A 263,364-nucleotide genomic window follows, 5' to 3' on the forward strand; every position below is an offset into this window, starting at 1 on the left:
GTTACCAGTGTAAAGCATATTTTACTCAGTCCTTACTTCTTCCTAGAGCAGGACAATAACTGCTGCAATTTTTGCTAACAGACATCAAAAGCCCCATTTGTGTTTGGGCATGTTTTTCAAAGAAAAATATCGATGGGGTCACTAAAACTTCATACTTAATAATGGAACTTACCTTGCTGGCATTTCTGTGGATGTGTAAGGAAAAACAGCACCGTGTGTCAGTGTGTAATTTCTGAAACACTACACTTTCATACGTTGTCAAGGGTGAGAGTAGCTCTGGATTCAGAAAGGCCAGTTGTTAATAAGCAGTGAAGTGGAAATATGTGGGGAAGGCCATTACCAGAGCTGGGTGGTGCATCTGCTCACAGAGAAGAATTTCATAACAAGAATGGAAACAGTTAGATGAACAATTAGTCAGAGAACTAACAAGTACATATTTTTAGAATTATACTCCAGTATTAGGATTAAGGAATCTTCTGAAGTTCCTGAGATTGTGTAGCCTTACATTAATTTATACTCAAGCAGAAGTTTAAAGAACTAGTCCTGTTAATACAATGCAGGATCCTTACCTGGCTTCTATTTTTTCCAATTAATTTTTACTTAGGGAAGAGAGAAATTGTTATGAGCCAGCCAGTAACTGGATCAGCTGATAAGAGTTCTTGCTGGTGTCTTGGTGTATGACTAGTTTTCACACTCTGTGTGTTCTTTCTTTGTGTGAAAAAATGTTTGTATGTCATCATGCCATTTTTGCTTCCATACTGTAACTACCTTGTCTTAGTCTGAATTTTAAACTGCGGGCTACCAATTATTTTTAATTCTCAGTACAGTGGCTGATACAGTTGGACCATTTCTACTTCTGAGTTATCTTGTAATATATGCTTTTCTTGTTGGGTGAGGTAGGGTAGACAGTGGAAGAATATAATTTTGAAACAAGTAGAGTTTTCCTACATCCTACTTGTGTGTAGTTTTGTACTGGCTTGCTGAAAGAGGTGAACAGAAGCTCTCTGTAAACATGACCATGATTTGGAATATAGGGATATTCTTGCAGTGAAATTAAAACAAATTTGAGGGAATTTGCAACAGTAGAACAGCAGAAAGGAATGCAATTCTTGGAAAACACTAGAAAGCCAGAATAAAAGTGTCTTAGTTAAGTTTCTTATATTTGACAATTTTATTCTACTCCCAACTTTCTTAAATGTGCAAGATATGGAGGTAAAAATGTCCAAATTGCACAAAGTAAAGCAGTGGTGAGAATTATTTGTGACACTGCCAATTATAATAGAGAAATTTCATTCAGAAACATGATTATTAATTAGCATTCATTTATTAATAATGTATTGAATGATTTCTACGCAAATGGAATAGTCAATATATGAAAAGGATATTTTGTCTGTAAGTAGAGTGAAAGACTGATTGTTATTTGTGCAATCATAGATTCTCTTTGGGATTTATTCTTCCTTACATATTCCTGTGCTTTCTGTGCACAGCCTGTGAGCGCTTTATAATTACCCTGCAAAGCTGGTGCTGGGAAACTCAGATTCCTTTCTCATTGCAAATGAACTGGATATTTCTGTGCTTTGTGCCAGGAGCATAAAGTGTTGCTACTGACACCCTACAAGTTTTTCATAAAATCAGACCATTGCTCTTTGTTGTAATACAGAAACTTGGTTCTATCCTGAATGTGTAGAGACAATTGGCTGCATGTATTAACTATTGTTTTTGTCCTTAATTTTTTTTTGATTGCCATTGAACATATTATTCCAGTCATATCTCCTTGGATATCTAGTCTAATTGATATTTAACTTTTTATAAACTCCTGTTTTTACAGGATAATTAAAAACTTTCAAGAATATACTATTTTAAAAAATAATTATACAGAGAATGAGTCATCTATATAAATCTGGTTTTGAACAGTAACATAGAAAGAAAAATTGTAAAAACCTTGCAAGAGATTTTTCCTCTCAGAATCCTGTTGGTATTTAGGGAATATTTTGTTTTCTGAATAAAAGTAATAATCTTTAACTATTCTACAGGTTCTGTGTTTTGTGATTTGTCATTCTAACACAGCTGTGATTTTGTTTACCCTGTATAAACCAGTATTTCCTTAAAGGTTTATTTTTGACAACTGTCCTCTCGTGTGCCAAAAAGAGCATTTTTTTTTTCAAAGTAATATAATACACAATCTTAAAGATCTCCTAAAAGCTTTATGGTCTTTGGATCATGCTCTGGTGTGCAGAGAGGGAGGATTAGGTAGAGTGTGTGTAACTACAAACACTCACTGAGAACACTAAAACAAACGTGCTTTACCATATATAGAAACAAAATCTTCTGTGAACTCATTGTGTAGATAACATTTTTTTATTCAGCATATGCTGTGGAGGCAAAGATTTTTAGTTGATGGCACTGACTATAAACTGAGGGCTTGCATTTTATTTCAAAACTTCATGCACTTAGAAATGGATAAGAATAATCTGCTTGTGGAGATTTCTTGTAAACGGTTTCAAAGAAACTATCCGAATAGCTTGCTTGGATGACAGGAGCAAAAAAGAGAAACAGAAATGGGTAAATCTCCAGAGTATGCTTGCTTTCATAGAGAAAATTTGCTGTATGCATGCCAGCAAATGTTTTATTTCCCACTAGGAAAATAATGGTCTTATCCTTGTGAAAAAGACCCCTAAAATGGAGTTTAAATCAAGAACATGTCTTTTACAAGCAAGTCAGATCTATACCCAGCTGCAGAGTTATTCTCCTTGATATGGTTTATAGGAATTTGAACCAGAAGTCTTGATCAAACAGCTCTGAGCTTTGATATATCTGAAATCAGGTCTGAGTCTGGATAAGAAGTCAGTAATTTAATTTCTGTTACGAGGCCTTTCCTCTATGAAACTTGCAAGCAATTCTTAAAGCTAGGTGTGTTTTAAAAGGCAGCAAGATGCAGTAGGAGCAGATCAGTTGATATTGAGGCATCAGCCTTAACATGTTTCAGGCATAGTCTATTCAGCTCTAGTTTGATTCTATGTATTGAGTCCCCATTAGTGGTTGCTGTGCATTAGCAGTGCTCCCAGATCACAACTGGTTGAATTTCATCCTGAAGGAAACCACTTTGCGCACTCTGAAGTTGTATGATGTGAACCAAAATGCAGTCAGTGGGAACAGTGGGGGGTTTACATTCAATAGCCCACTTCTGATCTGAACATGTCTAATTTTTTATGTGATGAAAGATAGTTGAAGAAATGAAGGAATCTATTTAGCTGATGGAAAAAACAATTTCTTTTAGCTACTTTAGAGTGCTTTCTGAGATTTCAGATTTTTTGCAAAACTGCATTACTTAAAAGACCAAAAGTGTTTGTCTTGGAAGAATTGATTCAAAAATAACATATAAATTAATCTATGTATTTTCAGAAGTAATTCTTGGCTTCCTCATTTGGAATATTGCAGTTTCTTATAAGTTTTTAGCATCTCCCAGAACAGCACTGCTGTTTATGCAGCAGTAGCATAGCTAGGGAAAGCTTTTCACACTTGTTGATCCATATTTGAAGAGTAGAGATAAAAAGCAGCTTCCTGCCTTTTTCTCCAGTTGAAAATAAATGCCATGCCTGCCTTTGGCTCGTAATGTCTGTAAGAGTCTAGGCACAGCTGAGAGGCATAGTAGCATTAAGCTACCATCAGGATTGACTGGCTGCACTATTCTGAAGCCAGAAGAGAAAGTGGGTGGACCTTTAGGTGGCCACCTTGTGTACCAGGAACCAATGACACCCTACTGAGATAAAGAATTCGATCTTGAGGATGCAATAGAGAGAATTGGTGTATCTTCCTGCCACATTTAAAACTATATTCAGTTCTCCTAGACTGAAGTGATTGTGGGGTGGGATTTTCTATTTTCCTCCTCTATCAGGACCAGAGAGTTCAGAATCTGCATTAACTGAAACCATGGTTCACTTGATGTTATATTGTTGTATGGGTTTTCATCTAGGTCAGTACCTGCAATTAATTAGGCTTATTTTCTGATTCTATCAAAGCCACATCCTACTTCATACCTCCCCAAATAGCACTATGTGATGATGCAATACCACTGAACTTAGCCCAGAATTTTAGCATCAAGACATGTTCTATGACTTCTTGTATCTGCATTTCCAAGAGTTTCCCCACATTTACAGTTGATATGTTTGGTGTGTTAAAGAGAGGAGTTTGAGTCTTTAGTTTGGAAAGCACATCATCTCATTCTGTTTTAGAAAATCCTGTATGTGTACTCAAATGCTTAATAGAAAAATTGTCTTTCATACTTGTCAGGCATCTGATCATCCAAAGCACACTGCTCTCTCAGACTGAAATCCAAACCTCTGTTGTAGTCAGGTCACTTGACACTTACATTTCCTCATTTTCCATACCAGATGAAAAGAAACACAGAATATGTATCATATATAGTAGATTTATTTTTACTTTTAGTTACTCCACAAAGACATAAAAATTATACAAACATTTGAAAACACCCATGACATTTTAAGTTTGTAAAAATAGACATTATGCACACTCTTATTTTCAAAAGGATTTTCAGATTTATGAGCTTTATCAATGGAAAAATATTAATACTACACATTTCCTCCATGATATCTGAGGAGCAGAATTATGTTTTGTGCCCAAAAATAATTCAGGAACTAACCTTGAAAAGGGTGCAACACATTTTTTTTTAATCTCTGCTTTTGATATGGAAATGTAAGTAATAAATGCAGTGACACACACATTTTTAAAACTTTTGAATTCTGAAAAAATACTTTAAGACATTTTGAAAAGTTTTTGAATGTGTGGACATTGTATTTAAATCTTTAGGACTTGTGAATTTTTAAAATAAATTTAAAGTATGTATAATTTATTTTGATTCCATATTCTACTTGTATTATAGTCTTATTACATTATAGAATGGGAAAAGTACATAAGATTGTTTTTCTCTGGGTTGTTAATTTTTTGCTAGTCTTGTGGACTTTATATAAAATTTTGTAGATTTTCCTACTTTAGACCAGGTTCAAAATACCCCAATAAAGAACTTATTACTTGGTTTGATGTTTTCTAAAAGTGCTAAGTATGGTTTTCCCTTTACATGTGTTTATCTAGCTGGCACCTACCAGAAAACAATGTAGTCCTTGACAAGTTTCAGAAATTGATTAAAAACCCATATTCTTTCAGCTTTTTGGTTTTTTTATTCCTTAGGACTTCACCAAACTTTTTAATAAAAGACCTCACCTTTGCATATTTTAATTAACATTTATTTTTAAAGTTGTCCAAGCTTTAATTTACCAGCAATAAAGATATAGTGATTTTCCCATTGTTCTATTATGCAATTTAAAAGATGGAGATACAAAAATCCAGTATAATTTTCTGCAGAAAAGTTTTAAAATTTATTTTCATTCTCAATTCACAATGAATTCCTATTAGAGTGTGAGGTTCTTTGTCAAAAACAACCAATTTATGTTTGTGCATGCCTTAGAACAGTTTCCTGCAAAGTGATGTGAAAGTTGATATAATTTCAAAATCATTAAGACAACGTAGAACTTTTGCTTTGCTTTATACTAACCAGTCTTTATTATACTAACCATTTTATTGTGTGACTTGACATATATTTTTTATCACAGTTGCTGCATCAGAAAATTAAGGCAATATAACCCCAAATTCAGAGCAAAGTAAGTAAAACATGTTTGGGGCATACATTAATGATAGTTCAATAATAGACATGAACAACTGCTTGTTTGTACTAAACATGTAAAATAGCTGCTTTTCTAATCTGTCACGTTTCTACATTTATAGCGGCCCAGCCTGTAAGACTTTGATGGTGTTGGTGTTTGCACAAATACTTGATTTATGTTCAAAAACGTCTTGCTTACAGTTCTTATGTATGTAAGATATATATATATATATATGTGTGTGTGTGTACATAATGCTGTAGCATTCATGTAATACCTCAGCTGTTTCACTTTTTGTGTTCTAGGAGAGCTTTTTCAGTTTATACTTCCTTGACTTATATTGACAGTTTCAAAACCAATATTTTAGCAGAATTTTGCTGGTATAATATACTATTGCTGGCTAACAAGGACTTCGCCTCTCTCAGAATCCCCCAGGGAAAGGTGTAAAAGCTGCTACTTTGGATTTAGGCAGAAATCCTGACACTTGTACTGCAGTTCTAAGCTGGTAAAGGCTTTTGGTGTGCATGCATACATTTGTGTGCTAACCTAGGACTAGCATTTTGGGTAAACCGTAACTGTTTCGTATCCCTCTGGTGGCCTCATGCGGGCGCGGGCGTGAGCTTCACAGTACAGCTGGCCCTCCACAAAGAAGTAGCCTTTTTGTTTCAGGTTGAGATCGCAGTCAGAGCACACGAAGCATTCTGGATGCCGGTATTTATCACGTGCCTTCACCACTGTCCCTCTATATGGAAACAATGAAAAGAAAAAGCCCTATCAATTCATATGAATTTAAAATGAGAAAAGAAAGCGCAGCAACCCGGTCTATTAGAAGGTGTTTCTGCCCATGGCAGGGGAGTTGGAACTAGATGATCTTTAATGTCCCTCCCAACTCAAACCATTCTATGATTCTATGATACAAGGTATGTTCTAGGTATTTATTTTAAGGCTTTAGAGTTGTTCAGCTTGTGGTTTTAGAAACTACTGTATCATTTAAGGTTGGATGCTGAGTTTGAGTAGGTGACATAAAATGCTGTAGAGTTGATCACATAGTTCACGAGCACTGGATAATGAAGAGTTTGAAGAAACATGTTGGTTTGGTTACAAGACAGAAACCACAACCTAACCTATCAAAAGGTTGACAAAATGACTTTCAAAACCACTTTGGTTTTTCTTCATGTCTGTGTTTTCTCAGTTCATCATTGTTTGTGTTCTTTGCTGAAATTAGTGATGTCAACCAGGTAGAAATCTGATAGTTTTAAAACAGGTCTACAGGCTTTCTGGATACTCCCACTGGGTTGGGACAAGGATGCTTTGCATTAACAAGAAATTTTTGAGAATTCACAGCCTGACACACAGCACAGCATGGGTAACTGCTGGTTTCATTATGTGTTTTTTTAATAGTTGACTTGCAAAAGGTCCTGAGAAATCTCAATTAAAACCTCAGTGGTACTTTGTCAAAACTTAAATAATCTGTATTGAAATTGTTGAAGGTACAGGTTATAATTTGACATTTAGAACAATATATTCTTATATCTCTGTTCTCTAGCAGCATTATTGGAACACACTTCTGTAGTTTGCAGTGGTGTTTGAGGATGACGTGTGCTTGAGCTGGGGATTTCTACAACTAAAAAGAAACAACTTACAGAATCCCACTCCCACATTTGTCACACAGCGGCACTTTCTGGACACCAGGCATGGCAGTAGGTATCTTTGTTACAGGTGCTTTCACACTTCTTGTTCCCACAGGGCGCCCATCTGAAAAACAAAACAATCCTGTTATGTACAGGCTAATATAAAAGTATCTGATGCAGTTAAGTACTTTTCTGCACTTTTCTGTACTTTCTGTACTGTACATACACTTCTGGATGTATTTACAGGCTTTCAGTTACATGAACAAACAATGTTCACTTTTCTAGTGTCACTAGAAAAGTTTAGTAGGTCAGATTCCACCTCTTTGGAATCAGGAGAAATATTGTGTAAGCTGTAGCCAAAAGCAAGTACAAAAAAGATTGCATATGCAGTGCTCTCTGCCTCATGGACAACACCTAATTCTCTGAGAATAGGTCTTGGATATAGCAGAGAGGGAGGAGGATCAATACCTATTGTCAGAAAGCTTCTTATTTATATAACTAACCATATAACAATTTGGAAAGATTAGTAACATGATATGAAAACAAAATAATAGCAAAATACAAGAAAATGCTAAGTAAAATCCCACAATGATATATATGTAGACAATTAGATGTCTTTATTCCTTCTCTAGTAAATATTGATATATAAACATTAAAATTTAAAATATTACCTTTTAGGTTAATTTTGGTTGTATTTTGCTCTTTATGCTTACTGTAAATATAACAACCTTGCAGCCTTAAATAATTTTCTTTTCAAAACTTCTTAATTTGAAGGAAATATGACTATAAATTATATTGTCTCCTTCAATTTTTATTTAGAATTAAGAGGAAATAGGTTTTAAGGGGATTTCAGGAGTTTGTTCAAATTCTTCTTTTCCTGGATGTGGAAGAGGGTGTCATGAGTATAAGCAGCTTGTCCCAAAAATTCTCACAGACAAAACTTTATTGTTCAGTAAAAGTCATCTTTGGATATTAAAGATCTTAAAATCTGAGAGGAGATTCTGGAAAACGTGATCAGCATCTGCATTGTATTCACAGAGAAATCTGCTTGCTATACAAGCGAGGAAGGGAAATGGCAGGAGGCTGGTGTGGTAGCTATATTAGGAATGATTTGGGCTTTCAGAAATTCTTGTATCTCTAATCTTTCTTATTTTCTTCATGAATTCCCCCCTCCCACAAACATTTTAAAATTATTTGAACAGGTAGAATATATTGTTATTAACCACCTTCCTCGGAGACTAAATTCTGGAGCACCTTAAAGGAGCCAGACTGGCGCGGCTGACTGGGCTCCTCCTGGTTGGCGTGCAGCATCTTGTACACGTCAGACTGAGACACTGAGTTGGGAGATGGGTCACTGTATTAAAGAAGGAAGAGCAGATAAAAACAGTTTATCAAACATAACTCTAAAGCAATATCTCTACCAGGCATAGAGTATGATTCAGGAAACAAACATAAAGATGTGTTCCTATGACTATTGAGAAACTTCCTTCCAGGCAGCATTGCTTTATATAGCCTTTTTGATCTAAAAAGTAATGAAAAAGTTTAAATCAATCAGTGCAACTGTTACAAAAATAAATCCAGAAACTCATTTACATATTTCCATAATTACTGTTTTGGCTCTACTGGCATTTGAGAAAAGGCCATTTAATCTCAAAATAGTTTAATTCCAGTAATCATCTGCTGTATTACCAGGTGCTTTCTGCTATGGTATCCAGAAGTTCCCTTTTTGCAGCAGCTGCCCTCAAGAATGTTGTTAAAATCACAGCTCATGCCTTTACATAAGGTCAGCCAAAACCTAACCAGTCAAATCTTTTGGGAGAGCATGACTTCTAAGTTAGCTCAATCACTAGGTAATATAGTGATTAGTTGGCTAAGAGAATTGTTATTTATTAAACATACAGAGATTGCAAAAAGGAGTGAAATAAGTATTGCAAAATAAGAAACACTGTAAGGTTAATACTGAAAAATGGAAGTTCTATTTCTTAATTTAATAAAAATAAGACAAGGCTTTATTTTGCAATGGCAATGTTATGATAAAAATATAAAGTAATTTATTGTCCAAACAGCAGTTGATGGTTGGATCTCAAATGACCTGTGAGACAAAGACTTTACTGAGAATATTTCATGGCATTTTAAACTTTGCGGAATATTTTAAATTGTTCATGATAAGTGGCATCCTAAGTAGTCAAGAGGAAGAGTAGAGGACTCTATGCACTGACAGGAATTAGACTGAATATGTAGCATTTGTAAATTTCATACACTTGATGGGGGTAATCAGAAGCATCCAAATTTACTTTGATGAAGTCTGTTATCTTACAGCTACACACACAAATGTCCAGTTTAAATTTCCTATTGCAACTGGCTTCCTACTGTCCACAAAGAATTAGACTGGGTTTTGCTTTAAATGGTTTGGTTTCCCAGGGTAGCATCCAAGCTGCCAAATGGCCCAGTAAGAGCAGCAGCAGCTGGACAGTGATCCCTGTTGCTTATATGAATTCTTTGATCTTCATCAATCAGTAGATTTCTTTGAGACATCTTTAAGCTGGTGAAAAATCTACCAGTTTCTCTTGTCAGAAGCTTTTAATGAATAGAAGTAGTGTAGTTTTTACAATTCTTGGCAATGTTTAATTAACCCCCTGAATTCTCTCATCTTTACTAAAATATTTATAAAGCAAGTGATAATGCAATTACATAAAGAAGAGAAAAACCCCAGACACAGATGTGTCGTCTTACATTTCTTAATGCATACATAGTGAAAACCATCCCACAGCAAGAGCCATTTCAAACCTGCATAGAGAGGGTAGGTGATGTCACAGGAAGTGTGAAATCTGATCACTTTGAGCTTAATCCATTATTTCACAATAATGAAGCAGCAAATTTTTCTTTTATTGTTCTCTGATTGTTCTGATTGAACATAAATATTCAAGCAATAGAGTAACTTCTTGAACTACAGTTTTCATTAGATAGGATGAAGCTAAATACTTTTATAGAAACATAGATTTTTGTTAGCAGCAGCCAAATTCTGCAAGGTGCTGAAGAAGGCTCATTGGTGCCAGTGATTATTGCTTATTTAAAATATTAGTAATTAGCTTTAGTCTACACCATACATATTATGAATTAACTTAAGTACTGTTGTAAAACAGGAAAATAGGTTACTATTATGCAAAGGTAAAGATAAAGCAACCTAAATGGTGAATTGTCTCCTAAAAAAATGAATAGTGCTTTAAAACTTCTTATTGTATAATCATAATTGTTATCCATAAATGTAAGGTTCCTACCTGACTTTAGTTGTGCACTGAATAAATTCATAAGTCAGACATGGATTTGTAGGCCTACAGTAAATTCTGTCTCTTTTTGTACAAGATCTAGTTGTACTGAATGAGTTGTCTAGAATGGGAGTTAAGTATCTAGAACACTGTAATCATCCATAATATTTCCTAAGCTTCGTAACCTGAATTTCAACAGTGGATATAAATTTTATTTCTTATTATTTTATGAATTATTAATAAGACAATATTATGAAATAATTATTAGATAAATATAGTAGTTTATTAAAAAGTTTTATATTTTGGAGGGAATCAGAGTCTTGGAGTGGTCAGTCTAGGCAGTATCATAGTTTTTTATTTATTAGCTGCAATTCTAAGATTATTACTTATGAAATATTTATTTGTACATTCTGAAGGACTCCTTTAATACTTTGGGTCAAATACCAGAAATGACTAGTATTTTAGTGAAAATATTTAATGGTTTTAAATTACTTGGTTTCTCTCTAACCTTTTTCCTCTTTTTCATAGAAACAGTGTGATACTATTTTTTGATGTACTTCAAATTTGTGTATTCATAAATATTACAGATGCCGCTCTAATTACCTTATGACAGGTGTTTCCCCCAGAGCTGTAGAAACTTGGCCTTGCAGTGTTTCCATGATATTGTCATCTGAGTACAACTGCATAGGTGTGTTAAACTGGGCGTGTACAATCTTGACACCAGGAAGCTCCATTTCCAGGGGAACATTAGGGGCCATCTTAGACACTGCTTTCAGCTCGGTGGGGCAGATGGAGCTGACCGTGCTAATTGAAGAGGGGGTGCTGCGCCCACTGCCACAGTCCAGCCCCGAAGGAGTGCTGCATCCACTGTGTTCATGGCCAGAGTGCAGGAAAGGGTGCAGTGAGCGTGGGATTACAGAGAGCGAAGACAAAAGGACAGGGGTACCGTGATGTTAACAGCGCTGAAAAGCATAAATGGAACAAGCTCCAAAAAGCAAAAGTACAGAAAGTAGAGAAAAGCAAAAGTATGTGTAGTCATTGATGATAGTTTTCCTATAAAAAGTATCAAGGCCAGCTATAAAGCAGTCCTTAAAATTCTGGCATGCATTTTCTTTAAAGATCGTAAAAATCCTTTGATAGATGAAATTATTCAGTATATAACTTTATTTTACATTTTTAATGCTAGGTTTTATTGAGGAATAATTAAGCCTCCCTAAAATTATTTGTTCTAAGTGAGTAATTCTTATAATCTATAAAAAGGGTAGCAGGCAGTTTATGTAAGTTGTTCATGTCAGAGACAGAATGAACACCTGCAGCAGTGGAAGAATCCTAGACACATCATTCCAGTTCTGTACCTCACAATCATCTGACTATACTGCTGAAAAACTACTCTGAAGTAGTGTAAAATAATGAATGTGACATTTCCTAGATTTACTTAAATTCTAGACTAAGATATTTATGAATATTTTAAAACTAGTTTAACAATTTTTTAAAAAAAGTATTTGTTGATCAATACAAAGAAGAAAAGTTACTCAAACATCCAGGCTTACTTTTGCTTTTCTAAATTACAGTGTTTCCAGTAGAATGTAAAGTGGTCCTTCACAAGAACAATGGGTTAATTTAGAGAATTAATCTTACGGCTTTTGAAGTAGACTTTTCATATAATTTATATATAAAAAATAAGAGGCACACTTTTAAAAAACATTAGTGTTGCTTGACATGACTGAAGTAACTGTACACCAGTTCAACATACCTGGAAAAAGATTAGCAAAAGAATATGAACATTTGACCTGAAGTCTTTTTCAGTATCACTATTTTGAACACTTCAATCCTGTCTGCATAGTACCTCAGAGGCTTTCTTTGTTACGGCGTATTTCTTTGCTGTTGCTTTTTAACAGCACATAACCAAATCTTTCTACAGTCATTGGTTACCATTTATGTGATATTCTGTGGGATAGTAAATGATATTATCAACCCTGATGTCAGGGTTGTGGGTAGTTCTTTCCAAGCAGTGTAAACCTGGGACAATGCTCTATTTCCCAGTTTGATAGTACAGAACTCTGCCCAGTAGCTACTCTTGGGTGGAGTAGAAAACCCCAAATTCTCCCTTTGATTCAAAGCAGAATTTGTGTAGGACCACTTTCTCTAAGTTTTAAAGGGAAATATACATTTTTTCATCAAAGACACATCAAACAAAAGCATTCCCAAAATGTAGGCAAGCCTCCATGCAAACACAGTTGTGCATCATCACCAAGCATGAGCCAGCCAAAAAATTCACACAGGGCAACATACATATTTGCAGTATTTTCTTTTAGAAGAAATAATACCACCATTATATCCTGCAGTAGAATAAGTTTTGCCAGTGCTAATAGTGTTAGTAAATGGAATGTAGCAGGAAAAGGCTAGAAAAAGCACAACTCTCACTACGTGAAGCCAAAATAATATTAAAACAGAATAAATTATAGGTAAAAAATAAATAACATATAATTATATATTAAAGACAATTTCCAGTTCGTTTCACCAGAGTAAAGTCCAAAATTCTGTCCAATGTCCAATCCATTAGCTCAAACCCATAGTCCACAGTCATGTCTTCTTTTAGTCTAAGTCCTTTTTAGCCTCTGCTGTTCTGTTCTAAAGGGATATTTAGAGCTGAGGTGTGGTTTGTTTTTTTGCTGTGTTTAGCAGTGGATTAAGTCCAACTGATGAAAAACTGCGACAAATCAAGGTTTTGTAGATGTAATACCCTGTGTCAGAGATTCTGCAGTTTGCAAGTGCAGACCCTCCCCAGTGCTAGAATTCTGGACAGACCTTGCCCAACCGAAGTTCTTAAACTTGTTGCATTGCTATTGGGGTAGTTTTTGCAGTTAATTTTCTTCATCTTACATTCTGGTAAAAGGCCATTTCCTTCAACATTTTAATGGAAAATACTACATCATTTTCATTTCTGAATTGTGAGATTAGGCTTTTGATACTCACTTAACTTTTCACAAATCTAGGCACTTGTAAAATGGTACCAAGGGGTCCCAAAGCCAGCTTTGTGTGGTACCTAGTGATCCCACAAACTGCTACTGCTAGAAAGGATAAAGGATCACATCACAATATATTTCATCCCTCAGGACCTTTTGAGCTTCCTTGTATTTTTTAGCCACAGAGTTTGCATTGGTTTTTTCCCCTCTGTAATAATGAAAACAGTAGTGAGGAATTTCATCACCAGTTAAGATGGAGGTTTATTACATGAAAATGGTGGATATAAATATATAAGATTTTCTGCACTGGAACTTTACAAATCTGTGGCATCAGTTTTCCTACTTTTAGTTCAGCATTAGATTGCCGTCTGGAAAGAGGTCGGCTGAAATGCAATTTTGAAATCTCTGAATGGCCTAGCTTATAAATCTCTATCTTTAGCTATCTTTTATTTATATGTAGGCTATCTTTTATTTATATGTAATAAGTAATACATATGTACTATGTAGCTATCTTTTATTTAACATGTTAACAAGTTACACCACATTTGGTCTGAAGAAGTTCACAGTGCCAAAGATCTGTAAGTGTACAATATCTGGTGCTGCACTGTAAACTGAATCATGGCTGAAGCTACTTCAGACTCTGATCAGTATAACTGAGATGGGAGTGTAGATCTACTTTCTTTCAGAAAGAGAAATTTGAATTTCAAGCCTGAGCTCTGAAAGTCAACCATTTAATTCTTCTTGTTTGTTTGCTTTTAATTTTAGCATTACGCTGTCTAGTACTATAAGTAAATTTCAAATGCATCAGAATGCTTAATTAATGTCAATGGTGAGTATCTGTCCATTAAAAAAATAACATCATGCATCAAATCCAGCACAGCACTCAAAGTTTATAACCTGCTTCGGCCTGAGATTATGAAGGGCTTGGGCCGAATATTATGCTTGTGTTCAAAGTAGTTGATATCCTATAAAGAAAAAAGAGATAAAATACCTTTCTTTGGCCTACAAATCTCATTCAGTCATAATGCTTTCTAGTTTAAATGTAGCTAACAATGCTTACAAATTTTAACCATGAAGTAACCGTGTTTAGTTTGTTCAATCCTGGTGCGCAAAATACAATCACTGTAGGGTTCAGAAACATTCAGAGTAAAGTGCACTTACAGGACAGAAGGTTGGAGGGTAGTGTTGCAACCCAAAACAGAGGGTAAATTTTAGCTACCTGCAGCATTGCTACTTAGAAAGCTGAATGGATAATTCTTGGTGTTGGAAAAAACGGTTTCCTTGATCACCCCTTTTTTTTTTTTTTTTTTTTTTGATAATATAATGAATAATCTCCTGATTCTCAGAAAAAAACAGCAAGAGCTGGACTTTAAAATTGAAAACAGAACAGATAATGATATACCACAAATGATGATGTATCATAAGTAAATGCCAATACTCACTTTTGGGATGAGTTGGGAATGAGACCCCTCAGTTGTCCATGAAGCGCATCTTGAATATTGCCAGATGAATAGAGCCCAATTGGAGAATTATAGGAGGAGCTCACTACCTGTCTTTTGTCATCAATATTTGCTGCTGCAACAAAAGGCTGGGCCCTTCTGTTGTGAGCTGTACCAATAGGCTTGAATTCCTGTACATGATAGGCAGACAAAATACACAGAGCTACAATGCACACCAAAGCTAGCAATGAGTAAATCTGACAACACCAGTATTGTTAATGACTGCATTTTTACTTTTGCAATTCTGTTATTTTTTAACTGGTGCAAGCATATTATATTTTTCCATGAATTTTGTATATATTAGGCGAGCCATACACATTAATTTGTCACCTCCAGGACATCAGAAGTCTTAGAAGAAATGGGAGGGATGAATATTATAGTGACCTTTCATGTTGGTCATCAGATTTGACATGGTTTACATTATTCTTTTAAAACATTTCATGTATGCTGATCTTAATTTCTTTGCTTTAGTGCTAATCTCTAGCTTCTTCATTTTCATCACATAGTGATAGAAGGACTTCCAAAAGTATGATTTTATTGTAAGTGTCTTACCTAGAAAACACATAATTTTTAATGCTTCTTTTAACTGAAATAAAATCTTGACCATACGTCAGATTGAAGACATTCTTCTGAATGTATTTAATTTTTAAAGCATATCTGTGTATCAAAATTTGCACTGCTCTACAATTTAATGTGAATTCATCATAAATAAGTAAAACCCAGAAATGGGAAAATTTGAAATTGTTCTGCCTATGTGCCCATATTCTGCTATACTTTTTTTTGTCATTCACCAGGATAATTTCTTCAATTTGTGGAATTCAAAAGGATAAGGTCTGGAAATAAAATCTCTAATGGTTTATCAGATATCTTAATATGTCCTTCTGTAGTGGTTGGCCAGGAATGATAAAGACATTTGACTGCATGAAAATTCACTTATTTGCATTCTGCATATTTATTACAGTGTCCTTTGAGGCCCTTCTAGCTCAGGTCCACTCTGTCTCAGAAACAGAGACTTTGAAAAAAAATAATGCTGTCATCTGCTGAGGGTTCTTTCCCCTTTTCCCTAGTGTGAAGAAAGAACATTAACTACTGCAGTCCATCACCTTGTCTTGATGGCATGTGGCACTCTTTGGAAACAGTGGTGTGAGAGCATTTGAACTTCCATCCATATGGAATAAAAAGCTTTTGTTTCTAACAAATACATTTCTACAACCTGAACTGGTCTTTTCTTTACAAATTTGAACTTGCAATGTTAAGATAGCACAGGTCATTAATACTTCAATTTCCGTATAAATATTTTACAGTTCTCCAGTTTTGGTCTGGTTTTGAGTACAATTGTTATACAACAGTTTCCAAAATATATTTAGGATCACACTAAAGAAAAGTCATGGATATATAGAATATGCAACCAGAAAATGCAAACAGTAGAAAGCAGTTTTATTAAATGAAAATGTTTAGCAACATTGCACTTTAAGAGGCTACTGAAAGCAGTAATCAGATAAATGAGCACAAAGGTTTTACTTGCAATTCCTTCTTTCTCTCTGACAGAATGGAGTTGCAGTTAACAAAATGAATTAGTAAATGGAAATAATCTAATAGTTTAGGATCATGGCTACTTAATGAAAGATATTAATGTTGATGTATTTAAAATTGATTCAAATCCATGTATGATACAAAACAAACAAAACCAACTGTGAACATTGTAATTTCATCCCCATATTTCATTTCTTATAGAGAAATGAACAGAAGATGTGGCACCATAACAGCATGTTTACAATGTAACAGTTGTGAAACAACTTGCAGTTAGTGAGACTTAAATTCACTTTCTTTATAACTCATCTATTAAAATGTCAGTGACAGAACATACAGCAGCAAAAATAGTCCAGCTCTTGTGTTTATTTGGTATCATTGAATGTGTGAAAAGTCCTCTTTTAGTTCAAAAGCTAAATGAGAACTGGAAGTTATTGAAATTTCAAAATAGGAATACTGGAAAATTACAGTACTTAATTTATTAATTATTTTTCCCAACTGACTGATTTTTTTGCGGGGCTAGCTACATTTTTGCATTGATACAGGTATCAGGAATAGAAATAATGTAGCACCAAAAGCCTGCAGAAATGCATTGTCACAGCCTATATGATGGCATTCCTTGGGGTAATTGCTGTGACAGAACACAAATGTGTACATTTTGGAGGTATCGTGTGACTAAGATCTTTATCTTTGAATGTTGTTATAAAGAGAGGTAGGTCCTCAAAACTAGCCCAGCACAATTATATTGTTTCAAAAGTTGACTATAAATGGTAATAGACTATAAACTTACTTCTTAGAACAATGGGTTATGGGTTTTTTTTTAGATTTTTATACTTCTCTACGTGCATAATATATCTCCCAGGAATGTATAATCTCCTTGATGGCCAAGTCTAGTCTGACTGAACAAAATGTTCAAAGGCAAAGGTAGAAGTAAGAAAGAAAAGTTCAAATAAAAACCATTCAAGAAATTTTGGCAATGGATACAAAATTATTTTCAATGAGGTTAAAGGGATCATAACAGAAAACATTTATGAGTCATCATATTCTTTTACATTGACAATATAGGAGAAACCATTTAAAAAATAATTTGTGATACAATTTGCCATTTAGGTGGTTTTGTTTTCTTTTTCCACTTATATTTGTTGAGAACCTTATGTTCTAAATTGCTTTTATTCAGAATACAATGTGGTTGTATTAATAATTCTTCAAGTGGTCTGCTATTTCCTATTATTTATCCATCACACTATAGGTTGTTCCAGGCTATCAAAATCAGGGTGGCTGTTTTTTTATGTGGGAATGTGTAGCTTTCAAGAGTGACTCTCAGTCAGTCACTTATTGCTGTGGATTAGAATTGTTGCCTCAGTTTCCTCTTCCCAGATTTAAAAATAGTGAGAAATTTCTCAGTGCTCTGACAATTGCCTGTATCAGTCTCCAGATGTTTTTTGGGAGATTCTCAGGCTGATTCAGAAGTTTGCTACAGTGTGAAGGTTTCTTGTTCCATAGCTATATGTAGGCACAGTATGTAATTGTTTATCATGTTTTACATAGCTATCTCCATGCGTCTGTAGAATAATTTTCATTCATTGAGGCTAAAGTAAGCATTCTTCAGCCAAATATTTGACCACATAGCTGAACAATCCATTCATTTGTAAGTATCTCTTATTAGCTTACAAACTTGAATTAGGTACTTATTAAGAAGATTGTGTAAGTTATCATTTGTTGTTGTTATTTTGTTGGCTCCTAATGTGTCTTAAATACCTGACTACTCTTAACATTCTTAGTGAATTTTAAAATGTCTATTTGATGAGAGTGAAAAAAACTGATACATTTATAAGATCTATGACCTTTTGAGTAATTTTTGTTATTATATAAATAGAAGTCAGCGGTTTTCCACTTCTGCACATCAGTAAATGAATGCAATACTTTTGGATAAAAGAGTTTAATATTTGAAGAAGTACATTACTGCTTTTGCATTCATCTTGGCTTCAGTGCCAAGTATTTATTGTTTGAATTCAGCAAACTCTTATAAGACTTGCACAGCACAGGTTGTAGTTGTGCAAAAATTTGTCACCTGAGATTCAAGAAACTTTTACTGTTTTCTGGACTGGTATACATGCTGCTGCGTCTTGTGTTGTGATTAAATATGCTGTAAAATTTAATTTTAAATTCCAACAATTGTAGAAAAATGGGCTGTATGTTTTTTTTAATTTCACAGGGAGTGATGGATACTCAGATAGAAGAATTTAATCTAAAATGCAAAACATTCCAGGAATGGTTTAGTATATTTGCTTGCAAGCATTGCTACTTTTTGGATGCCTGCTATTTATGAAATATACTCAGTACTCCTGAATTTCCTAGGATTGAAAAAGAGATATACTAAATGAAAATGCTGGCTGTTAATCTAGGAGAAATGGTTTTTCTGATTGCCCAATGGAGGCTGCTTTTTAATAGTCTGCCAAATAGCACTTAGTGAAATCTTGTGATCTATTTTTAAGGAACTGTCCTTTTTAGGAATGCAGCTTTCATGCAGAGGGATTGCTCTTGTGTCATGCATGCCTGCATGGTTTTCTCTATAGCTTTTTAAATGAATTTGTTCCATTGCTAGTCATCTAATGTGTATCCTAGCTCTTCCACAAGAATATGCATTTAAAATAGTTTTGTTTCTTCACTATAGTATTTCTGCTGTTGAAGAGGCTATATTGTTTCTGATGGAGTTCGCTGTTTCACTTAATGCAAGTTTTAGGTCAGAAAGAAGAGAGAGAAATGTAACACTGAAGTGCTGTATTCATATTTGGGAGCATCTCCATGAAAACAGAATTGGTGGAAGTATTTATTGCATAGGGATCATTGAAATGGAATCTAGACTTACTTTTTTTTCCCCTAGTATATCACAGAATAAACACTTTGACATATTTGCTTTGAACCAGGTCTTCCAGGATCAGCAGAACATTCTTCCCTCCCTGCTCTTGAGATAACAGCAAATGTTTATGTAGGTTAAAGAGGAATGACAAAGAAGTAAAGGATGAGTTGTAAGCAGTAGCTAGCTAATTTGCTATTAGCAATATGAAGGCTTTGACTCATAGTAGCTTTTTCTTTTTTTGAGTTTGAAAAGAGAGATGGCTGTTGATTGATTGGATTTGCTTTAGTCATATACAGTGATGAAGACTTTCCTAGTCAGAAGTGGTGAGTGATTTGCTTATTGACCTGTATATGGGTCTTGTGTGAATATGTAAACTTCAGTTCTGTGGCATAGTATAAAAATGTGTGGAGGTAAAGAGATCCAGCATTTAAAGAGCTCTCTGCTTAACTGACTACATCAAAATGAATTTTGTGATCCAATGAGTTCATCACTTAGGTACTTGATATTTATTCCTGAATGAAGGACTTCCTCATATGATGAAGAATCTCTAAAAGAGTTAAAGCAACTCAAACTGTATCAGAATAAGAGGACGTCTTTTATTTCTATAATAAAACTATGGTGATATGTAGACTCTTAAAGGAAAATGAGATTTTTTTGTAGCTTTTTAATGTTTTGTTTTGGTTACAGCTGAAAAATCAAAAACATTGAGTCAGATAAAATGGTGTTCTTGGATGTCATAATCATGGTGGTTCATATGAGCTTAAACTGGCTAATTATGGATGAAGTTCTAGTTAAAGAATTTTAATGATCACAAGAGAGATTTTTTTTGAGTTTAAAAAGGCAAATGAAAATGGTTAGGTAACTTTTCAGAGTTCATACCTGAGGTTCAGCTTCCAAATTTATCTTGAAGGGATGTGCTCTGCCATCTTCTGAAACTTGTGGGGACCATAATTTAGTTCCTGCCCTAGAAAGAAAGAAAGGCAGAATTTAAATCATTTGAATTATTATGGAGTTGTGTATGTCCCATAAAATAAAATGCAGCTTGTAAATCTGCAGGCTTTTTCTATGCTTTTTAAGTGTTTTGGCATAAAAATATGTAGCTGATATGTAACTGATATATATAAAATGTATTTACTTTTTAAAAAATTATGTATGCTATTAACAATGGGAAATAGGTTGTTAATAGTTACCAAATGCAAAAGGAAAGGGAGATTAGTGCCTTTCTGATCTGAGCTGACCAAATTTTTTTTTTAATAGTTGCTAGAATTAATGTTGGGTCCCCAGAATATTTTATATGAATAATTGAATATTTATATGAATATATTAGTAATAATCCTAAACATCAATTTCTTTTTTTTAGAGACCGTAATGTCCATGTCAAGCCTGCTTTTCAATGTTGAAGTGTAATTGAAGTATGCAAAGTATTTGCAAGGGGAAATTGAAGTTGCAGAGATGATTCTTTCAGTCACGTAGGCAGAAGTAACAAACATGAAAATATCAGTTACAGTTCTGTTTTTATTGACAAAGTGAAATGTGGCTGCTAATTTTAAAGTAGCATAGTAGTAATGTTAAATATTAATCTGGTGCTGCTTGTTCTATATACATTTATCACATCTTGAAACTGACATCCTAAGATAGTTGTTAAATGGCATATCAATCTGTAGCAGAACATTGAATTAACAGAAAGAATGTCTAACTATGGTGTGTGGTCTAGTAATTCAACAACACTCCTTAAAAAAAGAAACACTTTTGTATTTCAGAAGAAATATTGTAGTCAGCTACAATAAAGAGCTGTGCCTCCTTGAGAGCCTCAGGTTAATCAGCCCTGTCTTAGTTTTGGAGACAGCTGACAGAGTGTGCCAAGTGATTCTGATTATAGGCTGAGCAAACTCAGCTGGAGATGTGAAGATGCAGATTGTTTCTCTTCCTGGCTCTAGTAGAGAGAAGTGAACACAAAAGTTTCTGGATTACTGCAGTTCATGTAAGACAGTGTTTGTCAATTTTATTTTGAACATTGCTTTGAGAATCCTTTATTAGGCTTAATATGTTGTGACCAAGAGTTTGATTGGCTTTAAACTCACTCCTTTGTCACCCCTTACAAAAGCGTGACATGATGTTGTTTTCCCTAACTGGGATGATGCAGTGGCAGCTTTATGAGTGGTTGGGAGAAGGAGGCAGTGATAAAACCTGTGGCTGAGGGAGTGTTAGAGCTGAGAGGTCACTGAACAACTGACACTAGATGAAGATTTTATTATTTCCCCAAAACATGAAGAGCTGCCTGCTTACTGACAGTAAAGAGAGGACTTGTGCAGTCAGCAGGATTACAGTGTGAATAACCTGAGGGAAGCTGTTCTTTTTGTGCCTACAAAGATGAGTTCTGTGGAGTCTTGCTTGATCTGGAGTTTGAGGTAGGTCTGGTTGCTTGTAATTGTAAGGATCTTGGGAACTTCCTCAAACTATTTTAAATAGTTAGACCATATAATAATTATACTGTTGATTGAGTAGTATCTTCTTTCAGAAATAGGCAGATGTGTACACATACCTCTCTATTTTCAAACAAAGCTGATGTGTAGCTGCTTTAATTCTCTCCTGGGCATCATTATGTGTCATGTTCTCTGTGCCTAGACCATCAATAGCTATAATAACATCACCAGGGCACAGGTTGGCAGCTGAAGCCTTGCTTCCAGGTGTAATCTGAAAAGACCAAAATGTAACTGCTTAATCACCATGCATGCTCAAAAATTCATAGAGAAAATAAACTTCATCACAGTCTCCTATTTCCTGTTGGATGGGGGAGGTATTTTGCCAAGGCTCTGTAGTTCTATTGTCAGGAAACCATATGAATATTTTATTCATCATAACTCCAAATTAGAAAGAAATTATCTTCACCTTTCTGCATTAGTTTCCACTCTGATTTCTGTAATTACTCACCATTACTCAATGTTAAGTCTGTAACTCATCTTTAAATATTCTTTCTCTACTGCCATTTTATATATATAATTTACTTGAAAAAAAAGTTATGTTTTCCCCTTAACAACACCAGCAGTAGAAAAGAACTGGTAAGAAATTGTGCTGCTGAACTCCTTAAAGTACTTAGGTTTAAATCCCATGGCATTTAAGTAACAGTGGCCCTGATCCTTCATGGTGGTCTGTGTGGTGCAATTCATACCTTATGTACATGTACCACCATCTGTGGCATTCACAGAAATAGCCCTAAGATTATCTTTCTATGCTTGCTTTTTTCTTTTTATGTCAAGTTGACAAACTTCTGTATGGATGTGAAACTAATTGAAATGCAACATAATATTGCTTTAAAATAACTATTGTAGAGAGGCCATAACCTTAAATGTTACTGAAGCTTGTTCTAGAATTACAGGCCTCTATTTGCAAACCTCTCCTACCACCACAACACTTACACATACCACATACGCAAATTGATATTAGGTCACTGAGTGGGATTTCTGTCCCTTACTTGTGTATTGCCATTTTGGGCAACTCTTGATTACCTAGACAGCAACATGAAATTGATGCATGTAGCACATAAACTTCTGAAATTCAGCTCTCAAACAGCAGAAGGGACAAGTTTGGTCATGCAAAGTAACATTAGCTGCCTATTTGTAAGTAAATGAATCCCAGTGTGAAGGCAAAAAAAGTCACTATAGTCTTATTTCCAAATGCAGTTCTTTTACCTGTGGCATATATTAAATGAAAAAGCTATTGGAGACAATTTTTCTTACTGTTTTCTGCTATAGTGAAAGTATGTGTTGTCTTGACTGCAAAACATGCTGTGGAGGCATTATTCAGCTCTGGTGTTTCACAGTTTTCCAGCAAAGGAAAAGAGTAAGCTGCCTAGCATAAGTCCAGCATGTTCTAACCCCAGCTTTGGTGAAACTGGCAGACTTGTCTCTGAAGGGGATGCTACTGTCAACATAAAAGCCAAATAGGAATTCTTTTTACTATGAGTTGCACTGTATTAGTTTTGAAATAATGGCAAACATCAGTGAAGGGGAGTAGTTCTCTTTCCATCTCCATCAGGTGAGTCTGAATGATCAAAGAGATTCTTTTGTGAGCTCTTTTTCTGCATTCCTGTGTGTAAACTTTTTTTTTTTTTGATATCACTGTAGCAAACTAGAATGCACGTGTTATTATCAAGTCAGTCAGACTTTCCAAAGGGGTGCTTGTGGCCAGCTGCGGACTTTTACACCCTCAGCCTTCAAAAGAATGGACTAGTGAATTGTGTGCTTAACAAAGTATTCAGGTGCCTGAATAATCTATTTGAATATGAATTGAGGAAGTTGTTTATAAATCCTAAGTCTGAAATCGCTAAAATTGTCTACTTCTCAGACTTCCACTGCTGCAAGTGTAGATGATCAGCACTGAGACCACTTTATACCACTATAATAAGACAGCAGTTAGATGTATGATCATTCTTCTACCTTCAACATGGAATTGCTCCTGGTTTGGCTTAACATGTTGTGAATATATCTGCAATTACAAACTGCAGCAGAATTCCTTGTGTTCCAATGTGACTGTTGATGCTTTAATACCTAACTGGGCAAACCAACCATTCTTGGTTCCCTCTCAAGAGTAACTTGTATAACTCTTATGGAGGTTACTCTGCAGCTTATGTGTTTTACAAGTCACAACAAATCATCTGTTGTACCTGTGACATACTGCAGCAAAGCCCTGAGATAGTGATCCTGCCTTATAAAGTAGTGTATCTGCCCAGCACAGTACATCTCCCTGCAGCTGTGCTGCTAGCAGAACATGCCCTGCTCTGTGTTGCTGCTAAATCCCTTGGCTTTTGTAAGTTGTCAGCAGCTGCAGTGATGTTTGAATGGGGTTACTGTCATTTGGTAGGAGCAAGGATGGAAAGGCACAGGAGTCTGTATTTCCTATTCCTTGGCTGAATTGATCATTGCTAAGCTGCTGAGATGTCTCTTGGGCCTTAACACCTTGATGGGGGTGCTGAGCTCTGCATGCCCAGGCCTGCTGGAGCGCAGAGCAGCCACCTGCCCTGCAGACTACATTTTATAGGAAGGGATCACGTTGTGCAGTGCAAGATACCATGGGTATGATTTTGATATTGTGGGTACCTCAATAATGTAAGTGGTGCTGTTTCTTATTAGTGACACATTAATTGTGTATTTTGAACACTTAGAATTGTGGTGTGACTGTAGTGTTTGTTGCTTGCTCACCCTGGCTTCATGAGGTAGATTTTAGTGTTGCTTTGGGAAAATTTTTGCCTTGCTCTTCAGGCCATGTCTGCATGGTATGCCTGTTACTCCTGTATCCTGGGTATCTTGGATTTGGATAAATACAGAAATATGTTGCTCATTCAGATGTCACAGACTATTTAACCACACGAGGGTCAAATGTCTCCAAGGAAACTCTGAAGAACATCTCTGCATCTGATAGTAGACTTGAAAGCTTATCACTTTACACCATCATAAACATTTCAGGTTCTGTGTTTTCTGAAGAGAACTATGAATGTCTGTAGAGTGGTTAAACATTAAAATGAGTTACTATGAATACTTGCATTGTGATTGGTAAAGGTCTATAAAAATAAAATAAAACTTAAATCTAGAGTTGATAATGTTTTACCATTCTCTCCAAATTGTGCAAGTTTCAATTGTTCCTATAATCAGTTTCATTAATGCAATTTATTTGCATCTATGCAAAGTTCCAACGATTTTAATATTTTCAGTCTTTATAGTTAATGTATTGTTTCTGACCATAATAGAATTTGAATATATTGATTTTTACTCCCCTCCTGTTCTTCCGCTCTCCCGGTGATCATGGTCCGTAGTTTTTGCATTTGCTTGAAACAGTCAAAACAACAGAACAATTTTTACATGAGCTTTTGAAGCGACATCTGTTGTTCAGACAGGTGGATAATGATCTCTTATGTCGTCTGTCTCTCTTGACAAGTCCTGATAAAATCTGTCTCTTGTTGAACAAGGACATAGCCAGCCTATCTTAACACCTGTCCAATTGTTTTATTCAGAATATATTTAAAAATATTTTCTATTTATTGTTTAGTTAAACCTAGTGTGAATGGGCTGCTTATGATAACTTTTACAAAAGGAACACCTAGACCCCAAGAGGCAAGTCTGGTGAATCTTTTGAAATATTCTCTATTTCTTAAGGGTTATTGCATGAATACTTATTGAGGGACTCTTCTAAATGTATGCAGTGGCAACAAAAATACTAACTTTAAACAAATTTACTGTTAATATTCTTAAGCCTGAGCTAAACAAATGTAACCTTCTTTTCCCATATATATATATATATATTTTTTTTTTAATTGTACTACTTGAAACGTGATTTTGAGCATTTCTGTAATATGCCAGAAACCAATGGCTTATGTCTTGTGAGGCATTTGGTAGGTATGAGTCAACTGCAAAGTAATTTATTCTTTAGAAAGTTATATTTATAGTATCATCCTTTGTTATTGCAGTTTTAAACTTCATTGCACGTAATCTAAACACAAAGAAAATACAAACCAGACACTGCTAAAATATTTTTCATTAGAGATAATGGAAACTATTTTTCTTTTAGAGGCCCATAAAAGGCAATGAAGGCCCCAAAACATCCAGAGATTTTTTTTTTTAAATTCAGTGTTTCTGTCTCTTCTTTCTCTAAAGGCTTTGCTATATTCTATAAGTAGTTGTTATGTAACTTCATTCAGTCAAATAATAGCATTTAAATTTACTTCTATTTAAAATACATATTTTTTTAATGCTTTTATAAATCTGGAATGAATCACTAAGTTAATTTTTATTAGTTAATGTGTGAAAAGATAGTCGTTAAACTATCTATTGATTCTTGGTTGGAAGCATATTTATTGCAAGACATCCCTAGTGGTATCCATCCTTCAAGGCTTTTGACATTTACTCAATACCAGGCATAGTGTATACAGTGAGTCAGAGTATAGGGCTTTAAAAAAAAAAGAAAAACAAAACAAAAACCCTATAGCAATTTGGAGGCTCATGGAACACATATTTGGTGTGTCTAAGGTCCTGAAAAGCAGCAGAAATATAAGGAGAATGAATTCTAGCCTGATGTGCATTGATCACAATTTTTAAAATACAGAAATTCTCAAAATATATATCCTGTCTTTTGAGCAGATCCACATCTGTAGGTGCAGGGCAGCTGACAGTGTGTTGTATGCTACATTGATCGAGTCACTGGTTTCTTATATTGCAGCTAATATCTCAAAAGCCATGAAAAAGAATGAAGGCTCAAATTCTTGCCATTTATTAGGGGAGGGAGGGCAAGGTAAACTTTTAGTTTCTAAATATGGCAAAACCCACCAAATAACCCACCCTCTTTTGGGTGTATGTAAAAGTAGTTATTGTTGCCTTTGCTGGCAATAAACAGAACTTGGTTTAATTAAATAAGAGTCAGATTAATCTGCAAAGCACAAACTCCCAGGCATGAGGAGTTGCTGCCAAGCAGTTTTCTCCTCCAGTGATCAGAGAGGCTAGTTGTCGAAAGCATAAAAGCAAGGTCTTGCTTTTAGTAGTTTAAATGTAATTTTGAAAGCCTAGGAAATCATGCCAGAGTTTTTCTGCTGCCAAGGCACTTGAATTTAATTTTGAGACCTAAGTAGAAGTGCAGTTAAAGTCTCTTAGACCAATCACAGAAACATGTCACACAAAACTTGTAAAAACTCCTAGTATTCAGCTGGCTTTCCTCAGAACTAGCAGCTACTTTTTTATCTACTCACAGCTTTGTCTGCATCTCTGAACTCCAGAAAATAAAAGCCAAAAATCTACAGCAACTATTTAATGGAATAAATAAAAAGGAAATGGAAAGAGTACATACCCTGGTTATGATTAAGGGTTGGTTAAAATCTATTCCTCCTGAGAGCCTGAATCCCCAGGGTGACGGTCCTTGGAGAACAACATTTTGTGGCATTGTGGACAGATTTTCCTTGTTACTGTTCTTTTTTCCTTGGGTCTGTGTGAGAAGTTGAGCTATAGGAGGAAGGCTGCTGTCAGCAGAGCACCTGCCAGACAGGGCAGCCGACCTTTTATACCTCCTAAGAAATTTTACTCATTCCAAAGCTCTGGGCACTGCACTTTATCCCTACTCTTTGGGTGACGTCAGCCAGTCCCTCAGCTTCTCCACCCACAGAGGGGAGTATCAAACTCGGACAAATAAAGCTTGAATGCTGGAAAGTTTACAACAAATGCATCAACTTTATCTGCTGCTTTAGCGTCCCCCTCAGCCCAACAATCAGTAAGCTTCAGGATGCAGCGTCCTGGTTTCTTAAAGCAGCCTTGTTGCTCACTTGATATCACGCTGTTTATGTTGCTGGTGTTTGATTCAGCTATGCAATGCAGTGCTTTGACTTTGTACATGACTCTGGTTCATGTAAACAGATATACTAATAAGGAGATTTCCCTCTCAAGGTTTTGTTTCACATCTTGTCTTATTTGTAATGTAAGAGTGTATTGCATTAACAAGTCCTTCCAGCCCTTCAGCTGCATTTTTCAGATAGTCACTTGAGACCATGGCATGCACCAGTCCTAATGCCTTGAAAAATCTGGACTGATGTCATACATATTTCTCATACTGTAGAAGAGAAATGCGGTATTAGGTGATGATGTCTTTTTTCCTTTGTACAAATCTTAGCTTTTTAAAGGTAGTTGTCATTTACTAGTAGATAGTAGTGTTCATCAGAGGTTTTTGGAGCTGTGTTCTTGTCAAGAATATTTCAAAGATATTCTCTGTTATTAAAGTATAATTCACATCCTGATCACATAGTATGAAACACATAGTAGTGACTCTTTGAAAGTAAACCATCAGAAAGGATTACTGTATCACAAAGAGCTTGCGGAGTGTCAGTCAGCTGGTGGAGGCACAGCTTTCATTAGGAATGTGAAGGAAGATAGGCTAATTTAAAGAAATAAGGCAGGTGTTTAGGTCAGTGGTGTACCAGTCTTGATAGCTCAAATAATTTTGTGTATTTTGAAGTTAAAGAAAAAAAATCCTCTCATTCTTTCTGAGTGGTGTATATACTCTGCTATGTCCTAACGTTTTGAGATTGGTTCAGTATATGCCTTCAAAATATTTCCACTATATAGTTCATCCTGGCAGAGTACACTGTGTTCAAGGTCAGAACTTATCACCAAGAAGTACTTCAGTCTCTTACCTTTTCTTCTCTTTCATGATGATCTGTTTTGAGTGAAAACACCTTGTGTATTTGGTACTCTTTTGTTTTCACTCCTCGTCTGCTAGTGAAACCTGCAGTGTGTTTTGATTTGTAGTGGGAAATGAATCACATATTAAATGTATTCATTTAAAGAGTTCTTTCCTGCGCAATTTACATTTTCTTTTTTTTTTTCCTGAACACTGGCAATCTCAAATACTGAGACTGCAAATCCTGCAATGCACTTCAGTAGAAAATTATTTTGAAATATAGGAATTTCAGTATCAGGTCAAACGGTATAATCAGGCTCTGAGTTTCCTGTATCAAAAATTATGCTTGTATAATAACTTGTTCACTGGAGAAATTCCTTCAAAATTCACATTCTTAAGTTACTGATTTAACTCTTAATGTGCAGGTTTACTTTCTGGGTGTGGGGTTTTTTATTTGGTTGTTGTTTGGTTTTTTTTTTGAGAAACCCAGTTTTGGGATTGCTTAAGTGTCTCTAAAGTTTGTTCCTGTTTCTATACTATACTGAAATCTGCTCACATGTCCCTTCTAATCTTGCTAGATATATGTAAGGGCAGGGTAGGTTTAACTTTTTCTAGGCAAGTGATTGTTTGCCTTCAGTTTCAGTGGAAATCATGTGCATATATGAAGCTGAGCTCTTGCTCAAAGAATAATTTTTTTTTCTGCCTGGTTTACTGGAAGGGTGACTTGCTCTCCAAGGTGCTGTTGCTCTGGAAAGCAATGGTGGCTGGATCTGGTTTTATTGATGTTTCCCAGATTCAGTTTTTTTTTTTTTTTTTTCCTCTCTGTAATTCTGTAATTAGAGAGGGAAAAGAAAAACAAAAGATTTGAGAGACAATACTGAATTGATGCTTGTCACATAAGGCTGTTTCATAGTTCCTTTTCAGTGATTGCTTTTAAGAAAGTCCTTCACCCATTACATATTTGGCTCATCTATCTAGACCAGTTCTGTTTTTACATACTAGACCAAAATGACCAGCTGAGCTGGATTGAAGCCAGTGAATTTTACCCATTGGACAAAGGTATATTCCCTTCAGTAATGTAAAGAGCATTTTCTTTTTTGCCTGGTTTTAGGGCATCATATTTTCTTTCATAATAGTTGTAAATATGAAAATAGATTGTTGTAAATATGAAGCATTGTGCCATTTCCTCTTTTTTTTCCTTGTGTCATTGAAGCTTCCATATAAGAAAACAAGTATTTTTAATAGATTTTCTAGTTTTGTACTATAGGATCATTGGTGTTAGAACTTTGTTTACCTGCAAATATACATCCTCTGAATTTAATGGCTGTGCTATGAGTTTATGTATAAACTAGCCTCCTCAGAATAATAATGTAGTCTTTTGGTTTACAATGTGACTACCGAAATGTTTGAAGCAGACTTTTGCTTTCCAGGTTGATATTTCATTTGATTTTTGTGCCAAATGTTATTTTTCTATCCAATGCAACCTGAAAGAGTATAACCACCGTTTTCCACCCACCTCCTCCCCCAAAAATTGAAGGCGGGGGAAGCTGTGTCAAATTCCTTCATGTCACTTAACGTTTTGAGATTTGGGAGCTGCAGTCTCAAATTAGGTATTAGAGTGGTAGCATGGTACACAAATCTGTCATTACACACCATGACACCTTTCTAGCTTTCAAACTCTAGCAATCAAACTCCTGTGCCCATGGCATGGCATTGTTTTCCATGTTGCTAGCAAAAGGCAAGCTTCTTACCTCACAACAGAATGATTTTGGATGTCATTTTCTTGTTTCTTCTCCCAGTATGTCCCTGCCTTGATGGAAGAAAATGTTGTTTTCCTGACAACTTGGCAGACTGAGAGTTGAAGAAAAAAGTTTTAAGGAGCAAATGTTTAAAACCAATTCATCCTTCTGTAAACTCATGGAGTGCTCTGTTTCAGGCTGCAGAACAAGAATAAACCCTGATACAGGCAGAAACAAGCAAAAAAGCCCCAAACACTTCAGAGTCTGCATTTTAAGTCGTACACCTCCTGTCTTCAGAGCTTAGTCTACATCATAAAAAACTATATCGGACTTCACTGTTTGTGAAGTTTAGACAGTAACAGTCTAGGATGCTAAATGGAGCCTGAAAATCACTTGCACATGTGGAACAGCATGTACTGAAACTGGCTTTCCAGAGGTGAAAGGTCAGAGTGTTCCAAACTGCACAGGCTGTTTTCTATTTCAAAACTCATGGGTATATGAGAAATCTTTTTATAATAAATACAACTTATTTTAAAAGAGTTCTCAAAGCAATAAGACTGCTTATATACAGATTGTAGTTTTTCCTAATTCCATTATTAGGGAATGATTAATAATTTGGATCCTGGTGAATTTTTTCTTATCAGCTTTTGGTTAGTGGATGTCTGACAAATTAGCAGTACCCTTAATTTTTCCTGGCAAGGGAGAAATCCTCTCTCCTTTTCCTAGGTGGTATGATAAGCACCTCTGTTTTTCTTCTCATGCATCTGGCAAGGAAGGGAGGAGTGCAGGTCTTGTACTTTACCCCTCTCCCAGGCATTAGAAATTCCTAGACTGGAAATACATGTAAGGTAGAGAAGGACATTACTACAACTCCTCCCTACCTACCCCAGCTTTCTAGATGCTTTGAAGCAGTGATTTAAGTCAACTGACCTCTCATTTTAAACTTTTGGTTATCATTTTTATATTACTCTGGTACTTTTCTCTGCTGTTTAGATTCTGAGTAGCAAACTGAAACTGATAAGCATTTTCTTAAATATTTGTATGCAGATTTGCCTTTTTTTTCCCCCATATTATTTAACTTTCAAAGATGGTAGATTTGTTCCATGAATACTGCAGAAATGGAAGACTTAAACCTCATTTTTTTTCAAGAAGCTTCCTACTCACCAAGTGAGGAGTAGGTGTCTTAGAAACTTTTAAAGCCTACATTAAGGATCTGTTCTAAATTAACAAGCCAATAAGTGGAAAGTAATTTTTTTTAGTGAAATGGTATGTTTCAGAGCTGTTTCATAAAATTCTAAGCAAATTGAAAATAGAATTTGAAATATTTTATTTTTAAATTTGTTTAATTACAGATGTGCTTGGTTTTCATCTTAACTGATATTTGTGCACGATTCCCCCCTCCCCTTGTTTTCTTTTTAAATTTTAAAAAATGTAAAGGAGGAGTTGGGGACATTAATAAAATAATGACAAGTGTTTAAAAAAATCTAAAGAGTATATTGAATGCAATGAGATGCTGATGTCACATTAAGGTATTGAAGTACTGCTTACCTTAATTTTGAAAACTCATGTCTATACCCTATGTTTGCAGCTCTGTGTTTACAATCTATGCATGTATTGACTTTCAATCTGTGTTGCTAAGATTCTGATTACTGCACTGGTTTTCTGAAGTGTTGCTTCTTTCATATTATTTCAATTTTGCCTATTTTGCAGGGGGTTAGATATGGTTGTGACTAGGAAAGGAATTTGTTGTCCTTTATTGGTTTTGTTGTGAGCCTGATGTAATGTCAGCTCATATTATAATTATGGCTCCTGGCAAAAGAGCTGCAAAGCATTTCTCCAATTTTGTGCTTAATTGCTGCATTTCTCAAATTTCACAATTAATTTTATGAATATTTTCTGAGAGGCTGTGTTTTCCAGTTGTGTATGGAAAAGGCTTTGCCCTTCAGTTCTGACAGCCTGTAGAAGTTCTGAGGGAGAATCTTAAAGCTGACTGAGGAAGGAGTTGTTTTTCTTTTCAGCTTATTCACTCATCAGTGGTTCTGCTCCCTTTAATAGCTGCAGTCAAACGTCATGTCCAAATTTGGCAAGCTGATGCCTTTTTTGTTTAAAGTTAAAGCCCATTTTGGCATTGGAAATGAGATAAGCTCATTTCAAAGAACTGAAGTTGGAATGAAGTTAGCAAGGCTCTGTGCCAGCAGATAAGTCCAGGATGCTTCATAAATTAATATGCTGGCACTTACATAATTTTTTGAGCAACATCAGCTGGCTGTTACACAACTCTCTGATGTGTTTGCCATTCAACATTACCTGAGAAAATAATGCACAGCAGTTGTTAGATTTATAGAACCTCTTTCATGAGGCATATTCTAGAGCAGCAGTTAGGAAATAGTCCAGATACTTCATTAGGTGTGCAATGACACGTACCTACAGGAATGATAACATTCCTCTTCAGACACCCAGCACTGCCTCTGTTAAAGGCAAAGTCTCACTTTTTATTACTACAAGAATTAGTCCTGCTTCTTGATTTCATGTGTGATTTTATGTGTTTAGCTATGTAATCTTTTATTGCTACGTGGAAACTAACTCTGTCTTTTCAAGAGAAAAGCTTATGTTTACTAAAGGGATAGCAAAGAGATCAAGTGGTGTCAAGACATTTGACTCTTGTTCTTTCCAGGCCTTAGGTGTAAAAGGTAAACATTTACCACTAGATTATTATTGCTGGTGTCCATGTAGGCCAAAATATGTGTCTGGATGCTGTTAGTATGCCAGTGGTGCCCAATCACACATCTTTTCTTGTGCTGGGTTGCATGATACAAGTCAAGTACTGGCAGGGCCCAGAAAAGAAGAGGCTGAGGAAATAAAGTGATTAGGACCAGGGAAACAAGCAGTGGAAGTGATGGAAGTAACATGAGGCCTTCCAAAGGGGTATGTTAAATTGTAATTTAGCAGATAGCAGTAATTCTAGATACTTAGAAGCTGTTAGCCAGCTGTGTTTCAAACATGACCCAGTCAGCTTCTCCTGTGTACATCTTGCTTAGACATTGCATCCTTTCTTTTCAGACATGTATTTTGTAATTGCTATTCAAGTCTCATTCATGGGATATAAATTACTGTATCCACACTATTCGTAGACTAAAACTGGCACAAAATGCTGTAGTATGTCCTTTCTATGTTAGTTATAATTAACCTTTTTCTGCTCCTTAACTAATCAAGATAAAAGGTTATAGGCAAATGAATGTATTGGGATTACATATGCTGCTGCTGGAGAAGGAGCTGGTTCTATTCAGTAGCACTAGATGTAACAAAAATTTCACAGAATTTTGAAAAACTCAAGACTAAGAATAGATCCCTAGTACAAACTGTGCTACTAGAGGAACTAATCAGGCAGGAGGCAGTAGCAATGCTTTTTGGATTGTATTTTGTCTAAAAATTATTAGATGACAAGACATAGCTTGTTCTTCTTGGAGTGGTAAAACTGTCAATGAAGATCCTGCCTATATTGTATGTCCCTCTCCATGGAAACACTTGTGTGTATGTATGTTTTCTCCCTTTTTCTGGTATATTTTTGTCAGTGAAAGTTATATTTGGAAAAAGATCTGAAGTGTCAAGAAAAGAACAGTGATTTCTTGGTTAAAAAGAAAATGTTTGGCCCTGTGTGGTTGTGATTTGTACTTTATTCCTGTTCTAAGATTTTTAATATTTTTCCATCTATAATTTTTAAATTATTATCTTTTGACTTATTGAGAATGTTTTATATTGTAAATAACATATAATAAAAGTCTTGGAATGCTGTGACTATCTAGGAAATACCTTTAGGAAAGGCAGAAATAAAATGAGAGGCAAAGTTGCTCATCCTGTCTGGATCTTCTTCTGAAGTTTCTCCTAGTTTTCATTCTAAGCAGTTCTTTTTAGCCACACCTTTATCCTTGGCTGTAAAATACTGCATTTGCACAGGGCTCTTCGAATATAGCAGAGCAAAGTGCTTGTATGCAACTGTACTCCAAATGTGTGTCTGGTGTTTCCCTAGGGCTGGATACAGGTTTTTTGGAGGCATGTAGGCAACAAGGAACCATAAGGATTTGAACTGTGGTCCATGGTGGTTCATTCTGTATTGCTGTACTTGACAGATTTTTCTGTCAACCCCTGTCTGTGAGTTTATGTGCATTTGTGTCTATGAGAGAAAGATATCCTTGGGTAACAGGTATTTACAGTTGTTCTGTGTTAGTGTACTGACCCAAGACCTCTGTCTGGGAAGCTTAGGAAGAAGGGAAAACAAAAGTTCATTCTTCCTTAAAAGTATAATAAAAGTAAAATATATGGATTTTTTTTTCCTAAGTACAGAGCAGTCAAGTGTTTCTTCAAAGCATGTGTCAAACCTCTAGATCAATACCTTGACCTAATTTGTGGTCTCCCAAGAGATAAGACTCCATACACAAACAAATGATGAGATCACATGTGAGATCACATGTTAGGTCATAGTCACTTGTAGTCCAAGTGCCAAAACTTCGGAGTATTTTTCTCTAAGAAACAGGCATTAGAATGTCTTTTAATATACAATTGTTATCTTATGTTCCATAAAGTACTGTATTCAGATCTATTTTTCTTTCACTTTGTGGCTTGGCTTTAGCATTTTAACAGCAGTTGCTATGGAAGAGTTAGCCATGTTTATTGGGTCCTGACAAATGGCAACAGCTGAAAGACTAATATTGTATTCTGTTTTAAGTATAAGATGGGCCCTGAGCCAGAGATTAGCAGCTTCAGAATATAGCTAGCCACAAAGCTGGATCCTCGGGTCCTGACGCACACTCTAGTTACTCAAACAGAATGCTTAAATGTAGCTAGATACTGTAAATATTTTCCCCATTACTATCTTGATTAATATCTTTTTGCTTGTTTAAAGGACAACAGCAGCTTGTTCATGTCCACTAATTAGTTTCTTATCAGCAAGAGAAAATGCCAAATGAAAGTAATTAATTATGTTTTTCACACTTTGCCCTGACTGGACTTTTTGCTTGATTCTGTTCAGTGAATATAGGGGTAAGTGCACAGAATTGAGAAAACATTTGCAAAAACTGGTTGTATTGTGAAAAATGATGAACTGCAGCAAGGATAAAAACAGCAGAAATTTAAGCAGGACAAACTTCACATTTTATCAACATGTAATAACTGTATATGAAATGGTAGATGTGAAAACTGTCAGATATGCATATCCACAAAGAATCTTAAAACTGGTATTCATATATCCACTATTGCTATACTCCAGCATGTGGGGAGTTAATGTAGTTCATACCATAGCTGGGAATTTTTGTTCCTGAAGTTTGCTGGTACTGTGGAAATCCAGGCCAGAATTTGGGTGTAATTCCTCCATGGCTTTTCAAAGAGTAATCCTCATTCTACAATATGAAGTAAATCATGGTATTTACAGGTAGTGCTTTGAAATGTGAGTAAACTCTCTTCACAAAAATCTCTCTGGAAATAAAGACCTGGGAACAGTTTTGCTTGCAATCCTTACCACTGGCTCCCTCCAGCTAAAAAAACCCACCAAACAAACCAACCACCAGAACCACTGAAAACTAAAAAAACTCTTCAGAAATGCAAAAAAAGTCTCCCTAAGACTGATTTGTTTTAACCCCCTCTTGCCTGTCCATTGCATTTCAGCAATTTCTTGTTTAGCATTTCTCAGAGCTTAAAAGTAACTTTCTAAAGTTCTCTCGCTTGAGGGAATGCCAGAATGTTTAAAGTCAGGATCTTCTAACAACCTCCAGTAAACGTGCTGTGGGAGCTGTTAGGTAATGTAAGTTTTATGGCCTGATGCAAGAGACCTTCTCATCTTTGGAAGTTCTGGATTTCAGCAATGATGTCAAGTTGCTGAGGTCTTTTGGTAGATGTCTGGGTAAGGCAAGAACCAAAGTGTGAGAACTTGAATGGAATAAAACAGAATTGCAGTAATTTTCAGTAGTAAAGTGTTTCCTATTCCATGGATGCCTTTCCCTCAATAGTACTTTTGCCACTGGAGCTGACAGGAAGAGGAGTGGTAGAACAGGAGGGAAAAGTAGGGTAGGTCACTCGTATGGGGGGGTTGAGCGAGCAGCTGCACGGTGCTTACTTTCCAGCTGGGCTTAAAACTAGGACAGTCAAATTTCCAGCTGGACTTAAAACCATGCCCTTCAGGGTGGGCAGGCCCATAGAGCCTGAAGGATTTCTTTGGGCTTGCTGTAGCTATATCTTCCCCTGTTGATCTTACTCTTGACTCTTTTTAGTCTGGTCTGACTGTAATAGTTACCTTTCTATGGCTTTCCTGGGGAGCTATCATTCATGGAAGCATAGGATGTGTGTGGTGAAGGTGGTGCCTTGTGAGGCCACCTAGAGCAGAGGCTAGACAGAGTTAAAGGAATAAAGTAGGTATTGATTATAAGGCCTTCAAAGGATACACCTTGGGCAGTACAAGAGCCTGGCCATGGCTCCACCCAAGATGAACACCGAGTCATGCATTTTCACACTTTTATAGGTTTTGGTCCATTTACATATTGGAGTTAATTGTCCAATTACAGCTTCAGGTTATGAAGTCCCAACCTCCCAAATTGCTTTCATCAATTCCCTGTTGTTTATACTTTTTGGGCCTGAAGCTGCAACAGTGTCCTTGGTTCTTGGGCTGGAAAAGGATTGTTTTGTCGAACTATACTGTGAAGAGAACTTGCTAACATTTTATATGAAGTTCAGAGTTATATGCTAATGCCGTACAGAATCTGGAAAATATGAAAGCTAAAACTTAAGGCATCAAAGGAAGAAGGCTGACAAGGCTGGCTCCATAACATGGCCAGGTATCCTGTTTATAGGGCCTGAAAAAGCTCTCTCTGGTTTTGTTTGCCTCTGATGTCCCAAATACACTGCTCTTTCTTCACTAGCAGCCATGCCACCTCTATAGTTTTGTTGTGTATTAGGGGGTTTAGGGGGTTGTTTTTTTTTTTTTTTTTTTTTTTTGTTTGTTTGTTTTCTTTATTTGGTTTGGATTTTCTGTTTGTTTGGGTTTTTTTTTGTGGTTTTTTTTTTTTTTTTGTTTGTTTGTTTGTTTGTTTGTTTGTTTTTGAGTGGAGGAGGCTGAAACATCTGCTGTTTCTGTAACTGAGGTACAGGATGTACCTGTGAATGTATGTCTATAAGCAAAACAATTTATTTTCATTTAGTGCTGTTTTCCCTCCTGCATTGAAGCAATGGTTAAGATCTCAAAGGACCAAGGACATCTTAGCAGGAATGCTGTACAAATAAGTTGCAGGTTTTCTGCCTTGAGGATTCTTGTCTCAAAGCCTGCACTGTTTGTGACACTGCAATGAAATAGATAAACAAAGGAAGTGTGTGTTGCAAAGAATGGAGAAAGTTTGGATAGCTAGCAGTAATTTTAAGATCCTGTGCACAGAATTTATCCCTGGTGTGTGCAACTGAAAAGTCAATTTTCTGTAAGAGCTTAAACTGCAGAGGTTTTGTAATTAAAGCTGTGATGGTCAGAAGTTATTATCTGATGCTAATGTAGGTTTGGGTCAATTTCTTTCTTCGACTACTCTTCTTTAAAATGCCTTTTGACTGAAATGGTAGGTAGAAAAATTTTGCACCCCTATGTAGCAGTATGCTTGTTTCAGAATGTGAGTATGGATTGGTGACTAGCAAAGCGGTTTTTTATGCATCCTGGATGGTTTTGATGGCATATGACTGTGATACTTTCTGCTTCAGATTGTCTCATGTGCTGCTTTATGTCTTGTACCTCAGAGCTGGCTGCAGGAGCAGTTGAAATGAATCTATAAATAGTTCCTTGAACTCTTCCATGGCATATAAATATTGCTCTCTACTACCCCAGACGTCCTGGGCACATTCATTTGTCCTCTTTTATGGTGTAAGGAGGGAAGGGCTCATTCTCACCTGTTCAAATACTTCCAGTTACATGTGAAAAAAACCCCTATCTATAACAGATGAATCTGTGGTAGTGTAAGAAAAGCCTCTGGTGGGTATTAAGCCAGCTGGTATTTGTACATGTTTCACATTACAGTTCAGAGCACTAACCCAGGGAAGCATGAGTTGGGTCTTTGCATGCTTGGGGTTTATTTAGCAAATCACAGTGACAGAAGCGGTGCAATGACCCACTTAGAACGACATGTTCAGGCTTCTCAGTGTTCCCCATCTGAAGTGCTGGTTTCACTTGTATGCTTAACTCAGGGGTGAGGGAAAAAATCACAGTGCAAATGACGGAAGGCTTATTTTAATAGAGCAGTTTATTTCTTTGGTCCTTAAGTGGCACTTACAGAAAGTCTTGAGATAAAATTACTCCATTTTATATTAATGTAAGATGGCCAAAACAATCTTAAAGGACCAGAGATCCTTTAAGATATTAAAATAGCAAATTTCTTTTCCAGTCACTTGGAGCTAGAACTTGGATCCCAAAGTGGACACAGGTGAATACTGGACGCTCTCTTGCAAAGGGAAACATTGGCTTGTGAGAGAGAAGTGAAACCCTTCCTTTTGGAGGGAACTATCAAGAGCCACTGCTTGTAACTCTCTGGTAATTCTTCACTAGTAGAAATAATTACATTATTCTTGGGATGTTTTTAAAGTGGTTTACTGATTTATGTGGTGGACAGAAAATGTAGGAGGATTACTTTGCTATTTGTTTATGGGGGTGATGAAATAATGGCTTCCAAGTTTGTTATTTGTGTTGGCAGCAAGAAACATGAATTGTTGAGATGTGAGTGTCTGTACTGAGGATAGCAACACATTTTGTGTTGTCAGTCAGCACTTTCCCCCCCTCCCTGCTCTCGTGTCACTTGTGATGTAATGCCATTCTGATGTAGTGGAACCCTCTGTGCTCCTGATTTGTAATTAGATGTGACATCACGAAATAAAGGTTGCTCAAAAAATTGGTATGGGATAGTTGTTATAGGCATTAAAGCAATTTTAGTAAGAATGCTTTCTGCTTTTTTTGTGGTATAAAACAATTGGTTACCACAAAATTTTGCTCCTTTGTGAACCCTGAGGAAACAAAATCTAAATATCAAAAGGCATATTTCTTAATACATTATATATGGGATTCTCATTGATGCAAATGAAACAGGAGCTGGGAGTCCTGGGTGCCGCTGCACAGTGTAACTATTTACAGCACATTTGCACTAGAAGTTGCACCTGCAGGACTGTTCAGGTTCTTCCCTGGTTTCATCACCACATAGTAACTAAAAGCTTTTGCTACTTTTTTTATGTTTCAGAGGTGACACAAACCCCATAAATGAGAGCCTAGCAGTCACCAGTATCATCCTCTTTGGCCTAATTAGTTTCTGACTTAAAGAAGTGCAAGCAGGAATTCATTCATTTCAATGGATTTCTGTCATATTCTGCATAGATAGTTGTGAAAATATTTTTAATTTTCAAAGGAATGTGACTTCACTATATGGATGAGAACAATAGATTCTATTGGGCAGTCTTTAGCTAGGGCTTGGGAACTTAATTATCTGGCCATTACAGGGAGGATAAAAGTAAAATGGCAATTTCTGCATCCAGTCAAATAAATGGCATGATATTGATTGATTATCAATAGAGTTGCAGAAGAAAATCTTGGTAATTCAGCATCCCTATTTACTGTGTATGGATAAGGTACTGATTTCCATTGTGTTGGTCTGGCAGTTCCCTGCTGTATAAAATGGATGGATTTAGGTGTTGGTCTGATTGGTGTTTGCTGGTTGTAACAATGGATAAAATATTTTTTTTTAAGCTAACTTGTCAGTTAAGTACTAAAAAAGGGAACTATCTGCTCTGCTCTGTTGGGGGAACGGTTAAAGTGGATTCTGGTCCTTGTGTGCACTCACAGTTTTCCATATTATAAAATCAACCCAAACTGGACATTCAGTTGTTCTAGTGCTTCTTTCTTGTGCAATTGTAGTTTCATGTTAACACAGAAATTATTACCAATACTGTCTGTGGGACCTGTTGATTTCAAAGGAGCTTGCTGTTAACTGGAGCAAAGGCAGGGTTTCACCCTGTAACTATTAATGCTGTAAGGGACTATACTTAGCAATGACCTAAGGTCTTTCTAGAGCTACTGACTTCATGTTTCCAGCTTCCCATGGGCTCATGCACTGCTTTTTGAAATGCACAGGAAGCACCTCGTGTTCCTGTCCGGGTTCTGTATATCAGCATTTAAAAGGCAACTAGTAAATACCAGGCATCGCAGAATGACACCATGCTTTGCTTTGGCACGGGTGACAGAATGTGAGACCTGCTAGGGTGACCCTTTGCTTGGTTTGGGATATAGATCACTACCCTGAACTGCTCATGCATTAGTCTCCCTGGCTTGTTGATATGTTATGGGCTGTCTTGCTTTAGGAAGCCTTTGCCTCGGCAGCAAATATACTCTCTGCAGGGTAGTGACTGAGGTCAACTGGTTTTTCAGGATGCTGTGGTTATATTACCTATTTGTCTGTAACGTAGTGCAACTCTACAACAGACTTGATTTTATTGCACTGGCACTGACTTAGTCTGCAAATCCAGCTGTCAACTCATAGCATTAAAAGCAAATCCTAATAGAAATCAAGAAACATGCCACATATGCTGACAAGAGAAAAGGAATTTGGTTTTATATATAATTTTCCAGAAAAATCTGTGAATATCTGAGGCTTTTAATTGATCTTTTCTCATCTTTTCCTAGATATTAAACTGGCTGGCCTCTAATTCCCCAGATCTCTCTTGCTGTGGCTTTTAGGACGAAACACCACTACTCATGTGGAGTGGCCTTCATGGTTTTATAGGGGCCTATCCAAGGAAACTCAAAAAATACTTCAGTTTGTTCCTTAAATAGTGTAGTTGGGATTTCAGCAGACTTAGCAGAATTGAGTATGTTTGGTTTAGGGTTTACCTGGATATACTTAAATATTTCTCTACTTTTTGACTAAAACATTAAGAACTACAGTCTTCCCCTGAAGTGTCAATGGCTTGCTATTCTCATTACAAAGGCAAACATTTTCCCCTTTTTCATTCATTTTGCAATTAGCAGAGGATTCTACTTCACCCTTTAACCACTCAGACCCTTAATGATCCAGAATATCTTTATATTAGTAAGACTATGCTAACCAGCTGGTGTTATTAGGCTAGTTTTTATAGAAGACTATTAAAGCACAGCACTGCCTGTTTCTGACAGTTCTCACAGGTACCTGGCATAAAGAGGACTTCAGTGATGTCCTGTGCTGGGTCACTCAGCAAACAGAAAGGGCAAACCACACAATGTTTGACTGCATATGCCAGCATTTGGTTATTGGGCTGTGAGAAGAGATGCATGTGGTGGGTTTAAGCTAAATTAGCAGAGGAAGGGAACGGTCACTTCCATCATACTGACTAAATCAGGCCTTGTCCTGACTGAAAGCACTCCCAGCACTGGCAGTTGTACTGACAAAGGAGTTTCTGCTGGAGTTTTAACAGCAGTCCTTGTTCTTAACTTCCCTGTAGACAGGTATCACTTTCAGCTACATATTTATTATTTATTTAGAGATGTTGGTGGGCTTGCATTTTCCAGCCCAGCAACTGTGAAGAGGAAACAGCATACATCAGACTTGAGGAAATGGATTATTTCTGCCCAAATGCAGGTTGCTGTTGTCCTGGGTTCTTTAGTGGTAGAAGTACGCCATGCACAGCATTTGGGAAGAAGCAGCCTGGCAGGAATGGCCAGTGTGACATGGAGAAGAAAGGGCAAAGAGCTACTGAGGCACCAGCAGTATCTGTGCTACCAGGCAGTGAAAAAAAATTCAACAAAAAAACCCCAAACGCACACGCCCCCCCCCCGCCCCCCCCAAAACCTAGAACCTGCTTTGCTTCTTTTTGCTAGTTTTATTGGACAGTTGTTTCTTATCAGGCAGAGATGTCCCAAGTGTAAAGTGTTCCCCAAAACCCAGTGTTTTCCTTAATTCTCATTCCTGTGCTGTCATTTAACATGGGAGTTCTTGTTTTGCTTTTGTTGAAGGATTAGGATGTAGGAACTTCTGGCATGTGTAAAGGGTTTATACATTGTGTGTTTTACCTTTGTGTTTCTTTTTGAAGGGTGGTTCTGGTAAGAGAAGAATCATCTCAAATTGACACACTCTATGCAGAAAGTCCATATTGCTGCTTTTGCTTTCAGGTGTTTCGAGGATGACACAGAAGTGGACCAAGTGAGAGCTGTGTGGGCAATGCTTGTGGCACATATATATAACTGGTGTAGGCTTGATGGGGGGTGTGGGGGGTGTGTGTGTAAGTACAAGATGTACTAATATTTGCTTATAAGCTTGAAGAGTTAAGCACTTTGCAATACTTAAGTGATAAGTTACTTGTAATTGGAGAAAGGATGGGGGAAACAGTTTTGTACTCCAAGCAAAATTTATTAGAAGTCTATTCAAGAAAAAAAAACCACAGAGACCTTTTGCTTGTAGGAATTCAAAGTCAGTTACCTAAAAGCCAGGTATGAAAAACCTGCATTTTGCTAAAATCAGATACAGAGTAGAAACAGTACTTTTTAAATATCACAGGCAACAGATATTTAAGTCCTCAATCATAAATGGCATCAAAGATAGTATTAATCTCACAGCAAAGCTGCATGCAGATCTAGTTTAAAATTGAAAGCCTTTGAATATAAAGCTTTTGCCATGAAATCTGCAATAATAAAGGTATGCTGCACAAAGATGTTTCTTTACCTTTGCCTTAATGACCTTTCTCAGTAATAAAGACATATGTACATTTAGATTTGGCTGGTAAACCATATTATAATTAATAAAATTTTGCATAAAAGGCTATCTTACAGAATTGCACTATCCAGATGTGCTTATGGTAAACAGAGAAAGAAAAGAAAAACGCATTGAAATGTTCTGTATGTGAAGAGGGCAAATAAGAAACTTAATTTTTTAAAAATCAACAACCAAATGGCTCTGTACAAAAAAGCAAAATTATGTACAAAATGCTACAGAGACTACATACATTTTGATAATTTTGATCCTTTACCCATGAAAAATGCAGCAGAAGCTTTTGCCATCTATAAGGTGCCAAAGAAACCAAATCCAAATTTTTATTTTTATAAAGCCGTAGTCGTTATCATCCTGTGCCTTAATTTCCTTTGCTATTTATGCTTACCTTTGCTTATGGAAAATTTAAGTTTTCAAACACTTGTTCATTCAGACAGAAAACCAAAACCCAACACCTCTAAAATATATCGGTTTTAATACTTGTGACTTTTTTTGCTGTCTAAATTCCTAAAAAGAATGTGTAACTTGGGTTTCATTAACATACATACACATATATAGTGAAATAAATCAGTACATGATGCTTGTGAATATGTTTCAGGTGGCTATGTTAGGAAATAAAAAAACCAAAAACCAACAACCCTTTGCACTAACACTGTTTATGTTCCTGCTTCTTTAATTTCCTGATAAGTAAAAACACTAACCTCTTACACTTCATGTTGCTTACTATTACAACATTTTGATTACAACCATTTAATATCAGACATCAATAGCAGGTTATTATTATCTATGCTTACAGCACTGTCTTGCTCTTCCTTAAATCCTCTTTGCCAAGTCTTCGTGCCTTTTGCACTTCCTACTTTTTAACAGAAAACACTACAGGTTCACTACAGTTTTTCATTAGGGAAAAAAAGAAAAAAGATTTAGCCAATACCATTGCACCCATTCAGAACACTTGCAGTTCTTCCATTTTGCACTTTGCTTGCTTGAGATTTTACAATCACTGTGCATTTGTTACAGCATACAAGTGCAGGCAAAAAAATCTATATTATAGTTTGTCATACATTGTAAACCAGTACAATAGGCAAACCCGTGACACAGCAATGTGGAAGCAACAAATGCTGCCAAGCTAATAAGAATGTGTAAAATCAATTTTTTAAAAAATAGTAAACAGCAACTTTCCTCTGTATTACATGCATGCTGAAAAAATCCCACCAGACTTCATGGTAGTACAAATGTTCAAACCAAGATCAATTTTTCGTCCCTTCCCCCCTACCCCCCATGGCAACTCATTTGTGTACCTATCATCAGGCTTTTCTTATTGTGTTTCACATGAAAAGACTTTAAAGCAGGGAGTATTTAAATGTTGAAATGATTCCTCTTGTCTCAGAAAAGCTTAGTTATTCACACTGTGGTCGTTGCTGTAATACTGCTGGAACGGTTTGGCAGGTGGGATGGGATGAGGATGAACTAGATGGCCTCTATTTGAGACTGCAAGCAAGAAAACAGAAGGCCAGCGTAGCATGTTTTCTAGCAGCTTTATGCAGATGTGTTGCAGAGATGCAGCATAAATAAGTAGAAAAAAAAATTTCACAGCCTCTTGACATAGTTTCCAGGGAAAGTACCAAAGAATTTGGTTCTTCTTGAGGTTCCTGAAATTAGAAGCAATAGATGAAAGATGGGAATAACAACAGAAGATCATTATGTAAGCATGGCCTTCAAATTTTTTATGTTCAATATTGCACAAACAGAATTATCTAGAGTTCCTTATACTATATAATTTTATTTGTGAGATTTAACAAAGTGTAACACAGGAAGCAAAATGCAAATGAAGAGGCATATTTGACTAAATTGTTACAGCTGATTAAAAGTGGTGCTAAAATTCTTGGTACACAGAAATAATTTAATTTCAACAACATAAAATCTATTTAAATAAAGTGAATTTTTTAAATATTAAGAACTTGTCAGATGATTAAGTTAGCTGCTGTGTGCATGAGGGTTTATGAAATGATTAAGCCACCATATCTACACCTGGTTATGAAATTATCGTTTATTCAGTAATACTTGGGTTTCACAAGTGGTCAATGCTGTGGATGTATTCCTGTGAGAAGGCTTTAAATTGACTGGCCTTTATAAGGAGAAAAGTAATATGTATTCCATTCTGTGTCACAAATGACAACAATGCTGTACAACAATCTGGAGCCATGTGTCAATTTGCATCTATCATTTTCAAAAGACAAAAGTGCAAAATCACCTGCTAATTTCAGTGGATTTTGGTTGGGATTTCTCCTGATAAAGCCAGGTTCAAGTTTATTACACTAAATGCCAAAAATCAAGTTGTTTAAAAGGCACTACACGAAGAGGGCAGCACAGGTCAGGGGGAAAAAAAAGAAGAAAGCAACCAAATTAAAACATACCCACAAACCATCCATCATCACATTTTTCCATCACATCAATGACATCTCCCTCTCTGAGTTCCAATTCATCTTCGTTCCTAGGAGTATAGTTATATAGAGCCTGAAACCTTAAATAGGACAAATGAGGCATTTTAAAAAGAAGTAAGAGTTCCTTGCACTTTTGCTCAAGTAAAGGAGCTGGTTTAAACATTAAGAAAAAACACTTCTTACAAATAGAGGGGAAAAGGACTTTTTTTTTTTTTTCTTTTTTGCCTGGTGGACTTGAGGGTAAGGAACGTATAGTAAATGAAACCTTAATTAGAAAGGCAACTCATGAGACACTGAAGACTGGGTTTAAAGACAAGCCTGATGGCTCCTCAACCAGTCGTTTCAAAACCACATTTAAAAAAAAAAAACATTTTAGTGTTATTTTATAGTTCAGTAACCAAACAGAGGACTGCTAAAGGACAGTCTAGATGTGCTAGGCCTGTAACCTTCCGTGGTCAGCACCTAACACTGTGGTTCTGCCTTTAAGCTCTGAGAAGCCAGTAGCAAAACAAGCCAGGACAGCAGCTCTCACACGCTGTCACTGTGGCTGGGGGAGCTCCCTGGGCTCTTCAGTGGCTACACAGACAAGCCCTCTATGAGAGTGAGGGAGAGGCCTGAATCAAATCAGAGGACATATGGATGGAAACTCAATATTCAAACCATGAACTGTGCTTCTACACCTGGCCAGGGCTGCAGATTGCAGGATGTAAGGTGGATAAATGGCAAGAGGTGTGCAATTACTAAATCATTGTATTTCATTCCTTGTCAGCTTTTAATTAAAGTTTTTTGAATTGAAAGAATAAATTCTCACTAGGGGGAACTGAAGGTTCTTGGGCTGTTGCACAAGCCTGTGAGTCCTGCAGTCAGAATTGGCCTTTTTTCCTAAGCAACTGTGCCTCAAATATGACTGTCTAAAAAGAAGCAGGGTACAACTGCAGAAATTGGGAAAAGGATATAGTTTAAATTTCAGATTACTGAAGCAAAACATTATTGTATCCATCCTTTTCTCTTAAAACAATTCACTGAGTTTTAAACCTTAATACCATCATTACACTATCCCCAGTAAAACAAGATAGCCTGCTCATTGATGTGTTTATCATTCTGGCTAAGTTTTCATGGCTTAAATAAGATGTATACTTTAGTAAAAAATTCCTGCTCCTGAAAGCCCAATTTGAAAATCCTGTATACAGACTGGTGCTAGGTTTAGTTTCATGATGGTCATCTTGATAAACTACACTTATTTTTCACATTGCTGATTTGGAGATTAGAAAAGAAGAAAATGTTCCAAGAAAACAAACAAACAAACAAAACCCCCTTAATTTCTTGTCACTGGCAGTCATCTTCCCAAGCCCCAAAAGGCTCTTTTTATATTTTAATTACACTAACAAAATGGAAAGAGACTGGTTGTTTAAGCAATTACCTTTGGTAATTTGTGTAGCAGTCAGCAAGAACAATCTGCAAAAAACTAAGTGGCAATATTTTCTGTTTTGCTTATCATCAGTCCAGGAAAGCAGAGCTATGGTGATATTCCAAAAATTAATTAAATGCAGCTTCCAAGGGGACAAGATTTGCAGATGTAATGTGTCATGAATAGGATTCAAGCCAGTTACTTACTCAAGTACAGTACCAAGAACTTCCCAATGAGCTCTCTTTGTACTTTAGGAATTGAATCTTAGTAATTTCTAGATAATCCATTTAAACTCCTTTGTAGTAATTTCATTCTTTCTATGCTAATCTAAGACTTTTGTAAGTATGAAAACTTTACTAGCATTTACAATACTGACAGAAAGCATATTCAAGAGAATTTATATATAAATTTAAATATAAATTTTTTTCCATTTTTAATTTTAGAATCAATAGCTTTATTCATGAACTACTTATAATATATTGAACAAAATTAATTAGAAAATTATTGCTTTCAAAACCGAGTTAGGTGCTTCAGTATGCTCAACAATACCAACAGGAAATTGTTGTTTTAGTGAGGTTGAATATCCAAATCTAATTATGTATTTGTGGTATATCTATCTGGTAATTTTTTTTCCCTCTTTTTCATCTTCAAATGACTAAGGAAAACTTAAAAATCTTTTTAGACAATAAACCTTAGGTACATTTTATGAAAAATGATCTAATAGAGCATATGCTGAAGTGCTCTGATGCTAAAGGAAGAATGGCTGCTGGTTTCAGTGATCACTGTAGGACCCAAGTGCAAGGCTGGGGGGCGCGGGGATCAAGAGACAATCTTGCACTGAACTTGCATTTTAACTGTCAGTTCTGAAATATCCCAAGCACTTAAAATAAGACTTGAGTTCTAGATTCTTCTCCAGTTTTCAGAAAAGCTTTTCTTGCCTCTCATATTTGAATTGCACTTGTAAATCACACCAAAAAGTGTGAGCCTCTGTTCCTGTGATCAACATTATTGAGTTACAATTTTACTCTCTCTTCACATCCAGAACTGTTTCTGAATAATTGCATCAAGTTACTAAAGCAGATCAGTTGAATCAATGTTGAATCTGTAATTGTCATTTTGCTGAGAGAATAAAAAAAAATAAAATCTCTTCTGTAAGTACAGACAATGGAGAACTGTTAAGATGCCATGTCTGGCTGCACTGAATATAAAATTAAACAAATAAGGCTTTGCTCTCTGGGACTTTCTTGGCTATCTTCCTATATCATGCAGTTATCTATAAATCTGTGAAATCTCTTCATAATTGTAGTTGGCAAGTTAAAAAATTATCTGATGGTGTGCTGGCTGTTGTTAGGTTTTGGTTTAGTAGACAAGAATGATACTTACGGTTCCCCCCCACCATGTATATTTTCATGAGAAAGCACAGGGCGCTGTGGCTGAAATGAAATGATTTGAAATGTAATAAAGATTTGTAGTGTGTAACACACAGTTGCTCAAGAGTTCATATTCTGCCTCATTTAAAACCATGGCCCATTCTGCCCCCTTCCAACTCACAAGAAATTCTTAAGAGACATGACAAACAACTGAACCTTGGCACGTTTAAAGATCTGATTTTTGGAGGTCATAATAAAAACTAAACAAAACTGTGAACTTCATCAACAGTCCATTCTATTTATAGCATAGTACAAAGCTGGAATAGAACCCTGCTGCCTCTTCACTGTGAAACAGAAATAACATTACAAAAATCAGATGCAACTGATGAACATCATACATTTTTTGGGTGAAATGTATTTTTAGATAAGTAGAAATAAAATCTCCTATACATAATAGCAGAATCTAGAATATTCACAGACGAACAACATACCAATTTACATTACACACACAGAGTACTAACTTGGCAGGCATAACATGCTATGCTTTAACTAATTCTGTTTTATCTCAAGCCATGCGGGCTGTTGGGAGGCAAAGAACAGAAAAAAATTTTGAAAGAATACATTTAATTGTGTGAATATAACAATTAACACTTTAACAGAAAAAAGTAGTCTGTATTTCCAGTGCAAAGCTTTTTGAAAGGAACTATGTTCCTTCTTAATGGAGCATCACTGAGCAAAAATATTCAATACATCTGGATGCAATGGAAATGAAAAATACTAACCTTCTACGGAAACCATATCCTGCTTAGAAAGTCACTGATTTATACTGGTTAGAATCTGGCTGGGGCCAGAAATTGCAGGAGCAGCTGCTTGGAAAAGCTCTTGATATGAGCAGGGATCATATTCTCTGTTGACTGAGGATGCCCTCTGGTCACTCTGTAGAGACAAATCTGGGAACCATATCTGTTTTGGGAATGTGGATATCAAACACTGCTCATAGCACTTTCTTTCATGAATTGAGTAAACTGCAACCTGATCTTTAAGCCATGGAATTTGTTTTATTGCCCCATGGTTCTCTCTTGGTTTGACTATTTCAGTCACACTTTTATCACTCTTGAAGATGATACAGTCTTCCAAGAGAGAAGGCAGCCATAAACAATACACAGGCTGATGGCAAAAATTGAACAGAAAAATACAGGAGTTTTGTTAGATTGTTAGGTTTCTTTCCCTTATTTTCTTTTTCAGCATCTCCAGATGAAATTAGTTAAATTTCTTTTCAGCAGTTTCTATGAGTATGTGCAGAAAATGTTGTGAACAGTCTGTACTTAACAGTCTATAGAGTATAACTTTTAAAAGGTGCCTAAATATGCAGGCAGGTAGATTACAGATTTTCTTTTTTTTTAAATCATATTCATATTATTGAATGCTAGGTGGGAAAGAGATTTCCAAAGGAAAAAAAAATTGTTCATATTCTTTACTGTCTTCTCTTCCTCACTTAACTCTGCTCTGCCAGTGTACAAGAAAGATGGATAATTTTTACTGAAGAATAAACAGAAAAAATTGCAAATTAAACAGTTCTCACTCAGTAAACCTCCTTCAATTGCTGTGTTGTCAAGCAAGAGGAGAATAGTCAGAATGCTTTGTATTTAGACTGGAATCTGCCCTGATTTGCTGCTAATCTTTCATCAGGTCTGTAACTGAGCTGAATGCCATAGACAGTTAGAGGTGCAAAAGAACTTAACCGAGGTTAAGGACTTCTCCTATAAACAATGGAAGTAAAATTCCTAAACAATGCTACAAAGAATTTAATGCTTTGAACATAATAGCAGGAAGAAACTAGGTAGGTTAGTATTATCTTTTTCTGCATATGCTTCTAATTAACCACTGTAGGAATAGGTAAGAATCAAGGTGACTCCTGATTTTCAACTCTGTGTTATTGCTGCAGAGAAAATAGTCTTGTGACAAACTTACAAATCTTGGAGAAATAGGGTGAAGTTATTGGTGGTCTGAGCAGGGGGACCTTGGTGCTTGCTCTCTATTTGGATGCATTCCACAGTAATACCCCAGCTGACATCCTGAAGCTTTCTCCCTGTTTTCTTTCCCTAAGCTCTCATTCCACATAAAGTTGCATTGGCTAGACAAGGGACTGTTAACAAAGATGCTAAGTTTTCAACTGCACCTCAGTTTACCAGACTGTCCTATTTCCTAGAAAATATTGCAGGACCAAATCCCAAAAACATTAAGGAGTGTGCAATCAAGTAAATGGTCCCAGTTGTATGCCTGATTTTCATGCATGATTGATACTGGACTTACATATAAAAGTTCTGTAGAGTCCTGAGTATGCAAATTAGGTGCACGATATGTGCTCTTGTACTTTTGGAATTAAAGTAATAAAACCACTATACATTGACCAATACACTCCTCTTAATATACTGGTTACATGTCATTCATTTGGAGTAATGTGCAAAATTAAAATAGGGCTTAATCCCTTTTTTAACAGCTCTCATTCCTAGTTGGTCTTTCTGTTAGATGGTGTTTGTCTGCTACTGCAAGAATCCTGGCCTTCCTAGGATTGAACTTTCTTCATTAATGAAGAAAGAGCTGTCCCCTCAATACCTGGAAGCAGAGGTCTGCCAAAAACTAAGACTTTGGAAGTTACACAAAGCTGCATATCTTAAACTAAGATTCAAATTTTAAAAAGGGAGACACCAGAAAGATGATCACGTAAAATCAGCAGCAACAGCATGGAAAACAATTCATCCCATTACCAGTTTTAAGAACTAAATGTTAAGAAACCAGTGCAAAGGACAATTAATCCTAAACTGAAAGTAAAGCATAAACCACAAATTCTCATCTCCTATCGTTTAGGTTGAGGGTGGGTTTTTTGTGTTCGTTTCCCCTCTCCCCCCTTTTCATAATGTAGATTATCTTTTTCAGCAAAATCCATGCAAACTCTAAGCAACCTGACTTCTGACTTTCTGGCTAGATGAAAATATTAGAGTTGTATTATGGTTACGTTATAGATAAGAAGTGAAAGGTTAAAGAGTATTAAAATCTGGAATGCTTGGATAAAGAAGACAGTATTGAGTGGAAAAAATGTAGCAGGAGCAAAACATTTTGAAAAGAAGGACATGGATTCAAAACCAAAAATTCAGTCTGTATACAGGCAATGGAGAATCAATTCTTGACTCTTAGAAGCTGTAATTTTAATAAACTAAAAATGCTTTGAAAGAGAGGAGTAATTTTAATAAAACTAGACTAATTTTAAAGAACCAAATATAAACACCTTGTAGCACTGGAAATACCATGCAGTACTGCAGAGATACAGTACACTACTGGATTTATATAAAAAGTTCAGGCACACGCAGACCTGTTGCCTTTACTCAGTCATAGCACAGAAGCACAACAGGAAGAAAACACAGCATACTGATAGTATTGAGACACTTGGGTAAAAGCAAAATACTGAAACACTAGACACTGAGCTCCTTGTCCATGGAAAAGCTGTTATTGCACACTGGGCGTCCAGTACCATACCCTGTGTGAATAGTTGTGACCTCTGACAGGTGAGCTGCAGGATCTCTTAGTCATCACTGGGCTACGAGGAGGTTTACCCATAACAAATAGCTCCCTCTTTAAATTAGCCTAGAAGAACCACAAAAACTTTGTCAAGCGAGAGTTTAAGAATGAAGCATCATGGGATTTTTGTTGCTTCATTCATGCATGCAAATCAGACATGCTTTTCCTGATAAAAAAAGCAACTGTTACAGGTAGGAGGGGTACTATTAGTATACAGTATTTTCACTGCTACACTGTATCTTTTATCCTCAACGGTTTCCTGCTCTGGCACAGACCCTTACATGTTACAATTAAAAGATGAATCCGGTATAGCATATGCAATTGGAACAGTTATTGCATGTATACCCCCTGAAGTAGCTCAGATAATAACACAGGAAAGCTCAACAGCACTGAGCAAATTACATTTGCCATTCAGCACAAAGCAAATTACATTTGCCATTGGTACTTCTAAGGTAGCATTTCTGCTACCTGCATTCCTTGTTGTTAAACAGAACACACCCCTTGGATTTGCATTTAGAAAGCAAGTAAATACTTGGTGGAAAGTACTTCATGAAAGTATCCTCATTTTGTTAGCATCACTACAAATCAGCTTCATGTTTGTCAGAATTCAGTTATTAAAGGGTGTGAGCGCAGCCCATGTGAAATCTCATGGGCAGGGGTGAGCTGGGGGAAATGTGAGGAGAGTGGAGTGCTATACTGGAAACCTTTTCTTAGGTAATTGTGACTGTCAGTAGAATGTGACTAAACAGAAAACAGAAAAATCCGGCCCCCTCTTAGGAGAGAGGGGTGAATAAGAACAGAAAACAAACAAACAAACAAAAAAAAAAAAAACCAAAAAAACAAAACCAAGAGAGGCCAAGGAGGCAGAAAAATGTCAGCATTTCTCCTTAGGATGTGTCTTCAGACTTCTTTTTTTGGAGGACACATCCCTTCCACTAATAAAATGCGAAGTGACACTTCCTGCCCATAGCTCCTTGTATTCCGTTTAGTTCTAAGCCACATAGCAAATATTTATATGTGTGTGTGTGTGTGTATACATATGTATTTTTAAATTAACAGAAGTTACTGAAGTATCAGTATACCGTTTCAATTTATTTTCAGCTCGGATTAACACACCTTGCTCAAATAAGGGCGAAGAATATGCAGGTCACCTAAAAAGAATTTCAACTGCTACATTATTGAAAGCTGCAGAAACAACTACAGTACTCTATTTTGCTTCTTCTTTGAGATGGAACAAACCTAAGCTCATGACAGATTCATGTCCTGGAGAGAAGCCTTGTATCTCTTCCCTGCTTCAGAAAAAAACCAACAGATCTGTTGGTCTTAAGACTTCTTTAAGTACATTATGTCTGTGTTTTCTGTGAATGCACATTGTAAAATGGGGTAGATCTTAAGAAAAGAAAAAAAAGAGGAGTGTATTTATGACATAGATGTAATGATGTAATGATCACTTTTCTAGGATAGTTTGTCTTTACATTACTTTTTCTCCTTTCCATGAGCAGACAAATCTTCTGGAAGTCAGCATTGCAAATTAGCTTTGTCTTTCTAGAGCAAATTTTCATTTTTCGGCCACAGAGCTTCAATGCTGACACAAACTGTAGTCCTGAAGAGGGAATAATCTTTGGTATTTAGAACATGACCCTCTGCAGTGGTGCTTTCCTGTGAAATTTATGACTTTTCTCCCAGGCTTTGGATTGAAATTGAAAACAGAAACACAAATGTTATCTAGTTTCTGCATACTTGAATACAGTTCTGTTTCATTCAATTAACTAAGTTACATTGCTGTCCTGGTATGAACTTGAAATTGAGTAGAAGGCTTTCTGCTTTCCTATACTGGTATCTCCTTAAACTATTTAAATGTATTACAATGGCTATGGTTTTACCTTATGTTTCACTTGGAAAAGGCCTATCAATCCTGTGTTTCTTATGTTATTTAATATTAGTAGAGAAAGCAGTACATCTGAGAAGATCAAACTCAGTGTTAGCCTTGCAGTTGTTTAATAGACACGAAGATCTACAACAATCCATATTCAAGAAGTGCAGTTACCTTTAGCTGTAGTGAGTCTTTCTCCTGCTGATGTAAGGGTTTAGAGAGGAGAGGAGCTGAGAGGGAAGCAGTAGACAGGGATATTGTAGGAACGGAGTGGGAAGTAGGTGCCTTGGCAGAGGGAAATGGAAGATTAGAAGAAAGATGGAAAAGAGGATCAGTCTCCTGATGTTCCAGCAGAAAGCAGAGCTGGCTTAAATGTTTAAGAAATATGAGAAGTAGCTGTGCTATACAACTGTGTTACAAAATCAGCTGAAGGATGTGAAATGCTCATTAAGGGGACATGTAACTAACCTGAACAATCACAAATCTCATGCTAATGTTATTATTAGTCATCAACTTTTCTGGAAGATATTTCTTGCCTCAGAAAGCATTAAAAAGTTGCCATTTGTGGCCATGGATTTCACCTCTCTTCTTAAGTTTTTCTCCTGTGTTTTTCAGGTCATTTAAGGGTAGAAGGTAATTAGAGGGCAAAATGTAATTAAATAGTTTAACATTTGCCCTGACTTGCATGCTGACAGTGAAAGCAACTACCTGAATAGTCTGTTGAAGTAAGTGCGGGACAGAAAAAAGTATGGTTACATTGCGGCATTTAATGGCCAGCACACACTCGGGATAGTTCAGTGATGTACTGTCCCAAAGAGGAACGGGGGAGGGCTGCAGGAGGAAGCATTTGTGTAACTGCCAAACATAAACTGATCTGTTACTGTTAGTCAGATCCTCCTAACAGAGCCTGCTATAAATACATCAGCTGTGAGCTGACACATGCCACGCACAAACCGCAGAGTCTCTGCAGCAGGCACAGAGAGTCCCTCCCTCTGGAGGTTGTTGACAGCATTTGCTTGCTGGGGCCTCTCTCTCAAAAGGGGCAGCACACATTGGGCTAGTAGGGAAATGGTTCACTGGCTTTTCACATCAGAAGCTCCTCGGCAAACAGCAAGGACAGGAGGGAAAGGATCAGCACAATTCATACATCATAGAATTTACAATGGTGCATATGCCTGCTTCTGAGAAGGGACTGTCCCCTAACACTGACAATTTTTAATCATAGAGTTATAGAATGGTTTGGGTGGGAAGGGATCTTAAAGATCATCTAGTTCCACCCTCCCTACTATGGGCAGGGACACCTTTCTTATTAAACCAGCTTGCTCAGAGCTCAATTTTATCAAATGCAATTATGTAAAAGTGTGCCTGTGCACAACACAAATATGTAAATACAAGGCAGAGAATATTTATACTAAGTTATCTGAATACAGAAGTCAGGGTTGTCAGAATTTAAAATACCTTATCAATATTTGGTGAAGTATATCCTTCATAACAATCCATAGAATCTTCTCCACTTGCTATTGAGAATTCTAAATTGTCATGTACCAGATCCTCCTCTATATACAGTCTAGTCAGTTCTTCTGTTGTGTCTTGTGCTTCTCCGGAGAAATCTGATTCTTGAGGTTCTGACTGATCCCCTCTATTAAGTGACAGGTCTGCAGTACAGATTTCCTCTTCGTTTTCAGCACTTGCAGCTTGCACACTGGACAAGGAACCTTCTTCATATGGCGAAGGGACGTTACAGATAGCGCCATGTTCACCTTCTCTTGTAGTGTCTGACAAATCTCTAGGTACTTCAATAACTAAAGGGTCAATTATGCTTTCTAAGTCTTTATCTTTTCCTGACTTGGTATTGTTGCTGACATGCTTATATGCTATACCATGAGATGAGCTGGCTGAAGATGAGACAGATGGAGATACAAGAGAGGACAGAGGAAGATCTGTAGGAGAGCTGAGAAACACCTCTGTATTTGGCATAAGGTGACTATCCTTAACGTGGTGAATGTTATTACCTGGGGAGATTGCTACAGCTTGGGAGGTTGCTAATGCCAAAGAATTGAGTTCTTCTAAGTCACAAAGAAAACTGTCTGGAACTGATGGAGAAGTTAAGTTGCACATGCCTGAAGGTGAAAATCCAACAGTCCTTGAGAACAAGTCACTACAGTCAGCCTGGAGAATCTTTTGATCAATGTGTGACCAAGATGAAGGAAGTTGTCTGGAAAGTGGGGTCAGTGCTTGGGAAGGCAACTTTAAAAATAAGAAAAACATGGGAATTGAAATAGATAAGCATGACAGAGAATTAGGATTTGAGTAAGCTGGAAAAGAAAAATGTCTGTGCCATCATCTGGATTACAGGTGGTAAAATTTCAGTGACCATGGGTGTCTGAAATCACTACTATATGAATCATAACAACAGGAAAGACATTTGAAACATGAAACTATCGGGTTCTGGCTTAGGGCATAAATGTCAAACACGAAGACAAATCTGAATCATTACATTCATGAAGGCAACTGCATTTGATCTGCTAAAGTTATGTTACTTATGGTGCTCTGTTAGTAAGCCTGTCACAGGTTATTAAATCACACAATTAATATTAATGAAATTTTCCCAAACCATTACTCTTATTTTGAGAATAGCATTTTCAGAAGTACACTTCAGGTGTCATTAAATACTTCTTTCCAAGTATAACAACTGAGGTAATTTCTAATTATTAAACTGTTAATACTTTTATTTTTCTTAGCACTTCTGAGTAAATGGTTAAGAAACATCTTTAATACATTGCATACTTTTATTAAGGCATGAGCAGCTGCTCAGAATGAATGAATTTGAGAATTCAGAATTAATTTGTTTTTCAAAATTAACCCTATTATTTCAAAATGATGTCATCATTTGTGAAAGGTACATTCAGTTCAAACTGGACATAGGCAGTCAACGATGCTTTTAAAATAGTGACAGCACAGTACACAAGAGTATGCTTTGAGTACCGTTACACAATATTGATTGAAGTATTCTTCTGGTAAAACAAACGTCCTTTTCTAAGAATGAGACACTGGTGAGTCATACGTACACAGCATCAGTAGATATCCATTGCTTCAGTAAATACTGAAAATGCATTTTTATTACTATTAATCCTCAAAATTAAAATTGAGCAAAAAATATGTTCATATAATCGTTACAACTATCCAAAATAATTAGATGTACACCTCTAAGTTATCTGGATTACTACAGACTTTAATTATTAATATAGTAGAGAAGAATAATTTCAAAAGTCTACATTAATGTTGCAGAATAGGGAAGCTAGTTTACTTACCTTCTGCTTGAGTTTTGTTGAGGCAAACAACTTTATTACAGTAAGACAAACCTTTGTTACAGAGTCTTCTGTACCAATGTAAACAGTAAAGACTGATACAATGTAGTCTGCTAAAGTAGAGCTAGGCTCTTACAGAAATACTCAGTCTCTTTCCCTCATCATTCCTCTTAAGCAAGGACCCCTAACCTGTGGTTTTAAGGTCAATAATACTGCTGAGGAGATTTTACCGTTTTTACTTTCCCATGGCTATAAACTGCATTAGATCTAAAGATACAGATGAATTAGGCCAAGTTACAGAGAGCAAAACTTGCTCATAACTTATATTGCTTATTTATTTACTGCCATTAGGCCAGAGAAGTACAATTGTTCTGGCAACAAGGAGCAATATGTGGTAAAAATCTTCAAAGGATAGGGAAAGTGGTATCAGAAAGTGTGGTAAACTCTAGAACACCTTCAGGACTGATGAAATTCTTCTAGGTAGCTAGGAACAACATGTCTTCTTCATGGTATTGCCATTTCTGAATACAGCTGAATCCAGAAAAAAGATGTCTGTTTAAGAGTCTCAGCGGAAGGTGGTTTTGTTTTTTTTTTTTAACCTGATTATTGAAGAAGTATCCTATGTTAAAAAGAAGGCTTCTACCAATTTCCTTCCCTCATGAACTAATATAGTAAAAACTAACTTAATAATAATGGCAGGATACTTTTGTAATATGGATGTAAATGCTCTGAAGTATCACCTGTGCTCAGCAATGGCTATGGAGCTCTAGCAGGACACCTTAGAGAGAAACCTGCTCCATAGGAAACAGAGAGAGGCATCTCTGGAATAGGGAGCACTTAAGCTGCCTCATTGCACATAATGCCTCACAGAACTTAAGCTGCCTCATTGACTTGCCTTCAGGACCCTCTGGATTCCTGTAACAATAAGGAGCCCTAGCTTATGAATACCTTAGTTGGCAGCTACAGAATTTGATGTTACTTGAACAGTTTTATGGGAATAGAAGAGACAGGATCTATTTCTCTGTTGTGACACATTCTGGAAAACCAGACAAGACCTGTTCTAGCAACTGTCCCAAATGAACTAATACTTAGTAATAAGAAATATTTTCAGAGGCTACTGTTGCCTGTAAATGACATCTTTGGGTAGCTTTTTGCAACCCCAAAGTAGTTAGTAAATGTGGAACTTATTTCAAAGTCTAAGCATGTGGATGACCACCAACTGTGAAAGTAGATAGAAGTAGAAAAGGGGACAAAACCAAATGAAACATGAATTAATAGCAGGATAAAGAAGTTTATAATTACACACAAAACCCACTGCCCATGCTGAAGAGATAAACAGCAAAGGTAAAGAGGAAGACCGAGAAAAGTTTCCATCTTGAGTGTTCAAAGTAATTGATAACAAGTTCATTTTAAGCACAGTTTGCATGCAGAAACTTCCTTAGCTTCTATCACTGCCAAAAATGTTATGTTCCCCACACAGGTGAGTGCAAAACCTCACAAGTGAATGATAAACCAGAACACAGGAATCTTTCTGCAGCATCCTGTAGTATGATTATAGTATGAGTATGATAGTCTAGTATCTAGACTAGGAAAGGAAAACAACTCGGAACCTACGGTACACATCTGATGTGAAAAATATACAACCATAAAGGTCTGAATTCAAGTTCATTGACAATGTGATGACAGTCACCTCACTCCTAAATGAAACAATACTGTCAGTTTGTACCACTCCAAAGAATGTACCAACATTCTAGTCTCCTCATAGAATGGCAAAAGGAGGAAGGTTTTGGTATAGAATCACTGGCTGTTCTCCTTTCCTTCCAAATGTACTGAACTGGTCTTGGCAAGCTGTGTCCTGCACGCTTATGGAACCATAGGCTTTTAGGACAGCTGTGTTATAGGAATGTCTTCACATTGTACTATTAGAAGTCTGCTAGACATACCCTTAACGCTCAAATTCTTGCTAAGATTCCCAAATAATTTTTTTTCTGTTGACTTGACTTTTCTGCCCAAATTTCACCTATCTCTACTTGAAGAAAAGAGCATAAATCCTGGCAGAATATGAGACACACTTGTCTATAAAAAATATTTATTAACAACATAGTAGTGCAATTTTACCTGTGCAAGAAAGAAAATGTTGTGTACTTAATGCCTAAATTATGTATAATGTTAACAAAAAAAAATTACAAGTCCTTCTAAACCCACTCTAGAGGTGGCAGCTAACATCAGAAAATCCTTACCTTAGTTGAACTTAAATGATGTATTCTGTCACTAGAATAGCTTTGGGGTATTGGAGGGTCAGGATAGTCATCAACACCTTTTGACGGATTCTTTTTGATGACTTCTACATAGGAGACAGGGAAGATGCCTTGTTTGTTGGTTCCTGGCATTTTACCTTCATACCAGTTTTGATCAACTCGCTTAAGAAGAATTACTCTGTCTCCCTGAAATGCATTATGAAAATGGGTTATCAGTACATACATTGAAAGTTAATTTTGTACATAACAGGTATTATTTTAACACATACTATTATCTTCCCTACAGTGCTGCTTCCCATCAGTCTTGAGAATCATCTCCATTTTCCCATTTTTCCTCCCATTGATAATAGCCATATATAAAACTACCATCCCAGTAAAATGAGGGGTTAGGCATGGACTAAAAATGCTGTTCTTTTTTTCTGAGAGGAATCTCATGTAGTCCTTTCCTCTTGCTTGGGAGATTAACATGAACACTTTTCTTTGGAACATAACCTGTTTTAATCGTTGGCCAAACCACTAGCTAATGCCCCAACTGCTATGCCTATTTTTTCTTAGGAGTGATAAAAGTTAAACAATTAAATCCATGCAAGTGCTTTGTTCAGTGAAACTGGAGTAAGTGAAGGTAGTAAACTAAAAATTGTGAGTCTGTTGAAAATATGAGAGAAATAAGTGCTTTTCCTATGTAAAATGGGCAGGGCCTCACTGTTTTTGGAGACTGTAGACATTTAAATGGGAAACATCAAGTTTATATTCAAACCTTTTACTTCATGAGCTACATCCTTCTTTGGTTTACATGATGTTCTTTTCACTATGTCTTTCTGAAATAAATCCTTGCCTATTAGTTTTGCATTCTTATGAGTTTCTTTAATTTTGTTTCAGCAGTTGATGTGTGGAATTCACTACAATTGTCTTTAATGAGATGGAACAAAGGAAAGCCAGTGCAAATCAACTTTCCAAGCAAACCAAAATTGGGCTGTCAAGATTATGATCTCCACAATAACCACAAAAGCTAATTTTAGAAAGAAATAAAACATCAAATTACCATAACCCCCAACCTCTAATTTCTCTAAGTTCCTATTCCTGGGGTTTTTTAAGACCTCTCTGACTTTTACAAATTTCAAATTAATAAAAAAACACCCATTATTTTCAGTAGTGTTGGATTAGGCTGTAGGCAAGCAACAAAAATCTCTATCCTTACATTTTGTTCAAAAGAAAAACAAACCACTGAAAAGTTTCTATGAACACTAATTCTTAAAAAAAAAAACCCCAAAAGTTAGGGGCAGAATTTCCCAGTGGATGAGGAGTACCCACTACTTACAACTAAGTATTTAATATCTGCAATAATAAAATTTCTCTACCGTATTAATATTCCAGTGTCTAAAAAACTTCAGAAATTAAACATTTTGTTCATATGCAATTCAGTATAGCCAACAGGATATGCATAGGAAAGATAATAGAACATTATAAACAAAGAACTGTTATTAAATAAAATATTTACATTCACAAAAATATCTCTGAGGCTTTTTAAAAAAAATCTCTTATCTTCCGTAATTTTATATTTTTTCTGCATTAAAATCCTTACTATAATAATTGTGACAGCCAGGAATAATATTTAAATAAAGGAATAGATAATTGAAGTGAAAATTCAAAGTTTAGCTGGACAGTTAGCAGATGACTGCATATGCTACTCTGCCACAGTCCAAATTAAAGGCAAAACACAATTACAGTATTTGCAGCTAGCTGAGACAGACTGCAAGCCAACAAGCTATTATGTTAGAGTTTCCTACCATGGCATTGCTTTGTGCATTGCAAATCTTGAATGCAGAGTGCACACAGCACAGTATTTACCTAAATATAGATTCTGTGTAGCAGGAGACATTACAATGGTATTTTGATGGAAGATAGTTCTCAACTGTACCTTTCTAAGTGATAACTCCACATTTGTGTCTGCGCTGAAATTATATTTGGCAACAGCTTCTCCAATCTCTCCAATCTGTGCAGGGGGAGGTGGCCTGGCAGGCTGTGCTTTTTCTGGGGGAGAAAGTTTCTAAGGAAAAAGAAAAAACAGATTTTCATCATTCTCATGTGGTTTGTGGACCTATTACCCCAATTAATTAAAGGAATTAAAACAAAGAACAAACCTCAACATAAGAAATCGGGAATATTCCAACTCTTCCATGGTGCTCACCCTCATACCAGTTTTGATCAATTTTCCTGAGGATATAGACAGTATCTCCTTTCTTAAAGGACAGCTCTCTGTAACAAATTTATTTATATCAGATGTTTACAGCTTTACATTTAAGTCTTCTCCCTGCATGGTTCCTGAGATCTTTACAGTTTGGAACTGAAACAGAATGTAACAACTAAACAGTTGAATAAAAAGTGTCACAGATGTGGTACATTTATCAGTTGATCATAACATATAAAATCAATGACTCGCATTTATGAATCCTATGCAGTATCTGTATGTTACAAACACCTCTCTTACATTGTGATTCCAAGGAAGCATTGCTAGTTACCACCAGAGGACTCACTATGATGTATGCATGCAAGTATGATATCTTTTGGATCACTTGTTTTAAGTACTGCTTTTATGACAGGCATCAGACACATACTTGTTCTTTATGTATTCAGTATAGAAACCACAGGGTGTATTCCACATCTTTATGGCCTATCACTATCTTTCTGCAGCATAACAGCGATGCACACAGGCTTATGTTCTCACCATTTCTCTATACTCAGAGACTGTGATATGTTAAATGTTGGATGCCAAAAAAAAAGGACTTTTTAAATCATTTAGAATATTTTCAGATCCTGGCTTGGGAGATCTTTGCTGTATCATCCATTTGGTTTTTCAAGAACTAATGTGCTGCTCTGGTAATTTCAGTTGTGAGTTTTGTCCTGACATAGCTAATGTATTCTATTGTCAATGTTTGGTCATATCTAAAGATTCTTTAAATGTCTTGGATCATTGGAACAACAGCAGAAATGAACTGTAGACATTCTACTTTGACTCTCTCACATCCTAAATCAGTGGTTCCCAATATTTTTTTATGGACCACTGCTTTTTGTGTTAGTATGTAGCATGTCACATCCTGCAAAAAGCTCATGTTTGTTAAGACAGACAGGAAGAGGTTGAAGCGTTACACGGACTTTTGATAAGCTCATTATCTATGACTGTAGTTTAAGCCATTTACCCTCTGTCACCTAAATATAATTCACAACAAACAAAGAGCATTCAGTGTGTATCCTTCACAATCTGTGCTCTGGAAGTCTGAAGATGCACAGCTGTTCATGTGTTCAAACAGATACAATGGAGCATATAATAATTTAAGATAATTTTATTACAAATAACTTCTCACACAGTTTGCTAGTGCAGGGACTACTGTCACAGCAAGCAGGGTCCTCGTGTCCATGGCATTTGCTGTTGAAACTGGCTTGAACACCACTTAAGTGGTAGAAAGAGTTTGCTTGAATTACAAATTTTTGAATGAACAAAAGTCTAGTACTTACTTAGAAGTTTGAGCTTTAAAGTCATATACAGCTCTAGCTGGCAGTTTCTGAAAAACAGGTGAAGTGATTAATACATTCAGGTAGTATGACTATATGATAAATGTGTTTCAATTTTTAAAAGTGACCAAGATCCAAAAAGAAAAGGATGAGCTTTACAGTGGTTCTTGAAGAAATAGGCAATGAAATATAAGTCTTACTTTTTTAAGGCAGTTAGGTGTTTGGGACTTAGTGTTCTAAAACCAGAAATAATTAAATTTTAATGCAGACTACTTTGCAACTTGATGTTTAAGAGAAGTACCAAAGTAAATAAAAAAGTTAACTATGTCAATGTGACTTTTAGGCAACTAGATCTCTAGGTACAACATAAATACACATATTTAATATTCTGTAGTATTTTAGGTGTCTTTAATGTAAACTTGATTTCAATTGCAATGATGCATTACATTTATATATATATACATATCCTCTGACAGCTGGAAATGGTTGGAATACTTTTAATTTCTATAATTACATTCATAGTTTTAAGAAAGCACAGTACTGGAGGGGATCTGAGTCATCTGTGCAGCTCTCTTGCTATCAAAGGCAATCACATGATAACATTTCTTTCATACATTTATCAAGTTCTGTCACAAAGTGCATGTAAGCTCAATACTGTTTCAAAAAAAAAAAAAAAAACCCAAAAAAAAAAAAAAACCAAAACAAACCAAAAACCTGTAAAACAGCCCTAACTCTCCTGACCTGTATGGCTGACACACTTTCACTGTTTTCAAAGCTGTAATGAAAATATGAACTGACCTGACCCAACAGTTTCACTCATGGACTGTCTGCATCTGACAGCACCAGATACTTCAGAGGAAGTGAAAAGCAGAACCACATGAGGGCATTTGTTAAAGTGATTTAGTCTTGCTCTGCAAGTACTTGCCCAGATAAGATCACCCCATTCTAATAAATGCCTCTCTAGGATGTACTAGTGACTAGAATGAGCTGATTATGCTATTTTTGAGAGATACTATTTGTCATGATGTAAAGGTACACATCTTTTTATGACAGCAATAAAAAGGGACACTTGTAAATTTTACATTTTACCTTTATTCCAGGCCAAATATTCTTGATTTGGTTCTCTCCCTTCTTGTCATTTTAAGACTAGCAAATCTAGCACACCTACAGAATTGTCTTCACTATAGTAATAAGTCCCTGAAGTTATTATAGGGATCCTGTCAACTTGAATTTTGCCATACCAATATGATTTTCCATTACAGATCTCCTTCAAATAAGATAGCCTAAATTGAAAGTATTTTTCTGTTCCTTGCTGTTATTACAAATGGTCTTTTAGACAGGAGGGGAGGAGGTCTTTTAGACATGAATCAACATATGATTCATATAAACTGTAGCATAGCTCTATTCAGTCTTTCCTGATTTTGGTACAGCTGGTATTGCAACTATTAAAGCAAATGACAGAAAAAGTGGATATTAAAATAACAGTGTAGCTGTTTAAATAAAAAATACTTTGAAATGTACAAAACATACTGGAAATAGAGATGCCTTTCTTCTTTTAATATTTTTAAACCTTTTAAAGTGATCTTAAAAATGGCTTGAAATTTAAGTATTTTATGTATTTTCAAATTGAAAGATGACTTTCCACGTCACAAGATTCTTTAAAAGAAACATACAATATGGGTCCTGAAACTTTTTTATCCTGTATTTTGTAATGAGGAATATTTTTTAAAAAAATCAGACTTTTAGTCAAATTGCAGCAATATAAGCATGTCAGTGGGGTATAAATGGATCTGAATTAAGTTCTAACCATACCACCATTTATCAAGGTATATAGCCCAGAGCAAAATCTTATAAATTAGCAATTAAAATATAGTAATCTTTTATGTTGTTTGGAGAGAATTTATAGTTCTAGATCCATAAGCATTATTAAGATACAGTATAATAGATACTGTATATATTTTATATTTCAATGTGTACTTTTCAGCGATGCTTAATGTTAATGTTACTTTCAAGATGGTACACCTGCTTCCATTTCCTCTTCCAAAACATTACTACAAGCAACCAGCATCTAATTACCATCACCAACTGCTACAAATGTTAGAGTAGGCTAACTGGTTTTGTCTAATCCACTAACAGCAGTGGTTTGTTTTCCAAACAAAAATAACAGTGAAATATAGGTGTTTTGTATCAGTTTTGAAACTACCAAGGTAGTTTCTTTGTGTAACACTTTGGGTTTCTGAAGAGCCTTTCCCCAGTCAAGTCTGTTATTTTTCTCTGTTCCAAACACACATTCCAATCAGTTTTGACAGAGCTGATCAATAATTAGTGAGTTTATGTCCATGTCTATTTAATAATGAACAGAAGAATACAGCTTATCTTAAAAAGCTTGATATTATTTTAATTTCTTGAAGTACCGATCTCCTTAATGAAAAAGGAAGATGCTGTTCCTTTGGTCTGCATCATTATATAGTCTTAAAACCAAGACAAATCTTGTCTCAAATATGTTACCAGTTTTCCATATGGATATTGCCGTGTTATTTATTGTTGTTTCACTACCTCTTTGTCTGTAGTTCCTCTTCTTTCCCTTGGAGTACATCGTCCCACATCAGTGAAAGCAGAAGAATAGCTTCCAGGAGACTCCTGGTCTACTGAAAACAGAAATTATGTGAAACTACGACAAACAAAACCATTCAAATCTGTGATGCTGCTTGCTTTCATTTAGGGGGGTGAAAAGATATTGAAATCTATTATTTTACATTTAATAGAAAGAAAAGCATGTGATATGATGGTTAAGAGCACCTTTAAAGGAAAAAAAAAACCCAAACAAACTAACTTTAAGCAAAGGCTAAGGCTGTCTGATCCAGAGCAGCAGAAACTCTATGAGGATTGAGAGAGCACATTTATGCCTCACTGTGAAAAGGGATGCTCCCCTGCTGGCCAAGTGGAAGACATGACAGCAGTACTCGGACTCCATCAGTTGCATGACATTGTTTTGGAATGCCAGCAATGTAAACACATAATTACATGCACAACACATGATTCAAGCATGCTCCAATGAGAAAATGTGAAGAAACATTGTTTCCTCCTAAGTGATCTAAAATGCATTTCTACTTTACCAGGGCAGATGTTAGGCAGCACAAGGGAATTTAAAAGGATGTTACTTGATAAAAACAACTCTGTTTTAAGAGATGGATTACGAATCATATTACTCACCAATCTATGTGGCAGACTTTTCTAAAGCACAGTTTACCAATGTTTATTACAGGATGGGTGAATATTTTCTCATGTTTTGATAAGGATAAAATCAAAATCTTATACACTCTATAGCTCTGCAAGTTGAAAATGTGAAATGAAAATAGAAATATTTAATGAACTGTCTCTTAACTTCTGAGAAGTACTGTTTTAGTCTCCTACTACCACAGTGGTACTTTCTTGTGAAAATGTGATTGATGTTTGTCTTCCTTTGACTTCATTCCCACAATCTGTTGTTACCAAGCTCATAAATTTCTAAAGAAATACAGGTGGAACAAAGAAAACAACTGAAAGCATCTCATCCATTCTAATTGGTTGTTGACTAAGCCACAAAAACTTGTGGCTATTGATAAATAAAATGGAGGTAAAGAGATGATTTTATTATTTATACCATTGTTTGCAAGCATGTCATTCCCGGTAAGTATATCACAGCCCCAGTTCTGGACAGCTTTTTTGATATGGCATGTGTTCCTGAATGAGGATGTACACCTACTGCATAAACCTAAAGATACAATGAATGACTCCAAACACATCTATTTTTTTTTTTCTTAAATTTCTAGCAGTAAGAGAAGGATATTGAAAAGGAGTCAAAATGCAGAAGCTTTAGGACAAAAAATCTCATTCTTGTTTCTACAGTTCCTTATGCTGTCAATACTGCTAGTTTTCAATCATCTGCTATGACCTTCAGGTCTCTGTGTGGCTATAAGAGACATACACAGATCCAACAAAACATGAAAACTTGATTAGAAGTAGAGCTCAGCCATGACTGCTGCTGATGGAAACTAATGGAATATTCTGCTTTACTCATTCTCCATGCTACTTTAGGGATATTAATGTTGACAGAGTGTATTGCTTTCCTCATGCCAGGCTCCTTCATAGCTGCAAAAGCTATTAGAAATCCACATTTACCTTACACTATGGATTTCCTTATTTTCACAGACTGGAAAATTCTCATTTAGCAACTACAATATGTGAAAAACACATTTTTCAAGAACTTCAGTCTCATCATGTAGTACTGTCTGCCAGGGTTAATTATGATTAGGCCTTGAGTATGACTAATTCAATTCTGAGCTGTGTTTTATAGCTGTTTTTAACCAAATTTTCTTTTCTGAATATGCCTATTACAGCTAGTTAAGAAAAGATGGTAATAGCTTCAATTCTAATTTCTCTTGAAATACATATTTATTATCGTGCTACTTGCAAAAGTTACACAAAAATATACGAGAATAAGGATAAAACGGGTCTGATCAAATATTGCATAATTTCTATATTAAAGACATTCTCTCTTACATCCATTTCGGATTTCAAGAATATCTTATAAGTAATTTTTTCTTTTTTTTTGATTAAAATAAAAGAAAAATTAAAAAAAAGAAGCAGAGCAACAAACAATTCAAAGCAGTAACTTTAAAAACAGATTGGTCATACTTACCCTGATAATTTCATTCAAGTTTTGATTATTGAGAAATTACCTTCTAAGAAAACAGGTAATTTTTCAAAAGTTCATAGACATTTTGAAATTCTATGGAAAGAATTAGTTTTGCTGCCACAGAAATTGGAAATTGTTTGAACAGTTGAAATGGAAACTTCCTAAAATGACTTTAACATCTATTCACAAAAAGTAACACAAAGTAATGTATTCATAAGAAAACAGAATCGACTTTCTATGGTACTGGCAGAATTAACAGCATTTTTATCACTTAGATTTGACAAAATTATATTGTAAAACAATTTTAGATTCACATTCTTTTTTTCTTTGTGATAAAGAAAGGTTATCTGCATACTGTTTTCAGTTTCACCAGCATCTTATGATGCATGAATTCACTGCTTAGTAACATCATTATAATTTATAGAACTAATTTCCTTTCAATTAGTTGAAATGCACTGCTACTTCACTTGTCCTGATTACTGTATTTTGTGAATAGACAGCAAATTTATCTATCCTCAACACCTATGTGGAAATGATGTCCTTCACTAACAATTCTGTGGGATGAAAGCTTCTTATGGATGACACAAAGTGGAATGAGAAAGGGTGGGAAACACAGGGAGTAAGGTGGGATAAGTCAGTCACAAGGATAGAGGAAGAAAGTTAATCCACCTTGGAAACACAGTGCACTATCATTGTTGTTAGTTGCATCCATGTCTGGAAAAGAGGCACTAAGAGGTAATCTTCCACAATCATTCTGGTACAGTGGACAATGGATAGCACCATCTTGAGGCAGTGGATGAAAAGGCTGGTGCGTGGGACTCTTTTTCAGAGCTTTAAGAGATGAATTCCTTTCTGGAATGTCTGGAAGCAGCTCAGTAATAAGTCTGTGTAATATACTGTTGTCGGGCAAGCTTCCCCGCCTTTTTTCAGCTTTAATTTGGTCACAGATGTCTTTAAGTGCAGAATCTAGTGCTTCAAACACTGATGACTTGCATTTTTTCTTTTCAGTTTGTTTTTTAGGAGCTGCACTTTTTTTCCTCCGGAAAGGCACTGGACTGACGAGGAATGCTATCTTAGACAGGCCGGATTCTGCTTCCTGTCTCCTTGGATCTTCAGTGGTTTCTTGCTTAGCCCTTTCATGTTTTAGCATGGTGGTGAAACGGGTGTAGGATGCTGGGCATCGCCCTTTGCAGGAGCTGATGAGATGCCTATGGTGGTGGTGGTGGTGGTGGTGGTGATGGCCTGATCCATAAAAGCTTTCAGATGAAGTGAAGGAAAAATGATCAAAGTCACTTTCACTACAAAAGGATGAACCCTCTATCTGGATAAAGTCACTGAGATCAGAAACCACTCCGTCTTGATCGCTGTCTGAAAAATCTATATGTGATCGTTGTGGCTCATCACTGGTCACTTCAATATGAATTGGCACCAGGGTTTTAGACTTGTAGCTCCGTTGTACCTGAGAGGGATGTCTGACTGGAGTTTCTTCTTCCAGCAGGGATTCAATAGAAAATCGCCTCTTTGGACACAAGCCATTTTTAGGAGGCTCTAATGTAACAGTTGACAACATGTCATCACCAAGGTTCGGCATTGATTTTGACTTCTGTATTAACTTTTCAAATTCAGATATTCTGGTTGGCACCATGTCTCTGGGTACCTCCTCAGTAGAAGACTCTCTCCAGCCTTGAAGAATACCTTTGTGCTGTTCTTTTTCATATTGCAGTATTCTGGACTTGACAGAACAAATCACCTCCGAATTCATCAAGTCTTTGCGATTGATGCGGTGCATCTTTTTGTACATCTTCAGGAAACCTGGAGCATCATGTGCAGATCTGTGACGAACTCTTGATCTACCACTACCACGGCCCTCAACGTATGGGGAGTTCCAGTTCATTGAGCAAATTTCTTTGGAGTCCTCCTCACATAACAGAGAGCCCATGCTTTCAGCCTTGGCCTGTGCATCGGGATAGCTGTCGTGATCATCTGTTAACAGGTCATCACAGCTACGAGACTTCCTCTTCGGAGAAGCAGCTTCCTCTGTGCTACTCCAGACTTCTGCATTTTGGCGAGTCATTTGCCAGCCATTCTTGTAGCTGGTTGCCCTTCTTGAATCATTTGGAACAGCTAAATGTTGTCTGTAAGTGCTACAGTAATCTAATTCATTTGAGGTGTTGTGGTTGTGCACTGAGTAACTTAAAAGGGATGGATATACTTTGCTAATATCCCCACCTTTATAATCCATAGAGCAGCATGGTAAAAAAGAGACATTGCCAGAAATTAAAAGATTCAGAAAGTTGGAATTAGCATCAGTAAGTATTAGAAAGACTAGAAAAGAGAGAGCAATTAGTGCATCTATCAGCTTAGGTCAATACATAGTTTGTTACAGCCTAGGACAGCAGAGCTAATAATTAAGTTATTTTCCAGCTGCAAAAATGCATGATAATTTGAACAACAAAAAGAATTCCTTATTAATTATGGAGATGTTATCTCCTCTACAACCCCTGCTATCAAAGCAACGTAAGAAACCAGGCATTAATTGGGGATTAATTGGGATTTTTAAGCAGGTCAACAGACACTAAAAGCTGCAAAGGATTTAAAGATGAAGCCACACAACAAATCTAGACCTCAGGGTAATACTGACTTTTCCACCTGGGCATTCTGAAAAGGTTGTTTACGCTTTTTAACCTGTATAAGGCTCAGAGTTCACAGCATCCACATATTCTAAGATAGTTAAAATAAAGATAAATCTTTGTATCAGATCAAATAGGAAATTTCTCCAGGTCATTCAGAGGTAGCCTGCTCCTTCCCTGTGTGATAGCACTGAAGGGAGCAGTGTTTTGTACAGCTTGTGCAGGGCAGAACAAGGCAGCTCAGGAAGTGCTATGCAAGTGTAAAGGAAGGTGTATCAGTTTACTGAGCCTAACCACAATGTAGAAGTAAAAATAACCCTTAGATTGACTTCCATAACAAAGGCCTGAGTTTTCAAGCTTTAAGACATATTTTTATGTGCATGGTAGATCTAGAAGACACTATGAGACAAATTTGGAATGGTGGTCTTTCATAATTGTACTGAACTTTCAAAAATAGTCTCAAGTGGCAACATTCAGTTCAGGAAGGGTGCTTCAAACAGCTCAGTCTGCTTTCTAAAAAAAAAATGAACTTGGACCTGAAACTGAAACACTTGAGTTCAAAATTCATGCTGATCAAACACTTTATAATGTGCTCCTTCTTTAACAAATTGGTTAATTTCAAGAAAAATTAACATTCTACAGTGCTGGGAGAGAACAGTGTCACCTTCTGAAAGCTAATTGGCTGTGGAAGAGATTCTTAATGGAAGGATTTTCAAACACAGGAAGTGTTGAAGTCATGCTTCGTGCTTGTTATTGGTGGTGGAGTCAAAGGCACATGCAGACAAGTGGAATTTATCAACTTTTTACTGCCTGGCCTGGTAAGCCAAATGGATGAGTTAATCCACTTTTAAAATCACTGCTATAACACTTTAATGTTTTAAATGTTTAAAATAGATTTGCTTTTCAGCCACCTCACTCTCAGTGTTCCTCACTGCTTTTCTTTGACACCTTCTGTTGCAGTCTGGATATTATGTTCTTTTCACTGAGAATTTATTGTTACAGAAGTTTACTGATTAGTATAGCTACGAAATAGAGCAATTAAGAGAATAATAATAATAATTTGAACAGAAGGAGACATACTTTATGCAGTATTATTCTATATATTACTTTTATTTTATGTTTTACTGGAAGCTTTTTGTCTTTCTAGGAAAAAATCAAACCTCCAAACCCAAATGAACTGTCTCTGTTATCTCTTTCTTGGAGAGATGTGGAAAACAGTAATAGGATGGTGAGTTACTTACAAAAATAAGCTAATTAGATTGCATCAGCTGTACTAAATACTTCCAAGGATTTAGAAAGTAAAAAATCAGACTATGGATGCTTTCTTGATTAAATTAGGTCCTGATAACTATGGATATTTTCTTGATTACATTAGGTCCTGGTAACTGACAGCTAAGACATCGGCTATGGATTTCAAAGGTCAACTGTCCTGGACACACATCTTTAATCTTACAGGTTATTTGTCTCTATTTACTTTCTCAATATAATAAAATTAGTTTTAAAATCACAATAATCTAGTAAGAGAGAAGTAGAGTTAATAAAAATATTAGAGTTTATATATTGTGGTAGAATTCATAGTCTTCTTTTAGTCAATTCCCTTTTGTTAGAACAAGCAGTTGAAACTGGAAAATCCTTGTTACAAATCCAGCTTTTCAGCTTAAAATTACACCTGTAAGAATAAACAAGTCAGCCTTTCACCAGAGGCCCAAAGCTGTTGCTTCACATCACATCCACTGGGGCAATGCACCGAGCCAGGAGACAGCTGCTACCAACATACAGTACAACACATCATCAGTAGTTTTCTGCTAACTAATGTGGTCTCCTCTTACCTTTTGCTCTTGATGGAGAAGAAGGAGATGAGCTAGTTAAAGGCTTCCTAAGGGTGGAAGATGAGCCCTGTGTGTCTGTACGGCCCAGGTTAGGTCTGTTGGCGTTCTGATCGCTGTGTGCCCTCTGGTGACTTACAGCAGGCTCTGACTTCCTTCGCTTTCTATAGTCACTTGCAGTACTTGCAGAACTACAGAAAAAAGCAGTATCAGTAGCAGTCTGATTCTGAGATCAGATTTCAGGAATTTAAGAAGTAAGGTCATAATTATATTATCAGTTTATAGATTAAAAAATGCAAAATAAATACATGAAAAACCACATAAAGGGAAGAAGCACTGGTCTCACACATCTTACAGCCTATTTCCCAGTGAAAAAATTCATTTGTTCCTAACCTGATTGTTTTAAAGTTTTCCACAACATTACTATGCCATTTTCTTTGAAATAAATGCATTGAGTTCTTTTAGACTATTTTTTGGAACTAGAGTTTAGGTGCAAAGATATGAAAAAGACAGAGACTGAGAACAGTCAAGGCATCATGCTTAGGAGAACAGCACTGAATATGCTTCAGGCAGGAAGGATGAAGAATAAATCACTTCTGTTGAGAGAGAAGCTCAGGGATATTTGTGGAAAGACCCAGAACACAGTGTGGTTAATTTAAATGGAAACACTAAGTCCTTGTAAAACTAAAATAAAATTTACACGTCAGTATCAAAATCAACACTCTCTCCAAGCATCTAATTTGCCAATAGCTCACAAGGTGAATGTTAAAATCTGACTCTTCACAAAATCTGCTGATTTCAGGTCACAAAGAACACCCTCAGGCTGGATAATCTGTGTTTGCTGAAGTATAGATAGTATTTTTTACCTGGAGGGCCTGTCCAGGCCTCTGTCTGTTGAATAGTGATGATATAAGGAAGCCTGTGAAAACAAACACATAGATTGTTATGTTTGTATTTGAAAAAAAAAGAGTGACAATTTTTGTTTATCATGTTTGATGACTCCTTGTTACTCTGTAGCAAATTCTATAACAACAGCCCATGATAATTAACATCCTGGGCACTCCATCACAGTCACAGCAACATTTCATGAGAATAAATGATGCCGCTTTTTTTCCTTTAAAGCACTGCTAAGTAATGATCCCAAATCATGTTTTTATATATACTTTTCAAAACCAGACACAGAACAGCTGAAACAAATCTTTAGTATAAAACCAGAGAAATCTGAAAATTATTCCTTTTTGTACATGTGAGGTCTGCAAAGCTTCTCTTCATCCCTCAATTATTCACCAAAATCCCACAATCAATAATAGCCAGAATTTTGTCAATCCCATGATGTTTGTGGTCAGCAACTGGCCTTCTATACCTTATAATCCTGGTAAGAACAGTTCTCATCACATAAAATTAGTCATTGCTTATGGAGTTACAGATGTAACTACTGCATGAACACTGGGAGATGGAACTTCCATAACTGCATTATTAATACAAAGTCAGCCTTAAATGACTACTGATTTTAAATCAACCATTTCAAGCCTTCAGTCAGAATTAAGTAATATTACAATTCTGGTAACCAGGTATGAATCAAGAATGAAGTGCGTGGTTCCTGGGGTATTTCTTCATGGGTACAAAGCAGTCAGTTTCAAGAATTAAACTTCTTTCAAGCTCCTGGCATGTCATTTCACCTTTCCATAACTCAATGAACTAGAAATAGAACTATCGTACAGGTTTCTAAGGTGCAGGAAATACTTTTTCCCTTTATAGAGATCCTTCTTGGCTTTTTCCCTTCAATGAAAAATCTTTGTCCTGAAGGACTGCTGAAGTAATGGTACTCATGGGCTGTACAAGTCCTTTCTTTTGTTGGATTTTTTATTTCCCCCAGTCATTTGATTTGCAAGTTCATGAACAGAACTTCACCCAGATTTGTTAACTGACCCTTAGGTACACCTCCAGAAGTCACCAGTAGTCTCAGAATGTTTGGGAACAGATTTTTTAGGACTGTGGGGTGGGGAGAGCCACACAAACATGCCACAATATGAAACAAATGTTATCTAAAACCTGAGCGAAGATAATTCCAAATGTGCACGTAGTTCAAATTTTCAAGTTTTTCTTTACACTCTCTGAAGGCTTAAAAGTACTTTGTGATTCTCCCATCACTCTCCAAATGCAATGATTTTAAGATATATATCCAATACTATGAGATCTGTCTGCAATAAAACCATAGAAGCCAGACACAGTGTTGCTCACACCAACAGCCAGTATAACCACAGTAAGCAAAGGCCTCAGGTCTGTGTGCTTCCCTACACAACCTGTAAAACACATGTTCAGCCTGTAGTGGAAAACATTCCAGTCTCATTTCAAAACTGGCCACAACCATCTTTCTTCTCTTGACCAGTCACTGCCAAGGTCTGGAACCAGCCAGGAGGGAGACTCGGGACCACAGGTGATCTCTCAGAGCTGTTGGTCGAGGTGGTGCAAACGCTGCAGATAAATTGTCATTGTGGATTCTTTTGTGCAGATGCCAACCACTTCCACTAGCAACCATTGACCACCTGGGAGGTGACAGTGGCCAAATGGCCCTGAGGCAGTGACTGCTTCCCACCTCCACGCCTGTACAGACCATGATGTCACTCCCAAGGATGGAGCAGATCCTCAGTGTCTCCTATGGAAGGCTATGGGTAAATCACACAGTGGAAATCACACCAGAGGGAATCTCCTTATCCACAGCACTCCCCAGGCCATACACAGAGGGCTAGAAGTGCATATCACGCCAAAACTTACTGCTGGGTTAGTTGCTTTTGCTTTTCATCCTTTAAGATTATCTTATCACCTTGAATGTAACTTTCCCTTTTATCCTTTATTTGATGCTGGCTTTGAAGTTTTTTCTTTATGATAGATCCTGTACATTGCCCATTTTACAACACTAATTTTTACTACAGGCATATATCATTTTATAGATTGTGTGGTGTTTATACCTTCTCTCCATAGGTAGAGCTTCACTGATGTGTCATATAGAGGAAAGGTGAAAGTAAACACTGTGTGTGGTTGTTTTTTACTGCTTGTTTTACTGTTTGCAGTTGTCCTGTCAGCTCTTGGGTGTTTACTGACCCACTTTTAGATGGCCCAGCTGAACACATCTCTTCCATCTCCAGAGATAATTAGCCATCTTCCACAACATTCAACACTGCTCTATATGAATAAAGGCCACTTGAAAAAAAAATTAAATATTGGAGATGACAACTCCAAACTACCAAATACAGTCTTTTGCTTTTACTAAAAAAATGAGATCTATATTTAGAATTAAGCCTGTATTTTAGCTGTTTTTATGCATCAAGGCTTTAATGCTGACTAAAAATGGAGCTAGGGAAAGTAGGCAAAAGTAAAAGGAAAATAACTAATAAGCTTGTTTGCATGATGGTTACAATACTTTATCAAGTTATTTTGAATAGTCTCCCCCTCTGGAGAAGTATTAAGTTGCTGTCATTTTTGAACATGATTTATCATATTTAAAGATTATTAAAATTTCAAAATTAAAGAGAGAACTTCTTTGTAAATTAATCAAAGAGAAAATCAGTGTTACTTAATAACCATTTTACACAGACCTACTGAACATGGGAATATTTCAGTCATGTTAGGGCTTTTAAATTGTCTTCCTTGATATACTGAAAACCAACAGGAATTAGAAAAGGCCTACAAGCTTTATCTTTCAGAGAACTGGGCCCAAATTTCGCAACTATGAGGTTTTTCAAGACACATAGAGAGCTTAAAATCAAACCAGAGTAAATTGCAAACAATTAACAATTTAAGACTACAATTTGAGCTTAACTTTTGGAGAAACTACAGAAGATGAGAGTGAATCACAAATATGGATGAAGTAAAGGCACCGTATGAAGCAAAGCTGCCAGTAGAGGATTCACTGACTTTTGCCCTAACGCTGTAAAAATGGGGAGGGAGTGGAGAAGGAATGAAAGCCTGAATCTCTCCCACTCAGAGTAGGGCAATGCCAGCCCACTACCTGACCTTAATGAATTTTATTTGGAGTACTGACAGCAGCTGTCAATCCTGAGTTATAAATTACAAAAGTACTATTAATTGCTGTTTTACCTGATGAGCAACCTCAGTCATAAATACTTAATTAGATAAATGACAGCTTAGCCACAAAGGCTTTCACTTGACACATAGAATTTGCAGTCAGGTATTTTAATAAAAAAAATATACTGTGCTGATGGATTAATTGTGCAATGCACTTGCCCAACTCTGAAAAGTGGGAATTTGTCAAAGAGTTAGAGACGTATGGAGTGTTGTGTAATTCTGGGTGTTAATCTCTGAGAAGTTTTGGGTATAAGGACTCACAGTTCCTAGGATAATAAGATCAACATCCAAATGCACTAGTGATCTGGAAAGATATGAAGACAAAGATACAATGATTGTGAATTAGAAATGTCTCTCAGCTATCAGAAGGAAACCACTATATTTTAACAAACCTAAGACATAAATTGTGAGCATTCCAACCCTTCTTCCCAAGAGAATCATCTGAAAAAGAACCATTCATTTACCTCATTGGAAACACCAGAAGAACTGTCTTGAACATAGTCCAAAAGCTTTTTAGGTGGCTGCATCATAAAAGCAGAAGTGTAGAGATGAAATGGAGTAGAATCAATGGCAGCAAGGAATGAAACATGTGGAAAAGGTGACACAGTTAGAAATTAAGTGTTGACAGCGTCAGATACAAAGAGTGACACACATGGGTAGAATGGAAGGATAAATGTGTTATTTTAAAAATATCTTAATAAAATGTTAGTAACTGTAGGTGGTAAAATTTACAACTGGAATGGTTGAATAAACAGCCAGCAGTTTTTAACACTGAGAGAGAAAAGTCTGAAGCATCACAGTTATGCTCTCTTGGAGGAATTTCAATATATTTTATCTTAGTTATTTTTATCAGTAAAATATTGTTGAGATATGGTTAATCAGAAGAATTTATCTGTACTGTTTCTGCCCACCTAGAGGGAGAAATGATAATACCACTTGAATGGCAGGATAATGGAGATAAAAAGTAAACCATGACAATGTGATAACATTATAGACTACTGCACAAGAAATTGAACCCAGATATATTTACCTTTATTATTTTATTTAATTTTCACAGGCTATTCAATGGGTTATTTTTAAAATGCTATGATTAAAGCATTAAGGTTTTAAAAGAGTGTATATTATTTGCTTTCTCTTCTGCTCTCCCTGAAGCAGCAGGGAGTTTTGATTTTGGCTTATGGCGAGCTACAGAACGGGACTAAAGTGCCTGGTTCCAGGGTGTCCTCCAAGGCCCTGTGTCAAGTGCTCAGGCTCCTCGTGTAGCTTGGCATGTCACTAATTAAAATTCTGATAGGCCTCCAGAGAATTGTTGGCTGATAGGGAAAGAAAAGAATGGGGATATTTTAAAAACTGATACTCTCAAGCTCATGTCTACTTTAGATTTCCTGTCTGTGGCCTGTGGCTTCTGCTTTTTAAACTCAAAAAATCTCGGGGAGGATCCTGGGGAGCTATGAGAATTCTTAAAAAGACTGAGGGAGTGCTTAGATTTACTTCCCTCCTTTTTCTAAGGGGATTTTAACTTATTTTAATTTTCCACCTGTCTGGATATTCTGACTATCCTCTTAGACACTCTTCTGGGATGAAGACATTTGCTATCCTTTTTCCTAAAGATGTTAGAGTGTACAGGAAAGAATTTGAGCTCTGTGGAGCCAGAGAGGGAGTGTGCAAAAGCAAGAGCAGGTGCATCTCCAACCTAGTTGTTAAGGCATTGTGCAGGGAGGAAATGAAACCTAGTTCTCAGTTTTGCCTCAAGGACGGTGTTACTGTTTTGCCATTGTAAGAAATATACAAACAGCCGTAGATGCTTAGATACAATTAAGCCTATGGCATTTGCAGAAGAACTGCAAGTGCTTAAGAAATCAAAGGGGAAAAATTGAGATTTTTAGGTGTTTTGGTCAGATGGAACTCTTCAGGTTTATAGTTTTAAACTTAAGTGCTGGCAGCAGATCCAAACCAGCAGCTGTTTGCCAGAGCCCTTTTTTGGGGGTAATGGCTATTTGTGAAAATTGGAGCAGAACTGAAGTCTGTCCATTCAAACAGGTGTCCAGCTTGAAAACAGAGGAAACCCATATCTCTCTGTTCAGGTATAAAATACATATTTTGCATGTATGCATATAAGAGATAAAAAAAGGAAAAAAAAATCTCAGGATTTCCTGTTACAAGAAATTTGTTTCTGGCTTCATACATTTAAATTTAGATATAGTCCTTCAAGTAAAATATATGATCTGTAACTTAGCTTCCCTAATGCAAATTGTCATATTTTTCTGTCCTAGAAGATTGTTCAAAAATAAGCCAATATGCAAAAAGTTTAGGGAAACCAGCAAACATCCCTGTTTATCATGGAATTTGTCTTGTTATTAAATACTTACACAATACTATTTATCTAAACATACTCCTTATTAAAGCTATTACTACAACTAGTCTAGCAAGTTAAGAGTCTATTTGAAAAAAATACTTTTATTTGTGGGACTTTACTGCCCTTCCTCAAAAAAAAAAAAAAAAATTATTGGCTTATATTTGCTGAATTTGGTAATTTAAATTCCTCATTCTAAAAATATTTTTTCCTAAAGTGGAAATATCAATATTCTGTCCTCACTTACCGGACGTCCAAACTCCAGCTCTGAAAAGAATTTATACCAGGGTTCGTTTTCTAAATCTATGTCATCTGGGTTTATGCGATCAGTCTGGAGCAGTTGTGAAGGAAAAGGGAAGGAAAAGGCACACACTGAGCAAAGTGCTAGAAATGCTGTGTCACTTTAACAACAAACACACAGACATAAAACAAATACGGGAAAAGAAATGGAATAAAATCAAAGAATGAAGATGGTATTAAGACAGAGAATATTCGTGTTCAAGAGCTGTCATTCACTGGTAGCTTTAATACTTTTCTTTTTGTTGATGTTCTTCCAAGGATTGGAAGATGTTAAACATTTTAAAATTACACTCTTAAAGCTAAGAGGGCTCTTTGACCTTTTCTTTAACATCACTGCATTAGTTAATTACATTTAATGCTGCTGAAGATTCCTTGTTTGGAAGATGGTTTAAACGATGGTCTTCTCCAGCATAGGCAGGAAATTGCCCATCAGATCAGCAATAAAGACACAACTTTATCTGTATTGCTTTTGGTCCTCTTTGTCTTCTGACAAAGCATGTTAATTTTGAATCTTGATGTCTTGAAGCAAGCACTGAGCAGAGGTAAGGAATATGCATCATGCAAGCATCACTATGTTAAAAAGCCACTTCAGCATATGAAAAGGAACTGGTATATTTTAAATCCTATGGTCAAAACATAGGGAACAAAAAATTAGGCGTTCCATAATACTTGTTTCAGCAGTACTGTGAAATGCTTTATCTTGCATAGCCTTGTTGACACAATGCAGCATTTTTTCGACAGTGGAATACATTGTTTTCATCTGAAAATTCTCCTAGCCAAGGGAAAAAGTAGCAATTGAAGATAGTATTAAGGAAATTCTTCAGTGAACAGAAGAATAATTGACAGATTTATTCAAGCAGCATGAAAACATGAAGGTGCAAAACAGTACAGCTCTCAATGGGATATCTAATAAACTATAAACTTGGCTGCATTAATTACTTTCTAAATAGCTTCAGTTTCTTTGTAGCATCTGATGTAGGCTTTCATGCAGCACAGAATTACAGTGAACTGTTGGCTTAAAGATCTCTGAAACAGAGAAATCCTCATGTTAAAGACATTTCTGAATTTAAAATTTGCTTCTCCATAGCTGTAATGATCAGAACCTAGACACTAATTATGGTGTGCCCCAGAAAGCAATCATCAAAGACAGGGTCCTGCATAAAGAATGACACAGGTGATCAAGTATGTAACACTTTTTCCTCCAAACCGCCACCAGTAGACTGGAGCAATCACACACAGAGCCATTTCTGTTTTCTGCCAGAGAGAAGACTGTGCTCTTGACCATTTCAGGTAATTAAACATCTTACAGCACTTTTCTTGCACAAGAAATTGAACCCAGATATATTTACCTTTATTATTTTATTTAATTTTCACAGGCTATTCAATGGGTTATTTTTAAAATGCTATGATTAAAGCATTAAGGTTTTAAAAGAGTGTATATTATTTGCTTTCTCTTCTGCTCTCCCTGAAGCAGCAGGGAGTTTTGATTTTGGCTTATGGCGAGCTACAGAACGGGACTAAAGTGCCTGGTTCCAGGGTGTCCTCCAAGGCCCTGTGTCAAGTGCTCAGGCTCCTCGTGTAGCTTGGCATGTCACTAATTAAAATTCTGATAGGCCTCCAGAGAATTGTTGGCTGATAGGGAAAGAAAAGAATGGGGATATTTTAAAAACTGATACTCTCAAGCTCATGTCTACTTTAGATTTCCTGTCTGTGGCCTGTGGCTTCTGCTTTTTAAACTCAAAAAATCTCGGGGAGGATCCTGGGGAGCTATGAGAATTCTTAAAAAGACTGAGGGAGTGCTTAGATTTACTTCCCTCCTTTTTCTAAGCACTTTTTGGTGTTACTGGGACAGCATGCCACCTCTGCTCTATCGAAAGGTCAACAACCCTTCAGAACTACCTTGGTGCTCATGTATCTATGAGCTGTTCATGTAATATCTGGACCCCAGCTGTTGTTTTATACACTTCACAATGCCCTTTCAAGTAAGGGAAGTAGAACTCCTGTGAATGCAGAGGGAAATGAATCTCACTGATGGAAATCTTGCTGTGCTCCACAGAAGGGTAAGGAAGTGAAGCTCCTCTGGTGTTTTGTCCTTACATTTCCACCAACCACAGCTGTACCTCAGTAGTACTGATGACAAATGCTTGAACTCAAAAGACACCCAAGTCTTTTGTAGAGAAACACTACTGAAATTAGTTTCATGAACTGACTACTAAAAATGTGTGAATCTAATAGAGATTATGACTAATTCAAGAAAAAAAATACAGGATTCTCTTCTACAGAGATAAGAATGCATGAGGGCAAAAAATGACAGATGCAAAACACAGAAGATAACTTCACTGTATATCAACTTGATTCCTATTACAGGAAATGCTTGGCATATTTAGAGGGTTTTTTGCTTACTTTAAAAAAAAATTCCACAATTTGCATCTGAATAATCTGAGAAGACATTACTAAACAATTATTTTCCATCCTTTCTCCAAACTAAGTTACTGTATGTTGAAATATTGCATGTTTTTACCTTTATATTCTATCAAAAATTTAATTTTCACAGAAATGTTGATATCAACAAATGGGTGTATTTACACTAAACAAACAAACAAATAAATTTAAATGCACATAGGGTTAGAATTGTGGATCTTTTGGCCCTAGAAGTCTTGGCTTACATTACCCTGTGAGCCTCAAGGTGCCTAGAAGAGCAACAGTCCCAGACCTACACAGCAATGGAACCATTTCCCTCCTTGCAGGGAGGCGGAACACTGTGACAGATCAACTGGGCTCTCCTAAGCCAGCCAAGGAGATAAAAATGAGAATGGGAGTCGCCTCCCTTTTCAACTTCAAATACTCTTGCAATTACCTGCAAGCTTAAAAACCCTTGTGTTTCTGCTGGTAAGGGAAAAGTTATAAATAATGCATTTTATCTAGTTTCTATGTTTTCATTTCTTCTCGGGTAGGAAATAAAATGAGACTGTTGCAAAGTATGTAAAGCTAATTCCATGCAGCCAAGTCCACTTTAATATACAGCTTCAACTGCAGAGGGCAGCAAACAAAAAGAAACTGAGCACTAAAGTCTGCAAATTCCCTGCTGCTGGCAGTTCTGGAGAGGACTGCATTCCCTGTTCTACCAAGATCAATACACAGGCAATTGATTTTGCTGGGCTTTTGGATTCTGTTTTGCTGACAGAGCTTTTTCTATTATCTCACCTTCTAAGAGACTTACAACGAATGAATAATTTTGACTTAAAGCTGCACTTGGTTTAATCTCACAAAATATCTTCCAAACTACTGGAATAGAAAGTAAAAGCAATAAAGGAAAATCCCTTTTTAAGACTTGCCAGTCAAATAATGCTCCTACAATCTATCCTTCATCTAGCAATTTAGTAATATTTTGATTATTCGTTGAAAATATACTGCTGAAGACCATTAAGTAACTTCACTCCTTTTACACTGCATCAGCATACTCAAGTATAGAATACGGACAATGAAAAAAATTTTATCAGTAGTATTACATGTAGCTTTGCCTGTTCTTGGTTTGATACACAAATAGACATTCACAGGTCATAATCAAAAATTATAATGTTCATTTAAAGTAATGAGTTAAATGGCTCTTACTTGTAGATCAATATTTTGCATTTGCAAGTTCAGACACCAAACTGAACACTGTCTGGAATAGTGGGCTTAGATGCCTGCTTTGGCATTTTATTATCTCTAAAGAATTTTCTTTTGCATTTTTTCTTTTTTTTTTTTTTTTTTTTTTTTTTTTTTTTTTTTTTTTAATTTTGGACTACTTTTAAATAGCTGTGGTAACTCCAAGTCTACTACCAGATGGACTTAGTCTATTTCTTTATGAGAAGAAATATTTTATAATGCCATATTAAGCATACCAAGTGGAATATTCAGATAACCAGACTGAGATGTCAAAAGCAACCAAATGTGCATGCTCTAAATAAAATTTCCAATTTTCCACTACACTAAAAACCAAACCAAACAAAAAACAACAGATGTACATCATGGAACAAGTCCAGTCTACTTCTGGTTTTTGACAAAACAGTAATTTAGAAAAATTGATTCTAATCATGAATTCCTCTTGCACTCAGTAGAGAATTTGTATGTTGAACAGAAATTAAAAAATCTAGAACTAAAATTTAACGTCACAGTTTTATTTGACTAGCACATGTATACTTTTATGCTTAGAGTAAAATAACTAATGAAAATAGAGGCATTGTGTGTACCAATTTTATGAGGTCTTTTTTTACAGTAACACAGATTTTTCCTTACATATTCTACTGCAGAAATAGATATATGTACATGTATGGAGGAATTGCTTCTCATATATACAAGGTAGAAACTAGTGAATAATAAAATCTAATTTCATTTACACATGCGTAAGATTAAGTTGTTACATTGTCATTTACTTATTGATGGAAAGTAAACATCCACTTTAGGAAACAAGTCCATCGTTTGGATGATATTGGAAAAAAAGAGAAATATTTAATTGAATTGCAGACACTGGAGATGGAAACATACATCAAAGCAACTTATGTACCACCCTATCAGTGGCTTCTTGAAATAGCAAAAAAAGGAGCTGTATCAGCATGTCTTGTAAGACTGTTTAATGCCTTAATCTCACATACTTTTACTGCAATCTCAAAGTACTAATAACAAGCCTCTCCTTTATGCTGATCTTTTATACTCTTACAAATTCAAATTATGGAAGAAAACACACTAATTTCCTGTTTCATACAAGAGGCTACTACACAATACAGCAGTTTGAAATTACACTCATCCTTCTGCATCTATAACAATTAGCGATCCCTAACCAATCTATCAGTTTAATGTTTGTTACTAGGTCAATGTTTTAGTTTATTATTTCTGACATTGTTTTGATTAATGCATATTTTCTTTTCATCAGTGAGGATCTGTTGCATAGTATTTCCTACTAAATGTTAGCTTCACACTGAATCTCAATTTCTTTTATTCTTGCCATGTTCTCATCTCCCCATTAATCACAACTGATTCCAATCTGCTACCTACACCAATAAAGGGAATGCTAATCTGTCAAATTTGACTTGTCAGATTTGACAGATTATGATACAAGGTAGCTGTAAATATTTTGTATTTTTAACAGATTACTTTGCCATCAAAACTATAATCTTGTAGACATGGAAATTACTTAACTAAAAAGAATTGGGGATTTGGAGTGTTAGAAAAACTCCTTTTGACTTCTTTGATTTTGACAAAACTAATAAAGTATGACTTTCTATTTCAGACACTATAAATGTCCGTATTTTGCAATATTAATTTACCACATTTATTTTATACTCCACATTTTTTAATACTTTCCTTCAGTATCATCAAGACAATTTTTCAGACATTAAAAATCAAATCTTTTGAGATTATCAAGATGAAAGATTTAATTCATGCAGTACTGACACATTTGAGAATTTGGAGTTTTCATTTGAATTTGGAACTAATGCATTATTTTCAGATGTCAGCTTTTCCTATGCACAATGAAAAGAGCTTTTGACCTGCTTTGCTGATCATCCTTTAAGAATTTAGTTTTACTTTTTATATCCCATTCAATGAATACAAGGAAAGGAAATACTTCAGTGAAACAAATCAATTTCTGTTAGTAACATGGTCCAAAGGAAGTATCTTAATTAAATAGCATCTTTATCAACAGTAGACATTCCAGATTGATTAACTGTGATAGCTCCCTATTTTTTCAACTATGTTACACTAGTGTCAGCAAAACTTTCATTATAATAATTTCCAATTTTTTTACAGATCTGAATCATACATAAACTAAAAATCTCTCAAATCTGTACATGAATGTACTTTCCTCAGCTTAAAATTTTTTTCTACAATGAGATGATTCCTTGTATGTACATCAGCTAAGCCTAAACTTTTAGTCTAAGCTTCAAGATGGCAAAGTATGACCTTACCCTTGATGGATATTGCTTAGTAAGTAATATGACTACAACATGACTAAAGCTTTTCAGTATGAAAATATTTTAATGACCAAACAAAGCTCAAAATTCCATCTCTTGATTCAGATTAGCAAAAGTAAAATGCATAAGCAAGTGGAAGAAAAGATTCAGGAACAGTCAGCAAATCTAATTTTCTTGTTATTTCATTAGTTTGCTAGAATTGAAAAAATGTAGCTCTGACAATATTCATCAGTGCTGCAATGGTTATATGAATTATTTTTGTTCACATTACATTAGTGAAAAATGTAATTTATTAGAAAAGTGAGGCCATTCTTGGAATACACTGAAGTCAGTGTAATTTTCTTATTTTTAATTTGAATCTGCTAGTACACTTTGGCATTGGGAAAACTGGAAAATTACCTCAGTGTTTATAATGCAGCCATGGCACTCAAAAAGTGCTCAGGACAAATGACACTGCCATTTAAATAAAATTATTTGTTAAGTTCATCTGCACACAGATACTAATTATATTTTTTCATAACTAGTTCCTACATAAATGCCAATTTCCTCTTTGTAAAACACATAGGTTCTGCAAGAACTCAATTTCACAGAAAAAGAGCTTCGTGTTTTCTGGCTAACAAAAAAATAGATTCCTGAAAAGACCACAAAAACAAAGGAAAAGGTGCTTGGTTCAGGTGTTTCACAGTGTTGATATACTGCATAGTCTGAAATTCAGTCATTTCCTTAATTTGGTTTAAATTGGCAAAATAAATTCTGTGAACAACCATGTAATACAGAAGCAAATAACAATCCAGTACTCATTTCATTAACATCTTCTTTAAAACTGGACTCCCTCAAACATTTCAACCTCAAAGTAAAAGACCAAGAAAAGAAAATATTGCCATTGATACATAACAGCTTTTTTAAAATAAAAAAGTGTTAAGATAGCACAAAGCTAAATAAGAAGGGCTGGGTAAATGTGTCTTTCAGCAAATGAAAACTTCTGTTAATTGTCATTTTGCAAGCATTAAGCATAGCTTTATTCCACAATTGCTACAATTATTCAGAAAGCAGGAATAAAGACTTCTAATTGCATGTTAATGTACACTCATTCTTAATGTACACTCACTCAAATCACAGAGTATTTGAGGCTGGAAACAAACCCCAGAGGTCATCTAGCCCAACCTCCTGCTCAAGGAAGGTCTAATAATATCAGGTTGCTCAGGGCTGTGTTCAGGTGAGTCCTATCTGGGCAACCTTGGTCAGTATTTGACCAAAATCTCCTTAGATATACAATTCAGCACATCCTGAAAATGCAAATATTTTATTTTTATGCATCAATTATTCAGATATCATATGTGCTGTTAATACTACTGAAAATAAGTGCTGCAGATGCACACCAATCAGAAAAGCAGTTTCCATCTGTTTTGTCTATCATCCATGAGGTTTGCACAGTGGTGATCTCTTGGACACCTTGGAAGATGTAAGTTAAGCAAATAAGCCAAACCCAATTTTTCCATACAACCATCAGATAAGAGCAAAGACAAATTGCTGCAAAATTGTATTTGAAAAAGGATCTTCAATATTCCTCCAAATAGCAATTATTAATAGCAAATAATAAAAAGATAACCTCTTACCAAATCTCTTACTGTATTACCCATTTCATTTGTGTGTCTTACCGGTCTTTCGTGTTCAAGGATTGATGACTTTCCTGGCTCATATTCAAAAATACTTCTTGGTTCAGAACGGAACTTGCGAGTATCTACCTTTCTGTCAGGAGGATCCCAGTCATTCCTAAACAACAAATACAAGCAACAGAGCTAATTTTCTGTCACCACCTTGTGCTTTACAGCTCTGTACAACAGAAACCTGCAAAGCCAGATGACGTTCAGAACAGCTAATATTTCCAGATCTCAGCTGTGGAACATCTAGCCTGGCATCCCAGTGTTTTACTGCAACATCTTAACCTGTTTACAGCAGGGATGCTCAGTACAGCAGGAAGAACACTAGAGATGTCCAGCCTGTGATCACTCATATTTTTCTTTTAACTACCAGAGCAGTTTAAAAACTACCCTGGCATACCACATCAAAAAACATGCAAACCATTGCAAATAACTATACATGTTTTGTGCACTCTACTAATATAGGAAAGTGGTACATCTTTTTGTCATCTTATAATATGATGATAAGGCAATATTGAAAAATTTACAAAATCTTCTGAGGCAAAAAATGAGGAATTATTTTAAAAGACAGTGTTATGGTCATTATCCTGATCTGTAGTAGAATTGCTTCTGAATATCCTTGTAAGCAGCATATTGTTTCTCTATCTTGAACAGATAAACAAGAGGAAGAATTTGGCAGTTGAATTTGGAAGAGAAATGCATCAATTTTCTCTAAAATTACAAATTTGCTTTCAATTTAATAATGCTATGCAAAGAATGAAAAGTAACCCATGCTACTATATTTTTTCAGTCATTTACTATGTCATATTACTAGCTACATATACATTTTGGGGGAATACTTAGCTAGTTACAGTGAGAGCTACCTTTGCAGGGCAGTTCTTGTAGTATCTACCTCCACTGTACTTGGAAAACTGTGGCTCACACATATTTTTATTTAACTCTGTGTAAAATGACCCACTAGTAACTCAAAGGTTGGAGGAAAGGGGAGGGGAAATACTAACAGCTATTGTCTGTATTTGATAAGAAAGAGCACACACTGATTAAATTTTATCAGTTCTATTGGTCTTTCTGGCATGACTTGGTTTGATGTGACCTGACATAATAATGTACATGTCATGTGCCTTAAAAAAATCTATGGGATAGCTTTTGTTTATAGAATGCTTGCAAGTGCATTTCAGGGACACAGACAACTCTATTTATAAAATGCCCTACATTTCAAGGGAAATAGTTCTACGTGGCTTTATTGTTTATTTTCACTGAGGAAAAAAATATTTTCAGAGCAGAAAAGGTTACATTTTTTGAGAATGAACAGGAAAATGGAAATATTCTGATGAAGTTGCATTATACTGCAAGCCACTGAAGCAGAAAGGATGCTACTGAAATTCTGATTCCCACTCAGTTCAATTAATTTACAGTTTTCAGCCTTTTATCCTGCATGGACTATATTTTGAGCTCAACTGCTAATGCAAACCAGATCTTGCCTCACAGCTAAGAAACATGTGATATATGTGGACCTAAGCCTCTTATGTGAGATTTTAAATACTCTGGCTTTATAGATAATTTAAAAAAGAATCTCCCAATGGCAGGAAAAGATTGATGAGCTATAGCTTTCAGCAGTGGGCAAAACATAGCTAAAATGTTTGGCATCTCTTGGCCTGGAGAAAACGGATTTCCACTGGCTGTTGTATCATGCAGGAGATTAAAAGGAGAGGTGAAATAGCCAAATTCAGTACTGAGTAGTTGTTTCCAAGCTTGACAAGAAGCACTGCAACAGGCCTTGGTTTCTGTGACTGAGGCATTTGGCCTAGCACTGGACAACAACTCACACAACTTCAGAGATTAAAGTTAAACATCTCTTTTGGTGTCTGGCTAAAAAAATCTGCACTTCTGTATGACCTGCTAACAAAATTCAAGCCTCATGGCCTCTTTGAGGCAGCTCAACTCTAATCTTTAGCATTTCCTCTTGACCACCTGCCCTTGGCAACAGGGAAGCCAAAATCAGTAACCATCAAACAATCTCATCTTCCTCTGCAGTATGTGTATCTACTGAATTACATTTTGGATTGCCACTATCTACAAATTTTTCAAAAAGCCACAGTTGTGTCTTAGTTTTATACACTTAGTACGGTCTTTCATCATAGTATTTTATTCAAACTGCTAATTACTTGAAACTGTTTAATATAATTACATTTCTACATATAAATATGTTTACAATGTCCAAGCTGACAAAAATGATCGAATTCTCTTTTGTTGCTTGAGTGTAACCAAGAGAGGGAAGCTTGTAGGCACAGATGAAAGGAAAAATATTACCCTTTTAGTATATAATATATACATAGCCACACATATAGATTTATAATAGCATAATATTATATTAACATGTAGTATTAATTAATGCAAACACTAAAGAAAAATATTTTTTTCTAGAGCTAGTACCTACAGATATGCTGAAGTCAACAGAATTTGTGTGCAGGTCTCTTGCAAGGTTTTATCAAAAGGATAAGCACGTCTTTCCTGAGTTATTCATTACTAACATTCTCCAGACTGGACTCTAACCAATGGGACCTGGTTTTGTGCAGAGAGTTTGGATAGAAAACCATGGGCTATCCAAAATGCCTCTTTAATCTGTAAACACTGTCTTGGTCTACCAAAATGGAGATTGAAAAAAATGGGGATATAAAGCACTTCTGAGCTCTGGGGAAATGTGGGTTGACTTCTACACTCTTGTACGGTTTTGTTCTCCCTTGAATTTTCAATTACATCATCTTTTTGATCCTTTCTCTTTGGTGCTGGGTACAATAAAAGGCCTTTTCTACTCAGAGACTGACTATTGAAGACAGCTCCTAGAGCATAGACCGTTCTGAAATACAACAAGCAGGACAATACCACTAATGAGAATAAAAATCCTTACTGCTCAAGGTCACATCATAAATTAGAAAAAACTCTTTAGTACACTGAAGACATGACAGCACCATGCATGATGCCTGGACTCCTGACAAAGATCACCCCTCATCATCTGACTGGCCCTTGAATAAAGCCCTTGAAGTCATATTATTCTAGAGCTGCTATTTTATCCCTTGCTATATTCTGCAATTGGAGTACTGTACTTAGCAAGAACACCCTTCAAAAATGCGCTAACTTACTTTTCTGGTGTAGACCGTTGCCTCATACGATGTGGTGGTACTGGTGGTGGCACGTGGGGTGGCAAAGGGGACGAGACCTTAAAGGCATCGGAGCTACTGTCAGAAGCACTTTTGGACAGTGGTCTGTACGTCTGTGTCTTTGCAGCTGGGTGTGCCTGAGCAGAGAAGGATGGACTGTAGCTACCTAATATAAAACAAAACCAGGAACAGTCATAGCATGAGAGTAAGTCTTAAAAAAAACACAACATGGAATGCTACAAGAACCCACAGTAACTCAATAAAACGGCAAGATTACAAAAATGTGTAAATTAGTTTTAAAAGTACATTGCTGTGTATTATGCAGCTCATTAGAGAACTTCTTATATATTTTTACACAAAATTACAAACACATAGGTAAAGTGCAGCACAGTTAAAATAAATTAATTTGATTGAGAAGTTAATGGGTATATACATCCATCACATCTTTTAATGACAGCCTGTAATTAATTTCCAGGCTCATCCTGTTGCTCAGTTTTTCCATGTTCAGAAGGTAGAGAAGAGGCAGGAAACACACCTTTTTTGACTGTTTTAAAAACTATTTGGTTTGTGATGATGAGGCAGTAGCATTATCTTGAAGAGGATCACAAGAGTACAAAGAGATGTCAAACCACTGACCCACTACAAGTCATCTGAACAGCACAGAAAAAGGCACTATTGAGAGCATGTTTAATGCAACAAAAACTGAAATGAAAAAATTTTGAATTGCATTTTTGCAGAAGGCACTATGGCCTTTTTGCACACAGTCTATGAATGCTTTCATTTTTGCTTTTTTGGAAATAATTTTACCACATGGGCATAATCTTCTTAAGACACAATGATTATATATCTTAGATGAATATGTCTTTTCTTATGGCTAAATAAGATCAACATGAATGCCTATAGCAAAAATGGACAAGTTTGTAAAACAATCCGTTTTATTAGGCACTCTTGCTGCATATTTTTAAAATATATTCAGTACACTATTTTTGTCTTTCCATGTCAGTAATTACTATTTTCATTTTCACACAGTAGTTCCCTTTCCATTTCTGTAAGGAAAGGCTGCATTACTAACAATCACTAGTGAAAATAAATGCAAAGTAATCAAGAAACCACAGCGTTAAGTGTATCCCTCTACAGTAAGAGGTCCACAGCTGCAATTAATTTCTGCAGTAAGAATGAAACTAAAATTAAACTTCTTTCATTTGGGGGGAAAAAGGCATGAACAACTGAGATCAAACGAGACACTAGAAGGTGTGTCTACAAGCATTACAAAAGCGAGCGTGAAGAGTTAACTACACCATCACTTGCTGACATTAACAAAAGCGTCACTTTGAACACGGAGTAATTCCTACCAGTATTGTATGCATATGCAGTATTATACAAGTCTGTGTCGTCATCTACAAAAAGAAATACATATGTTACAGTAGTGCCATACATGCCTGTTCATCACAGAAACTGAGCTGTTTCTGCAAATACAAATAGAAGATTGGTAAGCAATCAAGCACTGTATTTCTTTTCCTCATCTCATAAGTGCTTTTGGAAGACTCTCTCTTCCCATTATACTTAGGCTGTTTTTACCATCTTATTGTATTGTATCTTTTGGTCATGTCACCCATATTGCATACCAGTTAGCACCAGACTGCAAATTACTTTTTGTCTGTTCTTTTCCCCTCCCCAAGCTTGATTCCTTCCTTTTGTCAGCTTTCCTATGCTACAGACTGTTAAATGGTTGTTCCTATCACAAAAGACAATCCTAAATATCTACTATGCGACTAGTGTTCAAGATAGAGCCTGTAAGCCAACATTCTCCTGCCTACATTTCTTATTCTCCCACTAACATTCTGTGTGACCATACTGAATGTTAGCTCTACCTCAGATGAATAAAGTCTCCTTCCTTCCAGAGGTATAATGAGCATAATTGCCATTTATACAGTTTCCTGACATCCTTGGGACAAATCATAAAGGACATTAAAGCTAGCAATGTCACCAAAGCTCAGTCTCAGCAAAACCAAGTAAGATATTCTATGACAACAATTAAATTCAGGCACAAAATTTTTCCTTAAACCAGCCTGTTTACTAGCCCGCGCTGTTCTAACCCTGGAGTTCTCCAAAAGACAGGCAGATGGTAGGAGATTTACAGAAGAAAATTTCTCATCCCTCAAACTGGACATGAGGAGACAAAGACAAGAACATACTCACCAGGCTTGTGAACCATATGGATTTGCTTGAACATTGTCTTGTACCAATCCTTTGGCCTGTCAACTGTCTGAAAAAAATAGAGTTTTAACAATTAACAACAAAATAAAAATACCCATGTGTACAGATCAGATGAGACATTTAATATTATTCTGGACAAAAATATTATGTTATTCCCTATTTAATACAGTAGTTTCCATGTATTTTCTGGAAGACACTGAAGATTGAGTCAGTCTTGGACTCTGATCCTGGGAGGGCATGATGGTTCAGAACACTGGAATTATTGTGAGATTAACAGTTCATCACCTTAGTGCCCTATATCTGACAGTGATGAATGCTAGATTCTTTACAGGCAAATAGAAACACCTCAGAAGTTATGATTACAAGCATGTAAGAAGTGCTTCTTTTGACCTGGCAATTTCTGGCTTAAATGACTTTCAAAATGTAATTGTTAAATAATGCAGAAAAACTTTGTAATACTACTGAGAAAAGAACTAAGACCACACTATATTTTAGAGTTAATGTTTGGATTGTAAACAAAGAGTATTCTTTTTACCAGTTTTAAAAGCCCTTTCCAGACAATTTTAACTTATTCAATAATTACTCATTAAATTATACTTATCCTTACTTTTGCAAACTAAGTAATCCTAACCTCAAGGTTCCCAAACTCTGCTCATATCGACACCTGCTTGTGTTTCTTTTTATCTCTTATCCTTTTGAATTTTCTCTTTTGCTGCAATTTTCTTTGAGGTAGGGTGATAATATTTCAGGAAAGGATTAACACAAAGGCAAACATGTTTTCAGTATTATCCTTCTTAGGTGCTAAAATTTTACTTGTCCCACAGTAGTCAGAAAAGCAGAAGTTTTAATGCAAAGAATCATGGAATCATAGAATGGCCTGGGTTGAAAGGGTAGTTAGAGATCGTCAACTAACAACCCCCATGGACAAGGATAACTTTCATTAGGCCAGCTTGCTCAGAGCTCCATCCAGTGTGGCCTTGAACACCTCCAGGGATGGGGCATCCGCACCTTCTCTGGGCAACCAAAAAAATCATTATGTTCAAACCTCATGGTACACAGGGAAAATTCAAAGGACCTCTCTTGAAGTGCATTATCTTGCACCAGCAAATACCAAATTTGCAATCACTTTGCTTACTCCTCTTTACCACAAAAAGCAAAAATCTAGGAATTCTTCCCTACAGAATACTGGACAGATGTGCATCAGATGTTCACCACATGCTGCCATCTTTATGAAATCACACCTTTGCCATGATTATTTGTATATAACTAATATGTTTTGTTTGCAATGGTGAGCTCTTACTATAAGGGACTAGGCAGAAATGCTACTGTATTTTGAGGACTCATATTGAGTTCTCATAAAATTACGACTAAGTAATATTAGAACAATGTTTAAAATAAGAGGTGACAGTCAGCTGAAAAACCTGGGGATCTCCTGGGTAAGAAAAAAATTAAATGGATTTATGCTTTTCACCTAGGCCTGCTTGCAAGAGAGAGGTAAAGTTTTGTCTCAAGATAAGATAGGTCCTTTCCACCACCTAACAATATGCTGAGTTCTGCCAAGTGTAAGTTATTCAGAAGCAGATTTGGGTCATAATAATATTGTTTCCTTAAAAGTATTAAATATCTACACTAGTGGAACTCTGGTTAGAATAACTGGACTTGAGACAAGTATTCTGCTTAGTGCTCCAGGATGATATATGCTCAGAAGTTTAAAATTCCAGGAGGCCTGAAGGAATTCACACTGATGGACATTACCTCCCTGCTTCTCCTCATTTCCCACAGCAACAGTCACATGATATTGTGACTGCCTCTCTGATTGTATTGAACCAAGAAGAGTCTTCCAACCTGAGGTAGGTGAACAAATTGCAAGTCATACATAAATACTACTGCTACGTCCCTGCTGTTTGTCAAGCATTGCCTGGTCCTCCACAAAGTCAAAGGAGGCTTCCACATAGAGATCAGTATAGAGAAGCTTCCATGAGTAGAGAAGGAGGTTTCCCAACATCTTTCTGGATTTGAATGTTCCTTTCACTTATCTCCCCAGCAAGCCCCTCTTAGGGGTTTCAGCCTCAGCCAGTAACTTGGCTTTATGTTATAAACTAGACAGGATTAAGAAATAGAATACATTTATTTTGAAATTCATTTTCTCAATTTACATTCACTAATCCCACACAGCAACATTGTTTGAGGAATTAACAGTATTAACAATGCACGAAGCCATTCAGATGCCATCCTACTTTGCACATATTATAGCTGATGCAATTAAATGCTGGAACACGGCATCATCATATGTGAAAAAAACAATCAGCCAAATAGCACGTAGAGGACATAAGAAGTAACTGCAATTGCTTCTTATGAGAGTCCATAATCCCTGCAGTATTGTAATCATCCATCAGGAAGTATGCAATTAAAGGAGGCCTCTCTGACCCTGAGATTAGCTCAGCTGGTGGGAACAGGGTGCTAATAATGCTTGGATCCCCATATGGGCTATTCACTTAAGAGCTGGACTTGATGATCCTTGTGGATCTTCCAACTCAGAATATTCTGAGACTTTCAGTGGACCTCTGTTTTTTTTGTGTTTTGTTTATTGTTTTTTTCGAGCTGAAGTATTACATCACTAAGTATGGAAAAGAAACCTAGCGGGACTTGATTTTTTTCATTCTTACTAAGTAGAGGCCTTTTCAGTCTACCAATTAATTTGATAATTAGATATAGAGCAATCACTTTGGATGGACTAAAACAGTGCAGTCTTACTGCTTTCCATGAATCTGCCTTTTCCTTTCCCAGGTCCCCATCAGTGGTAAATGGTGCTATATTTGACTGAATGCTTTTCTGAGTGAACAGCATTTTACCCTCTCTTTTTCAGAGACTTCATTTTTAGTGTCTTGGAATTTTACCATCTTTGGGGCAGGGCTTGGCACAAAGGCAGAACCTAACAACAATCTGAATTTTCAGACTTGTATTTCCCAGAGCTAGAAGGAGCTAAAGTGGCATAGAAGGAACGTGTTAACATGGGATGGTGGTTCTAAGTGAATAAAAAGCTTTTTAGGAGTCCTTCCCTTCTCAGAAGCCTGATACAAAATGGGTTACTAGATATAGAAAGAACATCTTTCTGTTTTCCTTGGCTAAACAGCTGTCACAAACCATGTTCTAAGAGTAAAGACAGACACAGAGGAGACGATCACATCTTTCAAAACCTCTTTATTCCTGAGAAGCACTCAAAATCTGGAACACAGATACTCCTGAGTTCTTAGTAACATGCTAAACTTTGAGCAGCACAGCATTTTAGAACGCAGTGTGTGTTACCTATCACCCCATAATCTTCATTTACTGCTTTTTGATAGACTGCTGCCATTTTTGCGAAGATAGAAGAAACTTCTAAACTTTACATGCAATGAATTATTTTGAAAACTTCTCTCTTCAGATGGACTGAGGGTGAACCTTCTGGGAGAAGATTCCTATTTGGATTGTTCACTGACCTTGGAGAAAGGGCAGGTGATATACTCTACCTTCTACTATTAATGGAAAATGCAGTTTTAGCACTTATGCAAGGTGCAGCATATTTGAGTCCTGCTGACAACTATACCAACTTTGTTCTTGCTTAGCTGGGGTACACAGGGCTCAAATATACTTGTGCATACTTATAAAGTAATCTCAAATAAGTATCTTGAAAACAATTTTACTACCAGCTATGTCTAAAGGGAGCAGAATAAGGATACAAAATGGCACATCAGACACACTCTTACACATACACACGCCAGCATGAAGTTTTAACTTATACTGCATTGTGAGAATTATTTCTATAATAGCAAGGTTACAGGCTCTAAGATTTCTTGAAATTGAAACACACCAAAAACCAGAGCAAAACCAGCAGGAATATGTCCTAATTCAAACTGACTTACATTTTTAGGAGAAAATCTGAAAGACTCAGATCATACAACTTGAAAGTTAAATATAGTTTGGCAGATTGCCAGCTTCATTAGGCACACTTAAGGGGGATTTCTGTTATAATCTTACATAACTGATATGCACCCTATTAGAACAATCTGTTACTAAAAAAGCACAAAACCAATTATCATATCCAATATAAAGCAAAGGGACTACTTACTTAAAAAGAGGACAGGAAGCTAAAGCATTGCTAGAAAAAATGTCTTCATTTTTAAAAGATTCTGATTGTATTACTTTTATGTCAAAAATAAAGCAAGAAATGGCAGAGTTTCTCCCCCATTCTTATAAAAATTCTCCCCATCTTACCACTTATCCTGATTTTTTCCTATTGATTTTCTCCATTAATTCCTGGTTTCACCTTTAATTTTTCAGTCCCTTGAAGCAATTCTTGGCAATACAACATAGCCCCATATATCAATACTGGCAGACAGGATACATCCAACAGCTGCTACATCCCTGCAACTCACTAAGACTTCACCTGTAAGGGCTCTGCCGCCTTCATCCTGGCTCCCACTCTTCTCACTTTCTCCGTCCAGCACAGCAGCTCTTCTCTGGCTGGGAAGGCCAGTAAGTGCTGCCTTTACAGACCTAGTGCAGCTGCCTCTGCGCTCTCTGGAGCAGCCAGAAGAGGCTGCCCTGACAGCAGAGTGGAAAGAATGCTTCAGCATTGTGAAAACAAAACTCTTCAGTCTGACATCCTGGGACCACTCAAGCAGTGACCAGCAGCAGATGATCAAAACTGGGATGGTCACAATGAAAGGGCTCCCCAGCTATTTGCTTATGTGTCACTCAAGGGCACAATGATTATTTAATGCACTGTCACAAAAATGCTACTCCCTTAGATTGCCATCAGAACAAAACTGCACATTTCTACACTACCCTGATGACATGAGAACACTGCCCCAGGAAATGCAGAAGTGTAAGATTTTTGCATATACACAGATGTACATACGATCATTTGCACACACACATATACATATACATATACATATACATATACATATACATATACATAGTATGCATAAACTTTATTTCAGAAATAAACCAAATGCAATTACCATGCATCTCCAAAAGGCAAGAACTACAAGAGACACAAGAAAGACACTAAATTTTGGCTACTTCTAATTAAAACTGGAAACATGAGGTTGCCCAATTATGCTCCCATCAGCATTCTCCTTTTCGTCAGCACACAATATTATATTCACAAGGCTGCTGATTACACACGCTCTATTCCAAATTATATAAGAGTAGAAGAATGTGAAAAACCCATTACTAACAATCAGTTCATTGTATGAGTTCATACACAGATTTCCCAGAATTTCCTACCGTTCTAATTGCTGTAGGGATTCCAGATTCATCTACCGGGCCAATCCCTGAATAATGTGGAGCTTTAATTACTGTAATTTTTTTTTCTTCTTCTGAGGATCTACAGATTGGTATTGTACTGGTGGTGGTGGTGCTGCCAACATTCTGAACATGCTGTGAGTATGTCTCTGTGGACTCTGTAAAGATAACATGACAGAAAATTGTGTAATGACACAATAATCATACTTGGCAGTTAAAACATACTTCCCCATTTCAGTATACTGTACAAAGGCTGACAATCTTAATCACATACATATACATTATTTTAAAGAAATATCATCTTAACTAGGGATTTCCCCTACTTAACATTAACAGAATTATAAACTTATTTAAGGACCAGACAAGCTATTAAACTCCGAATTAGAGTAGAAGCACTTTTTCACAACGTCATGCTCAATAAAAAGAGAAAAAACCCCACAAACTTAGCAAAATCTATTGAGAAAGGTGCAGCAGTCTTTCTCCTATAAATCTAACTTTTTCACCTTTTCTGCCCATTCCTTGGAAACCAGTGACATAATTTCAAAACTTCCACCCACCAATTCTAGCAAACTATAGAAAATTGCTGTTCTGTAAGCAGAGAAAACAGCCTTGCACAAAAACTTATATGATACGTGCTAAGAAACATGAAGTTTTGATGTAGGAATATTTTTAAGAAATAAATTCTGACATACAGTGTTCTTCCCTTAATGTGTGTTGATATGTTTACATGACTCCACGTATAATCCATAAAAATGGTTTTTGGCAACCCGGCACCTGTCGAGCAATCTGATGAGCATTAATTCAGGTGAAGTGTTCAAGCTGCTACTGTTTTGTAGTGACTTGCAATATTCCTACCCTTCCCCCTCAAATTCCCCTTTATAAGTAATGAAATTAATACATCACTATTACCATCTCCTTCTAAAATGCAAAACAAAACTTAACAAAAACCACCTCAGTGCTGGGACGTGACACGAAAATTTGTACTTCTGCACACAATACACTCTTTCCTGTATACAGGAGAAAGAGCCCTACTCCTTCAGGCAGTAGGTTTCAGTAAATTATGGGCTGCTATTACAAAGCCTCTATTTTGCAAGTGCAGGTACAGTGAGATGGTTCCACTGCAGGATAAATGAATGCAAGGAGTGAAAATACATGTTGTAACACTAATGGTTAGAACATTGCCATTGGCAATTACAAATGACAATTACAATTGACTTTCACATGGCATTAATATCCACTGATTTTTCTGAAGAAAAATATGAGTTGTAATATGAGCCTGCAAAAGGAGCTCCGGTGACTGAAAGCTCTAATTTTAATTTGAATATTTCTGCTCACTCCCATTGCAGTGCTGGATTTGGCATGGCTGTTTCAGCTGTTTACTCAAGTCTGAAATCCTGTAAATAATTCAGTACTACACATATATGGCGAGGGGCAACTCTGTGTGGCAAACGTCTGAATATTTGGAACTTTTTCCCAAAATGCATGATGTTAAATTTAGAAAACATTTTGGATTTGATCCTTCATTCTTCATAGGCCTCAAACTGAGGCCATCAGGGGGATTTCTACATGAGCAAAGAGAATTAAATCAGGCTGTTACTGTGGAACACTGAACTTCAGCATCATACAAGAGTGAAAGTAATGGGAACATACATATTTTAAGTATATCTAAACCAGTATTGATAAATCTTTAGATCTGCAAACCGGAAGCAATCAAAACACCTAGAATTCTGGGATGTGGAGTAACCCATGTATACAGTTTTTGTACTTATCACTATGATGACAGCACCATTTGTCTAAGACGTCTCAGAGCAAGAACTGTCACCTAATTTCCGTGCAAGCACAAACAATAATGTAAACTGTGGGACCACATTCAAGTTATTTTGCATGTATAATCTTTTCTAAATATGCACAACACTGGTAGCAAAAGCAGCAAGTAAATTATTCTCTTGGCAAAATGAGATTATACTGGCAAAGAGCCTAAGGCTGATAGTATTTGGTTTGTGTTTAATTTTTAAATTAAAGATGCCCTAAAAAAATACATGAACAAATTTTATAATGATGTGGCTTTAGGTTTTTAAAAGCCCAGAGCCTCTCCCTTTGTTGACAGTATTTCTGCTGAAGCATTACGGAAGTTGTAGGGAGGAGCAAAGTACAAAGTGGGCCCTTGGCTCCTTAAGGCAAAATCTGAAAGGGCTGGACAGGTTGAGCTATTTTGATAGATTCCCTTTCCTTGGTAAAGCCAGTAGAAAATTGGCAAGAGGTTAGCTCACACACCTAGGTTATAAAACTTAACAGCAACTGGAGTTCAGGATCACTAACAATAAATGCTACCTAACAATAAATGCTATTATTTTTTTGCATTTACTTCCCAAGGTAGATGAATAGACAATACCTTCATTATGGACATGAAGCACTCTGCAATTGTTTGCAGTCTTTGCCACATGAATCAGAATACGTTGTGTAATGTATAAAGCAAACATTCTGTGTGAGGCTTACCCATCATCCTGCCATGCTGCATGATAACAATGTTGGAATTGAGTGAAGCTGGTGGAGGGTAAGCTGAAGAAGGGGAAAAAGGCCTTTGAAAGTGACTCACTGGGCTGGCAGCAGTGCCAGAATTCCCATTCACTGTGATCTGAGCCTGAGAGAGACAAAACAATATCCCATTAAAGTACACACAAAGCTTTCCGACTGCAATCCCAAAGAAAGAGTGATTCAAGACTGCCATCCACGCAACAATTACCAATTGTCAGGTACACAGCCATAATGGCATCTGCATTCACTGAAACACAAAACTTATCACAAAGGGAGCAGAGTGTGTTCCTTATATACCTTGTACCTCCTCTCTTCTCTCCTTGTGTGTGCTGGCTGTGATGCATGCTGTCTTGGGAAGGTGACAGAGGGATCACGGTCAAGGCAATAAAGATGGCACAAACAAGGACAGCAGATGTCTGACAGCAATATAAAATGAAGATGGCAGTAAAAGCTCCCAACACTGTGTGACAAAAGCTGTCTGCCACAGATCCCTCACACCAAGAGACATATTCCCTTAGTGCACATGCTCAAGCACTATGGATATTAATGGGAGCTTCTGTGCAAACTGAAGGGAAAAAGTCTCATTACGACTAGCTGAGATGAGTGACAAAAATTTCTTTGAAAAATGGAAGCCAGCTGGAGTGACTGTGGCGCGCTGATATGTAATCTATCACAATAAAAATAAATTGCACCAATTAAAAAACCAACAACCACAAAATGACAGAACAAAATCAAAAATGGGAGAGCTAAGCAAACTGGCAATTAAGCAGCAAGCACCTAAAGCCATTTAGGGTTTAGTCATTAGAGGTACTTCACAAGAGGAAACTATCTGCCCCCAGGTTTAGAATCCTTGCATTGGGGCTGTATCACTTTTATGGGGAGTATTGAAAGAATCAAAACTGAGATGCTGAGAAAGCATTGAATGAAATAAGAGAGTAGTGAATATTTCAGCAGAAAAGCAAGGGAAGCTTGCTGCAACATATCCTTTAATGCAGAACTGTTCTTTAAATCTGAATTAGAAGAATTACAAACTTTGCTCAATTTCATATAACAAATGAACTAAAACATGCTGCAGATGTAAACAAGAGACTACCTGAAGCAGCAAAGCATAAATAAAAACATACTAAAATGCATATTATTTTTACAAATAAAAATTAAATTATGCATGACCTTCTGTATGCATTTGTATTTCGAAGATTACTGCATTGATTTGAAATTTTTAACATCTTGGCCTCCCATAGCTAAGAGAGAAAAAACAATTTCTGGGTCCTATGCAGACATCATGTGAACTCCTAGATGCATTCAGGATTTCTCATTTTAAGGATGCCTGTTTTCAGAAATGAGCTGAAAAGTTTCTCTTGTGGTGATGTCTCCAATGAAAGTTTTGTGTTTAAATGTCCCCTCTCTTAATAAACTCTAGAACCAAAAGTAAGTTGGCTTTTCTTATGTGATCCTCTCCTCCAAAAAAAACCCCAGCTTTGGAGATGTAAGAATAGGAAAGCTACATAACTCAAAACCAGCATTTCAACAGTATGAAGGCATGTTTTCACATAAGGTTTCAAACTGAGGCCAGCCATCTCTCCTCTACTTCAGGTGTTCACCCATTCTCTTTTCCTACATACTGTCTTTGTGGGGAAGCTTGCTTCTAGGGAAGGCAGGGTGCAACTACATGCAGAGCCTTACACCTTACTCATTTACTATGGCTTTTGTTGCTCTGAGCAGAACTGGTGTGAGTTCTTTGCAGACTGGAAAGATAGTCCTATGAATTTCTGTAATAAAAGATTGAGATATTCCTGAGAAGGACTTTACCAAATAGCTCAGTTAGACAGTAAGGCACTTACAATAAGTAGTTCAAAATATCATGGAAACAGGACCTACACAAGTAGTTGAAGGACATCTGTCATAAATGTGTATGTGGCATGTTCATATATTACATTTTTTGTTTGCTTCTGAAGGTTTTAGATAAGGTCTCAGCTCAGCTATAATTTCTTAGTTTCTAATGATTTTCTCTTTGAGGAAAATGTCTGTGAAGGTGGCTATTTCATCTGTTCATCTGCTGCATCTCGCACAGTTTACGGGGTTAGCTACAGAAGATAGTTTTACCAAAGGCCTTTTTGTCTCTTGGAATAATTTGGTAACTACTGACATTTCAATCTGAGAATGTGACACTTTAGGTCCAGGTGACAGAGTTTATTCCCAGATATTACAAGAAAGTGAAACCCTTTAAGATGCCTATTCATGAATTAGACATTTTGCTTTCCTAGGTGATCTTTGTGTGAAAAGAAGACAATATGGAAAAAAAAAACCTATTCAAACAAAATGCACCTATTTTCCAATTTAGTGGGAAAATAAATTTCATGATGTTCCTTTCCCTAGCAACCTCTATTATTTTTTTTTCCAGTATACCTAACCTGTCCTCCACTGCAAGTAGAGCCACCTACTTCTGCAGCAAGATAATCAAGATCCTGTAAAAATTCCTATGAGGTATCAGGTTTAAAATTCCTCTAATTTGCCTGAGCATCAGAAAGAGAAGCTCTCTGGATTTCTGAATCAGAACAGAAGTCCCATTATGGATGTCTGAGCAGGTCTTTGCAAGAATGGTGCACAGCACACACCTGACCTCAAGACAGTGAATTAAGTTAAAATACTCAGAATCAATTGAAACTCAAGACAGTCATGGAACTTGGGAAAAAGCAAAAATCTAATGTGTACTTCCATTTCCAAGTTTCCATTAGATTCCACAATTTCAAACTACATGAAAAAGAAGGACCCAGGGAAAATATTTTATGGGGAAAATGTTTATAATTGGAATAAAACCAGAAAAAAAATTCCAAAACCAGCTGTTCTCTAATTTTAACTCCAATTCTAGGCATAGGCACAAATAAGAATTGCAACTCTCATACTTCAGGTTTTCAAAGAATCTGTAATCTGTGACTAAAGGTAAAGAAAATTGACCAGAGTTTTACCTTTAGCTCTGCCTTTTGCCTTAATATTTGTCAATTTTGTTGACTCAGCTCTTCCTGGTGCTGTTGCTTCTTCTTAGAAGTTGTTTTAGAACTTTTTTTTTGTCTAGTCTCATAAAGAAACTCAAAAATAAACAAACAACCCCTATGTGCACACAAAGCCTTTAAAGCATGGTTATATCTTATGCAGGTAGAGTGGTGGATGGCCCAATCCTGTATTACTTTTATCATTCTCCCAGTGGTTTTCACCTACAAAATCAACATCAGTCTGAGAATGAAGATCATTCCAGGATTAGAGCCACTAACAATTCATGTGTGTATGCCACCAGCTTCCCCACTGGTTTTTCATTTCATGGATGCATTTTTAGCCATCTGGCCCTTCCCTACGGAGAGTGGGAGGTGATGACTTTCCTATACTGCAGAGCTTGGTTTTGCCAGCAGTTTAATTTCTGTGGAGTTCTTAGGACTATTTGGGGATTTTTGCTCTTGGGTGAGTGTCTTTTCATTTTGCTTTGTCTATTAGTGGTGAACAAATGTTATGCCCATCCCTGCCATGTCAAAAAGAGAAAGTGGTGGTCAGACCTAATTATTACATAGCCTTCTACTGGGAGACTAACCTAAAAAGGGAAAGAAGGACCAACTGCTCACTTTAGCTTGCAAAAAATGATGCTCAAAGAAAACAAATACAATTAGCTGACAATTTTAGAAGTAGGCTACAAGAAAATATAAACATTCCATGCTTCCCATAGCTAGTAAATGGTCTTGTGGTGACTCTGTCTGACCAGTTTATACTGATTGTGGTATCTTTGGCTACAAGTACTGTGTTGTATGCAGATTCACAGTAATGATTTTTTAAAAAAAATGTTTTCCAAGCTGTGTTAAAGATGTTGAGCATTAAAGCTTTTACATGCCTGCAATTAGTATTATTTTTTAGCAGCATCCAGAGCAATGACAATCAATCATTGGCTTTCCAGGTGACTATGTGCAAGGTTGGACTCAAAATAGTTTTTATAAATTATACACAAAGCTTTATACATACATACATACATACATATGTATATATATATATATATATATATATATATACTGTTTGTTCTTTTCAGGCTTGAAAATTACTGTATGCTAAAGTATTTATACAAAGTTTGAACACTGTTGTGACCCAGTAAAACTTTGGATTCTGAACATCTCTGTTCTGCAATTCAGCAATGAATTGCTCAATTTAAATGAAGGCTTTGTTCTGACTCATTTTAATCATGTGGATAATCTCAAAAGAAATCAAAAGTGATCTGGGTTTGACCCAGATTCCATACCTTCTTTCTCCCCATACATGAGTATACTAAGGTACAGAACAGTGAATGTATGTATGAAATGTCTAACCGCATACTGGTTTTTCCCTTGACTTAACCAAGAGAAAAGTAACAGGACACTTGAATAATTCAAGATTATTTATGCAGTTCAGTCCTGTAAGAAACTGTGCTTAGGAGAGGAAAAGGTTAATTAGAGGAGAGAAAACTAGTTTTGTGCAGTCCGTCATCATGGCTGGAGAAAAAACTGCATTAAATATTGCAAACATTTATTATGAATTTACAAATTACATTATTGAAATCTGTATCTCAGAGTAAATAAAAAATGGTGGTAGTCCAGACTCCAAAAACCTGTAAACTGTTAACAAACTTTAAACAAATCTCTTGAAACTCCACAGAATGCTTGCTTTTAATACATTTGGAACAAGTATTTCTTGAATTTATTTTCCTTTAAACAAGTGTTTGATACACCTTAGCTGACCACACAACTATGCAACAATCATTTCCTACTCCCAAATCTGCTATGTCAATGATTTTTTTTTTGACAACTGTTGCAAATCACTGTCAGACTGTGACCATGGAAAATTACTAACAAAATACTTGTCTTTGTAATGGGATAATAGACAAAGTTGAATTCTGTTCCCCTCTGACAACCTGTTTGAACAAAATGGAGGAGGAAAAAAGGAAGCATAATTACATGAGAAGTGGCAGCAGTGTTGGTTAAGGTGGTGCCATCTGACACAGCAGACATCTGGCTCAAGGTTGGGGAAGGTGTTTCAGAGCAGTCAGTAGTATCATAGCTACAAGTCTGCAGCTCATCTAGAATGGCTGTGGAGGACTCACTCACTGTGCGGGAGGAGCACTCGCTCATGGCAGAGTCTGTGCTCACAGAGGCCGCTTCGTTCCTGCGGATAACACTGCCAGGAGCTACGCACGGGCATTTACAGGGCCACTGTGACAGGGCGGGGGTTCTATAAAAGCGTGAAGGCAAAAAATCATCAAGCGTTGGCAAAGAATATGGAACTAGGTGGGTGCCACTGTCTGGTGAGAAAGAGGCTCTGTTAACTGGTACCACAGGAGAAGGAAGAGGCAGTGGAGAAGCTTCTGTTGCTGTTTGTCTGTGTGTCTGTGAAGCATTTACCTCCATCACAGGGGCAGTTACTTTCTGGTTTCCAAGCTGAGATTTGAGGAAAAAAAAAATAAGAAAAGAAACAGATTACTTAATGAATAAAGAACTTTTCCCTTTGCCTCTTGCTGGGTGAAGGGGAATTACAGAAGTGTAAGTTTTTCAGCCACCCAAGGAAGTTCACATTTACAAAGATTAGGAAATAAATCAACCATGCTCTATATTAGAGTAGGACAACATGAAAGAATTGAATGCATAAAATACTAGTGGAAGCAATGCCAGAAACCATAGTGTGCTAAGGATGAATATTCATAATGTACTGCATATATTAGCAATCTCCATCGTGCATTGAGAGGCTTCACACTATTTTATACTTCACATAAATATGAGGCTAGAGAATGTCATGTCCATGTAGTTTTCAAAGCAAAAATGTATCTCCAAGTCTGATCTCGGTAAATGTTGCACTTTTTTTTGTCAAGGACAGGTATGATTTTGAAATTAACTGTAATATAAATATGAGCAGGACTGCCAGCTATACAGAAACACACCTAATGACTGTTCATATGATCTGCAAGTAATAGGTGGTAGAATTTTTTGCCTCTTGTGACTGAATACATCTTCTCCACTGCCTCTAATAAAAATATTTGGGTGATCTTAGAATTTCCAAGCACCCTGGAAGCACCCTGTCACAACCTACTCTATAAGGTGTATGCATAGAAGTCATTTCAACATTAGAGGACATAAGGATTGTTAGGGTAACTGGTATAAATCTGGGGAACAAAGACTGGGTGCACAAGAACAGGACATACTGAAACAAAACATGTCAGTTGTTTGGATTCAGCACAGTTCCTTAAGAGTAGAAGGGAAAAGTCTCATGAGAGTGCTTCTGAAAACTACCATACAATGTATGAGCTTTATGTTCTGTCATTTCAAATCACTCACAGGGCACTCAGTTTAAACTAGTCCTGCAACTGGCTTTTTGCATCTGCAACTTCTTTTTGAACTAAAGCATGTTGGCATCAAGTATTTGTTAAACAGCTGCACAAATCCTTCTATGCTGCCTATTAACCACAAGCTTTCCATCAGTTCCTAAGTATTCAAAATACTGCCTACTACAGCACTAATAGTTTCACTGTAGATAGGGCTGACGACATCTGGAATAGTTACTGGGAAAGAGTGTTTGGGATTTTAAATTTATGTAAAACAGCGGACAGTAAGACACTATATGTAGTAAATACTACTTTAAAAAGCAGTATTCAGTCATCCATATCACATTGTTATCAGTAATATGGTTATTTCCTATGCTTAGACGAGGCAGATGTCTTTAATCATTCAAAAAATGTTTCAAGCCATCAGATTAAAATGCCATTTTGGCATTTTAATCCAAAATCTGAAAATATCTTCTAAAGCCCTTATGGAACACTTGGAACACAACCCAGATTATGCTACTTACAGAAGGTCACTGGGGTTCCAGTTGCATAATTCTTGTTGAGATCAACTAGAATTTACACAAATAACCTTACTGAGGTCAATGGGACCATCCCTATGAATAAGAATCTTGAGTATGTGAACAGATATCTATTACTTGTTCCAACTGATTCAAAATAAATCTTTGGAATAACTGGATCACTAGGGTACACAATAATAGGCTAAAGCTGCTGTTAAAATTTGCAGTCAAAACAGTGAAGAAACTTAGTCAACCAGATTAAAATCCAAATCTTATTCACAGCAATAATTGAACACCCCCCAACTTAATCTTTTCATAGAGGAAATCTGAACAGATTACCTCTTAATTAAAACAATCAATAACTGAGTGTCTGAGTGTAAAAGGACATAGTATTTTCATAGCGAACTAATTTGCCAATAGAAACCTCAAAAGAACAATGGAGTACTATTAAAAAGAATGTCATGAAAAATTAGGATGATTATACAGCATAATATATCATAATATATCAGGGATTTAAGATGTGTGCATTTACATACACATATAAGAAACTGTAATTCCACCTCAGAGGTACATAAAGGGGAGACAGAATCATCATTCATGATGATTTTCATCATCTATGTAATCAGATAATCATATCAAGATCTCCAGCAAAAGACAGGAACCAGGAGATCATGCTGTAATTATGAGGCAGAGCCAAAAAGAAGCTCTGAAGTTCTTGAGACCACTTATCCTCTCAGCATCTCCAGAAGAAAAGTTATATATTACTGAGCCAAAATGTGTAAATTAATCTCTATCTAGTTAAAATAACAGGAAATCTTGGGGAGTTGAGAAATCTAGTAAACCTTCTGACTCTGAACTGAGGATACTTCTTGCATGCTTGAGAAAAGAAGGGATGGACAACACAAGGACAGATATTCAGGGTGCATCCAGAGAGCTAATGAAACTGAGACTTTAAAGAATTTATTGTGATAGGTAAATAATAGCTGATTTCATCAAGCCAAATTCTTAAAAAGAATATAAAGTTATTATTCTTACACTGCAGACAAGGAATGCAGCAATACTAGGTGCCGATTCCCAACATGAAGCTTCTTGGCTTTGTAGAGTAGAACGTCTATTCTGCCTGACTCTAGAATACTTTTGTATGTATAAACATCCCTCTGGGAAAGAGTGGCTGAAATTGTGATTTAAAACAGCATTGTTTTTGAAAACTGATTTACACCACTAAAAAACCATGGAATGTTGGTAATCTCAAACACATACAACTGGCTACTGCTAATCCATATTTTTCACTGTGCATCACATGTGCATTTTTCACTGCACATTTCATCTATGAATCATATTTTCTTATATTTTTCACTGTGAAAAATATGAGAAAGACAAGGATGAATGCATTCCAGAATACTTTTAATACTGGTTCAATTCAGCATGCTTCAGATTAGGTTTGTTATTGATATAGCACAAGAAATGCTAGCAGAACTCAGGCAGATTAAAAGCCAAACAAGCACTTAATCAATTAGACTGATGAAAAACTAGCTAGACTGTGGCTGTCTTGGGTTGTGGAGCAATACTTGAGAGACAGATAAATGTCATCAGTCTTGATGTGAACTGAAGGTCTGAAGAGCAGCCTTCTGCTGCAGCTTTCTGCTGGTCCTTTGAAACTCTTCTTTTCCATCAAATAGTAAAATGTCAGGCCTGAAGAACACAGCTGGTATCCAATTCATATAAAGTAAACAGGTGACCCTAGTATGGGTTTTAAAATCAGTCATCTCTCATTTTAATACAAGATATGTGGGGAGTGGTGTGAGATTACTAATGACACCAGAGTCCTGGCCTTGCTTCAACAGTCAAGACACAGATAAGGAGACTCAGAGATAAGTGAATAAATTCATTGTGTTAATACATAGCAGAGTTTAGTAATCAACAATCAAATTACACCCATACATTTGCATAAATGGGTAAAAATACCTCTATTTTTAATTATTAAAAGCTGATTTCAAAATGCCCAAAGTAATGCTGCAAATTATATTCCAATGCCCATTTTTCTACCTAGCCCTCTTATTCTAAACTCAGTATAAGGAGGTGGAGTTCAGCCCTTGTCTAAAGCAATACTAGTGATGCAGAACTTAAAATGAAAAATACATGCTCAGTTTTCTTTGCTTCACATCTGCCCCCAGAATGCTGAAACTGGGTTTCTCTTTCTTCCATATCACTCTACGTATTGTCAATACCTAAAATTCAGGAATGTACTAGATGAATTGATTTAGATTTTTTTTTTTAATTCCAGGTTTATTTTTCTTGATGCACACTTCTACAGCTATAAGGCTGTCCAAAGAACACTTTCATAAACACCTGATATAGATGTTTTACTCCTCCAGCACATCAGGACTAAACCAAGTGTTCAACTCATGTGAAGAATTCAAATAACAGAAAAAATGCTTTGCAACCTCAGTTTCAGAGAGTGATATCTAGAAGAACAGGACACTTAGAAACCCAGGAACAAAATAATCAAAAAATATCAGGTGATTCTTTCTGAAGATGCAGCTCAGAATTCTTCATCAGTTTATAACTTCTTATTACAAGAAACTTGGACAATAAAATTTACCTCCACTGGTTTCATATCAGAAAATACAAATTTCTCTGTTGAAATAGATACAGTTTTTTCTCCTGTATCTGCAGTATGGTACAAAGAAGCAGTAATAAATTAAGACTGTAATAATGTAATAATATTGAGTAACCTGAATGCTTCTATTTTCATATATACTTGTAAGGGGTTTAACCTTTCTCTGAGTAGGAGCATTTACAAAATGTCACTTGGTGAGTCATAGCACACTTCTGCTTGCTCCTAAAATTTCAACAGATAAGCACTCAAATAAAGTGCAAATAGGAGCACATCATAGCAAGACACATTAACTTGGACCACAAAAACTCCCTCTGGGCTGTATATTTCCATACTTTGTGACAAAATACAGTTGTACATGTTGGCTAGACACAGATACCCCCACATGCACAGTATTTCTTCTTTACTATCTCTTAAGAAGAGATGATTACCTGATCTTACTTCATTCTCCTTCACATACATAAACCCAGATGCAGAGGGAGCGCTGCACCTTTCTAAGTGTATTTGCTTTTTGAGAGTTTCTCTGGCAGCTTTCAACACTGCTGGCAGGCCTAATCTACAGTCTGAGAGCATCCTCTGAGGACATAGCTTGACATACAACCTATAGGCTGCATGTACAAAAGTATTTTAACGAAGTCCTGTAAAGCTTGCAGATCTAAAACAATTTAAAAAATGAAAATACTATTCTGCATAGTATACTGAAAGTTATTTTTCTATGTGAGAGAAATTGTGAAGTTTGTAAATACTATGAAATTTAGCACTGAAGGGAACATAGTATTTGGCATTAACTAGAACAATTTCAAGGTTTTAAACTGAGATCTGAGTCAAAAAATAAATATTTTTAAACATATAGCTGCAGCCTTTATTTCTAATTTTAGCTCATGGCATCTTCGTTTTGGAAACTCACCTGATGCAGAATTTTACACCACCTCACATGCTGATTTGTACTCTAGTTTTAGGTATGTATTTTAACAGGGAGCTACAAAACCCACTGGCTCCATGACTCAATTGTGATGCCAAATACACCCCCCCTTCATTAGAATTTATTTCAAAGCTGAACATCGGAGAAAATGTCAGCTGCATTTTGCAGATAAGAGATCCATAAAGGGCTACAGCTTGAAAAGATGGCTACATGCCTTAATGATCTCTGTGATCAACTGAAATTCTTCTCCTTTTATTCAGAGCAAGCCAGTCACCAAATTTCTGATTGTGCTTCCCACATACTGAAACCAAGGAGAAGGCAGAAAAGTAAGTGCAGAATTGCCAAATAAGCCACAGATACTTCTCTCATTTTTTTCACCTCAAAGTGAAACTAAACAAGTTTCTAAATTAAAAGGAAAATGCAAAATGTGTTTTGACTTTTAAAATTCTAAAAAAAACAGCTAAAAGACGAATTGTTTTTAGTTCTTCTGATTTGACTTTGAGTATTATTCTTGATCACAAAAAGGTATTTCCCCTAATCCTTGTTAGCTATCATACTTTCTGTTTGAGAGGTTTATCTGCCCATATATAATGCATCATATGCTAACAGGCTGAGCAACTATTTTAAAGTGAAAACATAACAGATGCAAAAGTTGTATTGGCCACACCTACACCTGTTCTGCTGTTTGACAGCATCCTTTGATGCCCATATTTAAAAGACTTGCTTCATATCTACCCTATCTTCCAGAAGAAGCTGTTGTTCAGCTTTCCTTACTGTTTCTGACACGGATTCTTTACTGTGGCTCTTGTTTGAACTGACTTGTTGTACCTGACAAAAATCACTGGGTAGCAGACTGGTTCTTTTAAAGGGTAAAGCAACTTGTTTTTCCTCAAATTTTTCTAAATTTCATGCAGCCTAAGAAGGATTTAAGATGACAGTTTTGTGTCTAGTCTTGAGGAGGACAAATGTCTGTGCTCCTATTTTTTTAATGGAGAGAATTCAAAAGAAGTGTTGCAGATTGTTGCCATATAATTTAACAGAGGTTTGTTCTGATCAAAATTTTTACTTGGGATTTGAAGGGAGAGAGAGAGAGATATTAAAACTTTGAAACTATCCTGTTTTTAATGCAGATACTTATGCCTTCCAGAGTAGAGACCTGGTTGAATGTGATGCTCTGAAGGAACCTCAGTCTGGAAAAGCAGATGCGTTACTACTGTTGACAACAGGGCTGCAAATGGACTTTTTAATTTACAAGAGAGTGCTGTATTTACTTCAGAATAGCCTCAATGATTCCAGCAGAACTAGATGAACACAAATATGCCAGGATGGGATTTTCACTCAGACAAAGCTTTGAGGCAGACATGCCTAGACCTACAGCAATCTGTATGTCCATTTCAAACACAGATAAGCTGTTATATTGGTAGATATACTAGAATAATTATCATTTAAAACAGAAAAATCCTAATGTGGCTAGGTAAAGCAGAGTAGAAATTACAAAGCCTATTCAGAGCTCTCATTTTCCCTAGTATGTATTCACTGTTGCTTTCTTGTGCCCAGGCTTATTTTATTTGACTCAGTGAGTTTCTGAATGGTGACAAACCCTGCTCAGACTCCTCTGGTCCTACCCTGTGTGTCTGATACTCCCATTTCTCCTAGGTGAGATCAGTATAGTTAAAGAATTTTCATTTCAGTAGGTGTAAAGTATAGGGGAAACAGATGGACCTAGAAGTTCAATGCCCCGTGAAGTTTCATATGGAGGTTGTTGAAAGAATTTACAAACCCATTTTCTTTAAAAAGCTCCGTTGCACAGAACACATAGAAGATGGCAGTGCCCAGCCTTGCAGAAAGCACTGACTGACAAAATGTACTTTTTGTGGCCCTAGAAAACTGACAGAGCTGCATTTAAGCTCCCCTCAACCCAACCCAACATAACCTTACTATCTATACTTGATCCTTCCAGCATCTATGGCAGCATAACCTCTACTGCAATCCTCTCTAGGAAGAGCCACTTGAGCAGATGCATCATCTACAGTACACTAATTTCCTATGGTGAATTTGCACTCCGTAAAGTGCTCACAAAGGAAAAAAGAAGTCTGCCTTCCATCTCAGCTAAATCTTTTTTTTTTAGTAACACTCCAAAACCTTCAGTTTTTGTTCATTTCTGTTTTAGTCCACATGACAGGTAGTTTTACCCAGAAAACACAAGATCTAACTTTGGTAATGTAAGTATAACTAAACAGATGGTTATTAAGTGATTCATGAAGATCTAAAATAAAAGATGGAAAAATTAAATATACCACATGGCATTCTGGAGCCTGTGAAGAAGGAAGAACTGTAGACTTTTGTCCCAAATCCTTTGAAGACATCTTTGAAGTGTCTGGAGAAATACTAGGTGGATGGTCTTGGATTTCAGGCTCTGCTTTATTGTCAGGGGTGGGAACTATTTGAACGGAAAGAGATGCTGTGTGTATCTCAGGCATGGGGTTACAGGCAGGTGAGATAAGCCTTTGTGAAAATACTGGCTCGTCAACAGGCTTGAACTGTTGCTGTGAATTACAAGGAATGCTACTTGCTGGGTCACGTGTCCGGGTTAATTTCAGGGTAGATATCTTACGTTTTTGAGACTGTTGCCTTTGGCCTTGATGGAGAGTAGTACTAATGCCAGCTACTGTGCTTGTGTCTGCACTGGAGACTGAGGTCAGTGGTTTAATGATTTTTTGTGCATAGGACACACTTGTGCTAGATATTTGAGAAGACATTGTCTCCTGAACAAATGTCTCACTAGTGTAATAGGCAGTATCTGTGAGGTGGTGTTTAGCTGGACCAGCAGTTACTGCCTGGAGATTAATTTCGTTCTCGTGATTAGTTACTCTTGCTTTCCGAAAGCTTTCTTTTCTAGGAGGTGGCAGAGGTGCCTTATTTGCCAAAAACATCCACACACAGCAAAATAACATTGGAGAAGAAACAGAAAGAAAGTAAATGTTAGTAGGAGATATAGTTCAGTCTTACTTTTATGTTTAAGTAAAGGAACTAGTAAATTAAAGGGCTTCATCTCAACATTGCTAAATTCAATGGACAACTAAATTGGTCAGGTTCCCACCACCATTTTCTGTGCAACTTCTGTTTAAAAAGCCAGATGTTCCATTTGCTTCAATGGGACCAGAAAGGATCAGAAGGAAACCCACAATCATTTGTTTTCTTTTAAAAAAACAATTATTACACTGGAAAAGAATTACTGCTGTGAAAGCATTCAGGTATGTAAGCACTCCATGATCTTAGATAGCAAGTAATTATTCACCGGTAACATGCATATATAAAACAAAGAGCCTCTTAATTTTTTGAATTAAAAGAGTACCAGAGAGAGTATTAAAATTGGTATATTGATATTTTTTTGACAGATAAAGATGTTTCCAAGTGTGGGAGTGGTTTTTTGTTTATGTTATGTGTTTTTTTGCTTGATTTGTTTTTTTTTTTTTTGGTTTGTTTTTTTGTTTCTGTTTTTAGTGTATTCTAATTACATTGTTCCACAAAACAGGCAGAACCATATAATTAATACATTTTACTTCTCAGATATTTTGATGACTGGTGCATTTTTCCAAGTGTAAACTATTAATAAATACTCTTTGAAGTCCGGGAACACTCCTAGAAAGCTTTTACTTGTATATGACCTAGTTCAATTTAGCTGTCTTGCTCATTGAAAGCAATTTCTGGTAATTAACCTGGGGACATACAGCCTGTGTGGAGTATGCTTTATCTATGCAGCAAGCCAGTCTGTAGTGACCCACATGAGCAGGTGATTCACACTATCTGCAAGACATCAGACAATGTTTCATAGAGGTATCACATCTATTTGTGCTAACCCCCCAGCAGTGGCATAGCATTAAACACAGTGTGTCCAGTTTTACCTGAGTTGGTGATTTTTTATCCTGTAGATTGGGCCGCACGCTCCTAAAACCTTTTGCTGAAAGAGATGAACTGCTAGCGTCTCCATTCAGTGTCTCTCTACTGCCATTATTGTAAGATCGCCAGGCTTTTGTAAATAAAAAAGAATGAAACCATTTTTTGGTGTGATTAGTACATCTACACTGCTCTCAACATAGCAGCCCAGCTACTAAACAAACTACACAACTGAAAATGATGCTGGTTTACTATGGACGTTATAAGAACATGGCTAAAGCTGCCACTCAACAAAATATTAATCTTCAAAATTTAGGGAATTCAAGCATTGACAACAGTCCTGGTATTGGGCAGTTAGACATCTTCCCACAATTTTCATACAGACTATGGATTTTTAACCTTGAGAGTCCTTTTGAGGTGCTTTGGCCTCTGTATAAATCAGGCTCAAGTTTTTTCACTTTCAGATTACATTCTTGAACTTCATGGCTGTGTTAGATTTTGAAAAACATCTCAGCTCATGTAAAGTTAGCTGGTCATGGCAGTTTCACAAAATTTCACCACAGTACCCAACTAGTTGTTCCAATAGTGTTCCAATCTCATTCCAAAATCTAAATGACACCTCTCTTTTCCAACCAACCAACCATGTTTTTCTCTCTATCCTCAGACCTGGAATGCCCTCAAAGCTTTGGCCAAACATAGAGGGAGATGTTGAAGACAAAACACTGTAAGAGGCTGGGAAAAGTAACACATTATGTGAGCAGGCTGCTAAGTGAAGGTGGGCAGAACTTGCAATCCTGAGTAAGGCACTAAAAAGGAAATAGCAAGTACCACTGAGTGGTGCCACAGTGATGAAGCTAAAGGTGGCAAATTAGCAGTCTGTTTTTTTCCCACACAATTCATTTTTCTGACAACATATTCTGTGTTACAGGAAATAACTGCTTTCAAATGAGACCTGAATTTGAGGTCTTAACCATTAACAATTAGGATTACAACTTCAGAGGTGCTTTCCTTGAAGAATGAGGAAGTATGGAGTAATGAAATCAAATAAATAGAAGATCGTTGTAATTCATCCACTTACATGGTATTACACTGATATATAAGTAATACAGTGTTTTATTTACCTGAATCTGGAGACTGAGAATCAGACCCTGAAAAAGAAATATCCAATATTAATTTATGTTAGAAATAAATTAAATTTGCAAAAAACACACAGGAGTATTGATAAGAAGCAGTTCTGCCTGTCTAATGAATATTTAGTGTGTTTTACTTGTTATAAACATTTTTAGGTAAGCAATCTTCATAAATTATTTTTTTAAACTAAGCTGGCTTCTGACAATCATTTTACAACTACACTCAGATTCCTTTCCTTGAGAAGAGTTTTTAAATCAAGTTTCAATAAAAAGTTTATAATAAGCAAAACCTCTTTTTCATGCTTTGTTATCTTGAAAAAAATACAGGGGGTTTGAGACCCAAAACAGATATCAAGGGCAAAATTCATTTACTAATTTATTAATTTACAAATATAATTAATTTTTTCCCATTTTGTTTCATGAATGGCTACTAAACACAGGCAGAGAGGAATTAAGAACACCTTCTAAAAAGCATTGTAGAAGTAATACGTCTGTCAGTGTAATAGAAAATAGTGCTACCCTTCTCCTCCTTGCAAAGTAATATGGCAGGAATGCATAACAGTAGAAAAAAGCCATTCAGAAGTTGTATCTCAGTGGTTTGTGGTGATACCTGAGGCCAATAGGTTTGGAGAACTCTGAACTCTCTTCACAGCTGTTAATGTGACAGACATTGCAGCACGTTTGCGAGCACACCCACCGCTATCTGGAAGCACAAAACAATACAGACAGCAGCCCCAGACAAAGGGAGCAAGCACATGCAACACATCACAGTGTGAGATATGCCAAAACATATATGAAAATAAGCATGCAGTTAGGCAACTGCTGCAGAAATGTATGAATTTGCAGGTTTGGCAGATTAGCAGAATACATAAAATTTCACAGGCTTTAAATAACAATAAACCTCACAGAGAATAAGTGAAGAAAGCTGTACTTAATCCACTAGGGAAATATATACACTCTGTTACTTGAAAGACTGCTTAATTACAGCTAATTAGTAAAAGCAAACAAGTAATCAAGATAAAGGCTTAAGCATTCCAGAATAATATTAATCAATAATCCGCACTGTAAAATAATTCCATAGTATGCATTAGAAAGACACCATTCATAAACTAAGATGAAAAAGTACTTTTGTTCGGTCTTTTGGATCCTTTATGCTCAAGAAACAAAATTACCAGTGAAGGCTTTTCATTTTGATGGAACAAACTGGTTGTCCCTCTTCCCCTTTTTTATCTAAGTTAAAAAAATAAAAGAAATGTATATCTGGAACCAAATAACATTCCGAGGAAATGACTAGAAATCAAAAATAATTTTTAAAAAATGAGGTATAGAAAAAAAACTTCCTTCTGGATCTTGCCCATCTCCTTTCTTTATTTTACTCCTCTCTCACTGGAGCTGTCATTACATTATATAAATACTCTCTTATTAGAAGACAGCTTTCCCACAACTTAGCTTTTTAGCAACCCTAGCATAGTTGTAAAAGAAATTTAATAAATATTCTTAGCAATTACATTTAACTAGAGTATTTTTCTGCTCTTCACTAAAATGATTTTAATTTTATTATTTAGATACTATTGAGATTTCATTTAGTGCTTCAGTGAAGTCAAGAACTACAAGTATGATGAATGCCTTTTTATTTCCGTAACCTATGACAGGGAGTTTTATAAAATTAAGGTCTTAAGATCTGCAACCTATTTGCAGAAAATATTTGCCATAATAGCAGTAATTTGAGCCACAGAGTCATCTTTAACCCAAGTGTGCAGGAGAAGCAAGCTCCTGGTATTTCTTTGCTCATTCCTGCTGCTTCAACATTTCCAATACTCCCCTGGCCACAGGCCCTGTAGGATCTGCATTAAGTAGTTGTTAACACTGGCAAACATCAGAGCCACTGCCTTAGATGTAAAGTGGTACCAAAGACTCTTTGCCAATTCCAAGGGGCAAGGCAAAAAGCCCAGTTATTTCAGCCAGCAGTAGTTGAAAGCAATACATTACCTGCCATTAATTACTGGCATTGTACATGTGACACAAAGGCAATGGCTATCAAATCTGCACATGTGTTTTAGTTTGCTTACATAAATACAGAATGGAAATTGTAATTAAAATTACATTTTCCATTCTTGTATTCCTTTTCCCCCATCATCGACATCCATCAGAGGTAATTCCAATGAGATTTGATGATGTGTAGATACTGAGGTTTTGTTCTAATCTGAATATGAAAGACTTTGAAAGCACACTACATTTAATATAAGCTAACATGCAAAAAAAATTGTTATACTGTCACAGCTCTTATTCAAACAAAGTGGTAATTAATTTGTAGTTTTTCCAGAGCTACCTTCCTGAATTTCATGATAGAGAAAGTGAAAATAATGAGAAACTGACTACAAACATTTAATTATTTTAACTTCAGAAAATTCTTCTTCAATTTAGTTTTTAATGTAACTCAACTGAGTCAAGAGTTTTATACTTTGTGGACCCATAATCTAGCAAAGTGTTTTGGCTTCATGCAAGAGAAATAAAACAGATTGTAACTGACTACATACAATATTTACCCCTATATATAATTTATATATATTCACAAGTCTGTACTGTATTATTTATCAGTATTTGTACAAAATACTGATATCAGATATTTATCAGTATTTGTACAAAATTAGATCTAATTAGCACTCAGTTAAGACATAACCTCACGTTTATACACTATTGAGTTGTGCAAAATTTCTAGTAGAATAGGAATGTGTGTAGCTAAGCACATATTAATGCATGATGGGCTCCATCCTCTCATCTATGTTCAGACCAGGCTCCCATTAAGTGGAGTGTGGAGTATTAGGAAACAGTAAGGGAGACTGAATTAATGATCTTCTGCTCATTTCACTTGCAAACTATAAGCAATTATATCACATAGCTGTTACTAAAGGAACAAATGAGGTTATATGGAGCATTCTATACAAAATGTTTCCTTATATAAACAAATGTGGGCACAAATATGCATACACACACTCACAATTCCTTTGACCTGAAAAATTCTTCAGGAAGGAGTCCTGTCTCACTAGGAATTGCTTTAATACGAAGCAAAGGAGACCCAAATCAGCTAAGGTCTGCAGGCAGTGCTAGAATATAAAGTCGGGCAATAACTCACAATCAAAATAGCTGCTTGAAATGCAATTGCAGCTTCTTTTTCTCTTCCTCTCTTAATTGTTTCCACATTTAACCCTTCCCCCTAAATTCACAGCCCCAAGAGCCGCTCCCACTAGAGACAGACGGCATCATCCTAAGTGAGCTGTATCTGCATTTGACAAATAGTCTACTGGTTGGGTCCTGCCCCAAAGCCAGATGGAGACAATTCAAAACACCACCATTTCATTTAAGAGCAAGGGGTGGGTTTCTTAAAAAGACTGTTTCAGAGAGTCAGTAAAAGCAGTGGCATAAACAAAGGGGGCAAAGATGAAAGGATGGTGACCTTGTGTGAAGAGGTGAGAGAGAGCAGCCAGGGGCAAGAAATTTTAAATAAGCTCTTAAAGCTTATTAAAGAAAAGAAAAATGGCCAAAAATTAGGTTTGCTGATTATTATTCTATTCACTGTACTTGTGGACTGTATCATTTTTCCTTTTGTCTGCACAGTGCATTCAAGTTTAGAAGTCTTTAGAGCAGGGCTTCTACCTCCTTACTTGCATTCTGACCTTTTCAGGTAAACATATAGTGCTGGGTCCAACTGTCCAAGACAGACCAAGCTGCTGCCTCTTTATGTCCCCAGGTCCAACCAGGAGGGAGACTGGAAATGCCTTCCCAGCAGGCAGATGTACACACCACATCCATTCATGGCCAGACACAGCTCCAAACACTCACACTAACTCGGCACAATGGCCTCACCATCCTTCCCCTCTCTGGCTGAAGGAAGGTCCACTAAGGAGAATGGCACATGTGGACAGAGTGGATCCTTCCAGCAACTGGGCTCAAACACCAGTCTGCCACTCATTCCATGCCTGCTCTCCTGTGACAGCCCTGGGATGGCCCTGGACAAGGAGAGCCTTTGTTCCTTGCGTCACCCTAATTTGTGTTCTTGCCTGCCCTTGTGTCCCTGTGCTCTTCCAGGCTTAGGGAGATAGATAGGCTTTTGATGGCTCCCATGATGGGCCTGGGAGTATCCTGGCAGGGCAGGCTATTATTTGGGCTTCCTCTCCTTCCACTCTTTATCTGAATTCCTTTTTGGGTGTTTTGATGAGTTTTTTACCACATAATCTACACTGACAGGTAAACATATTATTTGGTTCTTTTATGCTGCTAAAAATTAAATTTTTTATAGAATGCCTGGAACTCAAGCCCACTTAATTTACTTCAGTGATCTAAAAGTGGCTTAACAATCTGCTCAGGAACTCTGCATGGACCCAAGAAATTGTGTTCTTGTCTCCCAGACAAAATGCAAGAGAATAGTCCATGTAATGACTTTCATTAATAATTTTAACAAACAGATAATATTTGCAGTCTTCCAGAACTGCATACTTTTCACTCTTGGCTGTTCTTTATGCACTTCATCTAATGCAAACAGCTAACTTGTTTAATAGCTTTAAAATTAGATGCATTTATCAAGAATGATCTGTGTGAAATTCAGCCAAAGTATTTACAGATGGACACTGTAAAAATCAGTTTTAACTATTAACTTCTATCCATTTATTATTCTTCAAAGCAATTACCTCTCCTCGACATGAGCTATGCATGCACATATGCATAATGAACAATAAGGACATTCATCCTGTGTTTTAATTTGATGTGAGTTTCAGGGGCAGCTCATGTTTTCTGTGAGTTAATCAAACAACCAAGTTAATGATGTTCATCAATCTGTAAAATACCTGAAGACTTATTGAAGAAACCACCTAAATATAGCTTAAAATATGGTTCCGTTGATGATTGCTTTCTCTGGGTTTAAAAAGACACACACATTCTATGAGACTACTATTTTAAAATTATGACATTTGAACTCCAAAAGGAAGCAGAAGCCGAAGTACCCTTGATACGTCTGAAAAACCTTCTCTATATTTTACCTCTGTTTCTTTGATTTTGCAAAAATGTTTCATTGCCTTTTGCTGCTGAATATTCCTTCCTAACATGTGGTACAGAATTAACATCAAATGCTAAAAAATCCCTCCCATATATGGTAGAGTATTGCAAACCAAAGCTCTTCAAAACATTTTCTCTGTAGACAAAAATATCTTCCAGAGGGTTTGCTGAGACAGACTGCCAAGTCTGCAGCCACAGGGAGCACTGGATTAGAGAAGCCCAGTCTAAGCAGTAGGTTTACTTTTTCTTTTTAAAGCTGTATATACATTAGGTTTGCTACTCCATCAGTTACTGGCATCAAACTAGAGAGCTCATTTGTCTGCAGGAGTCATTAATGAAACATATTTTAAAAACTAGTGGCAAATCAATGGCATCTGATAACCTACAATTGCACCATGCACAAATTTCTGTTACAAAGCAGTGAAATAAGAAAAACCACCAACCCCAAACCAAAGCTGTAGCACTCATGTTCAAAAGACAGTGTAGTGTAGAAAGAAAAAAGGAAAAAAAAAGGAAATAAAAAAAGGAAAAAAGGAAATAGCTAGCCCGGAACAGCACACAGAACACCTTCCACCTGAGTCACTCTCTTTCTTAATGAAGTAATACTTTAGATAGGTGCAAGGATAGGTGCAAGATGTCCACTTTTACACTCTACTCACAGGTTTTAATTTTTTTTACAGTCAGAAAACAATCTACCCCAATAGTACCGATAAATGCCACATTTTGTCAATACCTTCCTTTCAGTGCAGCTGATAACATGCACATTAATATCAAGCATATAGAAGATGAAAAAAATGTTTTCACTGTCCAAGTGCAGAGTAGATTAAAGTTCAGTCTAAAATCATGGTATCTTTAAGTAACTGGAGAGGATTTCAGGTGTGTTCAGGTCTTTAATGTCTGTTTTTAAGGCTCCAGTGTGACCAAAATACTCCCAATCCCCAAGAGAAGTCATTTAGCTACAGATTATTTAAATCTTATTTCTTCTCTCTTGAGAATTCATAACTTACATCAAAAATCTTAGTACAACATCAAACAAAGTCATACTTCAGGGCTGCAGTAGTACAAACTGGCAATTTACCTCTTTATTAATATTTTTTGAAGTAGAAGCTATAAAATTACCTCTATCATATGATTTTGACTCATATGATGGCAATGCATGATGTAATTATAGTATGATGATTAGGAAAGTTATGTCTGAAATTAGTTCCATGAAACAAGTTGTATTTTAATACTACCTGAATTATGCATACTGATGTGTTTAGGAAAGACATCTCCACCAAAAATGAGAGAGGACGGGACAAATTTCAAATGGTATTTTTATAAATTAAAAATACACCACCTTGGTTAGGTTTTGAAAAAAATTAAGAACAACTAAAACTTTGGGGAACAAAAGTACACACTCAAACGGGAAAGTTAATTTCTCCTGTTAATTCTATTAACAAATGTAGTGGTTTCAAGTGAACCAATATATTTTAGCTTTGTATTAAAAGATATGCTCAAGAAATGGATCCTCCTGAGTTTCAGTTGTCTGAGACAACAGGAAGCCATGAAGCTCGATTAATACAGTGATCTAGATAATGGCACCTATACCACAGAAAAGCTAATCCCTTTGACTTAGAGCTGAAATACTGCTGAAATTCAGACTTCAAAGGTAGTTCTGGTCCTCAGGTCCCACATATCATGTCATGGTGAAGAAGTGCGGTCAGTGATAAAGCCACTGGTTTGGAAAGGATGGATAGGTCTATCCTTGCACCACAGTTAATTTGCAAACCAGACAGTTCACCTATGGAGTCTAAAAAGAGCTGACTGCAACTGAAAATTTACACCTGAGTGAGGCCAGGATTTTAGCAGTCTGCTTTTAAGAGGCCTATTCCCTCTTCCAGCACAAAGAGCAGCACTATCTTACTGGCTTCAAAAGTTCAGGAGCAAATGTTACTACACTCTCATAGATAATGAAGATAACTTTCTACAGAGTCCTTAATTTGGTCAATACATCTACTACAGCAACTTGAGAGAAAATAAAAAGCACTGTAAGTATAACATACCCTCAAGATTATCCTCAGATGATACACAAGTGCAGCTTGTAATATAGGGATTATATGCCCCTTAATTTAGTGACAGTACAGAATGGAAAGAAAGGATTTTTAGAGCATGTGCATTTTCTTAGGAAAATGTGATGCTTTAATAACACTTTTCCATCACTCTTATACCCTCACACTATATATTTTCACATAAAACATACGTATGCACAAAACTGATACTATAAAATTAAGCACAGAAGTCTAAGCATGCACTTTTATTTTGTGTATCCATATATGTCCATACATAGAAAAACATGTATGTAAGTTTTATATATGGGATACAAATGCACATAAGCAGGCATACTATTAAAGTATCTTGCTTATTTTGAGTTCAGCACCAACTAAAGTACAATTTGTTTATGAAAATTCTAGTAAATTTGGGATCTTCCTGGCTCACAAAACAACACAAAAAAAATCTCACAGATGCAGCATACCTGTGTTCATTTTGACACTGGAGGATTTGCTATAAAAGTCTTCAGATTTCCTGCGGAAAATAAAACGATCTATTAATTTGCACAGGACAAGAATGTGTGGCACAAAATGGCAGCAGAGCTTTTTGGAGGGGTGGAGAATCACTGTGATACAAATGGCAGTCCTATTTTAACACTGCTTTAATTAAATTGGTATTGCTTGTCCTTCCAAAGTTAAAGATGAGCTGCCCACTTCCATTATAAGTCACCCTATCTTCATGTGTTTAGTAGCTTTCTTGTAAATATTTGCTGTAGGATAAAAAAACCTAGTGATTAACTTCTGGTCTTGAAACTATAAACTATAAACTAAAAATATTTTCCAAACAGGAATGTGGAAATATTTTTAAAAGCTGCTTATAAGGTTTATTCACTCCTTTGTGCAAACTAAAAGATGTGAAGAGTAGGTCTCTCCAAATATTTTCTAAGCAGCCAAAGTTACCAAATCTTTTCCAACGATTTATAAGCAGATGTGGTTGTTTTCATCCAGTGATTTAATATGTCTATCCAGACAACACTGACATTCTTAATGTTGCTTGATGTATTTCTATGCACAGAATCAGGACATATGTCTTGGCACTCACAGGAATCCTTATGAAAACTCCTAATGGAGCAGCAAATCAGGTCACTTTTTAAAGATGATAATTTGCACCAAAATAATATAAAGTGCACATGAAGGTTGAATCTATTTAGATATCCCAACTCTATACATTACATACAAACAAACAAATAGTAAAACACAACAAGCCAAACAACAACTGCAAAAAACTCATAACGTGCTATATAACAGCCAGCTTTAACCCACTGATGTCATGAGATGGAGCAGACACTGTTTTTCCACCTACTGCCAGTTTAGATCACAGCTTGATCTCAGGATAAAGTGGCATCTGCATACTAGCCAGGCTTAGCTGTATTGTTACATATACACTGTCTAAAAGAATCTACTTTAGCAAATGGGCAAAAACTCTTGAGGCCAAAATGATTCTCCTACTCATTATTCCCACATCAAGTCTGAGATAAAACAAAGGTAAAAATCAGATTTCATAATGTAATACAGCTTCAAAAAATAAATAAAAAATATAAACTGCCTGGCTATGTTGGAGTAAATTGGAAGGTATGCATGAGGGGCCATTTCTATGATGGGAGATTAAGGTCCTAATTAATACAAGTAAACAAAATATCAAAACAGAATTCCAGTCTCAGTTTGACTCAACAGGAACCCTGAATTAACTGTACCTCTGAGGTAATATGTATATTGCTGTAGTCTCTTGTGTTCATAACAAGGCCAGACATTCCATTGCTTGAAAAAATTATTGTTTTTCAGAAACTATTTGATCTCTGCTGCTATTATTCAGTCAGCTTTTTGACAAAAAAAATAGTATTTTTTTGAGATTTCTTGATTTTTTTTTTGTATTTCTTGAGAACTATGTAAATAAATAACTGGCAGTGCATGAAGTTTTATAATATTATTCTTCTGCTGCAGCTATCAGCAAACTACTGCTGCGAATTTTTAAAAGATATTTTTAAAATTAAGGCAATTTTTTAATATATGGTCTCTGACTGAAATTTTGCATTTCTTTAACTGCTACAGAATGTTCTTACAGCCTCAAATTCCCACTGCATTTTCAAACTGCTAGAGGAGACACCGTTTCCAAGCCTTCTTTTAGCTTGGAACTGAATTGCTGACCGTACCACATATAAGACACAAAATGCAACATGATATTTATTTTCAGACCCAACAAGTACAGGACTCTTGGAACACTGCAGAGCTCAAATGATTTCTAGCAGGTGGCTTTGATATATTTACCCAAAGCATGCTTAACTCTTACTCAAGTTTTAACAGACAAAACTCAGTTTCAGCACTACAGCTTTGTACTCCTAACAACTTCTATCTGTACAGTTTAGGCCACACTGATGACACTTACTGAGGGACCTCAAACAAATCACTAATTTTTCCACATTAATCTAATTTTGCTGAAAACCAGCTTCGTCTCGCATACCTAAAAGATATGCATGTAAATAAGGCAATCCAACTCTCACGCATGCAAACAGCAGGCCTCGTATTTAATACTAAAATTATTTTGAATTCTCTGCTTCTAAAGAGCTAAAGCACCATTCAAATGCTTAATGATCCTGGGGTTGAAGCCAAATGAATGCAATGAAATTAAATGCCATATGCCTGAAATAATTTTATTCAACATTGTTTCAATCAGTCTTTAAGATCCTTGCTTCTAGAAGGAAGTGGTGGGGGGAGGAACAGGGAGCAAAGGGCTGGTTTTGTTTTGTACTTCTGCTCCTTCTTAATTTCCTCCTGAAAATTGTTCTTTGGGAATGGGTTTGCCCCTGACAGAGGCAATGAATGTTGCACTGGAAGCATCAGACACTTTAGTGCCAAAATGTACACCTAATGATCAGCTGAGATACTCAGCTCTCAGCCAGCCAAGGCTGTGGCAGAACAAAGGCCTGCAAGGGTCCTGCGAACACAAAGCACCACTGCAATGTGTGACTTTGCAAAATCAGTCACCTGGACTGGGCTCACACCTCATCTCTGATGCTGAGGTAAAAGAACATTAAGCACAGTAGCAGGCCTAACTTTTGTAGAGGGAAATCCTGGATTAATCTTCAGGGCATTTTTCTACAGTTAGCTTCATGTGAAAGAGTTAATGCAGCAGGCAACGAATGACTGTGCTAATGCACAAAAATGGGTCTGTTGGGTTGCATACACCTGCAGTTACCACTGCTACATTTAGTTCCAATAAATACATATCCTTGATAATATTACAATGATTAACAGCTCAGAAATTCTTTGCATTGCAAGAGGTTACTGAAAAGACTTGTGGGAATCTCATTGACATCTGCTCTATTTTCTCCAAGAGACCCTGATATCTACTTGCAATTACTTCTGTTCCCGGTAAGTTCTGAAGTGTGGGGTGCTGAAGGAAAACATTCTGTCACCCCTTCTGTTCTACATTCATATGGAGCTATAAAAAGGGTTAGTGAGAAGTCAAGGAAGGTTTCCCCACCCTCAGTTTATTCATGAATCAAGATGCATGACTTTACTGTTAGGGGTTTAATTCCATTCTTTTTCAGATCTTCAAGCACCTACAGACATTAAGGCAGAAGAACCATTTAGACACAGTTCTGTGCGTTGTGCTCTCAGATGACCTTGCCTGAGCAGGAAGGTTGGACCAGGTGACCCAATGTGGTCCCTTTCAACCTTACCAATTCTGTAATTCTAAGTTACCTGTTATTTACTCTTTGCCATGTCACAAAAGATATTATGAAAAGCAGATTTAAAATGTAATTTTCTAACAGAGTTCTGATAGAGTTTCTTTATATTAATTCTAAATCTAATTCTAGTATGTGCTCTTTATAGTTACCATCCTCTGTATTGAATTCTACTACAAGGACCTTTGGTGAGAGGAGCAATTGATTTGGAACACAGAGTGCAGATGGATCAACAGCAGGATAGATTTGTGTCTGGCTGGAAAATTACAGATTTTCATTTTCTTAGGTAGAGAGCAGTTCCCAGATATTTGGAGAGGACAGGAGCTTTCGTGACTTGCATGAGAGGGAGTGTCAGACTTTCATTAATGTTGCTTGCCAGTTTCACAGTTTGAGCTTGAGAGAGTAATCTACTTCAGAAAATATCTGCAAAGTTAAGGAATCGAATCAGTTTACCACAAGGATTGTTTATTCAGTCAGTTTAAACATTGCAGGTGATCTACAAACACACATTTATTACCAGGCAGGATCCTATTTTGCATGTGGCAGTATATTCTTTTAATGTACATAATTAAGAATCTGCAGAGCATTCCTGCTCTGCAACAAGTCAATATACTTCAAATGCCAACTCATACACTCAGTGAAGAGGGTAAAAAAAAAGTATGAAGCATTAGTTCTGAAAGTACAGTGAAGCTGCCTATTTTATTTCTCTCCCCATTCAGAAGAAATTCTTTCAGATGTTCACTGTTAGCGGGAAAACTACAGCAATGAGAATGCAATGAAAACCTGATAAACCCCAAATGTTAAGATTGTGACAACAACACTTACACCAAGAAATAACTGTCCTGAGACTTCCTTGCGAGAAGAAATCTCTCTTGCTGAGCATATAAGCAGGTAGAAAGTTTATATGCAAATACACTCTTTGTATGAGAAAATGTTTGATGGAGCACAGGCAGATGATGCTTATAATGAAAATGGTTCCCCCATGTTTCAGTTTTATTAACATGCAACAAAAAGTCACCGAAGTGGCAGGGGATCTTTAATAAGATCCAACACAGCAAGGCCTATGCTGAACATATGCTTTAATATGGGCTTCATGAAAGCCCCACAGAACTATTTCTATGCTTTATGTTAAACAGAAGCATAAATACTGTTTGCCCTAGACCACATTGCCTCACCCTATAAGGATCTGAATACTCAGAAGCTAGAACTCTAGTTCTAATTAAAGTGCTTTCAGATACATAATCAAAGAGAAAAAATCAGGTAGACAATTGACATCATAGTTTCTGTAATTTTAAGTTTTTCTTAAAAGAAGAGATCCTCATGCTAAGTGCAGTGCCATTGTACAATTACTCACACACATTATCTGGAAATGTACTGATCGGATCATTAAACAATTGGGATGGTGAATAATGTGTACATGGTCATAAACTTCTACTGGAACACAACAGATAAGTCACATTGTACTCAGCAGCAGTAAGTGCATGACCAGGGAAATCTCTACACACAAAAGCTCTGTTTCCTGGATCATCTGCAGTACTACAAACAAACTATCTTAGGCTGATATCTAACTTACAGCAGATCAGATATTTGAGCCTATTTCCTCAGCAAATACAGTACCAACATTGTTACTCAGTGTACTGCTAGGACTTTGTGTTGGACAATGGCAAGTGGTTCTAGTTCCCATGTACAAATGTTCAAAGAGTATCAGATACAGGAAAATCCACCACAGGAGTCTACAGCTGATCATTCCCTATAAGCACATCGAGGGATTGGATGCAAGCGGAGGAAATAAAAGCACTATTAACCATTTCATGTATCTTAAATGTGAGTTGAAAATCATAAGGCAATCTCTATTCATGAGAATTATTAAGGTCTGAAGCACTTGTCAGGAGTGCTGTGGTCAGACTTAAGACTCTGAACTTGACAAACTTATGTGAAAAATGTGACTGTCTGAATGCAAGGGAATTGATCTGATGATGCAGGAACTTCTTTCCAGACACTTTTCCTAATCTAATTTCTCTGAGTATGCTATAATTGCAAGATTAACAGAAACTGGTATCATCTTTTCCCATGTTTCTTCATGAAACATAGAAAATTTACTAATTGTCTGATAGCAAAAGGAAAGAATACATGTTTCTAAACTGCAGGTTTCTAACAGTAATCTTTGTTCATGCACCTAGCATCAGTAGAAGAAGTTCAAACACTTGCACTTAAATTGGTATCAATGTATCTCTCTCTAGAGAAAACACATGAAGCTTAAAATTTTGCCTGTTTGTAGCATGATTTTTACTAGATACTTATTTTGACTTGTTATGTAGTGAAAAACAAACAAAATTTCTGCACTTGGTTCTAAATAGGTACTTGCTGGCATGTCAAAATACTTCTCAGATACTTTAGTAGCAGAACATTTTCCTAAAATGACACTGCAAGTATATGAGGATACCAAGAAAGCTATTCAAGCCGACATCATGATGTACATGGTACTGGTTATTTTTACAGCTGCAAAAGGAATGAGGAGGACAAACTGCTGCTCTTACATTCTGCATCTCCTCCTCTACCACTAGAGAAAATTTAATTAGTAATTCCAGTCATGCTTGTGGCATTTGTGATTTTTTCATTATTTTTTACTACTTCAATATAAATAAAACAGGAGAAAGGTTTCATTAACTGAATAAAGGTTAAAAGAAAAGTTCCATTAACTTGCTGACTCCAGTTCATATTTCTTACCCTTTTACTATTATTACTGTTTTTAATACTATCAAATTTTAAATTTCTAGCCTTTAGTGCTGGTAATTTTTGTTCCCTGCTTTTGTCTTCCACATTTGCTGTTGTTTTACAGGAACTGTATTTGATCAAATGGATTCATTCCATAGGCTGGAAATTATTTAAGATTACTGTATGGGAGCACATCACTGAAGTAAATATGCAGTGGATTGGTGTGCACGGACGTAATTACAAAAAACTCCACTGTAAGACAGAGTGCCTTCAAGGCATTCTGCGTGGTCTTAGTACTTCTGAAAGTTTTCATTTTATCATGATGAAGCATTTGTCTTTTAGGAAATCCAATTTTTAAACAATGGTACCCAGAATTCACCTGCCAAATCTTTTAGACATTCTTTAAAATTTTATTTAAAGTTTCATTTCCAAGAAGATACAAATATTCCCAGAATATCCAATTATTTCTCCATCTTTCTCGAGACAAATATCATTAGAACTATGTTCCTGTCAAAAACTCATCACTGAATGGTTAAATCTGGATTCTTTAGATCGCAGTAACTACCAAAGTTATCAGGAACATAAGACAGTTTTAGTTTCATTTCCAGAACTTTGCAAATTACTGGTCACTTGAATACTTCAAGTATTGTCTAATTTTCTGTTTCTATACGGTTTGAAAAACAATGCATTCTTGCTCTTTTCTGTTAGGGATGTAGTATGTATCAATTTCAGACTAAACATGCATAAATCTCTACTGAAATTAGAACTCGTTCATACAGGGCTTTTTTCCCCCTATGAGTCAATAGAATCAGTGGGAATAGTGTTAATTCATTAAAGAAAAGTCCATTTCTGTTAGCCTCTGTTGGTTTTGTCTTAAATATAAAAACATGCTTCCTGAACTATTGGGTAATGTCACATACAGCTAAGAGAGTTGGACCAATGGGTGAGGTGATAAAAGACTCCTTAATATATTCTTTTAAGTATGCTGAAGGAGCAGCATTTTGCTTTAATCTTTTTGTAACACATGCATAAAACCAGAAATAATAACTATAACTTAAAAGACTAAGAAGATACCAAGTGAAAGATTTTATTATTTTCTAAGATATTAATTTGAAGGGATTGTACAGGAAAACTTTCAGTTCCCCTCTATTGAGGGGTACTTAAAACCTGTGACCAGTTTTGGCTAAGTTTGACAGAGATGCAGAGGTCTTGGGAACACTGAAGGCTTACAAGTTCCATGAAGAATTCTCATAGAGAATACAGACCTTACCAGAGCCAAGTGAACAATATACTCTAGCATTGTTAGATAAAAGTGAATTCATATACAGGAAAGAAGACTTAGGAGCTGTATATGGATAAATGCATGGACCTTATAAACCCAGCCACAAAACTCTCTCCCACACAGCATCCAGTTTAATCTGCCTTGTTAGGCAGGAGGAAGACAACAAAAACAACCAAAATATTTCTGCTGTCTAGAAAGGTGAAGAGTTGAACCCAAGCTTTTTCCATTACATTCATTCCAAGCTCCGCATGGATTGATGACTAATACAGTTGGAACTCACTGAACTGCCTCGGTGTGATTCAATTCCAAAGGATGTTTCAGCGTCTGCAAGTAGAAGTAACTTTCTCCAGCAAAAGGGTGCCAAAGCCTGACATCCACACAGGGGCTTGACTTCAGATCAGCTCTACTGTGGCCCTGCAGACCAGAATACTACTGACACACCTACTTCAGTGACCTCCTGGCACAGGAGGCATGTGAGGCTCCTTCCTTGAGCCACGTATTCCAATTTAGGTTTGTTGGTACATCTGCAGATGTGACCCTGTGAACCCAAAATGATAAGAGCTAACGAGCAATAAAATGGGGAAAAGATAATAAGATTTTAGTTTAGATTAAGGAGTTGTGAAGCAAAACGTAGATTTATTCACTGTTGGTCTGAACAGACATATGGTTTCTTCAGTTCTGCTGCACAAGAAATACTTCTGGTCTTTCAGCCTTCATGCTGACTTATAATGCCTCAATACCTAAATGACTCATCAGTGACAGCAAGTCAAATGCTACAAACTTCTATCTTCTATCCCTGCTATAAAGCCTGCTTTATACCATGCAGTGTATCTTATTAACTCCTAGCACATTTTGCCATTTCTCAAGAATCATAGCACTGCTTGGCATAGCTGTAGTCCCATTAGAGACTTAACTGTTCAGAGGAAAGAAGATATTTAATAGCAGCAATACTACGTGCTCTCAAAACAAAGGAAAACTCCTTATGTACGACACATGAAAACCAGAATAATCAGCCTTGCAAGCTTGAATTTAAATGTTTTGCTGATACTGTATTTTGCCTTTTCCCATGGGGCACAATCATCAATTTTCATTTCATAGAGCTTCACTCCTCCAGGTAACAGACATCAAAATAATGCCACTACTACTGTTTACAAAATGAGTATGTGCACTGTACTGTCAGCTGATTTTAGACCTCATGAAATCCAATGTGCCTCGATGCTATATAGAAGAACAAAAAAGCCACGATTCTTCATAATAGAAATATCACTCCCATTATGGTTGGGAGCATAGTTAACTCATGTAAATAAGGAGTGTTAATACTAACTACCTGTACCTGCTAGCTGAATTTCAAAAGTTCTAGACATTTGGTAAATTTCAGATTGTATGCTTATCCTTCTCTCTCCCTCTCAATACCTTATTCTTCACCAAGACATTTAAGATTTCTGCTAATGAGCACATCCTTTACTGATTCTAGAGCAAATCAGAAATGATCTTACGCTAAAACTCACAAAGATTAAGCAGAATGGTATTGGAACAGTTGTGAGATGACACACAAAAAAGGTTCATTCTTCACAGAAATGTTGAAAGAAAACACCAGAGGTTTGTGCCAGGCTTGCAGCAAACATGGGACAAGGTTAGGGATCACCCGAGAGGTGACTGGGTGCCTGCACTGCCACGTGTGGCTGTGCAGTGCATGGAATCTGCCTGCCAGCCACCCACAGGTCAGAGCTTTCCATGCTCTTCCACAATAATGTACAATACCCACTACCACAGGAACGAAGAGGGAGGGGCACAAATCAGGACGAGTTTTCACTCTCTTAGTTTCCTATTACCAAAGCAAACTGTGCCAGCAAATGGAAGAAGCACCCTAAGTAGTCTACTACTGACTCCATTCCTTACACAAACCTACTCCCACATCCCATGAGGAAAGCCACTTTGTTTTCTGGATGAGGCCACAGATTTGCAGAAATAAGTGATTACAAAACAATTGCAATAACTACATCCACACAGAGGGAACAAGCTGAAGCAGTAGAGGTAGCATCAGCTGGCATTTCCTACTGCAGTCTTCACAAAGGTAATTCCTTTGCCCATCACCTAGATTCTCCTTCCTTCTGAAAGGAAGGGGAAATACTGAAGTTTCATTATCTGGCACCACAGGGACACCCAAATCACTTTTCTAGAGCCATTAGACAAACATCTGCCTTCTAAGTTTTCAGCCCCAGATCCCTTCCTAACCAGTCTTATCGCTCTTAACTCACTTAATTCCCAGTTTTGTTGCCACTACTCTCCAAACCAAACTCCTCCTTCCCCTGCCAAAGGCAATTTGTCACAGTCTACTGCTCTTATTCCCTCAGTCTTCAAGCGAGGCAGCCTTTTACTCTGCAAAGAGTGGTCTATAGTGGATCTGAAAGAATAGCAAACACCAACCTCATTTTCAGATTGCTCTAAGCATTCATTGCAGTACCAACTACATGAATAGTCCCACTCATTCCCTATACTAGCCCTGGCACTTAGAAGCATTCAAGTACTCAATTCTAATTTTCCATTCATGTGCAATGAGAAAAGGTTTTCAGATTCTGCTTTTGCCAAATCTCTACTGAGCACCTGCAAACAGATTTTTTTTTGTAAATTTTTGTAATAAGAGGGAAAAGTCACATTTCTATCAAAGCTGTGTTAAAGTGTTTCACTGTATTCCAGCCAGTGAGTCCAAATTTAGTTAAATAAATATAGGTGACCACAATTTTTAATGTAAATAAAACCATTATATTGTAGAATCATGATCTCTAGGTTTTGACAAGAAACTTGAAACAGAATCTTAACTGAGCAAATGATGATAATAGTTAGATAATGGATCTGCTGCAGCTAGTTAACAGAGGCTAACAGTGCAGTTCTGAACAAAATGATTGAATATTTTACCTTTAAGACAAGGTTTGTTTCATTATTACAGTGATATATGATAGTACATAGACAGAGCCTTTTCTGCTTTCTAACCACCCGGTGACATTTTGCCAAGGGTACGTTCCCAGGAGCACTGATGGCAACAGGATTGAGTGGGTTTAGCACTGGCTCCAAATGCAGTGTGTTACACCGAGGTTATCAGATTAGTTCAAATGTACCTGCAGCAGCCCCAGCTCTGACGCCACCACAAGTGCTATTTAGGGCTCATTGTTCTGCTTGGTAAGTGTCACTCAACTAACTCATGGAGTGCCTGCACATGGGATGGTGTCTGTTTCAGGAAAACACATAGATCAGTTACATGCCTTGCTGTAATACCAGCTGTTCAACCTCATCAACTGCAGTATGAATAACAAAAAGGGGATGGATGACATAATGCAGCATGACAGAATATCTTCCTTCACATACTAACCCCCACATTACTTAATATAATTATTAAAATTATGTCCTCAGCTTAATCTGGTGTACCCAGTATCTTAATGTCAGTTTTACAGCACTAGGCATTTTATGTGTTTATTTATTTTAAATTGGTGACAGTAAGTGCCATTCCCTTAGCAGATGTTCTAAGCTCCCACACTCTTAATTCTAGTTTTATAACTACAGCCACCTACCATACAGTGCACAGAAGCAGTGTGTCATTTCGAAAGCCACTGCTCCTTGCTCATTAAATTCCCCTGCTTTGTAGAGCACAACTGATTTCAGCTGTATGCCAACCCACATGCACCTAACAGCAGCACATGTATTTCATGTGAATGTGCACAAGTTAACATGGAGGCATGCTGATTTTGTTTAGGAGTGTTCAGAAGAAGAAAATATCATTAAGGTAAATGCATTTTATGATTTTAATTAATACACTACACTGATTTGTAAGTGACATAACAAGTTAGAGTAATTTTTTTCTCTGAAGAGGAAATTTATTTAAAATAGCTTGAAAAATGGAAATTTAACTGTAAACAAATCTTACTAAGAACAAACTAGTCAGAGAAACATGGATAACACTGTTACCCTTCTATTGCTTTCACTCACACTGTATGAAAATCTAAAACTTTAAACAGGATCCAGACCATACTGAACAGTGATGGGAACAGTGTACGTTCCAAGACTGTCATGGCAGCCTATAAGCTTCTTCTTTCAGCTTAGCCATATGAAAACCCATAAGGTTTTTGTCAGGAAGAAGTGTCAGAGTGCTCTGTCAGTTCTTGGTTTTCTCAGCAGCTTTCTGGGATGTTTTTCAGCACTCATAAGTTACTTACAAGCTACTGGGCAGCAGCCCAGCAACCCTCACAATGGAGTACAGCATCTTTAAAATTACCATTTCCATATTTTTCTGCAGACAGAAGAGTCTGCAGAGGCAATTGGTAAATTTTAATTATCTTACAAATTGAGGTCCTACATAGTGGATTGGTAAAATTTTTAAGTCTTTAAAAAATCATGGGGCTATGGGCCTGAAAATATACTAACTATGGAATTCATCAATACCTGCTTCATAAGGATTTTTATATTTAATACTCTGGCTTATAGTGATATTATTAAGAACTTGTTATTTCACAATCATTCAGTTCCAAAAATGAAAAATTAGTCACATGAAACAGTAAGAGAGGACTGTATGGTGGATGGGCAGAGAAGTAAGCTTCTCCTTTTTGAAAGGATTCAACATTTAAAGGACCAACACTAAATCAGATTTAAGAAATTTAGAGTGACTCAAATTATTGATATTTCATCTGAACTTTCTGAATGAAAAGGAAGAAGGTTTAAACTCACAGTGCATTTTTAAGCATGCATCTTTCTCAGTGCAACTCCAGTAAAGAAGTTATGCTAACTGGTCTTGAAATTTCCTGAAGTCATGAAATAGCTATCTGTGAAAAGCTGTCAAATTAATAAAGTTAATGAACTGAAAACACAATTGCTTTTTCATTCCTTACAGCAGTTATTGGTGCTGCTTACAAAACACAGTGTACAAGAAACCGGAAGCCTAAAAGGAGGAATAATTTTTAAAATGTAAAAAGCTAGTTTAATATCTCTACAAAACCATCACCTTAAATTGGTCCCAGGAGATGTAAATACTTCCCCTGAAGATTAGTAACATTTGAAGTAGTAAGATGTTCTTTCTTCCATCTAAATGAAATGGCATCAGAGTACTTCCAGTCAAAAGATGAGATAATTCTGAAAGTCCATGCGTAAACAAAGGAATATATGTAGGAATCAAGTTGCCTTTAAAAGGAAATTTTTAGCAAGACAGATTACTGTTCTGATTTCTATTTCAAATAATTAAAAACTATATACTTCTTGAGAAACTAACAGTTTTAGAGACTAAATGACCTGCATTACTGCTGATGCACATTAAGTTTTTTCTTTCTATTCTACAGTCTTGCTGAAATTCTCTACTTCCCTCTTTCAGTACTATAAATCTTTTCATACTCAGTTTTCACCTGTGTGTCTAATCCCACACTGTCTCACTTTCCTGGAATTCTATCCTCATTTCTGAAGGTGATCTAAGATAATTTTTCTCCTCTCCATGTGCTCTAAGTATTATCAATGGCATAAGTTCAGAGGTTCCTAAATTAACTCTAATTTCAAAGGTGTGGCTGTGAACACCTCTCTGCCTTCTGGTATTTTGGCTGTAATTTCATCCCATTCTGTTTTACCTCTTGGAATCCTCCCTCTCACTCAAAGTCCCATTCTGAAGCATCACCCCTGTTGCTGATGAATGTACACTTCTTTGTAAGATTATTGTAATGAACACTATGTATGAGCACTCCCTTTCAAACTTGATGAGGTCAAAATTACCACCCAAACACAACATTTTCTAGGAAAATACTTTTTCATACAAAAATATTCATAGAAAAGAGTAGCAATTATGGAAAATGGTGCATAAGTTGCAAAATTGTTAAGAGGTCCTGTTTTGGCTTTATTTACTTGTTAGCTTTTTTCCAAATGACGTGCTTGACTTTTTGGCTAGTCTAAGCTTTTATCTAAATATAAGTTAGTTCACTGTAAATTGGCTCTGAAGAGCAACACAAACTAAATGTTTCAAAAAAATTATCTTAATCTGAATTTCCAGTCATGGAAATTTGACATTGATGTTCAGGTTTTGATTTGCTTAGAAAGTCTGTAATTTCTGTAATACTTTCTGTAATTTCAAAACAATTTCTATAAAGGAAATTAACAGTTTCCCATGCAACTCCACTCAGTTCTTTAGCTCTGCCCTATGACTCACCTCAATTTACTACTGACACAGCAACAGTGCCTTGCCTTCAAGCATATTTTAATGTAGTATTAGTTACCTTAAAGAAACCACAAGGCAAACACCAGATTTAAGTGAAGATTCGTATTTTTCTCCTACTCCCTTCTGCTATATAGCTATCATATATAAATTTTGCTCTTATTTAGAATAATTTATACCTCCTTGAAACCAGCTGCCTCATATTATCATGTTCATACTTCCTTCTTAAAAACTTTCTATACTACTCCTACCTGTGGATACATTGTTTAGAATTAATTTCATTGAGTTTTTGATATAATCTAACTCATGATTTGCTTAGGTAAGAGATGTCTGCTTATATGTACTTTCCAAGTTATTTCTAAGTGTCTGTCACTCTGTTTTTCAGTATAATTATTTTATTATTTCGTACTAAAGAACATGTGCTTTCATTACTTTACAAAACTAGTGGTTTCAACACAACCATTACAATGAAAGACTGTACAACAGATAAATCACTCTTGCTAGAAATTTTTACATCACATAGTAAGCCAATGCTAATACCTAAAAACATTAAGCATTTTAAAAATCAACACTGTCACTCCGTGGTTCTGTGATTCTGTCTTCCCAAGTCACTGTTACGTGTGATGGGGCCCCGCTCCCCTGGGGATGGCTGAACACCTGCCTGCTCATGGGAAGCAGGGAATTCATTCCTTGTTTTGCTTTGCTTTGCTTGAGTGTGTGGCTTTTGCTTTCTCTATTAAATTGCCTTTATCTCAACCCACGAGTTTTCTATCTTTTACCATTCCAATTCTCTCTCCAGTCTTGCTGGTGGGGGAGTGAGGGAGCAGCTGTGTGGGGCTTGGCTGCTGTCTGGGTAAACCACAGCATGCATTCTTAGTTTGCTTTGACAACAACCATCAAATTTGATCCATTAGTAAAAGCAATCAACACTGCTGAATAAAATTCTTAATGTGGTGTGAAGCCTTTTTATTTTAAAACATCAAAGCTAGTAGAATATGTACCAAATATAGAGAAACAAACACTTTGCAATTGTTCAATAAGTTATTATGATGGTAAAGAAGTATACTGTATAATCAGTGTCTAGCAATCAAGGGTTCTTGAATATGACTTTAGTTTGAGAATTGCAGACTCTTATTGGGAGAATAACTATGTCAAAAACGGTATTACTAGACATGGTAACAGATGTCCAAAGAAAGATATAAGCTGCATCTGTTCTCTAGTGCAGGACTGTGCTGCACTATCTTCAGCTGAGTGACATCAGCATAAACAAAACTTGGAGTAGAAGATAAGGCCCTGTGAACGTATCAGCAGTGAATTAGTAACTAAGGCCATGCAATCCACAAACCACGGAATTTTTATGAAGTGCAGAAACTCTGAAACAGCAAATGCTTCTGAATATTAAGTGACCAGAACTATAGGTTTCAAAAATTATTAACTGTTCCTTTGTGCCCTTGGTACTCTTATTTTATATTGAATGTCCCATTGTGTCTCATGGCCTCTATGCTGGCTGGCAAATACAATCCATCACTCTACCCAGCATTTTAAGAAACTGGATCATTTGCTTCAGTTTAGTAGATTTTAGAAATAGTGATACCAGATGAAGCTATGGCCTGAGCTAAAGAACAAGAAAGACAGGAATCCATACCTCATGCATATCCTCTACCACAATTCAGTGACTGTAGACAGCTGCTCTTATGTACCCCATTTCTAGTGGGTAGCAGGAACAAGTCTTCCAAACACCTGAACTTGTACAAACTTGCTGCTCTTGCATGCATAAGACCTCTTCATTTCCATAAGCATGCAGAACTAAATGCTACATCTTATATCCCTCCAAGAAGAAACCTTGCACTTAGGATAAGCGTGCATTCCTCTACTTTTCTGCTAAAAGCAAGGAAATTGTGCTTAAACTTGATGACCCCTGAAATTTTGCACAAGTAGGGTATCAGCTTCATTTAAATGATACCAAAACACTACTTAACTGAAAGCAAAAAAGTGAGTAATCAGAGTTAATAAATACCTATTTGCATAACATTAGCAATAAAAGAAAGTCCTACTCCAAACTAAAATGTACCATTTTGTGTAACACTCCATAATCTTTTCTGTTTGCCCTCTGATCAGCTCTTTTCTCTATCTTCCAGTCTTAGAAATAGTGAAGAATGCAAATACTTCCTGCTATTTCCTCAGCTGTTTTAAACCAATGAAGTTCAACTGAGGTCAATGGTGCCCTTTTACTCCAGTTTAGGACTCAACCCCTTAATTGTCTCACATTTACTAAAACCTGTTTCATACAAGGAAGTTCTATGTAAACAGACATTACAGACTATGGAATTTCTTCCACCACTTACATCAAACACAATACAGGCTTTCTTGGTTTGTTGTTTTTAATTTAGAGACTATGTAAATACGAACTACTACTATGCATTAATAAGTCACCCGCAAGTAACCACTACATTGCTACACTTAATGTTCAATAAATCACAATTTGTAGTGGCCTGTACACATTAATGGACAACAATATATATTGTTGTATTACCATACAGCAAATAGAAGGGGACAGAACAACTACTACAATACAGAAGTTTTACATTTTGCCTCTAGAAAGCAGATGCAGAACATACATGTGATATTTGGAATGCTGCTGTATAAGGACTTGCTTGCAGAAGCACCACAAAGCAGATCTGTTCAGTGGCTCTAAAGTAATTTTTGGGCTTTTTCATTTCAGATAATTCACAATTTTTGTTTTGTGATAGATACACTTACAAGGGACCAGCATTTGTCTTAAATTCTCATACACAATTCATGCTCAGTGTTTTAATATGAGTTCTGTAGTAACTTCTATGCCAGAGTCTCCAAAGTATCACCTTATTATGAAATTCAAACACTGTTGTCAAAAATGGTGCAACTATCAACAACTATCAAAAAGCAATTCTGTCACCTTTTCTTCCCTATGCATCATTTCAGTTTTTAGTACAGTTTATAAGAGAAAAATTCATTGTACATATTAATGATTACCATCCCACCAAGGACATCTCATGGCTTCCTGACTTCACAGCATTAAGACAGCCTGATTCAGGGGCAAAACATTTTTGTTTGTGCTATCTCAAAGGAACAAAACCTGTCACTCCTTTTGCCCCATGAAATATATAACTACACAACGAAATATTTATATTTTAAAAGAGCACACACAGTGAACACTGTTGTAGAAATAGGTACTTGAAGCAAATGAGTAAGATTCCTGCATTGCTGTACTCCATCAACTGTGCTTTGAAAACCTGACCATAGCAGCTTATGTTAAAAACTTCATCTTAATGTTTAAAATACAAATTATTTTCTTTTAAGAGTTAAGCATTACCAGCATATTTGAACCAGGTCTTGAGGACTTCACCAGTACAAACATTATTTTATTGAAGTAACCAAGATCAATGTTGTCACCTGCTACATAAATATCACCACAAGTGATACACAAGTAAGAAGCACTTGTTTTTTTCAAGCCTTGTTTCCAAGACATGGGAGGATGAAGAGCCCTCCTCTACACTGATGTCAGTTTTTCATCTGAGAATTTTTGTACCGTATATGAGCTGATACGTTATTCAAGAAAGTTGCTGTCAAGAAGCCACACACTATCTACCAAGCTAGATACTAGAGATGTTGAGATTCACAGAAAAGCAGTCCTGCCTTTACTAAAATGATACTTTTGAATTTCATCTTATAATAAATTATTCAGCACAGGACTTTAGTTTGTAATTCATCAACACTCTGTACAGAAGGTTATCAAAACATTTGCTTCTTTCTCCAAGAACGCTGGCGAAGAGAATTATAGACCTAAATTACAGTGAACTGCCACACTCCAACACATCTCAGCTAATTATGTTTACCAACTACTTTATTCCACTATTTTATTGCATGTATGGCTCACAGATGAAGATGATGGGCATTAACACCAGTAACTTGTGTTGTTTTCAGCTGCTACTGTTTGGCTGCTGCAAAACATTTTACACATCCCTGTCCCACACAGACTTCCTTGAGGAATGACAGCAGGAAACAAATGTGGGTGTAGCTGGACAGGCTGTAATTGTTTTGAGCTTCCACTGGATGTAGAGTTAGCAAGTCACACAGAGGTCAGAGCTGTCACAGTGTCCCACTAGCCGAGCAGTGCTACTCCATTGCGTGCTCGTCTCATCTTTGGAGCTCTTGTAGCTGCTTCCAGGCAAACAGACATGGGAAGAGTTTAATAACAGAGAAAGCAGGCAGTGGTTTTTATAAGACTAATTTTCTCTGCACTGCTTTTGACAAGTCTTTTTAAAAGGCATTTGAGAGGAGCCTGGAGAATTCTACCCGGGAGCAAAAAGTGGCAATTTTGAGATGTGAACTAACTTACAGTAGCCACAATGGACACTGTGGAGCACAGGCTAATGAACTTTCTGCTATATTAACTTAGACTGCTAAGGCTTCCTTTAAACAAATAATCTCTAAATGATCTCAAAGTAAATTAACCATATGGTTTTAGGTACTGGACTGCACCTCAGGGCACCTGGATTCATTTCTCAACGTGAGAACAAAGAATCAATACGAACTCTGGCAGTATAATTTTGTTAAATAAATGAAACAAAATATTCTGTAAAGGGGCAAGAAAAAAAGCCTGCCAGGAATTTTGTATTGAACTTTCTGGAATTTCATGTACATTTGGCACAAAGAGACAGGTTACCAGACTTAAAAGTTTGGCTCCTTATTAAAAAAGTAAACATGCATTGAAACAGTGCATTTATGGGTCATTAGTATCAAGCAAATTCAAGTTAATGGAGATCACCAGCCTTGGAAAGTTCCTGTTACAATGGAGGGATCCCTCAAATGCTGGAGGAACAGGCTGATAGGAAACTCATGAAATTCACCAGTCCTGCACCAGGGATGAAACAGCTCCAGGCAGCACTTACAGTCCAAGGAGCAGCTCTGCAAAACAGGACCTGTGAACCTCCCCAGAGGAACAGAAGTGGCTTGCATGCCTTTAGAGCAATGACGGTCACCTCACAGGAGCTACACTAGCAAGAGTATCACAGGTATGTCAGGGGTACTTACAGGTTGGCTCTGTAGCCCCATTTTAACTCTTCCACACATTCAATTTTTGTGCCTTGGAAATAGTGGATAGCCTGTCTAAATTCAGGCTGTTCCACAGTTTCCACTTTGAATGCCATTACTTTGCATATCAGGAAAAAACACGCAGTGGTGAAAAGGGGCTCTTTTCCCTTGTATTAAAAAAAAAAAAAAAAAAAAAAAACCAAACCAAATCAAAGAAAAAAAATAAACCAACTATAAAACCCAACAGATGGCAGTACAGGAGGAAATGACATAAAATGACCTTGATGATCTCACCAAGAAAATGATGGTCAGAAATAAGCCTGGGAAGAAGAATGGGTTTAGCTGTTCTCTAGAGCGCATCCTGAACAACTGCACATTGTGTATCATCAGTAGAGTGAGTGAACATTGCACAGGTAAGGGAGAATTGCATTTTCTGTAGCTCAGCTTTAGAATAAAAAAAATGTGCATGTTTAATCTACAATAAACTGTACTCGGTTCTGTTTATAGTGTGTTGACACAATTTTATTATGCACAAGCTCATTTTTGGCACACACTTAAGCTTACTGTAGGTAAAATGGTGATTTTTTTTTAGAGCTCTTTTTGCATTAGCCAACAAAAGTTCCTAAAGAGGTGTCCATGAAAAATCATTACACAAAAGACTCAAGATCTGTAATTACAGGCTAACTTTTTGATTACAGGCTAACTTTTCTGGCCTCTGCCACCTGAACCAGTCTAAGCATTATAGGAATTTAATATTTTAGCTTTTTAGCAGAAAGGTCCTACACATATATACACATAATGTATCCATTATTCAGAGTAAATTCAAAAATATTCTCATTTTACCCTGTAAAGAAAAATAAATGCCTTGGCCATGCTAACACATTGGCAAATAGCTTTTGAGACTCATGTTCAACAGCTATAGCTAATTTATTACCTGCCAAATCTATCCCATAATGTAAACAACTCCAAATGCAAGTAGTAACACAGAGAGGCAAATGGCCAAGGATATGACAACTGTCTTAGCTACCTTTTTGCTATACATTTTTACTAGGTATTTGCAATGAGAGAAGTTTGGTTGATTGTTTGTAGTGACTATTTTATTATTTTCTTAAAATAAGTTGTGAAAAAACCCCACCACCTAACCACAAACTGGTAGCTGAAAACAGATACAAGGCTTGAGTCAAGGCAAAACATGGCTAAAGCACAGCTCTGAAGAGGTTTTCATTTCCATAAACACATCTAAAGCACTTATTAATTATGGAGCAAATTTTCCTGCTTTTTATTGCAGATGTGTTGCATAATTTTTTTTCCAAGCTGTTAAAACAACGTTCCAAAAAAGACTATGAGACAATCCAACACATGAGAGGTTATCACATACATTTGAAAGCATCAAAGACAAAAATAGGTACTTTACCCATTTTTACTTTCCCTCAGTAGAATTGTCCAATGCTTTAACTCACAGTTCTGCACCCCTCCAGATGGGCTCAGTTTTTGCATCAATGTTTGATCTAATTTGGAGTTTTTATGGGACCTATTTGCTGCTGTGAGTTCAGTCTTTACATTTGTGTTCTTCTGTTGTGACTGTCGCTTTTCTGAGAGAAAAATTAGCGTCCAAATGCTATCCCAAATCTTCCTGACATCTTTTTTTACACCTATATTTTGCCATGTAAAAATTGGTGGAAGAGCCAACAATTGCAAAGATCTGCATTCCAAGAAGTAAAAATTATACATAAGTATATTAATTTGCTTTTATGTAAATTATACATATGTATATTCATTTGCTTTTAGAAAATCCTCCTAGGATTTTCTAAAGCTCGTGAAAATTGACATGAATGGCAGCTAGAAGGACAAGGACCTTTAGGGCAATCCCAGTGTGTGGGTATATGACTCTTTAGCTAATTACAGATCTTGAAATATTAGCCCCTGTGCATTTATAACATTTCAGAATAAACCTTTGTGAAATTGTAAACATAGCACAGACATCTCTCAATAATTCTAAAAAGTTTTACTCTGTTCTTAGGCTGTCTTCTCAATTGGTCTTCCTAACAAGCACAAACTCATGCTTGACATGAGTGCACTGACCTTTGTGCAAGAATGTGCATGTGGCAAGAATAATCAGCTGTCAGCTATTCCCTGTGAAAGGACCAGGATCCTGTCCAAACCCTGTCTCAGGTCCAAACCCTGTCCTTGTGATTCCCCAAACCCAGCCCAAGGAGTACAGTACTAGGTGTGTAACTTGCAGACTTGTAACTTGGACTGGCCAGAGATGTGAGAATCGTGTATCTCTGCTAGGTCCAACCTGCAATAACTATTTGACTGAGAACCTCTACTAACCACAAGACATGTATTTTGTTTTTCCCTTCCAGCCTGTGCTAAGGCCTTGATAAGCATATTTAGTTTCCATCCTGCAATTTTGCTGAATATACTTTGAGATCCATTGTCATTCCTCAATCTCAAGGTGCCCATTAAAAATTATTTCAGTAAGCATGCTACACACTCAGCAGAAAGACAATGTAAAGAGCTCTAACATATTTAATAATATTCTTTAAAACTTCTTCATGGTATTACTACATGTTGCAAGTATTATCTCACATGTAAGGTTTGTAACCAAATACTTTCATCTGTGCACGGTATTTTTCTCTCATTCCCTTCATAACTAGGCTACAGCTAAGACTTTACATTTCATCCTTCTTCATGCTGACCAAGAATAACAGATTATTTCAATGTAGCCTATAGCCTCTACACTGAGCCCCTCTCACTTAGCTGAAATTTACCATACTTCTTTTAGGTTCCACCTAAATTTTATGGTAAAAGTACCCCAGTAACCACTCTGTTGGTTGCTCTCCAATTCTGACTGAAAATGTGCAAGTGTCTCTTTACCTATTTACCCAGTTTTAGTAACTCACACTGATGTATCCGTGAAAACAACTTTTTAATCAATTCAACAGCATTTTTCACAGTAACTGGTGGTTACTCTGTGCTAGGTTTTTACACATTTTTTGGTTTTTTATTTTTAAAGAAAGCACATTACTCCCACCTAACACACAAACCAGGCTTTTTTTTGGATCATTTCCTGTTAAAGGGCATACCAGAGTGGCCTGGTGTTCTCTGCCTTCATCAGCAGTTGAATCCAATAGGGTGACGGCGGAGAATAAAAACTCCTAGAAATCTCATCTTAAAAAAAACCAACATTTGGACCCACTTGGCAGTGGTAGCACATGCCTAGGTGCTCTAGTTATTAACTAACCAGATGTAATCTGTCATACTGCATGCAAAATATGAAATAATTTATCCATGTATACATCAGGATATTCTACCAGGATCATCAGATCATAAAACTATAAGAAAAACACTCTGTTTTGAATCTCACAATTCCATAGTCACTGCTGGCATGATTAATTCTACTACCTACAAAAGTAAATCCTGTTTCTATTTTCAGTCTATTTAGATCTAGATCTCAGAACCTAATTAAAAACAGGAAAAAATTTAAGCATGTTTTTTAGAAAGACCTTGTGCCATGCAATTATCTTTTTAATGGAAATTTTCAGCAGGGATCCCTTGTGCTTGTCCTGTGAGTACTACAAATGCCTACTAACACCATGCGTGTCTAATTAGATGACTGTGGGTCCTATTTAGAAACATTCCCAGCCCATATATGTGAAAATAGCTTTTTGTATATAAACAATTGTTTCATGAGATCCATTAAACCTGTTCATTATTAGCTTTTTATATATATACAATTGTTGCATGAGATTCATAAAACCCGTTTCACCCTGCTTGCACTAAGAGGAAATGTTCAGTTCATACTCAAGAAAGGTGTATCAGAAAGCATGAGTCCTATGTAATATTAAAAGTTCATTTAAAATAAAAAGCACAGAAGCATATTTTGAATTTTTGCTTTCTGATGAAGGAAGAAACCAAGTCAATGTAGGGGAAGGCCACAAGGCATCGGAGGTGAGATTAGTAGCCATGATAAGGTATGTTATATACAACTTGCTTTCCTTCCCAGAGTAAATACTGAATCACAGAAAAGGTATTGTTTCAAGTCCTCCAGAAACTATGTAGTGACACCTGACCTTGCCTCAAATAATGGAATAATTTACAATATTGTAGCAATTTCCAGATCTTTTTTGTTTCATGGCACACAACAGCTTTGGGCATTTTCCCTAAGCGAGTACCGACCAAGCAATGCAATGCTTTCTGACACGCTGGCAAAGGCAGGTGAGCTGAAGGGAAAGGCAGCAACACACTGCTCCTGCCTTTCCTCCAGCCTGCATGGCTCAGGCAGCTTAGCTCCTGTCAAAGGCATCTCAGCTGATCTTAGTGCTCTGTCTTCAGTCATCTTTGCTGAAAATCCAACCATCCCTAATAGGATAGGTATGCAGAGGGTACTTTGAGAACCGGATGATAGAAAAGCCTGAAGCAAGTTTCCTCTGCTGTCTTAAGACAGATGAGGCTGTTACACATCTCATAAACCATATCTGAAGGATGCAAAGGTCCAAAAATAACCTTAGATTTTCACAGGTTCTCAAATGAAGACACTAGCTTCAAGGCTTTGTACTAATACTGTGTCATGCTGCTAGGATAAATTATGGTGCCACAACATTACAGTATCACTACAGTACAGAGGATCAGCATCAGCTGTGAAGCAAGAGCAACACAGGAGTGTCTTGGACTTTGCACACCCTCTGTTTGGTGTTTTGGTCCCACTGCAAATGCCAGTTGTTCAGGCACAATATGTGGAATTTACTACACACAAAAAGGAAGGCCAAGGGTGAGCTCTGCTCCCAATGTGTTAAATAGAATGGGCAGCCCAAGAACTGCCTACTTATCAATTTTAGCCTTGAATAATAGCATTATTCTATATGATACAAGAGTATTCTGAAATGAGACAATCTGCAAGCTGAGAAACGATGGAAATTAAGGTAAAGGAAAACTGCTGCCATCAGATAACTTTTTCTTCTACTGACAACAGTGTTGATGTATTCCCTGTAAAAGACATTGCTATGGTGTATTTTGTAGACAAAAATCTGTGCATATTGTTGGGCAATTAAGCTTTCTGATTCGAATATCTGAAGCTGTAATTATGGCTAATACCAGGCTTGTAGTAGGATTCCATTGCTAGCTTTCCCATTTAAAATATTAGGGCTCTGACTCAAAGTCTTTAATATATGCTCATAGAATCCATAGTCTTCTTTGAGATCTAAAAACAGGCTTTTCTGTATAAGGATGGGATTATTCCCAAGCTACAGCTAAACATGCATGGTAGAAATCTGCTGCATTTAGGCCTCAGAGGACAAACCCCTCACATGAAACAGATTTTTAGCACTGATTTTGCATACTAGGAAGCATACATTTTCTACTTGCACACAGTTAACTGAGCTCAGTTAGCTTATATTAAAAGCAGCCTAAACAATTTTTGGCTACTGTAAGAACTGGAAAAGCAGCTTTAACTCTGCAGTTTTGCAATGCAGCAAGTACAGGGATATTTTTATGCTTTCTGCTTTGTCAAACTTTTTATAGACTATTTCTTTTCTTTAATTAATTCCAAAAATGTCCCCGCCAAATATTTTTTCCATATCTAGACACAAGATGTTGTTTCTTTTCTAAGAATACACAATACTTCAGTTTACAAAACTGTCAGTCAAACTCCTTGACGTGAACATATCTTTATATAGTAAAAGCATCCAAAGACTTCTTGTGTGGTATGTGGCAAAGGGGCAGCCCTATTAGGTGGGAACCTATAAAGTCAGATTTCCCTTCCTACCTGATTGGTCATACTTACAGAAATTTCCAGTGGAAACCACAAGATTATTTGTCTTTTGCTTCTTTGCTCTGTTTTTCGTGTTTGCATTAAATGACAAGTCATGTATATCTTTGGCCTCTAATATACTGAATATTGTTGCTCATGTAAAAGAATCCTGATCATATCACGTTACATTTGTATTTCCAGCTGGAGTCAGAGGATTCATCCATACTAAAAGTTACAGCATCACATGTGGTGGGGGGAAGGGGTTTGCAAATTAGCTGTCAAGTTGAATACCAATATGAAGAATTTAAGAATCTGACAGTTACCATTTGACACTGCATTACTGATCATGCCTTACGGTAAAGATTAAATTATGTTAATATTGAAAAAACTGCAGCTAATGCAAAATGGAGCAACTAAAAAACCTATACCAAATCTATTCACCTCTGAATTCAGAAGGGTAAAATTCTTTCTCTCAGAATAATAGAAATATTATGCATTAAAAAATTATTGATTTATTTTAATGCTATCAAACTTTTGACAAAAGGAACAGCCTAATAAATGGTTTCTAAAGCCAGATTATTTCTGTGTTTACAGCAATTCTCTACTGACGAACAAACTACTAGCAGCAGTTTTAGAAATTAATAATTTAACATACACAGTGAAATAAAGAAAAATTATACTAAATGTTGTGAAGACTCTTTTATTAGTGTATTTTTCCCAGCACCTCTCAAACACAAAGCCTTTTGTTACTCGTTTGCATGGTTTTGCTTCACTTCTGCATTATAAAGTATATGAAAGGTTGTATTTATGGTAATAGGAAAAGAAGACAGCAGGTCAAGATAAGGATGCCTCGCTCACTTGAAGAGCTGACAGAAAAACCTCAGTCATTTTCTTCAGAACCTACCCCCACCCTACTTCACATACAAAGTGTCTGCAATACCAAGAAACTCACAACACCAGTGACAAGGTGAAAAAACCTTAGGGCTGAACAGGCATGGCTTGCTAAGATTTAATATTCTCTGCCTTTGATAAATTCCAAATACCAGATTTTGTTGATACAATCACTTTAATCCAGCCTCTTAATTTGTCCTTCTTATTCTACATATAGGAATTGCTCATTATACATTTAAATGCCATTAACTGTATGTTGACTGCTATTTCGAATTACAAAATGTTAGCAGTAAATATATCAGGAGAGGAGAAAGCATCTTGATGGCTACAGGAAAAGACACCTTCCCATCCCCCTCTTTACCCTCTGCAATGGGTTAAGTAACAACACTAATAAAATATAGATGACGGAAAACTCAGCCCTTGAGAGAACAAGATGAAGGCATCATATATTTGTGGGAACAATGCACATAAACAAAGCTCATTCTATATATTTAACATTTTTATATTCCAAACAAGTATTTCTCTAGCTGCTCAAAGAAGAGAAACAAAACTGAAAATTATTATTAATTTTAAAAAAGAAAAATACCTATAAAGTAAGAAATAAACATTTTCTTGTGTGTCAGCTTTTAAAAAAATGGGATGTGTGGCTTGAGCTTTTATATATCTTCTTTTGGTGCTGCTTTCTATAACAGATGAATGTCATGAATAGCAGATATGCTTGGGAGAGAAACCAAGGGGAACAACTACACAGGCCACGGCAAATCTCTTGCTGAGTAAATCAAATTCAGAACACAACTGCCAACAAGAGTAAACAGACAAATATTTCACTAAACTTTTACTAATAGTAACTTATGTAAGGTGATATCTGTTAATGAGACAGAGCATGCAGAAGTAAATTCTCCTTAACAAGAGATGTATGTATTAATGCCAACACCTGCTATCCAATTTCTTGCAGAATTCCCAGGGAGGCCATGCATGTAAACACAGAATTAGGATACAATCTTTAGATTGGGATACCAAGCCAACTGAAGAACCCAGACATATAATAATCATACTGCTGTGTTTAGTATATCCAACTTTCTAAGTGTATGTTTATAAAATTCAATTGCCATTGCTTCAAGATCCCAAGCTGGCATCATTCCAAACTTCCAGGTTTCTAAAGCATAGTACAGCACAAAAGATAATTTAATCCCAAGAGGAGCAAGGGTCCAACATTTTCCCACATACGTCTTACTAGTTCAGGTATGGTGCCACATTTACATGTCTGTTCTAGAACTAGCAAAATTCTGCATTGCTTGTTTGGGTTATCTGAATCCTCATTGCACGTACACTTTTCTTCCCCAGGCCCTGAAGGAATTCCAGAGATTTCAAGCTCACTGTCCTATCTAGGTTCCCTATAGAACACAGAAGAGTCTGAATTTCTAAACTGAAGTAAATTCTAATTTGGATCCTGGCTGTATGAGGTTTTGGAAGCAGTTTGTCCTATGTCACTCAGGGAAGTGTGTCTCTGTACCCTAAACAGTCAGAGCAACCTAAGAAGAGAAAGCATGCAAATGCGTCACAGCTAAATTGTAGAGCTCCTTTTTCCCTTCATTTACATTTTTTGTTAAGGCTAATGATGCAGATGTTCAACATCTAGCCAAATTCTCTATTAAGCTTGTAGCATCAAAGGCGAAGCTATGAACTTAGACAAGTGATTCTAAAACAATCTAAATCTGTAGCTCATTCATCTTCTCACACTGCATGACTTCTTGAAGCAAACAAAAATGATACATCTCCCTGCATAAAGCAGAAACACCAAAATGTGTGACAATGTACACAAACTCTGTTGGATGATTACATGGACTCATAATAGCAAGATCTCATCTTAGATTTTTTCAATTTGGACTCCTTTGAACTTTTAAATGAAACCAGGTTGTGTTTAACTACATGCAATATCCACTGTGGTTAACTATATGACTACTGCCTCTATATGAACCCTGCAACTACAAGTACATAAAACATTTATAAACATTTTACAAAAGAAATGTGCATATAAACAGTATAATAAATCAACATACAGCATACAAACATCAGACTAGCAGGAAAGATCAGGACCAAGGCCATGATTTACCTACTATGTAAAATGAAAAATTTTAGATATATGTAAATGTAAATGTACATTTACATGTATCTGAGGTTCAGAAGACAATGTATCTGATGTTCAGAAGACAAAGAAGCCACATATACCACAGTATTGGAGCAAAGAAACTAAACTCTCCAATTTCCTTCAGGAAATCTCTGGATACAGTTATGAACTCTAAATTTGCTTTAACACTTTTACAGTACAGAATGAATTGACATGTTTCATATCTTCCAGAACAGGAACAACACACAATCACTAGCACCTGATGGCTTCCACTCACACAACAGCATCCAAATCTCCTGGTATTGTTAAACCCAAGACTAACCTCACTTTGTCTCTAAAATGCTGAGAGTGATGAATAATGTGGTGAATAATGTGAAAGTAACAGATCACCTACTGAACTGGTGAAATGAGTAAGACTCACTCTCCATTGCTTTTTCCAGAAAATGTGATCTCAGAAAGACAAACAGGAGTAGGAGTAAAAATAATAACTGGTAAAGAATAAAAGAATTCAGCAACTGGAATAGACAGACAGTTAGAAAAGGGCAATGAAGCCCTAAAACAAAAAGATGACTGGACAAAGAGCTGATGAAGAGGCCAGGCCTGCAGACATTTTGGCCTGATTGGTATATTTTTTGGGCTACCTCTGCACCCTACTGAGATCAGGAAACATTTAAGAGCTTCACTTCATATAATAGGATGTAAAAAGAGTAGTATAATAAAAGCCTTGGTAGAGCTCTGTTGCAGTAGCACTCTCTGGGAAAGCGACAGAAGCCTAAACATGCTCAACAGTCATCCCTGAGCACTCTTCATGTGCATCCAGCTAGGCAGAAGAGTTAAAGCCAAGATCTGCCAAGAAAAAGTACAAACCTGAAGTTTATATCCAGAAGGCAGTGAGAAATAAAACTTAAGTAAAAAAAAACAACAAAAAAACCCAACCAAACAAACAAACAAAAAAAAACCAAACAAAAAAACCAACCAAACAAAAAAAACAACAATAATAATAATCTACAGCAGCAAAACCAACAGTCATTACCTATTACTCTGTAACAAGCTCCACAATCTCAACAGCACAGCTAAGGTCAAAGTACACATCCTATTCTCAAAATGGGAACAAGAAACACATAGAGAAAAATAATAGCTGGATTTTTTTTTGAACTGATCTAGATTGAGAAGATAAAAATCATAGCCATTGACACAAAGTGAAGGGAGGCACATAAATGAATGCAAGGGGGTTTTTTTTAATTTATTATTTGTAACTTCTGAACTACGTAATTTTTGACTGCTAAGAATTTCATGTTATTTCAACTGTAAACTGTAGTGTGGTGTCAAGAATTTTATTTAAAATTACATACTTCCACTACAGCTTATGTATTAAATCCTTGTCATTCTAGGAACACAGGCATACTTCAGAAGTTCAAAACATTTTATTTTAAAACTATCCATATAATTTGCAAGAGTATCTTGGAACTGAACTTGGAAAAAAAATAATTTCAGATTTAAAGTTTTACAATGATTCATCAATTTCTCAGGAAAATAGAAATGAAAAGTTAATGCACTACTCCAGAGTTGCTCCTATTGTTTACTGTAGTTATAAACATAAGCATATATATATTATATATATAGGCCTCAATTTTTAACATCAAAGTTACTTTTTTTGAAGCAACCTTTTTTGAGATGGCCAGGAAATTATCCCACAAAGATAAAAGGCATTTCAATGAGCTGTATCTTTGTCAGAATCATGTCTTACTAGAATACCTAGCATATTATTGTATCTATTCCTCGAATTACTTGAAAAGAGTGTCCAATCACCTCAATGTAAACATAGCTTGTCAACAAAGGATATTTTGTACAATAGGAAATGGAAATGTACAGTTCACTTGGACATATTAAGAGTGGTAAGTCACTTTCCTCTTCAGCTTTTACTTCTCTTTGCGTTTGGGAACATAATGTGCATTTACTGTGTGACCATATAGGATAACAAATTGGAGTCATTTCCAATCGACCAGTTCATTGTTCAGCTCAAAGAATGTCAAGGTCATATTTTTATTCCAAGCCATAGTTATAGCCCCGAAGGTAGCATGCAGTGCTTCATTAGCCACATTGAATTGTACAGAGCATTACTAATACCTAGATGAGCAATCTGCTTTAAATCAATGCAGCATCTGACATACTCTTCCTGGAATACACAAGAGCTGAGAAAACACAGTAATTTAAAAACTTGTGATTTGATCACACTAAATATTTTGCCCAATAATTTCTTTCATAACCAAAACACATATTCTTTCCAGACTAGAAGTGTTGGGTGTGATTTTGGGATAGCCTTGACTCAGCCCACAGATGAGTACGCCCTGATGCAATACAGCAGTATGTCCTCATATTTTCAGATGACTGCATGTGAAAATAAGTGATAAAATTTGCATAGGCACAAAGAAAAGTCACATGTAAATGCCATAGTTGGGTAAACATGAGGACCAGCATGCCAGAAATTACGTATGCAATTAGTATCACACACATGAAATGGCGCGTATAATTATAGACCCTATTTGAAAATGCATCCTGTGTCATCTGTACCCTTCCATGCTCCCTGTCTACTCACCAGGATCTCAAGTGCTGGTCTTTGCACAACACTAGGCATGAGTGTCTATAGTCACTGGTCCAGCTGTCATGAGTGTTGCCTTCCAGCTATCATTCTCAGATGCTCATCAGACATGCTTATTCCAATCCAGTCTACAGAGTGAGTCATTCAGCTGCTGTCTGCAGAGTGGAGTGGAGTTTTTAAACAGCAGCTGTTGGGTAGTCAGGATATTAAGTCCATATTTCTAATGGACAAGACATTCTTCCAGAAAAAATTGACACATCTGCTTTTGGTTTTACAGAGGTCTTAGTTCTCACATTTTTCTGGTACTAGAGCTGCAATGCCAGAAACTGTAATTCCAGAAACTTTAATGCATTCACTTTCCACAAAGAAGGCATAAAGGTATGTTCACAAACATGGAAAAGACTATTTCCTCTTCATTTTTAACAATGCATATAGTATTTGTTTTACAGACTGTGCAGTTCCAGTATGTAATTTATATTCTTTTAACAGTTAAAAAATACTTATTACTATTATCTACTAAAGGGCACTTTCACCATAATAACAGTCTCAATGTTATCCACCTGTATATAATTCTACTTAAAAGTACTCAAGTACTCTTCTGACATTATTTTGTGATTTTTTTTTCTCTCCTTGGTAAAAACTGCCGATTGCTCACATTCTCTTTAAAGGTCAGTACAATAAAATCTAATTATAGGATGCCATATAGTAAGCGTATAAGTCTGTAACTAAGAGACCATCTCTCTGATCACAGCAATTGCAACTCTGCTACAAAGAGAGTAAATTTCAATTGAAAGCTTAATTAGAAATAAACTGTTTCCAAAACCATTGACTAGAGATTTGGAGGCCTCATAACCAAGTGTTCACTAGAAGAAATTAGAAAACTGCTAACCAACATAAATGACACAGAAAAACTCTTATTAGACTCTGGTAAACATGAAACGGAAGGTAAATCTGGCTGTAGACAGCACTAGGCAGCCAACAACCCCAATAGGAGGAGATTTCAGATGCACACAAAAAAATTCTAAAATTTGAGGCATCACCTTCATCCCAAAACCAAAGATGGTAGACAGGCCACAGGAAACTTCAAACTTCTATGCTTCTGTTGCTAAGCCCAGTAAATGGAGTTCTTGCCATTACCAGTAAAAAGTAACACAAAAGCATACAAAAGTATGCTGGTCTGATTTGACTGAACTTATAACATTGACAGACTAACAATAAATTCCTGTTTCTGCACACATATATGCTTTTTGGCTATAAAAGTAAATCCTCAGTATGACACCAGAAACCGTGAAATATTTGCCTAGGCTTGGAGGAGGTGGCAAGCTCCAGAGTAACTGATGGTTTGTATTACCCAAATGCTATCCCCAAACACAAATATCTGCCTGTATTACCAGAACTCATGCAGCTTCTGCATTTTCTTATTTTGTCTCCTAGAGAAACTCACAAACCCTGTTTTGAGCAGCATCACTGCTAAGTTACAAAGTATACATCTGCTGTATACATATCAGAGTTTGCCAAGTAGAATAATATTTGTATAAAACTTAATAAAAACATTTCCATCCTGCGACAGAACACTTTATGGAAATAACTGTTCTTCAACAGCCACCAAAAATTGCTCATTTTTTTTTAGCAAGTACCTTATTTGACCAGGTTTAGTTCTGAGGACATCTTCATTACACCAACAGAAGTTTACAGAATATTCTGAATTAGAAAAGACCCAGAAGAATCATTGACTCCAGCTCCTAAATGAATGGCCCATATGGGCATTGAACCCACAACCTTGGTGTTCTCTAACCAACTGTGCTCATCTCAGTAGGAGAAAGTTAATACAATTAACTGGAAAGCACTCAGGAATCGGACACAAGGGGACAAAAGGCACTATGCAAAAACTTGGGTTGGGGTTTCTTGACCATTTTGGAATACCCAATTAAAAAAGAATCCTCAGTGGCTTAACACTGCCAAGCACTTTTGCTGTGGCCTGTTTACAGTCACCTTCAGCAAGTAGTATGCCTGTCCCTGTGCTGAATCAGTTGCCAGACCCCGTGCATTTGAGGGATCTCAGTGCAAAGAGCTTGGCTGATGTGACAGACTGAATAAAACATTTCCCCAGTCAGAATGATCTCAGGGTTTGTGTGCATTGGTCCATCCAAGGACAGCAATTACATTACAGTGCCCTTACTAAGCCTGAGAAACTGCAGTCTCTTCTCACTTGTTGCTTAAATGCTGAAGAAGGCTGGCTACTGCTGGGGCCACCATTGACCAGTATGGGCTGTTGACAAACAAAGATGTTACCCAGAGATCTTAGCCTAGCACTTTGGTGTCTTTCATGCATGGATCCCCCCATTTTCAAACTCATCACTTTATTAGCAAGGATAAAACAACTCCATCACATTTTTTAATGACAACTAAGAGACTGGAACTGAAATGCCATCAACATGCTGCACTCAAAGCCATGAGGCTACTCTCAAACAACCTTTTCCTTCCACTGCTCCTTGACAATTTTAGAGAGCCAGAAACTACTGCTTTCTACAGTTTCAGTAGTACACTAAGCACTATTAGAAAAATATATCCAGAAAGTGGTTGACCTAATTCCAACCCTTACATTTACATTTAAAGCTTTGAAGGAGGTGCCACAGGCTACAGTGCTTAATTTTATCTTCCTTAGTTTGCAAAGATAATTTCTTTGGGGTTTAGAGACTAAGTGCAGAAATGAACTCCCTTTGAGCAGTGCTTCTTGGTTTTTGGAAAAGGTCAGCCCTAATTTCAATTTTTTTTTTTCTAAAAACAAGTCAGATTACCCTATGATCAGTGCTTACTGTTATGAATCTTGATAAACTCTTCCAGGATTGAGACTCAAGAAAAAATTGATTGTCATTCTTCCTTCTGAAATCCTGTAACATAGGTAAAGCTTTTGCATCTACCTAGAGGTCATCCAGCTGATCCACACCACTGCTAGTTGAACTACTTCCTCCATTCAGCTTATCCATACCATCTTGTGCATTTACACTTTGTTTTACCTATTTGTCTCTACTAAAGGCATAACAAAGCACTGTAGCTTCAAAATGAGACGACTCTGAACCTGAATCATAACTGTAGACCTCAGTAAGAAGGTCCTCAGTAAGAATGTTGTAAAAATTCAAGGTTGAATTAAGTTTTTTATTCTCAATAGTAACTGATTTCCAGCAAATAAAAAAATATGTCTCACTGACAGGCCCAGAATTTAGCCAAAAGGCTGTAACGCAAAAAGCCTAGGCTATAATTCATATTCAGTTTTCTTACCTGGGTTCTTGTTTGTTATATTATCACAGAACAGTATACTCAGACACTAAAAATGCCTTACACAAACTCTTAATGGGTTTCTCATCATGTCACTTACCAATTTCCTCATATTTGCATTTGCTAGAAGTGAAAAATGATACTTAAGAACGTATGAGGAGATATAATACCTTCAGGAACCTTAACCTATGAACTTAATATGTAAGGCTTCAAAATAAATTTTCATTCAGATATCTAAGAATGATGGAAAAATCATATACTACGTAAATAAAACTGCTACTCTACAGAAAAACAACTCAGAAGAAAAAAGATCTCTGTGCAGGTTTATTCAATCATGCATGCCTCATATGTTACTACTACAGCAAATTACCCAAAAACAATTTCTCTATTATTGAATAGACTCAATTCATCTACCAGTGCTTAACAAATATTTGATCCTAATTAAACCTAATGATTTTCTCTGCTTCTGAGATGGTGCTGCAGATGAAGTCTTTTTTTAGCACAATACTTGATTTAAAAGCAAAATTCTAACAACCTGGTATGAATTCTGTTCAAAGATGAGTTAACATGGAAAAACTGTGTCTTCTCTATCAAGAGATTCTAAAAGTAGGAAGTTGGTTATTCAAACTGTGTTGCTTCCCAGATAACTAAATTAGATACATTCCTGTCACCAAAAAACTGCTGATAATGAAAAGCCACTCAGGACTCCAAAGCCACTGGAAATCTATTAATACATAAAATAAATCGTCAACATATTCTATACTTGATTACACATTTACAACTGAAGAGAGGGCTTGTTATTTTAAGGTGCTTTGTCAGTTTGTTTCCTTTAAATAAGGAAGAAAAGTTGGAGTTTGCATGTTTATTTTTGTGTTCACTTGCAATTTTCAGTGTTCTGTTCTACCAGGATATTAGGGAGGTCACCTTTTGAAAGATTTCTACCACTGCATAAAAAGAATTTTTGAATTTTCTTTAAATTTAAATTCTGTCATGTACTAAACTAATTTCACAGTAATTCCTTTGTTGTTATTTTACACCTCACACTCAGGTTAAGAACTTCTCATTTTAAACAACTACTCTTACCTCCTTCACTTAGAAGTACTCCCAATTTTTCAGTGTGGAATGGATTTGTCTGTGCATAGCTTATTTACTAGTTATCAGAAAAACAGAATTGCCACCTTATTTGGTACTTATTGGTGGCCTCAGCACAGAAGGGATTTGCATGCTTGCCTAGATAAAATGTCTCCCCTGAGACATGCTCCACAGTTGTGTCATGCCAAGGGAAACACAGCTTACGCTTCTGTGAATTCTGGTGCTGCCCAAGAAAACTTTTATTTGTGGGGACTCAATCTCTTCCAAGAGGATGTATTGCACAGGTTTTTCTCCAGCCATGCAAGGAAGAATGGCAGAGGCAAACATTCCTCCCTCAAGCTGAGCCTATAAATGAAAATCAGAATCTAAATCACTTATGTAAAGTAATACTGGCAGGAGTGGGTGCTTAGAACTAGTTTAAACTAAACATTCCAAGTAGTTTCATCAGACACCTGCAGGAATCCTAATTTATTTTAATGCATGCAATTTAGCATGAAACACTATTTCAGCACTATTGACAGTATTAGCTATTTAGGCCAAGGCAGTTAAAAACTTCAAAATATAAATTTTATAAGGAATTAAAATGAAATACTTTATTCTCTGTACTTAGAGCTAACCTACTTTCTGATCTGGCGACAACTAGATTGTGTTTTCAAGCTTTGGGTAGATATTTCAAATTTAGGCAAAGTTGAAATTTTTAGGAGATACAGAAGTGAGACTTCATGACACACAAACACTTCTGCACAAAGTGAGAAGAGATGGCAAGAGAGACTAAAGGGCTAGAATCACTGCATTTACTTAAAGATGAATAATTTCTTTTGGAACTCCTATTTATGTGAGCAAAGCATATGAGTACTTTCAAGGAGTGATTAAACCTATTCCAGATCAAATTTACTTCTGACTGAGCTGCTGTTGACTCCATATGGAATCCCAATTCTGGTACATTAGTGAAGAGCCTAAAAGTTCAGTGGATCCAACACAAGTCTTGAGGAAATACTGAATTTCAGGTGTATAATTTTTAAAATGTTACTTCCCCGGACTCTCAATCCCTTTCTAAGGAGCATCTTTGCTCGTTGTAATGGTTTGAGTTACAGGTTTTAATGCTTTTGAAGTTCTACTGTACGTCTGCCCCAAGCCTGAACGCATATTATCATTATGACCTGATTCGTGAAGAGATTACATTTCTTTGAAGAGTTAATACAATAGGTTTCAAGTTTCCACATCACTTGAGTACTGCCAGGTTTCCGGCAGAATTTGAAGTCTTCACTATAGTTCTCTCCAGGAACTATAGTTCTAACTGACAGTAAAAAAATATTTAATGGCACCATCTACCTCACTATTTCATTTTCCTAGACAGACTGTAGTTTTTTATAATAATCTAAATAAGTGCATTGTTGGTTTTGCTGATAATCTTCTGACAGAAATGCTGGACATGGATAAATGTTAGGCTAGCTTGCATAGCATAGGAGAATCCAGATGCATTTGCCTCCTTGTGCACAGGGCTAAGGTTGTTTTGTGTCTAAGCAGCTTGACTGCAACAGGAGTACACATGTAAGATGTAGTATAGCTTTCAGAATTGTGAATTCTGTTAAGAACAAGAGCTCAGAACAACAACATAACGACCTAAATTCATACAGGAAGGTATTTTGCTAATAAATGGAAACAATCTGAAAATGTATTCTCTAATAAAAAGGAATTAATAAGGTAGAAGCTGTTACAACATCAGTAGCACTGCAGTTGACACATGAAATGAGGTATTGAAATTAAAAAAGTAATGACTAGTTATTTGTACTTACAAAACCAACACAAAGAAGAGAGGCATGTAATTAATTTTTAACCTTTAAGACACAGGAACTATCAAAAGATTAATCTAATTCTGTGAGAATTCTTTAAGACAATGGCTGAGACCATCTCTTGGACAATAGTCTAAGTGTTTATAGACCAAAACACATAAAAAAGAGGTCCTGTCCCTAGCATATTCACAAGGTCTCTATGTGACAGAGTTCCAATTTTTCCTTTTTCTTCCTGGAATTGAAAAGTGAAGCTAGTTTTCACTACACAAAAACCCCTCCAAAACAACAACTAATGTGCAGATTCCACAGTGAAATCCTAGTCCATTCCCTCTTGCTAGATACAGCTGAGATCCTGATGGGATACCAATCATCATGGATACTGTTCTATGGAGAATTCTAGGAAAAAGCTAGAACAACAGTGGAGGAATTCCCTTATTTTAGAATCCTTATGATCACAGAACCATTATGTTTGGAAAAGACCTCTGAGATTGTTGAGCCCAACCATTAACCTTGCACCACTGTGTACATCACTAAACCATGACTGCAAGGGACACATTGACACATTTTTTGAATACTTTGGGAATGGTGATTCTACCACTTCCCTGGGTAGCCTGTTCCAGTGCCTGCCCACTCTTTCTGTAAAGAATATTTTCCTAATGACAAATCTTTAGTACTGCATTATGTTAAGTCTTTCACCTGCTTGCAGGACCTGACAGATTTCCTACTTATTGCATCCAAAGTTTCTATAGTCCCCAGGATTTAAGGATGCAGCAACTATCATAGATATCAATATGCAAATTCCACATGCATAGTACAAGTTTTAGAAGTTCTGATTACCAGTATCTGATGTTAAAGATGATGTATGAAGTCAATATATAAAGACACTTTAATGTTTAATGAACAAGGCAAAGTACAGTAAAACTTCACATGCACCCAATGTAAGAGGTTATGAAAATTCCATATAGGCTATGAATATTTTATATTCTGGGAACACTCTTGATTTTTAAAATTCCAGTGCAAAATTATCAAAACAGTAATTTGCATCTGTTTGTTCTCCAGATTTTGCTGTATAGTAAAATGTAATTTGGGATTTGAAATGCACTACTATCTCTGTGGTTTTAAGCTCATATTTAACGGATTCTGCTTTTTAGGGTGGTAGAAGGCATGGGGGTGAATTTTTTTTAAGAAAGTAATGGCTAACCTATCATGTTAGTGAGCTATATATCAAGAAACTATACAGCTGAAGACTGTTTTTGCATAAATATTTCAGGATTTTATCCAAAATCCAGTTAAAATCTTGTTGTTAAGGAGGAGCATAAGAACAGTCACATTTATGATTAAACAGAAGCCTTTTAAATAACCTAGTATATGGGGGAGTATATGGTTGCCTAGACAGAAGCATAAATGGATACTTATCTCTGCTCAGGGGACTGGGAAAGCTGACAATCATCTGCTACCTGCTGTGATGAATATCCCATTGCTTGCCACATGTCTCCTAATTTTTCAAATGCACTGATGTGAGATGACTGTCTCGACCAGGTTTTCTTCCATCATATTAGTTCACTCAGAGTTCACCTGAGCAGCTCAAAAAGGCACTTCATATTAAACACAATCACTTTAATAACTCTTAATTTATAATCAGAGAATTAAAAACAGGGCACCTCAAGAGTGTGGGAAGATACGGATTATTTAAGAGATTTCTCTACTTCAGTGTGCTTTTGTTGACTTTCTGTAATCCTGTACCTCATGACTGCATTGGAGCTGCTTGTACTGAGAGAAAAAAATGGTGTGTGTGGGCCATGGAGTGGTATGAAGGTAAAGTAACTCAGGCTAACTTTCAGTGATGACAGTTTATTTCCCCATATTTTATCCCTGTCTATTGAAGGAGACCAACAAAGCTTTCTTCAGAAGGCAATGACAAGCAAATATCTAAACCTGCCTGGCTCTTTGACACCACTGTTCTGTCATACATTAAAGCAGTCATGGGGAATGGCCCAAGTAGGCTAGAGTTATCATTTGTTAATATCACCCTTCTGCTCTAAAAGTTAATGGTATGATTTATTTAAAAATACTATTGGAATCTAATTTTTATTACCCAGGAAGTAGATTCTGTTAAACTGTACATCTTGGAGGAATCTTAAAATAAACACTCATGTCTATTCAATGTTATATTCAAAGGTAAGACTACTGGTTTGGAACTACTAGGATATATTACATTTGAAGGTTGTGTAAAAACCAGTTATTTTTCTCCATTTCCTAAAAGGCTACCAAAGACAAGTTACACAGTTCTAAAATTGGTTCAGCTCTATCTGGGATTCTGCCTTCACCATGAAAGGTGCATCTCCTTTCCCTGTCATTTCTGCTTTCCCTCTGTTAGGTCTTGATATGGGATAAATAAACTAATCCTGCAACTAGGACCAAAAACAAATGCCTGTTTTTGCATATACATTTTCAGTTAGGTAAGGTATATTACATTATTTTGAAAATGTGAGCATAGTTGGCCTGCAGTTCATATGGACTTCATATGCAAGGTGGCTCAGACTAACAGTTCACTGCCTAATGTCCTTAACTGTACCATTGAAAACCAGTAACTGGTCAGACAAGCTTATCTGAAGCCTTGGTATCAGTTGCAAAACTAGTACCTCTGTCTAGGCCAGAAGGGCTTCATCATTCCAAAGAGTTAGCACACTAAGGAAGCTAAGGAATGACAACTGATTAACCACATTAGTTGCATTACACAGTGATCTAGCACTGAATAATTCTGAAAGACAGTTTGTCTTAGTATTTCTACTTATACTATCTCCTGCCGGAATATTTTATTTTTAATGCTATAATGCTCTGCAACTTGCAGCTTCAAACAAACAATAAAATAAGATTTTGCTCTTAGCTATATAACCTTTACATTGCTCTAGACACTGACATCAATAATATTCCTACTACTATACCATTTTGTAACAGCAAAAGGAGAAGATTAAGAAATGGCCACAAAGGTGATTGATGGTATTTAAATCAATTCTGACATTAGAAATAGGGAAAAAATAAATGACTCAGTCATTCTCAGAAGAAAATGTCATTTCCAAAGAATGGTCTGTCCATTTGTAACAAACACTATGCTTTGTAACACAAGGGCAAAGTCCAAAAGAGTAACAAGTTTTAAAAATATTTTTCTCCATTAGTATTGATTTTAAATGTGTCATTGCTGCATTAAAGCTACTCCTAATCTTTAAAATACAGTAACAGAAAATATAATAAGTTACCAAATAAGATCCAATTTAAAAGGCAATTTGAAATTTAGTTGCAGTGTTAGCAGTACAGAATGAGTTCATGTACACTGCCTGGTCTAAACAGAACTAATTCCTCACAAGGACTATTTTAATTCCCAGTATTAAGCATTTGTCAATGTGAAAGGGAATACTGTTGAAAAAAAAAAGTAATAGAGGGCCAGGTATAAAATGGGAATGTTGGACCTGCAAGAATTTACACTGACAAAATCTATTTTGCAACAGCATCTCTATTCACCCAAGTATCCCTGAAGCATATGACAAATTCCTTCAGATATAATATCTTGTCTACCACAAGGCTGAAATCCCCTTACTTTCAAAAAAGTAAATTCAATCAAGACTGAAGCTGGCTTAGGGCTTGTGTTCACATAGAGTTAAATGCCCATTTGACAATCACTGAAATATTTGCAACATTAAAAAAAATGAGACAGCTTCCTGCTTCCTTCCTTTCCTTCAATTAGGCTTTCCTCACACATAACAAACTTTACCCTTTACACCTACTGATGGATTTATAGGAATGGCTATTGGTATTGCTGCAAGGTTATGTGTGAGGATACACCTGTATCCTGAGGCACAGCAGCAGCTGCCACACCACAGCCACTGAGGGAGCTGCCCTTCCCTCACCTTTGCAGAGCAGCCTGTAGTGTCCCAGTGTTCTCCAAGACACAGCTCTGGAAAGCCACTCTGAAGCTTTCAAGCTCATAGGCAGAAAACATCAGCAGAGAAAACCAGATGACTGTACCAAAGGTCTTAATGAAGCTTTAGAATTTCTCCACCCTTTGAAGCACTGAAACTGTATCCTGGCAATTAAGGAACAGAATGTTTGCCTGTAGCATGACCTTGGTCTACCACATTTTAAAAAAGCTAGGAGTAACATTTCTGGTAAAATTCTTTATTAAAGCAGTGTATTTTTCTTGGTTCCAAGAAAACATTTTTACTGGAATCTTAGTAGGCAGGCATGAACAATAACCACGTCCTCACTTGCAGCTGAATTGCAGAAAGAAATGTACTTGCAATCCAAAGACTGAAATTGTCCCTGAACATTCAGCAATAGTGCTGAGAGAATATGACAAACTCATCACTAAAGTCAGGGCACTCTGACTTACCTCTAGACTGGGAATTTTATAGATCTAGTTTGACCTATCACAGCCCCTCAGCATGACAAAGCATACAAGTTCCAATATGCATCTCCAATATAGGTGAGAAAACACAACATATATTTGAGTAAAAATATTTTAATAGTGAAAATATTGCTCAAGTTCATAATTAGTTACAAAAACAATTTAGGATTTTTTTTTTAAGTTTTATATTTTACCCTCAGGACTGATTTTCTATTTCCTCTATTTCTTTAGCTAGCCTATCTGTGGAATGATAAATATCATCCAAACAGTTGAGCCTTTACCACATGCACTCACAAAGCTGTACTCTGTTATGGCTCCAGCTAGTCAAGTTATTTTCAGCAAAGGTCATCAAGTTCTGAAATCCATTAAAAAGAAAAAAAAAAAAAAAAAAAATCAGTTTTATATTTATCACAGCCATCAAGGCAGAATTATTCCAAAAAGACAAAATTTAATAAGCAGTGAATTAAGTGTTAAGATAACACTTTAACAGATTAAGTCTTAACACTGAATTAAGTGTTAAGGTAAGTCCACTACAGAGAAAAAATATTTTTTTTTTGTTGTTATAGCTCGTTATTCTTTTCTCTTCCCATAAATTTATATCCATAGCTAAGTTGATGGTATAATTCAGAAAGCAGATAATTCTCATGCAGGTCATTATGGTCAGAAATAAGCCTATTTTAAAAAGCCCAAAGACATCTGGTTCAAAAGGAGGTCTTTTGTACCACAGATTTTGAAGTATGTCACATCAGCTTAATTCTTCATATTCTAACACTCAGCGAGCATCTTCCAATTGAGTGCTAATCTAGTGTGAAGTTTTACCTCGTCACAATTAGTCAAATACGTTTCTTGCAAATATGCACTTGAATTTTGAAATATAATTCTGCCTCATCTATTGCCTAAAAAAAAAAAAAAAGTAAACCAACCAGTACTTTTTCCACAAAAAATGTTTGGAATGAAGTGCAAAACCAAAACCATCCTAGCGCCAATTGATAAATACATCTTGGGCTGACCCTGTAGTGACAGAGAGATAGAGCAGGGTAAATGTCTTGCTCATTCCAGACACAGAAGAAGCCAGGCCAGACTGGAACATATAAGGTCTCATCTCAGAAGATACTGTTTGCCAGCAGAGAATTGTCTGTGTCAAATGGCCTAAAGCATTTCATTGACTTCACATAGACCAAATCGCTGTGATTGAAAACCATGTGTGCATGCAACATGCAAACACTCTACAGAAAATAGTCACAGTGACTTTTACTGATGGCAGTGTGAAAGGCAATGACACTTTGCCAATAACAGCATAAAATGAAGTAGCTGTCAAAGAAGTGACTGAAAGCCTAAGGTTTGACATGTCACAGCTCATGTCAGTAGCACAGCTATATCTGTGCTATATCTGTTATATCTGAAGGGCCAAACCAACCACCATTGTCTCAACTCAATGGTCTTATACTGAACTTTGAGGTTGTTTTCTTTATTTCACTTGCCCACAGCAGGACAGTGATTTGCATGGTTACACTAGCAATCTTGGCATGGAGTTTTAGCACAGGTAGGTAGACAGAGCTTGTAGCAGTGAGCAGTCAAATATTCTGCAAGTGCAGAGTTGTTTGTGACAGTTCAAAAGGCTCAGACACAAACGAAAATCTTTTAAAGCCTTAAGATTATGAACAACCTTTGTCCAGGCCACTCTGGTTCGTCAGATAATTGAGAGACAAGTTAGTTAACTCAATGAAAAAAACATTTTATAATAAGTAGTTCAACCAGCTGACTCAAAGGTCTTTCAAACTTGCTCTCTTGTGTTTGCTGGCCTGTAAATGACTTCCTCAAAGGAGCCCAGATTTCAACTGGAAACAGCTCTCCAACTCTAAACAAACATTCTGGTCAAGCACTTAAATGTTATTGCTAAGAGTAGAACAGACTGCAAGTATTAGAGCATTACTGTCACACTATTACTTTTCATTCTACCTGTCCCCAAAGAATACAAAGATCTGAAATTTTAATAAAAGCATGCTCCTTACCTATGTCACATAATTGCATTTTCAATCTGAAATAATGGTTTGTTCAAATTCTAATTAGAAGTCAGCACTCTGTTAATTTCAGCTGTTCTACCCATTCCTTATTATTAATATATGTATTTTAATACCTATCTAGAAAAATGTGAATTTTATTGATGAATCATTTGATTTTACAACCAAACACTTGGCACATCTCACTACAGAAATCTAAGCACTCTAAGTCATTTGGATGAGACTTCCTAGATCCCAGGAAGACAGATCAACACCATGCTGACCTGCAGCCTGTCACTTAAGTGTTTTGCTAGAAAATCACCATGCAGTCAGCTGCTACAAAGCAAGAAACTGTACAATTATTTCCAAGTCAGTTGCATTACAGGTAGGCTCTTAGGAATCTGCCTGCAGATGAAGTCAAGACACTTTCAGGAAGATTTTTCAAAAACTTTCAACACTAGCTTAATTCTGCTTACAGAAGTCTCAGATAATTTTTAAACACTCTTTCTTTCACAGGAAAAAGCAGAATCTTTCAGTACATTAGAATGTCCCCAGACTTTAAGCCATAACATCTAAATTTCTTGTTCAATGTACACATAATTCATATCCTTGCTTTTATCCAAGTTTTACATGAGTTTTATTCTCACTTATTTTTTTATTCTCACTCATTTATTACTTTGGGCCTGAGCTGTAACATTCCTAAAATCAGCCATCAGCTTCCCTTTTCAGCACTGGAAAGCTCTGTGCAGGACCCAGAAGGGAAGTAGGAACTAAAAGGTGATTTTACACATTTGGAGATCCAGCAGACCTCTAACAGCAAGTTCCAAGTGCCTTTATTTGACTAACCATCACTGTGGAAAGATTAACTAGCTAATTCGGTGTATTGAAGGCTACGAAAAATCTTGAAAACCTCTATCCATTGGTCAGAACCTGACTGTTCTGAAAGACTAAATCTTATCAAGACAGAGGACTCATTCTCCAAATCAACTGTCCCTTTACATGAACAACATAGCTCACCTTCCCATTTGCACCTCCTCTGCTTCCTTCCCTCCCAGGAATTAAATAAGACAATAGGACATTTTTAGATATATAAACTGTTTATCTATGTTCTTATTTCAACCTTTTTGGACTTTAGAGAAGAAATCCACTGCCTTCCAGAAGGTCCAGAGGCCTCACAGAGATTCAGGGTAACACATACAGCTCTGCTGCACCTCATGTCTTACCTAACTAGATCTATCAAGATAAATCATACAAGTGAATCCTATGCAGGTGCCTCAAGGAGCAGTTTCAAAGTCGGGAGGCTACTCGCACACAGGAACTTGGTGCTTGAACTTTCAGCTTCAAAAGGCTGGAGCTGCTACTACATTTTTTACCTGTTGTTTTCGCACATGCTAAAAGTCTCCTTTGCCCAGGACACTTCCTTTCTAAATGCATTTGTACTAAATGCCTGTTACAGGGAACCTTTCTGGGAAACAAATCATTAGCAGTCTCAAGTGTGGAAGGAGCCTAGGTGCCCAAGTTCATGTCCAGCACTAAAGATGACACAGCATTAAACATTCTAACAGCATTAAACATTTAGGGGCATAAGTCACTAAGGAAACATACCAATCCTTAAGACATTAATATTATGGAGACAAATGCAGTCTTACAAGTGTAAACAGATAATGCCTTATGTGAGCCACCTTGAAAACAGATTAAAGCATACTTATTAGATTATTTAGGAAGAGAAAGAGCTTAAAAGCATGCTTTTCTCAATGAAGTACAAGCACACAAATGGACGGATTTTGGAACAGATGACCTCACTATGCTTCCTTCCAACCTTACCCATTCTGTGGTTCTGTGGCTAAAAAGGTGAATTCTCTGTCATGTATATGCAACTTCACTCCTAAATCAGTACTTTTCAAACTTATACAAAAATTAGAATCAAATGAAACTCAAGGCTTGGGGCAGAATTGAAAATTATTCATTGTTTCATATGCAAAAGTACCCGCTTTTCACTTGCAACTATTACTTTTTTTTTTTTTTTTGAGATGGAAAATTAATACTTTTGAAGTTGTAGAACATGGAAAATGTTTATCTAAAAGACAGTGGTTTTCTTAAAAAAGTTAAGCAACCAAAAGCTTAGATGTTATAGTTAAAATTATTCTTACAAAAGATGCTGACTGCTGTACTTGAATATTAATAAAGTGATTAATTTTACTCTCTTCCCCCAAACCACAGATTAATGATGATGAGCAGAGGCTACTGTGAGATGCTGGGAATCCTGCCAGCTCCTGTTTCATTTGGATCAATCGAAAGGTTAAGCACAGCCTAAGCTCCAAAGCCAGCAAAGTGGCATTGCAATTTTGCACTACTGCAGACACGAGATAACCAGGATGCCATAAAAACTGCAACCCTCTATAGCAGCTGGTTACATACAGAATCACATCACAAACTTTTCCAGAGCTATATATTGCTATCTGAAAATACCACATGGCCAGGTAGTCCAGTGCAGACATAACTCATAGGTCTCACATATGAATGTTCTCAGCATCTCCATTTTGGTATATCCCCCGTCTGCCATTAATGAGAGGAAGAGATGGCTGCATGATGGCCTTTTCCTCAGATTTATTTACTCTATCACCAGGTCTCAATTTCAAGTTTTCAAAACACCTTTTTCTTCTCCAGCACTGTCATATATTAAATTAATGCAGTTTCACCATATTACTATGATCTGCTGATATGCTTAGATCACAGATGAGAATCCCATACAGAACAGATCCCATAAAACTCACTGTCATCAGTAAATGAACAGAAGACCACACCATCATGTAACATCATGACTAAACAGCACAAGCTAAGGTCTTTCTCAGGACAAAGCTTTAACAAGAAATCTAAGTTATCATGATCCTTTGTTTCTCAAGGTAACAGTTCAATAATATCATATTTTGTTTGGCTAACACTTATGTTGGCAAAAAGAAAACATTTTCTGAGACACTTTGAAAAAATAATTCCATCACAAAATGCCCATAGATACACCTGCCTCCTACCCTTCTATTTGAGCTCACAAAGACACTGTGGAGGGAACACAGTTGTGTAACCAAACTGTTCTGAGCTTTTTTTGTACATACACAAAAAGTTATAAACAATGGTGTTAGGCCATCCCAGATTTAATGGATTCCTTGGGACCATATAATTAAGTAAAATGAAAAAATCAAATAAGAAAGTTGTTGGTTTTTTTTTTTTTTTACACCCCTTTTGGGAAGTGAACAAAGACACACTGTAAAAAGCAGAAACTTGCTCAAAATGTTACCATTTGTTCCCCATGAATGCTGAGGTATACTTATTCAAGGAAAGGAATTCCACTGCTCTCCTGAGATTTTCTCTCTTATGTTGAATTTTGTGCCAACTTCACTCAGCTAAAGTTTGGGTTGTGTTAGCGTGCCAGATACAAGTTCCTCTAAGTCAGCCCTGTTAATCCTTCAAAAATTACGTGCAAAATATATGGCAAATTCGAACTTACATGAATTAAGAAATGATCATTAATAGACCATCACTGGCCCTTACCTTGAACAGTTCAAGCACTGTTTTTCATTGAAAATAACTGGTACATATTTTTGTCTATTATACAGCCTATTTATGTGTAAATTCTCCTCCAGCTATATTTTCAGACATGTTAAGGGATCACATATTTCTAAATTGCTTAAAGAGTAATTGCAGCATGGCCTCTGAGGTATCTTATGTTCCTTCAGAAGCTTCAGCTTTTTGAGAAGTAATTCTCAGGTGACAAACTCTTTTTATATGAAAACCATCAATGTAAGACAAGTAAGATATTTTTAATGAAATCTAGACATCAATTTCAGCTTTTCTCTTTTTATCCAACAATAAGATGGAAAGCTTCTTACTAAAACTTAAATTAATTGGAAAGCCTCCAAACAGTTCTATGTAAGAGTGTTGATCTGCTTTGTTTGGATTTTTTTTTTCTATGCAAAGATAACTATTGCTTTACATTAAATATAATACTTATTTTAAATAGGAAATTAAGTTTTCAACATATTTTTTGAAATAAACTGATGTCAGGGCTGTAGCAGAGGCTGCAAAAAGCTGTGCAGAACTAGGGCATGCAGTATGTAAGTACACGGTAATTGTGGTAAGCCAAAGAATTGCAGCATAAGTGATCAGATGGACTGGGTATATATAGGGTGCCATCTAATGCCAGCCAACTGCTTAGAAAAACCTCAGCACAGAGCACACCATTTTCTGCTCTTCCAAGACTTTCTTCATTTTATTGCAATAAAGAATGAAAATAGAAGGTAGAGGACAAACTTGCTTTTGTTTGGGTCAAACTCAGTTAATACTTCATAATCAAAGGAAAAAAAAAAGTTTCAAGCTGTACAATCAAAACCCAGACACTATAAGACATAAATACCTTTAAAAGAACTTTTACAGAATTATATGAACAATTAAAGACTAGTGATAAGTATGCTTACTGTCCTATGAAATAGACACATCACCAAGAAGAAAACAAAGCATCGTATTGAATAACGTCAACCTATTTTATCTAGAATAGGTGAAACCAAAAATCAATGAGACATGAATGAATGTTGGGAAAGTTTATTTTTAAACTCTGTCTTGACACTGAATATACTTTGCAATACACATTCTTAAATTAATTTATTAAATACAGAACATTCAAACAGGTAAATCCAAGACAGAATAATCACCACTTTTGCTTTAAAACATTTAACGCTTTTATAACGGCAAAATTAGAACAAAGTACTAGAAAAATGATTAAACCCCATGTATACCAAAGTGGCATACAGAATCATAGATACTATTCTGAAGTTTGTAAAAGCAGCACAGTAATGCCTTGCAGATTGATCTTTGTACATCATATACAGAATGCACCAGTACTACCAGCAAGCCAAAGCTGGTTTTCTCTGAACACTAGTTAGAAACTCAGAAATGCAAGTCATAAGGGCAGGAAGAAAGACAAATCCTTAAGAAAAGTATGACTTACCAAACAGATGAGTTTAGCTGTGTCTCAAATGCAGCAGAAGTAAGAAATTTCTGTATATGTAGACTTTGTTTATTTAGCCCTTTATGAAGGTTTCTCTCAAGAAATTAATTTAACTCACGTGCAAGAGTCTGCAAAAGAAAAAGAGAAAGAGTCTAAGCCGCTGGCTTTTTTTTTCCTAAGAACATTTGAGCTATTTTCAGCAGTAGTGGGCTTGCCTACTATCGAAATGAAAATGTAATACAGAACAAGCAGCCTCCCAACCCAAGCTAAAAAAAATCAGGAAATCCATAGCAAAAAAACTTTGTTCATTGTCCAATTTTTTATTTAAAGAAACAGAAGGAGCAGAGAACAACCACTGGTGATGAAAAAAACCAAACCAAAGTACTGTTAAAATGAAATCAGGGACCTTGAAGATTATAACCTCTAGCTCAGACAATGAACTACCACGGATTTTTTTTTTTTTTTAATGTGAAGAACACCTTTTGAGTTTGGTTATCTCTGAAAATGTTTTGCCTTCTATCCACAAGGTTTCATCTGAGATAGGAGCAATTCTATTTGCATTAAAGTCCATCATATCTGACTGGTATACACATCCAAGGACAGGACAAATCAGTATACTAAGACTGATGCCAGTAGTTTGTTTCTAGTCTACATCTCACATTTACAGTTTCAGCAACAGTGCTGTTCTGGAAGCCTAGTGACCTGAAGCTGCTGGCATTCCATTTTTTTTTTGATCAGGGCCATTCAGTGACATGATAAATATTTTCCTGTCCTCCTCTGTCACACTGCCAACCAGCCACCTTACCCTCCCATTCTGGGAAACAGAAAGCATAAATACAAATTAATGACTCTAAGAAAAGACCCTGAACATCTTCACAGGTACATAAAATCTAATTACTTTGAAGTTTAAGAAAACATAGATAAACTGAGTCAGTGAAAAATTTTATTTTAACATTTTAATTTTTTGCAGCCTCTTCTGGTAGAGGAGAAAGCTTCCATCATATCCTTCTCTATAACTTCCCTCTATATATCTCAGCAATTCTTGGTTTTGCTTCCTCAGAAGAAGTTCTCAAACATCATCACACTGTTAGATACTGCCACAGAAAAATTTTGTTACTTTTGTTCAAGGAAAAGTTATGAGACTTACAGTTACTCTCACAGCTCAAAATCTAAAACAGGCTGGTGTGGTAAGATTGCAACATGTTTCAATATCTGCTAAATTTCCAGTCACGTCTACTTAACCACATTCATTTGATAACATTTTAGAACACCATGGGACACCTCAATTTCTGATTTATTAATGAACAGTAGCTGTTTGGAAGTTATATGGACACATGAAACAGGATGCCAGACACAAGCTGTTTAGTACACTGTTAAACAAGTAAAGCAATGCTTATTGTTATATACAAACATGAAAAGCACATTTTCTCCTGAAGACTTGCATAAAAATCGTTTGCTATAGAACACTTTAAACAATAATGAAAAAGCTGCTAAATGTAAAAATATAGCACAAATTCTGTCTGTGTTAGCTCAAAAGCATCCTTTCCATTTGATCTCAGCTATTTTTAGTGTTACAGCAGTTAAAAGAAGCTACAACAAAACCCACAAACTCTAAATACCAACCTATTAAATTAATCATTATCGCTACTTCATTCCTGATGTTTAGTTTAAGACCATCATTTTACCACAAAACTAGTCCAGTAAAGATAAAAAGCTCAGTTTATATTTGAGATTCATGAACAGAGATATTCAAGGATTCCAATAGCTTAAATTTCAGATAATGTGTGAGTTATAGCCAGCTTGAGAGCTGTAATGGTCAAGTGGAACATGAAGTACAGTTTGTAAATAAATACAAGACCTGTATCTACCAGACCACTAGTGTCAGATTCTACATTACCTTGCCATCCATAATGCTGTCATCTGGTGGTTACAAGCTAAATCAATAAATATCCACATGCTGAATACTAATACTACAGCAGCACAAAACTAGAAGTATGTGTTAAAGTCATTATTAGCAGTACCAATTTACTACTGACACAATTTATTACACAAGACTTTGCAGCTCAGCATTTCTTTTCAGAGGCATTTTCTCAGAAGACAGATTTGCCCTCAGCTGAGTCACCATCAGCACTTAACCTATCTTGGTACCTTGTTTCTTCACACACTCTCTGCAATTGTATTTGTGTAAATAAATGACACTTTACCTATTAGTAGTTATAGGATTTACTAAACATGACATAAGCACTGCTTTGATATATACTAAGGTGCTTTAGCTACTGCATACAAATCAGATCATCTTTATCCACAGGAAACATGAGATGTCAGAAATATCACATGTATCACTTAGGTCTCAAAGATAAATGTATATGTATATATAATACTAAAATTAAGAATTTAATTTCTTTAGTGACCCACTCCAATGTGATTTAATCAATTTTTAGTACTAAAGAACTCGAACATGACTAAGAAGTGTACAGTTCACACTGCTGATGTAGGTACTTGGTGCAAGTCTCCAGGAGCTCTGTGGCCAGACATAACAGGACAGACACTACAGAGATGTTCATAAACCAGAGGAAAGAATCTTAATAAGTAAGAGATCCAGAAGATTATTTGAAATACTGAGAGACAAAATTTGCATACACACTTCACTGCACAGATTCCCATACCGGAAATCTTGATTTTTCTAAGCCTAAGCCTTTCCAACACAGTTGAGTCACTGAAGCTTCACATGGAATAGCTGAATGAGAATAATCCTTTTGAGAAGTGTCCCTGTACATTTCAAGATATGCAGGTGAACACTGCAGAGCCAGGTGTAATGACTCCTTTTCCTTGTATTATTCTACACATGATTCTATTAATGTACTTTAAGATTACTTGAATACCTTTGAGTAGTATGATAGTGTGTCTAAATGAATTGCATGTTACCTGCCTCAGGAAGAAATGAGAAGTATGGATATGATTTCTTTCATTTGTTCATTTTTTTTTTTTCCAAATAAAATTTGAATTTCATCTGAACTATGACAGGTAACATTAAATGAATTTAATGTTCAAGAATAGAAAGAAAATGGATGTACTCTGTTTTCAGAAGTCTCCCTTAAGAGTGTTCATTCATAGAACTGATCACCTCAGTCTCTGAAATGAGTATTTTTTAGAGTGCAGGAAAAAAAAAATCTACAGAAGGAAAGCTATGGATCACATACTTTGTCCTGGACTTCACCTAGCCTCACAAGTGTTTTAGACATATAGGAACTTGATGGATCCTACATTTTTCCAATATCATGTGGTTTTCAGTAGCCTCCACTGCTGAAAAGCAATGGAGCTATGAAGAATGCTGGCCATGCTCCTGGACAGGATGGAATATTTTGCTACACATAGATCATATACAATATTATTTGTGGTTAATCCTGTGTAACATGATGTAAGTAAAAATACAATGAACATGTGTTGACTGAACTTAGTGCCAGGGATGCCTATACTCAAACAAAAGCATATATATATATATATATGCCTATACACAAAGCAGCCTTCTGAATTTGTCACAGAAGTGTTCTACAGATAACTCATCCAGAAAGACATGGATCAAGACAGCAAGTACAAAGAATCACACTCTCACTTAATTAACATGAACTGGTCTGCAAAATGGCACATGTTTGATCAAGAGTTGATTCTGCTATTGTTCTCCAGAACAGCAGACCTGCATTCTCTTTAAGACACTAAATGTCTTTAGCTATATTGAGTTCTCATTTTTGACTTTAGGTTTATGTTAGACTGAAACCCCTAGCCATTTTTTGTAAGATATTTTACAGTTATAATAAGCAAATATGTTATAATTTTTAATATGTTTAATAACACCATTATATCACATACAATCCACTAAAAATTATTATTATACCTTTAAATCAGCACCAAATAACTACATTAAAATGTAAAGATACTCTCAACTTTGAAGTGAAATCACAGGCATTTAAACCCCTCCAACTATTGAAAGCATATTATCTAAATATTAAAGGCTCTTAGTCATCTGTTAGAGCCAATTCCAATACTTTAACCAATTCCAATCTTTAGCCAATTCCATATAACTGGGTGCAAACCATGTAACTGCTCTCATAATGATGTGAAAAATGACTACAGCCACTGCAGCTATCATTCTGAAACTGGACCAACAGGATAATATGCCTGCCTATTTTTCTAGTAAAACCAACTTCCTCTGTTCCAAGAGCAAACAGTTAAAAATGAACAGGAAAATAAATATGAGAAGGCCTTTTCAGGAAATGGGGAACAGAAGCTTATTGTTAATCTCACTCTTAATATACATTGCTAGGCCATTGTTTCAAGAACTTGGTACAAAGTTATTTGTCCGTCAGGTCTGTTTTCTGCTAGACTGTGTCTTGTGTAAGACTGCAGTTGTTTTTTTGGGAGGGTGCTGAGGGCATTACAGAGGGGGGTTTTCCTAAGCTAGGACTCTCAATCTGTGATTTACCACTTCAAGTAACAGGGTCTTTTCAGCCCAAATGAAAAGGGGCAATTTTAAAAATACCCGTTTTATATATATACACCCAAATTTCTAAGTATCTGTATGTCTTTTAACAGTTTAATAACACCAGCTAAAATTTTAGCTAATTTTAACAGCTAAAATTCTCCTCCTGAACCAAGCAAGCAATGCCTTGTCTTAATGAATTGACTTTGGTGATAGCTGTCCTGTACAATCTTGTGTTTTAGCAATTCTAAATCTGAGGCACAAGTATCCAAAAGATGTTCTCAGGTTTTTTCCACTCTTTATCAAAACCGTGGAAGATGATGTTACACCACCATGTTATTTTTAAAAACACTTTACTGATGGGCATTAAAACATCTGCCACGGCTATGGAAAAACTGGATTAAACTTTCAGAAGGATTTGTAGTCACATCTCCCACTTCCGTGACACAATACCAAGTGTCATGCTATTGTCTGGTCTTTTGAGGACACTGGCCCTCTTTCATAGAGTAATCACATACTTCATGCGGCTCACAGAGCAAGAACTGGACTCTCATAAGCGTAAGAAAGAAAAAACTTACCTAGGAGAAAGGAAAGTTTGAACAACTGCCTTCACTTACATCCAAAATATTTACACTCCAGCAATAGACTCTGTAACATTAACACCTTCCCAGAGTTATCTATGGATAAAACTCTGCTCACTTCTCAAGGGAGAACTGCCATCACCAGGCTCTGGGGCCATGATCCTGTGTGCAGCTGCTACTCTCAAGCTGCTGGTCCATGTAAGGAAAAAAAAAAAATCCACAGAAGTAACACAAGTCCCAAATCCTTCCTTCCGCTTCACAAAGACTTATGTTACGGAGCTCACAAGGCCTAACACCATTCTGCTTTTTCTTAAACCACCAGATTATGGCCAGGCCAGCTTTACACCTCTGCACTTTGTATTGAGCTTCTATTCCAATTACCATGACTAAATCCACAAAGGAATTTAGGCTTCTCAATAATTAACACAATGGTTTTCTGCCAGTTTGCTAAGCTGCCAGGCTAGTAATGAAAAAACAAGGGACCTATATGAAAAACAGTCCTTAGCTTTACAGATTAAGTAATTTTAATGTTTTCTGCTACTCATAGCATAGAAGGTAGGAAACAGCCAAGCTACTGCAAAAGAAGCTTTCAGGCACTGAACCCTAGGGTGAGCATTTGTTGCCTCAAATGAGTACAAAACCTCTCACTAAAGTCAAACAACAGTGTAGAGAACCATCTTTCCATCAGTGTTCCTTTAGCCAGTTTATGCATTTTACTACTATGATTCACCAACTCAAAACACAATCTAAAGAGATAACTCTTCAGCATTTTAGAATACAAAGTAATATTACCAGAGTCTACTATTTTTCTGTTAACTCTTTGTTTTTCCCCCATTAGTCTGATTTCAAAGGCAATATCTGGTTTTCAGCAGCCCAACATTTGTATTTATGTTTCCTACCTCTAATGGCAACTTAAGATATTGACATAAAAGAAACAGCTGAAGTCAGACAAAGCTCACCAAGACACAATTGCTTTGGCAAACTCTTTGCTGCTCACAGTTTCACATAATCATGACAATTATCAGTCCTTCAGGCTGCAAAGAAGGTAGTTATTTCAAGAGCTCAGGTACATGACACCAGCAGACTGAACATACTTGTAGCTACACTGCCTCCACCTTTGTCCACCTTCATGTTGCTTATCAGCAAGAAAGGGAGGTGCCAAAATGCCTGAGCCTACCAAGCCTGCTCCTGCTCCCTACAAAAATCTCCTTTCTGCAGTACGATGTAGCACACTCAACAGGAAGCTCCTAAAACAGAAAACTGACCCCTTCCTGCTCAAATTTCTTTGTTCCTGAAGATCATCATTTCCCCAAAGATTTGACAAGTCCTCATACTAGTAGCTTGGAGGGAAAGGAACTCCAGGAAAGGTTTCCAGGAAGTTTTACAGCTCCCAAAGGCGAAGTTAAAGCACGATACCAACACCCACCAGTGGATACTCCATACCCCACTTAGTCCTAGCCCACGAGAAGAATGGCTCAGGAAATCAGTGCTGAGCTTGTGTTTGTTTTGTCTTCTTGTTAATAGAGGCATATAATAATGTAGCCATCTATAATGTATTGCTTCAGCTAAGTGAAAATGAGAGCTCTTTCACAGTTTTTGTTTGATGTTTGTGTTCTTTACAGGACTGTTAATTGCAGAACAGGCTATTAGTTTGAAACATTTGTTTGAACTATATTCATGCTTTTCCTAGCTGAGGAAAGACAATTTGATATTTGCTATACTCAAGGCAGGATGTTACAGTTGTGCTGCCAGTTAATTGCTCTATGTTGAATTATCTGTAGGTCAGAAATAATTTTTCAGCTAACAGAATCTGACCCTCATTTAAGTGGCAAATAACAGAGACAAGAAGAGCACCGTCACCATGGGTGACATTACTTTAAGGATTTTTAGGAATTTCCTAATTCTTCTCCATCAGTAAGCTTCCAGTGCTGATCACTGAACAGCAGTAATAAAGTATTCAAAACTGCAGCCGTATTTTCCACCACAAACTTTCTTCCTGAATGGAAAAAATCTTCCAAAAGGAAGGGTGCCTACAGAGACAACTCTAAAACAAGACTTCTTTGCTATCTCTGTTTTTAGTAGCCAGTATAACTGCACATTTTATGAGATGCAGTGAATATTCCTTAGGAAAATTAGGCCATTAAGGAGACCTCAATTCATATGACAAAGGCCAGTGCCACCCAGAAAGGTGGAGAGAAAAGATCCTTAAAAATATTCTTAAACAGCAACAAACTGAAAGCTTGGACCAATATGACTATAGATATTTTGCACACTGGGTAGAGGAAGAAGCACCTGTGTCATATCATAAATCTAAGGTGGCTGAAGTTGCACAGAAGAAGGTTGGGAGAGGTGTTCTGAAGATACATGAGAACTGGAAGTCAAAGGTAACATAATCTGAAGTAGATATCCTATTTTGTATCCATGAAGTTTTACACCTATTACATAGTTTCCTCTCTTTGAAAAACAAAGACATGGAAAGGTGGATTTCCCTTCCTAGAAATTGTTTACTTCCTCAGAACTTTTAACATCCTCTGTTTATCAAATTCCTCTGCCTATTAGTAATAACAGCTCAAAAGACCCTTCTTTCCCCTTAAGGCTGTGTACTGTTCATCAGCTTGATGAAATGACTGCTCAAAACAGAAAAATTCAACTTTAACCCTTAGACAATGATCACTACAAGCAACAATAGACTTGTGCACATTTGCACTTAAAAAACCTGAAGGTTGAAGTCAGTGACTTGTGGTATCCTCTGCTTCTAAAGTGGCTTGAAAACTTAACCTAAATGAAAAAAAACAAAATTGAGAAGTTGAAAGGCTATTTTTCTCTACAAAATTTACACAGAATAGCTAATCACACAGTTTTGTATCTTACTTCCCAAAAGAGACAGTAGAAATAAAAAAGTTGTCAAATTACAGCCTTGTATATAAAGACATCAAAAGTCAATAGCAGACATATCTTAGCAGAAGTTTAATTATTACAAATTTAGTGTCCAAAAACACATTAAACTGCTTGTGTTCTGTTTGCCTTGACTTCTGCTTTGAACCCATTGACTTAAAATTTAAGCTCAGGCACATTTGATTCCTACAGCAATTAAACAAATTGCTCATAATGAGAACATTGGAAAAGCATTTGATGTTATTTTTTTCAGTCTTTACATTCTGATCAGCAGGGTAAAAAAAAAATTACATGCGAGTGACAGTTCATCTTCAGATGAATACCAGAGTTTGAAACCAGAGGGCAACAACAGAGGGGGGAAATCACTAATAGTTTTACATAGTGTCTGTACAGCTTTTGGTTATTTATAACAAAATCAGCTTACGATAGATGGGTGGCATGAACTAGAAACACGTGAGTTAAGATCAAAGTCTAAACTGTCCATGAGTTGAGTAGTTCAAATAATTTAAATAGTATTTTTTAAAAGAGAAATAGCATTGAAATATAAAAAATTACACCTCTATGCTAACTTTTATGTGATTCACACCTAAAGAAGTCAACACAAAATCTTTTTATGATGTAGCATTGAAACATTGCTGCCTTTCAAATGACAACACAAAGACATCTCTATTTCCTGATTCCTCCTCCTCATGAAGCTAGTGACCTCTTAGCCTGATTTTGATGGTGACATTTCAAACTCACAGGTGTGTCTGATACAGACAGCACAGAAAGTTTAAGATGAAAAAACAACACAATTGCACTGACCTCAGTTTGAAAATCTGGCTAGCATTTTCAGGATTCCAAGTTGAAATGCACAGCACAATTCGAACATAACTTCTGATGCTCATCAAGTTTTAAGAGGTAGGACTATTTATCTAACAGAACATCCCCAAAATATGATAAAATTTGTGGATATAAACACATGAAGCTATTTCCAGTAATAAATACACTGGAAAGAAGGTTAGCAAATTCATTCAAGATGGTGCCAACCCTTTCAGCCCAGATCTTACTAATGAGAGTAAGACTAAAATGCTGATGTAATGACAATAAGAAAATCATGATATCAAGGAACACAAATAAACACAGGTGCAACACTGTTTTTCATCTTTTAGATAAATCTTTCCAGTATTCTTCAAAAGAAATTTACAGGCACTTTGGGCTGAACCTAAAGCTAGAACAACAAAAAGTTGGATGCTAAGGCCTTTTCAACGGTATTTTAAAAGCACGCATTTACTGTAACTACTTTAATTAATTCAGGGAGGATTCCTACCATTGCATTCAAAGACAGAAAACACCAATAAGAGCTTTCAGAAATATTAAAGTCTATAATAATATAATTTGTGCAATTTTGCTAAATTCCTTTCTGCCCTCTTCCAACAAACCTTTAAATGCTCCTTGTTTAGAATATGTCTTGGGAAAGAAAACACCCAGGTTTGAGGTGTTGAACAACTGCGTTGAAGTCATGCCCCTGCTTTTAAAAATATTATTCAGACTGGATTCTTACAAGACCAAACTTGAATCATCATTTCAGCACTTAACAACTTAAGATACTAATTTAGGATTATGAGAAACAAGAAGTTAGATTTCATATTTTTGTAAACGTAAGGGTAAAAATTTACAATTGTTTATTGTACTCACCAAAAAGGGTAGAGACCTCAGAGTATAGCTCCAAACCTATCCCTAAAAAAGTTCATTTTAAAAATTATCTGCTTCTGGGCAAAGCAAAGCTAAAAATCCTTTTAGCTCTTTAAGAAAGTGCTTAGTAAAAACTATCCATGTCATCACCAGAGAAAATAAGTCCAGAATTCAAAAGAAGTTGTTGCTTTTATGAAGATTTAAATTACATATATTATTAGCTTGTTTTAACAATTTTATGTATTGAATATGAAATTTTCACAGCAATATCTGCAATCAGTTCAGAAAAAAACCCCACAGTTTTAATGACTATAAAGAGAAGCTGTTCCTAAACATACTGGAAAATGAAGTCCATAAAACTCTAACTACAATATATACAATACTGAAGATGACAGTAGAATTACATAGATTTGACAGGACTATACACAAGAAAGCTTGCAATATAATTATTCTTTCAAGTCATGTTTGAACTCAAGCCACCTCCAAGCTCCAGCTCAGCTCATAATTTTAAAACCACTGAGAAATGGACATTTTCCATAAAGACATTTGCAGCCCTAATACACTTGTGTATAAAGCAAAACACACAAATTATCCCATCAGCATTCCAACAGACTTTGTCCCAGTTAAAACTATTTGGTGCAAAACCAAGGGACAGAAATTAAAGATCCTTACCACCTGATCTCATCCTCAAAACTGCATTATTCTATTGCTGGTGCAGGACAGCTAGAGAGAATTCCATTTCCATAATGGGTAATCACATTGAAAATGTAGACTTCTAATGCTTCATCTGAAGTGTTTGTGAAGGGACAGGACTCATCCATTTGGGTCTCCCAAGAATAAAATACAACATAAAGAATAAAACTGCAGAAGGAGATAAATTTGTTTTCAAATCTGAAAATTTCAGATGTGTGCATATGAAGACTAAAAATCAATTAAAAAATTAAATCTGCACCTTGCCCTGGTACACTGTGTATAAGTTGTAGATTTGACTAGAATGCAAACGTGACTTTTTGGGGTTTTTTAAAAATAAAACCCCCCCAAAAACCCTTGAATGCTCAAGTATGTGAATTCCTCAAGGAACTGACTCATGTTTCTTTACACCTGTTTCCCCTTCACTCTGAGCAGGTATTGTAGCTTTTCCTGGGAGGACTGATTTCTCCACAGCACTTTTGAAATCTGATTTCTAATTTTGTTTTTGTCCCCCATGAGGAATGCTATTGTTTAGGCCTCTTGTCAACACACAATTTAACTACAGTATCGGAACCCATGGTTTTAAGTAACATGTTCTGATCTATGCAAGATGCACCCCATGAGACCAGTCTAATTTTTTTTTTTTCTTTGAAGCCACTGTAGCTGTCCCTGCCCCAGAATAGAGGACATATATAGATAGCTCTTTGTGTTGTCACTGCAGCAATTATATCTATCTTTTCCCTTTCAAGCACTATTGTAATTCTCTTCCTGTCTCCTCTTGCAACTCCCAAAAGTCTCTTCACAGTATCTGCTCAAATTCTCCCACGTACATTTCATCCACTCATAAGCAGAAGTAATCTTTTATCATAAGAACACTTCCCAAGTTCATCTACAAAGCTACTACTTGCTTCTTCCTCAGACACCCTATATATTTTCATTTCTGCTACAAGGAAATCAAGAAACCACTGGTGTTGTAGTCAAGCAGAGGTCAAAGCCACCTGTTAATAAACCTGCATCAAGCCTGTTCCATCTTTCATGTTCAGCACCAACTGCAAAGAGAACTTGACCCTGCTGTACTTTCTGTAGCTATTACTGACATGTTTATTTTCATTTGTGTTGTTTACCTAAGCAGTGACTGATTTTAGAGAATTGTGTTTAAGATAATTTCATCACTAAATATAACAAAAAACAAATTCACACCTGAATTAATTTAGCATACCATCTCTGCAATAATTATTGCCTTGCTCATAAGAGAAGTATTTCCTCAAGCTGGAAGGGATCCTCCTACTGCTTTGTATGTATTAATTAAAACAGGTGCTGGCTTTCAAACAATTTTTGTAGAGTTTGCAGTCCTGACAGTTAAAAGTGTGTCCTGAATTTGGCCTTTGCTCAAGACCATAAATCAGTCATTTGTGACTCAAATGCCAATGGCAATAACATATGAATGTGTAAATCTACAGCTATGCAAATAAGGAGTTAAAAACCTCTCTCTTGTACTTGTTTAAAAGTAGAATGATAATCTGCAAGGCTCAGATTACATGATCCGTATCTGTAAAGTGACCCTTATAGAAGAGGTCTCTTAAAAGACTTGAATTTGCCTGATTATCTGCATGTATGTCAAAACAAAGCCTTTGGTTTGATCTTTATTCTACTGTCAAACCTGTCAGCCTTTCGTTTTGCTCTCATACAGTAGCACTTCATTTGATTAGCCTCTTTTATATTTTAGTTATTCAAAGTAAACCATTTCATTGCATCAGTCACACTGAAATAATTATTTCCTTCAGATTCCTAACAAATAGAGATTTCTCCAAAAGAAAAACTGCAATTACCATGAATTTGATTATCTGGAGAATGTCACTGCTTAGAGTTCCCTGTTCATTAGAAATTCACCACAACCTAAATTAAATTAAATTTGTGCTGGCAACTGCTGTCTTCTGTCAGAATTTGCTTATTAAAATGTGTAACTGCCTAACTGGCTAGAAGGAGCAGTGTGAGCTACCTATTCAATATATGAATTAAATGAAACATACCCAGTGTTTTGCACTGGCACACCTTTGGTTCCTACTGCTTCCTTTTCTTTAATATCTTTACTATTAGTGGGAAGAAAGAAAATACAAGGTTGATACCCAGATCAGACAATAACTGTGTAAGATTTTAACAAGTGCAAAGTGCAAAATACATAAAAGTCAGTAGTGTGACCTGTATGTTCAAAAGGGAATTATTTATTGTATACTTCACCTAGGCCAATCCCTAAAATTTAGGATTGTCTCAAAGGCTGAAACACTCTGAAATTGAAAACTCACATGATGTTTGCAAACAGCAAAGCAGTTGAAATACCAACAAACTTGGGCCATCTAATCCATGAACCCAATCCTTATGAATGTCCATGATGGTTGCTTTATTGGAGATAAAAACATCCTGTGCTGGAGATTTACTAAATAACCTTCATGAAATACAATTATTTGTAATTTTCACCAATCAATAATTGCCTCATACCAATTATTTACTCTTCCTTATTTATCATAGTCCAAAGTACTAGAAAAGCTCTCATATCAACAGATAAGAGAATCTGAAGTTCTCAAATGAACACAAAATTCTGTGAGAAACAGGTATTTAGTACCTTACAAATGTCAATTTGCACCTGCTTGATGCCAACATGTCAGATTACATTTATGTTTTTATAAATGTTTATACCTATTTATTTATTTTTAAAAAGTGATATTTTTTATTTTATAGTCATGTCTAATTTTTCATTATTAAGAAAAAATGAACATTTTCATTTTTTCATGTTCTTCAAAAGAAGAACAACACTCAAAGCATCCAATTTATCTAACCCATGCTTTGTTCTATTGCCTGAATCACTACTTTTCACTTGTAGTCACTTCAAGTAGTGAAAATACTGTTCATATCACAGAGACCCTCTGTAGTAACATGTAATTTCTAGTTCATGCATTTTTCAGACATCAGAATTGATCCAGATAACTGAATCTTGGATAGCCTCCTCCACCCCACCATTTGCTAAACTTAACTCTGACAAAGTATTAGTTTTCAGCAAGTTAATCCCAGTGAGAGATATGTGGTTTATTAAACACTATAGCACTCAAGGTACACTGTGGTGGTGAAGCTTTATGTTCAGGCTATGGTTAATTAGGAGTCCTCAGACAACATGGCATCATGCTGACAAGAACTCTCTGTGGCTGTCCTGCTCTTGACATAGTCCCTACTCCTTCTAATCACAGGCTACACCATCCAACCTAAGCCTCTTAGGAAGGGTTACAGTTGCTTTTCAGCCTTGCTGCCTGCTTGAACTGGGATTTCACCTACTGGTGCTGTTCAGAAAAGAAAAAAAAAAAACAAAAAAAACCAACCAAACAAAACAAAACAAAAAACCAAAAAAACCAACCAAATAAAAACCCATACCAAAAAAAACCCACAAAAACAACAATACATTAAGAAACCAGACATGTTGCTCTTAAACTCTTTGAAAAAAACACAAAGACCTTTCCACCTATTTTGACCTTCAGTCACAACTAGTGATTTTCTGATTAGCATAACTCATGATCCCATAACCAAACACAACCCTTAGAAATCAAGGTATTTTACTGTTTTCATAAACTTAAATGAATCTGATTTTCAGCTGTGAGAACTGCAGTTACCGATTCCATTTCCATTTGGTATCATCATGCATTCCTGTATATTCTTTTGGGTCCTGAAGAAGCAAAAAAATAAAGCTGTTTTGCTTGTGGACAAATTTAAGCCACTGCTGATAAACTAAGGATAGCTTTAGTATTCGTCAAACAGGTCAGTTGTACATTGCTTTAATACATGTACATAAAATGCTAGACAAGTACCCTTAAAAGAAATGAAGTTTTCATTATTCTATCTCTCAGCATTATTTAACAGCTGTTTCATGAAAAGGCTAATGAAAAATTTGGTATATAGTTTGATCATAGTAATGATTAAGAGGCAGAATGTTTGCTTTTCCTTTTAGGGTGTTTTTTCCCACTATTCTTTGAGACTCAGAACCTTCAGCACCACCTCTTCAAAAGGGCACTATGTTACTCAGGTTACTTAAGAACACAGAACCACATCTGTGATATTCAGCCCAACCCCCTGATGGTGGTTGGTGAGGTTTTTAAGGGTGGATGAGTCAGAACACTATCTGTATTCAGTACAGAAAGACCAAAAAAAATCAATCTATTTAGGGAAAGAAGTTAGAAATAACAGAAGAAAAGGGTCCGCCTTTGGAATTTCCTACTTCACAGCAGCATTAGCTATGATGTATCACTGTTATGGAACAATACATCTGAACAGAAAAATACATTACATGCTTCAAAAACACTGAAAGCGGGAGTAGATCTAAAATGTTGTCATCTAGCATGCCTTTACTCAAAGATACATGCTGCCCTCTTAAGTACTTACTTCTCTCCCTTTTCCCTCCCATACATGAACTTTTCCATTACATCAGTGCCTTTGAAAGTCCTTCTAGTTTTTGTTTTAGCTTTTAAATGTTAAGAAGCTTCATAATTTCAGAAAGGTCAGCTTTTGTCAAAACACTTTCATGAAAAGACACGAGACTATTTGAATAAAAATGAACACAAAGCATCTATAGCACAGTCTTCTCTCGTATAGGAAACTACATGCTACATACAACAGTAAATTATAAATTTAGGAAATTCAGACTGGCAACAGTAACATGCTTAATCCAATAGGAAATAATGACATGAGAAAGGACTGGTATCAGAGCAGTAGGACACAACAACAAAGTATACATTTGTACAATTCCAGCTTACAAACAGCTAGAAATTGACAATTTTTATTTCTATTTTTGTGCAGACAGCCTCACTGCAGCAGAAGTACAGTTCCAAGGTCACATCTGATGAAGGCTGTGCACTCCCAACACAACCACATAATTGATGTATTACATTCAATACCTGATCCTTCTGGTGCAGAAGTGACATTCAGCCATTTCACAGTGTAACATCATACAACGTACCCTAACTCGATACCTGAGCACCTTCCCTGGGCACATCCCATCTGTATTGCTGCTCACAGGTTGGTCATGTATGTAAGTACACTGAGAAGAATCCACAGGCTGAGGATAGACAACACATTTCCACATGAGCTCTTATAAGGTTACTGTGCTCTACACACCCATGATTGGTTGATGCTTATCACTGTTTGCTTAAACCTGATTATTTTAAACAAACAGCATACCAAATAAGCTGTTACACCACTTCATTTTACCTCCTTCGGTCATCCTGGTCTCTTATTTCTATTACTATTTGCACCTGCTACTATGACACTGCATTTTAGGATTAATCTGCTTGTTTTTGCTTTGCTGGTATTCTGTTTAAGAGCTACACATGGATCCAGAGTCACCTTCTAAGGTCATCTGTCTAAAAAATGTTTGAAGCGACTGTAATGTTAAAGCATGACAGCTGATGTTATTTACATCTCTGCTGACCAAGAGAGAGCCTGACTTTGGATAACCTAGAGGCTTTCCAATAATGCATAATCACCTCTTGATAAAGACCATGGCTCCACTGAAACCTGAAAGCCTTCTAGACTTCAACTAGAACTCTATGCTATCATTTCTAATACCAAGCTTTCCAATTTGTCCTATGCCATATTATTGTCAAGGTCTTCTTGTAAACATTTATAAGTACACTTCATGTCATCATGAGAGGAAAAATGTCCCTCTCCATGCATGCCCATTTGATTTCTACATCAGTGACCCAATTCTAAGCCTTTAAAACTTACATGATGTGGAATTTGTTTGCACTGGATACGCTCATTACTTAGTTGCTGTTTCTTATCCCTAACTCATTTAAATTCTTCCTCCACATCAGATTCTATTGCAGTACGTCCATGACCACTACTGACAGTCACCGATTTGATTTACAAATAGCTCTGATGGGATCAGATGTTGCCAAAGAGACAGTAAGGAAGCAGAGGGAAGCTGGGAATCGATATGAGAAAAATAACCAAAGGAGAAAAGCAGAATGGAGAGCACAGAATATTGGTTTAAATAATACTGACTAATGAGATGCATCTTTTAGCACCTAATGGGTGCACACTGTTTAGCGATTAGTCATTGCTAGTCTTCACTTGTTTTCCTCAAACCATAAATTCTTCATAGTGAGAAGAATCTACAGTGAGGATCAATTCACCTTGTACTGCAAGACCCTTTACTTTGTATACTGCTATATCCATGTTTCTTATTGTTGTAACAAAATCTCCCTCTTTGTTAAAGACTTACCAACATCTTAAATACTAGCTCTGCTTGTTTATAATTTTCCTCATAATTACAGACTCAATCATAAATATTCATGCAGTACCACACTGTAAAGGCACATTCCACTTTCTAGATCACAGATGAAGGCAGTTCTCTAAACCACTTACAGTGTGACCCCTACACAGAGGCATAAAGAAGTTGGTGTGTGTGCATTCATCAAAAAACAGAATCCTGAAATGGTTCAATAAGCTTTTCTAATGGGGAGAACACATAGTAGCAATTCAATTATGTACTACTGTTTCCAAATGCAATGTCTCACTTGGGGGATAGTTGCTGATGATGCTTGCTCAAATGCCTTTGCAGGATATATACAGAAACAACACTGGAATTTGGCTCCTAGTTACAGAGTGCTGGTTACTAATTTAACTATAAAGATACCAGACCTCGAATTCTTGATTTCATGCCCACTCAACTGTCCAAACAAATGGCTCATCTCAGTGGGATTTAAATCCACATAATTATTAAAGAAGGCTTAAGACCAAAATATAATTTTATTTTCTATAGATGCAAAGTGAATCAGAATATTTAGATCAGTTTTCAGAATAATTTAATGCATTTCATTATAAGAGAAGTCAGAAATTGTATTAATGCATAAGAATACAGTTGGTAGCATGGAAAATGCTACTTTAAATAGAAACGTTATCTGTCCTGAGGGATTGAGGTTTTATTGACCTAGGTTTAACTACAGCAAATGTGTTGTGATTAATAACTATTCGGAACAATTCATTTTGCACTGAAAATCTATAGCATTAACACATAGTCCCTATCAGAAGACCTCTTCCATTCCTACTAGTTCCTTATATACATCTAAGTGTTTTTATTGTCTCTACCTTCAGTAGATTATCTCAGAATCCCTGGGATTGTTCAATAAAAGTTTAACCGTCTTGCGCTATTAATGTGCTGGTGCTCCATGTGGAGTGCTCGTTTCCTTCCTTTTATTGAACGCCAAACGGAGGGACACAATGGGTGTGTTGTGCTCTGTCTAGCACGGAACGTGCGATATCTTTAAAAAGGAGGTGTGAGCTGGCTTTAATACCACTACTCTTAACAGCACAAGTACCACAAACTAATCAACCACAGCACTGGGGCATTGAAAGCTGGTGAAAAAGCTGCTTTCTATTATGACCTACATAGTGCACAGCAGCAGTTGGACAATTTAAATCTAACACTGAGGCTGAACACAATGCATGGAATCCACTAGTGATGAACTCCGTAATGTAAGGCAAACATGCTCACGAGTTCTATCATATTTTATTTCACCCACGCTATCCTGATAATAAAAAACACAATGACAATCCAAACAAAAAAAAAAAAAAAATCCTTGCCTTTTAGTAGAATTATCTACTAAAAAATTTATCATCTATTAGAAGCATCCTTCTGAATCAGCAACCATATGGAACACCACTCACATCGAAACGTTTAAGGACAACGCAGACAGATCAGTGAATTCAGCAACCACTCTAAACCAGCCACCGACCAAAGCCAACCTTCCAAGGCACAGATACCGAGAGAAGCTTGTTTCCTGCACGAAGTCGTGCCCAGCTGTGCCACAGACCCGCACCAGCCCGTGCCCAGGTACCTCTCCCGCAGCAGCCGAGGCGCACAGCGGCTCCCTTTTGTGGCCGAGTCCAGCGGCAGCAGCTCGCCCGGCGGGCGCAGCCCGGGAGCCGCAGCGGCGCCGGGCCGAGCCGGGCCGGGCCGAGCCGCACACCTGCTCCTGGCAGCGCCGCGCCCGGCGCCAGCCGCGCTCCGAGCGGCAGCGGCGACTCCCTTGTCCTGGAGCCCGGCTCCGCTCCGAGCGGCGGCTAGCGAGCTGCCGAGACAGCACTGCGGAGGAGCCCTGCCTTCACACGACAAACCCCCGCTCCGCTGCCTGACAGCAGATATGCAGCATTATCGCCCCGCATTCCACCTCCCCCGACCAGCGGCGGGAGCGGCAGCCGCCAGCCTGTCAAAATGGCAGCTCGCGAGCCCGCTCTGCCGCCGGGATTACTCACTCGTATGCCCGTTTCTTCTGCGTCCCCCGACGGGATTTTTGTTTATTCCCCGGTATAGCACAGCATAATATGTCACATTGTTTTCCATAAGCAAAATGGCTGGTCCCCTCGGCACCGCCGCAGAGCGCTCATTGGGCTCCCCCGGCTTGCCGGAGCCATGGCAACAGCCAACAGCGGCCCGGCCCGCCCCGGCCGCTCCGGCACCGCGCCCGCGGAGCGCCCGCGCCCCCCGCGCCGAGCGGGCATGCGGCAGCGCTGAGAGCGACCCGCGCCCGGGGGCTGCAAAGCCGTGTGAACGCGGCCAGGGAAGCGCCTCTGATGCGCCAAACTGAAGCCCCAAAATTGACAAGGCGCTGTATAAGCACTCAGGGTGCTTACTTAGGAAATAGACATTAGGGATGACCATTATACAGCAGTCAGGTGGTTTTTCAACAATAAAGCCTAAATCCTCACTCATTCACCTAACCCCTGACATCACAATTCCTAGTGTTCATAAACACATTGGTTGATCTTAAAGGGTTAAGGGTTGATGCTTGTTATATGACTTTCTAAGACTGTGCATTGCAATCACCATGTAAACCAATTTTATTCTATTTAGAATAACACTTGTTTTTTTTTTTTTTTTTTTCAGTTAGAAGTAGGAAGAAAAGGAGACATTCATGAAGAATTTAAAACTGCTCATAAAAATTTCTGCACTTCAAGACCTGTCATGAACTTGTATCTCAGCTGCCTAAGGAGTCAGGAATATAAGATACAGAGCACATGCAACACCCATCAGCCTAAAGTTCTCAAAAAGTCATTTAGAAGCATTACATGTATCTAAGCAAGCATACTGCATATTTCATACCCAAAAGTTCTGAATATTGGTCAGAACTTCCCAGCTGTTAGCAGGGATTGACTTAATACATATATGAAAAAATTGCATTTCCCTGAGGGCTACAGCATATTTTTCACCTCTGAATACAACTTGTAGACAAAGCTCTGCTGCTCCACCCCTCTAAGTGAATTTGCTGCTCTCAGGATCCAAGGGCAGTGGTGTCACTGTGGAGTCCTGGGCAATGAACTAAGGTCCACTTGAGTGGATTTTACACATTTCTTCCCTCAGCATCTTCATCCTCTTTTCCCTGTCTAAGTTTCTCTGAAAGTGAATACTGAGCTCTGTGAAAGTGACCTGGGAGGGGCTCACAAGGAAATAAGTAAGTAATATGTTTAGAATTCTGAGGTGTTGGAGTTGAAACATTCCAGTATATTTAAATAGGTGTTTCAACACAAATGCTAGTTTAGTCTTGTTTCATTGTCTCTTAGTCTTCTTAAAAAAGATGGGTGGATGTCCACATCTCTCGAACTGCAGCTGGGGCTAAGAGTCTGTTCTAGCAGCCGGTGAAAGTACTCCCTGCTCCCGTGACTCAAACACATATTTTTGGTTCCATGACTACTGTTCAACAGTACTTTTTGATCAAAAAGGGATGTCTGCTGATTTGGCAACCCAATTCTGAAGCTTTTGCCTGGAAAACATTAAACTACTGAAGTAATTATTTACATACGAAGTATTAAAACAAAACCAGCCTGCATTACAAGAACACCATTTCACCATGATTGGTTCGCTAACTCTTTTTGTTAATAAGCAACATGAGACAGACTGTACATCCAGTCTCTTTCTTTTTAATGCATTGATACAGTCACTGACTTGAAAAAAATATTAAAAATGCTTTTCAGTAAGGCAAGACACAAACAGGTTTTCTATTACTTTATTGCACTAAGTGCAGTTATTATCACAATACTCTCCACAGACAGGCTAAAATAGCTTTTGGAAACATAGAGGTCATGAGTTTTTAAACAATAGGTTACAGCTTGGAAAGGTTTCAGGATGTTTGTCCATATCTCTGTATCTAAACATACGCAGGTACCTGAAAGTACAGTGGAAGTATATTCATTAAAATGGCTTTGATTTTTTTTTTTTTAATAAAAACCTGTTTCAAGATTTCAAGTTCATAATTCAATATTTAGGGATCTAGAACTCTGTCTGTAATGCAGGCACACTTCTATCCAGAAAAGGCTGATGGAGCTTTTTCCTGCAGTATCTCATAGGACTTAACAATATACATGTACATGCAACCTTTTCGTCTCTGCAGTTTCATAAGTGATTAGGCAGAAATTAGAAGAGGCTTAACCCAAGTGCAGATTATGGCTCCAATTCAGCAATTAAAGCACAAATTGTGAGAAGCTAACCTAAGTTTACCTAAAAGTTTCACAGAAGTCCTAGAAACAGTTTCTGATGCATACTCTGCACAGCCATACGATTTCTTCTGGCAAAAACCACTAAAATCATTAATGTCAAAGGATGTGAACTGGACCCACAGTGAAGCTGTGAGACTGAATAACCTCTGGTAGTCCCCCAAGGCTCAGTTGCACTGGTATGTCCGTGCTTCCAGGAAAGCTCCAGAACCAGGCAGCTGAAATCGTGGCTGCTAGCATGCTCCCCTTACATAAAAATGAAAAATGTAAGTGCAAGGCATAGAGTCATACTGACCCTACAATGAGTATTTAAGTGCTTAAAGATAACCACTTGCCTGCTGTATTAGAAAAGAGCTGAAAATAGAACACATCATTTGGTATCTTTGCTCAAATCCTACTCCCACATTAATTCAAATGAGCTTCCTGATCTCACTTGTAGTACCTGGAGAACAGTTGCTCATATCAGAGCAATCAGAGCTGAAAGAAAACTAGTATTCACCAATTCTTCACCAGAACATTGCTATCAGTCTTCAGTTTTGGGACAGAAATAACATTATTCTCAGCCTTATCTATAGATACTTGTATCAGCATATCATTCACCACTGTAGTTTTAGCCTGTCCTGCTATTTTCTTTTACAAACTGGTTTCCAGCTGTCTCAAATCAGCTCCATACAATATAAAATATATACCTCCATTAAGGCAACATTTAATTCTTAAATCAACTCAAGAACTGTGATTTGCATACAATCATTAAAATTCATTGGTTTATGAATAATTAATTTGCATTCTAATACATTTTTAAAAGCATGAACAATAACAAATATTGTTCTTGTTCAATAACAAGTATTGAGTGACATTGTCACTCTTGGACAGGAAATGTCAAAATATCAGATCCTAAGTTAAGAAGCAATTACTATATTAAAATCAGCATTTCATTTATTGCATGGCTTTGAAATTATTCCTATGTATATTAACTATCCAAGTAGGAAAACACCTAGTGTTCAGCCATCCTGAAAATCATTAACAATTACTGATCTTTCTGACCCTCATTCAATTTCTGTAATCACTTGATCATATATTGAAATGAAAACGACTTATGAGGAAAATTGGACTGTTATAATCATAAAGAAATAATCATCTATCAGAGGTCTCAATTTTAAAAAAGACTGATTATTTTTAATATTGTTTGGTCAACTTGCTTGAATGCAAAGCAGTAGATAAACACAATGAATACCTGTAGGTGCGTATGCTGAAGTACAGAGTAGTTAACATTGTTTTTCCAAGGCTCCAGGTGATGACAAGCCTATGAAAAAAAACCACTGATATCCAATTCCCAAGACAATACTATAATTAACTGCCTGAGACACAACCTGTAGACGAGTAAACTGGAATTCAGATATAAAGAGTTAATTTTGTCCAGGGTCAAACTTGTTTGTAGCTCCTCCAGCTACTGAACACTGAGTGCAACTCCAGTGATAGGATTTGTATTTTCAGGTTCTCACCAATAACAACTCTGATGAATTTTTCTGTACTGTGGATTCAATGACATACTTGGCAAAGATGCTGACAGAGAATTCTATGTAGATTGAATAGAGGAATGAGTTGATTTAAGTATTTAAGGTGTATCGTGCATTTAAATAAAACAATCACAAGAACATTGCAGGAACATTTTTTTGAGTGTATTTGGGAAATTCTTATCACAGGAAATATATTCTTTTATTCACATTTGTCCTTTAAGAGACATTCTTCACCACATGAGTACAGCCATAGAAAAAGGAGAGAAGAGAGAATTAACTTTGATTTTCTTAAAAACAAATATTTAAAAATTCTAAAAGAAAACCCTGAAGCCCTTTTGTAATTAATTAGAGATCAAAGAGTCTTAACCTAATAAGACTAGATCCCTCATGTTTTATACCAGGGTTAAAAATACTAGTGAATTCCTGGAGCAATTTCTACACTTTTTCCTATCCTACATTTAGTAATTTACTTTCTGGTGTAGTTTAGTAAAAAGGCAAAGTGAAAGTTATACTTTAGTGAAAGTATAACTGCCTCAAATACAAAATATTACAAAAATTAAATTCAGCTGCTTTTTATTTGTTTGGACTTACAGTTTTGGATTAATTTCTGCTGCATTTTAAGTAAGATAAAAAATAATCTAAAATAGACTCATTTTTCTTTTCTGTTTGCTTGGCTATGAAATTGGATTTTTTAATGCATTATATAATATGTGTTATAGTGAATGTGTTTAAATATACACACACACACTCTATAACACATATATAACTTTGTTTTCACTTATCCCAAGAAAACACCTCAATTGTTATGGTATTGAGCAGATTTTAAATCAGGAGAACTATAGTATGGATAAATATTCAATTTTCAGATCTCTAAGATGGTATTTGAGAGAAGAAATGTGAACTTGAGCTCAAAAAGACATAATATTCAAGGTGCTCCCAAAAATGAATGCTTAAACATGCAGTTTTAAGAGAAAATGGCAAGCCTTCAAAGCAAAACTAACACACAGAAAGGAAGTGTCTTAAAGTTATCCTCAGAATTTTGGAAATAGCGCTAAGAGGTCAACTGTGACCTAAAGCAAAACAAAAAATGAGAAACTGCTACTGAAATGCACTGTGCTTTCAGAGAATGCCAAGCATATTTTCAAGACAATTAATAGTTTATCTGGTCAATTTGTACTTGAAAGTTTTCCAGTCCTGATTGTGTCATGTACTAGCAGTTCCATTAAATAAGTACATTAATTCATAGCCCTAAGCAAGAGTTCAGGTTAAGTCCTGAAGAACACCCAAGGCTACCTGGTTTCCAGAACCCAAAAAAGCAAGTTTTGCCTCTGTTATGAACTGGAGATCCCTACAAGCCCGAGTTCCTGTGAACATCAAATGCCAGTCTCAGCACAGAGGCCTGAATTGCTGACAGTGCTAGAAATTTTTTGCTTCCCACTCTATTGGAAAACTAAACTTGGCAGCATATCTTATGAATTCTTATTGCACATTCTACACTTATGTAGAAAAGTATAAATTTGAGATTGATGGCTGCATAATGAAAATGAACTGTTTTCCCATCTTTTCTCCAAGAGTAGGGCAAACAGAATTCTTAAGTGAATATTTTATTAACTTCTCAATAAGAGGTTCATCACATATTGCAATTTATACGGAAAGCACAATGAACAAATAACCAGGACAAAGGTTATTTCTCCTGCTTAGACACCAACAGCCAACTCCTCTTTGCTGAAAATTTGTGAGTATTTCTCAAATATCACTTTTAGATATTTAGGAAGATCAGCTGTCAGTCTCCAAGCCTCCTCTTTCCTCCATTTTGTTACATAAATCTGAAACTTTTACCTACCCCTCTATTGTTATCCTTCATCACCTTCTCCTTACCTCAAACCTAAAGCCACATCCCCAGACTTTTGCCACTATCCTGCTGAACTGCATCTTCTCCACTGGCATCACTTCCTCTTCCTTAAATCACTGCTTCAGCTTTGTAACTCCTTGAAAGCAGCCACCAGAAAGCCTCAGGCCCTTGTATTCCCAATTTGCTGTCCCTTCATTTCAAAAGCTTGCTTCATGCCACTTCATGGGCTGCTCTTTCATACTTTAGTAATTAGGATATGCATTCCTCATGAATCCTACCTCAGGTCTACTTGGCACAAAGACCTAAACCGACAAGAATCAATTCAAACCGTTCTATTTCTGTACAACTTGAACTATCTAGAGATAACTGAGTCATTGCTAATAATTAGGATGGGGGTTGTTACACTTTTTTTTTTTTTAAAGATTTGTTTGTCCATATCTATATTCTTTTTTTTCCTATAGCCTCAATCTCTTTCAGCCACCTGCATTTTGTTGTATTTTTCTACCCCTTGAACTACTACCCAGCAAACAATAAATATGCTTCTTAATATACCACTGACAAATCTAATTTTGTTCAATCTGGCATAGGAAAAATAAAGAAGAAATTAAGTAACAAAATCAGCCCCAAATGATCTCTTTCCAGCTCCCCCACCCATTACTTTAAACATTGTACAATGCTGAGAATCGGCTTACTAAAAATAGAGAGCACTTCCCTAGACGTGACCATACTTGAGGCTCTCGTCTCAAAAGAGTTGTTCTTGCCTGATTAGATTGGCTTATTAAGTGACAGAGAACATGTTGGGCTAGTCCAATCTGTCTCTGATTCTCCTCAGAGCTAAGCATAGAATATTTAAAGATCTGCCTTTCGTTATAGTTAGACTCCACACACCCTGAATTCAGCATTTTCTTACCTTCACAGTCCCCCCCTGGAAAAATTACTATTTAAAACCTAAGCTCAAAAGTATCAGAAAGAAATGCCAGTAGCTGTGGTGTTTCAGATCATAGTTTGTTAGAAGCAATAAGATTTGGAAAGGGCAGATGAATGGGAACACCAGCAGCAAATAAGTATGATAAAACCACCATATTTTTCCAAGTTCTTTGAAGACACGAAATTTCAAATAAACTTGGAAAGGGGACTTAAATTTTATCAATTCTGAGAACTTGGCAGCATCTCTCTATGCCAGATGAGGTCACAAATCAATCTCAAAACACTTCTGACAAAGTATAAATACCATAGCAGGGTATGTCTAAGTCACGCTAACATGTCTGGCTGGCATAACTACAATAGCAGAGTTGATAAGGTAGCAACCAGCTTATCCACAGCATTCTTTTCATGAAGAGGTCATTTCTTCTTTTGTGCTAGGAAGTGAAACAATGCCAAGGCATTCCAGAATTGCTTAAACAAATAGCAGCATTTACCTCCACTTAGACGTTAGCAGTTTGTACTTTTTTGGTAGCTTATTTATTTTCTCTAGGGGATAACATAACACATTAGGAACTTTAGCAGACCACCTGCCAGATATATCCTTTATTCTAGGAAGTGAATCAGCTTTTTTGTTTCAGTACTTCTAGATTACAATTGCCTTCTCATTTGTCTTCTGATTTGGCCATGGATTGGCTTCTTAAACTTAATTTAACATTCACTTCCTTTTTGCCTGAAGTGACTTTCAACTCAGTTTTAAGTTTTGGTCTTGAACAGTGTTGAAGCAATTGGTATAAAATTACAAAACATGACTATATTAAAAAGTCTGCTGCCAGTATTCTATTAGGCACCTCACATTAAGAGTTTATCACAGAAACTTAATCTAGATTTCGCATAGAGAGGGGAAAGGTGAAATATTCAAATTGGAATGTGATCCTTTTCCTCTCCACAGTGCTGGTGATGCCACCCCTGCAGAGCTGCAGAACTGTGTCTGGTTCTGGGCTTCCCTGTGCAAGGAGCCTTTAACTCCAGAGTTAGAGACTACTGCACGCAGTAGTATCCAGGATCAGAGACAACAGGCCCAAACTGAAACACAGAAAAATCTGTCTGAACATTAGGAAACACTTTTTTAATGTGAGAGGGACTGGGAACTGCCACAGGTTGGCCAGTGGGTGTTGCGTTTCTGTTATAGAAGATACTCAAAAACCTTTTAGATATCATCCTGGACAATTGACTCTAGATGGTCTTGCTAAAGCAGGGGGGTTGGGCCAGACATTCTCCAGAGCTCCCTTCCAACCTCAACCATTCTGTGATACAAGAAAAAACAATTGTCTAAGTTTTTATTTTTTAATTACTGTAGATATTTGTTACTCTCTGGCACAAAAATTTAGATATTTGATTTTTCCAAAAAGAATCAGACTCAGATCAGCAGCAACATGAAAAGTAGTATTGGAATCTCTGATATAAGAATGGTTGGATACTAAAGACTCCTAGCATTTAACTTTAAGGAAGCAGCAGTGGAGAGTTTGCTCAGCATCACTTTCTGAAATAAGCTGCAGATTTAGTGTGGGAGGAAAAGAACCACTGTATATAAACAAAAGGAAAGAAAACAAGAGACTCAAATGTATTCAAGATTTAGAAGAGCACAACACTGATGTTGTTTCCATAGCAACTAATATACTTGAAAGCAGGGAAAAAACAGGGTGAGGATTTTAAAGGACAGCACCACATACAGATTAAAAGCAGATACTGCCCACCCACTGATAATCTGTGGTTCGGACTGATGAAATTACACAGTTTATAACAAGAAGTATCACTTGTTAAGGGAGTCAAGAGCCAATGAAACTACCCTACTGACAAAATAAGAGTGAAAGAATAAAAACAGCACAGTGAAACATCCCTGGTACTTGACAGCCAACTATCAGACAGACTATATCTTCCAACTCTTTAGCAGGCTAAAACCAAGATGAACAATACACTCCCAGTTAATGCAGTTGTGCCTTGAGCACTCACCACTCACTGTCAAAGGTGGTGTCCAATGTTATTTCCCTCATTAGTCAGAATAAATGACCTATGAGACTCCAAGGAAAGACAGGATAAAGTAGATAAGGAGAAGCATACATTGCACTAAGCTGAATCAGATGACTCAATTGGTTTGCAATGCTTATGTTTTTATAGCTTCTTGCCCATGTAGTTGATGGCATTCATATAATTACCCTTTTCAATAAAAAAAAAAAAAAAGCAAAGAAGAGAATTTATACTTTTTGAGCTTAGGGAAGACAAAGGAAGATAATATCAGTTCTAGAAATAATATGTAGTAGTGGAAAAATGCTTGGTAATAAAGGTGGAGCTATAATTCTGCTGGATCAAGGCCTTAACTGATCTCTTTTGCAGCAAATACTAACAAAAGGCATAAAACCCCTGAAAGAGTAAACCCCTGTATACAATTCTTCCATTTATCACCATTTCTGAGAAATCAAGTAGCATAAACTTGTCATTTAACTGCTGTCTATGGTCAATAAATGGTTTTTGCACCAGTGACAGGAGCCTTATGAACTGTATATTTCTATACTACATCACGCTACATCTGATATATAGCACAACTTCAGCCACATAAAAGTTACTTGGGAAGCAAAATTCAATTTCAAGCTAATTAGCCACATAGTGTAGCTGCATGCAGTTTCATCATCACACATGTTCAGGGACACGCACCAAAGGAATTCCAAATCACAAGTGCCAGACTCCTAGCCTTTGTAACTGACTTTTCAGGAGTAGATCACAAAGACATTCTTGCTTATCAGAAAAAGGGAATGTCATGGAAAGATCAGTCTAAAGCAAAGTTTCAGAAGGGTGCTAACAGCACTCCTGGGATCTTCAGAGCTATGCAGTTACTGTCTATGAAATGAAGTGAGTTCAGTGTACTATTTTCAAATACTTGGTTTGGTGTAATAATAATTTTCAAGTGTTCTGCCAATAATCAACAGGTAAAGTCAACATCTACCCAAGACTACTTCAGCTGATTTGTTCCTCATTGGAATTTCTTTCAAGTAACTTATCTTTTTAGAAATCAGTATCCTAACATCCATACAAGATGTAGAATACATAACCAAACAAAATCTACAGTAGTTTCCCAGATTGATATATTTCAATATTCAAATTATGCAGAAAATTCTGTCACTGGATTGCTAAAATTTACTTTTGTTATTAGAACAAAAAAAAAAAGGAAAAGCTTGATTTTTTTGTCCACCACAGTGGTGAAAGGGATGTAGGTGGGGACTATAATTGACACTAATTATTTGTAGGAAAGGTCAGGGTTACCTTTTACCAAGACTGTGAGGCAGCTGATTATCTGTCACATCTCTGGAACACAGTCACGAATTTGTCAGTGACTAAAGGACAAACAGGCTTTGGCTAGCAATCAAACCTGGCAACATTCAACCACACAGCACAGCAGATGTCTTTTTAAAATAGGCAAATGGTAAGGCACTAGATAGTGTAACACTAGATAGCTGTAACGCTGAAAAAACACCGATAAAAGCTACTGTTTAAGCACTTAATAGGTGACTTGGCAGTATGAGCTTCTCAGCATTTGAAGAGCTAAAAAGAACAACTATATCACAAAATTCCAACTAAGTTTTGAACTCCCTCAGAAAGTCTTCAGTTTCTACAGGAGGTGTAATTTAATTTATTTGATGCATTAACACGATTTTGAACAAAAACTGCACATAAAAGGTGTAAGACAGACAGCTATGTCACAATATCTGAAAAATAAAGACTAGGTTGGGTAGTTTAAAAATGTATAGTACCTCAAAAATTAGGGAATTTTGTCTCAGCATCTCAGGAAATACCCCTCTAAAAGTTGAAAATCATCATACCATAGCATAATTATTATTGTTGCTGAAAAATCCAACCAGATATCTGATACACGTTGTTTGATAACTGATTTGTTACCCGGTTACTCAGTGCTCCAAGAAAAAAAAAGTTGTTTGTTATTTAGTATGTCCCTGGAGAAGTTTACTGTGCATTAAGTGAAATGAAAGTTCCACCACTGAGATCCTCTTACTGGCTTTTCAGAAAGTGGAGTTTACAGGGATGAGACAGCTCATTTCCAAGAAGCATTACCTCAAATTTTAATCTCAGAACCATGAGAATGGAACAAATCCATATGCTCATGTACTTCTACTTAACAAGTTAGCTTTTCCAAACAAAATCCCTAAATGAAACAGTGTAACAAATCCAGTGAACTTCACTGTATGTAATTTTAGCTGTATATATTATAATAGCAATAAGCCCTTGCTTTATAGTGATTACCAGTCCATAATTAAGGTTATGTATAAACTTAATTTTTTTTGGAGTAGAAAGAGTTCATTTGCAGTTATGCCATGCAGTTCTGCAGTTTAAATGCCATCAGCTCCAGCTTTTGCCTACAGGTACAAGCATTCAGCAGTCAAACAATGCTGAGAGACTGCCGTGGAGAATCCTGACACCACCACTCTTCTTGATGCTGAGGAACGCTACATCCAGGGGATCATAACATCCATCTGGGCATTCCCATTCTCTGAAATTCTTTAAGTAATACCACAAAATTTCATGCCAAAGCAGCAGTTCTGGGGAAAATTTCTGATTTCCTCAGATGTTTCAGGGTCATGTTCCTAAAAATGATTTTTCATAGGGAAAGAAATCAATCACTTGTGCTCTCCAGACAATGGTAGTTTGGATTAGTAAGAATTTAGACTAGCAAAACAGGGATAAAGACAGTTATGCAGACTAGTAGTCCTGGTGCATAGCAGTTATCAGCTTTCCTTCCTTTCTTGCCCAAGTACACTGCAGAATTGTGCTGTTCAAGCTTCACAAAGCACACTGAACCCTGGCTCCTGGTTTTGCAGAAGTTGGTAAGCTTGGAAACTTTGATATACAGTCAATAAACTTGACTTTATATTCAATATGACTAAAGCAAATAGTCAGGAATAGACAGGAGAAATTTTATTGCATTTTGGTATGAAGAATTCCAAATACATTCCTAGTTTTTAATGAGTTATTAGAAAACTTCATGACTTATCACTTTCTCCTTCTCCAGCGGCATACCTTTTACATAGAGAAACTCTGAATACACTATTACATTTATGAGTACCAAGCTGGGTTTTTTTTCATTGGCCAAGGTCAAAATTGAGGAAATGTTCAAGCTTCTAAGTGAAACAGGAGCCCAGAGTTTTGAAAATGTGTGAGGAGACAGAACTGGTATTTCAAGTGTAACAGTCCAAAATGAAACAGAATTCCATTTCCCAGTTAGAAGCACATAACTGACTTGCATTTGCTCAGTTGACTGTAAGGTGCAATCCTAGCTCCAATTCCACTGTGCAAATCCTCACACTACTAGGTTCTGGCTCTAAATTCAAGGATACAGAAGAAAAAGACAAGAAAAAGTCTACCTCTACCCTGTGCAAGTCCTTTATCCATACATAGAAAACTCAAAACATTTATTTTGTCCACCTTTTGTCAGCATTCCAGAAGGGGGAAGGAGAGAGGCATCATACAGTAACTGCTCATCCCTAATTTGGCAGGCAGGTCCAATCCCAAATACTGAGTCTTCTGTCAATGGCAGCAACAAATCACATGACAGTACTCTGTCACACTGCCCCTTTTCCCTGCAAAGGCACAGTAATGACCAAGTTAGCAGTACCTTTGCTATATCACAACTTTAGGACCTGAACCACAGCTTTACAGTTCCAGGCCATTTACTGTTAGGCCAGGAAAGCCCCAAAGGCTGAGGACCACAGCCAGAGCCACTCTTGAAGAAAGCAGTCTAGAATTCAGGATGGACATTTCCTACCCAGGTTTATTATTCTCTTCCCTCTTATTAAATCCTAATCTACTAAATTGGTCCAGGCCAGAGTAGATAATCTGGTTAATGTGCTTTTACAGAACAGCTATGCCGACACATAAGCTTACATTATTTGTCTGAGTTCATCCAGAACTTATTTACAAATTTAAAGATCTAGTTACAAGCATGGAAAACAAGCTACAAGAATTCAGAAAAAGTTAAAAACTCCCCTGCTTTTAAAAAACATCTTGTAATCTTTTTGGTGCAGAGTGGCCATGGCTCTGTCAGAGTAAAGTGATAGTGGTGAAAGTTGAACTATTCTTCAGCACCTAGTATCCCTCCTAAGAACAACTTAACACACAACTGGAAAAATAAGAATTCATGTTCAATACTATGAATGATGAAGGATGCAAATATATTAGAAAATTAAATTCAAGAACAACAAAAAATTTATTGCCTATGGAATGAGTAATGGGATTTGAATAAGGACAAATCTCAGTTGTCAGTTTACATATTAGTGGTGAGACAATTCCTTTTAAGAACTGTAATATCAAGAAAATATGTGGAAGTGAGTCAGTCTCACAGAACACAAAAAAATCAAAGAAAATTCACTTTCATCCATTCAGTATAGTTTTGTAGATTGCAATGAAAATCATCTTTCACAGCCAGTTTTCAGTGCTTCTGCTCTGGAACTTTACTTACAGCTAATTACTAACAGAGTTTTTTTTTAGCAAGTATTTCAGGTATACCTTGAGGTACACTTGAGGTTTCTGTTCTGACAGTAATCATGGAGTCCCCAAAGAAAATGTAGGAGGAATCAATTATTTTTATTGAAAGAAAAAGAATTCTTTGTTACTAAAAGGGTCTGAAAAGCATGATTCACAGCATAGAGAATATTCAAAGTTATAGTATGGTGACTTTTATTTCATAATGAGAAAAGCAATTTCCAAGAGCCTGAGGGAGGTAGAGGTTCACTGTATAAAGCTGAAGACTTCCTTCTTCCAGATTTAGAATTTAGGCAGAGATTTGAGGGGAAAATAATAATAATAAAAAAGATTCCAAAGCTCTGCATTGTTATCAGGTCCTTAATTTAACTAACTTTTCCTACTATAATAAAAATTTCAAGCTCCAAAATATTTAAAGGGTACACCTTGGTAAATAATCAGACAGGCTTGGCTTGGACTCTTTTTGTTTTGGTTTCTTTTTCCTTTCCTAAATTTTTCATTAAATTTCTTAAGTTTTAGTAATTTGATTTCCTGAACAGTAATAAAATAATTTTTTAAAAAGTTCCAAGAAACCCAGTAGAGCATTCAGAAATTACATTGGTAAATTTTAAGCAGTAAACTCTTTTACTGCTTCACAAACATTTATTTTCCAATGTACCTACAGCTGGTAAATGAACAGGTGAATCTACATGTGTCACTATAAGGTAGCATGTGAAAACAAAATTATGTGGAACAAGTCATGATTTTCAGGATTCTTCTCTCATTTTTTATATTTGCCTTTACATTTTATATACCTTTATTAATCAGAGACAGCAGCAGAAATAAGTGAAGTGATAGAATTTACATTGTCATATCTGATGAAAGTATTAAAAATAAATATTAAGATCAAGATATTTTCATAAGCTATCAGGATTTGTGTTCCTAGAGTAATATAAATGTGAACTCTGTTCAACAAGAGTAGCTGTGTGAACTTTCATGGCTCTTGATAAAAACTGTTAGTCGTAATTAGGAGCTACAATGGAATTACTGATAACAATTCTGAACTGAGCAGTTATTCTAATTCTGCGCAGTTAACACCTTTCAAGGGAGTACTGAGTGGGTGTATGTGTATTCCCAGGCTCCAAATAAAACTCAGCCTACTGTTCCATACTGATGCAAGACAATTTTCAAAAAGCAGAGAACTTGCACTTCTGTCCTGTGCAGTATTTGAAAACAAGTTTACAAGAGAGTTAACTGCCTTTGCCAGGGGATGCTCTACACAATTGCACCCCACGGTGAATTATCAGGGAGTTTTCATGACTACCCTGAAGCATAGAAATTGTTTTGGGTAAAGCCACATCAAAATGGTTTGTTGCCTATGGATTAGCCATATTCTATCCCTTAGCACAGATAAATGACAGGAGAAAGATCTCACACCAAACAATAAGATAAATCATGCTGGAAAGAGATAAATCTTTTCACTAGGATGCACTCATAGGAAGACCAGGGAAGTCACTGTATTTCCTAGCATGAGCTCTTTGCTCCTTATTTCCTGAAGAGGAACAGCTAGTGTCACACCCTGCACAAAATGTATGTAGTGTGGATACAGCCATCCCATCTCTCTCTTTCATATTCTACCAATAACACAGTTGTGCCCTTGGTACGACCAGCAGGGCCCCAGTGACTAAGCCTGCCTACAAGCATCTGCTTTGTGAAATTGAAGATTTATACTGCAGTAATGTATACACTTTGAGAACACTGCTAAGAGCCAAAAACTTGTAGGAACCCAGCACCTAGCTGCCCTTACAACACTTCCACTGAAAGCTGGAAAATATTCAGAGCTAGTTTCTTGTCTTTAGGACTACAACAGGCATTATACAATGAGGAAATAAAATCTGAGTGATACTGTATGCCTTCTTTGTAAGGAACTCTAAATCTTTTACTGTGGTCTGAACAAATGCAAAGCTCTAGTGTTTTAATGACAGTAGCATTAAATGTAGAAATGTGAGAAACATGAGGAATTTCCAGGGAAGCCAAAGGAAATCTAAACTAAAATTCCAAACTTTTGAAGGGCTAACTTAACTGAATAATATATTTTCTTATCAGTTGCTGTAGCTTGATGTTATTTTAGAACACTAGCTACTTATGAAAAACATCCATTCATTACTAGCCACATCCTGAGGAATATGTGTCCATTACATCAGCTGAGCTAAAACATGACCTTCCTTTCAAGCACTCAGACTCTAGGGAATAGCTACTTCTTTAAACAGTTTCCTACAGTTCCCTTCTGAAAGTCCAGCTCAGTCAGAACTTATTTTCAAAATTTTATAGCATTTTTAGTTGCTAGAATCAGACATATTCAAAAACATTAAAGCAGTTTTTGTTTATAATTCTACCCCCAAAAAATGCTAAGCCAAATTGTTAATCTCATCTTTGATATTTCGAATATTACAAATAGAAATCATAGTCAGAAGTATAGTTTTTTTGATTGGTCATCAGTGATGTCACCAGTTCAGGAAGTTATATAATCACATACTGTACATTCCAAACGAATGAGCTGACACCTAGACTTTTTAGCTGAAAAGTTACACTTTCACACTTTGTCAATGAATTAGCATTCATTGAAGGTCTATAAACGGAGTGATACATACATTTCTGAGACTCATCAGCTTAATTTATATATAGTCTCTTGAAAGACTGGCTTGCTAAGAGCATACTTTAGAAGAGAACAGAAAAACAACTCAGCCTCTTCTACTGCCTGGGCTCCCACCTACAGGAGATGCCAGAATTAGCACTAACATTTGGTTAAGTGGTAGGTAGGAGCCCTAACTCTGTAAGTAGCTAGCTCAGTGTATAGAAAACTGTATGATGAGAAGTCAGTGTTTGATATGCTGAACTCAAAGGAACCCATACTGAATTTCTGCAGGTCTTGCATTAGTTTTAGTAGCCTCAAGTTTCACACACTTCAGAACTGTATTAAGTAATGTTTATTATTAAGATCTCACAAACTTCTTCTTTCATCAAGAGTAATCAGTGTCTCCTTTTACACTTTCCTGTAAGTTTTCCAGATACTCTAAGAGGGTACCATCATATTTGTCTTTCATAATGTCATGCTGATTTACATATCAATATAAGGATACTTATACTGCAGTTAAACAGCTGATGATGCAGTTATGAATAGTTCTGCTAGTTACTAGAAGCTGTTGAAGAGTCTGCACTTCTTAATGACATCGTCCTGCAGTGAACTGATGGCAAAAAGGAAACTTAGGTGCAGAAAGGCATTTTAAAAAGAAGCTTAGCCATAACAATGCCTTCTCATAGCATCTTGTCTATTTTAATGAGAATTTGGTTCCATCATAATAAACAGTATAAATTTACAGTCACACACTTACATTTCCAGCATTTCAAAGCTTGGAGCAAATACAGAAACATAAGCAGGTATTTTACCAAACTGACAAGTCTTGCCTGTTTGTTTTAGTTGGGTTGGGGCTTGAAACAGGAGGGAACAGACGTCAGAGCAAGCAGTCAACCTGAAGAACTGGTAAGAGCACACTAACATTTCCCCACCCATGTCAAACTAAGCAAAAGGCAGCCGAAGAGAAAAGACCTCTAAGAACTCTAAAGCTATTTATCTATTTTAAAGGAGTTATCTACAACTCAGTCTACTCATTTTAAAATTTGCCATTACAGAAAAATTTGTCCAGTCTTTTACTTCTCAGGGGAGTTCTGATATCCTTGAAAGCAGCAACACCTCTCCTGCCTGCACTATATATGGTCTGTAGAGAGATGTGAAAATACTGATGGTATTTTTGGCCACGTTGTCTGTATTGGATTGGTCTCACTTATTTTTAAGTGTTCTAAAAAACAAAGAAGGCTGATTTCTTTCTAAAGAAATTATACACAGCCCTGTTATGACACTCTCTGATTAATTTTTTTGTTTGTTTGTTTTTAATCAGTCCATGATCTTATTCTAGTTGCTTGGTTGTATAAGGTAAGACAAAGCATAGAGTAACTGCAACTTGTTGCAGTGTGGTTAATTATAACCACCATATCAATATGAGCTGCCATTCAAGTTAATCAAGGTATTCCATTATTTTTATTATCAGGTTAAGAGAATGAGATCATTAGCACTAGTCAAGCTATAAAAAGCTGTGGCATAACTGAAAGCTAATGCAATCCTAAAATAAACTTAGAAAGAAGTTTGCCTTTTTTCCAAATAGATAGTTTAATTCTCTTAAATATAATTACATGCACACTTGAAACAGGTAGAGTTTTATTTAAAAATACCTGGATTGTTTATACAATGAAAAATATTCATTGGATATCCAGCCTTCACAAGGGTATGAGTTATTAAAGTTCTTGTAAAGGTAACATTGTAAAGTTGGTGGTTTTTTTTTTTTTTTTTTTCCTCCCCTGGATGACATCCACCACATTTTACCAGTAAATTTCTTTTCTAAAATGCTAGCTTTCATTTTACAATGAGATTTGAAACTACAATTATAGTCACACAGAGTCACATATCATAGAAAACATCCTACAGGCCCAATACCATCCCAGGTCCCATCTGTGCAAAATCACTGCCCTTAGGCAATGCAATCCCTCTTTTCTTTTTTTCAATTGTATGTAACGAGAGGTATAATTTTAAGTAGTGAGATTGGTCTAGGTATTACTGAATTGAAATGAATCAATTGATCTAAGTTGGAGAAAAAAATTCACTCTCTCACAACACTCATAGTTCAATAACAAGTGCAAAATGAGGAGAGTGTTTAATCTGTATAACAATTGCATATTAAGTATTTATTGTACAAAAATAGTGTATGAATATATTAGATCTGAAAAAATAAATCTAAACGTATTAATAAAGCAATGATGACATTTACAGAAACATCACAAAACCAAATAAATTAATCACTTTAAATCAGTGAGTGAACTTAGATTTTCATTTTTAATCCCTGACCTGCTGTATAAAGCATCAATGCTTCATTTATGGGAGAGCTTGCACACTCAGAATGAGATGAAAATAAACATTAAACTTCAGCTCTAAATTTAATTATTATCTTTAAAATAATTATTTTCTTGCTTCCCTGCTCTTCTCAAGAGGAAACATCCCAAACCTTAAGAGAAGACAAATACTTTTAGCTGTATGAAATTCCTGAGAATTTGAACTGTAATTCCTTTTTTTTTTTTTTTTTCCCAAGTAGTACATCAGCTGTTAAGGGTCAGAAAACTAAAATTCTACAAAGATTTTACTATGATGATTTCTAGCACAGCAAATAGGTCACCAAGCAACATTAATATATAGCATTTCTTTTGTATGCACTCTACTGCTCTCTGCTTCAGGGAACAGGATATGTCTGAGAAAGAGTAGCAATAAACCTCTGTCCTCTTTGAAAACCTTTTAGTATAAAGGTAATTCACCCCCTCACTGATTATTTTGATCTAGTTAGTCTTGAATCTAAGCTCAAAAAATACATGTACAACATCACTAGAAAACCCTTCAAATGTGCAACTACACACAGTCCTGCTAAAAAGGAACTGTCCTCCAGAGTTCTGCCTTTCCAGTGTAGAGCAATGAAGCAACAACATGTCCTCTCCCATGAGAAGAAAGCTCCATCTTCTATTGACCTGAGGCCTTAGTACAGGATTCCCAATATCATGATTACAGATACAGCCACACTAGTACAATCCATCACAAAGCAGTTTACTTAGGATTTTTCATGAATAATTTTTATTGGTATTAAAAAAACCAACCAACCAACAAAAACAAACAAACAATCAAAAACAAACAAACAAAAAACAAACAAAAAACCCCCCAAAAAACCAAAAACCAACCAACCAACCAACCAAAAAAGCTATAAAAATTGAAAAAGCCTTTTCTCTGCTGGAAACTGCCCTGACCATGGATTCTTCACTCATGTAATTGGATTACTGAAGGCATAATTTCTGGCAGGTAGCTCTAGCCAGTGATTATCATAAATCGTGGCCAAAAGTCCTTTGTTTATGTCTTAGCATCATAAACTGGAATCCTGACATAGCAGATGTTTGGCAGCTTCTTATTCAAGATGGATCCTTGTGGTCCTCCTCCACTCATGCTGATATTTTAAGAGCTTTATTTAAGAAGCATTTTCTAGTAAACCATAGTTGCTATTTGTAAGCTAATCTCATTAACAATCATTTACACTCACTAACAAGCCTCAGCAAACTTCCAGTGGTGAGCAATGCACACGGAAATTAAGCAGTCCCGAAGGCTTTCAGTAATCGCTGCCACACAATGACATTATACCATTCAAAATACATTTTTAAAAGAATATGGACATTTCAGAACACTGAAATACACACAGTAAGTGCACTAAAATCTGTTTGCTTATGCTCAAGCAAATAACATATATGAACACAGAGAGTACCTGTTTTATCTAGAACCAGGCTATTTGAATATTTGAGGTAAGAAGCATCCTTTATACCTAGTGAAGTTACAATGAATGGAGGGAAGAGAGCACATATAGAGAAAGATACTTTGTAGGACTGACATTTAAACACGTAGAATACAAAGATTCATAATTATATTCAGCCTTTTGACAGAGCAGCTACTTTATGCTGTTTTATTTTGACTATTCTAAGCATGTTGCATGTTCATGTAATAAATATTTAGGCAAGTAACTAACAACTGTTATTAGATGGCTTACTACAAATTCTTATCTGTGTTAATCTGCATCCCTTAAACACAAAAGAAGCTTTTCTTGGGAGTGTATCACTATGCTGGGCAAATCAGCATTCCTGGCTGAGCAGCTCATTCCAACCATTCTTAGAAGCACAGCTTTTACAGAAGAAGTTCCCAGGATGAAGCCAAATGCATGCCAGATTTCACAGCAGGTAGTCAGTGGCATGGCAGTACACATCTCTGCTCCCAGTCCTGAAAACACCACCCATATCTGAAATACCCTGGGTTTACTTGTATGTGCAATTGCCTCTGTGATAATGTGAGAAATTGAGCAAAGGCAGTTTGAATAATAGACGATGCAGTGGACTGTGTTTCTCAAAAAGTGAGAATCCTTTGTTGTTTCAGCATACTAAATTGTAATTCTTCTTACATTGGACATGACAGCATTCACTTGCACCAAAACAGTAAGTTAGATTGCAGGGACAAAATACATGAATACACCAGCACAGCCACTTTATAATCTGCTAGGTCCATCTCTCAGGTTTTTTGCAGTGATACAAGTTTTCTGTTTGCTTTTACGTTTTGGCTGTCATTTTTATACAATGTGTAATCTCCAAATGTATTGTACCCATAGCACTTTTGACATTAGCATTGCAATCTTGCAAACTATAAAAGACTCACAATTCAGGACCACACCATGAGAACTGAAATTCATGACATGCAAAAGTATCTACCTCCTGGAGTCAGCATTAGAAAAGGTGGTAAGGGTCTTCATTATGACAGTGGATGAAAACCTTAGTTTGCATTACAGGACAGGCATTGCTCTCACAAAAACTCAAAATCATTAATAGATTAGAGGTATTGCATCATAAAGATGAAGACTGTGTCACTGATATAAAATGGTCAGCTGAGCCTACAAGACAGAAAACACTGCTCTGGAAGTATTTATTCTGCTAGAGACCATTAAAATACATACATACAACATGTGTGGTTTTGAAAAATAACAAGTTTAACCTTGCTAAGTATATGGTTGCAGTGTTCCTTTCCCTTGTCTTAGTGTCATCCAGTGAAAGAACAATAAAGCAAAAAGAAAACAAATTGAAACAAGAAATTCCATTTTAAAACTTTACTGTGAACACTGGAGGAAGTTACTCAGTGAGGTTGTGAAATCTCTAGTCTTGGAGATGCTCAAAATCTGTCTGGACACGGTTCTGAGCAAGTTGTTGCAGCTTATCCAGATTTGAGCAGAGTGGATTGAACTAGACAGTGTCCCTAAGTCTTTTTAAACACCAGTTGTGTTGCAATCCTGTAATTCATCAGGTTAGGCAACTGGAGCACTGACAGAAAACACACCAAAGTTGTATGGAATGCTCACCCCCCTGGAAAGCCCTGAATCACTGGTGTCCCCCCAACAGCAACAGCCCCAGAGGACTGCCTTATTTCCTGGGCCAGTGAGAGGTCAGACAAGGCCTGACAAAAAGCAGACGATCTATATAGTCTTGACCTTTCAGGCTAATGGACACCCAGTATAATTACAAAAACCATAGGAATTTACTCAATAGAGGATTCTTCATTATAGGAATATATTCCAGTTCAGAGATAAACAGTTAATTAGGTTTTGTAATTTCTGAGCACAACCTTAATAACTGTTTAAAATGTGAAAATATTCATTTACTCATACTCACAGGGTATGCTCAAATGATTCTGGAAACTGATAAAATGTCCATTACTACTTGCCAGGAATCCACATTAATAGTAGGGTCCCCATAAGTGTCTCCTAAGTCCAGGATTAGGGCACTTGGAGCACTTTTACCATTTTCACCCTTCCTGTGCTGTCATGATAGAAATCATCTCAACAGAAGATTTGGTATGGATACCTTAACCCAATTAAGGAAGAAAAAGCAGAGAGTAAAGCAAGAGGATGTCTGAATTCTAGAAACCAGACACAGGAGGTTTTTGGTTTTTTCCTAAGGGAGCTTGAAGAGTTTAACTACATTGAGTTTCCACAGAACTTTAGAATATGACTAAAACGTAAAAAGATTTTGATTTTGAACTTCAGATTTATTTTTCTTGCTTTTTTCCCTCCTGACCTCCTAGATTCAAGCAAACAGTACGAAATCTCAAAAGGGTCCTAATGGTCTACAATCAGTTTGCAGTTCACCCATCTTATAAAATATGCAGGCTAAATAAAGCACCTTAAAACCAGGTAGTCTGAGACCAGAGATATCACACAGAATCACTGAATCAAGTTTGGAAGAAACTTTTAAAATTACCTGGTCAAATTGTCGACACATACCAATATAATCAAAACCATACCCTTGAGAAAAATCCTGATATTCTTTGTGGCTACCAGTTGTCCCTGGTCCTCAGTCAGTAGAGAAAATATGTTTAGACTGCATACTGCAAACCAGCATGGTTCAAGCTTATGAAAAAAGTGCCCTGGTACTACTAGTACGGTCTAAACCAAATTTCACCAGGTTCAGTCTCAGTAAGTTTTACTTGGTCAGGCTAGAGATTAATGTGCTTATCTGACTGATCCTACAAGACATCCTTTAGCATGTCTTTATTCCTCAAGAGCACAATTTGGGATTCATCACAAGTTTGTGAAAAATGCTATATTGAGCTGAAATACAAGACATTGGACAACTAAATGGTTTCACTCAACAGCTTAATAACATAAAACTGCACATAAACTCAGTTCCTATGGTAAGTACACTGTAGAGTGACAGCAAGCCTGGAAATAGGTGTTCTCTAAGGAATCCCTACTAGAAGCAGCGCAGAGTTCATTCCAGCCTGTGATCTATGCATCAGAGGGAATGAGCAGATTCACTTAAGACCAAGCAACTGTCAGTTCTCCACAGAGAATAGGCAAACCTTAAAGCATTTAAACGGTTTCAGTACATATCTGGTATCTTTTACTGTACAGTTCCTTTTAATTAAAACAAAATACAGGAAAAAGGAAATATAACCTTGGAATAATTATACTACCAATTACTCTAGCTGAGGAGCTCAAAACTCAGTTTTAAAGTGGCTTGTTTCTTAGGGTTTTGTCAGATTTTCTAGGTCTCATTTTAAGATTCACCACAAAGTACAGAAATGAAAAAAACCCTTCTTTCTACAAAAGTGCTATTAGACTACAAGTATTTACTACAGAAGCTTTGGGGCTTTTGAGTTCAAAACTGAAAACATTAAATTGACATAACTGATTAATGAACTGAGGACAGATTTTTTTTTTTCTTTGTGAAAAATAAGCTCAAGTCACTAACAGGAATTTCAATTAGCTGCACTAATCAGCATGAACAGTAGCAATGAAAGATTCTCTGAATTCGCTGAACTGTGGAAATAAAGCTGCTACTTCAGAAAAATAACTGTGAAGAAGCACCTCAGGGGAAGTACTGGGTCTGAGCAAGCACCTGCATACTCCCAGGCTGTGGAGAATACGTGCAGTCAATATTGTCACTTGAGTGTGCAAGAGCCTGTATGCAATCTGTGCAGGAATATGAGCAAACACAATAAAAGTAGCTGCTTCACAGGGGAAACATTTCAGCCATTCTCTAACAGAAACAACATTTGATAGTTACATTTTCAAAGCCTATTACATCCTTGCTAAAGCATTTAGGATTCGTGAACTAGAAGCAAAGCTTTCCTAGAAGGAACACACATAGTACTATTGAATTCTTCAGTTTATAACTATACTTGTTCAGATGACAAGTACAGAAAATCCCACTTCTGGTAAATCCTAAAGAACTGTTTTATCTCATTAGGAGCAGAAATATAGATGGCATGTGGTATGTTTCTATTTTATTTAAAAGTTTTGGAAAATTATCACAGTTACACCAGGTTTAGTTTTTATACTTTTAAAGTTGTCACAGCCAAGCAATATAAGCAGGCATCATACATTTGGAGAAGCCAGTCCAAGAGAAAAAATGATGAGAGAAAAAACCTGTGAGGCATGAGAATACTTATGTCCCTCTATTTTTCACACATCAGTAATTCCTTCCTAGCTGTTACAGAAACCTAAGTGTCCACAAAGGAACTACTGCTTGTGTGTAAGCTGTTACACTTCATCTTCTGGGAACTGAGAAATGCTATTCTTTTAAGGAGAGACTAGGCAAGAAAAACAGTTGGGAGTTAAAGTAATTATATATAATTTCTCAGTGGCAGAAATGAGAAATCTAGACTATATTTCCAGGAGAAAGCATTTCCTAAGTATAGCAGCAGGACCACTTTAGAGACATCTATACCCAGTTACGTTTGTTAGCATATAAATACCTTTAAAATTGTACTTTGTAAAATTAGGAGCTACTTAAAGAGTGCAGTTGTGCTGAGCATGTTTGCTGTACAGAAGGTAAATTCAAATTATTTATTTCTATCCTCACAAGTGCTCTAAAGTAATTCAAGCTTGAGCATAATTCTCTTGCCAACTGTTCTATACAAGAATCCTTAAAGATTATTTAACTTTTGGTTTATTCAGATTACCAGGTAGTAAGAACATTGTTACAGCTTGTTATTGTACAAAACAAATGATTTGTGCCTTCTCGAAGAGGCACACAGTGCTCTTTAGAAGTACTAACATAATACATCAAACACGTTGTCAAAAATATGTATTAGTATTACATTTTAAAATTTGTTGCACAGATTCCATAATTGGCTTTGGAAAATGCAGACAGCATTTGCTTGACACTCATACACACTGAAATAGCTAGGAAAAGCTAGACAAGATGATTTGAAAACATGAGCTCAAAGGACTAGAATGCTGAAGAGTGGTTTAATATAGTTTTCTGTTCAATAGCAACAGTTTTGCTGTTGAATATTCCCTCAGTAAGCCTACAATTTGTCTGAGCTGAAAAAAAAATTTAGCCAGGAGCATACTCTACTGTTACAACTCAAAAAGTACATTACATTCCCTAATGTTTTAAGGATTGACTTTGATATCTTTGTTGCAAAATTCCAACATAATATGAAAAGTCAGTGTAGAAATTTTCCTACAATGCCATGAAGTATTGTAGATGCAGTGATGTTTTGTGGTTACAAGTGTCAAATATTACCAGGTAATTCATCCCCAGATGAAGATACTAGGGTGTTATATTTATTCTTACATCAGCTGTACTAATTTTGTTTCTATCACTACTAAGATTTTGAGCAAAAGCAACTACAGGAGCAACGAGACAAAAGAACTGCACTTCTTCAATGCGTTACATTATTTTGTAGTTGTTTTGCACTCCTTCTTCAACCCCAAAGATCTCTGTAATATATTCGCATAATCACAACAGCAGTGAGGTTGGAAAGGACTTCAGGAGCTCATCCAGAGCAGCAGCCTGCTCGAGTGGGATCAGCTAGAGCAGTCTAGCTCTAGCTAGAGCTAGACTGTGCCAGTCTAGCTGGTCTGTGCCAGTTGGGTCTAACAGTTACAAGGATGGAGAATTTCAGCCCCTACAGGCAGTCTTTTCCTGTGTTTAATCACTCTCATTACATAAGTTTCCTTGTGTTCAGACAGAATTACATGCATATCAGCTTGAGGCTAGGGACAGTTGGCTTACTCTGATATACACAGATACCCAAGTCCCAAAGTGCAGCATGGTAGCGCTGCCTCCTGAGATGCCAGCCCAAATAGAACAGCTCAGACACAGGCTCTGGGACACTTCTGCTTAGTGTGTACATTCCCTCAAGTATTCAAGGTACAATATACACACAGCCCTTCAACCAGATTGAGACCTGGGACTGGCCCTTCCAGGCAGGTAGCCTTGCTCTTGTTCCTTCACTGGCCCATGGAAACATGAAAGGACATCTCCCTGAACACAGAAAGGAGAACTTGTCTTGCAGAAGTCATAACACAACATTTAGAGTATTCAGTAAGACAGAACAGGGGACTAAAACTGAAGGCAAGGGGAGACTGAGTCAAGTTCTTCAATTTCCTGATATTTTATCATGCTGCCATACAAGAAGGAAACGTTCTATTATTCAACTGAAATAAGTTAAATTACCAATACCAGAAAAACCCATGTTACAAACATGGAACACTTCCCCGCTCAGAAGTGCAGAGAATCAAGTATGGTCCTGCCCTCGTTGTTGTCCCTTGGGTAGCTCTTCCTCATTGAAGAAAACTACACAATTCTTTGGCTGAGAAGTATCTATTCTATCACATGCTGTAGAATTTACTTCAATATGTGCTTAGAAAGAATTAAGTCTTACAGTCTGCTTGGCTTTCAAGGTCTGTCTTGTTTTGCTGACCCTCCTGATGCACCTCATTTGTGTTACAAGCTAAGGAAAGGCTGCCTTTACTCAGGCCTAGATAGAACAAGGACACAGCAAATGCTTCTATTATTGGCTCTGCTGAGTAAAAAACTGACCTCAAAAGGCTGTTGTCCTTGCATAGATAATCATATTGATCTGTATACAGAAGAGAGAATTTGCCCTAATAAAATCCAGTTTATCCTAGAAATTAATAATTGCTATGTCTATGACCAAGGGGTTTGGCAAGTGATTCTTTGTAGAAGTGTAGAAAAAACAGTGCTTCCTTAGAGAAATCATGGCTTCAAGAAAATACCTGATTAACCTCCTTCTTCAGGACACAGTCTTACATATTCAGTATTCTTGAACAGGCACTGAACTAGAAAAGTTGTAATAAAATTTGAAAAATGGTTGTAACTGGTGGGATTTCTGAAATTACAGTATTGATAAGACAATGAAATTTTTTGTGCACATCATTTACTGTACTCCATAATAGTATGAAGAACAAATAACAACCTCAAGATCAAGTTTGACTGATTAAATCAAGTATGTCTGATTGACTGATCAAATAGGCAAAATTTAGCTGACCTTGTGAATTACAAGCTGTCAAAAGAGTTCTAAGGTCATGGATTTTAGCATCACAGGACCACAATTCTAAACTGCTATGTGCTAGGAGAAGCAGTATGGAGATGCCAAGGTATTTACAAAAGTCTAATGAAGCAATTATGTCTACGTACATTTTTTATTATTTTATTTTAATATTTAAAATCTAAAACACAAAAAAAGAAAATTCTCTTCTGATGTGCCCCTGTGGAAGATATCTTAAGGATTGGTCTATCTTGACGTAAACTTTCTCAATTATGTAGCACATTATATCCAATAGATGGTACATGTAGAAAGTATAGAAAAGCAGTCCAATATATGCATGTTTGTGCCTGTTTTTATCTAATAAAATTCATTAGATAGTACTTGTATAAGGAGATATGAGTCCTTTCTTTCAGTTATCAATTGCAAACAAAGGTTAATGGAAGCACAATTTTGCAAATTATAGGCACCTTCAAGTTTCATAATGTTTGACACTAAGTTTACATTTCTAATAATTGCAAAGGAAGGATTAAGACATCCCACAGTTCTGCTGTTTCAGTTAAATGTCTATGTCAGAAGAAAGGAAGCAGAGGTACTTGCTGCCAAAATATTTAAAAAGGGGAATTTAACCTTCAATTCACTGAATTTTTGCATTATCTCATTATACATGTGATATAAAACAGGAATTGTTGCTATGACAAAAGCTTGTATGCATTTAAATAAATCATAATTTAGTCTTAAGTTTCATCTTGCCAGCAGCATAAACAACTGGTCCACAGCTACTAACAAAGACATTTAAACACTTAACACTTAAACATGACTTAACACTTTTTTTGTGATAGACAATTTGATATTTGCATTTTTGATGAGGCCACTATCAGGTATTTTCATATTAGTTTAGTATGTATATAGGTTATGGGCCCATATATGTATACAAATTCCCTGAGCCTAGATATTATATACAGACTCTGGATAAGACTGACCTTTATCTTATTTCCCAGTTTAGCAGTAGACTTAAAAACCCTTTTGGAAGAAAATCTTTGTTTTTAAAGCATGTTAGATACCTCTTCACATTCAGTTGTTTCAGAAAATGTAGTCTTTGCAACACATAGAAGTAAACCCATATGCTACTATCAGAACCTAAAAGGAGATGAAGCTTTTAACTACAACATTATCCAGGGAGTTCATGTTCTGGTCATTATTCATCAATTATTCATCAAAAGCCCTGATCCACTTTCTAGTCAACCTGTCAAGTGAATATTTTTCTTAATGGTTTTTATGATTTTTCCTCTTCATCTGAGTTTGTTATTTGATTGCATTAAAACATGATTGAATTCACCCTCATTTTATGAGAGAAACACTCTCCTCTTGAGTACTATCAGGATGAGATTCAAATTAATTGAATTCTTACATTTAATATACAGAAGGTTTTCTGTTTCTCCCTGTATAACTAAAAGCACAGGGCTGTGATATCTGTAAATACATGTAATCTATATATATTTAATATTTGTTTTTCAGGCAAGTAATTGTTAATTTTACAGAAACTACAGCAAACATCACACAAATACCTTGTAACTTACAATCCAGCCAAATAAAACCGTTTTCTGCAATTACAGGCAATATGGCCATCAAAAGTGTAAATAAAATTATGTATAGAATCATAGAATCGTTTAGGTTATCCAAGATATCTACACCATCACAATCACCATCTTGTCTACAAGGCCATAGCACTAAGTGCCACACCCAGGTGTTTCTTGAGCACTTCCAGGGAAGGTGACTCCAGCACCTTCCTGGGTGGTCAATTCCAATGCTTTACAACCACTTATGTGAAGGAATTCTTCCTGATGTCTAATCTGAACCTCCCAAGGTGCAGCTGAAGGCCATGTCCTCTTGTCACTTGCTGTCCGGGAGAAGAGGCTGACTCCCACCTGGGTACAACCTCCTTTCAGGTATTTGTGGTGAGAAATAACATCTCCTCCTTTTCTCCAGGCTAAAAACCCCCAGCTCCCTCAGCCCCTTCCCATATGACTCACACTCTACACCAGCTTCATTCCCCTTGCCTGGACTCACTCCATCACCTCAGTGTCTTTCTTGTAGTGAGGGGCCCAGAACTGGACACAGCACTTGAGGTGTGGCCTCATCAGTGCTGAATACAGAGGGACAATCCCTGCCCTGGTCCTGCTGGTCACACTATTTTTGATACAATCCAGGATGCCTTTGGCCTTCTTGCCTACCTGGGCACAGCTGGCTCCTGTTCAGCTGTTGTCAACCAGCACCTTCAAGTCCTGGCTCTGATACACCACTTTCCATCCACTCTGCCCCCAGCCTGTAGTGTTGCAGGGTGTTATGATCCAAGTGCAGGACCTGGCACTTGGCCTTACTCAGCCTTATACCTTTGGCCTCAGCCCATTGATCCAATCTGCCCAGATCCCTCTGTAGAGCCTTCACACCTTCCAGTGGATCAACATTCTCACACAACTTAATGTTGTCTGCAAACTGACTTAGGGTGTGCTTGATCCCTTTGTCCAGATTACCCATGTAGTTGCATTTTGGAGGCATTAGAGTTAAAATTCCAAGACATGGAACAATGTAAGTACACAGGACTGTAAAGAAGTGGGATATCCTGCCAAATATCTAAGAAAAATGACTGAAAAACCCCCATAAACAAGACAAAGAGGAGGCAAGAGCCTCCTTTTTTATAGGGTTGCAAGAAGGATAAAACTAAGAATGAAGAGGAGAAAAAGAAATACACTCTATTTCTGAATTCTCTCAGAATTAAAGCCTGATTGGCTTGACCATCTTGATTAAGAGCATCAAGGACAACTTTCATCAGTTCTCAGTACACAGCTCATCAATTCTCAGATACTGTATACTTGCAGCTAGCATAAGACATACCTAAAGGCCAGTTTGGTGCATACAGTAATTGCATTATCATTACAGGGAAAAAATTACTCTTTTGTTAATGCTTGAATTTAATAAAGTTTTGTTCTAAAGTTCGAAGCTGGTCTCATTTAATAGTTTCTAAACTCTCCTACCACAAAAATATCTAGTTCACAAACTGTATAAAGGTTTCTGTTCTAACACTAAAATTCATACTACCCTAAGTAAGAACAGGCTCTCTACAGTGTCCAACTGAATCCATAAAAAGGACAGTCTGAACAGAGTGATGTCAGTACTTCCTACTTTCCTGTCAGTATCATAAGTACAGGGATCTGAGCTGGTCAAATACTGCATGTACGTAGGTTGCTATCAAGGCAAGGGTCTTTGTCTTTTCATCACAAAACTTCAGTCTACATGAAAGTGGACTATTGAGAACCAATCTACTCTATTAGCTTAATTAAATCTGTCAAAAAGAAGTTCATTGCTATGTTAAGAAAACTCTACCCTTCTTGATACTCATGGGCTGGTATTTTATAATTGTAAGTGGGATAAAGAGACCAGTGTTTTCCATATTTGTATCTTCGTGGGTTTAGATTATTTTGTTTTTAAAGGTCTTCTTAATAAAAAGAACTGTATTAATAAATGTGAGCTTTCTGCTGTGATTTTTTGTTATCTTTGTAGTATGTTTGCTATACTTTGCAGAGTACATCCAAACCAATTTTGAAACAGTGCTCTGGTTCCCATTGTTCTCCAGGATTATTTTAAGAGCTGAGCCACTAACAAGAATCAGCCTTATCAAGAAAGAGCAATTCTCAATTCAGAATTTGACCTCCGGTCTTGGGTACTATCATCCCCACATCTGAGACAAAAGAGTTTTGCTACTACCCTTTACTCTCTATCTTTTCTAGGATCTGTCCATTCTAGCTAACAACTATCTGAAATAGTTTGTGAACGCCCTTGGAAAATCACCTCCAGTATGATTAGACAAGACTATCTCAGCCCATGTGTTCACACACTTAAAATAGCTGCAGATCAAAGTCCACTTCCTTAGTTTGTCAGAAACCGGACTGTATTTTTGATGTTACGAATCATTCCATTACTCTGCTATGTGACCTCTCATAATTTTGTTCAACTACAGGCATAGATATGATGCAAGGCATAGGCAGGTGATAGCTGGAGACTATTAGGACTGTATATGCCCTGTAAGTGTCATTGGCTTTTCTTGGAGAGTAACTCAGATTTTCAGAAGCTATAGATTAAATTTTACGTGAAAGGAAGTTTCATAAGCCTTCACCACTATAGAAGTCATCAGCAACTGCAGCTTCCATGCTGACCACCTATACTAGCTTTAAGAAACTGTTGACATGAACTGTAAAATTTATAAAACTGAAATCAGTGCTAGGAAAAAGGACAGTGAGCAAATATTTTACTCAAATACCAGTAGTGCAGCTTTCATACTGCTTTCCCAGAGATTTTAGGACAAATAAGAAAAAAAAAAAAAAAAAGAGATAGCCAGAGAACTGGTAGATAAAAGCTTAGCCTTCTGAATTTAATTAAAAAAGCCAAAGGGAATATTATAGTAGTGTAGAAACCACAGATGAAAAGAAAGCTCTCCCATTTATTTAAATGAATGGGAGGTGAGAGTACATAGACCATTCAGGCTGGAATAAAAGATTTACACAGTGCCAGAAGCAGCGATGTTTGACTTACGATAAAGAACAAAGTGTAACTTTGCAAAGTTTAGTAAGCACACAGAATTAGTCCTTTAGAAAGAAAATTGGGACAAACTATGAAGTTAAAGCTTGTAATGCAACTAGCTAATAGAAATTCAGGGTAGTCAAGCACGTGGCATGATAAAAAGGACAAGAGTCATGCTTAATATAACAATTTATGAGGAATTAATATAAGAATACTTTAATCTACATTCTACATTCCAGTACATTTTCCAGTTGTTGATGCATATAATCTCCTCTCTTTGTTATATTAACCAATTATACTTCATCATACATATTAACCCAAACAGTACAGACCCATCCCTCAAAGATTTATTCACAAATCTCAGTGAAAGGGGAGATATTTTGGATCCAGACAGCAACAACATGCAAAATTTATCTCCATAAAATATCCTTTTAAAAACTTTCTCCCAGTTTAGAATGAGCTCAGTGTTTATTAATCAGCCAGAGATTCTCATCTTGAAGAATGCAGTAAAATATAATAGTATTTCACTATTTAATCTTCCAGCCACTTTCTTCAATCCAGTTGACTTTTAGGTAAATCCTCAGCATGTAAACTCTCCTGCCCTACCCTTCCAGGGCAGGATCTACAGCTTCACATTTCCTACATTTACATTTTTCTTCAGCCAAAGAAGGTTATCTAAATCTTCTGTACTAATTCCTTGCTGGGCAAAGGGAACACATTAGTCTGACCTCAATAGCTATGACATTACAGCACAGAGTTAAAAGAAAGGTTCAAAGTCCAAAGTAGCTGAAATATTTTCCTGCAGAAGGTAATATTGCAGAAAACTAGCAGATTTTTTAGCTGTGGAATACCAATTTCAGATGATGCTATGAAGTAATTCTATTGAATTACTTCTGAAGTAATGCTGCTTATAATGAACTTTAAGTTACTTACTGCATGTTCAGAGTGCTGAACTGGAGCATTCTATACTGCATTTTAGGTGACCATAGCATTGTGCTACTAAAGAAAACACATACCGTTAAGCACCATTTGTCAGGATTTGCTAATATTACTAGCTCTTTAATATACCATCAATACAAAGTCTGCTTAGAAACATGAGTGTACTTTGCATAAAGCAAAAAAGTGAATTGTCTTAGGTCACCCATCTTTTGAATAATAAGCCTTGAGATAACATTTCTGGGAAACTCAGCTGCTACGAGTTTCTTAGGGGTAATTTTCATTTCCTTCTCATTGCATCTCATGAGCTTTAAAATTCAAATACTGTTTTTACAGAATGGCTTTTGGAATACACCCCAAACACACATCATTTATTATGACACTGTTCTCGAAAAGACTACACATCTGTATTCCCATATCAAGGTGGGAATTACTTACTTACACCTACACTTAAACTGAGACTTACAGCACTGAGCCACATGCACAGTGGTGGCAATATTTGGCTGAAATCATCTTGCTCCCTGAATGTTTTGATGATAAAGCAAAAGCCCTCCCTTTGCATCTTGTGCATCCATATTTCTAAGAAGTACTTGGGCCTGGTAAAACTGTTTTATCCAATTAAAAAAAACACAACAACCTAAACAAAACCAAGAAAACTAGAATCACGCAGTAGGAATTCAATGCAATAGTAACGGTGTTCAGGCCATATCTATATAGTGACAGATTTGATGCAATATTTACATGTAAAAAATTTGAATATCTGCTTGAATAAAGTCTTATTTTGAAACAAGAACAATTTTTATTTCCTTAATTATTTCATTTACATTAATAGCCACTTCTTTTTAACAATTTCTGGTATGTAAAGTAGAATGCTGAGTGCTTTGCTCTATTTTCTTGATAAAAAATGGCTGATGGACAAACTGTCCATATCATTAGATATTTCCATGCATCATTAGATTTTTCCTTATATGTAGCAGTTGAAAACTTCATTTGTTTGCCTTGAAAAAGTCAATGTGCAACAGGCAAAAATGGAAAGTACTAAAATAAAAAACTTAAATGAAATTACTGCTGGGAATTTTCTTAGTTTTTAAACTTGATTAAACATAGGTAGATTTCCCATTCTGCAAAGGGTTTATCTTCAGTACAAGTGTTATATGCTTTCCAGCTTTCAACATATATGCAAATAAACAAAACTCAGCATGAAGAGTGAGCAGAACTCCTCAAGTCTTTACAAAAGTCTTTACAAGCTCTTATGAGCTTGAAATAGTGCACTGTCTTCCACCTCACTCATCAAACACTCAGGACAAACAACTAACTAAAGTACAGCAGAAGTCTTCAGTATCAAAAAAACCAAGACTGAAGTATTCTGTATTTTTGTCTGCAGGAGCAGTGTTCAAGCTCATCATGAAAGTTTTGTTTGAAGGGCAACAACTTTTAAGCCAAGTGCTCTAGGAGAACCTAGTACAAAACCCCACTGAACTATGTCATTAGATACAGTCCTGAACATTTTGCACAGTGGACATCAGTCTTTATCTGCCTGTCTAATCCTACATCATCTATTTTGACATCCTTGTTACTCTCACAGCCTTCCCAAATTACTCAGTAATAACCAGCTGAAAGTATTGTTCAGACTGTCTGGTTATTTGCATGTCCAGTTTTTCATGCAAGGAAGTGTTAGTGGATTTTTTGACGAGCATTTTTTTCATCCCTCAATGCAGCAATGAAAGGGTTACAAAAAAAAAACCCCAAGTAAAATTCTGGCTGGAAGGTACTGCTGGAAGTCATCTGGTCCCACTCACAGACACAGAGGTTTCAGGTTCTGGAAAGGGAAGGTACATATGGGTGACCAAAGGGCTGTAAAATACCCATAGTAAGAATATTTGACAAGCTTCCTCACATAACAACTTCAGCTGTGTCTTCAAGGTAGGCTAGCAGTTAGGTGGATGGTAAAATCAACAGATTATATAATTCACACTGTTCGCAGAGCTGATACCACAATGCTGTTGATTTTTATGTGTTTTACAGTAAATATGTTTTGCAAATTACTGGTTTGTAATGTTGATTTTCAGCCCTTAATGTCATTTGCCAGCCATTCCTTATTTTCTTTCCTTCCCTTACTCTTAAACAAAAATATATCTGTTTAAACAAAACCTTACTTAACATTGCTTTCCTTTGAAGAATAACACAGCTAACATGATGTATGTCATTGCAAAAATACCTATATCATTACAAATTGCACTGGAAGATGATATCACACTGAAAGAAAAAAAGATAACTAGTCTCTGCCTTTCTTTACTTTTTACAGCAAAATGGAAATAATTGCAAATAATCCTTTTACAGGATTAGTATGTCTGTGACAAACCTGAGTCAGCCAGAGCAAAATTATATTTCGAAGTATGTAGCAAAAGTAACTGTCTGGTTTCATTACTGAATTCAATACAACCTAAAAAAACACTCCAGTTCACAGAATGGAAAAACATAGGAGACTTGAATTATCTCTGCTAGGCATCAAAATAAAGTTCCTTCATGAGCTCAATCTGTCCACCAGAAACAGAACTACAGCTGTCTTTGACAGGTATTGAAATATTTTGCATCATTCTAGAGTAAAGGTAGATTCCTCCTCATGTACCTATAAAATTCAGTAAGCATCAGTTCAATATCAAGAGTAGCATCAATATTTTTTTGCCCTGCATTTTCTGCAGGGCAGAAAATATTTATATATCCCAAATATATCAGGATCACTTCACACTATGCACACAACCCAGGTTAAAATAGTTTAGACATCAATAAGGGTGACAACATCTTTCAAAAAAGATCATAGGGATCGGATTCCTTGAAGGGTTCCTATATTCAAACTTTTTTCAAAGTATCTTAGCTTCTTTATTTTCCAAACACATTAAGGATAATGTGGTTACAGATATTCATCATTGATTTGTGAAAGGAAAATCATGCTTAGCAAACTGATAGTGACCTACAGTGAAATGACTGGTTCAGTGACTGGTTCATAGCAGTTACTCTCTTGTTATGACAAATTGTTTCAGTCTCCTATAAAATCCTCACACTAATGAAATGCAGACTAGGCAAGTGGTCAATGAAATAAACTAGAAAACTTGCTGAACTGCCAGGATCAAAGAATTATGATTAGCAGCATGATCACAGCAAGTCAGGAGGGGTGCACCCTATGGTCAGTCCTCACTGGCAGGCTGGACAATGCAAACAGGGCACCTTCAGCTTCTTTGCCTGCAATGCAAATCTGGGAAAGTGGCCAATATTGCAAACTGGTTGCACTGCCATTCAGAGGGACCTCAACAGACTAGAGAAATGGGCCAAGAAGCAGCTAATAGATTTCAAAGGGAAGTGCAAGGTCCTGTACTTGAGGAGGACTATCTTCTTGCATTAGTACACACTGGGAACTGACCAGCTGGAAAGCAGCTCTGCAGAGAACTGCCTTGTGATCCTTGTGGAGAACATGCTGAACACACAACAGCAAGTCATCTTTGCAAATCAGGTCAACAGTACCCTTGACTGCAGCAGAAAGAGCACTGTCAATAATCTAAAGGAGGTGGACCTTCCCCTCAGGCCACATCTGCAGTCCTGGGTCCAGTTCTGGGCTTCTCATTTACAAAGCTCCTCATTTACTAGAAGTCATCCTGTAAAGGGCCAGGAAAATTATTAAGGAACTGAAGATCTTGGAGACTTTAGTCATGGAGATATTTGAAACCCATCTTAACACCCTCCTGGGCAGCTTGCATCAGCTGTATGTGCTCAGACAGCAGAAAAGTTGGACCAGAAGATCTCCAGATATCCCTTTCAATGCCAGCCATTCTGTAATTATATTCTACATTTACCTTCTGGACTAAAAAAGACCCCACCAAAGCAGAACAAAAATAAAACCCACCCAAACAAACAGTATTCTGGAAAAAGGCCTCCAGCTACTGAAGATTGCAGGGTGCATTTCCTACATCTCACTCTGCACCAGACCAACCTACACATTAGTGATTTGGGTGTTTATCCCATCCAGAAATGGGAAAGGTAAAGGCAAAGGAAGGATGGCAGTATTCATGGTGCTGCTGGGTAGTGACAATATACATTTTATAGTTCTGTTTTGCTGTTAAATGTCTCTGTGATCCATTGTTTTTCTTTAAGATGTATAAAATACAAAGCAAGGAAGTCTTGATAGGTTACTTTCAATCTTACAAAGTTACTATGATTAAGATTCCTCTCAGGACACACTTTCCTGGATTTTTAAGTCAGATATGACTTTCAGACTTCACTGCATGAGAATAAAAAATTAAGACAAGAAAACACTGTAAAGTTACATAGAGATGCTACAGAAAGTTTTCCTCACTATTGAATTATAATATGAAGTAACCCTGCTATTGTGTCACAAAGCTGTTTTAGGAATCTGTCCTCACTTGGTGTAGTGCTCAAACAAAGGAAGGGCAAATGCATCAAACTTCTAGTCTGGTCAATCAGCCAGTGTTTTACATGAAACTTCTTGCTTACCTGGCATTTTTTCTTACTAGCCTTAGTGATCCTTTCTTGCTCCCACACTCCCAAAAGCTCTTTTTACCAAATCAACACTGCAACACTTGGTGAACAGGCATAGATTGATGTAACTGCTTCCTCAACATGTTTTTATTTAGGAGTTACTTTCATTAACCAAATCACTACTCCTAAGTGAACAAACATTTTTGTTCATTCATTAAGCAAAACAATTCCTCAAGTATGCTGAAAATAAAACCACTTACCATATGCTTCGCAAACATCTAATTGCTCAGAAGAAAATTTCAGGCAATTGGCAGTGGTAGTAACAGAGGACACCTCTGCCCCTCAGCAGCAGTTTTCCTTTTTTAAGGGCTGGACCTTCTACCCACACTGAGAACTGTGATCTAACTTGTAAAGACTTGTGCATTTGCAATTTAGTCATCTTGCTTGAAATGAACTGTTTCCATAAGCTATTTGATAGGATTATTTCCTTCCTTCCAATTTCCACACAAGCTGTGCTGTATACAGCTGGGTCAACATAGCCAAGAACATACTTTGACCCACTGATTATAAGAACAGCTGCCAAGTTTAGTGCACATGAAGGGAACAAACAATTTAACTGAAGCTGGAAAATTGTCATTTCAGCTTCATACTTTAAATGTACATTAACTTTAAAGGTTAAAGTAAATGTGCCCTAAATCCACAGCTATTGAAAGCTTCTATTATTTCTACTCTGGATTATTCTACAGTAACAGAGATCTAGAAATCTGTGTCAAATCTTTTCTAATTCTGAATATTTAATTTTCAATAATGAAAAAATAAAAGAAATCCACAGTTTCATAAAAGCATTTTCAAAGATTCTACAAAAAATGCTGAACTTTTCCATCAATGCAAGAGCTTTAGTTAAGTGTCTCAGAAGCTTACCTACACCAATAAACATAATGATCATGTGGTGGTGGTGGTGGTGGTGGTGGTGGTGGTGGTGGAGGAGACTAAAAAACAACGACAAAAAAATCAAAATTCAAGTGGACTTGCCTGTTTTGACTGTCAAATCTGCCTTTTACATGCTAGGAACTCTGAACTGTTATGTAGCTTTCATTATCTAAAATGTAACCATAATGTAACCAGATATTACATTTCTATTCAAGGATAATAAATGAAGACATGGAATAATGCAGGCAGGAATTCCTTATAGTGAGACTTCATTTCACCTATAAAGCCAAGACCTTACAATTAACAGACCTCAGTAACAGAGCAACACAGGGGAAATATTGAGTCTTTTTTTTCAACATAGAACTGAGTTTTAATTTCAGATGCATCCAGCTGTGCTGAAATGAAACTCATTTGAATAAGTAGTCAAAATTACAGCAGAAAGTCATAAGTTGATTTTTTTGCAAAGAAGCAAATGGAGTTACATTAAAAATTAGACATGATTATCAACACAAAATTAAGTTCTGGACAAATTACAAAAAGCTAATAGTCATTGCAGGAGATGCACAATAAAGAGATCATGAGAAAAATACTTGTTTTAAGTCCACTGTTTTATATAGATGAACTAATTTACAAAGATGAATAACTGGCAACTGTCCAACTCAGGACTATGCTTTCCAGAGTGAGTACTACATAAAGCAACATGTAAACTTTCAGAAATACAAATGTCAGTACATAAATGCAACACACTGGCACCCAAAGATCCCTTCAAATAACTGTTTATAAACAGGTTTTATGAAACTAGGCTCAAAATTTTCCAATATAGTTCCTTACTCAGAAGAAAAAAAAAATAGATGCTTTAATATTTGGCAATAATATTTTGATTTTGATAAACTTTCTCAGATCAAAGAAATTGCCTATGCTCTTACCAGTAGCTGTGGAATACAGATTTCCAGTCACTCCAGCCAGCATGAGAGATTGCATTCTGCTCATCTGGAGTAAGAGCCTTCTGGTGAACCTTTAAGTTTCTAACCACACATAGCTGAGAATCTTGTAACTTGGGAGCTTAGTTTTTAGGACTTCTAGTTTATCATTCTTTAGGGCTGCTTTTCATTCTGTTTTGGCAGTCCCAATATAGTTCAATGCTCTTCTTGGAAAGAAGAGCTTTGTTTTCTCTCGTATACAGTATTAAAAAAATAAAATAAAATATTGTCCTTTTTGAGGACAACGTGAATTTAGCCCTTTGTTTTGAACTGAGAATACTTAAAATGCTTTGTTAAAGTGGAAACAGGTCTCAATCAAATTTAGGACAATTAGATAATAAGCAAAGAAGCTTCATTTCAGGAAAGGCAAGTCACATTAGAGGCAGCATAGACTTTTCTCCTAAAGGCACACTAATGCAGCCACAAAAAACTACAGATGAGTTAGCAACAGCAGAACCAATTGCTGCTGTATTAGAGTTGTGCAAAAATACAGCAGAAAAATCTTTCAGGCATTACTAAGATGAGGTCAAAGAAAACTGACAGACATAAAGGACATGCTCCCTGTTAAGCAAAATGGGGTCATAAACATTCAGATCATCCACAGATAAATAAAGTCACAGAAGACAGACAGCAAAGATGGAATGAAGTAATGAAAATATTAAAAAACAACAAAAAATATGAGATTGAGGTTGGTGATAAATTTGAAGATTCAAGAGAAGGACACTTGCTTAGTTATAATTATCAGTTAGTTAATACCTGAAATAATGTACCATTGATGAGACATTTTATTTTACAAATATTTATAGATCCCAGTTTGCTTACTGCTATGTAAGATACAAAAGAAATTATAAATGTGTTGCAAGTGTGCAAGTTATACAAGAAAATAAAGCCCCTTCCCTCTCTTTCTTGACAGTTCCATGTTCTCAACTTCCCCAGTCTTTGTGCTCTGGGATTTGTTAACACTAGAAAAACGGGGAACATTTCAACTATTTCAGAAGCATTTGAACTGGGGAACAGACTTTCAACCTTTTGCCTGACAACTTGACCACTTTTCACTAGGAATTTACCTTATACTGAAATCACTGCGTGAAAATTTACTGAGAGGGGAAAGGCCATGCAGGCGGCTGCCACTGTCTCTATTTGCTTTCACAGATTCTGCTTTATTTTCATTACCACAGATGTCAGCAGCTGACACAATCCTGATCCTGAAATAAGTTACTAATAACATTAAAGCTCACTCTATCTTTAATAATTACATTTTTCAAGAAGGATATTTTAAAGATCATCATCACAATCAAGTAACTGTTTGGGAAAGTGCATCCATGGGAAATAAATCTCATTACACCAATGATTCCACCTTTCTTTACAGCCTATTCTCCCTAATTAGTGCTGAAGAATTCTGAATTAGCTTCTACTAGATTCATCTTTTGCATGTAATTATGAAGGTACACATGTCCTTGAAATAGAAGAGTAGAAAAACTAGAAAAATAGAAAGAGCATTTTTGTGTAGGCTAACTTATAAATCACAGCTTTCTTGGTGACATACCTGATGTTGAAATTCTGTAATAATTTACAGTATTGTAACTTATATCAACATATGTTCTGTTCCTTTGTGCTCTGGAGATAAACAACTGTAGAGATGCCACTTCTGTTTGAAATGCTAAAGCTTATGTAACACTTAATTATAGAAGAAATTAGGGTGTGCTGTATTTTGGTACCGAGGTGTGATACTGCACTTAAATCAGTACAGTGAGATTATTTAAAAACCTGGAAACAAGTGGTTGCTGCAATGTGCAGCTAATTAGTATTGTTGTAATTAAGCTACAAAAAAGCTACTGAACAGATTACATATGAAATGACAAAACAGTCAACATTCCTAGCACATGACTTGCACCAGTAAATCTCATGGTAAATACAGCTTTCCTACAGTGCTATCCTAATTCTAATAAAAAGTTCCTGACACAAGCACCTTTACAGCGAGAGTAAAATTTCTAAATAGTGATGTTGATCGAGTGAGAGCAATATGCAATGTCTCAACTTCTCTATCCAAAGACAATTCTGAAGATTTCTTCTTTGCAGAGAACTCTGACTGATCAAAACAAATCCACCACATGTAAACAAAGGTCTGCTTGAGACAGCAGACCGACATGATACTCTTTGTTTTTACACATATGGTAATTTTACCTGTTGGTTTAAATAATTTTAATGAATTCATACAAGTAGGCTTTGAAACAATATTTATAAAGCTTTCTTTAAAAAAAATGGCTCACTTCTTAAAGTATTTGAAAGTTGGTCATGCTCCAAATTCAAAGACTATTACTCTGTTACAATGACTACTTCTAGTAATCATCAGCAAGTAAAACCTCAAATTATTTCCCACTTTAAATAGGAGGAAAATAGTTGGGTTTGATCTGACTGGTATTGGATCTTAAAGAAAAGCAGCAAATAACTCAAAATTAGTATCTTCAAAGTTATTCACCTGTCTTCTAAGAGATATTCCTCTTTGAGAAAGGGATACTCGATATTTTTAACCCTCCAATGCATATCCTAAGCAGCATATTAAGCTAAAACTGTCTTGAAGCCTGCCATGCTTCTGGAACAGATGGGCATCTTCTGCAGTTTCCTTCTGCAGTGTTCTATTGAAGACATAAATGTCAGACTTAAGCAGTCTGATTCATTTTGAAGACTATTAAGTTTTTTCAAATAACAGCAAAGACAAATACCACAGTTGGGCAGGCTACCTACAGGCTTCTGCAAGTTCTCTCCTTTTAAGAAACACATTGGGCAGACAGGATTCTCTCAGGCATGTACACATTTAAGTTCCAGGTTCTGCAGACTTGGATAGTGACTAGAGCAGCAGGTGCAGAGAGCCCTTAATTGGCTCAGTGTCACACATGAAGAACCTTCTCATCCGGTCCAATTCCCACTGGTCTTGTAGAACGGTGGCATCACCAGTTTATGTCAGTCCATGCATTACAGAGCAAGTTTAGCTGCTCAGATAGCACATACAGTGCTCTGCATAAACTACATTTCAAAGTGCTGTTCAGTCTCAATCGAATCTTTAAACCCTTCCTGCTTTTCAGGCAGATCTGTCTAAAGCAACTCCACATCTGCATTTGTGACACTCTTTCAGATTATATAGGCTGACTAAAACATATGCACACACATCTTTTTTACAGCTCAGTGAATATGACACTCAAACTGAAGTGATATTGATATGATTGTTTCTGCAGTGCTTCTGACTTACTTTAATCATGGAGTGACACACAACTCCTGGCTCACCTGACCAGATGCCTGTACTAAATGCTGAAGTTCTTGTGTGCCACTAAAATTTCTATGTACAACTTCAGCAGGCCAGGATTAGACACTAGGTATTTAAAGATCTTTACAAACTGAAGAGCTATTACATACCATCTAATATTATAACCTGAATCCTGAAACGTAGCTATTTCCATGAAAAGTATCTTGCTCATCCAGCTCCATCAGTAGCCTAGTAGTTAGGCCAAGCTATGCAGTGTTTGAATTACTTTCTAGGACTTTGATATATAACTGATATGGTGCTTCTATCAAGCCCTCTGCACAGAGACCATGCTTAGAGAGATATTACTGTGCTGCAACTCCTCACCTATGGGACACCATTCTGAAAAATTCTGCAGGCTCCAATAACAACTGTATTTCTGCATGTAGTTATACATAGAAAAAGTCAGTATAATTGGAATACAGTATCATTAAAGACCCCTTTTTTAATTCTGCTGGCCACATTATTGCTGATACAAGCCAGGATGCCTTACTCTAAGTGACTTATTCTGGATTGAAATAATTTCATGTCTTAAGAAGGCTGCATTAAAAAAGGACCATGCAGAAAAATATCATTAGAAATACCCAAAGCATAATAAACTGATTCTCAGAGGTCAGATGTTCTGGGACTAGACACAGTGGAATGACGTCCATAAGACTAATTTGACTAGCAAAAATGCAGCATAAATTCTGTTTAGAGTGCTTCTAGTTCTGTGTTAGCTTGTGTTAAGCTAAGTCAGTTCTCTGAGTGTATCTGAATGCTAACAAAAGGCTAGAAGCTTGTAACCATCAGTCTCAAAAGCATGTGTATTTTTATTCAATCATCTCAATTCAAAAAATCTTTATTCATGTTTTCATACCTTCTGAGTAAACCATTACACTGCATATAAAAGAGTTTCTCCCAATCCACCCCTTTTCACAAAATATGAATAGACCAAAAGAGAATCCTGAATGCAAGCCAGTTCCCACAATTTCTGATGTTAGCTCAGGTCTGTTCGGGGGAATAGTTTAATAGAAGCTCAAGAATATCAGTTTACTTCAGCATACAGTATCTTCTATTCTGGGATCTGTGTATTCATTAGCTCTCCACCTTTGCAACATATTACATAGCTACTTAAAGTAATCTGAATCCATCAATTCACAATGAATTGAAAGCAGCAAATTCTTTTCAGCCTCAGCTTTCCAATATTATCTTTCTCATTTTACAGGAAACTGCAAAATATTATTCTGTTGAGTCTTAAGGTAAAATACCATAGAAAATTAAAGTAGTTACAACTACTCTAATTTAAAAAGGCAAGTGTAAAATTTTTGGGTGTTCAAAAAAACTCAAAGCAACAGCTAATTGTAAATCTAAACAGTTTTACAGGACATTTAGTGTGTGCTTACATCAAACTCATTTGCAGGATGCAAAAGTTATTTATTATAGGTAAAACTATTTCTATTAGGCCTTCAGAAGAGGTTCTTCCCTGTTTAGTTCTCACAATTGCAAACCAGATTTTTGGGGCATACCTTAGTTCATGGGTCAAGATACCCTCCTATCATCCTAGGAAACACTTAACTAATAGTTCCAGGTACCAGCTCAAGGTGTTTTCTAATTTTGGTTCTAAGGGCCCAAATTCTCTTTATACACTTTGAATTAAGACCAAGCATATTGTACTAAATGTAATAGAATTAGAGCAAAGACTAGGGTGTTCAGTTCAAAGTAACCAAAGCCATTGTAAAATTTTAATCCTAAATGGTTTTAGGTCCAAAATTCCGTGGTGGACGTAGAACTGAGCTTTCTGTGCTTCTACAGCATTATTCTAATCAAATCTGTCATCTAAAGTGATCTCACAGGGTCCTTGAGTAGGTAATTTAGGGTAATTGGCTAACATGCATTTCTTCTTCCAACAGAAAAACTGAGCATTACAACCATATTAATCTGTTTATAACTATATTTTATAACAAAACAAGCAAATTCTAATTAAATCATTGTACATGTACAAAGTATATTCTACTGTCTTTATTTTCTGATCTAGTATCTCAGCCAAATTCTTCACTGAAGACATGCAATCATTATCCTCAATGCATCAAACAAGATCTACAAGTGCAAAAACACTCTACACCAAAAGCCATGCTGACATTATGAAAAGGCAAGAACTTAAAATTCTAGTGCCTGTGCACAGACTGCATGAGGCTATGGCACTCTGCATAAAATGTATATGTATGATCTCCACATTTATGAATACCACACTGCATCACTCCGATGTTGTTATATGTAACAATATGGCTGAGAAGAGAGGACATTGCTACTTAATTTTGTCAGCCTGTACTTCACAGAAACTGGTAGGTAGTAGCCCTCAGACACAGATGATTTTTATATTTTTGAACATACCATAAGGAAAAAATGTCTTCTAGAGAAGTGAAAAATAAACAATAACTTCTGGAGAAATATAAATTATAAAAAAAAATTGGTTATTAGAATACTTCAGAAAAGCATTTCCCATTTATTTTACAAGATGTGATTATATTCATTGTATGGCAAATGTGATGCCTTAGGTTTTAGCTTTTATATTTTTCAGATTCTGTACTGCTCTAGAGTGTAGTTCTGAGCTTCATATTAAGGGATGGTAAGATCTCTTCATTGTGTAGCTAAACAAAACAATTCCTTTTCTAGCTTGGGTCCAAGAAAAACTGATCCAAATTTCAGGTCCAAGAGCATAAGCAATGGACCTGAAGAGTGAAAACAAGAAGGATGGGACTTCATAACCTAAAGCTATAATTGGACAATTAACCCCAATGTGCTGATGGACCAGATCTTATAAAAGTGAGAGAGACCCTGTGATCGGTTGTCCATTTGATGTCTATTTTGGTTCATCTTGGGTGTAGCCCTGGCTGGGCTCTTGTACTGCCCATTAAGGCCTTTTAATAAATACCTACTTTATTCTTTAACTCCATTGAGCCTCTGTTCTAGGTCAGCCTTGACAAGGCATCAAATGAACTATGGAAAGTATTATAATTATATGATATAGGTTCAGTCTGTTTTACCTTTTCTCAGCAATACTGCAAGGATTGTGGCTACTTCAGTGAAACACATTTCAGCTGTATCCAGTGTGAGCTACTAAGCAAGCTAACGCAAATGACATTTTCCTCATTTTAGTGGAGATTGGCAAGAATTCTCTTGTTGCAGAGCAGTGAGGTGTATATAGAGGGACTATGCACCCTCTTCTAGACCACCCCTTCCCCCTCAGTCATTGAAATCCAGTAAAAGCAGCAGTTTTATTTTTCACCAGGTTATGGCAGCACCTCATTTCACACTTGAGTCATTCCCCACATTACTTAGAGCTTAGAATAAACTCATCAATTTTCACATGGGAAAACTGAAAGCACAGTTACACCATTCATCAGGAACACCATTCATTCACTGGTCCTCCCAAATACACTTTTACCTAACTACTCCAACTGAACAAAGTGATCCAACAATTGAGAAATATTTTTAAAATTCCTAGACACTGATAATTTTCTGACCCATACTGGCAAGATTCCTTACAGTTTTACCTCAAGTAGAACACAGCAATTGCAAGGATTACTAAAGCAGTTTTGATTTTCTAGATTTCAGACTATTACATCTAAATTGTCATGATGCATTTAAGTTTTCATCTGTACAGTGGATAGTGATATTAACATTTCTATATAATTCCTAATAGTTATTCTATAAACTATTATTGAAGACTAATTCCTTGATATTTAAATGCTCTTTTGATACCTATTGCACTACAGAATTACTACTGCCAAATGAAAACAGGATTTTATGAAAGGACTCCCTGAAGCACTAGAACTCCAAGTCTATATAAATATTATTCAAATAGTTTTATGAAGTATTTGGTGTGTTTCACAGACTTTCTGGCAAGGGCTTCAAGCCTCTGCTTCCCCGTGTCTGTTGCTGAGGAACACAGGGCCCAGTTTTCAAGCTTTTATAGCACAGTTGCAAGCACTACCTTTATATAAAACCAGCTTGGCATATCTTGTATGCCATACCCGTCAGGCTTGCAAGAAAGCACATTTCTACAGAAAGAGAACATGTGTTCAATATCCAAATAAGCATACACAAAATCCATATATGTCTGTAAAAAACACTGCCTGTTTTTAAGTCTAGCAAGCAAAAGAAATTAAAATGTAAATTTTATAAAAGTCTGGCTTTACTTTATCTGAGAAAACATATTTTTGTGATAGCCCTGAAGCATGGATTATTATGTCATGTTATCCTTCACTGCTCTATATAAAGATTACCCTTTCCATCCTAACCAGTAAGAGTTAAATTACTTAAAGACCATATATTTTCAAGGAAGGCATTTAATAGAAATTGTCTGTCCAATAGCTGTCTACTCAAACAGCTAATATCCAGTAAACATTAAGAGAACAAAATAACTATCTGGTAGTTCTTAATAAGCTACTTTTAATTTGATTACACAGAGACTTTCTAGTATTTCTGTTAGGTGGTATTCTAGTTTGTTAACTTTAAGTAATTGACCTTATGAACTGATTTTAATCTCTGATCCACCAGCTTAGACGTGTATATACCAAGATAATAATAAATTTGAAGGCCTACATAAGTTAGAAAACATATGGAAATCTAAAAATTCTAACTTTATATAACTCTGATTACCTAGTGTGTGATGTGCTCTGAAGTCTGAATTTTATCTTTTATTAGCTATATTGACATATATCCCTCCAGAACACAAATTCCTGGGGTTTTTCTTGTGGTAGATATACCATCTTGGTTCACTCGGTCCAGCATGACCGAGTTCTAGCATGAGCCTGTGGAGTATTTCCACCCTAAGTGCAGTGTGGATAACAGAATCATCTTGCCTAACTACATTATTTGTTAATGGAAACACCTGAAGATCCTCCATATATGATTTTTTATGTGCCATTAATAGAGGCACCTTAAATTTGCATTGATATTAACTGGAACTATAAAGAAACATTGTTAGTCTTTGTATTTACAGATGAAATAGGAACAGCTGCCTTGACCTTCTTTTCTAATGCAGTCTCTTAATAAGGCTTTAATAAAGATATTCCCATGCTTCCTGCCTCCCAATCCATGATTGCAACATTATAGCTCTCTATCTTCTGGGAGATCTATAGGAAAATGAGTCCCTTTGGTGGCCAGTTATCACACTGAAACAGCCTATGAGCTGCAGAAGCTGTATCTAAAAAGAAACACTCATAAGATGGCTGTGAAATAATCACTTACTATGAAGTCTCCTCCATAGAACTGGTAAAACTTAGTGCCTAAGGTCACTTCTAGTCCATTAGCCTTTGCAACTTTTCTGGAACTAACTTCCCATGAAACTTGTCCCCTTGCAAAGAAAAAACATTTGAAGATAAATACAATTACAAAAATTAAGTGCATTAACTTTTGTAAGTGGTACTGGTACTTTTGTTTATTTTATCCCATTTGTTCTTTTGAAGAATTCATCTTCACCCTTACCCATTCACCCCAGGAAATCAGTTTTCAGGCTCATGCACACCTTTTTTTAATGTTTATTTAAGATCAGGTTTTCCCTTTTGCAGCGCCAAAGGTACGTGATCCTCAGAAAAAGTTGAACACTAAAAAAAAAATTTAAAATTTATTTAAAGGGTGTGCTTTTCTTCCATGTAAATATACAGTTCAAAGTTACTTAACCCCAAGAAATTTTCCTCCAAGCGCTGCTTTTATGAAATGTAAATCATTGATGACTTTTTTAATTTGGCACAAAAAAAGCACTGAGTACTTGCCATATTCTCCTGTTATCTCAATATATATATACCCATACATATAGTTATATTCATATGCATGAAACAAAAACACTCCAAACTTCCCCAGAATAGCTTGAAAAACAGACTTTTTTTTTCTTCTTTCCACTTAAAGATATCTGAAGGAAAGCAATTGAACATCCAGGTTTCACTATCTACATAATCTAATTCTTAGATATAATCTATTTGAGTCTAGTCTATATCTGACTCCTCATGCCTTTTAATTACTCTAATGACAAGTTGTTTTTAATTTTTTTCTGTAGAGAATCCGCAAAGCAAAATACATGCAGAGCACAAAGTATTTAAACGTGAGGAAATGGATAGGTAGCTAAAGTAAAGCAGGGTAACAAAAATGTGTGATCAGGGTATTGTTAGAGAAATAAATAAAATTGCCTGTGTTTAGCAGCTCATCTGAGAACACATTATCTGTAGACTGTACAGCTGTATTAGAGAGTATACTTTAGTTAATTTGGAAGCCTTTGAAAGAAAGCATGGCATCTGGAACTGAAAATCTATCATCATGATTGGTGAGCTTCTCAGATATAAGGTGTTTGACCCATAACACAAGATATAACCTGCATCCAATGAACTTCAGATATGCCAGTGCTTTGGTAAGACTATGAACTAGTTCAAGTTGAGAAAATTACAGATGCAAGCAGTTAACCAATTTGTTCCTGCACATCATATCAAGATATAAACTTAAATGAGCTTTGAAGATGCAATCGTAGCAAGTTAACAAATATCAGAACTCTGATATGTCCCTATCATTTCAGAATATGCCATAGGTACACTTCACCTATCTGTGCTGATAGATGGATGCTGTAGAAAGAAGACAAAAGATGACATTCACTGAGAGAAAAAAACACCCTGCAGAGTTTCTCATCAATTAAATTTCTCTAGATCTTTAGCTTCAGCTTACTGAGTTGTCTTTTAAATTGTCCTGAGACCAACAAAAATATTCAACATATTAATACCTGCTTTTTTTATTATAACTCTTAACAGCATTAATATGATAGCCCTTGTGTCACTACTCAGTGTTACCACTGAGCATATTTCAGGCAGTCCACTTCCACCAAACTTCCATCTCCACTACTGTAATCCACTGCACAGCCATGGTCTGACCCAGTTATTAATCTGCAGGTTACGCTCTCCTTTCACAATTCCTTAAATATGCTCATGTAGATCATCAGTAAGATGTGCCTTGTCACCCCAGCAGCCACTTGTTTCACAGCAACACACAAAACCAAGTTATAGAAGCAGAAGTTACAGGCTTCTGTAATTAGCCATCTTTTCCAGCTTATTTTAAATTTCAAGATAGAAAATATTCAATGGAGATCAATTATCAATACATGCAATTTAACCACTTTAAAAAATGACAGTTTACAGTACAAAAGTGCTTTCTTGAAATATCTTCTTTAACCTAATGCATCAATAGCTAGCAATCCCAACAAATCTTCTGTTTTGAAGGAAATATTCAATGTTAATGAAAATATGAATACCTTTAAATGAGAACACTCCAGCAAAAAAGGCTGCTTGCCAGATAGTGTGCAGGGTTATAATACAGCATACGCCTGTACCCTTCCAGTGTTGCCCTTTCTTCTCTGTCCTGCGTGGCAGTCTTTACTACCCCATGAGGCATTTACAACATACATGTTGCATTCATGCACAGTGAAGAAGCACTACCAAATCTGTTACTTGTTAGGAAGCATCAAACCTTTAACCTCCTTGCCCATCTGATAGGATTGCTGCTGAGCTCACTACTCACACCTTAACCTTCAGCTGGGCTCATTTATTTCCCAGGAGACATATTCAGAAAACTGAGAATTACAGGAACAGTAGCAGGTTAGCAGAGCTCACTTGGGGGAGGGGAAATTCCAAACCAAGAAAAGCTTCTCAAAAAAGGTTTATAGCTTTCCAAGCTTACACGTAGACTAAACAAGGACAAGCCTAATAAAATTAATTGCTTCACAATAGCAAGTTTGTGTTTACATTCTGAAAATACTGTAAGCTGTATCTGCTTAAAACAATATTGAATGGTCAGGTGGTTTGCAGTTTTAAAGCATGTTAGCATAATCAGCCTTAAATTAAAACAGATGGGAATGACAGATATGTTAAGGTTATTAAAGACCTCTAAAGGATAGAGTTAAATAAGGTTACCTAATCCATCTTAGAAGGGTATTATGAATTGCATCACTTAAGCAAGAATAGCATTCTTGTATCTATTTTTGATTTTACAAGGCTAAACGAAATTACTAACACAATTTAACCAATGGCATGCACATAATATATGTCTTCTTGTCTCAGTTTTTGAGTGAAAAAATAGGATGTTTCCTGATATTGAAAGGCTTTCACACAGATCTTTTAACAATGAAGATGATAATTCTCCTGATGCTGCAGTTCATAGTGAATGCTCACAATATATCAGCATATTAAAAATCAGCATATTGTATCTATTTAGGGAGAATGAGAATTCTACCACTAAACCCCTCAAATATTGTGGTACGGACTTCTCAGATGTTCTTTTAAACAAAACCCAAAACCTCACAAACCCTTCAAAGCTTACAACACATTGTTACTTCCACCTGTGCAAAGTGCATAATGCAAATTTAACAATCTTGTCTCCATACATGCAACAGCTATTAATTTGCCTTTTAAGGGCTTGTTCTTGCTACTGTAGCTATGATAAAAATGTTTGTGATACCTCATTGTTTGGTGTACGCAAGCTGAGTGGGAACCTCGCCTCAAGCTTCCACCAATAGCATGTTTTCTTCCTGTGAAACATGTTTCAACTCAGTAAAGAGTTTTCAACAAGCAGCCAAACTAGCTTAATGCTTTCTAGTCATATACAAATGAGATGGAAAACATGGTTAAGGGCCTGCTCACTTCAGAGGGAGAAAAACCTCAACTCCCATGCACGCGGTAAATTCTTAGCAGCAGGCCATCTTGTAAAGGCGCCTTCATGCACCTTCCCCGTGGAAGACAACAAGCTGCTCAGAAACCCAACCAGGAAGCAGTGTTAAACACGCTTTCTGAGGAGAGGTGCCAGAACCAGCTTCCAGGCAGAGAAAGGATTTATGAATCCTGTTTGGGTTTTGGTATGAATAGGTGTTAATATGCTGAGACTTGTCAAAGCTACAATGCTATCTCAGTATGTACAAAAGCCATATAATACCCTTTTTTTAACCTTCCCTGCCCCCATCTTTACAATCCCCAGACTAACAAATCCCAGTTCCCAAGGTTAACTGAAGATTGGGTAAGAGCACTGGCTCCCAGAATCTGAATTTAGATGCCTATATTGAAGTAAATCCCATTTTGCAAACAGCTTGGAAATTATTTTCAAGGATTTCCAACATCAAGGTCAAAGGTCCATGGACAGTTTAATCGAGCTGGATCACCTAACATTTAAAGTTCTGTTACTGTAAATTTTAAATTTTGAAAGTGTGACTGAGGCTTTTCAAAATCTTTCAATGTCTCTATTTTTGAAAGTAAATGACCCAACACCTATTTTTAATATACAATTTGCTAATAATTTTTGTATCTTTATTACTTTTGCTGCACCAGAAAAATGCAAAGTGATCAGGAACCAACTTGTCTATCTCATGGCCTTTGTAAGATTAAAAAAAGAATTTCATTCAGCTACAAATTACATTCAACTATTTAAAGAGATCTACATAATTGAAGTTTTCCTTGTGCATTTATGTATAACAGAGCTGCACTAGGTCAACCATCACCTATTGAAATGTTTGGCTACATTTTCCCAGCTGCAGGGCACTAACAATATCTGGGCACATTCTAACCATCCACCAGGATTTAAAGTAACTGAACTGAAATCTAACAGCACTATAATTCACTAAGACTAAATTCAATCAGCACCCAGAAGGAAAGGGGATTAGAATTAGCATTCTAAATCTGTGTTTGGTAGATCACATATACACTTTCATTTCTATTCAGTAGAGAAAGTTGCAGTGGACAACATGAAGTGGAATTTTCATTAGTGATAAAACACAAAATTCCAAGGCAAGTATATTATGTGAAATTAAAATTCATAGCTCCAATAATATCAGCATTTACAGAACCAGAAGAAAACTTAGACTCATTAGTTTCATTAAAGAGATCAAGCATCAAGACAAAAGAAGAGCTTTATCTATAAAAGCCCTCCAATATACCTTAATATAGAGAAAACTAGTATATTAATCTCAGTACACTGCTATTTTTCACTATTCTACTTAAAGGTGTTTTTCAAGCAGTTTGGTAGATGTTTTGGCACAGGTAGAAGTTTTGGCACAGGTAGGTATTCTTTAGGCATGACAGATATATATCCATTTGCAAATACCTTAAACTGATTTCTGAGTGACTTCTGGCAAGTTATACCAGAGTTCTTCATGAAGTTCCCTAAAACAAGAACAGTGTCTTTTCTTAAATGTGTCTTGAGAAAAGGAATCTAAAAGGTTTCATGTAAAGTGGCTTTACTTTTTTTTAAAGCAATATTTTGGAGGACAGCATGAAGAAGTGAAGACAATGTTATAATCATAACAGATCTTAGAAGAATACAGGAAATGTGTCTCAAGTCACAAGAAAAGCATTATGGAAAAAAAAAAAAACAACCTGTGCCACAATTTAATTTTCTTGCATTATTAAATAAAAATCTCAACATTAACAACGAAGATCAGCTACTTACCTTTGCCAAACAGGTCAAGTTAATAATAAGTGTGAAATAACTCCAGTCTTTGCATCACCTTTACAGCACACTTTTTTTTGTTTTCAAGAACTAGAAATTCTTTTTTTAAGATAGAAAGCAAGACTGTCAAGTGTCATATGATTCTAGAAGCTCTGAGTATTAAAAAAGCCAATTGCTTCCAGTGAAAGCAAGATTTATCAAAAGTTAGCAGGTTTCTGAGTTGAAACAGTCACTGATCAAGTAAATGTTACAAATATTCAAGGGAGTCAATATTCCACTATTTTTCCTTGAAAAATGTTTTACTCTACTTGAAGGACACTTGAAAAATACCAGTTAGTGTATCAACAGGCTAAAAGCTACCAACACTGACATGCTGCTGTTATCTGAGGCATTAGTCCTACAGCAAACTCCATTCTGCATAGAACAAGCCCTGCTAGCAGATCTGGGGCACTCCCAGAGCCAGGAGGGACAGAGGCAGTTGGGCTTCAAGAAAGCACAGACAGATTTATCTGCAACTAATGGAGAATTTCTTGTCTCCTTTCTCTGTGATAGCCATCACTTTCAAACTCATTCCCACAAATAAATTTGATCTCCTGTACCCTTAAGCTACCAAATACTGAGTTGTGTAGTTCTTAAATGGCAAGCTCTTCTAAACAATTCTCACTTATTTTCATAGCACCTACTATTCAAATAGGTAAATAACTAGTGGAACTAGCACCCTGCTACTAAATACAGTTTTTCTGTACATTATCTATGGGACTCAACCTCAAAGCACATGATGTACTAGCAGTTAGATTTCAACACTGCTGGAATGCAAAGCCTTGACCAGAAGTCAGTGTTAGTATCCTATGTGTCGAAATGAAAAATTTCAGAAAAAACAGCAGCTGCTTCAAAGAATGAATAAAAAGTACAACTATGAGATTAAAGAAAAAACCTAGGAGGTGCTCACATCCTCAAGTATTTTCTCCAATCTCAGCAAGACTCTTTAGTACATTCAAGTACAACATACTGGCCTGTGTAAGCCTATACTGTAGAAAGCAAAACTGACAAAGATTTTAATCTCCATTAGAAAAGCTTAAGAGAACAACATCCATTTATTTAATATCATATGCCAGGGTTTTACAAAGTCTCACTAAGGACTGCTTTCAGATTCTACCAGGCAATTTGGAAGGCTGCTAGGACATTATGATAGCCTTCAATATGTTTGAGTTTTTATATTGACAATGGCACACACTACTTTGAATAATATTATTGTGCAAGCTTCCAGTTGTTCATTATATCCCCCCCTATTAGTCACAGCTGAGTACTGTAAGGCAGAAGGCAAGCAGCTGTCTAGGGGAGAAATAGCATCAGTCTTCACTGCCTACTTCAAACTTGACAGAGTCTTGGAAGCACTTGCAAACTTGTCTCTGAGAGAAAAAGGAGAAAAGAACATTACACAACAGTAAAACTGCGTAAATAGAATAACAGAAGCGTCTTTACCTCTCAATTTACAACTCATGAAAGTGGCAGAAGTGCCAGACCTGACACTTCCTCTCCTCCCAGCCTTGCTTTTGCTATTTGAGATTTCCCTTATCACTAAGAAGTTTTGGGTCAATCTAGATAAAAATGCCTTAGAGTTAACAAGGGATGTAACAGCAGAATGGGCAACTACAGGAACAGCAGATAAGACTACTTGTAGCACTTTGCCCCAGTTAAGAATACACTGGCAGAAAATTAGTTGAGGTTTTTGGCCAGTTGTGTTGAAATACCATTTATACTACAGTAGACACTTGGCATTTCTTTCACCCAGAACTGTATTTCCTAACTTAAGATCAAATGCATTTTGCTATTTCTTCTCTTCTCAGCAATGTCTTAAATTGGAAGTTCCTAGGAGACAGGTGATGTTCAAAAGGGGTAAATGAAAGCAGTATATAAGATGTAATTATTTCTACCATTTAGTTACATTGTTAAACAGAAGTGGACTACCTGAGGCAACCAGGACTGCAAACTGTGCTTTGTCTTTACCTGTCAGCAGATGCTATGGCAGATTCCAAGACTTAAAGGTAACTTTTTGTCCTATCACGTCTAATGAGAAAATATTTTACCACTGTCATTTTAAACCTTGTTGCCTCCAATCCTCACTGCTGACTGTACCCAGACAATGTAACTCCAAGACCTTACTCCCAAGTGCAAAGCAGACTAACTCTGTTACAGCAGTATGACTGTAACAGCAGTCTCAGTGAAGAGTTAGAGAATTTTCAGTTAAGCCACACACATGCAGAAAAATCTGAAAATATCTACTCTGAGTCCTATTACAGAGTCTTTTCACTTATCAGTTGGTTTTAGAAAGGTCACTTTTACATTTTGTGTAGTAAATGTAGCTGTAACTATAATTTATTTTGGCATCTATCTGGTATTTGGTGGGCTCGATATTTTTACACATACAGTACATTTCAAAAAATTCACTGAAGCAGTTCACTGTTTCCTCAAAAATGAAAATATTAAAGATGTAAGACTCACTGAAGAAATACAAGTTCTGTTCCTCTGCCAAAGTTGATACAGTTTCCATAAAAAGCAAACTCCCCTCTAGCCTTGCACCAATAAAACTGTGCAAATAACTCCAGCTCATATTCCACTCCACAAGGATTCAGATGCTTCATAATAAATGGGTTACACTCTAATTCTTGTGCCCTGCCCAGCAGCAGTAGGCAGAAGGGTTACATTGAGATCAGTTGTGTGGCTAGCTTTTACCTTAATTTATGAGTCAAGCAGAGTTTGAATTTTCACTAACTTGCCACAGAAAAACAAATTAGTATTCTTCTAGTTTTCTTTCACTTCTCTCAAAAGCTCAGGAGCCGCAGGCACCAAAAATCACTTTACCATCATTAATCAGCTAGTTCTTAAAGCACACGTGCCATAGAAAATACAACTATTTCAGAGTATCCAGGGTGAAGACAACTTAGTTCTTATTCTAACTTTCACTATTTCTTGACATATTACAGTGATTTTGTCTATATTAAGTTTTTATTAGGGTGAAGCCTGGTCATGTTCTGTGCAACATGGTTTTTGTATTTGAATTACTGTATTTTGGTAAGCATAGTTAGTGTTATTTTAGTTGACTCTTCTTTCCTTAATCCAATATTATGAAAACAATAAAAGGCTTGGAAAAAGACTAGGAGAGATACTGAAGCTGTTCTTCTCCTCAGTAGTAAGCATAAAACACTTGTTTGTTTTGTTGGTATTTTAAAGAAAAGACATCTTGACCATGTTCTCAACCCAACCCAAGGCTTCTATCACTAATTCCATTCAGTACTGAAAAGAAAACTCACAGAAATAGTTTCTCAATGAGTAACTTAAATAAAATATATGAAAGTTGAGAAGGTGGCAATCTACCAGGGCCTGAAAACTAAAAGCTTAGTATGGTACACATTTAAATTTCATTAATGAAAATTTTCTCCTTTTAAGAAAAAATAAGAAACCATTCAATCTCATGAGCAATGTAATTAGGGAGGTGTGGTAAAAAGAAATAAGGTAAAAATCACACATCCACATAATTTGAAAAATCTTGAAACAGGAGGGAACTGGGCAGAAACAAGCCTGACTCATTCACACTACAGAATTAACTTTCAGGAAGAACAAGAGTTTTAATCATGCCTACAATTCAGCTCCAAGGTCCCAAGCTTTTGTGGCTTGAAAACAAGATTTCATAGCTATTGGTGCTCCAAAGCTTGTGTGCTATTAGGTAGATATTACAGCAAACAGTTGCACTCATTTCCATGAGGAACAAATATTGCCAAGTTAAATGCTCTGCTTTATGGTAGACTATAACAGGTGTTTTATTTTAACACTATAGCAACCTCCACTAAGGTCTCACTGAGAAATTCAATTTCTCTAGGGTTTAAGATGTTCAACTGTTCTTTAAAAATACCAAAACTCAATTCCTTCATCTTGCAGAAAGTAAAGGATACAGTTAGAGGATACAAAATGGTGTGGCTCTTTAGCTCAAAAAGTATCTGTGTGCTATCTTTCTCCATATTTAAGTCTCTCACAATCTTATCCCCTCATACAACTACTAGATTAAAACTTCTAAAAATTAGAAAATTATTGTTTTCTAACAGAAGCCAATTCTTTAGTTTTGGCGCATTACTGCTAAAGAAACTATCAAAGGGTTGTCAAGAGTAAAAAGTATCTAAAACAAAGCAGTATTGGAACCTTTCTAGAAATTAAGTTAAAATACTCTTCAAAACAAGCCTTTACTTGATTGTTTTTTATAGCTATTATCATACCTAGTAATAGTCATCAAAGAGCTACCCATGGCACTCTAGTTATCAGGCCTGTATTAAAAATTTTAAGGGGGAAGTGTGAAACATTAAGAATTAATCATCAGCATCCCAAGAAAAGCAAAGAATAAACATTTGTGTCACTTGTCATGCTTTTTGCAATAACAAGTATTTTGCAACTGCAGACACAGAAACAACAATCCTGTGTTGCTCACCATTTTGTTCACAATTGAAGTAAATTGTGGAGTTAGAGAAGTAAGAATATGGAATGGAGAAAGAGGGCCTTGTGGAGGAGAGGAGGGTATGTCCTGCAGGGGTGGGCAGAAGCCCTCTTAAGGATTGGCAGATGCTTCTGTGGGTGTCATGGGTGGGAAGATGCCAGGGTGGTATTCCTAAAGTGAGGAGATGGCTTTTGGGCAAGCTTGCACCCTTGTGAGACGTGAACTGCCAGTGAGCGGGGCAAGCTTGTCCCAGGGTGCCACATGCTTGTGAGCAGTTTCTACTTGCTGTGGGACCAGTAGGAGTGAGGCTGCAGTAGTGTTCAGAGGCTGAGCATCTGCTCTGAAGCAGATTTTTGGTCTTGTGGGGAAAGTACTCACTGCATGGCATTGGAAAAGGTTTCCACAGGAAAGGTGCAGAACAGTATATGCCTTCCACAGGAAGGGCGCACACCAGGTGGTGTTTGCCAGCAAAGTGCCTTGTATAAACATTTGAGTGGGCTTGCACTCTATGGAAGAGGGATCGGGGCAGGGAGGATGGCTGGGAACAGAAAAATGGATTTGTCCAGAAGGAGAAGATGCCTTTGAAGGTGGCAGGGTGAAGTGTGCTGTGGCAGCATGGGTCCATAGGTTAAGGGATTGAGGAAAGCTTGTGGGCTTGTGAGCAGTGAGTTGCTGGGGGAAGGACAACCTTCTGAAAGACTTGCACATGCATGTGTGCAGCTGCCATATGGTGTGAAGGTGGTGGGGGTGGCAGGAGAGCGCACCGATGCTATTCATGGGCTGAGTGCCTCATGTTTTGGTGGGCTTGTCTTCCAAGAGAGGACCTGTTATGTGGGGGGCCCTTACCCATGAGTGGAGTGCCTCGTGTTTGGAGCAGGCTTCCAGTCTTGGGAAAAGTGGTTGTTTGGAAAGCAGTAGCCACCAGTAAGTGGGACAGAAGGTCTTGAGAAAGGACTGGGGATATGTAGGGAGGAGCCTTGTCTAGGGGTGACAGGGAATCCCTGAGGCAAGACGTGGTGGTCAAAAGCTTGTTGTGGTGATTGTGAGCAAAGTGAATCCTATTAGGGCAGACTTGTAGCTATGCAAAAAGGCACATTCTGTGGGGTAAGGAGAAAGCCGTGTCCTGGAGTGACCACTGCTTTTGCACAACTTCCATTTGCAGTGTGGGCCTTGTAGGCAACAACAGAGTGAGGAGCATGGTGGTTTATGTTTGAGGCAGCCTCATCTTGAAAAAAGGCCATTCCAGAAAGTGGGCATGGGTGCCTGTGAGTGGCAGATGCCTGCAATAATGACAAGTTGCATGAGGGATGACTTGAACTTTTGTGCTTCTTAGTTCTTAAACTTCTTAGTTTACTACCCACCTCCCTTCCCCACATTTTAGGTTTATTTACAGGGAGAAAAAAACAACCTTAGAAAAAGTTAAAATCATGTGTTATCTTACCATCTATAGACCTTTTTAGTGCTATTTTTCTTAGCTGCCTCCTTAATGCTTAAACGGATCACCTTTCTCTGGAAAAGACTTTAGACCCACTTTAAAACAAGTTCACAGAAAAATGCTGTAGCCCAACTCAGATTTCAGCTTCTATTCTGATTATTCTCTTCTGACTCCCTGCTTTAGAACACATACTTTCTGGCTATTACACTTTAACATGTAATTTCTCTTTCCCATCAAGCTACCCAGTGACAAACCATCTCATATCCCCTCTCAGAACCTACCTGTTTCCAGTCACTTCAGTTCAGCAGGGATTTTTGTTAGCTGTTGACTTAATGCACAATCCAGATGGAACTAGAAGGATAAAGCAGTGCACTTAGGTTTTGCAGGGTGATTCTCTGAAGCTGCAAGTACTTGTAATGCCTGGAAGGCTCTACTGGTATGCTTCAGCTGGCTATAGTTCCCAGGTTAGGAATCCCTGATGTTTTCTGTCTAATGCTTGTGGTCTTTTTAGAATTTGGACTGTGTGGGTTATAATTTAACTTGATTGGTATGAAGCTACTTTCATTCCAAATACTGCTGGCTGCACCAAGCACACTGTTATATTTGGGGTGTTCAGAGACAGGGTAAAGGTGACTGATAATGCCCATTTTTTTTTTTTTTTTTTTTTGTTTGCTGTAGAGGAAATAGGTGGTGGGCAAAAGTTGAAATTATGAGAAGGAGGAAAATCTGACAAGTGAGTATGGTACCCTAACACCTAAACAGTGTTTATTTGAGATGTAGGTTATAGGTTCATCCTTCTGAAAACCCTCCAAGAGTAATAGCACTGGAGGAATTATTATGAAGCATCTTCATGCTGAATGTTGCAATTCATAACTATATGGATTTATTGGTTTTGAGAGATACTGTGTGTGCTGTCATAGCAGTTAAAAGATAATATTGTTTTAAATTAATTTATTTTTTATGGCTATTTAGGATTTTCTTAGGCATAATTAAGATGTTGGCGCTTGGCTGCAGCAGCAGGTAAAGATGGGATCTGTCACCTGTTGCAATCACTGATTTTTAAGTTTCAGTGTTCTTGTCTTAACAGCACTATTTTAAAGACTTCTCTTTGCTGGGCTATTACTCAGCTATGCTGCGTTTGTAGACCTAGATCCTGAAACGCAGGTACTGACCCAGTTTATCGAAACAGAGAAGTGCCCTGTGAGGTGTTAAACTTGATTCTGCCTGGTGTGGTGCACTCTGGACTGCTGTGATTTTGACATGTACTGCTAAATTTTTATTCCACCAAAACCAGGTTTATCTTTAAATGCCTCAAGGTATTGCTTCTGGGAGCTGTGATTGCTATGGCAATGCTTGTGAGTACACCTACACTCGGGCAACTTCAGTGGCTGCAGATACAGTTGGTGACACAGCAGTCAGTAGGAAGAGTTGGAATTGTTTTGTTTAACATGGATTTTTAAAAATTGGAACAGATTGCTTTCATCATCCAGAGCTTTTTATCTGAAAAGGAGCTGAGTGAACAATCTGTTGCCTACTCTTAAAGTTTTCACTGGGGGAGGTAGAAAGCTGTAAGCCAGCCTTGGAGGTCTACTCTTGCCTGTTAGGAAGACAGCAGTCTGTGAATGACTCAGTTTGGAGCCATGGCAAAGTGGAGCTTATGTAAAGGAGATATTGCTGCCATCGGCCATCCTGTCTGGATGAACAGTTCAGAAGTGAGGTAACTGTGTAGTGCTTGAGACACACAGATGCCTTCCTATAGCTGTCAATGCTTTGTGGCCCTTCTTTGTGGCCCAGCATAAAAATAGGGAAACACAGCATCTTTCCTGGGGTTGGGATGAAGCATAAATTACAGAGGGCACCTTTTAAACAGGTTCAAGGCAATTTAGAGATTTGTGCTATCTTTTAAGGGTGTCTTTCTTTCTCAAAGCAGAATGCTTTTGTACTTCTGTTTTGCTACCATTTTTACTTTACTTTTGGTAAGAAAATAGGCTCTCTGTTCTCAGTAGCTGTTTTGGTTTTGGTGATACTGAATAAATTTAAGAATTTTAAGTTCTTACCAAAGAAGTTTAAAATAATCCTTTCTGAGTTGGGTAATGTAGATTTAGAGATTCTTTACTTTGCAATAGTATAGATTCCATAGAAAGCTGCATTTGGGCATCTCTAATTTAACTGAAGAGGTGTGTGCTGTCCTGCTTGATCTCTTAGTAATAGTTGGATGAAAAGGATGATTGCCCTCAAATGTAAACTTTCATCTTGACAAATGTACTTTCAGCTTGACTTTTTCATACCACCAGTAGTGACTCTTCTAAAGAGCAATAACTCTTCACATAGCATTGTAACAAAGTTTTGCCAGCCTGACCTTTCATCATGTAAAAGATTGCAGGAGCCAACAGAAACACCAAGTGAGGGACAAAATTTGGTGTTCATAGTTACAATTGTTTGTGCTTGATTAAAGGTATTTACATTGCAATTAAATAATATTTTGGTATACATTTCATAACAGAAAGGAAAGATTCAGTGATGTGTTATAATTACAGATCAAATCTCTAGAATGTGTTTAGTTACATGTTTAGAAAGCAATGGGCTCTGCTTACATCTCCAGATTACTTCTCTTTGCTGGTAGCTGCAATGTAATGTGAAAAATAATAGCAGATATAATAAGAGTACACAAGGAGGAAAATGTGTGTAAAGCACACACCAATTTTACCTTTATGTTGTTGTCCCGCTTCTTTGCCAGAATTCCTTTTATTGTAGATTGCTTTTGAAAGACTCTAAAGTGGACACCATAATGTTTGCTGAACAGCTGGAGCGCTGTGTTTGCTGAGGTGTATCCAAAAATGGAGCATCAAGGTTCAGAGAATTTTCAACTAATAACAATAGTGACTGGTGGCCAATATTTGAAGACAATTGGCTTTCTCACTGTGAAAGATAAAGGTGACTTTACTATAAGCGCTTCTCTGCATAAAACTTTTCTATTGATGATGAATTAATCTTAAATAGTATCTTGAAAATGTCCCACTAAAGAATAAAAGGAGACTTTTTTGTGAAAAATACATTATAATTTTTTCCATTTGTCTATCTTGATTCAATTTATCAGCTTCATTTTCTTTCTATAGAAAACCAAGTGGGACTTCCATATTTGATGCCTTTAATTCTGTAAAACATGTCCTCATAACTCACAATATAATGTGAGAACAGTGTCCTAAATTACTGTCTAATTCACAGCTGGGTTTATTATCCTCAAAATATTTTCCAGAGTGATTGTTGGCACAGAGCAAAACAAGATTAAATGTTGTTCACAATGGGGTGCTTCAAAGTTGTTTTGATATTTTCCAGTGTGTTGTGTCTTGTTTTTAAGGCCAAGCCCTGTGTTTTAACCCGTTAGCAAGCCAGTGCAGGCACCTGTTCACCTGGAAGGTGGAGCTGAACTACTCTGTCACCCATAAAATAAAGCAGTTTGTAGGAATTCTGGATGTAGTTTAATACCCCGAAACTCAGAGCAAGTAAAATTCTGGTAGGCTGAGATACCCTGTAATGTACATATTCATGCATGAGTAATTTGTTTCCATGAAACTCTTCCTGGGTAAGATTTCATCTGACATCAAACAGCCTGAATGAAATTCTGAATGAAATGTGGTCATGTTCAAGGACAGAAATAGCAGGTGAAGTATGATAATGAAGTAAATGCATCTTCATATATTTTGGGTAGGAAAATGTTTTTGATTGTTTTTTCTAGCACAACACTTAATTTAATAGATTCTCTTTAGAAGGAAACATTGGAGTTCCTTAAGAGTAATGGAAAAGAAAAAAAAATTTCATAACCTATAGCACTGAAATTTGGAATATTTTATATAATTTAGACAATGGAAAAATATCAAAGCTCTGAGTCCAGCAAAAAGTGAAAGATCTTAGCTTTTAGCAGGCTTTATCTATGCCCAGGTGTTTGCTTGTACTCCCTGCATAACTTTACACTTAGATAAATATAGTGATGTAATAGTTTATAGACCAAATCCCAGGCTGCCAAGGTAATTCACCTGGCTTGCACTGTGCTTTTTGCCATCCAAGAATTTCTTGTCCTGGCAAAGGAATGAGCCACAGGCCAAATCCACATTCTAATGGTAGCTCCTTATTTTCCAGTCTTGACCTTCTCTCCCTGCCAAAGACCAAAATGAAGTAGTGAAGAGCTTTGCAATCTGTGCAGTAAGCACATCTCTTCTGAAAATGTTCTGTAACTACATAGCAGTTTGTGACACGATAGGAGAAAAGCTGAGGTATATTATTCTAATCTCCATAACTGGCAATTTTAGCAGGAAGGTGAATTCCTTTTTATGACATTAAAGAGGTGTTCACAATAAGGGAAGCTATCTATACAAAACTCTTGAGGTGGGGAGGGTGTAGGGAAGTTATACACATCTGACAGTGGGATAACTAACATTAAAAACTTTCTATTTAGACTAAAGTGCTATTCTGAAACAGATTTTTAATCTGCTTCTAAACCAACAGAAATCCATTTGACTATCAGTGTCTGAAATGCACCATAAAATTGAAGCATTATTCTTAATCAAGATTATAATTAGATAGATGCCAGGGAAAGGGAGGTTGCTTTAATGACGATGAGAAGAAGCTTTGAGGCCAAGGAAATTGCTACTGCCTTTCACCTAAGTCCATGCACAGAGCATGTGCTATAGAACATATTTAGAGGCTGAACGCCAGTCAGCAGCAAGCATTAACCAAAGCGGTGTTAGTGAAATTTACACTAAATGGTGTTCAGATATTGGAGTGACTGGAGAAATGATACATTGAAAAACACACTTTGTCTGATATCTTGTAGCAGCATGTTTCCTCATGACATGCAAGTGAATATTTAAAGTATGAAGCAGGTGTTGTGTTTAGTAAGAATTTCCAGCAGAAAATGCAAACTTAAAAAAAACCAAAACACAACTGAAAGGGCTTTTAAAAAATTTTGTTCTTCAGGGAGTCTTTGAGTGTCAAGATAGAAAGTCTGAGAGCACTTCAATCAGAAATAAAATAATGGCTGATGAGGACATTAATCTAATTTCAAGCTGTGTCCAGGGATCTGGGATGTTCAGGATCAAGAATTTCTGCTGGAAATGTTTAGTAACTTTCCACAGGGAAAGATAGTTCCAGGACAAGACATGGGGACAAAGCTTAGTCAAGTGAGCTGCATAGAATAATTCCACATTGTGGAAGGCACAGGTTGCTGTCCTAGGTGATGCAAAAAATTGAAAGAAGGCTGCTTCTCTGTCTGTCTCATCTGGTTTAGACCTCCTTTCCCTTAAAGACAGAAAGTCTGATTTATGCTTGAGCTTAGTGAGAAATTTTGGAATATAAAATACATAGACATGACCTTGAAAGTTAATGTTTGACAGCATACCCAATTACTTTGAGGATTATAATGAAAAATTGCTTCTACTGAAATCCTTTGCCATGTTGTTTTTAAGCAGGAGTTTGTCAACTTTCCAGACATACTTTTCATATCCACTTGGCTTGCAATATTTTACTTGATAACATGTACTGAAATGTTTGTCAGGCTTATTAGGATCTTGGTTGGTTAGTTTCAAACAAATGCAACTAAATATTTATAAACTTTCTTGCTGATAAAAAGGAAATGGTGCAATATCCACACCATAATACTGTAGCTGCTTTGTTGGTCATCAGTTCTTTCTGTGCTTGGAAGTGTGTGCATTTCTTGAACATGCTGTAACTCATCGCTATTCTATATTGGTGCAAATTCCTGAAAGTCAAGCAAGCATGCTTTTTAAACAGAATCCTTGGCAACAAGAAGAAAGAGAAAAAAAAATCCAAAGGGCTTGTTTTTCTAAAGATTGACAGAGGCTACAAGTTGAGAGGTGAATCAAGTAAGCTGGATAATGTCCAGAAAGTAAGATTAAGAAGAAAGGAAAGAATCCTAGGCTCAGGCAGCAGAATGATAGAGTAATTTTCTAGGACTTAATAGCGTGACATCAGTGAGCCTTTTAGTTCTGTCTGCCAGTGTATTTATTTCCTTTCTAACTTAAGTTCAGTTTGTTTTACTTTTAATTCTGTCCCCAGCAAAAGCATGAGTCACCTCTTGCAAATAAATCCATGTTCCTGAACAGTGCAAGTTTTTATACATGAACTGAACGGTTTTCAAAGTCGAGAGAATGCAAAACAAACAAGTTCCTTAGAATATACTTGAGCTGCTGTTGATCACTAAATAGTTGCAGACAGATCCTTTGCTGATGCAAATGGGTATAACTTCCATTGATTCCAAGAGGGCTGTGTTGAGCCTTTACAATACAATAAGGTACTGAGTACAGAGCTGTTACCATCCCACAATCAGGTTTTGTTGAAAAGAAGTCTTGCAAAGTTTTCTCTTGAATCCCCATAGAACTGCTTGCAACAGGCTTCAATAAATTCTGCTGAATGAAGGAAATTAAATTTTCCTCTGCTCAAGAAGTGTTTTCATCCTGGTCAGTACTACTAGTAACTTGAAATAAGGTTCTTCATTTACTGGAGCATTCATGAAGTTCTAGAGCACCAGAACTCTAAGAAAAGCTCTGTTTTCTGTACTTTTACTCCCAGGTCCGGCATGAAGAATCAATAGCTAATATCAGCTCAGAAGAGCTGGAACAGGAGACACCTGGGACTGAAGACAAAACAAGATTCTTTATGCATGTGTTGGCTGCTTACTGCTGTGTGGTAGAATGGTCAGAATTAAAAATTTGCTTTTGATAAAGAAGACATCATATTACAGGTGCCTGTGAAGGAGTTATATTATCAGTTTCTTTAGAAGGAATAAAAGGATGCAAAGAAAACTTTATAGTAAATATGTTTGCTTCTATTGAAAAATCAGGTGTTTAAAGTTCAATAATTTTTTTTGGCTTGGCCAAAATACAGAATTTTATTCTAATACATGATCATGTTTTTCCCATATGTGCATCATTTGGGATATATGGTAAGTATATTTGGAAGAGTGTCAAAATTATTGAGTGTCATAATTTATTTGAATATATTTGCTACCTCAGTTTAAAATTTTTTTTGCTTTCACCACCTACATATAAGTTATAAAAATCCAAGAGTCTTCTAATGCTATAATATTGATTTACATGTACTAATTTTATGGTTTACTACACACTATATAGTATTGGTTTCCCTGTATTTTAGTTAAAAACTAAAATGATGAGTAAAATGACACTGGAGGAAACCTTCTTGCTCCCTCACCTTTTTCTAATGCACAGGCATTTACAGCAAGAAAATGGCAGTAAATATTTTCTTTTACTGGTGTTAACTTTTATGTTCTTAAATATTTAATTTAATTTAATTTCTTGAATGATGACTCTGAAGACATCTACATGGGGGGGACTGTAAGACAAAGCATGTTAATGAGTCTTGGCATTTGTACTCAGAGCTGATCAGAAGCTGTTCTAGGCAAAGTAATCTTAGACCCAGCACTTCTGACAGAGAGAAGAGTCAACAGAAGCCCTCATTTCAGGACATTAAGAGTATTAACAGCTTTGGCTAGTTAAATTGAAGCACTATATAACTTATTCCCTCTTCTAGATTATGTAGAGGCCTGCAGAGCTGAAAATACCATGCTTTAGGACACATTTCTAATTCTTACCTACTGTCAGACATTGAAAGGGGTATTTATTTCTCCACCCTTAGCTATCAATACAAATTGGTTACAGCAAAAATTCTAGACTCTGTTGGAGCAGATGTTAATCCCTGATTTCAAATTAATCACTATACTCTGTTCCTGGTGGAATAGGACTAACTACATTTAAAATCTAAATTTGAATACAGAGGTAGACTACCCCTGTGCACCAATTCGAGTTTGCTGCAGTATTGCACAGTCTACACTATCTCTGCTTAAATGCATGCTTAATAATGCTTAAAATGTATAAATAAATACATTGGCATTGGCTGTTTCAGTTTCTCATCAGCACCCTGTAAAGATCTCAGTTAAGGCTCATGGCTTCCTAACAATATTATCAGCAAATATTGTCCTGTATCACATATAAGTTGAAGTGGTGCCTGAAATTTGCTTTCATTATAAATGGTACATTTGGTGCTTTCCTTCAATCAAACTCAGATTTGACCAATTGAAAACACATTAAAAGGAAACTAAGTTGTCCTGGTCTCTTTGGAATGGATGGTGTGAAGTCATAGTTGAAGATGGAGGAAGGACCCCTGAAGAATATTTAGTCAAGGCTCTGTGCAAAGGAAGGTCATGTAGAGCAGCTTGATATTAGCTGTGTCCAGTCTAGTCTTGAATATCTCCAAGGATGGAGACTTTATAGCCTCTGAAACCTGTTCCAGTGTTTCATCATCCTAAGTAAAAACATTTTTGTTTAAATAATTTCCCGTATTCCCATCCTTTCTCTGGCTAGTACTGAGAAGAGTATTGTACATGCTCCCATTGGATACTTCTCCAGGCTGAGCACTCATAGTACTTTCAAACTGTCATATGAAAAACACTGCAAACCTTTAATTATTTTGCTGCCCTTGCTCTGGTATGTCTATGTCTGTCTTGTACCCAGGAAGCCCAGACAGTGATCTCAGCAGTGCTGAGCCTAGGGAGAGAACTTCCTCCATCAGCCTGCTGGCTAATGCAACTCAAGATACTGGCATGTTTTGCTGCACAGGTTGGATTCACCATAAATAGTATTTCCATGAAGAGCTCCAGGTTTTCAATTACCATGCCACTATACATTCAAATACACTCCTGTGTGCCAGGGTACTTGAGGTTATTCCTCCTCAGGTGAAGGATTTTTGCACATCCTTTGCATTATCAGGATTAGCCTTAAAAGGTATTTCTACTGAAATACTGTTTTTCTTAGAGATTAAATAATGTTTCAATAGTAAAATGGTTTGGATTTGGGTAGGACTATGAGAATCAGAAAAACAAATCAGAACCTTGCCAGCTCTAAATACTGCAACCTTAAATCAAAACTTGTGGGTAAGTACAGATAAGAAATGAGTTTATATAGACAGTCATGTTATCCTAATTTCACCATGTATTTCCCTAATGCTTCCTAGAAAATGCAAATTTGCAAGTGAGGGTTGGCAGTTTTGTACAAAGTGCCTCTTCCAGCTTTCATTTTCTAAAACTATTTATGCACTGCTGCAAGTGGGTGGCACTGGTGGTATGTACTGCTGGAATTTTGCCTTGACCCTGCCAAAATCCATTCAAGCAATGATCTTTGAATACTTCTTTCCAAACCACATGATGGGCTTTTGGCTTTTGCAAAGGTTATGTTTATCCAAAACCACTCTTAAAATTCAGTCCAAAAAAACCCAAATGTCCTGTTTAGGATATCTAAAATCAACTTTTTTGTGATTGTTTTGTTTTTTCATGCAGCTCTTGGTCGTGAGCTTAGGCTGTGCTTCCCATGTGAGTGATTAGTTGTAATGTCACTGTTCCTATCCTTGCTGGCCACGTGTGTACGTGCATCTATAAAGATGTTTTTCCTTTTACTAATGCTTGATCCAGGGTAGTAATATAGTGAAAATTTTCTTTTCATAAGTGAAAGCTTTCTTTGCTGTGTTTCATTGCAAGAGCATTTCAAGCATCAAAATGAAAGTTAAAGAGCTTAAAAGCCAGCTAGGTTGCATTTGCCACAACAAATGTATTTGTTGTCACAACAGATTTGCAACAGAGATCTTGAGTAGTTGGGGAAGACTTAATATGGCTTCATTGCTATCAAGAAACAAGATGATTGTTGTTCTCTTAGGGCCTTAAATTAATTTTAATGCATTACATATTGATGAAAGTATGATAAGTTTGGTTAAGCAGCAAAGCTGTGGAAAAACTTGCTGATCAATTAAAAAATGCAGTAAAAATTAATAAAATACTGTTCAAGCTGCAAAGAATTTGATTGTTATATTGCCCTGTCTTCGGCAGATAAACATGGTATCAAACCTCTGTGAAAGCATCTTTTTGAGACATTCTAAAGTAAAAAATAATAATGGCTCCAAGAAAATTGAAATGTTCAAGCAGCAGTTTAGAAGCAGAGCAAGGAGCTCTTGCATTTTTAACCAGTTAAGAGGTATAGTTACTTACATTATAAGTAAACAGCATGAGGCTGTCTTTGCAGCATAAGTCTTATTAGGATGATTTTTCAGAGGACTAACTTAAAGTTGCCGTGCTTTGAAATTAAGGGTCTGTAACCTGCCCCCTTATTGGATTGTGGTTGTAGGAGGGTTCTTCACAGCACAACAATGTTGATAGTGAAAAGAGGTGGTGACAGGTTATCTTTTAGCATCTCAGGGACTCACCAGGGATGACTGAATACATTCCCCACCACACTGAGCACTAGAAAGGCTCCCTGCTCCTGGTGCTTGGTCAGTGCAGTGAGGCAGCACTTTGATACACTCTGCAGTGTGCTGAACCTTCTTTCCATTAAGCATGCTCACTTGTCCTTCAGCACAGGAACCTCAGCACATCTTCCACCTCTTTCCAAAGGATTCTGCTTCAGTCTGTGTAGAAGATACTAACATAATAGCTCACACAAGAAGTAAAGTATGTCAAAAGCAAAACATCCCGGTAAAATGTCAAACCCTGGAAGAAGATACATCTGTATGTGTAGGTTGAAGTAAACAAAAAAAGACTTATATCCAATTGTGCCTTTAGTGCCTAGCTTCCTTCTTCTTTCTTTTACTGAAACTGAATATCCACTGCAGTGCATTAGCTTTCCCATTCAATGTAATTTGACTGGAGGTAAGTGAACACTTGTGCCATAAGTTCTGTCCACTCTTTAAAAAAGCATTTGAAAGTAATTTCATAGGGATGAGTGACTTAAGTTGGTAGCTTAATGGCTTCCCATAACTAAATTAGTGAATTTATTATGCAGTGAAATAAGGACCATAATGTGAATACTGAGGTGTCACAGTCAAATTCTACTTTTGCTCAGTTCCAGTTACAAGAGCAGGCTTTGTAGAAGAGTCCTGAATAATGAGTTTGTGCTGGGGAATGCCCACGGCTGCCCAGCATTCAATGCACTGTCATCTCTATTTCCCATTTCACAGCTATAAGACTGCCTTTTACCTTGGCACATAAATATTTGGCAGACTTTCATTATTTATGTTTATCACAGCCCTTATGCTTTTGCATAAATCATTACGATTGGCTTTTAATGTGACCTAGATAAACAGTACATTGTAAGAAATTTCAAGTTAGAATCCTGTTTCATGAATACCTGTATTCATAAACTACACGAATATAACATTGATGCTTGTCACACTCACTGCTTTCATGTTTCCAAAGACAAGTTTGGAAAGGTATGCATGAGAAACCTACTGCTGAGACCTGGGGTAGCAAGTTTCCCATAGCATTCCTAGAATTACAGAGGAAGAAATATGCAAATCACTTCAAACCCAGACACTTTGGACACAGCTTACAAATTAGTCTTTTTGGCATAAATCCTAGTTCAATAGCTTGATTATTCAACTGTAGTTTTGCACTCCTGCTACAAAAGGAAGGAATTTCAAGCACGTTGTTTGTGAGCTGCTTACAAGCCCTCCCCTATGAACCCTGGACCCTTTTCTTAACTGCAGCAAAGCAGGCTGAGAACATACCATGGAGCAGTGTGCTGGAATAGTTTTTAAATGTTAATGAATAATATGATTACTTTATTAGAGGACCCTTCTGTGATGTGTTTCCAGGCACTGTTCAGGAATGTATTTATGCACACAATGTTTTATTTTCTTAAGAGAACTAATCATCTTTTTTGATATCCTTTGACCTTCCTCCCCACTCCCCCTTTTCAACTTTTCAAGTTGTTGATGAAAAACTTCTGTGAAACAAAGCAGGGTAACAGGCAGAGAACAGTGCTCGAATGTCTGCTATAAGTATTTTTGAAGAGTCACGATCTATTCTGTATCCAAATGATTAAGGAGATCATGTCTATGCAACAGCATTAATCACTCCTTCAATTATGTCCCTGAACTGCTTCCAGAGCTCTGATATCTTATTTCTTCATCTCATATTACATGTGGCAGCAATGAAAAGAGGCTGTAAAAAAGAAGTGGGCACTATTTCCTATTCTAGTTCCTGGTATACATAAAACCGCAATCCTACTTATATCTGGCATTAAAAATCTGGATAACATTCTACTTGTGGAGAGAATACAACAACAGTGACAGGAATAATTCAGGCATTTTTCTTTAAGCAGGTTGTCAACTTGGAAAACTGTGCTATAAATTAAAACAGCTCATCCAAGCAGCTGTAAATTGCATGACTAGCACTTACTCAGCAAATGATTTCCTGTGGACCTCACTGACCTTGTCAATATTGTGAGGGGCATGGTTTCAGTTGGAGAGAAATTGCTTTTGAATAGTTACTCTGAGAATGTACAAAAAAGTAGATCTGTAACAAGGAGGCATGAGATAACTTAAAAATACATGAGAATTTTTAAAGCATAGAAAGAACACACAAAAATTTTCTGTATATTCAGTGTTCCTGATGCACAGCTTTCTTGCTCGTCTCACTGTTTTGTGTTAAAGCTATAATTTTAATAAAAATTCTTTTAAAAAAGAAAAAAACCCAAAACAATCTCAGCTTGTTTGGAGGGAAGGTTATTCATTAGCTGTCATATTTATGTAAGAACTTCCAGCTGTCAACTTAATTGGACTGACATGCAAAATAAGGCTTTCTTGAAGTTTTACTCCTGATGTAAGGTCAATTTTAAGCCAAACTTAGTTTTTCTGAGAATCTAAATTATATGTGTCTCATGGTTCCAGTTGGCAATATTAGTGAGATCTGCTGGTCTGCACTAGATTGTTTTGTGTACTTGTTTAACTTAAAATAAATATTACCTATTGAAAAGACATTTTTTCAAGGTATAACACTCATTTTTAGCTTTAAGATCCTGGATTCTGTGAAATTGATCCTTTTATTTTTTTTTTTTCCTAATAGCTGTTTGTAGCCAAAAGTTTATCCAAGCAACTCAACAGACAATTAAAATAAGATTTGAACCCCTTTATTTTTAAGTTTGCAAATATTTTGTCTCCCTCCATAATTTTTAATTTTTTTTTTTTTTTTTTTTTTTTTTTTTTTTTTTTTTTTTTTTTTTTTTGTAATTCACCTCTGCACTTGTCCACAAAGTAGACAAATTGCAGAACTGTGCTGTGAACAGTCTTGCTTCTTGACAGAAGTGATTTTATTTGCAATTTGAAGGATTTGCTGTCTCTTACCTATTGTTTTCTGAATATCTGCTGTAATGGCCTTGGTAGCAGAAATTATTTAGAAGTTAAACAGTACAGCTCAAGGAAGCACCGTTTGACTCAAACAGTTTTGCTGTGTGCTTAGGTATGTCCAGCCATTGTGACTTAGGGAAGACAGCTCAATGCTGTTGCACATCCTGAAATGTTCCTGGACTATAGAACTTGCAAGGACTGTAGAACTTTCGTTGTGGATCTTTTGCAGATTTTTTTGACATTTCAAAATGGAATCTTTCAACCTGCACTAAGACTATGGTAATGTCCAGAATTTAAGACTGTCACGTGCTCTAAAAATTCAGATACTCTCTGTGCTAAAGGACTTAAAACTTCACACAATACCCAACTGTCTGTAAGAGTAATTTCAATGGAACAAGAGAGAATGGAGAAAATAGCAATGCAATAATCTGCTTAAGGAAACTGGTAAGGCCTTGGACTTCATGGTCAGTTCAATACAGCTGGGAAAAATCTCATGGAAGAAACTGATTTGGAAAACCAGTTCAATTCTAGGCTGTTCATTCCTGGCTGCACACACAAATACAGCTGATAATATGCAGTATATTCTATCTGCAGGTGGCCGTGTTTGCACTAAAAATTGAAACCTAATTTAATCTCCACCAATAGGATAGAGAAAATGATAAAAGGGTAGTAAAATGGCCAGCCCAGGCTTACACTGTCGGAGAACATCAAAGGACAGAATTCTTTATGATCTGCATACTATTTGCAACACATTTTGCCCTTATCCTTATCTGAAACAAAACTAATAACATGACTTCCTACTGACGTTGTTTGGAACAAAAGTATTAAATCAAAATTATTCATCATTTCTGCCTTCAATTAATGTCTTCTTAGATACAGTAACCTGTATTGAAATTTAAGTACAAAAATGCTCCACTACCTATGCTGCCAGTTTAAAACAATTTATCATTACCATGTAAGAATAGATTTCATAGCTGGCTTTGATGAGCAGTGCAAATGTCTAGGTTCCAATACCAAGTGTTCCTACATTGTTAATTTTCACACTTAGTGTTCAGATCTGCTTGCTTCTACAAATTAGCACAAGAACTCAGAAAGAAAAGCCAGGTCAAAGGCATTTAGTAAGGCATATATCCTCATGGCAGGACGTAAAGTACACTGATAGAAGAGACACAGCTAAATCAGAAGAGAAATTCTCAGATGCCTTCTGTGTTGCCAAAAAAAAACCTTCCAAGTGCTTTCAGCTTTCTAGTTTGGTGATTTGTTGTTGCTGTTGTCTTTTTTGTTTGTTTGTTCTTTTCATAATTGCAATTAATCCACCACCAGAAGATCATATGAATAGTTTGTGGGCAGTCTTGGGAAAGGTTAAGGCTTGTATCATAGGAATAATAAGCCATGTATTTTAGGTATCTAGCACTGTCATAATGACACACCTCTGAATTTTAAAGGACGTAGTCTGTTATAAAACTGTTAAAGTGCAGTTCTGTCCATATGCTACTCCTTATGTTATTTAGAAAAAATTCTGGTAAATTCAGTAGCAGCAGCAGGTGGCTTATGAGTAGTGATTGCAATACCTATACCAGATTCTATGGGCTGTTGGGCTGTGGTCCTGCTGCTTTTTTTTTTTTTTTTTTTTTTTTTTTTTTTTTTTTTTTTTTTAGCTGAATAAAATGATTCATTCTATGTGTATTAAATGTTCAGTTATTTGGGATAAGACTGTGGATTTTCTTGTATTTCTAAATTTAATTCAACAAATGGAATCGTGCCAGCCACGTGGTCCTGATTTCTGAAGCAGTTGAAGGATCAGCTACACGTTTTCTGTAATGAACTTTGGACTTCATGAGCTACTTTTAGGGTTTGTACCGATTTCTGAATAGAAACCAACCGGTTGGCTGGTATTTTGCAGAAAGTTACTGCTGACATCTAGTGGTGTTGTTTGAGAGTACTAAGCCCTGACAAATAAGGCACTTTCATGAGTAAGTGCAACTGCTAACCTGATACTTCGATGCTGCCTTTTCAAATTAATAAAATGTGACACTTCCTGTAATAAATAACTTTCTTTGGTAGGGGTGTGGTGGAATATGCTAATAGCACCAATTGCAGCTCTATTATTTTGAAATTATTTTACTCTGTTATACAGAAAAGGTGATTCAACACATTTCTCCTAAATTTCTTATAATAAAAGTACCTAAAAGAAAATATTTCTCATAGTTCCATTATTAGGTCAGTTGCTAAATAATGCAGTGCAAAAAGAAGTATTCTGGATCCATTATTTTTGTATCAATCTATTTGTATTTCAACTATTAGCCACAGCAAAGCAGTGACTAATAGTTTCAGGTCTAAAAATCTCAAGGAATTTCAAGAAACCTTTTCAGAAATTGCTTATGTATTTGGCCAAGTAATACTATATGGGATCAAATCTGCTGTCTTTACTACCTCCTATGGTTTCTCCAAATGAAAAGCTGTTTTTTTGTTTCAGTACTTTTAATTTAAGGTTTTGGTTTGTTTGAGTTTTTTTCCCCGATACTGTTAACACACAGAATTCGAATCAGAAGAGATGTATAGTATCCACTGTCGGTTCATAAAGTACAGTACAGGAGATCACTTCCAAAGTAGATTCTTAGCAGTTAGAGAAACTTCCATTATGTAGTTTGGAGGATACAAATAACAGTTGTGAGATACTCTGGTTGATGCTATATACACATGCATTTGTTTTCATTACAGACACAGATATTAGGTATATAGATTTAAGATGCTGAACTTCAATTGAAGAGAAATTTATTTGATTTATGGTCATGTTTATGTAGATATATGACCCTGATTTTACATAGTGTTTCCCAGTGTGATCAGGAGCTGGGATGAAGAATGTAATGCAACATCTAGCTTGTGTGATGTAATTAAAAGGAACCATTGATGTGACAACACAGCCTGTGTACTTTGTTTCCCCAATATGGATTATACTTTATGCTTGACATAGCCATGCATGCTGAACTGAAGTAGGTTACTTAGATATACTGTGACTTCATTTCTCACCTAATTCAGGATGTCCAAAACATTGGAACTATTAACTAGACAGATGCATACAATGATAGAATTATAATTGTAGACTTAATCTTCGGACAGTTAATATGAAATTCCTGATGGGTTGTGTTTATTCAATTGGGTAGTATTAGGGCAAGGATGTAAGAAGCTCCTACTGCCTAATAGATGACCTTCAGAAGGTCAGCCTATGTTGTAAATTTAAACTGTCAATGATCTTTGTGTGCAAGTCTTATTTTCACATATGTACATGATCAGAAACAGTATAAACATGGGACAACAACATTGTAAAGAAACTGCACTAAGGTTGAAGCAATCAAAAAAGGCAGTATTCCAAAGGGAAGGGCTCCACAGAAGCTACAACATTCTCATGGTGTTTTGGCTAAATGCATGTTCTGGGTTTACTTTTCTCATCTTCAGTAGTGACATCAGGGCAATGAGTTTCAGGCTGGTGAACCCACAAAATTTTTCTCAAATCTTTCAAGATTCATGTAAGACGCTTGCAGAAACT

General features: G+C 36.5%; 2 protein-coding genes across 7 annotated transcripts; both read right to left on the reverse strand.

The window, feature by feature from the left end:
* Positions 1–4,420: 4,420 nt before the first annotated feature.
* Positions 4,421–30,417, reverse strand: PDLIM3 (PDZ and LIM domain 3). Of its 3 annotated transcripts, none has more exons than XM_053975483.1 (8): positions 30,329–30,417; positions 21,970–22,121; positions 20,307–20,391; positions 14,436–14,503; positions 11,176–11,439; positions 8,533–8,660; positions 7,319–7,430; positions 4,421–6,417 (listed from the first exon to the last, which is right to left on the reverse strand). In XM_053975483.1, exons 2-8 carry the CDS (start codon positions 22,035–22,037, stop codon positions 6,228–6,230), a joined length of 915 nt encoding a protein of 304 aa, XP_053831458.1. In that variant the 5' UTR covers positions 22,038–22,121; positions 30,329–30,417; the 3' UTR covers positions 4,421–6,227. The 3 variants fall into 3 exon arrangements, with proteins under 3 accessions (XP_053831458.1, XP_053831456.1, XP_053831457.1); XM_053975481.1 differs by lacking the exon at positions 30,329–30,417 and adding an exon at positions 27,258–27,439; XM_053975482.1 differs by lacking the exons at positions 11,176–11,439; positions 14,436–14,503; positions 30,329–30,417 and adding exons at positions 14,981–15,168; positions 27,258–27,437.
* A 12,927-nt stretch (positions 30,418–43,344) lies between these two features.
* SORBS2 (sorbin and SH3 domain containing 2) lies at positions 43,345–188,656 on the reverse strand. 4 transcript variants are annotated; one of them, XM_053975052.1, is made up of 26 exons: positions 188,508–188,656; positions 169,896–170,023; positions 122,455–122,504; positions 114,882–114,908; positions 113,769–113,824; positions 112,161–112,778; positions 104,449–104,928; positions 99,446–99,590; positions 96,932–97,107; positions 91,640–91,706; positions 90,793–90,837; positions 89,423–89,606; positions 86,280–86,394; positions 78,618–78,701; positions 76,482–76,538; positions 72,798–72,850; positions 71,935–72,122; positions 68,145–69,704; positions 65,354–65,442; positions 62,801–62,847; positions 61,429–61,543; positions 61,206–61,334; positions 59,270–59,473; positions 48,286–48,335; positions 45,468–45,574; positions 43,345–44,702 (listed from the first exon to the last, which is right to left on the reverse strand). In XM_053975052.1, exons 3-26 carry the CDS (start codon positions 122,462–122,464, stop codon positions 44,641–44,643), a joined length of 4,668 nt encoding a protein of 1,555 aa, XP_053831027.1. In that variant the 5' UTR covers positions 122,465–122,504; positions 169,896–170,023; positions 188,508–188,656; the 3' UTR covers positions 43,345–44,640. The 4 variants fall into 4 exon arrangements, with proteins under 4 accessions (XP_053831027.1, XP_053831031.1, XP_053831028.1 ...); XM_053975056.1 differs by lacking the exons at positions 68,145–69,704; positions 76,482–76,538; positions 78,618–78,701; ... (1 more) ...; positions 104,449–104,928; positions 112,161–112,778 and adding an exon at positions 115,501–115,593 and having other exon boundaries at positions 113,769–113,893; XM_053975053.1 differs by lacking the exons at positions 76,482–76,538; positions 78,618–78,701; positions 96,932–97,107; ... (6 more) ...; positions 169,896–170,023; positions 188,508–188,656 and adding an exon at positions 96,084–96,107.
* Positions 188,657–263,364: the final 74,708 nt, after the last annotated feature.

Source organism: Vidua macroura, chromosome 4 (assembly GCF_024509145.1).
Source record: "Vidua macroura isolate BioBank_ID:100142 chromosome 4, ASM2450914v1, whole genome shotgun sequence".
Classification (NCBI taxonomy): domain Eukaryota; kingdom Metazoa; phylum Chordata; class Aves; order Passeriformes; family Viduidae; genus Vidua; species Vidua macroura.

What these genes read in the sequence shown, in the direction of transcription:
- SORBS2 (XM_053975052.1), bottom strand. An exon ending in CAACGGTCTACACCAGAAAA is followed by an intron (nt 86,395 to 89,422) that starts GTAAGTTAGCGC and finishes TTTGTTGTTTAG; the next exon opens with GAATGACTGGGATCCTCCTG. An exon ending in TCCTTGAACACGAAAGACCG is followed by an intron (nt 78,702 to 86,279) that starts GTAAGACACACA and finishes CAACTGCTCCAG; the next exon opens with ACTGATCGCATAAACCCAGA.
- PDLIM3 (XM_053975481.1), bottom strand. Translation starts at nt 27,350, where the DNA reads ATGCCACAAAATGTTGTTCTCCAAGGACCGTCACCCTGGGGATTCAGG. An exon ending in GGGGAAACACCTGTCATAAG is followed by an intron (nt 8,661 to 11,175) that starts GTAATTAGAGCG and finishes TCTTTAATACAG; the next exon opens with TGACCCATCTCCCAACTCAG. An exon ending in GAATTTAGTCTCCGAGGAAG is followed by an intron (nt 7,431 to 8,532) that starts GTGGTTAATAAC and finishes TTTGTTTTTCAG; the next exon opens with ATGGGCGCCCTGTGGGAACA.